The following is a 288,358-nucleotide window of genomic DNA, read 5'->3' as shown; positions in this document are numbered from 1 at the left end:
CTTTACTGTGTTTCCATGACGCTGTTTTTTAAAAAAAAAGAAAAATAACCTCCCTGCTTGATTTACATTTTTATCTTCTTTTGCTTATAAACTGCTGTTGGAGTACATGTGTCCTAGGAGGGGACTTTTACAGATCATCCTCAAACAAATGAAACTTGGGACTGTGCAAGGTACACCTTGCAACAGCAGATATAGCTGCCAGGTCACTCCTCAGTAAAGTCCTCATTTATTTGCTTTTACTCAACTCAAGTAACATTTTTTCACAAGATGTCTCAGTATTTGCTCTATATATTTTGAAAAGCTTTTGCCAAACACATCTGTTCTGTCACACTATCAAGTTGCTCTCCTCTCAGCCAAAAATGATGATATTTCCAACTTAAATATCATATGGCTGAGGGTCTCCTCCTGTGAAGAAGCAGACACTGCAATTTGCAATTAATACTGCTGACATGAAAAAGGCCTTAATTAAGCAACTAAGTTAGAATTCCATTAAAGTTATTACAGAACCTCACTCCTTTTATAGTGGTGTTGTGACAGTTCTGGTATAGGAAATACATCCAGTATAATTTGTGATTTTATTTTGTAAAAACTAATTTCAAGAAAGAATTCCAGAACTCTTCTCCCCAAGTGTTCTCCTAAGCATCATCTTATGATATTTCCTGCAGGGTATTCATGCATGAATTTTATTATTTAGATCCACTTCTTTATTCTTGTTCATGGGTGGCAATGGAAGGCCAAACGGTGAATATTTTGAAATACTCATTTTTCTCATTGTTGACAAGTGGAGTCTTTAGCAGACTGCAGTATGATGTAGATTTAATGAACCAAATTGTCCCATTAGGGACATTTTTGAATCTAGCCTAATCTAAGCTAAAGCATCCCACATAGCTTCATGTGTTCTCTACTGGCAGAAAGGTTTCATGCTTACAAGCAGAGTCAATGTATGACAAGCTGTAAAAACCCATGGTTAGTATAATCATTAATATAATGGTTAGTATAATGTAATCTCTGAGTGCCACACCATTACTAAAGATATTAAAACATTTATGGAGGCCATTGTTCATCTGTCTATAATTTTCTGACCCAAATTGTTCCCAGACACTGGAGTGCTGTAGAGGGAGGGAAAGGAAAGAAAGAAGGAAAATAATGTAATTTTGCTCTATTTATCTTGATCTGCTCTTATTTTTCTTATATACACAGAGTGTATATTTTCCTAGCTGTAGAATATCAACTCCTCTGCAAATTCTGGATGGAAAAATAATTTCCCATTTTTGTTTAGTTCCCGTGTAATGACATTCAATGTAATAGGTCCGGAGATGAGTCCAAAACATTCAGGAACTGTAGAGGGACCAGAAAGGTAGATGGAGAAAATCCTTTCTAGCAACAGCTCCATGGTATGTTTCATCCCCACTATGTAGAGTGTTCACCCTCTGAGAACAGTGAATGGTACATACAGTGCAATGATATCACACTGGATCCTTGCAGAAGAAAAATAAAGAGGAGATTTTCAGCACCGTCATCCTTGTTATGACCCTCTTCCATGAAAAAGGAATCAAGATAAACAAGAAAAAAAGGGAATTAGTAAGTTTCACAGAAAGTCTGTGTATATTTTTAATCTTATTTCTTCAGCTTCAGAAAACCACATAATTGTAGTTCTTTATGTATCTATAAAACTACAACATTGTCTTTAAAAAAATAATTTTGAAATTGAATCTTCCTTTTCATTGGAAATCTCAATTCTGCTGTTCATTATGCAATTGTCATGGTTAAGTGAAAGAAGGAATTACCTGGAAAAATGAAGTGATTATTTGCTTCTGCTGACAGCACACCTTTGCTATAGAAAATCTAGATTTTATCTTTCTGAAAAAAATCACATTTTTCTACCACAGGCAATCTAGAAATGGAGCTTCTGCGTCTACCTAGGCTGAATGCTTCTATTATGCAGTCAATGGGTTAGATCTGATTTGCTAAACTTCTCTGCAGTTATATTTTATTTGCCGTTAAATCCATTCTTTATCCACCTGGTGTTTAAATGATATTAAATTAATATAGAAAATCATGTTGCCATCTGTGGGGGTTTAGCAGGAATGTGAAGGATTTTTTTTAAAGGAAGTTCTAGCATAGATTGTGATTGACAGGTTGGCTGATGAATGGGAGTGTTTCTATGCCTCTGGAAACAGTCTTGAATCACAAGTTCTGGTGACTTTTGCCTTTTCTTTTTCTGGTCGGTGAGAAGGTAACACCATCTCGTCAATTGGGGCTCAGTCTGGGCCCCCCGGGGCCAGGCCTGCCAGGCCTCGGGATGGGCCCTGCCTGTGGGACAGTGGGTGAGGCTGGCCGTGTCCCCTCTGTCCCCTCCCGGCTCTGCCGATGGGGAGAGGAGGAGGACTGCAGACCAGAGTCTGGCCCTGCACCAGGACCACGGTGGCCGTGCTCTGGGCCTTGGTTGCCAGAGCCGCTGGTCCGAAGGAGGAGAGACTTTTAAGAACTTCTCTCCCGAGGTCCAGAGAGCTCAAACTCCAAGTCTGAGTTGCTTTAGATCTGACCAGGGGTGGAGGAGGTTTCATCCATCAGCATTCCTGAGCAGCTCCCTCTCTCCCTTCCTCCCCACTCATCACCTGCAGCCTTGAAGTTCTGAGAGTCAGCTGGAGAGAAAAAAACTCTGGGCAAAGACTTTAACCCTTTTCCCTCCTCCACAGAAGACAGAGTGATTTGAAAATGTAGAGAGACAGCAGTGAGACAAAGTCAGTGAAAGAACTGAGGAAGATTATTGGAAGATGGGATGGAGGAAGTGGACATTTCTGACCGGACTTCTCTAGATGTGAATTATGGGGAAATGGACTGTTTTTGTAATATCCTAATGCTGCTTGGGGGAATGCAAGTTCTACCCAAAGGGTTGTGTGTATTGATATACATGGGTTTTAATTAAGAATTTTGATTAGAATATGTCCCTGGCTCCTGGGAAAGAATAAGAAGGTTTCTATTTCCTTTGAGATAGAAGTGGATTTAGAGATGGAAGAGAATCCCTGTTTTGTACTAGAAAAGCATTCTTAAAATGATACCCCAAACATGCGGAAGCCCATAAACAGCTTGGAAAACTGTTCTATGGGTGGGACTGCACAGAATCTGCAAAAATTCCGTGCGGTTGCGGATCTGTGAAAAGCCACCAGACCTTTTCTTGTGGTGTGTTCTCCATAACCCTAGAGAGACTCTTCTCCCAAGGTGATGTAGGATCGTGTTTAGATGGTGGTGACTGACTGAAAATCATGGTTTTCTCTCTGTGGTGAGTGGGAAAGTGAACAGCTGGGGGGCAGGGGGAGAAGGTGTTTGGATGTCTCAGAATGTCTAATTTTTCTTCTCTCTATTTTTCTTTAATGTATATTAATAAAATCTATCTGCTTTTACTTGTAAGTTGTGCCTGTTTTGCCTTTTTTTCCCAAAGTCCTATCTCCCAGCTGATAAATGAAATTTGGCAAATCTAAACCACAACATAAATGCTGCATTGGCCAGGAAACGAAATTGAAACTTCAACACCATCACTGCTATTTTGTATATCTATGTCCAAAGAAAAGTAATGCATCACAACTGTAACAAAAGACCTGCCCATGAAAAAATGATGTTTCTCCAGAAAAGTTTTCCTGGTGCCTGGCATTTTGTGGGGATGCATTACTCCTTTTAGGTGGTATTGGACAAAGGAATTAAAAACACATGTTATACATTTGTGGGGCAAAAAGATAACTCTTTCCTTCCAAAAATATTAATAATTATTCCAGATTTTGTCTTTTGTAGTTCACTTTATTCTCTGGTCAAAATATTGCTCATGTTGCTGAGGGATATTAAATTTCAGAGATTTGTTTACTTACCTGTGCAGTGATATCACTGCTCCATGAGCTCAATAGGAATGGAAACACTGATTTCTGAAGTCAGAGGAGAGATGTAGATGTGCTGGGGATAGGGACAATATACATTCCTCAGACTTTTGGACTGCATCTGGAGCTAAATGGCCCTCATTGTTTTCTTCAGCGTGGCCAACTGATGTTAACTGTTTCCAGTAACCTTACACTACTGTAAGTGCAGTCATCCCATGGGAGTAGGATTTATCCCCCGGTCTGTACATGGCCAGGGAATGCAAGGTGATCTCTGTGTAGCACTTGATCTGTGATTTAGTTGAAGATTACAATGTGTAATCTATCCTTATTGATCATATTCATATAGATTAGTTTTAACTAGAGTCTAGTTTGTTATTTCTCTGACTCTCATGATTTGGCTTGCTTTGGACAATATTTCAGGCACTACAGAAAGGAGTGCAATTCTGGAAACCAATTATATGAAAATAAGAGCTTTAGAAATTACTAGAAAAGATAACCCTGTTTTTATCTAAAAAATATTGGATTCCTAGTCTTTATATCTGCAGAAAAGCTGGATAATGTGATACAGATACAGTCTAATAACTTGAACTCTAGATAGAAAATAAATTACATTTTAAATTCTAAATTAATCTTTAAAATAAGATCTGATAACAAGGAAGTAAGAGGGAACCAGTTGCTGAATTTCAAACTGCCCACTAGTATTATTGGCATGTTTTCTCCATTCCACAATTTCCCAGAGACTACAAGAAGATTTGAAGAGTTCGCTGTAGATTTTCAATAGAAACTTCTCCAGTCAGTGGTGAAAGATGACCCAGTTTTAAGTGTGTCCTTGCTTTGAAGCATCTCTCACATCCAAGGCACAGCCAAAAATAGGAAAGGCCACATAACAAACAAACAAAAAAAGGCAATGAACAAAAAACTTCTTAATAAACAAAAAAATCCCTAAAGTTATCATTTTGAATGGAGTGGGAAGCGCCAACATTTCAAACTGGGCTTACTTGTTTTAAAGCACTTTTATGCACATATTGCCATGGATGAACCAGCAGAAGACAGAGATAACTTTATATCCTCCAGGGAGACGACGGTACTGACTCTTTAGAATTAAATGTGAAGGACTGGACCTCCTTTGCCTGATGGCTTGGGCTGACCAAGAGAGTTCCAGGAGGCTTGCCAAGGTTGTGCTGTAGGTAAGGAGAACTAGCTAGGACTTAACATGAGCAGTCTTCATGACATAAAATTACATCTAGATTTTTTGATCATTGGGGAAAAGCAGAACTTCATCACCCTGTGACAGCACCAGATCAAGTAAGAGCATGTAGCTATGGCACAGCTCATTAGAGAGCTGAAATTGATCTACAGAGAAGGTAAGGAGGACAATGATTTTTGTCTCCTCAATATCAGTACTGATAGTCCTCAAGGATTATACCCTTCATCACAGAAACAGTGCACATCCTGGCTTTTCAGGACATGGGGATCAAAAGCAAGCAGACGGGGCTGCCATTTGCTGCTCCAGCAGACTCCCACCCCTTTCTCTGTAGTTAGTGTGGGCTGATCACAACCACGTTCTTCTCAGAGATCTTCAAGAGATTTTCAGAAACTTCACAGATACAGACAATCTTGGTTAGCCAACCAGACACTTCTCAGGCTTTCATGTCCAGAAACATTTCAGCCTTCTAGGAAATTAGTATCCCCTGCCCCCAGACGGCATTCTGCCTGGGTATTGCGTAAGGATAAATGCTTTTAGAAATGGTTTTCTCTGCTGATGGTAGATATAAGCTGAAAGTTGAGGTTGACTGTGTAGGTCAAAATAGTCCATTCATTCTGTTGCACAACCTGTGGAGCTCATGCAAACAGAACAGCAAAGACTTAAAAGGAAGGGAAGACAAGAAGGGGAAAAAAAAAGAAAACAAAAAACTTAAACGTGTCGGCTTTGAAAGAAAACATAGTGTTTACGATGCCCTAGACAGGTTTGCTAGAGATCAGACTGGAAACTTGATGAAATTAAGCAAAAATATTTTTGTTGGTTGTAGTGGGAACCAACATTAATTTGATCATTACCAAACAGTTTAAGGCAGCTTGGAGAGAAGACGGATTAATACATATATATTTTATGTGCATAACAAACATAACTGACTAACATAGTTATGGCATTTAAAATACATATAGGATGCATATTTGGAATTTAATCATTACCATGGAGCACAATTATAACAAGCGACCATATTTTGCTTGGAAAAATGTGGAAGAAAAACCATTTGGTTTAACAGTGCTTATGACACTCTCTAACAGAAAGGAATAAAGGCAAAACCACCAACAAAACAACCATTGTATCTTGAGAATGCCATGTAAACACAAGTGTTGCTAAATTGTTATTATTTACCTTCAGATTTTGTCCTACAATACAACAAATAACAACTACTCTAACTCCATCTTGACTAATATAATTCAGATTTAGCGCCATATAGGCGATTTGCACACACAAAAGCATATGTAAACAATGTCTACGTTTTTGTAAAATTCTGCTTTTTGACTACAGCCATACTGTAAAAAGTAATGGAGGGTTAAAGGGATAAACAAGGGGTTAGGACCAAACTGACCAGTTAGTTGTACTGGGTTTGCATGGCCAGGTTTTGGTAGCAGAGAAGGCAATAAACAGGGGTAGTCTCTGTGAGAAGTTGTTGGAAGGTTCACATTTATAATGGAGCCAATGCCAGACAACTCCAGGATAGACCTGCTGCTGGCCGAGGCCAAGCCAATCAGAAATTGTAGTATGTCTCTGTGATAACATATTTTAAGAAGAGATAAAACTTATTATGCAGTAAGTAATATACTCAGATAAGAGCAAAATGAGAATATGTGAGAGGAAGAACTCTGGAGACACCAAAGTCAGTGAAGAAGGAGGGGGAGAAGTGCTCCAGGCACTGGAGCTGGGATTCCTCTGCAGCCCCTGGTGCAGTCCATGGTGAAGCAGCTGTGCCCCTGCAGCTCATGGATGTCCATGGGGATGCAGAGATCCACCTGCAGCCCATGGAGGAGCCCCCACACTGGAGCAGGTGGAGGCTTGAGAGGAGGCTGTGAGCCTCTGGGAGGCCTGTGCTGGAGCAGATTCCTGGCAGGGTCTGCAGACCTGAGGAGAGAGGATCCCACACTGGAGCAGGTTTCCTGGTAGGACTCATGATCACATGGGCAACCCACGCTGGAGCAGGACTGCACACTGTGGAAAGAGACACACACTGGAGCAGTTCATGAAGTACTGCAGCCCATGGGAAAGACTCACACTGGAGAAGTTTGTGGAGATCTCCTGTGGGAAGGACTCCATGCTGGTGCAGGGAAGTGACTTCTCTCCCTGACCAGTGGCAGGAACAATCCATGATGAACTGAAGATAACTCTCATTCCTGTCTCCCTGTGTTGCTGGGGGCAGGGAAGGAGTGAGCTCAGGAAGGAGGAAAGGGTTGGGGGAAGGTGGTTTTTAAAATTTGTTTAACTTCTCATTTCCTGTTCTGATTTTGATTGATAATAAATCCAGTTAATATCCAAGTCGAGTCCATGACAATGACCTGTGTGTGAATCTCTCCCTGTCCTTAGCTCAAGTCATGAACACATCATTGTGTTTCCTCACTCCTGTCCAGCTGCAGAAGGGAGTAATAAAGTGGCTTTGGCGGGTATCTGGCATCCAGCCAGGGTCAGCCTACCACACCAATACAATTACATCCTCATGAAACAAAATCTTTATTTGTGAGTTCCACCTTGCATTGGATTTCAGAAGGTACAACTTATTAAACCTGAAACTACCTCCAGTTTTAGCATAATTCCTCTGTGGGCAGTTAGATATCTCAAAAACATGCACTCAGATTAATTCCTCACTTTATAATTCAAGACCATGCCTTTCCTCTGACTTTGGTTTATCTGTGACTTAAAAAGAGTTTTTCACTGTAACACAGACTGTCAAATATTTTAGTTAAGCATCTGGTTACTTTCTTAACAGTAGTGTATTGTAGCTAGTTCTCAACAGACACGTCCAATCACCTTCCCCTTTTCATTTATAAAAATCTAAAGAGCAGTAAATATTTGGAAAAATAAAGTATTATACACAAACTGAGGAGAAGGAGAGGAAGCAGTAACAAAAAAAGAAAAATGTTTCATGTAATTAACAAAGCTATCCTCCTGAAAAGGCTTTTAAGTAGCTAAAGATAAATCTTTCCTCTTAAACACCACTCTTATTTTTGACAGAAAAATAATTATTTTCTAGTGAAAGAGAAAATTTTACCCAATCTCAATCATCTGAAAATGTTTTCTGACCAAAAGCTTAAGTAAATAAGTTGCTTTTTCATGTGCATGATCATAATACCTCTAAAAGAAATTCATATGAACAATGACAAGAAGAAGAAAATATAAACAATTTATAAGATCCTAAAAATAACAAAGGTTAGCCCATTCAGATGAATTTTAATTAAAATCTGTTTGAATAGAAAGGGAAATTGTGGTTTCTGTATAATTCTCAAAATAGAAAAATTCCATTATATCAAGGAAAAAAGTTGCAGTGGAATAAACACACAGTGGAATAAACAGTTTATTTTTAAAAGTTTAAAGATTCATGAATTACAGGACAACAGTTTGTTTGTTGGATTGTAGTCCTCATCATGGCGTGTAGAAGAATCTCAGCTCTGACGGCCGGAGCACCTCCTGCCCCTCCCTCCTTCCACCGACCTTGGTGCCGCCACGTTGTTCTCCTCATGTGTCTTCACCTTTTCCTTTTCTCTGACTCAGGAGAGAATTGGTGTCCGTAGGTTTCTTTGTTCCCAAGTTCCATCAACTGAGAAGTTCTTGGCAGTGCAGAAAGGCTGATCCTGTCCGGGCTCTGCACTGGGAAATGTCTCACCATGCCCCTCGCTGTTGGCCACATGGTCCCTGCTGGCTGCCGCAGCGCCGGCTCCATTCGGGGCCTCTCTTCACACGGGGCAGCCAAAAGGAGAAGCCGCTGCTGCTGCCGCTGCCCTTCTGCCCTCAGCAGGACGAGTTAAAAGTGGCCAGGCAAGCACAGTTCTCTGCAGACTGTGCTGGGACAGTCCCGGCCGCACAGGCGCTCCCAGTGCCGGCCCCGGGCCCATGGTCGCGGCTGCTCGGCCATCGCGGCGCTGGGACGGTCCCGCTGGCGTGGCCCCGCTGGCTGCCTTGCCACCCTGGGAGGAGAGGAAGAAAGATGATTGCACGTGTCTTTTCCCTCCTTAAATATGTCATCACAGAGGCAATACCAACTACTTTAATTGGCTTGGCAGCATGTTTGCTTTCAGAGTCAGCTCATGACTGACTTTGCCAGGCATGGATGAAGCTTCTAGCAGCTTCCCACAGGAAAAATGGCTTTTGTGGATGGTTTCTTCACTCCACACCAAAAGATCAAGCTATGCAAAACCAATACAGTGTGCTACACCACCATTTACTATTTTTTATTGTAGGAGCAGTTGGTTAGGGAGGAATCATGACCAAAAACGTAAGGAAGGGCAAAATATGTGAGTAGTTCTTTGATCTTTACTTAATGCAGGAGTTCCCATGAAATAGACAGAGGTCACTGAGATCATCTTCAGGCTGATGATTTAAGTCATACCTGAAATAAATAAAATTCAAAAGACTCCCAATCAGGCACGGGGTGTTGAATGGTTTGACATGTTGACAAGAAAGTTATGTTGTATGTTGTATGGTTTAACATGTTGCTAAAAAGGTTATGTTGCCAGCCTCAACTGTTTGTGCCCAATTTGTACCCTCAAGCTTTGTATTTCTATATTCCAAGTTGTGCACTTCCTTCTCCCCAAACCCCAGATTCCCCTTTACCTTCCGTCGGGTTAGGCCTCCGCTGCTCCCCGCCTGCTCATCACACTGCTGACCCCGCCTAATACGAAAATCAGAAAACCCCCATAATGTTCGGCTCCAAACGGAAGTCCAATTACCACCAGGAAGTCCCTAAAACGACGAGCCAACATAAAATCTGGACTTGTGGGGGCGCTGTCGAGTGAGGAAAGTGTCCGGCTGCTTGCAGAAAGCTTCTACTTCCTCGCCATAACCTCACAAGCATAGGACAGAGATGACACCCCTAGACCAAAGGAGCCAAGCGAGTTCCTGGGGACTCCCGTGAGGCAGGAATCCCGACTCTGCGGCGCGGGCAGCAGATTCATCTCGCACCTCCTCCTCAGCGGCGACCCGAGAGAAAGGGAGCAGCAGTGGCGCAGGTGACCCCTCGAGTTCCCCTTTTGAAAAGAGCTGATTTTAATAAAGGCCTTTCAAAAGGAGCAGGTCTCCTGGCCCAATTTTTATCAGTACCAAAACTATTACAGTCCCCAGTTTGTAGCTGAGGCCGTACCAGGCTGCCTTATATTTTATTCTAAATTTGCAATTGCTGCAGTTGTGGATCCCACCCAATTGTTTTGTTTGAAGAAAATCTGAAATAGGAAGTGCCATTCAGAAGTGTGGTTTGGAAAGAATCACTGTGCAGGTGGTAACACAGCACTACTCAATGAATTACAATAAAGGATTGGTGACCTAAAATCTAGTCCAGGACAGGGAGAGACAGACCATTAGCATTTGGCTGTCTTCAATTTTTCTTGAGCAAACAGAGGAGTTCATTCCTGAGAGAATTGAGGGGGTTAGATGTTGAAGTGCTCTGTACAAAGGGAAGAATCCTGGCCTGGAGAGAAGCACAAGAGCATGTTATGAACAGCTGAGACAGTCCTTCAGAAGCTCCATTCATCTTGTCCAGTGACTGCTGCTTAGCCTCTTCTCCACTGAGAGCATATCGTCAGTCTGAAGGTGGCAACAGGATAAGAGCAAAGGTTCTAGTGGAGCAAAGACTTTAGTAAAGAAGACAAGAGCATAGCAACAGGAAATAACGTGACTGGGCATGATGGAAAAAGAGAGGAGAACCCCCAGTGGCAGGGGGTATTATAACTAATTGCTCATTAAGGTCCCTTCCAATTCAAATCCTTCTAGGATTCCATGATTCTAAGAACTTCATAAATCCTCAAGTGGACTAAACAGCAGAAAGACATGAAGGTGCAGAAAAGGCAGAAAAGACTGTAAAATCAGCAGTTGAAAAGGGAACAGAAGCACAGTTATTCTACAAATATAATAAACATTAGATTTGAAAAAAACATGCAGAAAAGAGAAATCACTCAGCCTTCTTAATTCCATGGCAAAAGAAACATGACACTTCAGAGACCAAAGATAGTGTTTGTGATCTCACAGAAGGCAAAAACTAATGATGAAATGATCGGGAGTTTACAGTTTAAAAGACCATATAACTGTAGGCAATAATCCAATTAAACATTGCACTGTTAGAAGTAAACAGCAGATCCACTGCAGAACTGAGAGACACTGTTGAATTGTAAGTCTTGGGTAGGGCACAAATAAGGAGAGGAGATCAACAGAGAAAAAAGATTTGGTGTAGAAGATCACAGAAAAGGATCAGGTCAAAGCAGAGGTGAGGTTAAGAGCACATCACTAGAGTCAAGTGTGAGAACCAATGAACTATTTTAGGACAAATGATAGTATAAGGAGAAGGAAATAAGAGGCAGCAAAATGGAAGTGCTAGCTGACTTGATGACTAAAACTAACAAAGGATGTATTGGAGGACCCAAAATAAAGGATGTGTGAACAGTTAGAATCAAAGGGGAGGCACAATAAAAGATCTGTAGTGACACCAGCCACAATGGACTACAATCAAAATAATTGAAATTCAGTTTTTACAAAATTATATTTTCTGATTGCTTCTGCAATAAACATTTAATCCAAGTCACTCTTTTACATTAACTGAAGATCACAGCATCTTATTCTTGATTGACAGACAAACATCTGGGACAGACAAGTTGTCAGAGCTACTTAGAATGCAGAGAGGTTTGAAATGAGAGTGGAGAATGGCTGGCTGAAAAACTGAGCACATTGGCCTGGAACTCTCAATTTTTTTAAAAACTGCCAAACAGTTTGCCCTTGTTAAAAGGAGATAGTTTAAAAATACATGCTTTGTTTTGGAATGCAAAATGTATGCTAATTTTTAACATAGCCTTTAAAATTAGCCCTTTTCTGTGATTTTTACCCTATGCTAAAATCAGATCTAGTATGAGACACAGAACAATAGAGAAGTCTAGGTTGGAAGAGGCCTGTAGAAATCATCTAATCCAGCCTTTTAGTCTTTAGATTAGGTTATCCAGGGCCTTGTCAAACTAAAACATGAATATTTTCAACGAGGTAGACTCTACCACTTCCCTGAGCAAACCATTCCAATATTTTAGTGATATTTAGTGATGTTTTTCTTCTATTCAGTTTGTACCCTTTCCCTCTTGTCTCATCACCATGCATCACTGTGAAGCAAGAACAGGTTCTACTCTAAAAATAACTTTTAGATACAAGATTCTTTGATTCGCTTAACTTCATTGCCCCCCAGCAGAGCAAACAAAATTCCTTCAAACTTTCACCGTATGCCAAGTTCCCTGGCATCATTTCACTATGATCATCTTGTTCCCCCCAGAATGGATCCACTCCAATTTTCCAGTGCCTCTCAAAACTTCCAGAAATCCTTTTGAATGTGAAAATGTGAGCAGATTGTCTGCTGTGAGTTGATGAAGGAAGGATGCCTTTGTATCCTAATCCTAGTATTTCTTTTTGATATCTCCAGTAGCCTTCTGCTTTATCTTCATTTGTACTGCCAGCTGTGAAACTTCCTAACTTCTCCATGTCCTTTCTGAGTCTTTTCTCCTCTAGCATAGTACACCCAGGTTTCCTGGCACTGAGGTCCCCTCAGTGTTTACTCACATCATCATACACCATTCTTTACTCAGCTTTGTTTTGCATGATGTTCAGCCAAGAGGCAGCATGTGCTGAGTCTAATGAACAACATGTTAGCTTTCTTATTTCCTATGGGGTACAAAGTGCTTCTTCTCTTTGCAGAAAACTGTTTGCTTTAAGAGTTTGGAGGAATAAGTTTTATTACATTTGGGAGATTACTTTCTCAGAAAGTTCTTTATTGGATAAACATACAAAAAATGGTGATCCATGAGAGTAAAAAAGTAAAAGGTTAAAGGTAAAAGTAAGAGAAGACAAGAATAGTGGAATTCTAGGCAGAAAGCACCATCTCCCTTCATAGCAGCTAAGACAAATTATCAGCAAGGATGCAAAAATATAGTTTAAGAAATATATCATGGGACACTTGTGTCTATGATATTAATCATGACCTATTGCTCTTACTGATGACCTACTAAATATGCAGAAACCAAAGCAAAAATAAAAATAGAAAAAATGGAAGGTGGGGTTTTTGTTTTAAGTCAACCTTCAACAAGACTTTTTTAACTTTCATTATTTTCAGACCTAAGATTTAGAAGTAAAAAGCTGTGCACTGGGTACTTGAGTGGACTTTGAATAGAAGTAGGATTTCTTTACAGTTTTTGGACATCTTTGTTTAAGAGAGGCTGTTGTAGATATGTTTAGCTACAAACACAAAATGTAATGCCAATGTATTCACAGAGCTATTTCCCAAGAAAATGGAATACATTTGTTCCCCCTATTTGGTACAATTTAATGAATGTATATGAAATCTAGGTTCAATCAACACAAGGTTGTCAGCCCAGAGAGGAAACAAGAAGTGATCTGGAGCCAGGTACAAAACAGACTAACTTGGAAATGTGGAACTGTGTATACCTGAAATGAGAAAAAAATAATTTAATACAGGAAGAAAAATAGAGAGTTTCTTCTTCCTTATAAATATGTTGGTCTTACAGGGAGAGTTACACCACTTTAGTAGGTACAGCACGTCAGAGATCTTCAATGGACAGAGTTGTTACCTAATACTGTGATCTTGTAAGAAATGACTGAAGGCTGTTGAAAATTGGGAAGCCCATGTGCTGCCACCATACTTAAAGTGAGGGAAGATTGCTGAAGTCTGTGGCTTAGAAGCTCACTGTGCAGTAAAAGACAGGGCATAAGGTACTCTGGATACATAAGCCTGACATTCTAAACCAGACTTCTGCAAGGACTAAGAATATTTGACTGTGCCCTTGGGTCATCTCCATCTAATATTTTAGCAACCTATGTAATTGTCTTGGTTTGAAAGACAAGTGTCAAGGCAGGCAGGAGCATCCCTTGGAATGGAAAATTCCCCGTCTCTCTGAATAGTGAACTTCTCTCTGAATTGCAATAATTTTGAAAACAAGGGGCTTTCAGGCAGAGCTATGGGAACAGGAACACCAGCCCCCTCCCCGGGCGCGGACGAAGGCGAGCAAACCGCGGCGGCGGCCGGGCGACAGCCGGAAGCACAAACCGCGCGCCGCCCCTCGGCCTCAGGCCCCGCCCCGCCGCAGTTCCGTCACCGCCGCCAGGGGGCGCTGCGCGGCGATGGCGGACGGCCCCAGATGGGAAGGGGCGGACGAGAGGCTTCGCTCCACAAACCCCTGGGGCGGCCGAGCCCCGTGCCCCAGCAGGACCCTCGGAAACGGCAAGGTGGGACGGCAGGAATGAGCAGATATCCCGGGGTGGTGGCCGAGACGTAACAGGAATTCTGGAGCTGTGGCAGTGGAGGTGGAGCAGTGGTGGCCCAGCTCCCAGCAGGGCAGGGAAAGGCGGGCTCAGGATCCCGGGGTTTTCCCCTGAGGCGCCCGAGCAGGTGGTGAAAAGCGCCTGTTTTAGTGAGGCAGGGCGTTAATAAGGTGCCGGTACAAAAGCAGAGTTCCACTCGGGGTAGAAAAAGGCAGCAGGAGGTGGAACCCTGCAGTGGTGACACATTCACCCCACAGCGACCGCAGCCTCTCTCCCCTCCGAAAGCTGAGCCCGAGGCAGTGAGGGGCTGCTCCCGACGCCGCTTCCCCTGCCCAAAACTCGCCGAATCTCTGCCCAGAAACTCCAGGGAAAGAAAGGAGCCAGGGGCAGCCCTCCCCTGAGCTGTGACACCTTCTTTTGTCTCTCTTAAGTGTCCAGTCCTTATTGTCTCCTAGCAACGTGTAGGAGGGAAAGATCCTTAAGAGGAAAAACAAAAACGCAACAAAAACAAGCAAGTAAACAAACAAACTCCCAAAAGGACAACTCATAAAACCCAGCAGTAATATAATGTATGACCACAGGTAATTGCTTGAGAAAGGAGTTTTCCCATCTAACGCTGCGGTTACCTAAAGCTTGCTTCTGTGGAACTATATACACAGCACCAAACAGTAGAACAAATGCTGTGAAACCCTAGCTGTGCTGGGATTCTGCTGTCCGCCATAGATTAGAATGCATGGACACGTTGACATGTTTAATGTACTTGTATCACATCCAGAAAAGGATGTGATACCTGTGATTTTAGCCTTCCATACCAGTTATTTGCATACCATTGTCTGAGGCCATCAGGAGTGTGCATGAATTCTGTGTATTTGCCAGAATAAACAACACACAAAGGTTGTCAGATGCACAATGAGGAATTCACTGACTACATAAGATTTTACATTTTTTGTGGCAATTTCAGAGTTTCAAAAAAAGCCTCACTGGATCAAAGGGAACTCTGAATCAATTTGTGAGTACAACTGAGGAACCTGGCATCCATAAACCAGTGAATTGATCTCCCTCGTCCATATGCAAGCTCAGATTTCCACTTTTTCGGGAATATTTCCAATGACAGTCCCTCTTAAATAACAGCAATGCGAGTGTTATTCAATACAGGTCACTAGTAACTACTAGAATTTTATTTTTAACTCTTTCAATTAAATGTTGAGTAATTTTGATTAAAAGTCAAAAGTGCAACTGCTAGGAGAAAACAATACAAGTTTTTCTTTAAAGCAGAAAGATATTTCCGTTAAGGGGAAAGGATGTCACACACTGATAGAGAAGAATCCCAGTAATGCAACCTTTACTTCACTGAGCATTGGTAGTACTGGACAAAAATCCTATGAGTCTGATTCAAGTTTTGGGTCATGTGAATTAAATCATCCATAATTCTGCTAAGTTGCATTAGAGTAAAAACACCTCTTGAAACACACAGAAGGAGCAAAGATGCTTACAAAGGGCAGAAACATAAAGAAGTTGAGTAGAAATCTGATCTCTTGAGAGATTTTGATACGCAATGTTATTTCCTAAGTAATCATAAGAAAATTCTGATGAAAATATGCCATTCCATTAATGTCACTAGAAAACTGCATCCCTGAAACAAACCAAATAACAATTTTCTGTGAATAAAAAAAATTGAATTTGTTCACAGATATTTTGCCTTCTTTAAAAATAATTTATTGTGAGAAGAGTTAAGATTTTAACTTCTTCTGGACTATAAACCCACCAAATTAACACTCAACTTGACCATAGTGTTGTCTTAAAATGTACGTAAAAGAAGATTGGTGGCAAATGTATTCTTCATCTCACATGCTGTAAGAACTAATTTCAGGAAACTACTTATTCCTAGATATTATGTTACTTCCAAAGTCAAATTTCATCTACATTATATCTAGTATGCAAAGGGCAAGGAATATTTTCCTGGACTGGAAAATCGTCAGTTCATGAATAGAACACCAACAATATGCAAAGTCTAACAGTGTATATAGTACATGCATGGAGTTATAGAATTTATAAGTTCCTCCAGAGCATGAGCAAAACTGACATTCCTCATCAATTTCAGGGTTTTTTTGTTTGTTTGTGGGTTCCCCCCCCCCCCACTGGTGCAATTTTTCCTTGCTCTTTAAAAGGGTTTACCTTAATTAAAAACCTAAAATTGTATTCTGCTGCTCTATGCCCTATGCTTAGTCTAAAGTAAATCAAGTGTTAGTTCCTCCAAGTTTGGTTTTACTACAGTGAAAGTGTTAAAAGGAGCACTGAAATTTCCCTAAAAATATTTTTTCTCCATCAGCATGGCAAGGACATTTGTGGAAAAAAGGATAAATTCACATCAGTGAATAAAACATTAATATAAAAAATGTATTTCTATGCACTTCTAAATAAATCTGATAAAATATATCTATTCAAAGTCTTATCTTTGAAAAAATTGTGCAAGTAAAAGTGAATTAATTCCTGTTTCAACTAAAAATTTCTCATGGGAATGGAAATTGATACAATAAATTGAGGAAGCTTATTCTTGTTGCTCTCCAGTCTTTGACTTACACAACTAGAATGGTTTCTCTGAGCTCATCTCTCAGTGTTTGTGCTTAAGAATCTTTTACTGAAGAGAAAGGCTTCCTTTTCAGTTTTGTGTGTCTTTTTAATATGCATTAGCTCAACTAACTGAGGAGAGTCTCAAAATATATTTTAGAGGCTCAAACAAAGCAAAATCAGTTATTACTGAAATTATTTCCTCTCTCCACCCAGTAAAAAGTAGAGTCTCAGACTCAGTGAAAGATGAAAGAAAAATGCACATGAATCAATTATGAAAAAGAGAAAGTTTCTTTGAATGAGGAAAAGCTGATTGGAATTAAGATATGCTTTGTTCATATCTGCAAGTTACATGGAGAGTACTTTTCGGTGGAACAGAAAAGGGGGATTTGGGAGTGTTTGGCTGCTTAATGCTATAGTGCTTCAGAGCCCATGTGAAAATTTGCTGCTAGCTATTAATCATCATTGTGTCTCTGCAAAGAAGCTGTTACAATGATGACTATATATCATTATATTCCCACTGTAAGTAATGAATCAGAGTGCTGGGAAAGTTGGATAAGAGCGGCTGGCAAACTTTTAAGCTGTAGAATCTATTTAAATAAATTTACATCACATTTTCTATTTTCTCTGGTATGGGAATCATACTTTAACATGAAACAATATGCTATGTTCATGGGTCTTGGTCTTTTATTCTCCTGTCTCTGAGCCTACTTTCCAGGTCAGCTTTTGCCAGTGCTGACAGCACGCTTTTCTCATAGCCTCTCCTTCTCATAGCCTTTGGTTGCTTTCAAGTTCAATTTAGCACAATGAAGTTGTTATGCATGACAGTTTGGAGAGCAGAATAGGTGGTGTCTGAGCCTGCTGTGTCGCTACAAAGTGGGCTCATTCTCTGCAAGCCAGCTCCGTTACTGAAGCCTTGCTGGTGGGACACCACAGTGGACTTCCAGATGTTCCCATCCTGACAAAAACAATTAGCTTCAAACTGCAAGAAGCCGCAGGTCATCCTTTCTTTCAGTGAGACTGCACCATCTAATGTGCTGCAGCGGATTTCAAATTCATGATGATTTATCCTGTTGTACTCTTCTTTTATGGTCTTTATTTATAGATGTGTAAAGCAACTGGGAAAGTTTGAGTCTCATATGGTTGAGGAGGTGTATTAGAAATCTAAACCATTGTTTTATGTTTATTTTACCAAGTACTAGAGTGGAAACATGTCAGGCTTAATTCTGTTAAGCTGCACTGCCTAAAACAGAGCCCTGAGGTCCCTCAAACAGAACCTGAAAGTGTCTCTTCTGCTAACCATCAGCAACAAGCCGACAATAAACAACCCCAAAATGTTCAAGATGCCACCACAGATGTCTGTTACAAGAATACTGAAACAAACTGAAAACCATTTACAAATGGAAAATGATGCAACTATTAAAAATAAGTTAATTTTGAGCCTGTTTTGAGGTGCTGCAAGCTGCCTGTTCTTGCCAGGCACAGCTGGTTGTGTTCATTGCTAAGAACATTGTAGGCCGCTGAACTCGATAGTACAAAGCAGCTGCTATTCTTACAGGACAAATATTATTTTATTTTGGCATTAATGTCCCTATTAACACAATGGTAGGTTACTTATTTTTCCTTATCAGGCTCTGCTAGCACTGCTATGGCAAAAGCCAATTGCAGACTAGTTGACTTTACACTGCTAACAGCCAGTACCTGGTTTTAGATTCCCCAGTAAAAAAGATTTTATTGTCTTGATTGTATATTTTGGTGTTTACTGGATAAACCCATCAAATAATTCTCTTTCTAGATTAGAACTTTCAGCAAAGAGTATTTAGAATAATGAGATGCTGCCACCCTCTCTGTGTATTGCCTCCGTCTCCACTCCCCTCCTATTTTCTTTCTTATATTTCTGTTTTTAATGTGCAGGAAAAAATATTATCAGAATTCCTCTCTTGTAAAATCCTTGGTGTGACTTTGTGTTTTTGAAAGGTAAAATTACATTATGCCATCAAGTCTTTTATGTCTTAAAATTATTTCTATTTATCAAAGAACCTGTAGTTTGAGTTTCAGAAGTCTGTTTTTTTTCCTACTCTTTATTAACCTTCCCTCAACAATGCATGAGTACAACTTGGTGCTATTAGCAGGTTACAACAAAAATTAAAATAATCAGTACTACATTTAAGGCCAGACATATATTTCTTGGTTAAAAAATTACAAGGGAATAAGAATATTTGTCTTCTGATATAATTTATTCAAATGTGTCAGACAACCAGAGCTATTCCTAGCTATTGGACAGACCATTTTTTCCATGTCACACATTCACAAAGAGGCCAGGCATTATTTTTGCAATATTGCCACAGCTAAACATTTCCTTTATCCATGAGTGATCTCCTGTGAACAAGTTGTGATATATTACGGTGTTTACTTCTTAGTTAAGTAGAGGAGTGTAATCAGTTGTGTAAATGAGGAGGCTAGTTAGTCTGTTGAAGAAAAGGTTGCATGAATCAGCAAGAAGAACCTTTGCTTGATATATTTTAGAGAAGAAATACAGCTTTTGTTGTACTTCTTCAATAACTGGTTATATAAGTCTCCCCGATTTTATCAGTAGAAGGTCAACAAAATGGAAAACAGCCACTGAAATAAAAGGTTTCTCAGGACAAAATGGAATACAAAAAGAAAAGAAAATAGGAAGAACCAGAAGAGCAACACAGACTTGAAGCCAGTTTAGTCTAAATATATTACCACTATAAATCATGACTGTCCTAAGCAAGAATGTATGTGGTTGTGTTAAAAAAAAAAAAAAAATCCTAATTTTAGGTCTATAAAAATAAAATATTCAAGTTCTTTAAGTCAGTTTTAAAGTAATTTTGTTGTGGTCATCATGGCCTCAGTGCAAGAGGCAAGGTTTGCAGGAAAATTCATATCTCTTATGAGATTGGCATGTTAAGAAATTTTCAGAAATTTGAAAGCTTCCCTTTTCTTTTATTGTTTCAGTTGAGTTAACAAAAGATTTTAACAAAACATCTCCTATTGAAGTCCAGGGCAGAAGAAATCCCCTCAAATTGCCAAAGAAGGTCCAAAACCCTGGCTGGAACCCCAAGAAAGCACTGCTTTTAACCCTAGTCCATGAAAAAAAATTCCAACACTTAAAAATAAATTAAAACCAACAAAAATTTAAAATATGTAGTAGTTTAGTTTGTCACAAAGTAAAAATTTATTGTTTTAAGTTTTTTTTAAAAAAAGTAGATGATAACAAGATAGAGAGTTTTAGGCAGTGCCTTAAGTCCTTCTCCTTCAACTCCATCTTATTCTGTGACAGTAGCACAAAAAACATTAGTAAAATGTATTTGATGTAAAAATTGCATGTCTAAAATCAATAGTATTTATTAGCACAAAACTGTAAACGTGGTATGTTTTAAGATTTAATTATACTAAAAACTTTTAAAGTACCTTGAGCGCTAAGTCTAGTGCTGTCAGCAACAGTATTTTGCAGCATGTTAAACTAATTGTCAGGTGGCATGCAGACTTTGAGATAAATAAATAAATAAACACCTTTAAAAACCAGAACTACAAGTTCCACTCATCTTTTAAACCCTAGTACAAAACTTCATTTAAAAAAACACCCTAATTAAAAAACATCCCAGCCAGCAAATACAAAAATCTCCCATAAACCTGCTTAGGGGTTTCAGAAAAAGTTTTACTCCAGGCTATCATTTTTTTATAAAAATGGACTCTTGCAAAGCCTACTGATGCCAATAGGGGTTGCTGGCTTCACAACACATCCAAACCAGGCAAAATCAGACTCAGAAGTCTTGAGAGTTTTGGTATTTACTAGCATGGCCTTGTAAATCATCCAGAAATATAGACACTGATGTTAGAATGATAATCACACTTTAGCTAAGTAAAGTTGCAATGCTGCAGTATATTTGTATTTGCATGCACATGCATACAAAGTGGCGGAAATTTTTTTTATGCCAAAAACATTACTGTTTTTGGCTGATGCTCTTTGCTGTTGTCCTGTTATTTCATTGTCATTTAGCATTGCTTTCTCTTTTCTTAATTTCCAGAGAAACATAGCACAAAGAATAATGCGGGCAGATTTATCCAGATCCAATACCATTGCTGTCCAAGCATTTCTTGGAGTAGAGTCACGATGTTGTTGAAGTCTTCTCCTGCAGGCAAAGCCAGCTGCAGGACATAGCAACTGTTTCCATCTTCTTGGGACTCAGAAGAGTGTTCCTTGTAATGAAATTGATATTTGAATTTCTAATTTTGAAAGTAAATAGTTTTTCTGTTTGTCTTTTGGAGAGTGAGTTTGGTTGTGATGAAGCATGAAACATCACTTTGGCAAGTGTATGTGTTAATATCCTCACAATATGATTTATACCTGGACCTTTAAGGACCCAGGTTGCATTGAAACCCATGAAACTGGAAGCTACGCAGAAAACACACACCATTCAGATTAACCCCAAATATCTGGTAAGGCTGAGTTGAAGAAGTTGATTAACTCCATCTAGAGTAATGAGAACTCAGTCAGTGCCTAAATTCAGACATTGAGTTTCTTGCAACCTGCAGGATGTCATTGGCTTCATCTATACACGAAAATTCATTGGCTTAAAAAGAACTGGAAGAAGTGGAGGAAAGGTTCATTTAAGCCTTTTTAGCTTAATTGGTGTGGTGTGAAGTCAAGTGCTTATGCACTTGTAAACATGTGGAAACAAACGGGAGCCTTTGCATGCATGACCATAATTGACTACAGTAACTCTTTCACTGCCCTTGATGTACAAGGGAAAGATCACAGAAACTATGATGAATTAAATAACCTCGATTTTATTTGTAAGTATTGCAGAGGAATCATCTACTACTAGATACTGTATCTCTAAGGAATAGGTGATTTATCATTCAGCTGTACATTTTTTGACAAGTTTATGCTGGGTGTCTGTCTCAGCCGTAATATTTATATGATTAAGCCTCTGGTTACCAAGTCTATGATGGCTGTGTCCAGGACAAAAAGCCTGTTAGTCAGAGCCATCTTGGCTTCCTGGATGTCCCTCAGGTGTCTCCTGATCTCCTGCTAGACACTTCACCAGGTGTCTGATCTGGTAATTCTAAAAGCTGCCGACTGATCCAGTGACAGTGGAGAGGCTGGGATTGTATTTTGCACTGCACACTCAGATTAAATGATTGAGACCTGGGTAAGATCTGGTTGATCAAGTGTAAAGCCAACTGGAGGTAGATGAAACTCTCAGCAGAGAGTAAGGCAGTGATGTCTCACCTGGAGACAATCACTGCTCTCCAGGGCTCCTTCACAGCATCATCAGAACATCTGTTGTTACCTACATTACAATATATATGTTTTCATGGTCTGAATACAGTGCTTCATCATTGCCAACAAGGCCTAATGGATCATTTTACCAGTCTGGTTCAGATAGCTGGGATGTAACTAAAGACTGTTGCCTGCTGCTGCCTATTCTTTGGTTTCTGTCAAACTACTTTGGAGGTCTTGGGCTGTTTCCCAATGGACAGGTGTCCATATCAGAGAACAACAGCATCATTTGACACTAATTGGCACCCATGTCAACTGCCCCAGCTGCTTTCAGCCTCTAAATGTGATCCCATGCCATCAGATGAGGCATGCTGGTGGTAAGTTTGCTCTGCTGTAGCCTCTCCTGCAGGACAGACAACTAGGTCAAGCAGACAGGAGAAAAGCCATAAGGAAATAGTTTGTATAGTAAACCCTGTATTTTTGAGCAAAGTATTTACCAACAAATAGCTTTTGATACATAAGTAATGCAATGGCAAAAGTTTACCATGGTCTTGAGACCTGGCTGTACACACTTCAAGCCCTTGATCAAGCACCAAGACAAATATCAAAATAAATATATTCTGAGCAAGTTCAAACAAAACATTCTTCTGACCTCATTGTTAAAAAAGCAATAAAATAAGTTTTAAAGGTTCCTGTAGCACATAACACCAGAAATCGCCCATTTTATACTTTTTCTACTATGCACTCCTTTCCCAAAAACCAAAGTGTTCAATTTATACACTTGTGCTTACAAGCAAAGCATATTTTTTTAATAAGTAATCATCAGCAATTTCTGTAGGGCTAGTGCAGGAAAGCGCTTAATAAAGACACATATTTGCTGTTTTCTTTATAAACGCACTTGAATGCCATGACTAAGATAAGCACCACAACTTCTGTCTTTGAAAGTTTGACAGGCTTCAATAGACTCATTAGTGGATTTTTCTTAAGGATCAATGAAGCTCAAAGAGCCCAAAACAATAAAGCGAATCACATTGTCTTTCCTGGATCCAAGCTCTATTCACTGCAGACTCTATTTCTTAATGACTGTATTTCAAAACAGGTAAATATTTGCTTTTTTTTTCCTTCATACATCTTTTATGTTTGGGTGTTTTGGTTTTTTTTATCTGCAGATGCTTGTATTTAAACTGGCATGGCAAAAGGCAGGGTTCTTCAGGTAATTTTTCATTGGACACAAATGACCTGGCATTAAAACAAAGATAAAATAATGTCAGTTAAAGAATAAAGCTTTAAAAAGACATAGCTAAATGGGTGGACCAAAAAAGCCTGCATTGTTAGGAGCAGAGTTTGGCAAACCACAGTCTCAATTACTCATCTAATCCATAAAACTGAGGCTGTATCATTAGTCCAGAAAAAGCGCTCATGGGAGTGCAATGGTATCAGCTGTTGGCTCTTTGCAGCACCTGTAGAGTACTTTTGGATGTGTCAGTGGAGGGAAGGCATTCAGACAGTGAGGCCATGGCAGCTGAATGTCAGCAACAACCTTGAACATCTGGGTTCCCTGCATTGAAAAAAAAAAAAAATTCATCATGAGGACAGACTCTGCTTATAAGTGATGTGGAATGCTCACTTACTAGGGGTGTTGCTAATGATATGTGCAGCATCCTAATCAGGCCCTTATCAGCATTTTCACAAAATAAAACCAATTGCTGCTAATCAAATGTCAGCATCTATGGATGAAGGAGACACAAGAAGCTGTGCACAAGAAGCAAGGGTTTTTCTTCTTGATTTGTGTTGCAATTTGGAGACCACTCTTTTACGGATGTGAACAGCACATGATTAGTTAAAACACTGCCAGAAAGGAACAATTGGCAGCTGGTGTGCAATATTTTCTAATGGAAAACAACAGAACTTTCCCAAAAATCAGCCTTGTGGATTACATGCTAGCAGCATGCTGTTCTTAAGACACATGCAGGACACAGTAGAGACGTGGAAATCTTTCTGTGGCAAAGCACATCAGTATTGATAAGCAAAGATACCTTCTCTGTGGAGTATATTGATTGGGCCATTCTCACCTTGCCTTCTCTTTCTGGAGGGGTGTCAGAACAAATGTCCGCACTGAGGAAGGCAGAGTCCTCCCATGGCTCCTCATTCCCATCTCATGTTTGTGTTCATGATTGATATGACAAATTTTTTGGGTTTCAATATACAAATTTTAATATACAAACAACAATACTTTTCTGTTTGTGCAATTAGTTTGTTGATAAACTATTATCAGGAATAAATGTTCATGGCATAGAACCTTTGTCAAGCATCTGGCCCATCACACCAAGCCCACCGACCAGTCTCAGAGCATGTTTGTAAGTTGCCCATTTAGGATGCTTTGAAAACCAAGTCTGGTTTTGGCTAACGATGCTGTCCCCTGGATATGCCATGGTTTCATCCTTTACATATGGCTGGCAGGAACAGGGGATTATCTTTGAATATAAATCAACACAATTCAAGAATGAACCACATGTCGTGAACAATTTCTGGCTCAGACCACATCTTCCATAAGGTAGGAACTAATGGGGGAAATTTTTTTGTCTGCTATGGGAAATAATCCTATCTCCTTTTCAGCTCTGGCTGTGGAGGGGAAAGGAAAAAAGGAGAAACCATGCTACCAAAAAAAATTCAGACTTGTTTGAAAAAAAGAGCTCGTCAGCATTGGTACATTTATTCCTTTGTTTTCCATGGAATAATTTATTTTTTGACTGAAGTATCAAAGAAAAAAAAAAAACAAAAACCAAAAAACAAAGAGAAAACCTCTATGGTTAGTTTGTTGGCTTGCCGCCCCCCCCCCCCCCCCCCCGAAACAACTTTTGCATTAAAAATGGAAAAAAACTGACTCAATTGAGAAGCATTGCTGGTCTTCATTCTCACTGATGGACTCCTGAAAAGTGGAATAACACTTTTATTTTAAAAATACTTCTAGAGTTTGAAAAATAATACTTTAACATTACAGTAAATCATAAAGAGAGCCTACAAGAAATCTGAAGAGGAATAGTTTACAAAGCAGGTAGTCACAGCAAGGGGCAATGCCTTATAAAAGCAACAGTAGGTTTAGACTGGATACTAGGAGGAATATTTTTCCTGTGAGGATGGTGAAAGTTGAGGATGCCCCATTTCTGAGTGATGTTTAGAGCCATCTGGTCTAGTTGAGGGTGTCCCCATGTGGAAATGACAGTCTTTCAGGTCTCCTCCCACCCAAGCCATCCTATGATTCTCTGCGCATGCAGTATTTGTGATATGACAGAAAGGTTTCCTTTATGGGGAGATAAATACATTAAAGTCTGATTTTCCTTTCCTGATCATAGGCAACATGAATCGGCTGCTGTTTGACTAAATCTACAAAGGTACTATTGAAAAAGATAATTTATTAAACAAGGATGATTTGAACACCTCAACTGAAGACTAAACTTCGAGGAAAAGAATTCACAGATATTTCAGAATAAGCTGCTTGTGGAAAAATGTCAAGCTGAGATCAGGACAAACATTTAGTCAAGTCATAGTGAAATCAAAATGTAATGAGCCATTGCATTTCTAAGTATGAAGTTAACAGATCAGTCTGTACTTTTCCCTATTACATAAACACCAAAAAAGTATGATGGCAGTGAACAGAATTAAAAGAATTCCCTCACCAAGCATATAAGCAGCCCCTATAACATGGAAACAAGGAAGGTTTGAACTGGAAAATGACACAGCACACTTTCCTAGAGGTTGTCCAATGAACTCTCTGTGGAATTGCCAGTTTATTTGTGTTAGCTGCTTTCCTCAGCTTCTGTGCTGCTTTCCAAAGGATGCTGTGTGCTGCTCACCGTGACAGCAGGGGAGGCATTACCAGTTTCAAAGTAAAAGAGACTTTTAAATCACTTGTGCTGCTGTTCATCCAGAGGGCTCTGGAGCCACAGCACTTTCTAACTGTTGTTGGTTTGAAAGATGTGCTGGATACATAGTCCTGATCACATTCCCTCTATATGTACAAGTTTTCTCCCTTACAGAAGAAAATGGAGAATTCTATGGCATTCTCAAAGTTTTTCTCCCTTTTACATAAGTTTTTTTATGAACACAGTACCCTAGCTTTATACTTTTACTCAGTAATAACTGCAGGTGCAGTTTCAGCACAAAAATATGACCTGCATATTGTTTTATAATCTAGTGAGAAGTAAATGCTTTCACGTGGCCTTAGCTACTAACAGAAAATCTAGAAGATGATAATAGATGTTGGTTGTGCCTCATTGCATTATGGGCAAGAGTAGTTCTCAACTCCCATGTGCACTTTGCACCTTTTTAGCAGGTACAGTCTGAGCCAAACACAGGTATGAACAACATCTCAAAGCTCTCCACCTGGCATAGAGATGCAGGGATTGAAGGGTAATTTGCTACTGGAACAGCTCACCTATGGATTATTAGTATTCTGATGAGTAAGAGGTGAGAAAAAAAAAAAAGAAAGAGATGGCATTATTAAAAAGAGATGGCATTATTATTACCTAAAAATATTTTTGTATTTATATTGACACACTATACAGTTATGGTATGAATTTTATGAATGCTAGAGACTAAAATACCTTTTACAAATATACTGATATTGGTAAGGAATTAATATCCTCCAAACTACTTGTGTTTCTCTCACATTTATATTTTTTGTGTCTGGGCTTAGCCCTGTGGGCAATTATTTACTTCATTAACTTTTACACATAAGGCTTCTTGTGGCGGTCTGAAGGCCTATCCTCACCCAAGGATAGCTGTTTGAGCACTTTCCTAAGCTTTCTAAGTAATAATTTTCACTTGAAGGACTTTCACATGATACTTATAACTAAGAATAAACTTCTTCATTAAAATAGACAGACTACCTAAAGGAAGAGTGTCCTAAGCACTCCTGATAAAGCTTTCTTTGGGTCTTTTTTACCAAAAAGAACAGCCACATACACCTATGATACTTCTCTGGGTAGAAGAGTGCCTCCCAACTAGACTAACAAATCCTAGAGATTTTCACCACTCAACCAAGTGTGTTGTCAACTGTGTCCAGTTGAAGTAAAGCTTGTGTTGGGAGTTAGGTTTTTTTTCCTTTTTACTCTAAAGAATTTTTTTCCCGTAAGTTACCAAGGAGACTAAATGTCGTACTTAAAACTATTTAACAAAACAAAAATATCGTCGAAGCTTGGAGGGGGGTGGGTTTTGGGGCAGAAAAAAGGACAGAGTTTCAGGTAGCCAGTCTGTCTGGTTTTCGGCGTTCGGGGAGAAAGCACGGCTGGGTTGGTGCTCCTGCTGGGGGATTTCACTGCAGTCCAGTCCTGGGAAATCTACCATCATCTGCTCATCCTGGAATTCTGAGCTCCTCTGCCGCCCTGCGGGAGCTGGGCCAGCCCTGCCCCACCGTCGTGGTTTCATCAGCACTGCTTGTCTGCTACAGAGTGACCCTGCACCCCCTGCCCTGCCGAGACACCCTGGCCCTGCCCTGCCGGGACATTTCTGCCACTCTACAGTTACCAGCCCGAGACTTTTTTTCCACTGTTCCCAGCTTGGTGCTCTGAGGATCCTACAAAGGCACCAGGACCAAACTGCCCTGGGTTGGTTTTTTGTTTGTTTGTTTGTTTGTTGTTTTTTGGGGGGGTTGTTTTGTTTTGGTTTTTTTGTGAAGCAAAGTCCTCGAAGTTCTTGGTATTCTTTTTGTTATCAAGGCTGTAGTTGTTTTTGTTTGTTTGTTTGTTTGTTTTGTTGTATATTAGTAAAGAACTGCTATTTCTATTTCCAAAATCTTTTGCCTAAAAGCTTTTAACTGAAAAAGTTATAATTGGGAAAAAGGGTGGTGGTGATCGTAGTTTACATTCTCCATTCCAAGGAAAGCTCCAGCTTTCCCTGGCAGATACCTGTCTGCCCAAACCAAGACAGCCTGGCTGTGAACAAGTGAGCAAGAGGCTACTATGAAGTGAATTCCAGGGACACAGTGAGAGCGATAGTGTTTGCCTACTCATGCAACATAACACAGTTGCATGAGTAGGCAAAACCAGAAGATGACCACACAAAATGAGGGTCAGAATGCTGGAGGGTGGTTGAAAAATAGGGATGTGGGAGAAAACAGGGTGGGAGGAAAAGGAAAGGGGAAAGGAAACAAGAAACAGGAGACAGGGAATGAAGGTAACACCTCTGAATGTAAAGACTAACAAAAAACCTTCAGCAATGGTCAGCTTAGAGTATAAAACAGTCGCAGGAAATAGTAAATTACATCTTGGAAAACTAATAGAAACGTTAAAGGACTTAGGAAAAGCTGAATAATAGACACAAAGCTGTGGGGATTGACAAGTCTGTATCATGGCCCAGTATTTAGCACTAATGTTTTTTGTAAGAAAGTCGAACAAGATAACTTAAGTCTCTGCTGGAAGACAGGTCCAGGGGCAGACCACACAGCTACTTAGATTTCTATACTGGTGCCAAATTTGAAGGGTGATAGGAAGTTACTGTAGCCTACAGTGTTTCATACTCTCCTCTGTAAATTTCCAAACCAACCCTGACAGGGTTGACTTTTATTCTTAGCTCTTAAATAGTAATTGTTTTGCCTGATGAATACACTACAAAGCAGGTATTTCCAAGATATCCCTCACTGCAGAAACACCGAATTTCTATAGGGAACTGAAAATATCTCTACTTTGGACAGCAATAATTACCACCCTTGCTCTGTAAACACATAGATGATGCTTTTTGAATTTGCCATTTCACTGTGCTTGAGCAGTGCTCACTGGATGTGTATAGATACAACTGAACATAGTTTTAGATTGTATATTAGGAAGAAATTCTTTTCTAGGAGGGTGATGAAGCACTAGAACAAGTTGCCAAGAGAAACTGTGGATGTCCTGGGAATGCTGAGGGCCTGATTGGATAGGGCTTGAACCAAGTTGGTCTGGTGGAAGGCTTCCCTGCCTATGGCAGGGGAGTTGAAACAAGATGATCTCTAAGTTCTAAGATGATATTCATACACAAGCCATTCTATGATCCGGTGATCAATTGTTTTCCCTCCTTTATCTAGTGTTTCACTTCCTCTGTGCAGAGAACTGGTGAACTCCTCTGGGTAACATCAGTATTGTTCTGTTCAATGTTGTGAGAGACTGGAATGTTAATGGTTAGTGATGCATAATATTCTGCCATTTGAGGAGACAGCAGGGCGCTTTGCTGAGGCAAGATCTGCACACACTACTTAACTGAGCAGAAGGCAGAGAGTTTTTTGTGTGTTGAGGTTTGAGCCAGGTAAGGGAGAAGGTTGGTAAGAAGCAGACCATGCAGAGAAAGGATAGTCCTTTTTATCATGCCAATGCCCGTACAAAGCTAGTTCAGTTGTAAAACTCTGCCTTCCCTTCCCTTCCCTTCCCTTCCCTTCCCTTCCCTTCCCTTCCCTTCCCTTCCCTTCCCTTCCCTTCCCTTCCCTTCCCTTCCCTTCCCTTCCCTTCCCTTCCCTTCCCTTCCCTTCCCTTCCCTTCCCTTCCCTTCCCTTCCCTTCCCTTCCCTTCCCTTCCCTTCCCTTCCCTTCCCTGATCTTTCCTTCCCTTCCCACCTGAGGTTAATCTATCCCTTCTGATGGGGCATAACTGGCGCAACTATGCTGATGAGAGAGGCAGCTGTCACCTCTTAGAAAGGCTCAGAAATCATCCAAGACCCCCAAAGTGCCCCCCAGACTTCCCTCCTGAGGCCTTCCACCCAAGGACTGCACAAGATTTGCAGTGTTACAGCAGAAATGTGATGCTGAAACAGACAGAGTAATACTCCTTCCTCCCTCCCAGGGAAGGTACATTCCACCTACACCTAAATGTACATTCACCAATTGATCTTTGTGCTTCAAGGGCTTTTTCCAGCCCCTGATGGATCAAGACTGTGACCATCACCTCTACAAATCGACACCGAAATTGCCACAATTAAGACTGCATCCATGGGTGGTGATACCTTTCTGCTCTTACCTTCTCTTTGACTTTTTTCTTTTCCTTATACATCTTCTTAAGTGCTATTTTTATGCTTTTATATTGCTCTATTAATATAGATAATGATAACAGAAATGCCTGCATACCTGCTTTCACTATAACCAATTTGTTCTAAAGTAACTCCTCGCATATATATGTATATATATTTATTTTACACACTAAATCGTGTGTAATGATTTACAGTAAATCATTCAGTGTAATCTCATTTACCCTGCCCCAAGGGAACTTTTAACAAGAACTTTCATGGTCTGGGGCAGGTGAGTCCACCCAGGACATCCTTACAGCCACTGTCTGGTCTCACCTGTTCTATGTTGTTACTTACATGAGGGCCTTTAATCAGAATAAATTTATCCTCATGAGGCAGACTTTGTCACAATGAAGTCTCTGGCAGGGCTGAAAACAAAATGTAAGTCCTATACATTTATTGAATGATTTTCCATGTTCTAAGAAACCATTCTCAACAGAGAAAAATACTGTTCAAAAAGCTACTAAAAATCAGGACAACAAATTCAAGTAATTTTCTCTTTCACTCAGCAAGGCAATTAAACCTGTGTGTATCTTATAACTTTGAGAGCACAGTTTAAATTTATCCTGCTCATGAGCCTGCAGCAGATTAATGTCAAGGTGCTCAGTATCTTGCAGAGTTGCTCTGGTGATTTTGTTAGGATTATTAATATTTCTTTCAAAGTCTAATTATGCAATTTTCATTCACCTTATGTGTCATTGACTAAGTAAGTAGTGCTGGTGAAAACTATTCACAGGACTACTACAGAATTAAGTAAAAAATTACATTCAAAGCTTTATTAAAGGATTCATTGTAAACAACACAGCAATATTTCTTCTTAGTAGTTTTTGCAAACCTTTATTCATTAAATTTCCTAGTAAAGGAGAAATGAAAACACACACTTTATAACTCATTGCTGTGTGTGTTTTTCATTTAGCTATGTAAGAATGACTCTGTTCTATATTATACTTGGTATTTTTACATTATATTTTTTAAAAATAGTAATAGTGCAGTAATACATGAAAAAGTGTGAAAATTTACTCATAGAAATAAAAAATTTGATACATACTACATGTATTTATATGCATATCTATATACAAGTGTGTATATTGAAATAGGCATGTATTTATTTGTGTATATATGTACACATGTCTTTTAGATATTTATATTGAAATTTTAACATAATATAATCACAGTATATAATATAAATTATATATAATATGCCATATGTATTTTATTGTATGTGTATGTATATGTACATGTATATACATTCTACATGTTCTATATGTACATATTGGATACTGCAAGCGTGTGTAAACAGAGGTATGTATATATGTGTTTATATATAAATACTCACTTTCATGAAAAAACCAGACAGCTTTCTGATTTTTTAAACACTTGGCTACATATCTTTTTGCCTTCAAATAAAATAGAGCTAAGAGGAAGGCATTATCGAAATAATTATCAAAATAATAACAACATATTATTAATATTTATTAAAATAATAAGATATTTTATATATTTATTTAAAAACTTTAAATTAAAAGCTTCAATAATTTCCCAAAGGATTATGCTTATTTAGTCTAATTTTTCTCAAAAGCTATTTAAAGCATAGCATACAAAGAAATATCTGCTAATTTTCTCTGGAATTTGAAGGCTGCAGTACTGTTGACTGGACAGCAACAGATTTTTTTAAAAAGTGGTTATCTTAATATTGTCTCTGCAGACCTGGAACCAACAATAATATATTTAAATGAATGAGATAAAAGCCCTGGATGCAGAAACCGCAGAGGATAATATAACTTCTATATGATACTGATGTGTGTGAGGACCTCACAACATAGCTGCAGTAGTTAACATAAGCTAAACAATGCTTGAATGTGCTGGTTTTATTTACATTATAATTGTATATTTAACTAGGAACTCTTCAAAGGACAAATAATCATCCCTGAGACAGTGCAGGTGTACTTTGCATAATTCTCACACATACTTGATTGCAGTAGCTACATGTCTGAGAATATATTTATCTGTTCTGTAATGGATAACAAATTTAGATTCTGTTATTACAAATTTCACTTGTTTGTGTGAAGAAAAATATGATCCTTCAAACTACACTGTTTTTTGCTTCACAGACAGACATCATTTAACTATTTTGTCTTACACAGTTTGTTATGGTAGCAGAGAATGCTTTGAAAGGAACTGAACTTTGCAAAAACATCCTAAATCATCCTTACACAAAATTTGGTAGTATAAAACACAAAATGTAAAGAATTTTTTGCTTTGTAAAATTGCTGTTTAAGAATCAGGTGCTTCTCTATGCAAAAGACTACTTATGGCCTTCTGCATCATTGTTTTATAGTAAGAGTCTGCCTTCATCAAATTTTCACTTAGGGTTTTGGGATAGGGATTTGTGATAGATCTTTCTTGTACAGGCTCCTGTACACACCCTGCAGCTTGGCAAATGGATCATTCAATGAGGAGTCCTTTGTCTTCTTTAAAATATTAAAATTTTAAACAGACTTTACCAGCATCCTGTGGTAGATAGATAGTTGAATGCAACATTTAAAAAGGGAAACTTCACATTGTGTCTGTGAAGATTACGACCTTCTGTAGATGACTGAATACTTACAGGAATTACAATAATTGCACCATCATAACTGTCAAAATTCTTGGCCACTTTCAGGTAAATATTTACACAAACCTATGCAATAAATATTTGAGAACTGTTTCCAGAGTTTCGCCTTCTCTCATAAATGATCAGCCTTGAAAATATGAAATCACTGATACTGAAATAGAAATATTTCTTTGTGCATACATATCTACCTATATCTTTATAACTTAGGATGATAAACATTTAAATAACTTCCATATTCCAAATTTTCTAGTGATACTGATTCAACAAATGGCTGTATGTTTTCTCCTGATTTGTTGTTTTGGTGATTCAAGCACACAAGTTCTCACAGGTTTAGGTGTGTCTTTACATTTTAACATGCCTAATGCAGGGCTAGATCCTGAGTCTTTAATGAGGAGGTTTCTACAAACCGTATTAAATGTATTTCCATTGTTCAATCCCAGCTTTTCTCTGCAGACAGTGTAGTTTACACAGTTGCAGACCATGGCCTTAATTCTTCAAACTGCAAACCAACAACTTCCATTGGCTCCACTACAATAGGATATACAAAAGGTTCTTTTGTTGTGACCATGATTAGGTCACCTTGCTCTGAACACAGGATAGAGTGGAACTGGAGAACTCGAATCATGGAATATCCTAGAAGGGACACACGAGACTAAGTTTAACTCATCAGTACTTTCTGATTCCTACTATCATGGTGAGCAGCATTTGGCCCCAAAAGTGGTAGATCAGAGGAGTGTCTCATGAAGGAGTACATCATTTAGGGCGAAGATCTTGGAACCTGGTTGAGGAGTAACATGTGTTCATAATGATCCTGAAGAACAGACTGAATTTAGAAACACAGAAAGATTCACACACTTGTTCATCTAAAAGCACGCAACTGTATTGGTAGAGTAAGTGAACTTTGGGTGGAAACCGTGCAGTATTGACAGTATCAGTGTTTGGAATGCACAGGTTTGTGCACTGTGGATGTTAACAGCGTCGTTGCAAATGCAGTTGTAGAGAACTGCAATTTTCTGGACTATGTGGTCATGGTATGATTTTTTTAAAAAGCCACATAGAACACCACCTTGCTCATGTTGTGCTCTTGCCTCTAAAAAAACCCAATAAAACCCCGAACAATAACAACCCCATACAAATAAAGCATCATATGCAGTGGTCCCTCTCTGGTGGGATCTCAAGAGGGAAAAACCCACATGTGTTAAAGAGGCCTAATCTTTACATTTGTGTTTGTTTCCTTGTTAGGCTCCAACGGCGCCTCTTCCCCCACACTGAAGCCTTGAAGAGAAGAAAATATGACAAATTTGGCTGCTCCCCATGCAGCTGGCACCACTGATGCCAAAAGCCAGTCTGCTGCAGCAGGATGAGGAGAGGCTCCTCTGGACAGGGATCTGACTGCCAGTTTCCCACCAGCAAAAAACTCCCTCTCCAAAGGCACTCAATGAAATGGAGGACAATGCCAATTGTTGTTCCTATTAAGGAACTAGTGGAAAGAAAATCACTGTTTGCCCAAGCATCTGTGCTGGCCAAATGCTGCCAATAATTACTTCTAGAGCCTCTGGTTAACTCTGCTCTCCATTTTTAGCATAAATTAAGCGAGAAACAGGAAAAGTTTTCTGTTTCTTGTGGACTTTTAGGAATTCTCTTGAATGTTTTCTGGGCCTCATCTTGGGTGCAGAAGTGAGGATGCACTTGAATCTGTGATGGGCTCACCCAGGTCAGGTGAACATTTGCTGGAAATGCAACCCTTCTGCATCTGACAAATAAGGCAATTTTGAAAAAGTACACCTCTGATTTCTCATTCTTGAATTTCTTTATAGCTGTCATTAATAGGAAAAGATGTTTCTAATTAACATGGGTATCCCTCAGAAACTTATCCAAGCTAAATTTTTCTGGCGAAGTATGGAGTACAAAACTGACAGCAAACTGGAAGCATCTTGGGAGTGATGCAAGACAAATTGTTCTGTTTTTTTTTAAAACAAGCACAACAAAACTGTTGCTGAGACTTTTCTAGGATGCTGGTAATAAATTTAGTCCTCTAGACCATTCAGTCTTTACCCATCTGCCTCCCTTCACATCACCTCCATGCAAACTGCTACTAGTGCTATGCAAAATACCATCATAAATATGCATAATTCTGGAGATTTATGGTAATTTTTCAGGATTATCCAATGTGACATTTATGGGACAGGAGCATACATCAATTTAAATGAGAGTGACAAATATCTTATCCTTTTTATTTCTATAGTATTTTTAATATTTCCTAGAACTCCCCTGAGAACAGTGTGAACTGGTGGGAATTTGAACAATATATTTTAAAATTCAAACTCTTTACTAGCATACTACTTTTTAAAGCTTCAGGTTTTTAATGCATATCTGGTAGGTATGTATATATGCATGTAAGAATGCATTATCTTAATGCAGATTATTTATGTGCAATGAGAAAAAGTGTTTCTGTAGATATTTTATACGTTATTCCTCTTTTCCCTACAGATAACAATTGAGAGTAAAATATCTCATGTATTGGGCTGATTTCTGCAGATGAGTTTGTTCTATCTAACTACTTTAATAATTTGATTACCCACCTGGGAGAAGGGGTAATTGAGCAAGATTTTCTTCTTATTTTTATTTTATTTATTTTATTTATTTTATTTTTTTCTTCTTATTTTTATTTTAACCACAGTGACACAGATTTGCTGCTATAGCAAACTGCAATTATGTTCCAGATCTGTTGTAAGTCGTAGAGGTTAACTGAGTAATTAACTGAGACATAGTCTAAAAACTTACTAGTTCTACTGCTTAGTTATAATTATGAGCATTTTTGTTCTTGGTATTTTGAGTGGCCAGCACACCAGCTAGATCCTCTAATTCATGGTTTCAGTTGAGATTAGTAAAGTTACTTGTAAATGAAGGTGCAATACATTCTGGGACCTCAAAATACCAGTGGATATTTACCATAAAATAGCATGCAACAGAAAGCTTAAGAATTCTAGGTTTTTACAAAAAACTATTTAAATTGCCTGTTACACTGCAAATAACAGTGTAATTGGATACTGTTGTAGAATTAATTAATTTGCAAAACAAAATCTTTGTTATTTACACTGTTACATGTCTCAAAATATTCGCTAGTAAAACATGCAGCATCTTTATTCTATTATCCTTCAATCTTAAAAGAAATTATTCTATATTCTACATATTAAAATTCTAATATTAAATATTCTATTCTATAGAATATTTAATTTTTCTATATCTTATATATGTATATATAAGAGTAATCTTCTTTTAATTTTTTTTATTATTATTATTTTTTGAGAAGCTGTCCTAAAAAAAATTTGCTGCAAGTCTGTGGAGAGGTGAATTTCCACTCCGTAATGGGGTCTGTGGTTTCTCCAAGGAGGAGCAATTAAGGGACAAGATAGAGGAGAATCTGCCTGCAGGGACAGCTCTAATCTTGCTTCAAAGAGTTGGCAGCTCAGCAGAGTTATCACCATTCCTGGGTGCTGGATGGGATTTCCTCCATCTTTTGGCAATGGGAAAGAAGATGTATGGGACCCATGTATCTATATCTATCTATATCTATATCTTGATATAGATAGAAATGTAAGATCTATCTATCTATCTATCTATATGTATGTGTATATATATATATATTTATATGTTATGTATCTTTTTGAGATTGTTTTAATTTCTCTCTGAAACCATGATTTATAATTTGACTTATGGCAAGTAAACTTCTGGAGTTAAACACAGAGATTTATTTACTACTGCTGCTAAACCAGCTTTATTTATCTTAGAAGATTTTTCCTATGAACGGAAAACAAACATTCTCTTGAGAGGTCTGTAAACCAAATAACAAATGTCAAGTCTAAAACCCATATGGAAATCAGTTGGGTTTTATCCTGTGTAGTCTTCAAGATGCAAATGAGGTTGGAAAGTTTCCCTAGCTCTGCTGTCACACAGACAGCCAATTTACAGGCATAGGCACACAATGTATGTCCTGTACCTCCCCCTCACCTCAAGACTTGGTCTCTGCTGCCTACCCTTCAGAGAAAACCACAAACCAAGGAAAACGTATCAGTAACAGTGCCCTGTAAATTAACTTGACATTTGATGCAGGGGGAGGGGAAATCAAATGCTAAAAGCTTATAAAAGACATGGAAAACAAAAGCTACTCAGGACAAGCACTACATATAGTATGGATTTAAGGGCTCTAGAAGGTGGTTATTCTCTTGCAAACAACACACTCAGCCCTCCTTCTCTTTGTTAAGCCAACTCAATCACTCTTTTTAAAGCTCTGGTGTCCACCAAATAAAGAAAAAAAAGATATCCTGTACTTTCACAAAACAGTCTCCATGTAGCCAAATAACACCAAGGAACTGCTAGCTCTGGGTTCACCTTCCTCTTGTGCCCCTAAAACTGTATTTTTTTACAATATGCTGTCATTAAAAGGTTAATTGTAATTATTGATATTAATTTACTCCTAATGAGCCATGCTAGGTAACTAAGATGTATGCCAGTGTTTTATGATTGGCAAGCAGCCTGTGAAACATATACAGAGTGTGAGGCACTGCTGTATCTTGAAAATAAGATTAAACTAAGCATTTCATTTTTCCCTGTACTTGAAGTTACCAATATAATTTTTTTTTTGTTTTGTCAAAGAGTACTTAAATTAAGAAGAAGCAATTGATGGACAATCACCTGCTTCTGTGACCCTTCTTGCAGTACTGGTAGCAGCAGGATACAGAGAGACAGAGCTGATGTGCAGGAACGTTATTATGTTTTATTGTGTCTACATGTCCCCACCTCAGCTCCTCTCTCCCATACCTCTCCCTTCTTCCTCCCGTCTTACACACACACACATGCACACACACTCCCCTTTTCAGAGATGGCAGTACTGCATCTCACAACTGCCTACCTTACAGTTTACAAGCAAAGAGGTGTACAGGTAAAATTCCTGATCTTAGCGTCCCTGCTTCTGATTATTCACAGATTTATTTACAAGTCCCTGTGTTCTGCTTTTTCCCTGTTATTACAGCTCATACCACTGGTAGGCCTAGATCCTTGCAGGAATTTTGAATAAAAGTCAATATATTACTGGCGAATATTCTGTATTTCCATAATTTAGCTGGTTGGTGTTTTTTAAAGATGCAATTTTAAAAAGTTTATGGACTTACAGATACATGAAAAATATGTTGATTGGCTTTTTTAGTATCTCAACCACTTAAGGTTCTGTTTGAGTAAAATAGCTTGAATAAAATTAATTTGTATACAAATATGTGTTTATGTAAATGCATCTGAAATGAAAATGTTCATAAATCCTTGTCAATTGTGCTGATATGGGCAGTGATAAGATTTTTTGCAGAAGACTTAAAGGGTTAGAGAAAGACTAATTTTAATTTTTCTTTTGCTAGATAGTAAAGAAAGGATTTAATTAGTTCAAAGGAAGCAATTCCTACTTAGCTTATTTTCACTTCTTTAAGGAAGGCTTTCATTAGTACATTTTACAATTGCCAAATAAATTTTCCTTTTTTTGAAGAGAAGGATTAAATGAATGACTTATTTTCTAAATATTTACAGACTTGGGCTTTATTCTGCAAGTTCTTGCAAGTTGCAGCACTTGCCTGAGTAAACCCCTTAATGCCAATAAATTACAGATCCGAAGAGTTTCTTCTAAGTAAATTTGCTGCATCTGATTCCAAAATTTAAAAATAATTTAATATTAATTTCATATACTAGTTCTGTGTATTTTTCTCCTCACTTTTTTTTTCCTTTGAGATCCACCTGTGAGCAAATAATTGATATTATTTTTCCAGAAGCCGATATAAATTGCTTTTACTGAGCTACAACAATAAAAGAATTTCACAACATGCACATATTTAGCATCTTCTTCCCCCCCTATTTTTATTTGAAGCAAGATTTTCCTCATAAAATCTCCATAAGTAAAATACTATTGCTCTTAATGTGGGCATGCATGCCACAGTATTAGGTGAGAGCAATATCTTTCAAAAAAGATAGCTAATTTGTGGTCAAATGCAGAACAGTTTACATTAGCACTAATCTGTCTGAGGCTTAAAGTTTATTAATTCTGGGACTTGAGGTTTTATTTTCTTCTGTAAATAACCATAATGCTCTTACAAGACATTGTCTCAGCAGTAAAGCAATTTAGAGTGGAGGATATTTTTAGACTACATTCATTGAAGAGGAGGAGGGAACAAGTGAAGTAAGATATACATGTATTTGTAATTCATATTTGTACTCTGTTTCTATTGTACTTGGAGCTTCCATCATGGCTGAAATTGGGAGCTGGCATCTAGGCAGTGCAGTGCAGCTGTAAAAAAACACTCACCAAAACACAGAGAAGGGGTTCTCTCTCCCCTTCATTACTGCTGCTAACTATTACTATGCTGATTCTATTTCAAAAAATAAAAGTAAATAGCCGTGGGCCAGGGGAGCATATCTGATCAGTCTGTTAAATAACACTATCAATCCTTTTGATCCAGAACAGGGATCTTTTCATTCTGTTCTTTCAAGAGCCTCGGTCCACATATTCAAAAATATGACAGAAAAATAAACTGAAATGATCTAGAACTAAACATTGAAATTTTCTACTGCTTGGTCTTTATACTTATGGCCATGTCTTAGATCCTCTCCTCCCCCACCATACTTTTGCTGATTTCACCTCATTTGCATGACCTTATTAGGCATATAATCTTTTTTCTGATATAGAGTGCAGCACAATGACAAAGCAAAACCTATACACAGGGAAAACATTTTCTCTTCTTTAAAGTTGTTCCAGCTATCCAGTATTAACCTTAATTAATATAATTCAATATAATTCAACATTAAATCAGATCTAAGTTCTTGCTGATAAAGTACTTACAGATTTATTATTGCTTGAGAAAATAAGAAGTCAATGTCTAAACTGTTTCCGAAAAACTTTTACTTTTATAATATTCTTTCACTTTTAATATTTCTGCTGATAACAGTTTAGGCAAACACAATAGTGGGAGGTAACAATTAAGAAGTGACTGTTTATTTATGACAAGTGAGATATCTGCTATAGGCCTAACTATATGTAGCTTGATAAAGTAATATTGTAAACTGCTGAATTTGACCGATACAGCTCAACATGGGCAGCCAGGTTTCAATTCCGAAGATTTCTGGTTGCCTTGCAACTGAAAATAAAAGAGACTGGATTCCCTTATTATATTATTACTCTCTGGTTGTTCTTATACTGTAGCAAGTGTATTTTTTATCGAATTTAAGTCTGACTCATCCAGATTTCCACTGATTTCACAGATCTGTCAATGAGAGGGAAGGTTTCAGAATACAGTTTCTTGGTTTCTGTCTAGAAACAGGTAATGGAGACCTTAAAGTTATCTCCTTGAAAGGGAAAAAATTTCTCGCTGGCTGCTACCAGAACACAGCTGGGCCCACCTTGAGGGAAGCAGGAATCAATTTTTGAAAGTCTTTTCCTTCAGTAGAGTTCTAGGGTGTAAAAAAGAAGGAGTAATCTAGATGAAGCTTGAACTTCATCTTGGATTCTGTAATATTAAGTACATTTCCTACCGAAAGATTCAGTACATGGAGATTATTTCTAAAATCCCAGGGAAATAGTGGATTTATTAAACCACCATCCCCACCTTCCCATAGAAACCAGAAGGCAGAAAGGTATTCTTTTTCTCAAAGGAGGGTGTTCTCACACCATTCTTAAAGAACATGATGCTGTCCTCATTATCTTGTTTAAGAGCATTTCCAGAAGAAAACTTGGTTATACCTCATCAACATGACAGCGCATAAATAAAATAGCTCCATAATAAAAGAGAGGAAATATTACCTGTAAGAATTTGTCCATGCCTTTCTGGTAGTTACCAAAATTACTCAATTCAGGCAGCTTTGTTTCATACTTATTTTTAAGCAAAATAGTGAGATATGTAGTACTTTTAATTGTAACAATTATTTTGTTCCAATTGTTTCTTGTGCTGGGTTAGGCCATCTTTCATACATGGAAAAATCAGTTGTTTATGGTTTTTATGGCACTTTTTTTGTGGGGGGCTTTCTATAAAAACTGACAGATATGGCCTGGGAGTATGCATGTGGGGGCTCAGAGTTGTCAAAGCATCACTCAAACTAGGAAAACCTCAGTGAGTTCTGCACACACATCCATACCTACGCTCTGTGTGCTGTCTTTCCCAAACCAAATCTTGTTCATCATCCAATACTTTCACAATAATTAAAAATTATATTAAAAAAAAATCTAAAAGGCTTTGTTGTGTCATGCATACTATTATGCTAGCTTCTGTCTTGCTGTCTGTGTGGTTGACACAGAAACCACCACACTGAGCAGGCAGCCTATGCAACATCCTCATCTGCAGAAGACAGGAGTTCCTTCCTGTTGGCTGTCCACCATGAGCCCTCACCAAGAGGTGACCATCAACATGACCTGCATCAGTGACCCTGGTGTCTCCTTGAGGAGACATAGAATGAAAGTTATCCTGTAAACCACTGGTTTTACAGAGCCTTAATGGGACATAGCTAAGAATCTCTTCAAGATCTCACTCTAGGCACTTTTCCTGGGTAGAGGAAATAATATCAAAGTCAAGTGTTATGGACAGACCTTGCAGGAATGGGTTTCACTGAAAGAGCTTCAAAGGGCCAACTCACAATCCGTAGTGAAATACTTAACTTATAGTCTTTTGCAAGGGTGCTGTTTCACACAAATACACTGTCCAGGATGGCAAATCAGCAAGTATAGGAAGCCTAAACTCCTGGGGGGAATGTCAACAGGGTGCTTTTCCTCCTTTACATACTATGAAGCCGACAGAAATCAGCTGTGGAAGATTTCTGAAGAAAACATGCTTATGAGTCATCACATCCCAGCTGACAATTTTGAAGATAAATGAGAGATGAGGAAAACAAACCTAAAAGTAACCTATTCATACCTTTCCTTTCCATATCCATCTCCGGGACAAACCCGTAAGACAAGGAAAACAACTGCATTAATGGGAATGAAGTTCTGAAGAGTTTACTTGAATATATGAGAATATATGGGCTTTCCGTTGTAGCAAGAGGGGAAGGTTGGAGGGAAGGTTTTTTAAAATTTGTTTGGTTTCTTTTTCTCATTATTGTACTCTGACTAGATTGGTAATAAATTAAACTAATTTTCCCAAGTTTAGTCTGTTTTGCTATGGTGACCAAATATCTCTGCAAATTATCTTACATCATCTTTTATATACTTACATTAAAGACATATTTGATATATTTTGTTATTTAATAAATACCTAATACTTTTTATCTAAAAAAATATTTCTAAATCAATATCTCTATTTGTATGTAAGTCACATAAGATTTTCTCTTGCTGGGCTAATAATATTTTGGAATGAGACTTTTTACACTCATGATTGTGAATGATAATTTCCATATTACTGTGTTTAGTAAAGGTTTAAAATTTTCTCTTGGTGATTGTTTTCCCCAGTAAACTACTTTCTAAGACTATTCATACACAGAAGAGCAGAGATAACTACAGTGAATCACTCAAAGATGTGAACATACATTTATTGACATTGATGCAAGGTATTCACCAGTCCCAAATGCAAAAAGGAGGCAACAGCTGTAGGCATTCAGAGTCATCTCTGAAGCTTTCAACAGGTTTAAAATAGAAAAATAAATCTGTTTAGGGTTGGTTTTGGCTTGTTCATCAGGTAGATACTCTACTTGGACTGACTGACCTGCTCTAAGGTAGCAGCTGTTAGTTTTGCCTGGCTCATCATTGCAGTTGCTTTCATTCCATCTTACATTGCTGGAGGTGGTGAGTGGAAGCCTTGTTTCAGTTTCAGCTGTTAAAATCTGATTTTTCCTTATATATGTAAAAACATTGATCCATATCCACACATTTCCTTATGTTGATGTAATCAAATACATGCATTTTCTCTCTTATGGAAATTCAAAAAACCCCCTCCTATTCTACTTTTTACAAAAAACCAAAAGCAAACAAACCCAAAACTACCAAAAAAAAAATCTATTCCAAAATAAACAGAAAAGCCCAACTGCAAAAGTAGCTGCTAAGAATTTCCTCAAAGTCAGGCTAGATATTTTAAGTCACAAAATGTCTGTTTCCCTGCTCTTCCCCATAGTTGATACATAAACTGCAGCCTAATATTGGCCTGGATTCAAGCTAGACCTTTAACATTTTTATGCTGATTTTTCAGTCCACATTGATGGTGGCTGAGCTGTAAAGAAAAAACAGTGGTGCTATAATACCCAGTGATTTGGAATTCATCCAAATTAAACATCCATCAATGATTTTCTCATAACTTTGGCTTTGCACCATACCTTGAACAGAATGTATAAGTAATGAAAAAAATTTAACTATTTAATAGAAAGGTTTTGCTCCAGAGAATGAGCAAAAACTGAAGAGCATCATTGAAAATAAGAACCAACTTCGCAATCTTCAGCTAGAGTTCTCCAAGGGTATTCTTGTTGCCCTATGCCTTTAAAAAGCAGAATGTTCTGTCTCCTACTTTCATTTACATACATGCATATTTATACACTTATAGCACTCCTACTGTTGCAAAGGGTTTTATATATACTATCTAAGAGGAAAAAAATCAAAACACAACAAGCTTTAAAAAGTCGATTTATGGATGGAAAATACACTCAGATGTGATTTGAGAAACAAAAGGACTGTTCTACTTTCTTTCTGTCTTGGAGTGATTTTATGATGGTACTCTAGTCCCTAATCCTCTGCTTTGTGGCCAAAAAAGGTTGCTGTACCTCTAAGGTGAATCTGAGGGAGTGGGAAGCCTTGGGCTTTTTGGCAGCTTGTTGTTTGTTTTCTTTTTGAAGCCTCATTCCCAAAGTGTCCAGGCTGCCATGCAATCTGGGTTTTTTTTCTAGGCTAGCTTGGCTTTTTTGTTAGCCCAAAAGCTTCTTTATCCTTGCAGAGGCTGCAGCAGCAATCTTTTGGAGTCTTTTCCAAAGTGAACTGGACTTTGCTTTTGGTCTAAGATTAGGGAGGATTACTGGTGGGAGAGGGGTCAGTCGGGACTGCCAGGAAAGGCGAGGGGCCACTCTGTTTTGGCTCCATACCTCAGGAGAAGCCCAGCTGCTGAGAGAAAACACACCAAGCCCACCTGCTTCATCTGCTGTGAGCAAGGACCAACACCAGAGCCAACAGGTTCACATCTCTTTGCCTGAACTGCTGCTTGAATATCATATTTATTTTGTGTTTGTCTTTTTCCCTGAATGCCCATGCTGTTTACTACCCACCATGTGGCAAGCCACTATTGTTTTCTTTCCCTGGCATTTTTGGGTTTGGGGTCATGTTATACAACGCAAGTATTGGATTTGTTGGGAAGCGGGGGACAACAGGGTTAAGGTCTGACATTTCAATATCTAGCATTTATTTACCTTTTTCCTGTGCCGTATGGGTACTCTGTTTGTCAATAAACAGTTGTTTATTTGGGTTTTTTTCACTTTCATTCACTAGTATTAATTTCCTATTAGGAAAAAAGATTGGGATTGTTGGAATCCTTTTAGAGGAAACACTCGTTCCAGGATGTTTTCTTCCAAACTTGTCTCTAAGCTGAGACACCCATTGTGCCCAGAAGAATTCTGCTCGGTTTATAGCCTTATTTCTCCGTATTATTTTCACTTCATAGGTAGCCAACAAATGCCCACTTTGCAAATAAAATTCCCATAGGATTGCTATTCTTGTTGAACTGGGGGAGGGGGAGGGCTACCAAACCCAGCTCCAGATGAAGAGCCCAGAAATCCAGCTACCCTAAATTCCACTGATGCATAGCTTGGAGGCAAAATATATGTGAAGTCTCCAAGCACTGCCCACATACAGGGCAGTGTCTGACCTGGTTATTGGTTACTCTGCTGGCTTGAACAAAGCTGCAGCCTGTGCTATAGCTTTGAAGGTCCTACCATCAAACTCTGCTGAATAACTGAGAAAACCATTATGTGACAGTCAGTATCGTAATGGCATCAAAGGAAGCTTTAATTCTCACACTGCTAAACTTTCAAAAGCTCAACTGCACAATTCTTCTCTAGTGAAATTTAAGACAGAACTCCCAAACTGACAGTTTTCCAAGATTCTAATGCAAAAAGGGCCTGGCTTTTATTTTTTTTGCCATATATGCTCCATTCTTTTCCTGTAAAATGGTGGCAAAACAACAAATGTGTAGAGTGTGGAAGAACAGTAAGACTATCACTTTTGGTGCTGATCAGTTAATTAAAACTGAACAGCATGAATAATATAGAACAGTAGGTAAAGAGGTGTTTGGATTTGCTGCTGATGAGTATTTTGCTGTTAGCTTTCATCCTGGTTGCTGAAATCTTGGCCTTTCTGAGCAGAAGAGTTCATTTTATCACACAGTTTAATAAAACAAACAAAAAGCCCCTTCACGTCCTGCCCCCCGCCAAAAAAAAAAAAAAAAATCCCCAAAAGCACAACAGAAAAATCAACCCCAAAAACTTCAAACATAAAATCAAGTGATGGGTCATAATGGTGGTTGTGGCAGGAGAGTGGAAAATCCTGTTCACAGAGCTTTGCTCAGGACCCTTACATCCCAGAAAAAAAAAAAAAATATCCTGACTGGGGACATGTTCAACTCTCCAAACATGTCAAATTCACCACCAGACTCTGGCGTATCCAGCAGAGCTAGAGGAGATGCCAAAATGAAGGAGTTACACAGATTAAGCTGGCCTGGATCCAGCCAGCCTAAATTCTACCTAAATCTTTCTGCCTGTCCTTGTTATTGGCTGCCTCTAGTTCTTTTATCTACAGCAAAAGTCAGAACTATCCCACTTCACCAGGAATGGGCAGTTTCTAGATGAGGACACTCAGTGTGGCTCAACTTGCAAAGAAATATTCAAGGTTAATCAGGCCATAGAGGCAAAAAAGTAGGGCAGCTAATGCTGCTGCTGTATAAGTGTTATGAGTTCGAAAAATTATAAAAAACACCATTTCTACTATATAAGAAAATCTCTAATTTTTTCAGAATATGAAATATGAAATATGAACAGACACCACATCAACTACATCCACCTTACTGATCCAAATCACCTGAGCTGAACATAAAATTTGTCATACCCAAACCCTTTTCCAGGAGGAGTGCACCTTGATACTATTGCCTAGCTTGGTGAGTCTTGCTATATCCTTAACAACTGGGATGAAACTACACTGGAATTTAGATGTAATCTCATCAAAACTTTCCTGAAGAAATGGTTCCATAGAATTGTAAGGTAATTTGATTTCCTGTGCTCACCTTAAAACAGCTTCTTAAAATAATTAATTAAGAATACCCTGAATTAAGGTATTTATTGCTTTCCAAGAGGCTTAATTTTTATTGAATACTGTTTTCCACCTTTTTCTATATAAGCAACCTTTTCCATTGTCTTAACTTGTACTAGGAAACCACCTGAGTTACATATACTAAAAAAAGACCAGGATGAACAACAACAGTAAAATCAGTCTGAGATCTTATTAGTAGTTTCACAAATTGGTGATAGCACTAAAAATTCTAAAGATATTAATCATTCTGTTGAACTTCAAATTAATAAAATATTTTTAAGATTAGGTGGTACTTGTATTATAGAATAATGTATATTTTAATAAAGACCTTCAACAGCATAAGCATTTAATTTGCTTCTAGAATTAGATACCACTAGGACTTAGAGGGGCATATGCATGGATATGAACACATACACAATTTTGTGCATATTCTTGAAGAGAGCTCTCTATATATTTATTGTAACATTTTAATTTGGCAACAGGTGTGTAATTGAGACAGTTAATAGGAATTGCAGCAACTTTTGCCTTTAAGAGATGTTTAGATAGCTATAAACCTTCCTAGTACAGGAGACCTTTATTATCTATGAATTAATTTCTGTAAACATGAGTTTTGACAACTGAAAGAAATTACTGACATTGACAAACTTGTGAAAAACATTTTTGCTCATACTTTTTTTTAATACAAATCTGGTCCTTTGTATTCTTGAAATGAAGATTTTGCTATTAAGAACATAGATTTTCAACCCTGTGTTTACAGACTTCCCACTGAAATCAGGTCACACCTTTGGAGCAAATGGAATTTCTAAACATGAAGCATGTAGTTTGCACTGGGTTTAGTATTTTAATTTGCTTTCTAATGGTAATTTGAGTACCTTGATTTTTTGGGGGGTGCAGGCTTTTCAGATTGCATAAACAACAGTAATGTTGGGAATTTATTCCTCCTCCCAGCAAACATGGCAGAAGCAAAATGTACCTATAACATTAAAATGGTACCAATTTTGTCTTGCTGAAATTTATAGAAGAAGCAGTATTTTACTTTGGACTACAGGCATCTTAACAAACAGAGGTTATCATTTGCTCTTTTCAACACAAACCATTTTTAAAGTACTCTCAAGGGAGAAACAATTAGTGAAAGATATTTCATAGTAATTAATATCTTTCTATGGGCAGACTACTATCCATGATGAAGAGGCCATACATAATTTATGTAACCTTGATGAAACACAATGAGACAGACATACCACAGGCTGGGGCATATTTTCTGCTGCTTTTTAGCTAATACCTTTTAAAGAAAACATTTCAAAACATCATTCCATAGCAAGGAAATTAGTTCTCACGCATATCACTTGGCAAATTGTACTTGTCTCATTTATGTGTGTACATCCTAGTGTGGCTGACTTTGACCTCATTTCATGCCAGGTCCACCCCAATAGAAAAGAATTGTAAGCAAAATGTGTTCTGGTGAGGAGTTAAAGAAAGAAGAATTTGTGTTTTTTCTAGCTGAAGCCTTAGAAAATATGCTACATAATTTTACTGCCCACACTATAATTTCAAATTGTCTGATTTTCTCATAGTGGAATCTCTGAGGTTTTAAAAGCCCTATAAATTAAACAAAAGTACTGTATTTGCCATGATGCTGAGTATTGTTAGGTAAATAACTAGTCGGTTAATCTTCAAGGAGGTGCTTCATTATGGCAGAAGTCTGGGCATCATTGCTAATAAAATGTGCTCCTAGAAATTACCTAGGAAAGCTTTTGGCTTCACCAACTAAATATCCCTCAGAAGAGACTGATGTCCTCAGGTTTACCCAGTCTGACTCTTTCCTTTGGCCCCAGCCATGTGGAATCTTTTCCACAGTTGACATTGTCAATGCACAGACAGCTGGACACACGTCACTTCAGATTTCTTGCCTTTCAACAGTATTACCTCAGTTTGGTAGAGGAGATCTCATGCTGGTCTAATTCCAGGAATAATTTCAAAGACATCTCTGCCATTCTCCTCAGGAAGATAGGTCACTAGCCATGCTCTGAAACACAGAATTATTAAGAACTTTAGAAAAATGCTTGCTATGAAACTTACTCATTTTTTAAAATTAAAATCTAACTATATTTGATTCTATCTACAGTACACTGATGCAGATGTGTCCTCCATCACCAAGAGATGAATCACTAATTTTACAGGTAGCATGACGCGCAAATACTTACACAAAAATGTTTCCGATATTTTACTCTTTGAGATGCTTGTCTTAAGGAATTCATTTGTATTAGAGTAAAAGGGCAAATGAAATAGAAATATGCAGTCCCTAATAAAATGAAAAGCAATTTTAACCACCTAATTTAAACCCTAGTTCTGATACTATCTTGTATTTGACCTGTGAATAAACTCTACCTCTCTGTATACCTCTATTGATGTGAAAAGGGAATAAAAACATAATTTACTGTTTGCCAAGGGGACTGTGAGGATTTTTACAGGTATACTGTTTCAAGGCATTTCAAAATAGGTATTACTACTAGTGGAGGTCCATGCAATAAATCTTTTAGAAAAATATTTGCTAGACAAAAATATCAGCTTAGAGCATGAGCAATAGATAAGAAAATTTTGCAGGAGTGAAAAACATCTAAAAACAGTGGGAGTTTTTTTGTACTTAGCTTGCTACCATTTTGCCAACTGAAGTTTCAAACTTTGAATCTGACCAAAAATACCAGACTAAACTGTTTTTCAAATGCAGAAATACAAGCAACTTGGACTCCACTGAAGCTGTCCCACTTTGTCTGAAATCCAACTTGAGCTTGGCTTTTTTTTTTTTTTTTTTTTTTTTTTTTTTTTTTTTTTTTTTTTTTTTTTTTTTTTCATTTCTATGGCCCAGGAATAGGTGATAGGTTGCAGAGTGTTTCAGACCAATATCTGTCTTACTGCTTCCTCACCAGAAAGCATCACACATAGGTTGATGGCTGGCTCTCACTTTCTGGCAGCCAGGAGAGAGCAGGTCATGCAATATTTAGATATTTAGTGAGAGCAGAGCTAAAGGTCTACACAAGGCTTATCCGTCTTTAGTGCCAGGCAAAATATATCAGCAATCTTGCAAGAACCCCTGTGGAACTGGGAAAAAGAGAGGGAGACTTTGGTCACGAGCTGTGGGAACACAACTTCCAGCAGCAAGTCCATCTGATGGCACCAGAAGTCCTTTCCAAATTCAGCTGTGTGCATCCCACACACATAAAGCAGAATTGCATCAAGACATACTCCAAAGCACATCAGATAAATAAAAGAAGAAAGCAGACTACTGAAATGCTAGCTGCATGCTGTCTCCAATTGTTGAGCATTGAAAATCATACCACAGAGATGTAAACATACAAGGAAATTTAGGGTTAAGAAATACTATTTTTAGAGTGTGCATGTGATATGAGAGAGCACAGATTTCCCAGCATTCATTAGGTAATTACCAGAATTTTAATAATTACCAGAAAATTAATAATGCATGTGACTATGGCCTTAATACAATAATAACTGTGTGCTTTGTGTGTCTGGGTAAAAATACACTTCTGATAGAAGGACTGCTAAATTATTTTTATACAATATTTTTATTTTATTCTGTAACTTATTTTTATATTTATAATTAATAATTAATATAATTATGATTTAAATTTTATTATTTTTAATAAACAATAAATCACCTGTGGTTAGCACAAGTTCTCATTCTGAAGCTGTAACAAAGCTCAGACAGTGTAAAGAAAAGAGGTGGAAAGACATAATTTATAACTTCAAGGCAGTGCCATTCATAGCCTGAAGATATTCAGTGGAGTCATGTAAAATATCTGTTTTCAAATTTCAAAGCTAGGTAAACATAATATAGGCAAGGACTGTATATATCTATATATTCACTGTATACATCTTCCAAATACTGTCACTCTCTGAAGTGAATTCATTTTGCATTTTAAAAGTAATAGCATGAAATACAATAGCATATGTTTTGTAGAAAACATTTCTCAGAAGTGCTTTGCTTGTCATGTTAGAAACATACTAGTTTCTGGCTTTTCTTTCTTTTCATTAAAAAGTGAATCACATCCAAAGGCTGCATTATGTAGTTAGGAGCATCTAATCCTTCACCCTATTAATTCGACGTTACATTCAATGAAAGGTTCTTACCATTTAACTGCCTTTCAGGTTGTGTCAGGCTGCAATGCAAGATGTGTTTGCAGAACAGCCTTAGTAATAGTGTATTGTACATCCCTGATGTAGCTGTTTAATAGTCACCTCCCCCATTTGAGCTCATTGGTATGACTAATGCATGCAGGGTTTAGCATGTGCATTTGGCCCTGAGCCAGTAAACATTAGCACAGTGGCAAAGAAGTGAATCTGTGCAGAAGGCCCCTGGATTCAGTATGGGAACACAGAAATCTGCCTCTGTTGGAAACAAGATGTTTACAGGACAGGGACTTTTGGAAGAAATTAAAACACAAGGCAGTTCAACTCTGCTTTTATGGCAAGCCATTAAACAACCACAAGAAAAACCTGTTTACTGCATTTTACTTCATTTCCTAGTAATGCAATTTCAAATAGTAGTAGAAGACTTTATGTTGGGAAGAAGAAGGACCATTCAACAGAATTACCTCTGAATTAACTCAGTTTTGAAAAAAGAAATACAGGATAAATCACTAATGTAATGTTCTCTTACTTGGTGTGTTTATCCTCAGATAATTTCTGCCAGTGTGTCATTCTACAAAGAGCATTTTCTGGCCATAGTCCTCACATACTCCAGTATCCTACTCTTGCAAATAAGTTGCTATCGCATTGGAGTAATTGCTTCTTCAGCCTGAGTTGCTGTAGGGTTACACTTAAGTAAGGGCTGTCTGTAGTGAAGCTATTTTCTGTGTGAATGAACGACCTTCCAAGAGGATTTTAACAAACAATACTGCAATATCTGCATTTAATAGTACGCATGTGAGCTATCTAAATACCCTATAGTGGATTCTTGAATGCATAAACGTTTGCAAAATGGAAAGTGACATGTTTTTGATGCACAAGAAGGAACAGAAATTAATTTTGTTTCAACGTTATTGCTGCTGTTTCTTCCTTTTTGTTTTTTTTTCACTAATTCACATGATCCTACTCCTAGGCTTTTGCTCAATTAGTTAGGCCATACTACCAAGAAAACAGGTGGTTTGGGTTCATCCTCACTGCCAAAAATAAAAATGTAGGGTGGAGAAAGTGATGGGGCAGAGGGAGAAAAAGAGAAAGAAGAAAATTTGGTCCATTCAGTACATCAACAGATACATATGGTGAAGTGTCAAATCTACCTTTTTATATGTTTATACATGTAAGTGTAATGTTAATATGTACACATGTTCATATGTATATATGCACACACTAATTTGGTATATGCTAGGTTCCAAAACATTACAATTTCTCTCATGAAGGAGACACGCAAAAAGGTTCATTTCACTTACTGACAGCATTTAAGGGATTACTAACTTTTTATACCATGCATATGTGATGCTCCTGCTATGAACCGAAGAAGGTTAAATTTGTAGTGATCTTTCCATTGAGTATGTGAATCAACTTCTTGAAAAATGAAACTCCAGCTACAACTTCAAACTTCTGAAAACACAGTTTGGTCAAGTCAGTATTTTCCCATAGATTGCCAGACTTTATAAACTAAGTGTTTATAAAACTCCCTGACTAAATATGAGAATATTTTAAAGAACTTGATTAAGGTCACACAAAAAAGCTTTCTTTCATTAAAAATTTTAGCTGCAAATGCCATGTTACAGATCCTGGAGAGACAGAAATTATAAATAAGCTAGAGATGCAGCTGTTGGAAATGCTAGCTTGTAATTTTTAAGACCGATTAAAAAAAATAAATGAATGTCATATTTTCCAGTCCAAAGGAAACAACTTCCCCATTTCAGTGGAAGCATTAAATGCGCCCCCTCCAGGCTTCTTAAAAATGGTCATTCTATCACCATCAGGTTCAGGAGAGAGTTACATGACTCATATCTCCATCCCCTGAGCAAAGGCTCCTTAAGCATCCTGCTGCTGCTGACTCTGAGTCTTCTTCAGAGCTTGTTCTTGCTCTGACAGCAGCTTCAGGCTCTTGCTGAGCACCCTTCTCCTGCTCTCGTCTCTGCTGCCTTGCAGCAGCCCAGGCTCCCGGTGAGCCCTGTTATCCAGGAGGTCTGACTATCACTCACCACACATCTTCTATCTCTACTGCTCAGAACAATCACCTCTGCTCTCTATGACTTCGTGCATCCTAAATTTGTCCTCCTTTTGTGCAGAAGCACCACCCACGCCCCCTTCACCAGCTTATTAATGATACCCACCCACACCCCTCCATCTCCCCAGGTGCGATTTCAGGCACCTGAGCTCACCATTCCCAGGGGATGCTGACAGGTGTTAGTGATGCAGCAATTAATCCACTAACACTATTATAGTGTGCTCTGGGCAGTGCCTGTGTGAGGAAATGGTTTCCTGTCCTAAAAGCACTAGACTTTTACTAGCAAAACAATGCCTTCCAGAAATTTCATGGAGTTATTGATGCTGACTTACATTTCAAATATTTTTTGTTTTCCTCCCAGATTCAGTGTCAAAACATCCCTTTTTCATCCTGACTTTCCAAATGTGTTTTCAAGATGACAGTACAAACACTCTTCCAAGCAATCCCCTCAAGCAGCTGTGCCATTTGCCTACTTACTCTGAAAACATAAGAAGAAAAACACCTGAAAATAAACTCCCAGTAAGATGACTGATCTTGCTTTTTTTTGCTATAATCTCTACTGTGATATAAACAGCAAAATGACACTAAGCATATATAATTGCTGTAAGGAAAAAACCTCCAAGCATTAATACATTAATACTTGAAAATCTGGTTTCTATGAGTGTTTTCCCATTTATTTCGGCAGCAAGAATAAGTGTTTACATTTCTGGAAAAATGGATGACATCAGACAACAAAGCTGAAGCAAGATATTCCGTGAAATTTGGCAGGGTGAAAAAAACCCAACCCCAAACCCAAACTCTGCTATCTTTGGTTTTCCACAGAACATCATTAAAGCCCAGGCTTCAGAAGTACTCTATCTCTTCTGTGTAGGATGAAAGATACCAAAATTCTCATCAACTGTGTGTGTGCTACTGCATGTCATCAGTAACAAAATATTGCAAAGTTCCAAAAGACAGTAAAATAAAAGACTCTTTGGGAAAAGTTTATAATATTCTTTACAGAAGAGCCTGTAAAACCACAGATTGTACCAAGGAAATTGGAATAAAAAAGTTATAAGTACTAGGCTGGGAAAAGTGGTGTTTAGTGATACAAGGATGTGTATTTATCTGCAGTCAAGCAGAGTGCTCGTATTTTACAAAGTAAGTAAAGCTGAGCCATGTCAGTGGCTAAGATAAGAGATAGGTGATACCAGCAGTAGTTTTCAGGCATCAGCAGCTGGCATACTTCTGCATAAGTGGGCATTAAATTAAACGTTTAGGTGAGAAGTCAGTTGCACAGCCTTGCCAGAAACTGTTCAGAGCAAATGTCTTTGTTCAGAACAAAATCCAGGTCCTAGCACTCAGCTGGTTAAAAAACTCCAAACATAATAATGAATGGTATGAAAGTCACCGTCATGTAAGAATATCAATAGTTTTTCCTATTTGCCTGGTACTTCATGAATTCTAAGCTTAAAATTCAAATTTTCATTTCATGAGAATACATTCTAAGTCAAATTTTCCCAGGACAGTCAAATTTTCCCAGGTCCACTGCAAATGTAGGCATGGATTTTGCAATTGTTCACAGGATCCCTCAGGTGACAAATCAGGCCCTCAAACAAAAAAATCAATCAATGTTTAATTAGGTAAAGTGAAAGACTGGCTCTTTCTGAGGTGTGATGCAACAGCCTGGAGCAGAGCAAATTTTGAGTGTTGAACAATGAAATCCCGTGTGGAGGGCCTGAATTCTGGATTTCCACAAGAAATACCATTTCCACAGGAAAGAAGTGATTGGATGTAGCCAAGTAGCAGGATCAGTAGAAGAAACACAATCAAGAATGTATGTGAATCAGAATATATGAACATTATCTGGCAATTGGTAGATGTGTGAGAGCAAGGGTATACACAGGGTGCTCTCTCCTTGTAGTTATGATTCTCACTTTTCAGATAAATAGTATTAATAAACGAAGGTATAAAACTTCACCTTCTCCATCAAGAGTCTGCAGAATTTCAGTAAGGTAGGTAAGAACGACAGTAAGAAAGTATCTCTGTTGCCTACACAAGGATATCATTGCACCTAAAAATAAGTTCATAGAGGAAAGATTTGGTACAAATTTTCTGTAAGCCCAAGAAAAGAGAAAGATAAGTAATAAAGGCATTAAGTTGCATGATTTTACCAAGGTCACTTTCAAGAAGTCATGATTTTGTTGAAGACTGATTTATGAGTAGTAAGATCTGCCAAAAATTGCAAATCACAAGATTTTTAAACAATTAAATATTTTAAAGAATATTTTGATTTAATTTCAAATAAATTACAGAGTAGTTTTTTTTTTTCACATTTATTTCATAGGCTAAGGACACAGGAGAATTCTGTTGTACAAATAACAACTGTAGAAGAAAAAGAAACAGAGGACTCCTCCTAATTTTTTTAATTATTTCCTAATTTACATGAAGCCCAAGCTATATTTGATTTGGAGTGTGAAGCCTATTGAAAATTGTGGACTTTTTTCTCCATTGGAATTTCAGGGTCCAACTACTACTATTACTACTCTTGTTTTATTATTAAAAGTGCAAAATTTTTCTTTTACTTTTTATCCTTGTTAGGCATTAAAATTAGGCATTAAAATTTCTTGAAACGTTTAAAATTTTAGGTATTAAATTTATACATTAAAAAATTTAACTTTTAAACCACTTTTAACCTTCTTAAACTCTTTTTAAAGCTTTCTTAGGCATTGTACTTCCAAAGGAAACATCTTTTTCTTTCCGCAAAGAAGTTTACTTTTACTACAATCTCATTACAAGTTTGACAACAGAATCAAATTAGGGCAGTGATGGCAAACCTCATGGCAAAATTTAAATAACCTCAGTTATTTACCAAAAGCAACCTTGCCTTACACTTGATTATTTCAATATTTACAACTTGCAAAATAAATATACTAACAAATGTTTAATAATATCACACACACCTTGCTTTAATTTCGATGTCAAAGCCTGAAATTCCACTGGAGTCCTAAGAAAAACGTGGTGTTTCTTAATTCAGTTTGCTGAGGATGTGAATGGAGAGGAGGAGACAAAACAACACAGACAAGGAAGGTGGCCAGGGCACCACGGGTAACATCATTAGTAAAAAAGAGAGGGCAGAAGAAAGCCAAATGTCTAGGTCAAATAAGGTAGGAAAAAATTGTCGGGAAGCCTTAATGCATAGGTAAAAAAGCCCTGAATTCAACCACAAGGTGAGGAATTTGAGACATGCAAAACTTCACAGGGTGTGCCCAGCATCTTGCAAAATTGTGTTTGGAGACTAACTTTTCATCATTGTGCAGTAGTAGTGACTGCAGAATTAGGTCCCAAGTGTTTGGGAATGTGTTGGAAAATTATATGATGTGTTCATCAGATTATTTTCATTAAATAGAAGTGTCTGAATGAAATGAAGAAAAATCAAATGTAAGATGAACAAAGTGAATTCTATACTGTTGAAAAGTTTCCCAGGGCCAGTAGTGGGCTCCTGTTCTTTTCAAGACAAAACACTATAAGGAACAATCCCTCAGTGGCCTGAAAAAACATTAGGTAACATATTAGGTCTCTTCACCATGCTTTATTTCTGCAGAACCGAACAGAGCAAAAGCAATAGAGCAGCATTAAGGAATCACAAGAACTATTTTAGGAAAAAAAAACCTTATTCCATCAATGTTTGTGTGACTTGTGAAAATGCAGGTAGATAAGTCTTTGCTACCTTGACAGAAACAGAATTACCAAAAATGCTAGTGTTGGTGCTCTTGCAAATATGCGTTAATGCAGATGTCCTCCTAGTCCAGAACAAACAATACATCTGTATTGAAAACTCCTACTTTCATGAAATAAGAAGCATGAAATTTCATTAAATAATATAGGTAACATAATAAGCAAGGCAATACTGCATGTTATACAACACAGGTATTGAATTAGAATATAAAGTATTCACATGAAAATACAGTCAAATACTGGAGAATCATCCACTGTACCAACTTTATCTGAGCATAGTACTGTTTTACAGAAAATTACTGCAAAGAAGAAGCTCTAATAAAACCTTATATATCCATTATTGAAATTTTTTTTTTTTTCATTTTGGGTACTTTCCATATAATTCTGACAATTCGTTTCTCACAGACTACTACGAAAAATATCTTTTAAAATATTACTGTGCTAAAATACTCCAATTAAAATAGTCAGTCCTGTGATACAAAATGAAGCAACAAAGAAGTCTTGGTATGAAGTCCAGCAACTAAGTTAATGTCATCCCTGGATCTGTAGGTTTGAAACCAGAATCCTCAAACAGAAAAGTAAAAAGTGCAAAAAGCAACACTGGTGTGCTGCATTTCGTAACTGTCACTGTTCTGATCTATGAAAAGAAGGTTACGCTCTTCCTTCCGCCTTCCAAAAGTAAAACCCTACAGTATTGTAGGAGCAAAGAAGTGGTTACACATAACTATTACCACCCTGTTCTTCAGTGTTAGGTTTTTATTATGATAACACTCAACCTGAGAATATTGTAAGAAAAGTCAGGTAAAACTCATCTGGCCCCATGCTTGCTCTTAAGGTGACAAGGGCACAAGTAGGGAAGGGTTATGAACAATACTGAGGGCTAAAATTTGAGAACTGTGCAAGAGCCTGATTGCAGTTATGGCCAGAAACCCTCACAATGACACACCATATGTGCTATTCATGCTGCTCTGCCCCTTTGTAATAGGCTTTGCTTACACATGTGCTTAGAAAAATACCACAAAGAAATTTTCAGGGGTGTTCCTTGAAAGTGGGTGCCAGCTGCATTCCCAGAGTAACACTGCTCTTTGTACGTACCTGAAAACGGTATCTGAAAATTTGTATTTAATAAGACAAGTTTAGGTCTTTTCCACAGCCACTGTGTCCCATCTTCAACTCCTTCCCTTAATTAGAAGTTTGCAGATAACATTTCAACACCTGATTTGTTGTATTTGATTTCGTATGCATTATTTTTTCCCCCTCATTGAGCATATGCTTATATATTATGTAGTGCTTGCTGTAGGAGTTGAAGATACAGTCACTTAAAACAGAGGTCCAGACTACACATTTGTTTCTAACATAGTGATTTTCTTATTGCTGTTATCTTCATTGAAGATATTATTCATGATCCCAGTACAGCTCTGTAAGTCCCTGTACTGCAAAACTGTATTGCAAAACTGCAAAATAGTCCCTGTATTACAGAAACATGCTGTCAGGCTAGTTCTGCATTCCTTTATTGTTGGAATCTTATGATTTTATTTCAAAATATATAACTAAGTGTCTAAAATGCATTTTATTAAAGAAGAAATGCCTAATCCCTATGTATATAGTGAAATCAAAGGCCAGAATCTGAGCCAGAGCAGGTAAAAGATGGTAAATTATATATTCTAGTGCAACGTTTTTTGTCTCTTACCATGTGAGTAATGCTGCAGAGGAACATCTTGCCTTAGAGAAAAAATATATAGCAACCTAAAAGGTCTTTGGCTGATACTGAGACTGACTTGGCCTTTGTGGATAAACACATTTCAGAAACTCTTCCTGAACCTTTTAACCCTGACCCAACACTGTTTCTCTAAACAAAAATCGAATGAGATATTTTGGTCAAGAAAGGGTAGTATGAATGTAGGTAATACAAGGTTAACAGGTTTCCTTTTAAATTTTAGGGATTTTTCTTTTCACTTTTTCTCTATTCTGTGAAAAGGGAAAAAAAAAGTAGAAAATAAAATATTTTAGCATCTCAACAAACTGTTGGTGTGACACTAAGTCTGAGCAGTACCTTAGGACTGCTAGAAAAGGATTTAGTTCATCTAATCACTGTGATTTCTGGTTATGGACACTTTGCATCTGACTGTGTGTTTTGTCAGAGGTCTGAGATCCTCAACAGACACTTTCATTAATTTTAATTTTATTTTTATTTAGTATATAATGCAGATGACCCAAATTTTAAAAAAACCTTCTTAATAAATGGGAAACATACAGTAACAAGAATAATGCTTCTTGGGTTTCAAAATGAGACCAGTTTATTCTGAGAAATTACTTTATAATTTAAGTCTAATTAAGAAAGAGCAATAAATGACATCCTAAAACCAGTGCTGAGATGCTAATAATGTATTATTATTGTGTATATTTGTACATAAGCAGATTTGATTATGAAAACTTAAGTGTATGTATCTTTTTACTGGAACTGGACTGAATAGAGCTGAAATTATTTAGTCTGTCTTTAAAAATCTCCATATTCTGTAGTTTCATTATGCATATGCACACATTAAGGTGATCTTGAGATCAGGCTTGTAAACTCACCTTGCCTTTTACTGCTTCTGTGATGGTTAAGGCTACATAAAATACACTCTAATTTTGGTCCTGTGATCCTCGTCACAGTGGGTAAAAGTCTTTAAGTAATGATTCCCACCATATACAGGTTTTCGCATTCACACACACACACACAAAAAAAAAACCCCAAACTAAACAAAAAAAAAAAAAAAGATTTTCTCTTATTTATACAAATTTATTTTTTAAGGTACGAAACCAATTAGGAATAGTTGGCTGCTGTGAAAGATAACCATACAACCTCACAGCATAAGCAATCTAGACACAGAGTTACTTCACTGACTTGAGAGAAAGATCATCCACCATACTTGAATGATAAAGGTAGGAAACTCAAAGGGTGTATGGAAGAAAGAGGCAGAAGACCTCCAAGACTTGGCAAGAGGAAGAAAATACATATTGGAAGACATAAAGAAAAAAGCTGTATGAAAATTAGACAGAAAATAAACCAGAATAGTAAAAGAAAATATGTGCAAAAGACTTGCAGGATTCTTCCTCTGTCTCAAAAGAGAGTGGATAAAATTTTGCAGAAAAGCACCACAAATGCAGAGCTTACATTGGATTTTACAGAGGAAGGTGCTTTATAATCTTAATAGCATTATTGATATCCTATAAAATTACCAAATTCAAGATATCTTCAATTTCTAGATCTGAAGGACTACCTTGGTTTATGTTCGATATAAGAATACAATTTCTCTAAGAATTCGGGTTTTAGTTGGACTTTTTTTCATACAAAACTTTCGATCACAATCCTAATGAATTTGTAATCACTTTTGTGCCACATACAATTTCAATTAATTCTGTGGGAATTAGGTATCCAGTAGAAAAAAGAATTAGAATTGATAGCCTGGATCAGATTGACCAGACTCTCCTGCTGGCCAGCATTATCTAAATTGAATAAAAATAATTTACAACTAGAAATGGTCCATGATGAAGTTACCAGTCCAGAGGAAACGTTTTGCTGTTTGATATGTTGACTGCAGTTGACTTCTCATGTGACATAACTGTGGCTTCTTGACTTGTCATAAAATATGTAATACTCTGCTGGAGTGTCATCCTTGCTTTTGGCAGTGACTTCTAGACATCAATCATATATTTTAACTTAAGAAACACCACTTTGTCTCATTTGGTTTAAAATATTCCTTTCAGGTTTTGATAATTATTCCATTTATTAAATACAGTCTGCCTTGCTTTCTATGGCAGGAGTTATATAACACCTATGACTATTTTACTTTTGCAACTATACGCAGGTATTTGAACAAGGTTACTTAAAGCAGGAGTAAAACCCGAAAAGTGAAGAAGTTAATATAACACTGCTTTAGAGTTTGTGTGCTAGCAGGTTACTTTGAGACATAAATGGATAGGCAGAATTGACAGATTTTACATGTAAAGGAATATAAAAATGAAATGAGAAATACTATGCTGAAATACGGAATTGTAAAGAATATGAGTTGCAGTTTGTTCCAAAACAATTAGTATCTATGTGTAAAATTTTAATATCAGAAAAAACAGAAAAGTATTTCAAACTTTAACTGAGAGTGATTATAGGATAAAATTGCTGATTTTTTATAAGTAAATAGTAGGAAATCAATGCAAAATATATTTTCATAGCTGACAATACTTAGCTTAGTTATAGTTTAAGAAACTTCTTAAGGTAGCCATATGCATGGTAGCAAACACCAGTAATTTTAATCCCTAGTGTATTCAACACATATACTATGTTTACTTCAACTTCTTTTGTTAAAGATCGTTTATTCCAAAACCTGAAATCCTAATAACTGTGCTTGAAAGACAGCTCTAAATCTCAGGTGCATTTACATTGCCATTATGTAACCCTGGTTCGTTGCTAATTGAGTTAGTTTACACTTTTACCTACCAGAGCATTTTCTGGGCACTTCCCTTATGTTTGCAATGTAAACTCACTGAAAGCCTCATGACATGCCAGTGACACTCTCCTCTGTACAAGATTTTTGGTTATCTCAAAATTTATAGTAGAGTTATATTTGGGGATTTTAAATGTCCTTCTCATTTTATTCTGTATTTCTTTATCTATCAAAATATTTCCTCTCCTGCTTTCAAAGTGGTCACTTCTATACTTTCCAGGAGTGATGGTGGGCTTTTTTGTTTAGTCTTTTTTTTTTTTTTCCTGTAAAACATTGTGCTCAGTTAAAAAATTTGTCTTCTTTTAGCACAGCAACAAAAAGATTTCCAGTCAACCTAACCAAAACAAATTAGGCCTAGGAGGAAATAGAATACCCCTAAGATACTGTGTCCCTCCTTATCTTGCCTTCTATACTACACTGTATTTTTTTTGTCATGGAAACACTCATAGCTGTGTTTTGTTCTCTGACCCAATTTTGTTCAATGGCATATACTGTATATATACTTTTTTCTTTTTTTTTTTTTTTTTTACCTAAAGACATAACTAAACTAAGTGGAAAAACATCGTGTCAAATCACTGATCTTATTGATGCATCAGTTAAAATTTGTTCAATATTGTGAATAGATCATGTTGTAAATGTGCCAAGGTTTTTTTTTGGTGTTTTGTTTTGGTTTGTTTTGTTTTGGTGGTTTTTTTTTTTCTTTTTTTTTTTTTTTTTTTTTTTTTTTTTTTGTCATTACTATAACTCAAAAAAAAAAAAAAAAAAAAAAAAAAAAAAAAAAAAAGGCAGTATATACCCTTACAAAGTCAGTATGATTCCCTTACTTTATATTGAGGGAATCGAAAAGATACATCCTCTGCTTTTTAGACTTTCATTCATTGTGCCATGAATGTCAGAGCCTCTGCACGCCTAGGGCATATCTGTCAAAGGCAGAACCATTTTTAGCAAAGGATGCTAGCAAATTCTCACAGTAGTGGGTCTGTATAAGACTTCCATGGGAGGAAATGAGCTGCCATTCCTAACCTGGAGAAAGAAGCTAATAGTTTTATTTTAGCTCCGTATAATATCTCCTCAGATTCAAAGACAGATTATTTTAAAGTGTTTACATTTACATATGAGTTATTCCTATACACTAACTTATAGGAATATGTAAATTATAGGCATATAATATGAGACATTAAAGCCAAAATCTTTAAGAGAAAACTTAGGTGCCCAAGCATGTAACCTTTACAAGTGTAAAAAAATTTTACGTGAATATATCTTAAATGCTTTTACTTACAGAGCTGTAAATCTAAAGTAACTCCTCTGACCTTAATAGCTTTGCTCAAGATATACCCCTTGTACAGATAAGATTAAAATTTGGCCTTCTAACCTCAATTAAACTCCATGCACACATAGTATCATATCATGAAAGTCAGGATGGCTGAAACAGGGCCTCTGCAAGAGACACTATCACTAGGGAATTGCTTAGACAATGACTTTTAGAGGAATGTTTAGGCCTGTAATTTGGCATAGTAAAGTCAGTAGCAGTCTTAATTATTCACCAGCAGTGTCCATGGGCAAAATACCGAATCTAGAGCAACTCTGGGTAATTCTCAGAGTCAGTTTACTTAAGAAAAAGTACTTTTTAAAGCATATGCTAAAGTACAGGATGAGATTAAGTGCAATGCTCTGTCTTTGAGGCTTTTCTCCATCTGAAGAAGTAGAAAAATATTAGTTTTTCATTTATGGCCAAAAGAAGACCCAAAAGCCAAAATATCACCCTTAATTTCTGTTTCTGCCTATCATTTGGTATCAATTCTTTCGTTTTCCAACTTTCATATGGCTACCACTCTATCAGTATACTACTTTTATGAGAGAACAGATTCTTTCTTCTGTAGGGATCTCACAGTGATCCCCCACCAGGCACCTGATTTTTTAGCAGAAACTCCTGTTAGAGTCAGTGGAAAGTTCTAATTAAAAATCCATGTCACAATCTAACCCAAACTGAGTGAAAAAGTCTTTGAGAAAGTCAGGAAATAAATGATATCTTAATTCAAAATTGGAGGCTTTGCATGAAGTCCTAAGAGTGAACACTGAACCATATGTATTGTCTTCGGCTTTAGACTATTTTGCAGGTACATAGAAAGAAAAAAATCAGATTATAAATGGATGGAGAAACAGACAGGAAAAAAACAAACTCATATCAATTATCTGTGTGGAGATTTTTGCCACATTATATACCACACATTTCATGCTTAGTGAAAAAAAGAGAAATTCAATCACCAAGTATTCCTTTTTGATTGTTATTACTTTAAAGGTATAATTTATATTCTTACAATGTTTCTATATGATTTTAGTTTCAAACAACTGCTACACAACTAATGCATGGACAAGATTATATTCATTGGAATTTATTTTCATATGGTATGCTGCAGTATTGCTCTGTTAACTTTCAAAAATACCTACCTTCTTTAAAATACTATTTTGATTTTCATTTAAAATTAGTTATTTTCTCTTCTGACCTCATTCAACCAAAACACAGTGCTTGTCCCCAGTGAAAGGAAGAATCCTTCTGTAAAATGCAGGATAGGACCACACAGAGCAAATATCCAGGGTATCTGTTCTGATATCCTGCAGATCAGCATTTAGGTTCTGTGCTTGACTGTTTTATCATCAATATCGCAAGAGTTTAGATATTCACACAGCACATTTTACAGTTAGGAGAAAAGAAGCCACTTCATTTCTCACTGGTAAACTACAACAATATTTGCAAAGAGCAAGTTGAATACAAATCTTGACATTTATTATATGCCCAGGGTAATTATTTTTACATACTGAATTTGTGTATAATAGTAATCTTAAATGCAAAATAGAATTCTTTGGTTGTTTTTATTTTGCATCTAGTAAACTAAAACTTTAGAGTATGTCCTTCTTACTAGGGCAAGGGTGTAGTCTAATACATAAAAATAGTTTTTATCACTGTGCAGTGCTTAGGATAATGTGCTTATAACTTGACTCCATTAAACCAACCCCCATTTTCTGTCTACATGAGAAATGCACCATCTAAGCTCTCCCACACTGATGGGAGATTTGACCATCCAGTCAAATCACAGAGCTGACTGATTGCCCACTGTGTAGTATTTGCTTATACTCATATGAATTTCTTCTAGGTGCCCCATCAGAAGACTGAGATTCCTGGACGGAAAGCGGAAGTGTACCCCAGCTCCACTGAGGGCAACTAAAAAGCTCCCACCTATTTTCCCAATCTACTCTGGTTTTGTGGAGATTGGTATTAAAGCTCAGAAAGGAACAGCCAAATATTATCTGCAAGTTGTCCTGTCAAGAATTCTTGATGTCCTACATCACATTGCACTTATTGCTAGGTTTGGGTCAGAAAGGAAATTTCCTTGAGGGCACATCTACTCTGTCTTGAGATTTGACTTTATTGTTCTTTCCCCTGCATTTCAGGAAGGAAATTATGGTCTTTCAGCTGCTGAGTGTCTACTACAAGATGCTGAACTGCCTCAGCTTCTCTTAAAATTAAAATCAGGGTGTCACAGAAGGCACTTAGCTTTTTGCAAGTTTGTATCTTTGCTTGGTCTTGAGGGGAGAAGGGCGGGGCAGGAATTAATCCGGCCAAAGCATTGAAGTTTGGAGAACTTCGGTTGCTCTGTCTGAGCTATGCACACTACATTTGGCTGAGTTCTTTTTCCTTCATTACAGAGCTTTAGTTAAAGTTTAGACAGACAGAAAACGCAAGAAAGAGAGGGAAGGAGAGAGAAACAGAGAGAAAAAGAGAACTCAATTTAAAAAGTATAAACCGTTGCATTTTACTTAGTTTCAGAATTTGCTTACAACGATGTAAAATTCTCAGTTGAGTTAATCAAAATTTAACTAAGACTCATCAAAATAGGACTGGTATTAAATGGTCAAACTTAGGAGAAAGGTAGTCTGATGCACCCTGGACTGATTCTTTCCTTATGAAAATTTCCTTCTGATTCTTGTTTGTGAAGCTGAATTATCTGGATAAACTCGTCATAAGGATTATACTGACACAGGCTTTTTATGAAGGTCTCCTGAACTCAGTGCTTGACCCCAGTGCCAGGGAGACTCAGCACTTACTTTTTTTGTTATATAAATTACTGGTCCAGTTGTCACTCTCATCCTGAAATTCAGTTTCAGTTGTGATTCTTACTGAAAATATGATCACAAAAGTTTATAGTTCTGGAGACCACTGGAAAAAAAAAACAACACATTTTTCCAGTTGCTTGGAGGTCAGCTACGTTTTAGACTAAAACTTCAGATTTTTTCCTTTTCTTCTTCAATAAATCTGCTGAAATTCTCTGGAAAATAATTATTCTGTGTAGATTTTTTCCATTCATTTATTATAGTTTTCTAAAATAAGCGATATCTAGGCTTTTCAAAAGCAGATGGCCTTTCCAGTAGTTATTGCAGATAAACATTTGAATTTAATTTTGTCTTCAACTAAACTAATCTGTGCAGGAGAACCCTTTGCTTTTTAAATGGACATTTATCTCATACTTCTTGGTTTTATTCAGAAGGTCTCCAAACTTCTCTGGAATGAATTTCAGGACAAGAATATTTGACAAATTACAATAAAATTTTCGATTGGGTGAGACGCTGACATGCAATTTAGGCTTCCACAAGCTTTTGCGTGTTTGAAATTTACTGAAGATCGTCTATATAATTAGCAGTTAACTGCCAAAGCAGATCTAGAGTTCTGCTTTCTGGGAATACTTGAACTGAAGAACACCTACCCTAAGGCTTCCTAATTTTACATTAAGTTGGACAACTGTTTCTCCTATACCAAAATATCAGGAGTATAAGTATGAATACTTAGATTTCCATAGATATCTTAAATACTGTATTGAAACTTTGCATCTAGAAGCTCTTAATCCAAAAGTCAGACACTTTAAAATGTCCATTAGGTATTGAAATCAGCTGTCTTCTCAAAATAAGTTTTAAAGTTTTTATGTAATTGATTCAAATTTATTATGTTTTCTAAGTTGCCCTGCTTTCAACTTCTTTACTTGTCTGATATCATTATACTGCTTGCTGTCAAATTGCTCTAGAACTCTTTCTTCACTAAGGAGAAAGTTGTCACCTAAATGTGTAGCTAACATGGGGAAAAAAAAAAAAAAAAAAAAAAAAAAAAGTAGTTGCCAGTACTCAGAAGGATAAAACATAAAAGCAGACCAAGATCCAAGCTGGTTTCTAAGCAGTGCTCTTGAGCATATCTGTGCTTTGAGGCCATGTCTAAACAGAAAACTTATTTTGGCAAAAATAGTATAACAGATGTTCACTAGTTAAAGCACACTACACACCTTAGTAGTAAACGGTGCTGAATATTCCTTAATTGCATGTATAAGTAAACTCCAAGATAGATACCTGCAGTAGCAACTCAGCTGTGCCCATTATTGATTCAAGCTTATGGCAAACGATGAATTTCCAGTGAAAATATCAACATTTAGGTCTTTCATGGAGAATTTCAAATTAAAACAAAAAATACTATGGAAGAACAATAATTCCCTTAAGTTTTATTAATATATAAAAAAATACTTTTAAAAATACATATCATTTTGGAGAAGGAAGGTAATCTCTCAAGGTCTTCTGAAAGACAGAGTTGAGAGATTACCCTGCTTAGAAAATAATAAAAGCTTCCAAGTAGTGAGCTTCACAATCAAGTGTACCTTATTTTATTATTATTAAACAGTTATGAAGGTTTTGATATATGAAGAGCCTTCTCTCCACCTATGTATACCTATACGTGTTATACATCAATGTAAACATATGAAACTTCACAAATAATTCCTCACATACACATATATACATGATAAGCATTTTGTAAGGATGCTGTATTACTCCAAATATCTTTGCAAATAAAGATAGGAAAAGGGTTTCTTTTTATTCGTGATTTATAAGTTAAGATCAACAGATCACAGTTTGATATTTTAGAATACTCCATAATTTTCTATTTTATTTTATTACTATTTCATTACTTAAAATTTACATTTTATGGAATATTTTAAATGGCAATTAGCATACAAAGACAAGTTTAAAAATATTTTAGAATTCTCTCAATATTCTTAACTGATGAAGAGAAATTTGGTGTTATTTTCTTCAATAAGTTTTTTGCCTTTGTGAGAAAGACTAAATTGTTTGTTTTGTAAAGTATTGATTAAAGCATAGTTTATCCGTCTATAATCTGCCCCAACTTACTGTACAGAAAGTTTTATTACGAATTTATACGCACATTTTATACCTATCATGAAGAGAAATCATGTAGCAAAACCACAAATCATGTCATCTTGTTAAATTTACTCAGAGAAAAAAACCTTTTTCTTTTCTTACTAAGTTTCAGACCTTAGCATTTTGGAAAAGCAGTTCCAAAACTGTACAGACTTTGTTGTAATAATCCATTTCTAGCCAAATCCATGATGTTAAATACAAATTTATCTGGAGCTTTAACCTAAAGTATGAAAAATAAATTTCACAAATGTGTTGTAGAATGAGTTTTTAAAGCAAAATTATAATTAAACTTCTTATTGTAAATTACTATGTGGATACACTCAATTGCTGTGTAAAGTCTATCCTTAGCTTTGCAATGCTTTACATTCTGACTGGCTGAAGAGCCCTAATTCTATTCATCACTGCACATTTTTTCCTCTATAAGTACATACCCTATATATCCTTTCCTGTTGTTTGGTAGAGTGAACTAACAAGAGGAACTGGGTGTACATAATATATATGGGGCTATTTTTTTACCATCTTACTTCCATAATCCCCTACTGTATTTGTTAGGCTGGCCCTAGAAAACAAACTTTACAATCTTAATCTTCATTTAAATACTGCAAAAATTTAGGATGGATTATTGTTATTGTTTGTATTATTGTTATTTTTATTAACAAAACAGGGCTGGTAAACCTGACGGGAGAAAAAAAAATCGTTTGATTCTCTTCTCATTTTTAATAATGGCAAATACAAATTAATTCTATTAACCATTACTGGGAACAACTAAAGTCAATAGGTCAGACAATGGTTTGCAAAGGCTGATTTCTGACACTAATGCCTCCACAGCAGAAAAATATTCTCAGTTACCCTAATGGACAGCAAACTTCTCACCCCAAGAGCAGCAGCTGTGTGTTTGCTTTCTGTGTTTACTTCTGGCATCCTCTGCACTGGATGGAGGAAAAGACAGCAAGCAAAGAGTATCTGAGGGAGAAAACAATAAAGGCAATATGGAGAAACTACAAGAGAGGAATCCTGTGAAGGCTATACCCATGCTTGCACCTTTGTGACATCTAATACGCACCAAGATATAGCTGGCATCATGAAACGGCATGGCAGTATTTGAACAAGAAAGGCTGTATGAGAAAATATATAACCCATTGATTTTGTCATGCCTAGTTACTATTGAAATTATAAGGAAAAAAATGTTAAATTAAGATCTACTTCCAATTCAATTCCTTCCAGTGTGGATTTCCTTCTGATATTGTGATTACTTTCAAAGGTCTTTTTTTTTTTTTTTCTCAAATTAAGCATATTATGATACAAAGGAATTCTACACTAGAGTAAACTCTCTCTAGGTAGTTCAATCTATATTGTACATAAAATATCCTATGTATTGCATATAGTATATATATTTTACATATATATATATACACACACTATGATTTATATTTTACGTATATATATGTAAAATATGTATTTGTGTATAAATATAGACAGATACAGATATAGGTAGAGTTATATATATATATGACTATAAATGGTACACAGCAGTGATGGTGCCAGTAAGATGTAGACAACAGCTCAGAGACACCAAATCAGCTCTCATATCATGCTGTCAAAGTGCTTGAATTTGGTGGCCCGGACTATATGCTTCTTGTTGAACAAGGTGGCTGAACATCCATGCCATGTTCAATATGAAAGTTAAGGATCAAACCAGGACAGGACCTCCTGAAAGTAACCTGGCCTAGTATTCTGTCAGTGTCTACTCAAAGACAGTAATTTATAAATTATTTAATACTCAGTAATTTTAACCTTCTACATCCCTTCATAAAGAGGTCTTGATTTTGCAATAGTACCAACATGATTAATTGACTTCAGTAGAAAGATGAAGACAGTAGAAAGATAAAAAGCAGTGTAAAATGTCTAAGACCCAAAAAGTGAAAGATACCGTTTTTGACCATTCTCAATATGTAGCTATAGACCATAATATAGTGATATACAATCTGCTATATTTGTACTCACTGAAAGGAATAATTCATACACTGTGTTACCAGAAATTGTGAAAAAAGGCAAAGGCAGTAGATATCTATCCATGTTAAATAAATAGGAGGAATGTGCCAATATTTAATATAATTAGACCTTTGGGGTCTTTAGCACTCTTTAATTTCTGATTATTTAAATTTATATTTCAGAATATTTGTAGTCCTATTACTCCAGTGATGGTATCTGAGCAGCAAATGCTATCAGGATAAGTCTCTATTATATGTGCTTCTCAAAATGAACATGCAGATGAACTAGCGCATTTATCTTTAGAAAGCTTTGTATTTGAAGATTTAGCCTTAGGCAAGAACATCACCTGGAATCAACTAACCATCTAATGATAAAAATTAGAGATGAAAAAAGATCTAAGAGCTGATCTAATCAATCCTCTCAAGAATGCAGGATTGTAACCTGCAATAAGTTTTCTGGAGTATTCTCCTCTCTGAGTTTAAATGGATCAGGCTATGGAGTCAACATTATTTCCTTTCAATCTAATGCAACATCCACCTCCTCACTAGGAGTTTTTTCAGATGCTCGGACAACGATCCCCTACGCTCACATTCTTAATTACCTTTCTTAGGTACCTAGTTGGTCACATCAGCAAGGCCCTAATGTTACATTGTGTTTTGTGTTTTATTGGCCAGGTTTTGGTTAGTGTCAAGAAAACTCTGGATGCATACAAAAAATTATCAACACAATGCAAGCCTTTGTTTGCTGGAATTATTCCCTATCTGAGCTCAGCTTAGTCACTTCTTGTAAGCTTTTCTTCTGATTCTTTACTTTAATAGTTTTTCCTTCTTTGTTTTACATCTTCTCAGTTTGAGTTTTTATACCTTTTTTTTTAATGTCAAGTTGTACTCTAGGTAGTCTAATATTCCTATGTCAAAAATATGGGTTCCCAACAGGATGCTTTAAAATATCCTGCATATGAGGCGTTGCTGCTATTTCTTCTTTGTGTTTGTCTTTTTTTTTTTTTTTAATCACATTTTGTCCTTATAAGTTGTCCTCTTGACCCTTTAGTCTCTTTCTATTAACAGTATCTGTATCTATTTATTTGTGTTTCAGATACATTTTTCCTCTCACATATTCATTGCGTTTTTTTTTTTCAGATGTTAAATCTCACATCGAGTTTTCCAGGAAAAATTGCTAGCCTGTCTTGATTATGCCTATTCTTTTACTTTCCCCACAAGTTTTTATGGCATCTCCAAGTATAGAATGTGAGTTGTTTCTTTTGCACTCTCCAAATGATTAATAAGTAAATATGTTCAGATTTAAATTCAGTATTCATAGACAGACAGTAAACTTTCTTAAAATTCCTGGAATATCTGCAATTAAATAAACTTTCTTTTGGGGGAGGGGGAACATCATTAATTTTCTTTTCATTATTAAAGCATTAAAATTGCATGTCCTTTAGCTTATTTTTGAACTCATCATTTTGCATTTGAGAATTCAAATATCCTGTGATCTTTAACACTATGTAACTGGTGGCAAGTTAGACACTGAATTGGACTTCACCTGAGGGAGCTAAACTGCACGGATGATTGCATATTAAAAACAGATTAAAATCCAGTTTAAAACTGAAAATACAGAAGATTGTATCCATTCATAAGAAATACCAGTTTTACGCATGATAGTGTGAACCTAAGACTCTGTTTTAGCAGCTCCTAATTATAGGAGATGCTGGATTCAAAAGGCACCACAAGACAATTAAGACTGTCTGATAAGCAGGGACCTTATAGGATTGAGCTCAATGACTGGGAGTTAGTACAGCATTATTTTATTTGATAGGCCTTTGTTTGATAGCCTACATTTATACAGATACTTGAATATACACTGCTCTTGAAACACTCATAAAAATATACACAAGCTTGCTTTGTCATAGATGAAAGTGAATTAACGTTTCAAATTTCACTGAGAAATTAAACCTTTACATTATATAGAGTATCTTAGGTTTATTGTGTGTACAGCTAGGACATGTTTCTGTATACTGCATGTTGTTAGCAAAATGTGATCAAATGGCTGACTTTCATTTCTATGAACTGGCACATCACTTCAATGATACTCTGTTCCTTTTGCAGATGTTGAGAGACGTAAGCAAAATCAGTGAATATTTCTAAGCAAAATCCTTCAAAATTGTATACTTTCGAAGAGGAATAAATATTTCAAACATGTACCTCATTTATGCTCAAAATGAAGACTTTCACTGGGAGAATTTGCATGGTTCAGCACTGTCTATCAGCAGCGTTTAGAACAGAAGTGGAACCTTTCACATGCAGCATTAACAAGTCACCACTTGTCATTAAATGTACCTGTATGTTCAAGAGGTTTGTAATAATAGCCTTTAATTAAACCACAGACTGTTAGACGGTTTCTGCTATCCTTTCTTAGTTCTTAATTATTGTTGTATCCAGCCTTTTATGCCACACTTAAGGTTTAATTAATTAATTGAAATATACCTACAAGGGAAAGAAAGACTTTACATGTTTTAATTCTATTTCTGAATTTCAAGGTTTTAAAAACAGTAACAGATATTTTGATTTTCTTTTCTTGGAATGCCAGAATGCAACACACACTTTAAAAACCAGTAGGTTTTTATGGGAATAATCAGTAAGCATGATGCATGTAAATGAGCTGTTTTCTATTCATGGCTGGCAAAAGTGCTAATTAAATAGTTGGTATTCAAGGCTATGCTTGTTCATTGTTCAGTGACATAGAAATCCAGTGATGTGTGCCAGCAGACATTTTAAGTTGAATGCTTTCTCCCCTATATTCTTTGCCATGAAATGGTGGCACTATGATGAGAACACTAGTGTAAGCAAAACACTGAAATATGCTTTAACAATGTTTTAACCATGTAGTGTCACAAGTCTAGTTTTCTAATGAATTTTTAATTTCTTTCTTCGTATGAGGACATTGTGAGTTATCATTGATGCATATTAAATCATATACAGGAGTCATTTTCTCACTGTGTTTACATAAAATGGCTAAATGCTAATGCACCAAATGCGGCTTACTATATTTGGTACAGTAAATATGCCTTTGCAGGTTTTCTGCAATCAATCTCCTGTAGTTCCTTATAAGCCAGATAAAGGTCTTTCTGAACAAGTCTTTCTATCTTGTGTACACTGAGATCTGATGATACCTATGATGATTTCTACAGGGTGATTACAACTCAGTATAGAATTAAGATTTGCACAAGACTGAAAATAAAGTTCTTTTGAAAGTATAGTTAAATGGACAGCCTAGTGCTTCTAATAACCACCAGGCTCCTTATTGGGGGTTTTCACATTCAGTGCTGAAAACTGACTTGAAAACACCCATAACCCCTTGTTTTAATTTTGCAATTACTGATGTACCTCTAACACTCCCTGTTAAATCTACAGCCATCTCCTCACTCTTCCTCAGTGTAAGTTAAAACTACTGTTCTTCTCTTACTGTTACATACACTCACCTTTCACCCATATTAACTCTTCCCTTCTTGTCTTCCTACTAATAGAAATTCTATATATTAGCTAAAATATATTATAATGGATAGCAAGTTCACAGTAAGAATGGCACCATTGTTGCATTATTAACCCAAAACAAACTCTTTACATTTAATGAAGGAAACTTAGTTCTCTCTCTCTCTTTTTTATTTTTGCTATCTGGAGCATTTTTTGACCCGGTGCAAAAAGGTTGCTATTTAAAAATAAATGTATGATTTTCCCTACACTTCATTTGAATTAAATAATTAATGAATTCATAATATATTATTCAGATATTTCAACTACAATTATAGTAATTTATTTATCGGTAAAAAATTTACATAATAACACTTCAAAATCCAGTGGACTGGAGAGATATCAGAAGGATATCCAGGAATGTGCATAATGACTCTGGGCATTAGATTAACTTAATAATATAGTGCTGTGCAAGACATTATGATATATTATATAGGTGTATATGATGAATAATTTTTAAAAGATTATTTAATATATATAAAATTATCACTTTCTCTTCTCAGTTTTTTTTTTTAAGCAAAAGACAATATTTTAACACAGGCTAGGAATTAAATTATTCTATAGAAAATAAAGTATTATGTCTACAAAACTGGAAGAATATTTAAATTTAAATATTATTTACAATATCATCCCAGAGTCTCTCTCTCCTTCGACTGCTGTGGGAAATGTAAATTTAATTACAGTATTGTTAAATGGTTACTTGATTTTGTGTAGTTTAGTCCATCCCTTTAATCATCAGTGGTAAAGGACAATGCAGGGAAGAAATGGAAGTTTTTGTTACTGTCAAAACTCACAGACTGTGGACAGAGGAGACTTACTTCTGGTGACTGTGTTATGGATCTGTATTATGGAATTGTTTTAACTACAGATATTCCCTCAGCATCAGGAGTCACAGAATCAGAGAAGCACAAAACTAACTAAGATGGAAAGGACATTTTGGAAACATAAGAGTTGGAGCATATGGATATGATGGAACATAGTAAACTCACTTCGTGGTGGTGCAAATGCTGACACAGATTGTGGGTTTCCAGACTCAGAGTTATGGCCTTGCATATGCCAACTGTGTCCGTTCTGTAAAGAGGCTCTACACAGCTATTGTATGAGCCCAGCCATATATGCAGAATTATGGGAATTTAGAGGAAGACATAAAATTAATATTTCTAAATCTCCCAATAATGTATTTATGTCCACTTGTAAAATATTGGTAATTCTTAAAATCCCAGATACTCAGCTGAAGAGGAATCTCTGCAATGTATGCTTACACCAACTACAGCCAAAGAGAAGTGGTCAATTTTGAAACAATTTTCTAATGTGGAAAAATAAGTGAAGAATTATGTCTGAGTCTGTTTCAGCCTGTATCACCACCAGCCTGTACCTACCAACACACTTACAGTGAATTCTGTGATGCTACAGCAACAATTGCTTTCTGTGACAGAGAATAACTAATTTATGTATATATATGTATATACAAAAGAAAGCTAATTTTACCTATTGTGATCTACCACAACTGCTGCTGAATTAGATGAGAGGAAACTGCATATGTGTGGTACCACCCTTGCTGTGCAGATTTTCTGTTACTGACTCCAGCTTTCTCATACAAGGTTATTGTAAGTTAGATGCCAATTACATTAAACTAGTACTAGTTATTCTGATGATAATTGTATTATTTTGTTACACCATAAAATCTTGTTTCTTAAAGATAGTATTCTACATGGCAATGATACTGGAGTATCTTTTGCGTTGATGTCCCTTTCAGTCACCTGACATCATTAACAGAGACATATTTTTTAAAATTGTAGGTAAATAACTATTATATGCCCCTTTTCATCGACACAGACTTTATTCTGAAGGAAAAATTATCCTGTTCAGAATATACAAGATCTTTTTCAAAAGATGAAATGCTGCTCCTATTTTAGTCAAAGACAGACCTACGAAGTTTTGATCCAAGGCAGAGAGTACTATTTTTTCCCAACAAATTCTTCTAAGACTCTAAAGAAGACAAACTGCTGACTATGTCACATATTCATTTATTTACAAAGGTCATTTTGACCTGGCTTCTGCTTTCCCCATGCTGAGGCACAAACTGGAGGTCAAAAGGCTAAGCAGTTTCCTGTGGACTGGCAGTTTCCTTACTTTCTTTATTACCTTGATATGCTGATCTTGCTCCCTTCTGCAGCCTTGCTCATCCACCTCGCAGTACCATCAAAACCGTAACAGTCATTAAGCAAAGGAGATCTGGGTTCTTATCACACACTACACTTCAGCACAGATGTTTAGATCATCAGTGTTTAGTAGGAGTGAATACCCATTCACTGTTACTGGTGGTGTGAACCTTGGGCCTGTCCTGGGCAGTTCCAGGAACTGGGCTTCAATGACCCCTGTGGGTCACTTCCAACTTAGGACATTCTGTGATTCTGTGCTTCAGATTTCAGTAGGAGCTGAACAAACTGAGAAATATGGCAACAAAGCGTCTACATCCAGAGGAGAAAGATCAGTTTTGCCCTGAACTCCATGGATCCCATTATGTTTTTCCTACATTAAATAGTAATGTTTATCATTCTAGCACGAATCACTTTTAAAATGTGATTTTATGGTGTAGGCCAGGCACAGAAATTTCAGAAGCAGGTGGTTACAGATTTTTAAATGAACAGCAAAGCACCCTGGGTATGAGGCTACAGCAGGGCCCTCCAAAGAGTTTTAGTGATGCATGCAGAGTGGTTCCTGCGACGACACCATGCCGTGAGGGGCGCAGGACAGTCCCCAGAGCTGCACCTGACAGTGCGTGGAGCCGAGATGGTATCACTAGCCTCACGAGGCATGATTTCTCCTTAATCCTTCCTGCGACTGACAACAAGTTTAAATATCTATGCATGATGTCGTTAACTGGCTTTAGTAACTGCTTAAGACCTGGATCTTTTGTTTGTTTGTTTGTTGGTTGGTTTTGGTTTTTGTGGGGTTTTTTTGGAATCTCCCTCTTCGGAGCGCAGCGACTGGGCGGATCAGTCGCGATAATAACTCAGTTACCCGGCAACGGGGGGGGAGAAGGCGCTGGCTGCAGTCAGGGGCGGCTCCTCGCCGGCAGCGCTAATTAGAGGCTACCGCTTACCCCAATTAACAGCGGCACTGCAGCCCCGCGGCCGCAGAGAGGGCACGGGCGACGGGGATGGGCGGGTGCCAGCGGGAAGAGGAGAGGCACGGAGCCGCCACACGGCCGCGCATCCCGCCGCATCCCTCCCTGTCCCGTGCGCCCCGCCGCCGGTCTCCTGGGAAACTCCAATCAGGGCGGCCGCCGCGCAGAGCGACATTCCCCCCGGCTGGGCTGCGGGCCTTGCGGATGCGCTTCGGCGGCGGTGCTGGGGGTCTGGGTCGGTGGCCTGCGCTTCGAACCGGCAGGATCGGCCTGGGAAGCAGCGGAGGGACGTGCGGCCTTGCAGGGAACCCGCGGGCGGAGCCCAACCTCCTCATTTGCCAGGGGAACTTCCGTCCCCTCTCCTCTCCCTTCCCCACCTCTGCAAGCATGGATTAGCATTAGTTGTACGGAATTAGGGGGGGGGGGGGGGGGGGGGATAGCTTTTTGAGCATTAGATTTAAAGACACAGGCTGAACACCACATTCCCTTTCTGCTGCATTACGGCATACATCCCTAAAATCAGGCTGCATAGCTTGGTGTCAGACTCAGTGATGACCTGATTTGTGGACGGCAAAAAAGTGGATGGCACAAGTTCATCCGTGCCAGACTCTGACCCGGACAGGGTCACGCCAGCTTTACACATAAACTATGGATGTACATATATGCATATAGAAATGTATGTCTACAATTATATGTTTATACACAGGTGAGAGCTTCAGGAGGAACAAACCAGGTTACTATTGAGAAGCAACAGCACAGCCAAAGGGGTCCTTTCTCACTCCCAGAAATGGCGATAAGAAATATCCTAACATATTCACCTCATTCTCTTGCCATTTGAATAGGAAATCTAATCGTCCAAGTCTGACATTTTCTTGCTTCTAAATTAAAATAATGGAAGATATAAGGGGTAATAAATGTGCTCACTGCAGGATGAGCAATCTCCAGAAGTGCTGTGTGCTTTAAAAATTAAAATAGCCTTTTAAAATCGCATCTCTGTGGGACAGCTATGCACATATACCCCTCCTTCTAGCCAAAAGAAATCAGAAAACAACTTTTAATCCACATGGGAATGGAGGGATCTGGCCTAACAGGGAGTGTGCCCTTGGCTTCTCTACAAAATGAAATATTTTACAACGCTAATTTTAATTGAAACCAAAATAATGAATCTACCCTATGCTATTGCATATTAATGGCAACTTCAGAGAAGGGGAGGTGTGTATGTGAATATGTCCATTCATACAAACAACTCTTCTTTGGCAGGTGAAAGGAGCTTCCTCCTCCAACAGCTGCCAGGTTTTGTACAGCAGGCAGGGGACTGGTGAAGGACTGGCTTCTCTTTAAACCTCCCCATCACCTGCCTGTGTTGCCCTGCTTCTGTTCCAGATCCAGATGGCCCCAGCTGCCCCTCATTCAAGAGTTGTTGCATTAGAAAGTCAGAAAATAATTTATCTAGCACCAACGCCTTCCCAGTTACCCCACCAGTCCTCTGCCTGGCACGTGCACCAGCATTCCCCGTGTCCAGGGCTGCAGCGATGGAACTGCTGAGAAATGCTAGTGGAGCTGCTGAAGGGATGTGTTACTCAGCACAAGGGTAGTTGCTCATCATTTCAAGTTTTTATTCCAGGAACTGTACCCTGCTTTGTGAAGTGCAGACAGAAAATGCACTTAGGTTTAAAACACAGACATTCTAACAAAGCACACACAACTAACTCTCCACCATGACTTGGGACTGTTTCATAGTCTGCACTGTCCATGAAGCCTAAGCAGAGGACTGAGGTGAACAGCGCTCATAACAGATACCATTATAAAAGGAGAGTAAAAAAAGCAGTAGTTAGAAACAGAGAACTGAAAACTCTCCTTCTGGTACCTGTGTCAACACTGAGATGAATTTCATCCAACACCTGAAGAAATACATTTCCCATTGCTTTGATTGTTTCATTTCTGTTAATTATTAAAGAAGAAATAATCTGCTAGGTTCAGAAAAAGTGATCTGTGTACTGTAAAGTACATCTACTAATATTTTATCAGTCCCAAGCTGGAGGGTTTAAGTAGTTGCTGAATCCAAGTCATTTTGCAGAATGTATTTTTTAAATTTCATAAGAAGTTTGGTTGCTTCAAATTTTCAGGAAATTCTTATCCAATTCAATATGTTGAAATAATTTTAAGAAAATTAAATTGTGTGTCTGGCTGAAATAACTTGTAAATGAACTCATTTTTTCCCTCTGGCTTTTTTGTTGTTGTTGTTGCTGTATTTCATGCATTGTAGGCACTAGCAATGATATTAGTTCTAGTGTGGGAAAATATTATAATTGAGATCTGGTACGTTATTTGCAGACTTCAAGTTTTTCTTTACACTATGCTGACATTTTGTACAGCCCCGTTGAGGAAAACAATACTGCCATTCATAGCTCTAGACGTAGATTTCAATCGACTTAAGCGGGCATAATGAAACTTGGTCATTCACCAGTTACCCATATTGTGTTCTCAAATTTTCTCTCAGCAAAAGTATAATGACTCAGTATTGTATGGTTGCGTAGACAAGGGCTCAGAACAAGAGACACTAGTTTTGTCTGACGGTGTGAGAAAGTCGTGAAGGGATCTTTTCTTCCAGATGGTGTTAAATTCAGCTGCCTTTTTAACATTGGCCTTGCACAGCAATCTGCTGTTCTCTTTTCACAAAGAATAAGCCCCAGTCCCTGCTAGTTAACATGCATACTCACACAACCTCCAACTACCTTCCAACTGTTTTACAATGCGCTGGTATGCTAAATAAACTTGATCCGGTCTCCTCCGGTGCTAAAACGGGCTTGGAGAGAAATGCCCACTGATAGTTCAACTTTTTGGGTTTGGTTTCCCTTCCCGTTACATAAAGTTTTTTCTTTGTCTGATAAGTGACTTTATTTTCCACACAAGCTTTGAGGGAACAACACCGATCAGGTAGATAATCCTAGGGAAGGATAACCTTTCCTAGTTATTTGCTGCATGAGCCTGTTAAAGGATAATTGAGTGCCTGCTACCACATGCTCTCTTTCTCCAAGTCAGAAGTTTACTGTATAAGAGAAAAGGTGCAGAGAAATGGGTCTCTGCTCCTAAATAAGTGAAGGAGTAGTAATAATAGCAACGAGAGCCAATAATATTTTATTGATTGAAAATCACGTGACATTATTAAGGTACAAAGCAATTTAATATGGCAATGGCAAACACGCGATTATAATGCTGCTTTTTTTAACTCTGCTCTTTTCCTTCTCAAATTTACACAGACGACGAAGACACAAACAACCGGCTTCAGTAAATTGACCCCATTCATGCCTAAGTAAACAAGGGGTTTCCCCAGAAAACAGCTTATCGCCTTAATTGAAGCTCGTTGAGAAAGAAGACGGCGCACTTTGTCATGTAAATGTTAATTGTGGTAGACAATGGCTTAGGTAAACAGTATCCCCAGACAAGCAGTTAAATGAGAGGCGGGCACTCCGCGGTGAAAGCCTGGTGGCTCAAACACGGCTCCGATGTAAATAAACACAGCTCCTCTCGCCGGTCGCTGCAACCGTAAAACTTTGAGCTTATTTAGAGAGACCAAAACGCAGGTTTGACCTCTAAAGAGCCTGGCCGAGTACCGAGCGGGACCCTCCGCCCGAAACTAAGGCTACTTTAACAGCTACAGTGAGGATGCGGTAACTTCTGAGGCAAAATTCTTTGGTTTAGCTACATAGTACGCCTGCTGCTTCCAGAACACACCGGCTAGCTCCTTGTTCCATCCTTCTCACAGTGCAGTGTGTGGCGTGAAGGTGAATATTCCCGCTATAAGCCCCAAAATAATGGGTTTTTTTATAGGTAGCGACGTGAAAATACAGAACAAAATAAATAAGTATAAAAAGCGGCGCGCAAAGGTTTTGCCCCAGACGGATGGAGACCCCTGAGCCCCATTCCCTTATCGCTGATCTTATTTTAATCTGCCGTGGAGAACGTTCGGTTACTAACTCAGTATCACATTCCAGCTTGATTCTGGACGTTTAGGTCAAGACCAGAAGGAAATATGTTACCTTTGAACAATGAGCCCCCCTCTGTTTCCCAGCGAGAGGCACCCAAGCCGCCGTAATCATAAAGATAATATTTGTTAAAAACACGGGACTGTTCGCAGCCCGACACGCCTGCCCTGACCTTCCCTTCCTCCACCGGGACCAAAACCCACGTCCCCCCGCCCAGGCGCAAGTTCCACCCTTCTCCCGCGGAGGGCTCGGGGGAAGCGGGCGCGTTCCGCAGCTCCGTCCCTCCGTCCGGCTTTTCTGGGATGGCAGCGGGTGGGAAACGCTCTCGTGGGTGCCGGCGGCGGGGCACAAGCTCCCCCGGCCCCGGCCCGGGCCCCGGCCCCCGCCGGGCTCTCTGTCACCGGCCGCCGGGGCACGGCGCTGCCACTTGCCCCGAGCGTGGGAATGGGAGCGCCCGGCCGTTCACATCTCCGGCACGGCGTTTAGCGGAATCAATTAGGCAAGACAGACACTCCGCTCCTCCACCTCCTCCCCTCCCCCCGCCCCCCTTCCTCCCCGTGTTTTTGTCAGGTCTATATACGTCCTAATTATTTTGGTATGGGATGCCAGAGCTGTTTCCAGGATAGACCTGATCATCCTTAAACAAAAAAGAGAGGAGGCGCACACGTGGGTTTTGGAGTAAATGTCACTTTCATTTCCAATGCTAGGTGCAGAGCAAGGCATAGAACATTTTTTCACTCTTTGATGGGGGGAGGCGATCTCGTCTCCATCATGTCTTTCTGCTTCAGTAGCTTCCTCAAGGAAACCTTCTCGAAACAGAGAAGCATCTATGCTCGCGTTTTGAATAGAGGAATAAAAATCGGCCATTACTTTTTTTTCTCCATCTTTGTGCAGCTCCTCCGAGTTCTAAGTAGATAGAAATGATTAAGCTTGTCTGCACTTCGCTATAAACTTTTCCTGAAAGCCTGCTTTCATATTATTTGAAATTAACCTCGATGTTTTGTCTCAGATGCACACAGACAGGTTTGAGTTGGTTTGCTGCTTTCTTTTTGTTGTATTTGGTATTTTTTTTCTCAGTTTAATAGTCAGCTCTGTATCATCATCACCACCATCTTCATCATAACCAGCTACCACCTTTATTTTTAAGGCCATTTCATTGCAATGAATCACCTTGCAAAATGAAATTCAGCATTAGGTTTCTAATAGAAAAAAAAAGTACATATATATCCTCTTAGTCAGGTTTAGCGTTGGCTGTTCTGGGTTTCTCTTTATTTATTTATTCAACAGCTGCACATGCGTTGTTTACCGTCAGTACCATGTTCTCTCTACAGTCTGTGCCATGCGACAGCTTCATGTTTTGGAATAAGTATGCCATTTAATTTCCTCCAGTCTCACCTTCAGGTGTAAAAATATTAGATTCAATAAACATTCCTGGCCCTTCTCGATTTTTGCTGTCTCTTGCAGCAGTCTTTCATTTTCACACGCTGTACGATGATCTTGAAGGAGTTTTTACTTTCGGTTATCTAGCTTTATGAAGACCAAAACACTCATACAGCTAGATAACCAAAGATAACAACTCGCTTCCCTCAACGCTTTTTTTTTTTTTTTTTTAAATTTTTAATTTTTTAAAAAAAAAAAATTTACTGCCCCCGCCCCCCGTCCTTGCTACAGTCAAGATCCTTTCTGGCAAACAGGCTGTTTCCTCCAAGAGCACTAGTGCTGCTTTAAAATGTCATCCTTTTATGCAAGTATGTCTGTATGTATGTGCAGCTAATAACTTCCAAAAGCGATCCCTTGCCTTCAAAGTTTATTCCGAACTTCTTGTTTCAGCCAGTAATTTCCGGCAAGGATAGCCAACGATTCATCTGCTAATACCAGAAAATAAAACCAGCTGTTAAGTTGCGTCAAGCTGCGTTAAGAGAGAGGAGCATCCATCCTTTTACAGGCCCCCATTTGCATTGTAAATCGCTTCGTTTTCACGAAAGACTCCTCAGCCTCTATAAAGACGAAAAGCCTTCGGCAATTTCCAGCTTAGCGTAAAGAGGAAGAAGAAGGTTGGGAAAATCCATTCCAGTGGGAAGTAACAAGATGATTCCAGGATGAGGCTCCTGATCCCCTTAGATTATGCACGGCATGGAGCTCTTTGCCAAATGGTGGCAGCTTGACTGCAAATATCTTGCCTGAGTGTATATTTTAGAGGGGGGAGATTCTCTTTCTCGGAGCTCCTAGAGCTGGGGAGAAGACGGCTGTCCTGCCGGCTGCTGCTGCCCCCCGGACTGAAAGAGGGAGAAAAGGGCCATCATTGCAGGGCTTTCAGTGCCAAAATGCGGGCCAGCCCGGCAAGGTCAGAGGCCCTGGACCGCGGGAGACCAAGGTAATGATGATGTCATGAGAAACCTCGAGTACACACGGCTATTGATATGCATGAGCCACCAGCGGACGGCGCCGGGACCGAGTCTGGTCTCGCCTCCAAGCATCGCCGCCTCCGCCGCCCTGGTGCGGGGGATCCGCCCGCCGCCGGTCCCTTCCTCCTCCTCCTCCTCTTCCTCTGCAGCGCAGATCGCTCTCACATCCAGATGCCGGGAGGGAGGACGCCCTCCCCGGGGCCGGGAAGCAGCCTGTCCGACCCCAGGGAGCGCTGCTGCGGCTTCTCTCCGGGCAGCGCCCGCCGGTGAGCGAGGACGCCGCGGCGGCAGCCGGGCCTTGCGCCGGGGAGCCGGGAGGGGGGCCGTGCTACGCCATGAGTCAGTGTGTAATTACATTGACAATTTGCCCTGTCGTCGTATGTCTATGAGGGGGTTTTTGCTTTGGTTTTTTGTTGTTGGTTAGCTGCTTTGGGGGGAGAGGGGGGGTGGATTTTTATTTATTTTTACTCCGCACCTCTGTCGCGCTTCGCGCCTATAGTGATTCGCAGGTATTTACAGCGGGACGGTCATACGAGGCGTTTTCCTCTGCCTGTCTGTGCGGGAAGCTGCGAGCGGCAGGCTCAGCGTATTCTGCAAGCTCTAAAACCTCTCTCCGCCCTTCTTCCCACCCCCACTCCCTCCCAGCCTGTGTGTGTCTCTGTGTCTGTGTTAGAATGCAGCACAGGTGAACATTGCAGCAGTATTTACTAAGACCATGCACCATCTGACGAAACGCCTTAATTCGAACGCTGATTGATCGTTTATTTTTATTAACCTCGTACGAAGAGAGAAGAGCTACATGCTGGTGCTACTCATGGAACCTGCGGAGGAAAGTCTTGATGTGTTACGTTGAGTTTTAGGATTTAAGTCTCTCAGCTCCTCCTCCGCCCTGCCCCCGGCTAAAAGAACATTATACTTCGAATTGTTTAACAATATTATTTGTATAGGATTTTCTTAAGTGCAAACATCTAGGATCTCTCTAGTACGTATGATAAAACGAACCTTCTCAATGTGATGTACCATATTTACTGTTGAAATTAATAAATGCTCTTCAACAGCTGTTGTGTGCTGTGTTCCATATAAGATACATGCCAAAAATTCATCACAGACAGACTATGGACTGCTCAGAACTCCTAAAGGAATACCAGATTAAAATTCATGCTGCTGCTCTTCTAAGCTGCAAAATAAAACGTGTGCCAAGTACAATCATAGTCCATAGGCCACACTGCGTTTAAGTATATTTGTTTATAAATAAACCTGCACTTACATATATTGTTATTATTTAGGTGGATTTTTTTTTTTTAAATTCAAGGGATTAAACTGAAGTTGTTGACTCTCTGTGTCAGCTACAGAACTTGTATGATAAAACTTATGTCCCCTTGTGTGTACACAGGGAAGTCAAATGTACATGTGTCAGTCTAGGTGCATGTGTTTATGTGTTTGGGCAAAAAAAATGTTTGTGGTTTTACTGTAAAACAACAACTTCATCAACAAGCCCATTTTTATTGCAATTACAGAAGCACGAAAGTGGGGAAACAAACCCATTTGTCAGACATGGCCCGAAATTAATACTGCCACCAAGAAGCAGCACACAGCCATTGCTAATTTGCTAACTGATAAATCTGAATCCAGCAGGGATATTATTAATTTACTTGTGTTTTCAGATTCTAAGACTTTGAAGCTAAGCATTTCTGTTTTAAACAGGCATTATGTATCCTGGTATGGACTGCTTTTTTGCCACCAGTCCTTTTTACCTGACCTAATCATGTCAGTGTTCTTTGTGGAAAGTTTAGAACCTGGCACAAAATGGTTAGAATTTTTGTAATGCTGCATTATGACTTACTGAACTTACTCATTACCTCTCAGACTGTTCAGGCACAACAGGAACAACTGAGTCAGATATCTGATGCAACCAGAGGCACATGATCACTGTGATTATTGTATAAAATTCTAAGAAGTTCATATGAGTTTTTCTGAGTTGTCAGATAAGCCAAAGATTTTTTTTTAATGGCAATACCTAGGAGCAGTGTTGCTGGTGATCAAGCATGTGTTGCACAGGACAGGCTTGTGAGATTATCCATTAATTTCTTTCAGTCAGTGGCATGAAATTACAAGTGGTCCTCGTGTATGTGTGTGTGTGTGCTCTATGCTTATATACAAGTGCATATGTACATATGTGTACATATAATACATACTAGCACAGATGCCTATGTCCATGTTAAATGCATGCATGTCACCAGCTGTCACACCACCGGAGTCAAATGCAAGGTACATTATTGCAAACTGGCATTTTTTCCAAGACACAAAGCATATTTTTAAAATATCAAGCTCTCTTCTCACAGCCACCTCACTTAGGCACTAAGATGGGAAGTAACTGCAATACACCTGACACATTTTGTTGATTAATCATTGGAGCCTAAACAGATCAAAAGAGACAACGTGATGGTTATGACCTAGCTATTCGTTAGCCTTATTAACAATTACATCTTCTATTTCTCAGATATCAAGGGCCTCAACGTCATCATGAGTTGTTTAAGTATTTGCTTATTGTGACTACAAAAATATATGCAGCCGTTGTAAATAACTTTTCTAAAACTGCAGTGTTGCCTAGCATGTCGAAAGTTTAAGCAACGCACAGTTGTGAAAATTCTGCCCAAAACATCACCTGAATTGTCAAAAGCAGCTGTTAACACTGCCCACTCTCCTTCGGTTTACGTAATTGCGTAAGACTTACTTATTCCAAAGTCACTGTAGAAATACCTGCCTATTGGAAGTTATGGAATACAAACACTTTTTCCTCCTAGCTCCCTGGTAAATTCCTGTTAATGGCCTGTAGATTGCCATGCTTGTTTTCCAATCTTTTAATAGGTCTCTAGGTGGCTGTGAAGTAAAGAAGAAAATCCTGTATTGATTTCTTAAGCGCAAAGCGTCTCTATTCACTTTAAAGAGGAATGCGTATGATTCTTTATTGCAATCAGACCCCCATCCTATCTCCAGCAACTCCACCTTCTTCTGACAACACACAGGAACCCCACTAAAGCTGCCGTGATGAACATAAGAAGGGTGTAGTACTGCATAAATTCTCTTTTTGCACTAAATTATGACAAAATTCACGTAGAGGTAAACATTACAGCATGCCAGTACAGTCCAAGCCATTTTTCCCTGCAGAGCAGCATCCCTTTTCTCCCATCCACATAAGTCACTTGTCTGTCTCACCTTCCAATGAAGGTGCCCCATCATTGCTTTTGTGACCACAATTTCATTTTTACAGGCAACTGAAGGTTATACTTCTTTTACATCAAATACAGAGTATGCAAAGAGATTTTTACTACAAATAGAAATTCAGAAACAAAAGAAGACACAGTATCAAGAATTTGAAGGCACGCCAAAAAAATCAAACCTGCAAACAGTCAGTGATTACACGTGGAAACCATATGCCATTAAGGGACATGTATTCTGTCAGTAATGTATGCAATATCATCTGACTTTTATTAAACAAACAAAAATTACTGTTTCTTGTTGCAATTGTCACTACCTGTGGTTTGTCCGCATTGTTTAAATCTGAAAAACAGCCCCCCCAAAAGCAAAGGATCATAATTTAAACTTCTAGTTCTAGAAATATATGTGAACGGATAAGTCTATGTGATTAGAAGGCTCTGAGTATATTAACTTTTGGTATTATTAGATAAATCACTAAAAGGCTTTAGTTACATTAAGGGTGGAAAAAACTAGCCACATTTCCAGTAGATTATGTAGGATGACATAAAACAACTATGAGTGATATACTCCTTTATCTGAAGTGTTTAGGATGATAATCAATATTTACAGGAAATAGTATGAATAACAGAATATATATAATTTTAACTGCATCATTATTTCTGGAGAATTACACTGAAAAATAAAAGGCTAAAAATATTATTTGGGGCTGCTGAAGAGAAGGGACAAAAATTGTGGAGGCAGATCTGGGATTTCTATACTATAAGCTGCCAGTTACTTAATAAAGGTTGGAGGCTCCACCTAGCCTTCGGTTCAAAACATGCAAAATATGTTACACCAGCCTTTCCCCGCCAGATTTCCCACATGCTCCTGACTGATGCTGTCCTGAAACCGGAGTTACCAGGAAGGCATAGTCTCTATTTACAGCTCTGCGAGCTTATCAAGGGCCGCGGGGGTAAATAAATACAACGCAAGTCGCTGATTTTCGTTGCATTATATCGATCACAACAGCCTCAGCTAAAATTATTATTATTATTAATATTAATAATAACACCCAGGCAGCAATAGTGTTCTTAGATGTTGCGATGAGGCCGTTTCCCCCGTTCAGTGGACACGAATGGACCGCGGTTGTTGAAGGATACCACTGTTTTTGTGGAAAGGATAGAGGGATGGCAGAGGGGCAACCCCCGGGCCAGGGTGAGCGGCCGGGCAGCGCTTCACTGGCCCTCCCCCAACTCCATTGGAACTCTCCTGTTTCCGACACTCCTTTTCCAGGTGAGCTCCTGTGCTGAGCAGAGCCTTTTTGGCAGGGATGCATTTTGGAGAACCCGAGAAGTGATAGTTGCTTCCTTCGAGTGGCTCATTACGTGGGAGGCAGCGGGTGGACTGAGTGCAGCGAGCAGTCCTTTGCACCCTGACCAGCCGCAAGACATGCCTCCGTCTTATCTTCTTTCCTCTCCCCCTTTTTATTTATTTTTTTCTCTCTCCCCTGTTTCCCCCCCCCCCCCCCCCCCCTTGTGAGTTTTTTGTTTGTTTGTGTGGTTTGTTAACTGCTGGTCTTCAACGCTGTGAGTGTTTGTTCTTGTGCCTGCACACCTTCCGAGGGCAACCAGGCATTGCAAAGAAACTCCCTGAGAAGCCACAGCTCAGCATGCATTGGCAGTCTGCTAGATAATTAACATTTCCCGCGACTAAATACGGCCCCACGACCAACAGGTTTAGCCTCAGATAGACAAAATCGTCTCATCGGCGTAAGCCGCTGTGTCCAGTCGTAAACCCTGCCTTGTTAATCAAATATGCCTGGCCGGGAGCGAGAGAAAGCAGACAGATCTATGCCGAGCGACCCGCCCCGGCTGCCCGGGGACAGCCGACCTCATCGCGGGCTCACAGGGACCCGCAAACCTCCATCTTTCCGGAGTTCAGCATCCCAAATTTTGCAGGGAATTCAGGACACACACACACACATACACAAACACTGCAGTACTTACATATCTTCGCCTTTATCAGAGGAAGATTTTACCCCAAATGTAGGGGTGATTTAAGCCTCCGGTGGTAAACAAGGATTCCCACGGCCAAGCCCCCTCGGAGCAGAAACAGCTCTTTCAGGTCTTGAGAAACACACGTGTTTCCCCTCGCCATCCCTATTTAAAAGTGCCCCTTAGCTCCGCGGTGTTGTTCCTGCTCCAACGACTCTAAAATAGACTAAAGTCTTCCATCCATGAAAACAGGACAGAAATGGAGAAAGCTGGCTTGGGGTGTTTTTTTTTTGTTTTTTTTTTTTTTTTTTTTTTTTTTTTTTTTTTTTTTTTTTTTTTTTGTTCCAGACTGTTTCCTACTCCCCAGGGTAGAAAGTGAACTGTTGTATGTGAGGTTGTCCAAGTTTTTTTGGGGATTGGCCAAGGTCTTGTCCAGCCCTCTCTGCTGAGGAGGACGTGCTCTGAAATTCAACCAATTTCCCCAGCGCTTTTGTTGCTGATGAACTGAAGCCCTATTGTTCATCCATTGCCACGGTCTTTTTCAGTCCCTACTATGCGGTATGCTTTGCCAGAGATAATGAATTTGCACCAAAACCTCTCATAGTCCCGTTCTGACAGACAGAACAAATTAGAAATGTCTGGTGTGGAGAAGAGCAATAGCTATTTTTTCCTGGAGAAGGGAAGCTCCCATTTCTTTGGAAACAGAAAGCAAGCAAGCAAGCAAGCAAACAAACAAACAAACAAACAAAACCCAAAACAGAAAAAAAAAGTTAACTTTCTTCCAGTTAACTTCTGAAGAACAGTTTCATCTGAGTCTTGTTTCTGAGAAGCACTGATGTTTTGTGCAACTTTTTTCCGAACCAAGCAGCCGGTCAACAGCAGGTAAAAGAAAAAAAAAAAAAAAATCTGGAAAAATCATGGTGTTAACAGAAACACTCTTTCTATTCCTGCCATCAGGCGAACTTGTAGCGTGACCTCTCGTTACTGTGAGGAGAATGTCCTGAAGAGCTGCCCGTTCCTTCTGACCCCTCTCATCCATGTCTCCGAGTTTGAAAACAGCATAAAAACACCAGTGAAAACTCCGGCCAAGTTTTTAGGGCGCGGGAGCCGGCGCGGAGAAGTCTCGGTTGGCGCCGGGGGGGAGGTGTGCGGGGTGGGAGGCGTGGTGGGAGAGGTGGAGGCTGAATAGAGGGAGGTGTGCCGGGAGAGGGAGAGGCAGCCCGGCTCGTCCCTGCCCTGGCCCCTGTCTGGGGGGCGTGTGGGGTGCGACTGGGGGGCTGATGTGGCGCTGGCCCCTCGCTCGGGAGCGGCTGCACACGGCGCCCAGTGGGCGATTGTCAAGGAGTGGAGGGGGCTGCGAGGGGTGGGGGCGGGCGGAGGGAGGGGCGACGCTCAAAAATTACTAGATATATACATACATATATATACACCTTAGAGATGCCCCTACACACGAATGGTATGCATACGTGTGCGCCCATCTATAGATATATTTACAGGTGTGGTAACAGGAGTGTGTTCCTCCGGACCTTGGCTCCAGGGAGAGGGAAGGCGCTCTGCCGTTCCCAGCCGCAGACTTCCCGGAATGTTTCCGCCGGGAGAGCCCCGCAGCAGCCCCGCGTAGGCGTGCATTCCCTGCCGGCGCAGCCCTCGGAGACCCGGCGGACAAAGAGGGCTCTGTGAGGATCCAAACGCCAGCCCCGAGCGAACCGAGGGAATTCAGCACGGCGCCCGGCTGCACGAAAAAGAAATTTCAAAGAGTCGACACTGCTGCCCCGGTCAGAGACACACTCACGTTTCCGCCTCCTGGATCGGGCATTTAGATTTAGTCAAGATGCTTGAAAGGAGAAGCAATGCGTGAGTATGCGGTGCGCAGCCCTACGAACAGCTGTGCCAAAGTCCACAGAGATGCTTGGAACAGCTCATAGAAGGGTGACAAGAGCGTTAACAGAGCCAGCAGAAAAGGAGAGAAATTCTGGTCCTAACAGAGAACACCTCTCATTCCTTCAGCCACCGGCTGCATCTCACCCTGCCGCCTCGCCGCTTGAAGTTCCCCGGGAAGTGAAAACTCTCTTAAACATCACAACACACCGCAGTCTCTGAAAAGAGTGGGGGAAGGGAAAGAGGAGGACTTAACGCCCTAACCTACTCCCCGCCAGTACGGTATCTGTAGGTCACCGAATCCTCGCTTACAACGCGTCTCCTCCCGGTGGAGGGAAGGGTCATCGCCGGAAAGCCGTGAGAGCGGCTTAGACTTGCAGATCAAACCGGCGGCGGCTGCGACCCGAGATGAGCGCCACCCCACTCCTCCAGCCGCCCGCCTACCTTGCCCTCACTTCCTCTCTCCGAGCCCCGCACCGGCGACGCCCTGCGGAGCAGCGCCCGGATGAACGCTGCGTCCTCACCCCCCAGCGCTCCTCCTCTGTCACGGAACGTTTTGGGCAGAGGGGGGGGGGGGGGGGCATTTTCTTCTTGGTGAAGAAGCCAATTTCCAACCTTAAAATTAGTTGGAAGTTTCTATTTTCCGCTCGTCTCCGAAAGAGAAGAAGCAGCAAATAACGTCCAAATACTACTACTACCACCACCAATATATATATATATATATGTATAAAGAAAAAATTGAAAGCAAAAATATAGAAAAGGCTGGACAGACTCGGCGGTAGTGCGCTGAGGTCGGCTTTCTTTTGAGGCCAAGTGCTGAGCTGGGCAGCGCTGCTCCTGCTGCCAGAGCTGATTTCATGATTTCAGAGCTGCCAGAGCGCGGGCAGGAACCGAGCAGAGCAGCGCGGAGCATCTCGGCGGCTGCACCCTCGGCCCGATCCCCCAACCCCGCTCCACGTTCAAGGCTTAGAGGAGAGGTCGCGTCTATTGACGTCAGCTGAGGGCATTCTGCACGTCCGTCTGCACTTACATACATTAAGGAAAGTAGGTCATAAAAAGAAGAAGAAGAAAAGAATATTAAAATCTCCCTGTTCGGAGAAGAGACCGCGGATTCTGGGAGCGGTCGTCCCTATTTGTGGAAGATCCTAATTAGCGGGAATTAGTGGAGCCTACCCTTTTCTTACAAATATCATCATCATCATCAACAAAACAAACATCCCCGAAATGCGCGATCGGGGCAGGGCGGCGGCGTGTGGAAGAACCAGCCTTGGCGCTGGCGGTCGCGGTGTATGAGCCGAGATTCACCGCTGCGCCATTCTCTTCTCCCCCTCCTCCTGCTGGCTCCAGCGTGTTATTTTTAATACTGATGCATATGTAAGGTATATTTGCATTGTTTTTAATTTCCTGAAAATTGCAGCCTACCACTTTTCCTTTGCTCCCTCCTTTCTGTTTCTTTAAATACACTTGCCCCCCCCCTCCATTCCCCCGTGTTTTGGCGAGACTCTGTCGTGTATGTATCTTTATATCCGGTTTCCCCCATGCCTGCAGTAAGATTACAGAGTATGTACAGTGCTAGTCCTACAAATTAAGGTGCACAGGATGTTTATTGGGCATTAAATAGATAGGAGGGTCTTTTTATCCTGCTCAGTTATCACACCGCTAGCTGGAGACTGGAAGTTTGACTATCTAATTAACTTCATATTAAGAAAAGCAAATTTTAGAAACCATAAACACACCCCTTCCCTTCCGTCCAATTTTAAGGTGTAAGGCAAGGTAGATAAGGGGTGTAATGGGGAGTGTTTATATGGATTTAAAATATTAAATGACCTCTAATTGTACTTGTATCTTCTTTTATGTCAGGAAACGTTTATTTAAAAACCTTTTCTTAAAATGTGCAGAGCCAGGTACAGAGAGCTTTCTCTGAGGAAGACATTTTGTAATTTCTGTCTTAGGTGCTGCATTATTAAATGTGTGACAAACGGTTTTTAGCATGTGCATATTTGAATCCAGTACCTAATCCTTCACAGAAAAAGCGTTAAGGTTTTTAGACGCTTGTAGCGTTACCCCTGCTTTATCCGAAAATCCATAGGCCTTGAATTATATGACAGATTGACAGATACTGTTTACCTTAACGGGTAATGATAAGAAATAAGAGTAGTTTAAATAGTAAACCAGAAGATTGCTCTGTTTTTGTCGTTCAGGAATATCGTTTTTAAACGAACAACATTATTTAAAAAAAAAAAAAAAGGCCCGTGCATATTAATTTTTGGTCTTTCGAAACTCAAGTGAATGCGTAGATAATTACACTATGAATGGCTTACCTGAATGGACGTATCGGGCAAAAGTTTGCCCTCCCCAAAGACTGTTCTGCATGCATTTTTTTAAATAAAGAGTGGAGTTTCTCTTACTCTCTGCCCGTTCCACCACAAGTATGTTTTAATTCCTTGTGGTTCCTTCCCTTTTTTCCAGTGCCACTTCTCGCTCCAGTTTCAGAAGCCCTATGCTGATATGTCACCCAGTAAAAAATAGTCATGTGCCTAAAAGTAAAACCTCTAAAAAATAATACTCTCCCAGAACGGAAAACGACACGGTCATCCATCAGATTAGCTCTTACCTTATGACACATAGCAACAGTCCATTTAGAAAGCACCATTTCTGCACTTTTTTACCAATAGCGGCTGCCGGGGACTCCCGGCCCGCGGACGCAGTCCGCCCCCCGCCCACCTCCGCCTTTTAACGAGCGCACGTGCAGCCGTCGCTCCCTCATTAGCGTCTGCGGGACTGCAGCCAAAACCGAGCCCGAGTCTGTCCGTCCTTCCGTCCCCTCAGCGCACCCCGCACCGCCCCCCGCACTCTGCAGCGGCTTACCCCGCGCCTCGCTGGAGTCCCGACGGGACGGGGAGCTGCCGCCTCCGGCCCGGGAGCACACCCGGCGGGATGTCGGGGCTCTCCTCTCAGCATCCCTCCGTTCCCCTCCTCTCCCCTCCCCTCCTCGCCCCGCGTTTCTGCACGGCGGCCCCGCGAATCGCAGTGGTCTCTTTTGTACAAGCCCTGGGGCTGGAGGGGCGGCAGCTGCCCGCGCCTCTGCCGGGGCCATAGGCGGCGTGGGCAGAGCTACGTGTCCCCTGGATCCCAGACACTTGACACTTGAACGTGACGGGTGGGGTAGGAACAATGAATATAGCCCCCGCCCCTCCTCAGCAGCGCCGCACACTCATTGCCTGATATCGGCCTGATATCGGATTTACCGCGAAAAACAGGGGCGCCTACGCTCCGCACGGATCATCCAAGGTGATCAAAATGCCACCGAAGTTGGCGATTTCTTGGATTCTCGTCCAAGGATAGGTAAACAAATGAATACATAACGGCGCTAATGTTGAGATTAATGCTAAATGCTCAGATTTGGGGTGGCCGCTGTGGCTAAGGAGATGAGACAGCATGTTGGGTTGTAAATAATAAATACCTGAAACAAATGCATTTCTTCATATTCTCATTCATTTTCATCCATCACCCCCTTTTTTTTTTTTTTTTTTTTTTTTTTTTTTTTTTTTTTTTTTTTTTTTTTTTTTTTCCTCCCCACCAATGCTTTTAATACTTATCCTCTAAACTCAGTATTCGGCATTTTACACTTAATTTTTCTCCCACTTCTCTTCATCCCTGTCTTCTTGTGCTACGTGTAAATAATCCGAACGGCATATTGTTCTACACGTAAGCATTATTTTTTAGAAAAGTGGAGTTGAATGTACTGTGGATATAGTAGGTCTTTTTTCTCCGTTTTCTTTTTTCTTTTCCTTTTCTTTCCTTTTCATTTTGTTCTTACTTTTTTTGTTTCCCCCCTGTGCGACCGAAATATTGAAATGAAAAAAAAGTAGAATGTCAAACAGATAACATTTGGTATTTGGGGAAATAATTGAAGTTTGGCCTGACTATCTTTTTTTTTATTATTATTTTTTTTAAGAGAAAAAGCAGAATTTAGAATTTAATCCCTACATACACACGCACGCACGCACACACACAAATCTAATCTTTTACACACGAGCTTTCAGTGCGTGTACACTCTCACTGTGTACCTCCTCTGGAAATAATAATAATAATAATAATAATAATAATAATAATAATAATAATAATGCAGGGCTCATGTTTTGTGGTTAGAAACATCTCTCCTTATTAGAGGTACAAAGGCAGAAATCAAGCTGAGAAGCAGAAGAGAGGGTGGAAGTTAGATTTCTTTCATTTAGTATTCATATGATCGCTAAATGTTGAGATTTACAGAGGCTGAAGTACAGCAAACTCTAGTTAGGTGTGTTTTGGCGAGCACGGAGATTGCCAATTTCTGCTTCAGCCCAGGATGGCCGGCCAAATTTTCTCGGTGTCGTTTCTGCTCTTTTATTTTAGTATCCAGTTTATACCTAGGTGTAAAATAACTCACCGGAAAGACAAGGTTTGAAATACAAGGTTATCTGTTTCCCATGAACACGATCCCTAGCAGCGGAGTGATTTTGATTAAAAAAACCCCAACAAAACAAAACAAAACAACCCCCCCCCAAACAAAACCCAAACAACAACAACAACAACAACAAAAACCCAAAACAAACAAACAAAAAACCCCAAACAAACAAAACAAAAAAACCCACAAAAAACCAACCAAACAAAAACAACCAAAAAACAAGCAAACAAACAAATAAACAAAAAACCCCAAACCACTTTTTAAAAATTATTTTAATTTTTTGCCTGTTTCATGGTCTTGTTACGTTTCGATTTGATTCAAAATTCAGTCTGCAGGTGCGAAGTCCTTGCTTACCTCCTCGCCCCGCTGGCAATGGCTGGGCAGGCCGGACTCCACTTCTGAGACCGAGAAAAGACGGGAAGGAGGCGGGAGGACATCCAGTCCCTCGATGGGGTCGGTCCCGCCCAGTGCCTGGCCCGGGTGCCCCCCACCCCGAGCCCCGCACCCCGGCGGCGGGGGAGCAGCGCCACCTCCCGGTGCCCGCCCGGCGCCCAGTGCGGATCCTGCCGCCGTCTCACGTCCCGTCCCGGCGCCGTCCTGCCCGCCGCCTATGGGCTCTGCTTCCACAAAATAATAATGAAAAAAAAAGTGATAGTTTAAAAAAAAAAAAAAAAAAAAAAAAAAAAAAGGGAAGTGGAGAGAGCTGCCTAGCGGGAAGAAGGATGCTCTGCAGGTAGAGCACCCTTCGGGTGACGTGCAGCAATCTCGGCACTCCGCCCCGTCTCTACTCCTCGACCATGGTCCCCACAGGGGGTGGGGTGTGTTAATTGTCTCCTCCTTCCCCTCCCCATACCGTGCTTCCTAGTGTTGTTTGTCCGGATCAAGATACAGTGTCGGTCTGTGAGTGCCTGCTTGAAGAGAAGTCTGGCTTACGAAATGCAGAGAGCGGGGAGAGGGAGCTGCTGCAATATCTCAGGGAACGACAATATTTTAATATTCCTCCCTGCAGAATGGCCCTCCGTTCTTTACTGAATTTTTACTGGTGTTGCCTGTAAAGACCCTTTTCTCAGAAGCTCTCGTTAGCTGATGGTAGGAGGCTTTTATCTTCGCTCGATTCTCCCACCCTCTTTTTAATAAAAGTGATGAAAACAAAAGATTTGATGTTACAGAAATGTAAGTTTTACACGCGGGAATGGCAGTGAAGAGCTCTAAACGCAGTAGGCTGTCAGGAAGAAGATGAGCTCCTGAGAATTAGAGGTTGTGTTTTGATTGAATTAACCGCCTCTTGGTGTTTTTTTTTTTTTTTTTTTTTTTTTTTTTTTTTTTTTTTTTTTTTTTTTTTTTTTTTTTTTTTTTTTTTTCCCCCGCGGGGAGGTTGTTTGGTTGGTTGATTTGGTTTGGTTTGGGGTTTTTGGTGGGATTTTTGTTTCTTTTCTATTTTGGTAGTTAATTAGCCGAACTTTCTCCAAGACGGTGTGTTCCCACAATTAAGTTCCTACAACTCCTCTTAGGAATTTGTGGTTTTCTCATATCTTAATAGGCTGTGGAGAGACAGAAAAGTAACGCATCTGTCTCTTGTAGGACGTTTCTTCTGCACCTCCAGGAAATTATTTCAGGAAAAATATAAGAACATTATGTGGTGTGTATGCGTTGGGGTTTTGTTGTTATTTGCGGGATGCTTGCCTTTTTTTTTTTTTTTTTTTTTTTTTTTTTTTTTCCCCAGTGGGGCTCATGTACATAAAATATTTAAATTTAAAAGCAGCTTCGCTCAATGCAGTTGCAAAATCATGCGCAACATTCCTTCCCCTCTCGTGTTTTAGCTGCCATGCTGCCGACGGGTGCCAGCGATGCGCACGGAAGGAAGTACACAAAACTCAGTTACATCTCCCAGGTAGTAAAACCCGAGTGTAAATTTTTCCTCCCGTCAATAGGATGACAATTTCGAGTTGTTTTTCTTAGCGTAGGTACTTCAGCCAGAGAGAGGACCAAGCAGATTATCTGAGGGCCGCTTTCACTCGGGACGGCAGAAAAATAAGAATTGAAAGCAACGACATAACCGACGGGCGGCAGAGGTTCTAGGGAAGAAGACGTGGTGGCGGCCTTTGTCCGTTTGTCCTCCTGCGAAGGGTGTTGTCCTTCTGTTCTGGTACGACCCGAAACTGCGATGACTATTCCGACACCAAAACGACAGTTCTCACTCATTTTTGCCCCGTATCCCGTCCCGCTCCCCCACTGGCGGCATCGCGTCTCCCCACTCTGCCGCGCCGTGCAGACGGATGGGCGGACAGACGGACAGTGCTGCTGCCGCCTGTTCCAACGCTGCCGGAGCACAACCCCGCCCCCCCCGCCAGCCGAGACACTAGCATCCTCATTAAACCCTCGCAGTTTGGATGCTTATACGCCTGTTGCAAAGCGTTTCAGAGCTCTCCCAGCACATCCCTCCGAGAATCGAGAAGAGGGCTCTTCGGGCAGCCCGTCCCACGCCTGGGACATCGACCAGGGCAGGCACACAGAGCGCTTTGCCCTGACAGCCCACTTCATCTCCCGGTTCTTTCTATATCTTTTCGGTAGTAACAAGGGAATCTAGAAACAGAGCGAGGGTGATGCCAGAGCGCTGTTCGGTTGTCACGCTGTGGGGCTTGGGGAGCTGTGACGGGGGAACACAGTTTTAAAGCGGGATGGAGGGCTGTCACCACACCTCCCTCGACCCTTACAGGACATCAGATCCCCTTTTTCACACCCTTAAGAGGCCCCTGAGGGAGGGAAGACAGACCTGTACACAGACCTGTACCGGGTCCCCTGGCGCAGGCTGTGCCCCATCATTTTCCAGTACAGCCTGTCACACTCCGAACAATCACTGCAATGCTCCCACCACTTCGTTCCAGCACCATCGATTTTGATTTGATTCTGGGGGGCACTCGACAGCCTGTCCCCGCACCCTGACACCCCTGTCTGTGCGGAGCGATGCCCAGAGCACGGACAGCGGGGGTGGGTACGCCACGGGCCCCCGCGCGTGTTTAACGAGACCCAAGGGTGAACCCACATCAGCTGATCAGGTTTGCAATCCAACAGCTTCCCTTCACGTGAATAAGATTTGCCACCGACGGCAAGAAGTTGGGGGGCAGGAGGATGTTAAGGAGAAAAGGCCTGCAGCGGAGGGAATCCCTTTGCCCGGAAGGGATGCCTTCCTGGGTCGCCCCTTTCTTTCCGTTCAACCCGGACCCCAACTTTTTTCTTGGCGCGTTATTTCGGAAGGCAAGGACATAAAGATCTGAGCGTCGACGGGGAACGGGAGGGATTCCCCTCCTCGCCCTCAACCGCGAGCACACTTTCCCCGTCCCATGGTGACACGGCACGAACTGGTTCCAGCTCCCCCTACAACCCTCGCCGGGAACTCCCCATTCCGGTACTCACCGCTCCGTTCCGCAGCCGCCCGCCGGGCACCGTCATTTGCGGGGGCGTCAGGAGAGGCTTCTCCAGCTCAGTCCCGCTCGGACGGGCGGGAATAAAGGAAGAGGCGACGAGGGGAAGGAGGGGCAGGTTGCTGTCGGAGAGAGGAGGGCGGCCACGGACGCTGCCCCACACTAGACTGCAGCGTGGCTCACTCCTCCTCGTTGCCCCGGTATTTCCCACTCACTTACCTCTCCCGCTTCCCCCCACAGCCATCGGGAACGGGGATGCGCCCTTCGAGGGGGCTTTCCTTCAGAACCTCCGCCAGGCAGGGTGTCGGGGCTTACTTAGCCCGTGGGCCCCAGGGTGCCAGAGATTGGGGCAAAGAGAGGGCGAGGGCTGCTGAGGGCTGCTCTCGTCCCACGCCGACAGCGAGGCTGCCGGGGCTGGGTGCTAGGGTGGGCATGGCCCCCCGCGCCCCCCCAGTTGTCGCAATTAACAGTATTCGCGCTACTATTCCTGCCGATGCTGACGGTAAATTTAAGAGGCCTCTCTTGAATTAAGCGGAGGCCGGCGGCGGGGCTGGAGGGGACACAGGACATGGGGAAGAGTCTTCTCGGGGAAGGTGGGCTCTGCTGGCGGCCAGCCCCCCAGGAGGGCAGTGGGCCCGGGGAGAAGAATGCTGCGCGTCGCCGTCCGACGCTCTCGAGCACGGGGGCAGTGTGCGGCAGCTGCCCCTCTCCGCCACCTCGCTGCCGAGGGGCCGGGGTCGGGTATCTCCACCCGCGCCCCCTCGGAACTTTCACTGCTGCAGATATACCGATGGTCCTTGTAATTCCTTGGCTGGACCTTTATTTGGCCATATTCTCTCAAAGCTTTACCGAAAATTTTTGTCGTGGGTACCGGGTGGGTACGTCCCCACGGTGGTGACTGCGACATCCATCACGACTTGCGCGCAAATTGCATGCCAGGACGGCATCACTCTAAGCTTTATTCCCTCAGTAGAGCAAATGACGATACAATATGATTTGCCATACAGGTATTCGGAGCAGAGTGCATCAACCAGGCTATGGTTTCTGTGGGGTTGTGCAAGTTTTGTTAAACAGAGTGAAAATAAGCCTACAGTGATATTTGTTAACACATTTCTGGGTGTTTATAGCTTATATATACTATACCACCAAGTCCAAATAAAGTAATGAGAGGTTGTGTTAATGATACCGAATTAAACTAATAAGAATTGCAACATATTTAAAACCAGATTCTACTAATATGAAAATAAATATAGCATAAACATGAAAAAATGTATTTCAAATAAGTTAACAATTTTCCTTTAATTTCTAGCGATTATGGTTTTATAAAAAGTCAGTAATACAACAGAAACAGCTAAGCCGACCACGCTGGAATTCCTATTATTTCAATGACTAAAATAATTTTATTTTGAAAAATACTATTCATTCCAATGAATGCAGAAACATTTCCCTTTTATTCACTTATTTTCAAAACAAAATCTATAATGTATTAGAGCTGACTTCATTTCACAATGAAAAGAGATGGCATTATCCTTGCTTTAATGTGCTACTACCTGAAGCAGATAAAAATGAAGAAAGAAGCTCCCAAATTTGTGTAATTTTTTTTTCTTTCTTTTTCCCCCCTTGCCCAATTTATAGTTACTGCTGTTGACTACAGGTAGTCACTTTCTCATAAGGATAATCAATTTTCGTCTGAATGTTTAATGTTTCCAGACACATTCATGTCAAGGTTTTCTTCTTCAGTAGGGGTTTTTTTTTTTGGTTTTTTTTTTTTTTTTTTGTTTTTTTTTTTTTGGGATGGGGGTGGGGGTGGTTGTTGTTGTTGTTGTGGTAGTGATTAATGAAAATTGTTTTCGATTTCAGAAATCAAGCTTTTTACGGGCAGGTCAGCTCAAGGCATCAGCTGCTATTGAACTCCAAGAAGTCAGGAGGGATAAAAAGTGGATTGTTAGACAGGAAATCATCAAATTGGATTTAAAGCCATTGAAATCTGTGCACCGGATTTTTAAAGAGTGAGAACTCGGTCCAGTTGCTTAAGTCACAAGGGCGCTTCACTGCTTGTTTTAAAAAGTAGCTCTCGAATTTATCTCTTGTTAACTTACGTATAAGTATATGGCAGTTAAAGGCAAGCTATTCAGCTTTTTCAAAGAAATTTAAAGGGGTAGGAAATCTACTGAAGTTGAACTAGTTTATTTCCAAATTTATTAGCGTTCCAGCTGTACGGAACATAATTATCAGATAAAAAAGTCTTGCTAAGAACCCGAAGACACACAATAGAAGACGAAGCACTTAAAACCCTTCTTAATTATTCTGGTGAACGGAAATCCTTAGTTCTATTTCCGTCTTTCCTTTAATGGTTTTCTCTCCTCAAAATTCTCACTGCGAATAGCACAGCTGCATTTCTAACCAAAAGAGCAGGACATTCTGAAAACTGCCCAGGCAACGAGAGTCGGAATCGGGATGCTCGGTCTGTGGCACTTCCTGAAGAGAGTTCGGCTTTAAACAGGACACACTCGTACTCCTCTGCCTCAGAAAAAATCTCTTCAAATGCATCGTAAGTATTAAATGTAATATTTTTGCTTCGGTTATTTGTAGACCTCAAAGCCGACTCCAGTCTTGCAGCTGCTACTCAGCCAAAACTTCCGTTAAGGGGAGGGGACACTTTTTCTGGTGGAGAACTGAGTATATCTCAAAACTGAGGATGGAAAGTTTCCTGTGTTCTTTGAAAACGGCGTGTCCCCCCCCCCCCCCCCCCTTTTTTTTTTTTTCAAACTCTGAGCAAAATGTGATTATAAAAATGTGCCTAAGTAATAAAACAGAGAAGGTCTGAACATGCTTTGGCTTGGCACGTTTCACTTGAAGTGTTTAAAATAGGACAAGATCCCACTCCCACTGCAGTCCAACCCAAACCATCCTAGGACGCTGTTGTGATTTCCTGATTCCAAGATGGTTCTAGGATCGGGGAGTCCGAGGGGGACACAGTGGGACACACCAGGGACACAAACTTCCTGGTTTCTGTGAAAAGTTTGTTAAAAAGTGGGTGGGAAAGGAGAAGCGAGCCTGCCCGACCTCAAAAACGAAGAGGGAGTTGATTCTCTGCTGGGAAGGAACAAGTAGGCTCATCCCCAATCGGCTACGTGAGGAACATAAGGCAGTTTTCCCCTGAGATCCATTGACTCATTTCATCTGAGGTCATTATTCCGATTAGAGGAAAAAAAATAATATGAATTATCTCAGTTACCTTTTTTTTTTCTTTTGTGTGTGTGTGTGTGTATGTGTGTTTTCCAGACATGATTAAAGGGGATAATTTCCCCAAAGAACTGTAGAAACAACAGGATGAGTTTTCTTCCGCGCGCCCCCCCCACCCCCCCACCCCCCATTTTTTATCCCCTATAGAAACAGCTACAGTCGCTAATGACCAAGGGGTTGGAAATCATCTTAAGGAGTAGTTCAACCCACAGTGATCGTGAACCTGTGACCCGGGATCCACTGGGAGGCGGGAATCAGCTGTGTGTGGGAGCAAACTTGAAAGTGTGACTTGCAGGTGTCACACCGCCCTGCACGGATCAGGGTCCCTATGCGCCTGCAGCCTGCGGCACACAAACCTCCGCGTCTGTGTTTTGAGGGGGATGCTAGCGAAAATGGAGGACTTTGGTCGCCAGACACAAAGTGACCTTGCGGAAAAGTTTCTCGGCACAGTCACCCTTGTCCTGCGAGGACAGCTTCCCCCCAGGCACAAGCTGCACGTTGCCCCTTTTCTCCTACTTCCAGAAAAAAACCTCATGGGCAGGTCGTCCAAAGCTGGGACGGGAAGGAGAGCAGAATGCAGGGACAGACCTCCCGGAGCAAGGAAAACTCTCTTTGCTGTTTGCCAGGATGCAGCGCCGTTCAGAGCAGACTTTCGTGCAGGATAATGGAGATCCCACCTGCTTCCTAGCTGTCACCGGGACCCCATGTCCGCTCCGCCACAGTCAGCGAACTTCACCAAGTGGAAACTCCAGCGTTTTTACTCCACATTTCTCCGCCCCCGTCGCCTCCGGCTGGGTTAAGAACACCGCGTTTTCATCACGACCTAATTGCTTCTCCCCGGTATTCAAGCTGTCCTGAGCAGATCGATGCCTGCACCTTGCCCGTCTGGTGCCGAGATACAACAACCGCCCCTCAAACAGCCAACCTCCAAAGGGTATATCACCTTATACCCGCTGTTATTACTTTTATCAGTATAATTATTAACAATCATCATTAGCACTGTCACTAAATGAAAGGTCGAAGAAACCAACCTGCGGAGGTAGAGTGGCGCCCTGTCCCCGGGACGGAAGGACAGGCGGTGAGACGGACAGAGAGGGAGCGGCAGACCCTTCCCCAGTGGGCGGGAGTCCTCCGGTGTGTGCCGGGGCGGTTCCGGGCCGGAGGCGAACCCTCGGGAGCGGCGCGCGGCGCGGAGGGATCGGGCGGCACGCGGAGGCGGCGCTGACGCCCCCTGGCGGCGCCTCGCGGGAGCGCCGCACCCGGCAGGCGCGCGTCCCGCATCCCGCCGCATCCTCGGGGATCCCACAGCCCCGCCACGGCCCCGCTGCCTCGGGGCGGCCAATGAACGCCGCAGCATCGGAACGGGCAGGAGCAACAGTGATAGGAACGGCAGGGCACGAGGCAGCGACTCGAAACAGAGAGCTAGTTCAGCCTCGCCACAGTCCGTGTCCGTGCTATGCAAGGGAAAACTAAAATAAAAATAGGAGTAAGTCTGAAAACAAAGGAGACTTTCTTCTTCTTAAGACATACTCGAAACTTCGGGAAATCGCCGGGAAATGCGGCTGTGTGTCTGTGGAGGGTTCCTCTGGATCAGCCAGGGCTCAAGCAAAAAGTATAGCAAAAAGATGAAAATATGGAAAGGGTAAGGGAAGAACACATGGGAAGGGGCAGAAAATTTGAAGAAAACACAGTGGAATGAGACCAAGGAGGGGGATCGTACTGAGAATATGTGTGGAGACAGGAGGCTGCTGAAATTGACATGACACAAAAAGATAAGGCCTGAAAACACTTGCAGCATGAAAAAGAGGATTTTTAAAGTGTGTTTTTTAGTTTGTTTATTTGTTTTCCTTTTTATTTTTTTTGTAATATCTATGTTTAGTGGGGTTTTCATTGTGTTTGGGTGTTTTTGGTTTGGTTTTTGTTGTTGTTGTTGTTTTATCTATTTACTGAAATTTTATTTCAAAAATTTTGTTTTGTCCTCTGTTAGGTGCATGCAGTGGTTCTGTCAGCCAGGGTAGATGCCTTCTGGTCCTCCCTACGCCAGCCTGCACATCCCCATGGAGGTTCAGCTGCTGTCCAGAGAAAGAGGTGTGGCTTATAGGTTTAAATATCTGTATAAGGGAAAGCTTCCTTTGGGAAGCACAACTTGAGGGGAAAGTTCCCAGCAGCCATCCCTTTGGTCACTGGTCACCAGCCGTCATTTGCATCGGAAAGTGCGAGGAGAATTAATCCTTGAAGGAAAATGTGTATTTCTTAATGAACATCAACTTTCTTGTGCCTAACAGACTCCTCCCAGTCACCGAGTTTTGATGCTACTGAGAGTAAACAAAAACTTTGGGAGACTGGTAGAAAACTTCAATTTAAGGTATCAGCTGACCCATTTAACAGCTGTTTTCTTGGGGCTGTGATGAAGAACCAGGGTCTTATTTTTGCTGGCAGATCCTGCTTCTCACACTGCCCTTTTGCTTTGTTTGTGATTACTCATCCCAAATACGAGAAATAAATAGGTTTTCTTCCTTAAATATTATGAGGCTTTGTTTTCTTTTGAATGAACTTTCAGGTGAACCTATAAACATTAAAAAACATTTTATCTGGTGTTCAGCAACCAACATTCAAATGGAAGTGCCAATGACAATAAAGCTCTAATTACTTGCAAATAAAATAATATTTCACTTGCCTAAAGGTTTGTTGTAATCAAGATTATCTTCTGGACTAAGCTTTTATGCATTCACAGAGATGCATACAACAGTCCTCTGTGACTTTATGTTTGACAGTTGTAAAAAAAAAAAAAAAAAAAAAGAGAGACAAGTAAGGAAATGGAATTTAAAATCTATTCTCTACTGGACAGTTTTGAAAGAACAAGATCAAAATGGATAGAAGAAATATGCATTTTTTTCCTTGTTGTGTCCAGAGCAATAGATGTAAATGTTAGGTGTTAGATATTAAAAGGCATTATTAAGACTGGAGCTGCCTTCTCCTCCCTCCATTCTTAGATCTAGTTTTAGGATCCCCAGGCTTTCCATATATTTGTAAATTTCTTATTAAACAAACTCTAGACTCTGATATAGGCATTTGCTTTCTCAGCCAAAAATCACTAGAGCACATAACCACACCACTGTTGTTTTGTAACCCATTAGTCACTTATCAAATAAATTGATATATTACATGGGTACAAATATGAAATATCAAAGTTAAATTTATACGTTATTTTCTTTCCAGTAATTTCATTACACATGCTTCAGAATACATATCTTTTGAAATGTTGAGCAATACTGACATTATGTACTTAAAAAAATGTAGAACCCAAATATGTTTGTGTTTGCTGTCCTGTACCAATGCTACAACACCAATGGCATATTGTCACCCTGAGAGCTTTACTTTCTGACTTAGAGGTGATCTTGTAAGATCACTTCTCTTAATGTAGTTAAGGCTCTTGACTTGGGGCATAGTCCATTACAGGATTTCCACTAAATTTCCTAAAAGAAAAAGAGGACAATCATTCCTAGTAATACAATCCACAGTACTGGACTGGAATTGAGAAGCATGGACGGACCACAACTGTAATGATTTCAAAGTTAATACATGCATTTTACAAAAGCTTACGAGATTTTAAAAAATATTGAGCACACACACAAAAATTCAGGTAATGTATTTTGTGATTTTGTGAAGTGGATGAAAGCAGCAGTTTATCTCTGTGTTGATCTCATTGTGAGAGGGAGAATCTGTCAGACAGACTTATAACACCTTATTCCAGAAGTGAAGAGATGAATATTTTTGTTGATGGAATTATGTGGAAGAAAGAACTATTTTAAACACAAGTAAAATTATGTTATTTTTTCTACTTTTTCTGATCCATGATACAGTTTATATTGACAAATATTTGGTAGGCCAGAAAGAAGCAAGTATTCACTTTTTGTAGTATAATTGAGTATTTTAAAAAATACTTCCTTTTTTGGCTGCATTGGATAAAACAATATCTATCAATTTCAAGAAGAAGTTAACAAAGACAAGCACCTGCCTTTTAGAAAATGTAAGTTTTTTTCTTTTAGAACCCATTTTTGACAACAAAAAATCCTTAGCATTTCCAAAAAGTGGCTACTTGTCTGTCTCCCTTACTTGCTCCTAAAAATAAATCACCTTTTAAAACTGGAAGAAAAGAATGTGATTAAGAAAGCAACAGAGAGAAAAAATAAGTATACTTGCATTCTGTGCTCTCAAATGGGAAAGAGTAGATGGTCAAACAGTTATGATATTATTATTAGCAATTTCTGCTGAAGAAGTAATTAAAGCATTGCAGTATGGACAGCTCAAGTGGAAGACAGTGCTGAGTTAAACAAGTCGTTTTGTTTCCTATTCAGTAAAAGGAAAAATGAAGAAAACTTACAGATAGGCATCTTTTCACAATCATACACATTTCCTGCTGCATATATCTGTCCTTCTGACTGTTTTAAAATGGGACTAGTGTGAAGGACTGGACTGTTCAGGCATTCTTGAAGAGTCTTTAATTTCTATGTTGAATAGTTTCATTCTTGGCCACAGGAGTTTTTCATTCATTCATGAAATTTAGCCATGTTACATGACATCCCTGTGTGTGTGATTTGTAGGGACAGAATGGCAGGGCCTGATTTCTCCCAGACATCTTTGGGGATTATGGCAATGATGGTAATTACAAGGTGGGGGTGGTTCAGATGCTCCACAAACTGAGCTGTGGACACTGATTCCCCCCAGCAACAGAAATAAATGATTCAGCCAAATATGTATCACACATCTTCCCTAATACCTCACCATTACTGCTCTGTTTGTGATAAGCATCCTCATGTGAGATCTTGCTTTGTTTGCAAACCTCCTCCACTATGCTGCCAAAACAGGGATGCAGTGTACAAAAACTCTTGTTTCCCTCAAGTATGTGTTCGCATTTTCCATCCTTTTCAGATGGTACTACTGGTTGGGGTTTTGGATCAAGACTAACTGTTGAAATCTCCTTATAAACTTTTCTTCCCTCAGTTTATTGTGCTGGAGACAAAAGTAGCTTCTCAATACTTTCCACCATATTGTAGCTGTGCAATAGCAACAGCAGAAACCCTCCCTGCTGAATTGACCAAACACTGATTCCCACATTTTCTACTAATAGATAAATATATCATGTGTTTAGCATTCAGCATGGGATTTCTTTCCTGTTGCCCACAGCTGGTCTGGAAGGCAGTGGTTATGCAGCTTTTGTGTCTCAAACAGATGACAAGCATCTGTCCTTTGATGATCCTCCTGTCCTCTTACATGAAGTACTGGGTTTTGTTGGTGAACTGCTCACTGTCTCCCTCCTCACTTTCACCCATCCCAACTAATTAAGTCTACATTCATCTTGTCTGCTCTGCTTTTGGGATCTTATTTTTTGTCTATTGTGTCAACAAAGACAAACCAGAAAATCTCACTCATGATACATTTTGAAATGAGTAATTTTCTAGCACAGTGTCATATTCTATGTGACCAAATATTGATGCTTTTTTTGAAAAACTATCTGAATTTACACATAAACTTCTGGATCTTTTCAGTCTCAGAACAAAGATGACACTGGCTGCAAATAGGAGAGTCAGTATTACAAAACTAAATGTTTTTTTTCTATGATAACTTTTAAAATTATGTTATGTGCATGATTGATGCTAATCAGGACCATTTGTCAGCAAAGTCTTGAGTGCTTGTGCATGACAATTAATTTACCTTCCTTAAAAGGTGTATATTACTGCCAATAACAACACTTCTTATACTCAACAAAACTACCAAGAACAGTCCTGAGTCACTCATGATAAAGTTTCTGTCTCTGTGTACAGTCCTAATTTTTTTTAAACACATCAATTTACACAGGAAAAAAAATGAATGATTAATCTGACACAGTATAGTGAAGAACTGGTGTATGATTAATTAAGAATAAACTTCAGGATTGGCAGCAAAAGGAGTACCAAGTAACAGTTTTATGGAAAATTAGTTTTATATTAAAAAAAAAGGATTTTTATAAGATATCTGGGCTGACTGATAAGCGTAACTGTTCAGTTCTGCACAGGGCAGTTTGATTAAGCAATGCTGATAGCCTGACTGCAGGCTATCAGATTATCAATACAACACATGTCGTAACGACTTAGGAATTGGTCAACCAGTAGACCTCAAAAGTTGAGCCAGTGGAAAAACTTTCACATGAAATGTTTTCCTGACAGAAGTCTTACTGCTCAGTCAATGGGTCTGCTCTTTCCAATATTTTATTAGCTATCTGAAACTAAACAAAACAACCTACAATGGCAACTTCAGATTATTTGGGAGAAGAGAGAAATAACGTTAGTTATGTGGAAATCCCAGAGTGTCTATCTCTAGCTTGTGTCACTCAAAGCATTTTCTAGCACATGCAAGCCAAATGCAAAGTCAGGCATCATGGGTCAATGATGGCAGCCACCAGCAGAGTGGAGCTTCTTTTGAAATGCAATAACCTTGTTCAGCATCTACAATAATTCCCATCCTGAGGCTACCAGAAAAAAACCCAACCCATAACCTCTTTTTTCAAAAAGTGATGTGCAGAAAGATTATTTTATAGTTGTCCTGGGTTGTAGTTTAGGATGTATTCTATCACCATCTTCAGTTAATGGCCCATCAATGCCTTTTGCATGACTCAGAGATAACTCCCTCAGGGAGTTATCTCTCTCTTTAATGGGCCATTAAGGCTCTCTTCCATGACTCATCATCCCATTGTGAGATGCTCCGCCCATGGGGAAGAGCCAAGCATTCTCACCTGGATATAAGCTGGGATTTGGGACAGTAGAAGCAGCCCTCTCCCACTGGATTCCCAGAGGACTGGAGCTACCAGACCTTCCTACAAGATTTCTGTTTCAGGAAGACCACCTCGTCTGGACTGTTTCCATCACCCTGATCAGGTTGTATTCTGACTCTGTCACTGGTTTTTCTTTTTGTATTTATTTTATTTTATTCTATTTTATTTTCCTTTTCTTCTCATTAAATTTTATTTCTGACTTAGAGCCTCTTACTTGGTTTGTTTTTAAGCCACAACATATTTTTGGCGCCCAACGTGGGGCAGAGGCAATAAGAAAAGTCAGAAATTACAATTTTTTTTGAAGAAGACACCTGTCTGTTATGATGCCCAACATGCTTACATGTGTCTTATACCTATCTCTCTATATTTTTCCGAACGTGGGGCACTATCTGCCGGCCTTAATACTCCTGCGTAGACCAGGATATGGTACTAAAATTGCTTTACTGGTCTATTATGTCCATTGCTTGATAAAATCTGAGGCAATGAACATTATTCAGAATATATACCCAGTTTTGTATTCTTGTTCTAGTCTAGGATGCTACGTCTGGAGCCTCAACAATCTCACCCAGCCCCTGTGGGGAGGAGTAAAGAATGATTTTTTCCAGCTTTTCAGGAAGGACACAGCAGTTTTTGAAAATATTGAGTACCCTCTGGATGCCAAGGACAGCATAATGTTCTTGTTAGTCCTGCTTTGTTTTCTCTGCACCATGCTTAGAATCAAAACACTACATGGTGTGTTGGAGCATGTTCTTAAAGAAGTAGAAGAGGTAAAAAGAAGCAAAGCAATAGCATCGACAACTACACAGACTGTCACAGAGGAGAAAGGAACCAAAAGTGCTGTCAGCATCTCCACACAAACCGTCACTGAATCGGAACAGCCTAAACCAATAGCAGTTGCCACCACTCAGAAGAAGAAGTCAAGGAGCAAATCAGTCCACATAGCGACTGACGAGGATGGAGCAGGACCTTCGCATTCAGCTGAAGAGACAGAAACAGAGATCATCACCCGCTCTCTATCTCTGGGTGAGCTGCGTGACCTGCGAAGGGAATTCACCCGTCAGACCAACGAGTCCATCCTCACCTGGCTACTCCGCATCTGGGATGCTGCAGCCAATGACACCATTCTGGATGGAACTGAGGCCAGGCAACTGGGATCACTGTCCCGGGATGTGGTCATTGACCAGGGAATTGGAAAAACCCAAGAAACTCTCAGCCTCTGGCAGCGACTGCTAACAAGTGTGAAAGACAGATACCTTTGTAAAGAAGACCTCCTAGTGCACCAAGGAAAATGGAACACAATAGAACAAGGTATCCGATGCCTAAGGGAATTGGCTGTGCTGGAGATCATTTTTGCAGAAGATGAGAGATTTCCTAAAAGCCCAGATGATGTCCAGTGCACATCACGGATGTGGTTGAGATTTGCACGGCTTGGACCAGAGATGTACTCACGTTACCTGGCAACACTGCAATGGAGAGAAGGTGAGGACAAGGTGGGTGTCCTGGCTAACAAACTAAGGATTTACGAGGACACTGTCACCGCCCCAGTTCGTGCCCATGTCTCATCTGTGGAAACAAGACTGGCTGAGCAAGTCAGGAACTTAATTGAAGAAGGCCATCAGAAACTGAAAAAAGAACTTAAGGAAGAAATTTATGATATCTCACCAGAGCCGACGAGAGTCTCTGCGATTAGGAGCAGGCGTCCCCCAGCCAGGGAGAGAGGATACACACCCCGAGGTAACCTTTGGTCTTTTATCGGGAGCATGGAGAAGATATGAAGAAGTGGGATGGAAAACCCACCTCCTCCTTAGCAGCCCGGGTACGTGAACTGAAAAGAGAAATGCCTACCACAAAAAGCTCTAGAATCAGTGTTGCTCCGGTCTCTCATGCACAGAACTCCAGACATTACAGGAATGATGATATGACTGATCCTCTTGAAGGAACCTCAGCAGCTCATTTACAGGAAGAGAACAACGTATGCGATGACCAGGAATAGGGGGGCCCTGCCTCTAGCCAGGAAGAGGAAAGGGACAATCGGATCTACTGAACTGTGTGGATCCGATGGCCTGGCACATCTGACCCACAAAAATATACGGCATTGGTTGACACTGGGGCCCAATGTACCATGTTGCCATCAAGGTATGTAGGAACAGAATCCATTTCTATTACAGGAGTAACAGGAGGGTCCCAGGAACTGACTGTATTAGAGGCCGAAGTGAGTTTAACTGGGAACGAGTGGCAGAAACACCCTATCGCAACTGGCCCAGAGGCCCCATGCATCCTCGGCATAGACTATCTCAGGAATGGATATTTCAAAGATCCAAAAGGATATCGTTGGGCTTTTGGGATAGCCGCAGTGATGAAAGAAGACATCAGACAATTGAATACCTTGCCTGGTCTCTCAGATGACCCCTCTGCTGTGGGACTGCTGAAAGTAGAAGAACAACAAGTACCAATTGCCACAGCAACAGTACACCGTCGGCAATACCACACAGACAGAGACTCTGTGATCCCCATACATGAGATGATCCGTAAACTGGAAAGCCAAGGGGTGGTCAGTAAGGCCCGTTCACCTTTCAACAGCCCGATTTGGCCGGTGCGTAAGTCCAGTGGAGAATGGAGACTGACGGTGGATTACCGTGGTCTGAATGAAGTCACGCCACCACTGAGCGCTGCTGTGCCAGACATGTTAGAGCTTCAGTACGAGCTGGAGTCCAAAGCAGCAAAGTGGTATGCAACCATTGATATCGCCAACGCCTTCTTCTCCATTCCTTTGGCAGCGGAGTGCAGACCTCAGTTTGCCTTCACCTGGAGGGGCGTGCAGTACACCTGGAACCGACTGCCCCAGGGGTGGAAACACAGCCCCACCATCTGCCATGGACTGATCCAGGCTGCACTGGAAAAGGGTGAGGCTCCAGAGCATCTGCAGTACATTGACGACATCATCATATGGGGGAATACACCAGAGGAGGTCTTCAAGAAAGGAGAAGAAATTATCCAAATTCTGCTGAAAGCTGGTTTTGCCATTAAAAGAAGCAAGGTTAAGGGACCAGCTCAAGAAATCCAGTTCTTGGGGGTCAAATGGCAAGATGGTCGTCGCCAAATCCCCACAGAGATAATCAACAAGATCACAGCCATGTCCGCACCTATCAACAAAAAGGAAACACAAGCTTTCCTAAGTGCCATAGGCTTTTGGAGGATGCACATTCCTGAGTACAGTCAGATCGTGAGCCCTCTCTACTTGGTGACCCGCAAGAAGAATGATTTCCACTGGGGGCCTGAACAGCAACAAGCTTTTGTTCAGATCAAGCAAGAGATTGCTCATGCAGTAGCCCTGGGCCCAGTCAGGACGGGACCAGATGTGAGGAATGTGCTTTACTCCGCAGCTGGAAACAATGGTTTGTCTTTGAGCCTTTGGCAGAAGGTGCCTGGGGAGACTCGAGGCCGACCATTGGGATTCTGGAGCAGAAGTTACAGAGGCTCCGAGGCCAACTACACTCCCACAGAAAAGGAAATCTTGGCTGCCTATGAAGGAGTTCAAGCCGCCTCAGAAGTGATTGGCACTGAAACACAGCTGCTTTTGGCACCCCGACTGCCAGTGCTGGGGTGGATGTTTAAGGGAAAGGTTCCTTCCACACATCATGCCACCGATACCACATGGAGCAAATGGATTGCCCTCATTACACAGCGCGCCCGCATTGGAAACCCAAATCGCCCTGGGATTCTGGAAGTTATAACGAACTGGCCAGAAGGTGAAACTTTTGGATTATCGTCTGAAGAAGAAGAAGAAGAAAAGCAAGTAACACGCGCTGAGGAAGCCCCACCATATAATGAGCTACCGGAGACTGAAAGACGATATGCTCTGTTCACTGATGGCTCCTGCCGAATTGTAGGAGCTAACCGGAAATGGAAAGCTGCAGCATGGAGCCCCACACGACAAGTTGCACAAGCTACCGAGGGACAAGGTGGATCGAGTCAAGTTGCAGAGCTTAAAGCTGTCCAGCTGGCTTTGGAAATTGCTGAACGAGAAAAGTGGCCGAGGCTTTATCTCTACACTGACTCATGGATGGTAGCTAATGCTCTGTGGGGATGGCTGAATCGCTGGAAAAAGGCCAATTGGCAGCGCAGAGGAAAACCCATCTGGGCCGCTGACATTTGGCAAGACATTGCCGCCCGAGTAGAGAGGCTGACCGTGAAGGTTCGACATGTGGATGCGCATATACCCAAAAGCCGGGCTAATGAGGAGCATCACAACAACGAGCAGGTAGACAAAGCTGCCAAGGTGAAAGTATCACAAGTGGATCTAGATTGGCAGCACAAGGGAGAATTATTCCTAGCTCGTTGGGCCCATGATGCCTCTGGTCATCAGGGAAGAGATGCAACATATCGATGGGCCCGTGACCGAGGGGTGGACCTTACTATGGACAGCATCTCACAGGTCATCCACAGCTCTGAAACCTGCGCTGCAATCAAACAGGCCAAGCGAATGAAGCCTCTGTGGTATGGTGGACGATGGCTGAAGTACAGGTACGGGGAAGCCTGGCAAATTGACTATATCACCCTTCCCCAAACACGCCAAGGAAAGCGGTATGTGCTGACCATGGTGGAAGTCACCACTGGATGGCTGGAAACCCACCCTGTGCCTCATGCCACTGCCCGGAACACCATCCTGGGCCTTGAAAAACAAATCCTCTGGAGACACAGCACCCCTGAGAGAATTGAGTCGGACAATGGGACCCATTTCAAGAACAACCTTATAAACACCTGGGCTAGAGAACATGGTATTGAATGGATATACCACATTCCTTATCATGCACCAGCTGCCGGGAAAGTTGAACGGTGCAACGGACTATTAAAGACTGCCCTGAAGGCACTTGGTGGGGGAACCTTCAAGAATTGGGAACTAAACTTAGGCAAAGCCACATGGATAGTTAACACCCGAGGGTCTATCAATCGAGGTGGTCCTGCCCAGTCTGAACCCTTACACACAGTGGATGGAGACAAAGTACCTGTGGTACACATGAAGGGCATTTTAGGAAAGAGTGTTTGGATTAATCCCACTTCAGGCAAAGGCAGACCCGTCCATGGGATTGTCTTTGCTCAAGGACCTGGCTACACTTGGTGGGTAATGCAGAAAGATGGAGAAACCCATTGTGTACCACAGGGAGACTTAATTTTAAGTGAGAGCAGTGTGTAAGGTTTCATTCTGTATGTATATATGCATTCATCTGTAAGAATGTATTGATTTAGGCATGTTGTAGATGGTAATAGAATAAGGGGTGGATTGTCCTGGGTTGTAGTTTAGGATGTATTCTATCACCATCTTCAGTTAATGGCCCATCAATGCCTTTTGCATGACTCAGAGATATCTCCCTCAGGGAGTTATCTCTCTCTTTAATGGGCCATTAAGGCTCTCTTCCATGACTCATCATCCCATTGTGAGATGCTCCGCCCATGGGGAAGAGCCAAGCATTCTCACCTGGATATAAGCTGGGATTTGGGACAGTAGAAGCAGCCCTCTCCCACTGGATTCCCAGAGGACTGGAGCTACCAGACCTTCCTACAAGATTTCTGTTTCAGGAAGACCACCTCGTCTGGACTGTTTCCATCACCCTGATCAGGTTGTATTCTGACTCTGTCACTGGTTTTTCTTTTTGTATTTATTTTATTTTATTCTATTTTATTTTCCTTTTCTTCTCATTAAATTTTATTTCTGACTTAGAGCCTCTTACTTGGTTTGTTTTTAAGCCACAACAATAGTTTTGTACAACTCAGCAATAGTATGTCACATGAGGACTTTCCCTCATGAAGATGTTCTCTCATGTTCACACATTCTTGAATCCATTTTTAAAAACAGAAGCTGAAAAATTGGAGACCACATCTAAAACTATTAGAATGCTGGGGAAAACAAAAACATAAGAGAAGTACTTAAATGTACATTGAAGAAGAGGAAGATAAAGAAGTCATGCCTGCGTAACAAATGTAGCTTTACCAGCTGTAGAGCACTGCAAGGGTCTTCCTTCAGGAAATATTTGTATTTGTCAAGAATAGGCACAAATTTTTAATCAACAGAGGATGTCATAAGTACAAGGGAAGTGAAGTACTTAAACTTTGTTATCCTGCCTCAAAGGTGTATTTTGGCACATGAGTGAGGTCAGTGCAGGGTGATGTGAAAAAGGAGGAGTTGTGGGGGTGGGCGGAGCCCCAACTGCTTTGCCCTGGAGGGAGCCAAGCTGAGGAGTTAAGAAAGAATTTTGCAACTTCACCCAGAGCCCCTAAGACAAAAGACAAACTTTCTAGTCATGGCGACCTGTCCGAAGACCCACAAGCCCCCTCGGGATCTTATGTAGATCTGTTACAATTGATTGATTTTGTATTCTTTTCCTCCCACCCTGGTGTCCCATAAAAACCCCTGGGTTTCCTCTGGTTGGCAGAGGTACCTCGTCCCTGGACCCCTTTTGCTGGTACCTTTGCAATAAAGTTACTACCTGTGGAAATTCCACAGGAGACCTCTCTCTCTCTCTCATCACGGCCGGCTAAAAGAGGGGCAACTCACAAGAGCAGGAGCTGAGAGCACTGAGGTGAAATCACTGAGCTGAAATCACTGCTCTGCCCTCCTGCTGAGAAGCCCCTCTGCCCGCTGAGGAGCGCCCTGACCCCCCAAAAAGCTGTTTTTAGCGAGACATCTTTTGGGGGGGGGTTGTGGCTCTCTGGGTCCCAAGTGGCAGACCCCTCGACCAGCTGGAATAAAAATCTACTTCCCACAAGACACAAAAAGTTGGATGAGATGATCTCAGATTCAGCATGTTTTTCTAATCTGAAGAGAATCACTTAAACCATCTTACTTTAAAAAAATTAGGAGGCTATTCTCTGTAGGTACTCAATAATCACTGCAGGGAGACAAAGTCCTCTCAGAGCATACAAGGAGCTCTCAGAACCATCATTTTCTATTACAGCAGTACAGCAGGTCCAGAAAAAGAACTACTTCCTAATACTGATAGTAAGGAAGGGGTGACACAATGCTGATGTGTGTACATTGCTGCTGAGCAGTTGAAGGCACACAAGAAGGGCTTAGGCAGGCAGGCAGTGGGACAGAATATCCCAAGAGTACTGTCCCAAGTGTCCCAGGAAGCAGGGTCCAGGAAGAGGATGGAGGTGGTATTTCAGGGGTGTGTGATTTGGAGGGAATCATCACGTTGTGATGTCTGCACAGAGACAAAGCAAGACAGTGTAATTGAAAAATTAAACTTTGCTCTGGAACAGGTATCATTAGGAATGGCAGGCCTGGTGTTTGTTGCCAGCTCCACAACATCAATTTCTGAGACAGAGGTGTCCAATAGCTGAAGTGTAGAGGTTCAGTTTCATGTCTATCTGTTGTTTGGGAGAAATGGTTTTCTGCTGCAGGCAATGGGAGACAAAGGAAGACAAAAGCTGGTACCACAGTAAGAGTCCAACTTCTCTTCATGAAAAACCAAGAAATAAAACTGTTCCTGAAGAAGCAAAAAACTTCCAGCTGCCAAACCACGTACACATCTATATGGCAAAGAAAATCAACATATGGATACATTCAGTGACAAAAATTCATGTGTTTCCATGTTACAGGCAGTCCACAGTTTGGGACTGAATCTCACAGTACCTTGGGTAGCCTGATGATCCCTCCAATGCCATCAACAGGACCTGGTGGAAGTACTGTCCATGGCTACACTTGATAAACCACAAGGTAAGTAGGTAAGCTGCCAACATGAGCTTCCATCCTACTCCACCTGAAGATGCTAAAAAATGGTGGTAGTAGAAAGGAGTCACCTCTTTGGATTTGGATATTTACAAGATCTCTTGTAAATATATGCTACCACTTTCTGAAATTGAACATATTTGAAAAGGAGAGCCTTATCTTCTTCTTTTAGACCTTCTTCACTCTCTTTTCTTCATCTTTATTGACATCCCTCTGGTGACATGGCCTTCCCAACTTGGACTTACTTTTTAGTGTCACCTCTGTCTACATATTGTTTTGTAAAGAAACTTGTCGGATCATGTCACCTCTCACTGCATATCAGAGGACAGAGGAAAAAAGCCACTGTGCCTGTAATTCAGAACAGTTCTGTGCTGTGTCCTAGTTTTGCCCTGAGGAAATACAGGTAGCAATATGCTCTCAGCTTTGGCTTACAGAGATGGTAATTCAGGTTGTTAGCTGATGGTTCTATTTCATGACCCAAAGTGATGTAATCAGGAGAAGGTCCTGAACATCCCTGAACATCTCTGAACAAGCTTCTTGTAGTCAGATTTTTTTGGTGTGGATTGTCTGATCACTTATCTTAAAAACATGCCTTCACAAACATTAAAAAAGAAGTATGGATAACGATGACAAACTTTCACCTGCTTCTGACTTTGCTCAAAAGATGGGCTTTATATTATGCTCATGAAGTCTTTTAAATGTTTATATTTAAGTTCCATTGTTGTGTATCATAAATGATACACACATACATAAACAGATATACACAGATATAACACAATTATGTACTTAAGCAAAACTACACACCTAATTTGTCTTAATTAATTTTAGTAAATTAGGGAAAATATTGACCATGTAGTGTGAAACTGCAAACCCACATATAATTATGAGTGATCAACTGAGTTTCTTCAAATACAACATAGGCTTCTTTAAAGAGAGAAGATGATGTCAACTTACAAAAAATATCTAACAAAACAGCATTCCACCCCTGCATTCAGAGATTTGACATCAGAAAGAACAATTTGTATGACACAGTCAGATGTTTTTGTTTCTAAGATGTAGAAGGAAAATAATGTGAGGTACATTTTTACCAAAACCTGTGAGCTGAGACCAGCAAAGCAACACTCACAGTACTTGTAATTACTCTATCTGATGGGAGCTGCTGCCACATGTCTATCAAAACACACTTATTAACACAATCTCACACAGAGAGAAGAGTGCTTGATCGATCACACAAACAATGGGTTTGTGTCATAAGACCTGTCTTTGTATTCCCAGCTTTGATGTGCACCTGCTCCTGTAAAAGAAAATGAACTCCTGCTGCTCACCCAGGAGCTGGGAATGGGAACTCTAAGGAGGGATGCAAGTATAAGTTCCCACCACGAGTAGAAGGAGGACTGGAAAACTACTTTTAACTGCTTTGCCATTTTTACTATGTGAAACCCATGCACCAGGAGCAGGGATAATCAGACAAAAGGGCAGATCCTGCGTTCAGGGCACAGCTTGGACTAACGGGGTCTGTGCAGCAAAACTGGCAGATGCATAGGGGAGATGCCTGGGTGCTGCTAGGAAAGGCACATTTTGTCTGCCCATAGCAGTGGTCAGGCAGCTCCTGATGTCACTGATAAATCTTAGGGAAGTGCCTTTGAACATAAAGGTCCTATTCCAAAGCCCATTGAAGCCAACTGGGGCCCTTAAAACTCTTCCCATGAGCTTTATCTTGAAGCATGCACTGCAGATCTGCCCTTTCAGTTCAATCAAACTGGTTATAAAGCTATGCAGGGGTGTCTTGTTGAAAGACTTTATTAGACCTGAATTTCAACTTTCTTTGTCTGCACAGCTGGATTGTTAGTCACACAAGTTGTGCCAGGTCTCTGTACTCTTTCACAGAGGTGCCATGAATACCATAATTCCACCAACAGACAGGTTTTTCTACTTCAGCATGGAAGCCATGGAAAGCCTTTCATCTTCCCTCACCAAGATTGTGATCTGTGTGTCCCCATTTGTCTTTTGTTTACTTAGAGATTTGCAATTGAAAAGGCCTTGAATTGATCAGGAGTATCTTTGAGGAGATATGCAGAAAAAACAGCATGCCTGACAAGATTTTCAGAATTTGTATTCCCTTAAATTTAAATGATAATTAAGGTGGAAAAGTTGCCTAGAAAAGTTTCTAGGTATCTAACATATAGTTAATAATAATTTCAAGTCTTCTGATCTAAAAAAAATCTTACTCTCAGTTACAAAATATTGGTTGCAGTCCTATATCACTTCAGGAAGAATTTTTTCATTGTTCTCCAAAGAAACATTAATGAATAGCTATGTATTGCATGCCCAGAAGAGGGACAGGCCCAAATCAGACATGTTACATAACAGAGAAGAGATTAGGCATATCAGTGCAACCTTAACTTCAGTGTGACACCTGTGGGCTGTGGTCTGGCATGACTTTGAAGACTCACAGTCTTTTATTTAAGACTTTAAAAACTATTTCTGTCTTGTTGATTGTTTATTCACTAACTCTGTAATTAAAAGTATAATTTTAGTCTCCTAGTATTCCTAAAGAGTTACTTTGGAATTATCAGAGTGCTACCTGTGCCTCTATCACCTGAGTAACCATCAGAGGAAAGCAAGTTTCTTTTTCTCCTTTGTGCAATGTGAGGACAAAATGAGATTTTTCCACATATTGTAGCCACAGAAAAGAGTTTCATACCGTAAATTAAACTCAGTCCTGCTTAAACTGTACTCTGGTACAAAACAGCATTAACCTCAGTGAAATTAAGTCTCCCAGGAGTGAGGCTGAGCCAAAGTGCTGCTGTGCAAGGGCTGTGTGTCCATCTCTGTCTGACTATTTGCATTTATCGACTAAACCCAGTACAGTGAGCAAAGGAGTGAGATCACTTACTGATGGAGAGCATGGTTGGACCCAGGTGGCCAAGAAAGCCAACGGCATCCAGGCTTCTGACAGCAATGGAGTGGCCTTCAAAACAAGGACAGAGATTTTCCCTCTGTACTGGGCAATGGTGAGAGCACTCCTAGGAAGCTGCTTTCACTTTTGGGCATCTCACCACCCAAAAGGCATTGAGCTGCTGCAGCAAGTCCAGAGAAGGTCCATGGAATTGGGGAAGGGTCTGCAGCACAAGTCTGAGAGGAGCAGCTGAGGAAGCTGCAGAGGGCTCAGCCTGGAGAAAAAGAGGCTCAGATGGAACCTTGCCACTGTCTACAGGTGCCTTAAAGGAGGTTGTAGCCAGGTGGTTTTGGTCTCTTCTCTCAGAAAACCAGTGACAGAACAAGAGGAAATGGCCCCAAGTTGTGCCAGAGGAGATTTTGACTGGATATTAGGAAACTTTTTCTCACCAAAAGAGTTGTCAAGCCCTGGAAGAGGCTGCTGTCAAGATCCGGGTACTAAGGTTCTTAGAAATACCTCTGCTCATATTATGGTGCAAATGAGACCATATGCCAGTGACAATAATACAAGTTTTATTTGGCAATAAATATGGGGGGGAGGGGGGGGGGGGGGGGGGGGGGGAGGGGGAGGGAGAGAGAGAGAGAGAGAGAGAGAGAAATAGAAAATAGGTGGAGAGAACAGAAATAAGAAAATATCACCACTCTGTGGATCCCAAGGATGTTCTGTTGATCCTCCCCAATTGATCTCCTTGGTGGTGAAGGTCCCCCCAAAAAGCACAGACTCTGATGGGTTGATATCTGCTCAGGCCAGGCAGGAAAATCCAGGCACCTCTGTGGGGTCGGGGGGAGTTTGGCATTGTCTCTTACAACAGACTCCACATTTGGTGCACCACACGCAGTCCTGTGGTGCCAGCTTTCAGGAATGGCTCTGGGGAGCACTTTGGGGGTCTCTGATAGATTAAGACATCTCCTCAGCTGCCCCTCACAGGAATGTCCTGTGGATGTGGCATTCCCAGGGCTGGGGGTTCCATAGCCAGTTTGTGTAAGGAAGGATGGGTTCACTGTCCCTGAGCAGAGGTTACAACACACCCAAACTTCCTCCTCCACCTCGGCTGGGGGGAAAATCTGTGCAAACCTGCTCCGAGCAAAAGGGTCTGTGGGCCATAGCCTCCTCCACTCTGAAGGAAGCCAGAGAAGATTCTTAGCAGGGCTGCCGGGTTTGGCTCACATTCTTTTCCTTGTTTACTTGTTTGTTTCAGGTGATTGAAAAATGGGTTTTCCCTTTATCTAATCTCAGAAGTTTGACTTTCAGTCCAAAGTCCCAGAAAGTATCTTCAGTGAGGCTTCTTTGGTTTGAGCTTCTTTATACAGATTTAGTTATAATGAGCAAAACTTTATATCAGTGTTTGAGGCATGAACTAATTCAGTCTCTAACTGCTGCCCAGGGCAGTGGTGGAGTCACCAGCCCTGGAGGGATTTACAATATGTATGGATGTGGCACCTAGGGAGATGGACTTGGCAATACTGGGGTAAAGGTTGGACTTTATGACCTTAAAGGGCTTTTCCAGCCTAAGTGATTTTATGATTCTCACCAGGGTGTATCTAGAGTACAGCAGAAGGGGGCTAGGAGAAGGAAGGTATTTTTCTGCTTTTCTTCCATCAGGAAAGCAGAGAGAGGGACAGCTGAAAAGTTTTTTATGGCATTGCCTTCACTGACCATACCACTTACTGGAGCACCTATTTTTCTGTGGCTTTCCTGTGACTACTGCTCCCTAAAACAACAGCTCTTTTGTTTCAAAACCTATTGTTGGTCTCATTGTTTTCTGAAGCAGAAAGAATTTTGTTTTCTCTGAGCCATACTGACATAAGATGGGTTTTGTCTGTACTTTTCAGTGTCCTGAAAAATTCTTAAAAAAAGAATTAAAGGGAGGAAATGAGACATTTAATACATCGACTTAGGAATTCAATTGCAATATGCATCTGGTATTTAATAGATGTGAGGCTCAGACAGGCCAGCAGTAGAAAGATATTTCTTTGAAAATATCAGGAGGTGATTTCTAGGTATCTGTTGCCTGTTGCAAGAAAAGACCTGCAAATTGTTCCAAACCATATTACACTTGAAGTATATCCACATTTCTTCCTGAAGATATAAAGGCAATCAGTGCCAAACATTTGATTGGAGAAATTACCTGTGTTTTCAGAAGGTAGGTTGCATAATTCCTGTGCTACATTCAGAAGTTTGCTGATTAGTCATTTTTGTTCTGAAAACCTGAAAATCTTAAGCTACTGTTCTTCCCCTGTTCAAGGTCCTTTAACCTTTTAAAAGGGGTTAGAAGTCAATGCTCTGCTAACTTCCACTGCTTTATCTGCAGGTTGATCTACAGTTCTGCAAAATCCCAACCAAATGCTATTTGCGCTTATGAGGGACACCCACAAAGATGTGAAAAATTCAGTTGGGGTTATTTTTACCACTATTTGAATGTAGCTTCTCTTTTTGACTATTCAAATTTAGGACAGCTGAAATTTCAAACAGAATTCAGAAAGAGGGCACTGCAATGATGTTTGCAAGATATTTGCTTTCCTTGTATGCTTTTCATTTGTAGAGTTGTCTCCTATCTGTCTTCTACCTTGGGACAAAGTCTGTTTTTCTGCAAGAACTGAACAATTTGATAGACTGAATTGTTCAATTAATATTCAAGGGCTATAAATAGCAAAGAGGTCATTGCAGGAGGCTTTGTTTGGCTCAGCCTTTGCCTCTGCATGCTAAGGTAATAAAGGTGAGATTTTAAAAAATAATTGTTATATTTATGCTGCATCTGTCATGATCATTTCTCATGAGTAGCTATACTGTCCTCACTAAATGATTTCATAGTTAGACTATTACTAAGCTTGACTAGTTCACTGTCTCAGAGATACAAAAAACATTTTAGGAAACTCTGAAAATATTCCAGTCTACATGAATACATATTAGAGGCAGGAGAAAACATCATCCCAGTCTTTGATTTTGATCCATGTAATATATTTGTGGAATTTTGCTTAGTGCTCTAATTCTGATAAAACTACAGCGTATCTTTATTAAGATGGTCTGTCTAGATACTATGAAGTCTGCACAGAACAGCTAATCCAGAATATTCATTTGCAGGCTGGTCTCATAGGCTACTTTAAAAAGAAATCTTAATCTTTGACATGAGCACACGGAGTATATTTCCTGATAATGTCATTTTGTGGAATTTGCTGTGTAACTGGGTACTCTGACAGTGAACAAAGATTCCATTATTTATTGACTGTGTATATGTGTTTTCTTAATTAAAGTTTGCTGACTAATATTGGCATATTTACACATGCAAGCAGTTTTTGTCATGGTGGGAGAAGTCTTGTTGCATTACCTGGCACTTTGCAGGCAATTACAAATCCATCTTTCGAGCAAAGTTCTGGTATGTGGTTGAACAGTAGGTATGTGAAGTTACAGACCAATGTTTGCATGTCATAACTTTGTTTTCACTTTCCATCTCTATATTTACACACAGATACTTTCTCATTCTTTCATGTGCATGTTAGTTCTATCAATCGTGCATCCTTAAGTGTGTCTTTGTGTCTATAATGTATGCAGTTATTTACTTTTCCCTGGCTGTTGTGGAATAAATAAACAGTTGGATCTTCACACTTAAGTCAGCTGGGTACACGAACAATATTGCAAAAGCACAGAATCACAGGTTCATTCAGGTTTAAAAAGACCTCCAAGACCAGTGAATCCAACCTTTGATCACCACCTTGTCAACTAAACAATAGCAGTAAGTCCAGTCATTTCTTAAACACCTTTAGGGATTGTGACTCCACCACCTTCCTGGGCAGCCTGTTCCAATGTTTAATAACTCTTTTCTTGAAAAAATTCTTTCTGATGTCCAACCCAAATCTCCCCTGACACAGCACGAGGCTATTTCCTCTTGCCCTGTTGCTGGTTGTCTGGGAGAAGAGATCAAACCCCAAGTAGCTACTTTCAGAAAGTTGTAGAATGATAAGTCAGTCTTGAGTCTCTTTTTCTCCAGGCTGAACAACCTCAGCTCCCTCAGCTACTCCACATATGACTTACACTTTAGATCTTCTCCAGCTTCATTACCCTTCTCTGGATTCCACCACCTCATGACTTTACTGAAGTGAAGGGTCCAGAACTGGACACGGCACTCAAGGTGTGGCCTCACCAGTGCTGATAGTGGGATAGTCACTGTCTTGTTAGACACACTGTTGCTGACACAAGCCAGGATGCTTTGACCTTCTTGGCCTCCTGGATACAACACATTCTGTCTTGCTAACTGTTGGCCAGCACCGCCAGGTCCTTTTCCACCAGGCAGCTTTCCAGTCACTCTTTCCCCAGCATATAGCACTGCATGGGGTTATTGTAACCAAAGTGCAGGGCTTGTCCATTGGCCTTGTTGAACTGGCCATTGGCCTCAGTCCATCAGTCCAGCCTGTCCATATCTATCTGCAGAGCTTTCCTACCCTGCAGCAGATCAACACTCCCACTCAACTTAGCGTCGTATTTTCTGAGGGTGGACTCAGACCCTTTGTCCTGATAATATTGAGCAGGACTGGCCCCAATGCTGAGACTTGGGGAACACCACTGGTGACTGGTTGCAGACTGTTCACCACCACTTTCTGGGCCTGGCCATCCAGCCAGTCCTTAACCCAGCAAATAGTGCTCCTGCCCAAGCCATGGGCTGCCACCTTTTCCAAGAGAATGCAATCACAGACAGTTCAAAGGCTTTGCTTTGTACGTAGACAATATCCATAGCTTTCCATTTGTCCCCCAGGTAATTGACCTGGCAATAAAAGGCGTTCAGGTTGGTCAGGCAGGACCTGCCTTTCCTAAACCCATGCTGCTGATCTCCTGGTTGTCCTGTAGGTGCTGAGTGATCACACTCAGGTGGTCAGCTCCATAACCCTGCTGGACAGAGGTCAGGGTGACAGGCTGGTGATAGTTCCTCAGATCTTTCCAGCCCCTCTTGGAGATGTATATCACACTGGCCAACCTGCAGTCACCTGGGACGTCGCCAGTTAACCAGGACAGATGATAAATGACAGAGAGTGGCAAGACTTTCCTACCTGCTCCCTCTGTACCCTTGGATGAATCCTTTTCAGTAACACAGACTTATTCCACTGTCTAAATTGCTCAGCAAGTCATTAACTACTTTCTCTTGGACTACAGGGGGACTGTTCAGCTCCCATCTATTCTCCTCCTGTCAGGAGCTTGGTTTCTCTAAGAATAACTGGTTTCTCTAAGAATATGTTAAAGTTGGAGGCAAAGAAGGCACTGAGCACCTCAGCCTTTGCCTTGTCCTTGCTGACATGTCCTCTGTGTTCAGTAAAGCATGGAGAATGTTTTGTCTCTCATTTTGTTGCTGATGTATTATAAAAACATTTTTTCAACATCTTTAACACCAATGATTGACCAGATTGAATTCTAATTGAACTTTTCCTTTCTAATTTTTTTTCTACATGACCTAACATCTTGTATTCTTCTTGGGTTGCCTGCCCCTTCTTCCAAGGGTCAAAAATTCTCTTTTTTCCCCAGAGTTCCTCCAAAAGCAAGACCATGCTAAGCGACAGATTTAGCTCTTGGCTGATTATGTATACTGAATACTACTTTTGTACTGTCTTAATTTCCAGCACTGTAAAATCAATATGTATAATCTGAAAAAAAGGGTTTGCAGGGAAAATTAGGATGGTTATATTATGTGATGTCTAGACACAAGAACTGCCATGTGGGATCAGAACAAAAGTCCACTTAGCTCATTATCTTTTCCCTGACAGTAGTCTGTAGCGGATTTTCAGGGGGAAGAGCATACCAAAGCAAAAAGCGTACATGAATTGTTCCCTAGAATGCTTCTGATTTTCTCAAAATAAGCCATGGAAACATCCTCCTTTACTCTAGCTGGATACTGTATCATCATGCTTAACAAGACAAATGCAACTATACCCTTTTAACTTATCCAAACTATTATGGAGTTACCTAGGTTGTTTGCTTTCACAGTACTTTATGGCCAAAAATCCTACTACTTAATTACACATAACATGCTCATCATATGCATTTGTGAACATGCTGTCTGATTCTTTGTATATATCCTGTGCTTCCAATGTTTTTGAAACAGAGCATTTTCCTGCAGATCTGCTACCTCCATATTATTCACACAAGGATATACTCTCTGTCATTCATATTTTTTCCAAGTTCAAACCCCATACTTTACGTAGTTTCTTTTTTCAAGCAAATTTGTCTCCTGCCCATCTTGTTCCTTACTCAGAACAGGCAGAGTAGTATGTATTAGATAAAGCAGTATGCATTAGATAAAGGTTTCCCACTGTAAAAATGCAATTCTAGAGGATGTCATAATGATATTTTCTAGCTCTCACTTCTCTAAAAAAAATTCTACCATACTGTAAAGGGTTGCAAAAAAAGGGACTCACAGGAAGCTGGTTTCACAGTGAGACTGAAAACTTGATCCTGAGCAACTTTACAGAAAATAATTAGCTATGCAATACGCTGTAAAAACAAAATCATGATTTACACCAATTATGTTTATCATGCAAACACACTGCCTTTAAGTTTTATAATTTCTAAGTTTTTCTGCACAGTTAAGTATTTTATTATATTGTTTTATGTCTTTGGTCAGAGAAGTAAAACTTGCACAGCTAATGGTGATCAACACCTGCTCCCAGAAGGAGGCAACACTTTTGTAACCTAAAAAAGCTTATGGATCATTATCCAGATAAACACAGACAGATACTTGAAGCTGAAAGCTTTGGGCAGACTATGAAAGAACCACAAACAGAAGCACAAAGAAGAGGATAGAAAGCATAATTAGAACAGCACACTTTGCACCTTTCAGAAGCAATGAACTCAGTTCAAATTCAGCATTCACACAAGTATTCTCATTTTAGCCTTCAAGTGTGTTTAGCAATCAGGGAATGCAGAATGGAACTGAAGCATTCTACAATATATCCAGGAAGAGAAGGAAGAACACCAGCAGTAGAAAGACTACTGTTAACCAAAATATCTGATCACAACAGAGTTATCTTGGATGTATCTACATAGACTGCAGAGGGCACAGTATAGATCTACCTATAGATGCAGGTGCTCTGAACATTCAGTGTGAAACAAGTACATACAATACACCAACACAAAAAATGTAGCTCTATGACTAAGCAGTCTGAATGTCCCAAAATCAGGGACCCCAGAAAACTGGAATTCCATGTATCAGTTTAGATGGATAATTAATAATCTTGCTGCATTGGTAAATTTCCACTGAATTAAGGAGGAATAGGCTACGTCTGTCAACAAAGATGAACAATATCTTTTTACTGCTTATAGACTTAATGATCTGATTGTTTCAAAATAATTTCCCCATGCTGTTCTTTGGATTCTCTCACTCCCAGCATTTTGCCTCTGGATATATAGGCATTGTGTTTGAGAAAGGGTAAGGTATGAATGAGCCTCATTGCTGGCTTCCTCTCCTTAATGTGACAAATGCATCCACTGTTTCAGCATAGTTTCCCAGTTCTGTAAAGAGGTTATGTTGATTTTTGCTAAAGAAAAGAAGAAAACAATTTTCAGGGTAAGCAAACACTCTGGATGGAATAGGTATGTGACTTAGTTATTATCTCAGACTGTACACTTCATAATTGCTCTTCAGGATGACATATGTGAACCTAAAGTGAAAAAGCTTTTTTAAAGAACTGTTAACCCCCCAACTCCCATTGCAACATGATTTTTATAATTGTTTATAAATATAGTTCACAGAATTTAAAGCAAAGTAATCAGTGTGTGCTTATTTTTTTCCAGAGAAACAAATAACAGAACAAAGTATAAAACAGACTCTATTTTCTAAGTAGTTTCTTTTCCAATGTAGGTATAGCATTATCGGTATTTACCACATAGATGAGTGCAAGATGGAGGACTTCCAGATAAATCTTCTAAGACAACTGCATTTTCAGAAATATTTTGTTCATCCTGGCTAATAATGACAAAAAAGCTATTTACCTGTACAAAATATATTCTGTAGTGAAACCAATGACATTTAATCTTAGTTTTAGCATCTCATTGCTAGGCTGTGTCCAACACTGCAATACTAGCAGTATTTCTCTTAAAAGAAATTGCTGTGAAAAGGAACAGCACAGCATAGGTCTTTCCTTTCACAAACCTATTTTGAAACCAGCGTTTGAAAAGTTATTTTCGAAATTGTCACATTCACCAAGCACCTTCACTTCTTCATAGCTTGTCTGCTTCTGATGTAGAAACACATCTTTTTGAAATAAAATTACTCTTTCATTCTCAAACTCTGAAACTATAAATATTAGTTGAAAAACCCTCTGTAACTCCCAATAAACCAACCAACCAAACATCCTGAGTAAAAAAAGCATAGAAAGGTAAATAGATTCCTTCTGACACAGTCCTTATGCAGCTTTGTTAGAGAATATAGACAGAGCACAGATCCAATGATATATGACTATGACAGAAAACATTGATTTTTGTAGAGTTTTTGCATGGTTGTCCCCATGGGTAGAATTCACAGGACATGTACATATGGGAGTTTAGATTCCCTGTTAGTAACTAAGCACCTGAAAGCCAGGTATTATTTCACATAGTTCCTCTGCTAGGAACAGATTCAGATGGCCTCATTCCAAATGACACTGACTCCAGAGCAGTGATGAAGTTTCCCTGACTTGGTGGGGTGATGTGTGCTTAGCTTTCAAAGCAAGCACAAAACAAATACTTGGTAAGGGACCTTGAGGCAGCTGTTGGTAGTTAAAGCACTGATTCTTTCACGTGTTACAGTGAAAATCGAAAACTATTTAAATTAATAAAAAAATGCACAACAGACACCATATCACTAAGAAAGCCAGTAACTTTACTGATTTGTCTGCAAAATACAAATTATACCTTATTTCCAGCAGGAGAATCTTTTGAAATTTTCCCATTTTTGTTCACTACAGACAGCTGAATTAAGTCCCTTGAGATACACAGATGTGGTTTAACTTAGTTATAACATCTTGTCATCTAGTGGCGACAAAGTCCAGCTTATGCCGCTGTGAGCCTCTACTTTAATATTTGTTGCAAATGCTTGTACGCTCCCATTTACAAGCTATTTTGTTATCACCATTGTTTTATGGAAGCAAATCCCCATGAAAGAGAAGAAAAAAAGAAAAAAAGGATACAACAAACCATCTGAAGCAATCCAAGTGTAATGCCTGCAGTAACCCAGGTCTGATATTAAATACACATAAGACTTTAATACTGCATTTTAATTTTTTTTTTAAATGACTTTCTTAACTGACCTTTTTTTTGAATCAAACTGAGGTATGGATCAGTCTGAGGTATGAGAAGGGAAGGTAGAAATGCAACACATGATTATGAAAATAATCAAATGGGTACTTTTGATGCAGAAAGTCTGTGGCTCAAAGCTTGGATTGCTCCACATCTTTGGTTAAAATATATTAACAAAAGCCTTTTATTACATCTACAGTCTGAAGCATTCTAATAGACACCAATGTTCCATCAGTCCTTCAAGAGACCTGTAGTGGCAGGAAATTAATGCCGTATAACTGACGACATCACAGCAGATGGCACAAACAGGAACAGATGAAGTATGCCATGTTTAGGCAACAGCCTTTATTGAGGTTTCAAGTGGCTTTTAAAAAATTACAAAGCATTTACCTTCAAGGTGAAGGAAGAAGGAAAACAAAACAGCTGTTAGACTACAGATAAAAGTGGGTATATAGGATTGCAGATACAATACAAAAGGGTTGACATCCTTGAAAACAGCCTATGAGTTCTATTCTTATGCTAGCTTTACCTGAAAAAGATCTGAGGACAACAGCTAATTTTTACATTAGTCATTAAAAATTGCTAAATTCCTCTTCTGGGAAAAATATAAGCCATTTTGTTATAAAACACAATTTTTAGAGACACTGTAATGACAAAAGCTTTACTGTGAATGGCTCAATGCATACAATATATATGTTGTGCAGATAGGGTATATCATATAATTGTCACCAGCAATTAAACACTAACTGACAACACCTTTTAATAGAGATTAGCTCAGCTATAGCAATACTTGCAGGTGTCCAGAATGCCACTTCAGGTGTTTGAACTTACAATTAAGAATGTTGCCTAAAACATCATATAGCATGAGTTAAAGTAAAGTAAATGTTAATACTCTTTCAGGGCTCTGCCCCAAACTCCTTAAATACAAAGGAATCACACAATAAACCCAAATTAGCTTTTGCAAATACAATAAATGGTAAGATACAGATAAAGGAACAAGAAAGGTAGACAGTTATAGTTTACAGAAAGTGACTTCACAATCAAAGTTGTGCTTCTTATCATTAGATCAGTTTGCAAATATGCATTATCCCCCACAAATTTGCCAGTATAAGTTAGTTGCCCTCTGCGGCAGGAACAAGAGGGCTGACCGGCATTTATATTCGTGTGATTTTGTTCTACTTGTGTTTATACAAAAAAATCACTGTCAGAGTTAATATAAATTGCCCAGGCAATACTTTTCATGCTACTTTCTGCTTAGTTACTTGCAGTAATATATTACACTGTATCTTCATTAAATGATATCTTTCATTCTTTTTCATGTGTTGCTGAGGCAAATCGCAAGGTAAACTATTAATATGGCTATTCTTAATATATTAGTAGACCAAATCCCCTTCCCCACTGAGAAGTTTCTACTATGATACCAATAAAATTGTATTTTTTCTTGAAATGACAAGGTATATTTGTGATACATTTGCATATTTTTGATACATTAAGTTCAAAATTCTCAGATGAGAATATGAGTACAGGTTAATCTGAGGGTGAAGAAAGTGGTTTAATACACAAGGTTTTTTGTGTTTAAAAATTAATTATGGGCTCCATTTTACCTTTTGTTTTGTTTTGAGGTTTTAAATTTATTTTCATTTTTTTTTTTAAAAACATGCGTATCTTTGTTTACCCTGCAGTTTGCTACACGAGACGAGATGGATGCATTAGTAGCACAGTATTCTGCTTGAAGAGTTCCCAGATTATGTACTAGCCCCTGCACGGCTGAAAGTGCCTGTAAGGCAGGCTTCTGTAAAGTCATGGTAAGTGAAGAGCCTGTGTCCTAATGCACACTGTAGTCTGATCATCATTCTCTACTACAGAGAGGTACACTCCATCACTGAGCAGTGCACAGCAACTGCATGTACAGGTGGAAAAAAAGTGTGTGGATTTCCCTTCAAAGTAGTTTGTGTTGATGTTTTGCTGTTGCAGCTATATTCTTCACCATAATGTCAATGAAAGTAGTTGAGACCTAGAAGGACTCTTGAAAAAAGGAGAAATATTACACTTTTACTATGGCACTAACATTTTGCTTAAACACTTTTCCCCTCCAACAGAAAGATTAAACTGAAACACTTGAATATACCATTTTTTTTTTTAACATACAAGTGGGACAAAGAGGGACTTGAAGAAAATGACACGTGCCCTCTGGTCAAGCTATCTTAGTCAAAGGAACAATATGAGGCTGGAGAAAGTGTGGATGCCGTGTGCTGAAGCAAGTCCCGCTCTGGTGCAAACACACAGGGAGCGTTGCTCAACAACGTGCCCACTGTGAGATGATGTGACTGCAGAGGTCCATGAGAACCAAGGACCAGATGGCCAATATTGGCTGTTAAAATCAACTGATTTTGAACCACTCTTTAACTGATGATCTCTTTAAGAGTTTTATGCCTGTGAGAGAGGGGGAGGAATCTATACAACAGGCACTTTAGTGCTGATCCCTCCCTTTGCCTCCCCCTTCTGCTTCGGCATGTGTTTACCTGCACTCACGTAGCTTACAGCCATTAGAGCTGCACATTAAATTCTGACGGGCAGAATACCAGCTTCATTAATGAGAAAGGGCCAATTTACGCCACCTTGTTATTTAACCCATGGAAAACTACAAGATACGCAGGACATTAAGTAATAGAAGGGCCCTTAACTTGTTACAATGCACAAAACAGCATGAAAGAACTAATCAGTATATACAATGGATGGCAGTTCACCCAACTGATTGTAAAATGCTGTATTAAAATTATTTAAGTTGTTACACCATGGGTAAAGTCTAATTGTTTACAGATCAGTCTTTCAACAGCTGACTTTGATCTGTAAAATGTATACCCAGTAAAAGAAAAACCGAAAGAAAATAGTTAAATGTGCAACTGCACAAATATAATTCCCCACTATCAAGAGAACAAAAACTTCTGCTATTACCATAATTATTATATATATTAGAAAGCTATACACAAGCATGTTAATTTCACAGATTTTTTTTAAAAGATTCTTAATATTTTATATAATTAGAAATACACATTTCAAAAACAAAACTTCTGCAAAGAGAAAACAGTTATCTTGGTTAGCAAAGCATGGAGTTCCTCAAGGCTTAGGGTAGTGCTTTCTATACAAAAAGTCCTTTTTGTTTGTTTCTTCAGGACTGATTAAAAGATTAGCAAAGCTATCAAGGAGAAAAGAACAGATTTTGGCTTAAGGAAACTAAAAAAGCCACAAATGCTTTGCAAACTCTGTCTTACTTTTTAATACGAAAATAAGCAAAATGTAATGTACATATTTTTATACTTTTTTATTTAATAAGTGATGCAGACCCAGAATTTTTAAAATTAAATGTGTCAGCCCTCGAACTCAACATTTCTCTAAGTATGGTCCTCTTGAAATGTTTTGATCCTTTTTAACTGAGTGCCATACTCTAACAAAATGCCTGCATGTTTGTGAGCATTTTCAGTATATTAGGTGACCCAGTCTCTTTCTAGCATCAATTCATGGCCACCCAACTGCTGGGTCTGTCAAAACATCTGTACAGTTTCTATATGTTGCATAACAGCTGCTTTCTCTCTCAGTAAAGATCTGCCATTTCTGGCAAATGTTTTCATTTTTTCTATTTACATGTAAATAACGTTGAACCTGCAACATGACACTATCTATTGTAACATACATTTTGCAAGGGAGCACAACAGTGAAAAGAAGTTAGCCTTAAAATCTATTTTGTACAAGTGTTCTGTTGTACAACTCAAATGCTAAGCTCATCTTAGCATTTCTGTTTATCCTTATACTGCATCACTGAGGCAAGTTAAAAGTACTTTTACAAAACAGAGTACCTGACTTTTTTTTCACACACGGCACATATAATGCATATCGACCCTTCCCCCCTCCCCCTCCCATTAAGGTATAGCACACACACACTGCAAGAAAAAAAAATCCCAACTAATAGGTAATAATGCTATCATGTTGCCCATCCTTCAGAGAGCCGCATGCGCTTGACAGAGGGGCTTTCCCTTTCGTCCGGCGAAGGTCTGGTGAGTCCAATGGGGGAGTGGAATTCGTTCCGGTGATCTTCCCGGTCACTTCCATCGTAGGAACTGCTACAGCTGCTCAAACTGTCAACTGGAGATCTCCCCGCCTCATGGCGTGTGTGCTGTTGGTATCTCGATGGTGTGGTGGTACGGTCTCTAGGAGGAGAAACAGGTTCTGACTTGATGTTGAGGCTTTGAGTAGAAGGCAGGGAGAGATTTGTACTCTGAGATAAATGAGTGCTAGTGCAAGCTCTGTAGGAGGAAAGGAAACCCAGTTACAGACGGAGGAGGCATGGAGCCCCCAGATATGCACAAACACTCACACAAAACACAAGTGTAAAGGCTCGCACAGGACCAGGTCACGCTGAGATCGTGGGGACTGTTGCCTGACCAGAATTCATGGATTCCAGGAGATCACAACATCACAACAGCATCACAACAGATGTGGTCAGCTTTAGGGGGACAAGCCCTTAGTTCAGAGAGAGGTTTTGCTTTCAGTCTCTCTCTCTCCTTTTTTTTTAAAATCAAGCGTCATCACAAATTTGGGAAGGTGAGCCTTTGCATTGTTGGAACCATTTGCAGGTTTCCACATAACTAATGCTTGTGTATGTGTATGCATTGTCAGAGACAGGGGAAGCATGGAGTTTCTGTTGGGTTGAATCCAATTAATTTGGATGCACCCAACTACTTTTATTGTGGTTTGTTTTGACATATGACTTTAGATGCAAAACAGAAACAAAAAAAATTTGGCCTGGTAATTTTTATACTTTTCAGAATGGAGTTGAAATTACTGGTTGTGACATTGCCATCAACAAAATAGTACAGGCAGGAAAAGACTTAGATGTGATTTTAAGGGTTTAAATCTGTGAATCCATAATTCAATCCAGAATGCATTTGGATAAAGTACAAAAGACAACCTGAGGAATAGTAGGAGATTAGAGAGGACTACAATGTTTGTCCATAGGAAAGCCAAGCCCAAGGGATGCTACCAGCAGACAGACTGCTGTGCTGAAATATATTCAAAGGTAAGCTATATAAGTATTCTAAGCTTTTTTATTTCTTTTTTTTTTTTCTTCTCCTTTTTTTCTGTGCATTTTCGGGCAGGTAGTGGCAGAGGAAAAATGGAACAGGCAGAGAGGAGAGTGAATACTGAGCACACATTTTGTGTCCATGGGAGAAATGGAATCACTTTCATCTGCACAACATTTTGTACAAAAGCACCACCTCCTGGCAAAATCTGACTTTTCATTATTAAAATAGAATTCTCAACATGCAGTTCCCATTATGTTGCATTTCAGGGACTATTTGCTAAACTGAAGTTAATGTCTTACCCTAGAGACAGAATTTCAAGGTTTCTATTAATGAGTATTTATACGGTGGTAGGAAGGCAGTAGGGGCAACAGACCACTTGACTTTTTAAGATTTTAAACATAGAGGAATACGCAGGCATTTTTAATGCAAGAAGATGTAATATTGGGATTTGGAATGAATTTCTAAGAATGTAAAAGACACAGCTAAGTTTGGGTGTAGACTTTTCATTTACTGAAATATCCTACCTCCTCTAGTGTCTCATCAACTGAGAGCTAAGTATCACTTAAGTAACATTTACTACTACTTTGATGAATTGTTTTCTCCTCTGACAGATTTAAAAGAAAACCATATGGCTTCAATATTGAATGACATCATCTGCTTTTATCAGGAATTGCTGCAGTGTTTAATAATGAATGGATCTTGTTGGAAAACAAAGAACGAAGGATGTTCTACCTCCAATTTTTTCATTAACCCTTCATTTCTATACAGACAAATCTGTCAAATCCGCATTGACCCCTTTTCTAAGTTACAGAGCTCATTAGTAATAGCCTTCACAGTAAAAAAGTAAACTTTTTCTTTTTTCAAAAAGGATATTTTCTTTGTATTGCTTCTGTAAATATTAAACTAACTCATATAAGAAACTGTAAGTATAAGACCTTGTCATTCCAACTTAGTGAAACATTCCACTCTTCCTGAAAACTTGTTAAAAACAGTCCAAAGAGAATCAAATATACATTTCTGTGGGTTGTGGTGTGTTAATTTTCTTTCCTTTTTCCCTTTTTTTTTTTTTTGTTTTTTTTTTTTTTTTTTTCTCCCAGTGACTTTGTTTTTGTGTTGCTTTGGAGATCCTAAGACTTCACCTGAGTAAACAGTTTGTCAGTATGATTAGATTACACATGATTTTATATGCCAAGCGTATAGCTACACCTGAAGGTTTTATAATAAAGGTTAGTGGAACCTGGGGATTTGATTTTGAGGTGTTTGATTTGAGCAAATGACATCCTACTTCGGAAAGCTGAGCATAATTAAAAGGGACGAAAATCAGCAAAAAATAAACATATTCAGTCAAATTTGTTCACATGGAACATACTGGCATTCTACTGTGTGACAGCACCCAAAGGAACAAATCTAGAAGGATAAACTGAGTTTCAACTAAGTTTCAACTGAGCTGGTGTTGCTGTACTGGAATATTGCCTTTTTAATAGTGCCACAGAAGCGAGTATGAGAATGCATCTCTGTAGTCTTTTCTACACATTCCTTGTGAATCAGCATCAGTATTATATAATTATCTGGATTAGTGGGAGTTTTATAAATGCTTCAGGTTGATTTGAATTTTGAAGCCCTTTGGTTTTTTTTTTTTTTTTTTTTTTTTTTTGTACATTTAAAAAAAGAATAAGAAATTGTTTTGGCAGGTCAAGACTGAATTTTTGAGGTTTGAAACAATATTAAAACAACATAAATAAATAGTAGCAACTATTTTGACTCACTTTTTTCTTTCTAAAAAAAGGAAAAAAGCAGCTCTAAAAAGCAGTCTTTTGCAGCTAAAAATATTCTGAAATTTATTATTTTTTATTTGATTATAATTTGCAATATTTCATGAACATTTTCTGAAAAATATTTATGAGAAGCTCATCTAAGATAAAATGGTCATCTACATGGGAAACAGACTGCTACACATACAGGTGAATGGTGAGATAATAGGTACTTAGGTGCATTCTTTAAATCTATATTCTAAACAGAGGATTGACCTCTATTTAGAATGGAAGGTGCACCATAATAAATGAGAATTCTGTCTGCTGCAAAATGATTTAATTTCCTGTATAGGTATGTGTGAGTGTAGAAACGGCTGTTTGCACTTAAATGTATCAATGCATATTTTACATTGTTGCTTCACATAATTAGCTGAATTTGGCCCAAGCACGCCCTATTGTAATCATGTGAAACCTTCACTAAATTCTCTGGTAAACAAACAGGTTTTGGATATGGAAAAACTATAGAGAAACTCAAGAAAATGATTCAAAGGTTTTGTGCAGTTTTTATGGGCAGCAAACAGGTCCTGGGCAGTCCACTTACGCAGATATCATCACCTTTTTCACATATTGTATGAAAATATTTTATTTTATGGGGACAATTAAGAAAATTGATGTTTCAACCTGGCACACTTGTCCCTAGTTGTGCCCAGTGTGGTTAAAATTTGATGCTTATTATGGTCACACAGAGAAATGATGTTTCCTGTGTGGTTTCCACACAGAACATCTACACAGCTCTGCTGTATGAGAAGTGGCGAGCAAGACAGGATGCCACGAGCCTGGGAAGATGACAGCTCTGTGTGCATCTCCTTCTATCCGAATCTCCAAATGGTATTGCACAGGTAGAAGTGCAAGTCTGAGTAAGTGATGAGTGAGGACATGAACATGGACCATGTAGGTTTATCTAGAGTGAGAAAGTGGTCTACTGAAGGAATGGAACCTCATGCACATTATACCCATTCTTGCACCTCTAAATCAGTTTACTTCCTAACTTTAATTTTCCTCCATAAACACATACAAAGGACAATTGAAAATTCATGGCTAAATTTAGTTGTGTAACTTTAGTTACATGCTAATTTGTATCTTGGAGAAGACATTTTTCACTTATTAGCAATTTAACTTCTTCCCTCCTCGCTTTTTGTTGTTGTTGTTGTTTTTAGGCAAAAGCTAAGTGGTTTTTAGTTGGTTTTGTTTATTTTTCAATACTTTTCTCATCAATGTAGATGCAGAATAAGGATTTCTCTGTCAAGGCTTTTTTTAGCTCTTACTTTTTTTTATTTTTAACTCTTACATATTAAGGTTTACACTTTTTAAATAGGAGTTTCAAAAATAGCATGAAAATTAGTTACTACAACATCTTATTTATAATAGTGGTAAGAAAAAAAAAAAGCTCAGTCTGAAATACATAAGGTTTTTATTCAAAACAAGGAAATTGGCAGAACTGATGCAAATTCATTAAACGTGATGTAACTGTTCCCAAATTTTTCAGTAAAAATAGTTTAATGGGGAATATTTTCTATGTCTAACTATAGTTATTATCTAATCAAAAATAATTGTAGCTAAGTAATAATCTTGCTATATAAGGGTCACAGAACAAGTCAACATTATGCATGAATTTGGACAACTTTTCATTCACATGAGTAGAAGTTTTGAGAAATAACTTCAGGCTTGGCAAAAGGCCAAAATCTGCACGGACAGGGAAGGTGGACTGCTCCCATGTCTTCATGTATTTGCCCTCTAGCCCATCAGCACCAGTGTGGCTCCTAATTGCACTGTCAGCTCCAAGAACTAATATCTAGGTTGAAGAGATCTCCAATTTACCTCCAAGATGGTTCTGACAGTGCTACTGAAATTGCTGAGGACTTATCTGGAGCAAGATTATGCATCTAACCCTATCTTATTTTACTACTAATCACATTCTTGTCATGCTTTGGGAAAGCAGAGCTGATTTTCACCTTTAGACTCTGGTGAAAAACAGAACCTGAAGAAGAGCTGGAATGCCTCTTCTATTAACTGTTTTCTCACAGGTTTTTATACCCTACTGTTAACAACAAGCATCTCACAGCTGCCAAATCTTTTCAGTATATGACCTCACTAAGCACAGAGATTTATGTTGTCAAAACCTTTCTGGATGTGTTTTCTCCAGTATGTGAAGACGCCTGCAATTTTGTTACATTTTTATAATATTTTTGCAAATTCTAAATAAGATTGACATGGACTGAATATGTTCTACAGAATTTCAAGCAATACTAAAGTTAAAACTCACTGAGTAAAATAAAGGGTTAAGATTTTCTGCAGTGATAGATGACTTCTCCAGATTTGTCTGGGAAGCAGCTTTCAGAGCTGAATTCACTTACAAATCACTGAAAGAATAATAGTACAAGAGTAGCAACTCAGAATGTATTCCACATCTGCAGCCATTACACTTGACATTCTGTGATACGAATCAGAAACACGAATAGAACACATGAGTATGATACAAATGCGATACGAATCAGATCACGATGTATGACATATCTGAAAAGGCATGTAGTTAGTTTAGAAGTTAATTTATACTTTTTTTTAGGCCAACCAAATAGCCTTATTGCATTCCTTCACATGGTACTGATTGTGTAATACAGTGATATCTAATGTGAGCTTTCCATTTATTTGAGAATTTATGACTTTAGTTGTACAGTAAGTCTGAGTGCTGCCCCAGAAATTCAGAAATTGTGCAAATGCAAAAAAGAAAAGTGTAAGAGAAAGACATTGACTATTTTTTTCTAGCACAAGTGTTTCAGTAGTATGTTTTTATGACATTTTTACCTATATATATATTTTATACAGAAATGAGGTTTAAAAAAATTGCTTCCTTTAAAACATTTGTATAGCTTTCCTTAAAAACACAAATTATCAACATGCTAAAGACATTAAAATAAGTTACAAAAAATGGCCAGATAAAGTAGAAGGAGAAATTTGAAGTTTAAGCCACATTTAGAGTATGAAATCATTCCACGCTATGGCAACAATCTCAAAAGAGAAAAGCATATGTGGAAGACCTCTTTCTGAAATAAAGGTTTTCCTTCCAAATGTATATTAATTAAATTTTTACCTCATAAATAGAATCCTGCTGTTTTCAACTTCTATTTTTATAACTAAACTTTTTAAAATTCCAACATGTCTAACTGTACATTAGTGGCTACAGTGCCACGGTCTTACTCAATAGAAATTGAAGATATCAGAATGTTTGAAAATCATACACCTGTTCACTTACATGAGCCAAGAGGTTGCTTGTTCAGGTGATTTCCCTGTGTGAATTTTGACACTTCTAAAAATCCTGAGATGATTGAGCACTACGTTTCTCCAAAAGTTAAATAAATATTGTAAAATTTGCCACTAGAGGGCAGGAACACCTGTACTCCTCAGCACAAGCACATCACAATGAATTTTGTGAGCTCACAGTTCTTCAGCTAATCCTGCTATTTTCTCACAGAAGTCATCTCCAAATAAATGAAACTTAAATTTCAGAGTTGAGCAGAAGGATTACATGATTATTATACAAAGTTAAGGCTTACTCTCAGGTCGATTAGTTATGCAAGTCTTACTTTATTAAAATATCTAAAAAAAATTTCTAGCTTGCTGTAAATGCTTGTGCAACACTAAATTTGTATAAAATTAAAAGCATAAATAGTAAGTATGGTATCAGCACAATATAGGTGTTTGGTTTCAGTAGTGAAATAAAATGCTATTTAAAGAAATAACAACTTAAACATTAAACAATACACAACTGAGAAAATGTCATTAATAGAGAGTATTTCATTCTAGCTCTCTAGCAAACTTTCCATGAATTGCATTATTGCTGTTTTGCAAAATCTAGTTTTTACACAGTAAATAAATTCTGGTGTGCTATTTTCGCATATTTCACATTTGGAATTACTTGGGAGACTGAAGTCACTGTAGGACAGTAAAATAAAGAAAACACTGCTTACCCCAATTGACTGAGGGCAGACGGTGGCATGTTATGTAGGTGTTGCTGTTGCCAGCCAGTCACAGAACCAAGATGAAGAGCACTGGCTGTATTAAAACCAGAGAGAGATGATATATCTGCACTACTCAGAGAATACTCTAGATTTGAAAACAGAAAGACAATAATTAAGAGAGAATTAAAGAGGAAGCAATTAAACAACAACCAGCATAGTAATTTTCTTGTCACTTTGTAAGCCTTTTAATTTTAATTACACCAATCACATTAAGTTGCAGCAGAAAAAGTAAATCTTCCACTTCCCTCACCTCATTAACTTGGGAGCAAATAATGCACTAATAATTATTCTGGAATCTAGCAGGGCTTTACTGGGTCTGACAGATCTAAAGCATTCTTAGCCTGTAAATTCACCATAACTACAAATGGACTGTCAGAAAGACTTGAAAACTATAACACTTTGGTTACAGTCTTCCTCACAGAACCCAGCAGGCAGCCTGCTTCTTAACAATATACGCATTCTCTAAATATGCTGGATTTGTGTGTCAATTTGTGCACTCTGTACAGCAGCAATACACAACAGGAACTGTAAAGATACCTTGAGGCTTCAATTCTGCACTCTGCCAGGTAGGGAGGTGTGATAGCCAACAGAGTTACTGAAATCTGGTGTGAAGACAGTGAAGCTGCTTATTCCCACTACCCTCATGGTTTTAGCATGGTGCACTCAACTACGTGAAATTATATCAAAGGAAGGCTAAGAATTGTTAACTGTTTTAAATCTCCCTTTCTATTAAAAAAAAATAAAGCAAATGAAATAAAGCTACAGAATCAGATTTCTTCAAGCAAATCAGATTTAAACTTTAAATCAGCTTTAAACTAACTTTAAAATAGATATGTCTGAAGTTAGTGACAGGTACAGAATAAGCAAATGTAGTGCAAAGGCATAACAGCTATGAATTTTTCAGTTTCTCCCAAAGAACATTAGCTAATTCATTAATACTGAAATAAATGTCTGCTTGTCAGCACCTTGCTCCCTTCCCCATCCTTTGCATCCTGCACCCATACTTACCAGTACCATATGTTGTTGAGATGGCTGATGGGTATCCTCCCATCCCTTGCCCTGGTAGAGTAGGAGTTGCTACGGAAACCACTGGAGTAGCCAATGACTGAGCAGACTGGGAGTTATTTATCCTTTGATTCTTTTAAAGTAAGTAAAATAAGCATATTATTGACCAGTTTTAAGTCAGTTGAGTGTATTTGCTTTCTGGGAATGTTTTGCACATGAGAAATACAGGCTGTTACAAATTTCTAGAAATTAATCATTTAACATGTGGCTTTGATGAACTCTGCCAACCCTATCATTTACAAGCTTTCAAGAGACGAGTTGTCACCATAGTAACCCATTACATCAGTATCTCCTAGGTAACTGAACTAGTAAGACTGCTTTTATTGTGGGTAGAAGAACAGATCATGTGAAAAACTAAAGAAATATATAAGCTCTATTCCCATTGTTTTCCTTTTCACTCATATAGAAAAAAACACAAAACAAACTACCACAAAAAACAGTAAAACCCACAAAGCAAAACAAAAAGGCAGAAGTAAAACCCCCAAAACCAGCTCTGCTGGATTTTGAAAGAGTGCTTCCCCAGACTACTGAATACTGAACTCTTACCAGGAGACGGAGCTCTGACTACTTCATTTTTGTGCAATAAAAAAACCCCTTCAAGGCTGTTAGATTGCACAGCAGTTATACACTTATCTTTAACTCCAGGGTACTACTAGGTGTTGCGCTCCAAAGATTACACTAGAGAACTCTAATTATGTGAGTGGCAGGAAAAAATGGCTAGAGAGCCACCAAAAGAGATGTCATAAAGCTATACCATGTTCAACAACATAAGTTTACATGCTCTCCATGGACCACCAAAAAGAAAGCTTAATTCTAGCATGCAGAATTTGAATATGTGCAACAACTGCATCTGCTCCTCTATTGTTATATTTAAAAAATTGCAATGACCTTATTGTTCACAATATGGTTATTATTTTATATAGTATTTTCCATTTTACTTCAACTAATATTTTACCTACATCATAAAAAAAAAAGGGTTTTCTTTTCTTTGTTACCAAGATGAGCATTATTACCACTTACCAGAAGCAGATCAACATCCTCAGACTGATTGCATAGGAAAGGAGTATTAAAAATTAGTGAATATGAATATTTACCAGGATGCAGGCTTTAGCTTAGGGAATATTCGTATATTATATGAATATTCGTATCATAGGGGCAGCAAATTAAAAGCCTTCTGAACATATCTTGGAAAAAATACATCTCATAGATCTCTTATTTGTCATCCTTCTAATAGAATGCTTGACTAAATTGTAGGAACAACCTATCCAGTTTTCAGCACAAGGCTTTCTCCAAGAATTAGTTTTTTCTTCCATAGTCCCATAGTTTGCAGACTGTCTTGCCATACCCGACCACTCAGAGTCTCTTGGAAAATGTAATTTTTAAGAGGCTTGGAACAAATCATTTGATGCAGACAGATTGTCACTGCCTTGATGCCTGTAGCACTATTTGTCACTTTTTGACTTAGGAGGTAGCATTGCATTTAGTGTCAGTTTTAGTTTGCTGATTAAATTATTCTGCATCCAGCTGAAGAAGCCAACCTGGAAGTTGTTTTAATAATGTTTGTTACAAAATGGAAAACTGCATCACTTAAATTACAATCTTTTAAAATGAAATTAACTTTTAATGTTAAATCACTCAAAACAGCTTTACTTGGAAACACTAATGAACTTTTGAAAAGAAACTACAAGGCTTGGACATGATACCTTCCCAATTCAGCCTTCTAGCCTAATATATTGCCTAAATTTCATTAGTCCTGGCAGAAGATACACAAATTTCACACTCCTTTTTCTCTTGCACTGTCTCTTTACTACCTCTTATCATTAGAAAATTTGGAGCTCACAGTGATAGGGCTCAAATTAATTTATTACTGTTAATATGCCATCTGCTGAGAGTCTGTGTGGCTAAATATTTAAGAAAAACATAATAGGTTAGAAATACTTGGGGTTAAATTCAGCCTTTATAACAACCTCAGGAAAGGCTCTTTCAGCTGCTGAGAAGGAGACTGCAGAAGGTTAGACTGCACAGTTAGGACATAGTTCCTATTTTGCAACTCAACAGATAAAAAGTAGGAAGTAAATAAGACTTCAAAAAATCTTATTTTTTTGAATCAGAGACTCAGCCTACATCCTCAGCTTAATATCAAGCCCTAGTCAGAACAACCAAACAATCAAGAATTTAGTTTCCTGAGGCAGTCTTGAAGTTCCTAAATAACTCTTATCTGAAAGAGATAAAAAGTAGAGCTGTGAAAATGCATTACCACTGATGGCATGGTGCTCTTGCTGCCTGGTGGAATAAGCACACGGAGGTCTGGTTTACGGTTGTTCATTCCCAAATTCATTGGAGGTGGAGATTTTGCTTGCATATTTTTGTTCAAGTTGCCAGGTGAGACCAGCAGACCTGGTGAGTTGCGGGGGTTGCCATATCCATTTCCTGTTAATGTAAAAAAAGAGGCAAAAAAAAAAAAAAAAGAGAGAGAAGTTTGATGAAGTCCACCGTATCTTTTAAGCCCTTCTAAAATTTTGAAATCAAAAACTGATGGTGGATATCTATGTCATGTATCTTCATAGGAAAATACAACATGTGCCATGTTTGGAACAACTGGTCTTCAAATGCTTTCTCTCATGGCTGATGACATCTCACTGATGTGCCAAAATTAACTCAATTTTGTTTACAGCACTTTGGTATACAGCACAATATACTGTGCCCTTGTAGCAGCCAACATCTGACATTGGCTTACAAGAATCAGGAAAGTCAGATAATTTAAGGGCACAAAAACTGTCAAAGCCATTTCATATTTTCTTGACAACTATAGAAGTTTTTGCCTTTCCTGACTCAGCCCTTTGTAGCTCATGATTTTGTTTTGCTTTTAAACAAAGGATGAGTATGGCAAGACTGTAATTTCCATGAAAGGCGGGGGGAGGACCAGAAGGATTCATGAATTCTTTTGGCTCTTTTTTGCTACACTGCTTGGACCTGGTTCTGTAAAGTTATTGGGAGCAAGATCATAACCTTATTTGGAAAACACAACTATATCTTTCATCTTCATCTCTCTTCTGCAGGCCACAGGAACAATTCTGACAAGCAAACGCTTCCTTTATCTTTTTCAGAAAGCATGTTCTTCTCACACCACATTGCATTGACAATTATGTGTCCATAAGGTTACTGACCTACCATTCCACTATTTCTTTCACCTGATTTCACCTCTTACCCATATAAAATATAGCGAAAAAAATGACTTTTTAGCATAATCTTGAAATTCTGTTAACAAAATCTCAAGAGAGGTACAGAAACTGCCCAGTCATAGAGAGGGAATAGCATGAAAATTAGAAGGGAAAGAGAAAACTGTCATGGGTAAATACCAAGAAACAAATGCTAGGGAAGACTCTTCTTCTGGGCTGAGTTTTGTTCACGAGCTGCAACACACAGCCTAGAATTTGTATGAGAAGATAAGCTAATCATTGTGGCAGAGCTGTCTGGGTCAGAAACCCTGGACCTCCAAATTTCCTTTGTAGTCCCAAAGCAAGTGAAGGCCACGGTATCTTACATACCACCCCCTCCTCCACAAAGTCAAATGGGGTTTATAGCCCTAAAGAACATAAATGGATTATGAAACTAAATTTGATAATGTCTATGAGGTAGGCATAAAAATGACAATACGTGACAGTGATTTGCTCCTCTGGTTAGGATAATGAAGTGTGTGAAGCATGACTAAGATTTTCAAGATTTTAATCCTCAAATGCACCAGCTACTTGTATTTATCAAATCAGCAAATCCATGGAAATAAAATCTGTCAAAGGTCATTAAATATAAAAACAACACTTCAGGCTTTGGAAGACCCTTAACTGTAAACACTAGGATTATGGCATATGAAAATTATAAAAACTACTTGAATTTTGTATTTGGCAGGTACCTTTAGTAGCTGATCTTGTCTGGCTTGTTTTTTCTCATGATTTTTATTATCATGATCTCCAAGCCTTTGCAATATGATGAAAATTTAAGAACACCGAGATCACTTCTAATATTCTGTATTAAAATGACTTTCAAGATTTTGCACTAAAATATTTTTCATAGTTAGTCTTGTTGTTTATTTCCGTAATAACATCATACAATTAGGAAAACAAAATCAGCTACTGAAATGTATTTTAGACTTATCAAGCAAACTCAGCAGAGTACCATCAAAAGTTTTCCATTTTTTACCATTAGGTTTTTTTTCTCAGAATGAACAATTGTTCTCAACATAGATGAGTTTCTTATTATGCTCAAATGAATGCTATGTGTTACTACAGGCGGTGAAATTAGAAGTGACATTTTGAATATACAGCAGTATTTTCTACCAGAAACCACACTGCATTTTAAAGAAGCTCATCTTTTACAAACTGAACACTGAAAAACAGTGCATGAAATGATAAACAGAAACTGAAGCAAAAGTAAGGTTTCTCTGGTGTCAGTTTCATGCAGGAGGTATTCTACCAGCAGGATGTAAAACTGCCTGTGACATTTGTCATATGACAAGGATTTGCTCAGAGAGTGGCAATAGAACAGTTTGAATCAGTTTTTTTCAGTTCTACAGTACAGGACCTAAGATACATAGCAAAACAGAATGCACTGTACTCTGTATGTTTGTTTCTAGTTGTGATATTTGCAGAATAAATCACCTTACAAGAAAGAATTCCCATTTCCTAAGTAAGATTTGCTTAATATTATATAGTATTAAACATTAGGAGAAAGAGTGCTTCTGTATAAAGCTTTATTTTTCAGAAACATTCACCTGAAATTTACTGATGTAAAACAGTTTGAACAGTGATTACACTTATATTTTAAAAACATCAAATTCTTTTTAAGAACTATTGCAATCTTTTCTTTGCCAGCAGATTTCTGCTGTTCATGGCATATTATGCCTGCTAGCATTTTGGAGCCATGTAATAACAGTTCCTCTCTCCAGTACCAAACTGTTATTCTTTTGGTATAATGAGGGTTCAGGAATGTAAGATTGTGGACCTTAAACCAATAATACAGAAACCCATCATTTGGAAATCAGTGATGAATGCATGCATGTGGTTTAAAGTCAAGAAAAGTCTGCATGTAAACCAGCTCTTTAAACTGTATCCTTTTAACTCAAGAGGCTGCGGCCTGCTCTGAGGCAGCTGTCCCACCTTCAGATAAATTCACTAAAGAGAATGGCCTCATTTACATTCAGAGGCAAAACCAATATATAAGACTTCTAATGTACAAATTAAATCTTCCTTCACGCTCTACTTTAAAATTACACTTTGTCTGGACAATTATCAATTTAGATGTGACCGTATGCAGAACATCTCATTCAGCTATCCACCTGAAAGCACAAAAATTACATGTTTTATATGAACAGATTTCCTGATTATAGATCATAAGAAAATGAAAACCAGATGGATTTTAGAGCAAGTTGGCTTTACATTTTTATTTGGTAAAAGCCATGTTTTTTATGGAATAGAACATTTTTAAACATTACAAATGTATTCTGTGAGGCATAATGAAAATAGAGAAAATAAAAACAGTGGATGCACAAATTTTAAAGGGCATATGTCAACATTTGTAAATTTACAGCATTTTTAATTCAACAAGTTTTCAGAAAAAATATTTTTGCTTGTATTGTTTGCTGTTCTGACTTATGAGAGTAAAAATATTTTATGCAGAAGAGAGCTTGTTCCTAGATGGAGCTAGTGGAGCAGCACGTGCCATGAAATGCAGTGCCAGACTTTGTATTTAAACTAATGGCAGAATGTAAAGACAAATGCTTTTTGGGCACAGAACACTCCTCTTGGGCTTGCTCTCACATTTTGCATTTAGGCACATGTGCCACTGACTGTAGAACAAATTCCGTCCAAATACAAGCTCCATTATTAATCTCTGTAATATCACTTTTCAAAAAACTTAGAAAAGTTATTTTTGTGCACTGATAGATATTCAGTCAAGAATAATTATTTTTAAAAAATAATTTAACAATTAAGAACTACAATTTTAACTGTGTTACAAGTTCATGTAATACCATCTTTAACATCTTAGTCTTAAATTTTAAGATTTTAAGGCACAAGCTTTATCAGGACAGAGTAGAGAGCAAAGTTTACTTCTCTCCTTTCATCCCCTCTTAATAACTCCTGTAAAGGAGTTTTGGTCATTGATATTACAGAAGCTGCAATTCTTACTATTCTCAGAATTAGGACAATAAATCTATACCAAGAATTTAAACCAGGAAACTTTCTACATGTTAAGGTAACACAAATGAGAAAATAATATCTTTTTTCTTTATCTCTCAACATTCTTGAACATCATTTTAATAATTCAAAGTTTTCAAGTCTTGAACAACTGGAAAATTTTAGGATTTCTTGAACATTTTAAACTATGTTCCTTTTTTTTTCCCCTCTTTTGTGATTTCAAATATATATACTGAATGAAAAATCTTCTATGGTAGTCTAACCAACTAAAGCAGAAGAACTAAAAAAAAGATACCAAATTTTTATGTTCTTTATTTGATCTCTCATTTGCTTAATGTAATGCTTTTCACTGACCATATAGGTTGAGAATTTACAAGATCTTTGGGAACCTGGCATTAATTTTAGTAGAAAATTAACTTTCATATTCTTGAAGGAGTCTTAATAAATACTAATGCTCATTTCAAGTTTCCAGTAAGTTCATGCTTTTACTTGTGAAAACTTTCATATATCTTCCAAAATGCATGCGTACTTTGGATTTCATGAAGGATTTCTGCTTCTTATTTGGTTATATTAAATGCGTATCTCATATATATGACATTTTGACTGATCACCAAGCCTCTCAAAAAGAATTTAAAATACAGAACTGATATATATTTAAACATGACAGTAAACTATTCCACAAATTATCTCCACTTCAAAATATATGCATATGTATGAAAGAATCAATAGAAATTTTGTTAAATTTGTACCCAGTTTTTTACTGTTCACTCAGGGTTTTTTTCTCCTATTTTCTGGAGGAATGGTAAGTGTTCTTAATAGTAATTAAAAAGTTATGAGAAGTTTTCTTTCCTCTCTTACATCTTATTTTTTGGTGGGTGTCTTTTTTTGGTGTTGGTTTTGGTGGGTTTGGTGTGGTTTTTTTTTTTTTTTTTTATTCACGTTGAAACAGGCTATGGTTTATTACTCAAATTTAAAAGATACCAACAACAAAGAACTAATTCTAAAGAAGCTGTACTGTTGTTCATCTAAAAATAATTTTAAAAAGAGGTAACTGAAAGTTCTTACTCATAGGTCACATTTCACAGCACACAGCTGTTGCTAACTACAAATGGGAGAAGAAAACCAATCTGCTGCTACCCCCATCCAGAAAAAAGGAACTCTTTGCTCAAAAATAACTGCTCATTCCCACTAGACTCAAGTAATGGAGCTTCTTTACTGAATTACATGGAGCCAACTCATACGGATATGGTATAAAAAACCTAATGACTTTGTGTGGAAGAGTTCTCAAACATCCTGTGAAAATATTAGCTACCTTTTTGTGGGGGCTGAAACAGGATGGCAGCTCAGAAAACACACAGACTTTTGGAAAAATGGGAGGACATTTAGAAGAAAACTATCTCAACAACTCTTTTTTAGTTTTAAAACTAAACACTTAGAAATATATGGTAGAGATTTCTACGTAAACAGAAGTCTAAGTCATTTCTCTCTATCTCACCCATTCTTGCCATGTAGGTTCTATAACTGTCAATGGGAACTTGCTCTTTAAGTCTAAAAGGATGAAAAGGGCTCTGATGGCACTACAGTTGTCCTGTGTGTAGGATGAAAGACCATGAGGACAGAAAACTGACCTGCGCATCACACCTCATGCAGACACTTCACTGCTGAGTCAAGTGCATGGCAAGCTAACCTCATCACCAGCACTGCGGTTTTGTTTTATTGCTATAATAAGACCGGTATTTAAATGTTTCTAAATTAGTACTTCCCATAAGTATTCTCCCACTTCAGGAGTTCACATCTTAACAAAATAAATGTAAGGGTGGCATCTGACTGTTTGAATTAGCCTGTGGCTACCCACACAAGCAACTGTGTGAAACCTTTCAAAACAATTCCCATTGCAATTAGTCTTCCCAAGTGGCAGGTAGATATTTCAGCACATGAACTCCCTCCCTGCAACCCTTGGAAATAGGTGTGTATATCATAGACAAAGAAGATCCGTGGTATGTTAAATTACAACAGTTATGCACTGAGAGAAAGGGGAATGTGCTTTCTTCTTCCTCCTCTTTTATTTCTTTTAACCTTCTTTTTTTTAACTCAGGAAAGAAACAGAGCAATAGATAATCCAAATCAAGGTCCTGTTCATGTTTTTTAGTCTTGCACTACAATTACTATTGCTAGCATGCTTACAATATAATGTCCAATCACATGATCTGCTTTCATAACTATTTAATGGCATCTCATTTCAGAAAGATCACACAGCTCTCATGCAGAAACTACTTTTCCGATATCTTTATTTCTGATTGTATTGATTAATTTATTTCAATTTTCACTATTTGGTTTCAACACTTTTATCAGTAGTTATGCTCTTTTCAGAACCCATATATTTCACATTTTCTTGTTTTGATTGAAGATTCAGTGAGTCAAAACAGTGACTAAGTTGAAACTATTGAGAAAAATCACTTAATTATACTGTGGTCTTCAGTTTTGTGTTTTATAAATATTACATGTCTGTAGTTTAATAAGTGGGCACTGCACTATGAGCAACAGGAATATATTCCTGTTTCACAGTTTTGTAAGGTCCAAACAAAATATTAGGGATCAGAGAGTCATCATCCTTACTATGGTAAAAAAAGGTGTCTTACCATGGTAAAAACAGGTCTCCTGCCCCTACCACTGCTGTTGTACCTACTACCATGAGGACCTGGCATAGTGCAATGTCCCTAACCTTCCATAGTGCTCCCTCGTCCTTCTTGCTTGACATTTGCAAATGTTAAGTCCATGTTCTGCGCTAAGAATGCACTGGTCTTCCACAGTAAGGTGTAGTCTAATAGGAGAGGTCAGTGTCAAGTGACGAGGTGGTTGTCTGAAATTCACCTTGCACCACAGCTTTTCCAAAAAATCTTGCAGTTACTGGCACAGCCCTGATCTCTTAGCATATGAACAATCCATATGTGGCCTTCCCGTGAGATCTGAGATAACCACCTACCTTAAACATGTTTTCAGGATGTAACTGTGCTCTTATAATTATGCTAGTTGAAAAGATGCTCCATTCTAGTCCTGGTTATGAAAAATTTTGTTGTTGTTGTTGTTTTTGTTTGGTTTTTTTGGCGTTTTTTTGGTTTTTGTTTCTGGGATTTTTTTTTTGTTTTAACATTGTAATGATTGAGGGGAAAAAAAAGCAACACCAGAATATGACTTACATCAAAGAGAAAACTATATTGCTGAAAAATCCACTACTTTCTGAAGATATATAGGACAAAATTACACGCCTGGGAAGATGAGAGAACTTATCTATTTTGACTGCCAGAAAGAGACTTTTGACAGATCATGGCACAGAATCACAGAATGGTTTGCATTGGAAAAACTTTAGGATGCCCAGATCTAAACCCCCTTCTAAGGGCAGGGACATCTTCTGCTAGAGGTTACTCAAAACTCCATCCAAGGTGGAATTGAGCACATCCAGGGATAGGGCACCCACAGATTCTCTGGGCAGCCTGTGCCAGAACCTTACAATCCCTAGTCAATAATTCTGTCTGAATACCTAATCTAAATCTGCCCTGTTTCAGTTTGAAGCCATGACCACTTTGTCAATCATCTGCTTTCAACAAGTTACTTGCAGATGACAAATGCTTTTCTTTCTGAGCAGTTTGAAATCAGATTTTTTGAGGAAACTTCTTTTCAGTGAAAAATATTTCAAGACAAGTACAATTTCAATTATAAATGGGATGCCTTATTTGAAAAGATAACTAACCCATCCCTGTTTCCTTTGACTTCTATTACTGAGATACTGCTCCAGCTGTTAGGAAAGGAAAAATCACCTTGTAAGAGATTTGGAAAACAAATGGAACTGTTGGATTCAATATCTTGATTGGTGAATCACGTTAAAAGTTAAAGGGTAGGGATCATGTTAAGTTAATAATGTCAGGAACATCCATGTGGGGATGCAGTCACAGCTTCAGGAGGTTAAAAGCATTTCTTGTTTTCTTTCTCACAGCAAAGTCATTGCTGCAGTCCAGACCCGAGAGGCATCAGCTGTCCCTTTCAGGACTCAGGACAGGCAAGAAATTCAGGTATTTTCTACTTTGCAATGCCTTTTTCTATTTTTTGAATTTGAACAAGAATATATAATGCAGTGTGCAACAGAAGACTGTGTTGTGTCTTAGTGAGCAAGAATGCAGACAGAAAAAACACTGAAATCCCTGCATCATTTAAAGAAAGTATAAAATTCCCCCAGACTTCACTACAAAAGGGATTTTATCTAAATAACTCAAATTAGTCTTGAGGAACATTTGAAACTTCTTGTAACAGAGGAAGTCAATCATGCCTGTCTTTACGATCTCATTTACAAAGAACCAGTTTGTATGAATCACTTAATTGTTCATTACATGTGAACTTTCCTTTTCAAACCTTTCAAGCTGTCTTTTTATAAATACAAATATTGAGACATTGTTATTAAAGAGATGAAGAGAGAGAGAATAACTAAATAAATTATTAAGTCAACACTTACAAAACTGGTGGAAACCTGATAAAGACCAAATTTTTACAGATTTTCATTGATCTCTACTGAGAATGGGCTTGAATGGATCTCTTCTTTTGTAAGAGGTCACATGAGTTAGCTGAAGACAGACACATCCAATATTTGAATATGACACCCATTGCAAGATTTAAAAAAAAAATTATATGAACAGCAGCATCCAGCCTTTAAGACTTAATCTCAATGTTTCACTGATGTGACTTCCACGTGTTATTTGTTACATGGAATTAGAGTTGGAGAGGCCTGTGTTGACTGCCAACATAGATATGAAATTCAGTAGATAGACTATTTCCTCCAGACTGTGTATTAGACCTATCAAACAAGTTCTAGTGTTCTGCCTGCTTTGACAAAACCTCCTACCTTTAGCTACTTCCCTTAAAACAATGAAGATAAAAAGTGTGTATCTATCTTTTTAATCTATCTATTTATCTATCCATCCATCCAACCAACCAACCATCTATTTATCTACATATGTATATAGATATATATTCCTCTTATATGGAGAAAACCTTGGAAGAGGAACTTAAAGGCATACTACAAGTGGAAAAGGAAAACCAGAGCAGTCACATTTTTCATTTCTTATCCCTTTCCACGGTTTTAAGTCAATATGCCAATTTATGAATTCTTATTGTTTGTATTTGGCACTATTGCATCACAAACTCTTTTATGAATGACTGTGTGTCCTTTCTTTTGTACTGTGAGATTCCTTGGACAGGAACTATTTTTTACTTCTGTACCACATTTTGCCCAGCCTTTGGATCAGAAGTCTGTTGGTTATTGTACTCATTAAATTAATAAGGGACAGACAAAAACTGATCATGTTCTCCCTGCTAAACCTAGTTACTGCCTTACTAACAGGTTGCCCATAAACTGTGGTTTGAGAAATATTTCTCCAAGCTCATTTGTTTATTTAAAATGTTACACACTGGTAGTCCAAGAATTACCTTCTCTTGACTATACCAAGCATGATTTCAGGGTCGAGTGAAGAATATTTATGCAACATTTAAATATCTTTTTAAAAAAATAAAACTAATTTGTTTATTTATATTTGTAAATATAGTCTTTAATGCAGCTAGATATCTTTGAAATCCTTGCTTATTTTTGGTACTGCTGGTCAGCTTAATTGGGCAGATTGGGCATCTTTTTACTAAACCATTCTTTGAGGATATACCATCCAGATTGCCTCTACCCTGAGGGAATATAAATTAAAAATTGCTACTATCGCACATATTCCCATGTGGCTTGAAATACTAGTAGAATATATAATACATTCACCCACAGTCAGCACACCACCCAGAAAAGGAAAAAGAGAAAGCACTAGAAAATTATGATACTGGATGGCACTTCAGGACCTCAGCCTTCAAAAGATGAGAAGGGAATTGTTGGCCTGGGGCTAATTTCCAGAAGGAAAAGACTTGCTGCTGATTTATAGGTAAACACAGGGTTCAGTCATTAAAAAACATGGGATAAATTTTTCAAAATAAAATGCTGATATATTCAGTTTCTAGTGCTTTATAGTGATAGGTTTGAGGGTAGTTTGAAGATGTTAGGTTGAAAGACAGCAAGTTCCTCTGACAGCATTTGTAGAGCCCCAAGAACTTTTGAATAACTTTCTCCTTTAGTTTAATATTAATGTCAAGATGGGACAGTGCAGAAATCAAATAGAGAAACAAATTACAGAAATAAACAGTTGAAGTAAGTATATATTTTATTGTACCCATCATGGATATAAAACTTGATATGGAAATTTTTTTTTTGGTTTCATTATTTATAGTTGTTTTAAATCTATAGAAATGCTGTTGGTTTAAATGGGCTCATTCCATTCAAAGGAAAACTATTATAAAATACAAAATGTCTTTCACTGAAAACCATACAATAGGAAAAATAGAATTCAGTCTTAAAGTAAAACTCACTCTCAAAATCAAAAGTTCAAAGTACAGATGCAAAGAAAGACATCCCCCAATAGTGTTCTATTTTAAAACTTAAAAAATACTTTATAAACTTCAGTTTTGTATTAAACTTTTAACATAAACAATAAGCCACTGAATAAAATTGAGTTCAGATAATTGATAGTACTAAAATTTCACAGACATTATTTATTTCTATTGAAATTACCTTTAGGTGGTTTTGTTAAAGACTACAGTTTCTTGAAGTTAAAAGAACTTCACCTAGTGGGTTATGTAAACAGGTAAATATATCACTTAGCCTTCATATTAGTTATGGAGTAAACTAAAATGGGTTTAGAGCATGCCTATAAGGGTCCAAAAAGTTCTTGTTCTGTCTTTTAATCAAAATCCTCTATTTTGAGAAAATAGTGCCAAAGACATTGCTGTATTTATAATTTAGCAATAATACTAAATGTGAAGTTCACTCCAATTTTGTTGGCAGTTGCTACTACTACGTTATAGATACTACTCAATATATGTTTGGCTGAGAACAGATTTACTCTTAAAAATCTGAAACAATCTTTGTTTACTTTAAAAATACCATACATAGTAATTAGTTGTGTAATATAATAAAGAAGTCATCAGCTTTCTGAGTTCTATTTATGTTTTGAATTGACTCCCATGGTAAATTGTGAATGATTCCAGGGTTATTACTTGAAATAATCCAAATCAATGAAATATCACGCTTCTTAAAACACAATCTTAAATAATTAATTTCCATTTCTGATATTGCAGTAATAATGTAATTTATTTTGATGTAATATATTGAAGTAGTGCAGAAACTGAGGTCTGGTGTTATTAAAAAAAAAGTAGTTTCATTTTATAATGTCAGAAATGAAACTGTTCAGACTATTCTTCTTGGAGCATATTATTTTGAATATATGCTATTTTTTGACATTGTGGAAAAATGCAAATTCAGAAGGTTCTAATTTGGCCAGAAATATGAACCCAAACATGATCATGCTACCAGCTTCTCAGATGCCAAATAGAAGAAAACACAGAGGTTTTTGTTTCTTGTGAAAAATTATGAACAAAGAGAACTTTTGATGTTTATTCTTCTGCACCCTAAAGAAAGATGCCTGTCCAAAATAGCGCCATTGTAGAATGATGCAACTAAGACAGAGGATTCAACCCTATAGTGACCTTTCCATCTTCCTTCAGCCCTTTATCTAACTCTTCCTACTGTTCTGCTTTGAAGAGATTTAGAAAACACTTATTTAATGATGTTTAAAGATTTTATTGTCCAATAAAGAACAAAGACTATTCCTGTAATTAAATATTTATGATGCGTTCTTAGTAATGTCCCTCATGTATATGCCTCTCAAATCAATTGCTTACTCCAAAGTTACACTGCTTGAGAGCTTAATGCAAATCCTTAATTTTTGATTAAGGATAATCAAACCATTGTCTTCCTATGCTTATGTATGTTTTTAATATATTTCCAACTCCCCCCTTCCCCATATTTAGAAAGAATATAAATTTTCAGCTGGTGTAGTGATATACAGATTTTATTAAGTACAAGGATTGTTATGAGAAATGCACATGCAGATGAATTTTAATTTTAGTATGCCCCTGTTTTAAAAGAAAACACTGCCTTCTTTACTAATTGCTTTTCAGCGTCTATTTAAAGGAACGGGAGGCCAGTAACGAGGTGATGATATTTTTAAATGAGCCAGGAGAGGGAGCCCCTTAATAGGGAGATCGATTCCTATGGCAGTCCCTCTGCCGCTGTTCCTGAAGTTCTGCTCAAGCTTAAAAGTAAGATGAAGTGCGAACACTACCTAATGAATCTTTCTTTAGCTCTGTTTCACAGGATAACAGGAGACTATGAACAAAAATATAATTTTCTGTCACATTTTCTTTTTTTTCCCCGAAAACAAAGGAGACTGATAGTGAAGTTTCCATGGTCTGCCTTCCCTACTCCAAAATTAATACAAAGCCACTCCTCAAAGCTTTATCATGTCTTTAAAGTGCCTTTCTGGTACAGTGCTGTGCAGCTCTAATTGTACTATGCATGCATCAAACAAACATCTGTGACTCATCTATGTGTGAAAATAAAAGGGGAGTGGAGGTCCCTAATGCAGGCTGAGAATAGACAGGGGAGAAAAAAATCCAAACCACTATATCCAAAATTTCTTTACAAGTAATTTTAACAGACAATATTGTAATTACCATTTATATCAGCCTTGATTCATAGTGCACAAAATGGATCTTCCAACTATTTTTTCCATACAATTCTTTCTGAGAGCAGTTACCCCAGCAAAATACCATGCTTTACCACTCAGTTGTTTTCTGTGAACATACGTTCTCAAACTGCAGAAGCAATTTTGACATTGTCTTTTGTAATCTGTATTTTTCATAATGCAGAATTGCTGATATTGCTAACAAATCACTGAGGTTACTGAGCAAAGGGAACTACTTTGACAACATTGCTTTGATAACACAGACCTCAGCAAGTAGAGCTCTCATTAGTTCTAAGGGAGCAGGACCAAAGGGCTTATCTTTTTATCTGCCTGGGTATTTTGAAAATCCTTCACCTGTTGTGTATTAAAGCAGTTAAGCAAATACATATAACAGAACTTAATTGTTATTTAAGTAAATGCTAACAGATTTTGCTAACTAGCAATGATCTTAGAGCAGGGGTTTGAAATACAATTTACACACAGTACATTGAAATATAACAAGCAACTCACTATTGAAATGATTATTCAAGCTTAAATTCAAAAAATGAAACCCCAATTCCGATCAAGTCAATGTAAACCTTCCAAGAACGCAAAAAGGGTCAGCGCTTCTGACACTGACTCCACTAGGAGTTTTTCTTGAACAAGGCAAAGCAATGTTCCCAAAAGTTTTTATGAAAAGGCTTTAATGTGAAGGAAACCAGACATTTGTTACTGTGGAATTTGTTGAGGTGCAAGATTTTTGATGCTGCTGGAAAACAAGCCTCTTTCTGCTAATAAGAGAAGCACAAATATCAGTGAACTCTCCACAACCCAGCTGAGGGAATTAAAAAAAATACTAACCAGTTTTTACTATCCCCCCTCTAAAAGGGAGCTATTTTAAAAATCAGCTTTTGAAGTAAGTCCTTTATTCACTTGGAAAAATAAATATAAATTCTCTTCTCTTTACCTGCACTGGTGCCTGCACCGGTTGTGAGGTCCCCACCCATCAGGCCACCTAAGGGGTTGAAATGAAATGCTGTAAATGAGCACAATAAATTACAACATTCAAAAATCCAAAATATTTTCTCTACCTTCAATCAGCCTGCTGTAGTATGCACCATTTCTTTCTTCTGACTTCAACAGGCAGTTGAATCTGACCCATAATTACAAAATCATGATGTTTAGTGTTACCTGTATGAGACACTTGCCTTCCAATGACAAACAAAATACGGAGTACCCATAATTTCCTTTTTTTAGTTTCATACTTCCACAGCATATGAAAAATTATGTTTGAAAGTTATGTATAGTAGTCCTTCATTTGAAAACTATCTTTAGTTGAAGGCTAGTCAGAAAAGCAAAGGATTGGGAGGAGGAGGCCAAAGATTCCTGGAGAAGAATGTAACTCATTATATATATATATATATATGTATATTTGTATATATATACATTTTATTTTCCTTTGCCTTTCACAGACATTCACAGTAAGGATTTTTAAAACATCTCTTTGCACTTGGAGATCTCAAATGATTCTTTGAACCTGGTGTACTTAAGGATCTTGATGGTGCTGGAGCCAGACAGATTGAAACAACCTAATCCCTATTTATCCTATTCAGAGAGGAGCTCTAATCATCACCAGAACAAAGCACAACTCCTTGCTATGTAAAGTACTGAAGTACAGAGCTCAACTAACATTAACTCATCAAGGAACTTGTCAATGAATCAATAAAAATAAATTCTGCCTTTACCCCTTAGACTGATTATTTCAGTAATGAGTGTTCTAATTTGCTTGCTTCAAATTGTTTGCTTTGGCTACATTTTCTCCTCTGCTTTATGGCATAGTGAGTACTTGCATGGATTAAGCAGATAAGCTGCCTTTTTATGAAAGAGCACATTGTCTGCCCCTCTGTCTTCTATGACTTCACTGATTTCCTTCAATCTTGGTCAATAATCAGCTAGTGGGGTTTTTTGTGTGTATTTTTTTTCCTCTTTTGATTTTTCAGTGGAGCAATTTTGGACAAACTCTAATTACTATAAAAAATAGAGTTCTTTTTTCTTGGAGTACAGTTTAAAGTGACCCCAGGCATGCAAGAAGCAGACCGTAGTGCATTTGAAGGGATGGAATTGAGCAGAACCTACCTGTGTTACCTGCACTTGGAGGCCGATGTGTCACACCAGGAGACATGCTATTCCTTTGCAAAGAAGGATGAGCCAGTGGTAAAAGATTGGGGTTTCCCAGTGAGCTGACTGGGTTGCTGTATACCAAACTGTTGTGGTTGGACACTGGGATGGAAACTGGCATCTCAAAGTTTGGTGGTGGAACAGCCTGTACAAGCAAAAAAGGAAAACAAATATGAGAATAGCACAAAAGTGAAACAGCCTCCAAGTACAGTTACTCTATATTTAGTTCAAATATTTTGTACTTGGTGGTTAAAATATTTGTGCTTGTCCCTTTCCCCTAACACTCAAGGGAAGAGTTTCAAAAGAACTACCAAGGCTTTAAAACATGATTTTTCAAAACTAATTCTATCTTCCTTTAATGCAGCTTGCACATTTGTTTTGTAAGAATTGGAAAGATTTTTTTTCCATTTTTTCTTGTTTGAAACAAACCTGTGCCTAATGCAGCATAATTTTCTATTTCTTTTATTCTATGAAGTCATAATTGTTCACTTGTCATATGTTAATCTAGTGTCATAGATTACTGCAAGATCAAGGTTGCATGACAATGGTGACTTCATTTCATGGAAAAAAATTGGAAGGGACAGTATAGAAAAGGTAAGGCTTTAATTTCAGCTTTTGTTGCTTTAGCAGCCAAAATTACCCCAAGTCACATAAAAGACATCAACACAGTAAATCACTTTTTTTCTGAGTTTCTATCTCAGCTTGGAAGGGCTTAAAAAAAGTAAAGTTCTCCTCAGGGACAGCTAAAAACTCCAAGAAATTTAAATACACACTAGCCTGTGTGGGATTTTTTGTGGGGGGCTGGAGGTGGTGTTTAGTGATGCCTTTTCAATATCCTGTTTTCATACCTAAAGGCAAGATTTTCTCCTGAGTCACTTCCTTTGGCAGAAATGCTTTTCAAAAAAAAACCCCAAAAACCCCTAAGTAGTGCACCAATAGAGGTTGTGAGGAGATGCCTTTTGGTCTTAGAAAGAAGCTCAGTTCAGGTTTTTTGGTTGGTTGTGTGTTTGTTCATTGGGTTTCTCAGGTAGCAATCACTTCAATTTCTGTAAAAGTTATGACTACATTAGAAATCCATAATTAATTTATTTGTTTTTAAAACATTAATTTCTTGTCTTTTTGATCAGAAAAACCTTTTCAGAATTACCTGACAGCATTTTAAGTATTCAATATGTGAATACAGACCAAGTATACCTCAATTTCCAAATTAGAAATCTTATAAGCTTCAAGAGTTTAAACACATCAAAAAATTTCTTTAAAGTAGCTTGGTAACATATTCTAAGGGAGGAAATCAAAAGCTTTCATTTTATTGTTGGCAGCTGATAGTACTGGTATATTTTCAAGGACCTAGGATGAATACACAGAGAGCTGGACCTATCAACTCCTTGTCAGGCAACCGAGGCAGCCTGATCTTGTGCTACCCATGTTTCTTCTCTGGCTGGAGCTGTTGGTCATGCCCTGTGTATTACAGCACTATCCATCAAATTACAGTTATCTCTTTAGGCTCATTTTTTTCTTTCCTTTCTTGGTCCTCCTAGGGACAGAGAAAATTTTACTCTAAATATAGAGGAATAATTTTGTCTAACCACTGAAACACAGAGCAGGATTTTCAGGGTACGATGATAAGGATACTTTACACAAATGCTTTTGAATTATTTTGAGGTGTTAATCTGGCTCTGATAGCCTCTCTGTAGCCTGTGCCCTCCTTTTTGTGAGAGATGGCCATACCAACAGTAGCTGGGTAGCACTCCTCAGCCTGGGGCACACTTGGGAATTTGCTTCCTTTTGCTGAGAAGCTGAAGCACACTCCAAGAGCTGTATTTTTCATAGAGCTGGTTGATTTAAGTAGAGTAGGAAAGGAAGGTGAGGTGTTTTGGGAATCCAGATGTTCTACATCTAATCTACAGATATTAGAATCTACATATATTTTGCACCCTTATGACTCAGGTCTGGGCTCCTTGGAAATCGGGTCACACAGCATAATCTGTAAAATTTTATCAGATTGAAGGTATATTTTGAAGCAAGTCATTATTTTTACTGGCCACAGAAGGACCCAAAATGTTCCTAAATCCCACGTTAATCAGAAGTGCATGACTATTCATGGAGCTTGAAGTTGGCTGCTGCTGCTAATTCATACCTTTTCAAAAGGTTTTAGCCAGTGAATTTACTGTGGATAGTGGATGTGATCAGCTCTCCATGTTTCTATCCCAATTACAGCCTGATGTGAGACATGAATAAATTAGCATGGAGTTTCTGGTTATTGCAACAACCAGGGCTGTGATGGAGTTCTCTCCACCACGTGGCGGCTTTGAGCCCATGGTCCTACCTAATTGAGTGCCAGTCCATGTTGCATTGACTGTCATCCACAGGAGAGCACTTTGCATAAGGTTTACTTTACCCTGTGTCACAAGAGGTATGAAACCAACCCTCCGAGTCTGGGTGGAGACTATTATTGCCTCTATTTTCTTAATATCTTTTCCTAACCTAAATTTCTATTATCTTTACTAAAACACCAGTACAAATGCAAAACTGAAGGTCTTGCCACAATTCTAAAAGTTTGTTTGCTTTAGCCACTATGGTCTTCCTGCTGTATTCAAACCAAACTGTTCAAGATTCTTCTTTTTCTACATTTGTACAGCATGTAAGAGCTCCAATCTTGGTTGCTCTTTGGGTTGCCAGTCTAACTAGTGATGTGAAACTGTTACTTGGCTTTAATTTTGTAATTTAAAAATAAAAATTTTTAAAGTAGTTGAATTACTTGTTTAATTTCTGTACTAAGAGTTTAGTTTTCATCGCTTTGCCTGCTATCTGGATTTACTTCTCTGTTAACAGACCACTTCCTAAGATATTTTATCAGGGAAAGTCAGTTAAAACTGACTAAAAGTCCGCTTTTCAGCACAATATGCTATATCTGAAATACAGTAGTTTTTCTTTCTTCTTTTCCACAGTTAGAAGTTAGAGAGAAAAGTTTGACTGGATAAACATCAGTATTAAACACTACATCTCTAGCTACAGTTTTCTTTGTTTGTCTAACTTTAATAAAGTATTACATGTTCCTCACCAAGAACTGCAATGTCCTGCAGATTCTCTAGTTGTTCCTGGTGGTAAGCCATGGTTCATATTGACTCCATTTCAGCCTGATGGATATTAAAGTTCTGATGCACTCATGTAATATCTCTGTTAGTAAGAACTAGGGAGAAACTGGAGCCATCTGGGGCCACAGGATAGTTCATGTCCATAGCATTAAGCTTTCTCAACCTCAAAAAAATCATGACTACATATAGACTGATAATTGGGAATTGTTTCTGGCCTGGACTAACAACCATATAAAACTAGGAAATTGTCTGGGAGAATGTTATTTTGCATCAAAAGGTGTCAAAAGCCTGCTGGGGACTGTTCAAAGAATTCACCTCAGAGATAGGCACACTTAACACTGCTTCAATTTGTTTTTTTCTTTTTTGCTAATTCTAATATAGACAAAGCCTGCCATGTGTATAAAGTTTGCCACATTTTGACTTTTCCCCCCCTCCCTTTGTTTTTTCTCCTTTGGACACTGCTGCCAAGGAGGGCAGATGGCTCACCAGAGATGGTACTGCCAGTGTACAGCACACAGTGTTAGATCCTCACTCAACAAGCTGTGGTATATGATGCCAAACAAAGTGTTGGACACTCAACCCCCTTGGAACTTAATGGATCAAATATTCTGTGTTAAATATTGGTTTTATCCCTCCCATGTTCAACCAGGCCTTCATTTATTTAGAGACAGAGATACTTATAGCTTCCTTCTAGTGGATTATTTCTGTCTCCTCTGCTTTCATCACTCTTATGAAATTTGCAAATAAATGTCTAATTATTATCAGATGGTTTAGAACAATATGAATAGTCATCCCCAGAAAATTATCTGAGGAAAGATTATTTGGCTCTAGCTGTTAGGAGCAAAAACCAATGTTGTTTTCATTTGGCAGCAACTTTTTTATGTTACAAGACCAGGCAGAGGCAATGCATTGTTTTATATATTCTATAAGTAGTGATTTAGAGACTTGACTTCATGATTAATTTTTTTTTTCCTTCTCCCCAGTTTTCTTGGCTACCTTTGATGATCACAAGTAAATGAATATATCTTCCTTGACTTAACTATTCTGTTCTGTGCCATTAGGAATACTACTGTATAAAATATATAATATTTACATATAAAACCAGATAGTTACAAATTTCCATTATGTACTAGTTGTGATCTCTATCTTGCCCATTACATCTTGGCTTACACCAAGAGAAGGAGTTTTTGTTGCATTAGCAGAGAATGTCTACTGTTTCTTCCTATTGTGGTAAGCAGCTTGATGGAAGACACAGATCCTGAGCTCTGCACGTGATGTATTCAGAGAATGACTATTCTGTCTTACATGAGCAAATGTTAACATTTTGCTGTTCTGTGTCTCTGTAGCATCTCTGAAGTAATCGCACAAAAAATAATACACTGCACCTCATAACATCCCGAAAGGTAGGAAGTTATATCCCAAATCACCAATTATTTGCTGATGTAGGACTATATTTGACATCAAAAAATTATATTTAATGAAAGCAACCAGAGGGAAATTCCATTAATTTTGGGAAAACAAAGCTCCTATACCATGCTCAGATTACCTGGTTTCCAAATCTTATACATTTCCTGAGTTTACAGAAAAGAAAAATTCCGCAAATGTTTATGGAGATAAAGAAAGAGATAGAACTCACTACTACAAGAACAAAGTTTTTTTCCAAGGGATATTTTTTTTATGTCTTAAGATTTCAGATGATTTTAACATGACCTGTTTTGTTAGGAAATAAAAGAAACAGGTAGCATGATATAAACAGAGTTTCTGAAGGATCATGCCAAATTAATTTTTAAGGCAGAAAAGTAGATGGGTGAAATTCTGTCAGTTTGATTTGAAAAAGCCAAAAGTCATCCTTGAAAAAGAAACAGCATGAAAAAAAGACAATTGGTGAGATTTTAATGTGAAAAAGGGTTAAGCATTCTGGCTTATAATAGTCTTCCTAAATGCTGCAGTCATCATTTGTCAAACTGAGTTGCATCCTGAGAAACCAAATTCACAGTGACAGCTTTAGAGCTTTTCTGTTCTGAGAAAAATAGCTTTCCAAAAGAAGCAAATAAAAAGAGAGCTAAAAAAATTTGAATACATCTGTATTCCTCCCTGATATTCTACATGCTTGTTGGGCACCCTTAGCCAGTAATTTTAAATATGATTTTACAAATTCAGTGCCTTTCTGGTGTCTGGGAAAGTATTATTTAGTCTCCTTATGCTTTTCCAAGATATTTTTGGCTTGATGTAGGAACTCCTTCAAATTTTAATTACCTAAAGTGAAAAATGAGATTTAATGGAAAGAACACTTAGAGGGCTTAAGACAGAATCTGATCCTCCTTAAGAGGCCTCCTCCACCATCCTCATCTTAGGCGTCTGATTTTGTATGTGCAGTTGACTAACAATTCAGAAGACACTACACATTCTGGGTATCCAGACAAGGTTTTTGGTAGATAACCTTTGGTAGATACAACTTTGTACGGAAATGACAAATGAACACATACAAACCACCTCCTGTCTTTTAGAAATAAGCAGTTACCTATGCAAATTCAAACACTTCTTTAGATCTGAGCAAATACTGGGTTTCCTACTTTGTTTTTCCATAGACACTTGAAAACCAACCAAATATAACCTCCAAACCTCCATATTGTTTTTGTTGTCTTTATAAATGTAATATCAAACATAATGACCAAGTATTCATCCTTTGTATGTCTTGTGCAAACAAAACAGCACATGCGGAGTTATTTCTCTTAGATATCTGGCAAGGCATATGACTGTTAGAAATTTTGACTTGGTTAAAACAAAATTTAGCTCGTGTTAAAGCATTAAAGTAATGCTGATGAGGTCAAAGCAAATTCTCTGATAAAGCTGTAAAATCACCCCAACACACAAACATGTTTGAGTCCTGCCATTAAGCTCTCATGCAGTCTGTTTCTCTGCAGGGAGCAAGTAGCTGTAACCCTTCAGTGCTGCAACTGAGTTTAGCAGAGACAATGGAGAATTGAAGTTAATCACACTAAACGTGCTAATTACTATGTATAAAGGAATTTCAGTCCTACATCACTTTTCTCTATCACCACAGAAAGTATTCTGTGGATTTGTTAGCCTGCCCACAAGGAAAGATTTCCACTATTATTTCTTAAGTATAATTTGGGCAAGCAGTGTGGTAAAACACTTCTGTAAATCAAGTGAATATAGTTCATATATGTATATTTCACTTCCTTCTGTAGGTTTCACCCATAATGGGCTTTGTCTGTGTGTCAGAGTTAGAGACTTGAATGAAAAATATGCTGTGTGAAATTTTCTGACCACAGTGTTTAGTTATAAATTTGGCTATTAAATTCTCTTTCTAGCTGAATTTGTTTCCTTAAGAAGCCAGAACTGAAAGGGTTATGGTTTGTTACTGCAGCAGTTATCAGAAGACAGCCATCTAACCTTTGGTACTTACAGGTATTTTATGGCTCTTGATCATATTATCAAATTCTTCATTAATTTTTTTGTATTTTTCTTCAGTGCGTGGGGTGAGAGCATAAGAGGAGTCAGGATCAGGGCTTTCACAACCTTTGTTTTCTTTCTTGTGCAATGCCTGCCAGGTTCAGAGAAATATCAGAAAGTAAAAAAAAAAATGAAAAGGAGCTCAGAGTACTTACACATAATCTTTGCCTGCTGATCATTAGATCAATATCTTCATTAAGTTTTCTGTACTTGTCCTCAGACTCAGGGCTGTGACCTACTGAATCGTCTGCATCAGGGTCTGGACTGTCACAGCCATTAAGTCCTTTCTTTCTCAATGTCTGAAATACACAATTTGTAAAGTTCAATCCTTGACACGGGCTGCAAGAAAGACTCAGCAGTGTTAAAGAAACACAAACTGCTCATCATAGAAAAGTTTTACATTATGCTTTAAGGAAAGAAAGTGACTAATGATCCACCACACTGATGCTGCAGGTTTTCAATTATGAGTGCCAATGAGGACCATACAAGACCTCTTTCTTCTGAAGCTGGAACCAATCAATAAAGAATGAATCTGGAAACCAACGAAGTGGCTATGCTAGTATCTCCCGTGCCTTATGATCCCCATATCCCACGTCATTAGGGGCTTAAGCTAAACGCAGAATGCAATTTATTTTAACATAAAGCAAACTTAACATATTTACCTATACTGTTTACAGTGGAATACATTGATGTTGGTCTTTTAAGGTGAGGAAGATGCAGGAGGAGCAAATGGAAAAAGAATTGAACCTGCAACAAATTTAGGAGTCCATTTCTTCAAGAGGAAGAATAATTACCCAAATTGAATTCAAGGAATTACTTTAGCAATGTTGTTCCTAAGCCTATGCTTTTGATAGGACAGGAGGGAGGACTGAGTTGATAATATGGCTATGAAATAACAATGAAGAGCTTCTAGACAGTGTTTACATTTTATTGACTACACTTATAGTGCCATAAATGCACAGGGCTGAAGCTCAATGCACAGGAAAAGCACTGCTAAACCAGATGCTTAGTAAAAAGTCAAAATTGAAACCTGAAAGAATTTCAGGTTCAGCTACTGAAATACTCACAACCATGATTATCATCACTAAGATAGAAGATTTGCAAAATCTTCAAACAAGAATGAAATCAATAGCTCGCAATTCAGAACAGTTGTTTGGCATCAAAAAGGTTTTAACTGATCAACTGTTACAGAACACCAAAGAACAGCCATAGGCTATATTAAGGTAAAAGAATATGGGAAGAAAGTGTGGACTCCTGAAGTACAAGCAGTAGTACATAAAGCAAATATATTCACAATTTGTCATATTTAGCTTTAAGGATCTCTCACTCAAAAACTCTTCGAAGTCCACTTGGCTGTCTACAAAATTTTTAAGTCAGTTTCCAGTCCATTCTGTGTTGAAACCTGGCTAAGCAATCTCAATTACAATGAAAATATCACATATTTTGTGTGTTAATAAGTGGCCAATTCATGCTGTTTATCAGTGTGGGATACTCTGGTCTCTTTTTGCCGTCTCAGAATGGTTGTGTATCCACTTTTATTCCACTTCAGGAATAGTAAATTTCATAATTATTTTCTTTATGAGGATGTTCAGCTTACTGCTGTTACTACCCTTAAGTATTATAATGTTTCGTGTTGTCATACTGTTGAAAACCCCCTGAACCTTCTATTTTCATCAACTAAGCAAAGTGATGGTGATCAGCTCTATGAGATCTGAGCCTTCCAATCTCACATTGTAGAGCTCTGAAAGAGATGTAGGCAACTGTGAAAGACCGGCTCAATGTAGATCTTTCTTTTCAAACTTCATAACTATAGAGACTTCAACTCAATTCCATGAGCTACTTCTGAAAAACCAACAAAATTATAATCCATTAGAATAAAAACTTGAGATGATAAAACAACCTGAATAATTCCCTACACCTTTTCCACTCCTACTTCTTGCTCTTTTATCTTTCAAATGTAAAATGTTCAGTTAGCAGAACAGGCATAATTGTACCTGATATCTACTGCTAGTAGCTTGAAACAAGCCAGTTAGAAAGAGGGTTTTGCAATCAGCTGCTGTCCAATAAACTTAGTAGACACAACAAGATATACTAAAAACAAAATGTCTCATTGCAATCTCAACTAACATTCTTCTCTTCATATAAGGACAAAACAGTTGTCCTCTGAATATATAAAAGTTCTGTTTCAAGACTAGATCAGGCTGTCCAGCCATGAAACCAAGATCAGCACACTTGGTACCATTTCCTGAGCTCATATGATTCACTGATGGAGTCGTGCTGATTCCTACGGAGTCCTATGAGGACTGATGTGGATGTGAGCTGGACAAAATGGCTTCTTCAACTTCAGGCTCTGAGATGACAGACAAAAAGAAATACGAAAAGAGAACAGGAGAAAGGCTTTGTAGCCTCTTTGAATCTTTTATCCTCGCATCATTCACAAATCCCACAAATGTCCTAAAGTTCTGCAAATATTATTTAGCACTCAGATAAAACAGTCACTACTGTTTGTATAGGTTTGTAGCTGTGGTTTGTATAGGTTCAGGGATGCACTGCACCTTTCAAATGGTCAAAAGAGGAAAGGCAATGTGAGTCAACATACGTCTTGCAGCAGCCTCCAAACAGACTGGATTCCCTCTCATCATAGCAGTATTTTTATTAGATATTTATTTTTACATTATTATCATACCTTTAGAATACAGGTTGTTTGCCACACCAGGCAGAGAAAGAGCAGTCTCTATTTCCACCAGAAAAGCCAAGGACCAAATGTAATAAATTGTGTCAATATTCTACCCAAAATTAATTTTAGACCTAAAGAAAGGAAGCAAACCTTTCCCTTGCAAAAAATCAGTCTAGTGTTTTTGGCTGGTACCTTGGCTGATGGTGCAAATCAAGCTCAGTAACACAGACCACTTGCTCTCTGCCCACCACACCTCAAAAAAATCAATCAATCAAACAAACAAAGGCAGACACCAACTCCCAACCCCCACCCACAAAACACCACATAAATCTCAAACAGAAACAAGCATGTATTTCAATGAGATGGGTTAAGGATAGGTAACAGGAATTTCCACATATAAGCTGGACTCAGACACACAGCTCTTAGCTTTGCGACTGATAGGACTAATGCCTCATTCCCTGTGAACTGCATTTTGAGGTAAAGTGCAATCTGCAGAGATCTCCTGTGGCAGGGTCTCTGGGGGTTTCTCTTCTCAGTACTCATCCTTATGCTGATCCTTTGCTGCTTCTGTCTGTCATGACTCAGGCTGCAATGCTGCCTTCAGCTGGGAGTCTTTCTGGGAGTAATTTCTGGTTCTCTTTTATTCCACAAGAACATATAATTGTCATGAAACTTGTTGGAATTTCACTGTCTTTGAGACCCCTCCCTTTCTACTAGATTTACTTGACATTGAATAAAAAATGAAGCTGTAAGGGAAAAGACAGAAGAAGAGATTGATATATTACACTAGGACAGGAACACACATGCTCACATCACAGTCCTCTGGAGAGGAGAGCAGGTTGGAAGTGACATACTTATATGCTGCACTAAGGTAATGAGTTGTATCAAGGACAGAAATAATGACCCTGAACACCTTAGTATTATCTCTGGCTCCTCAACATGCAGGCTACAGTTTTCCCTATCTTATTACCTTGTTTGTTATTTCACTCTCCTTCAAGTCTGCCACATTAACTGCCACATTAAACCTCTCATTTTTTAATTCACTTTTTTCCATTGTTGGTGTGTGTCAACACAAGTTTGTACAAGTTTGTACAGCACAAGTAAAAGTGGCACTGGCCAATTTCAAACTAGCCAGTATCAAACTGATTAACCCTTTTGCACTAGCTCTCTCGACTTTGTGTCAAGTCTTCCTCTTCTCCTCTATTTTGTGTCACTTCTTGAAAGCAGAGGCTGGTTCTGGAATCTTTGTAGTGATTTAGAAACAATTTTTCTTATGATGTTGAGTTGTCATAGACCCTTGCAAACCCTGGAAAATAGCCAGACATATCACATCCTCCTAGAGATTAGCTAGTTTCGAAAGATTTAATGACTATTCAGGGAATTTTTAAAAGGATAAAATAACACAATTGTATAGTGCATTGCATTCTAGAGAACCCTAAACCAGATTTCAGTTATTTTGAAAGAAAATAAGCCATTTTTCAACTACGGAAGTTCCACTTCTTCCAAGCAATTAAACAAGTAATTATATTGGACTCAAATAACCTAAAATCAGCCAAGGCATATGAAAAACAAAATGGTTAAAGGAAAACAACCTTTGGCTGAAATCTGCTGTGCCAGCAATTAGTCTAAATCCTACTCTATAAATCTCAGAGGAGAAGTGCTAGCTTAGTGACATGATGACTGCTGTAAAATGAAGTATAAAGAAGAACTACATGCTTTCATTTAATCCAAAACTTGTCATCATTATGGAAGCTCAAAAGAAAATACCGCAGTAACACCCAGGTCTGATTTTATCAAGGCAATTAAAGTCATTGTAATTTTGAGGACTTTTGAGGAGGAAAACTCTTTAATTTTCTTAATCTAGCCCCTGTTTCTGCAGTTCTATCTTCCAGTTTTTTGGGGTTTTTTTTATGTTTTTAGCATTTCTTTAACAGAATGAGTGGAGAAGGTTAGAAATTATCTTTTAATCTTATAATTTCGTTTGTTCATCTTTCTTTTTAATAGATTTGTCTGCTGTGGAACAGCTTCTCATAGCACTCCAGGGCTTGGAAATGCTCACAGTATAGATGCCAAATTAAAAAGATTAGGTCAGTTGATAAGGTTCCCAAAAGATTCAGACCAGGCCAATATGTTCCTTTTTGACATCCTCTGCAACAAAGACCTAACAAGGTTAGGTTAATCACTATCTTCATTTGTGTAATGAAAAGTGTGATCTCACCGGGTCTTCATCTGTAATCAAATTTTATGGAAAAAATCAGAATTAAATGCCTACTTCTAAAAATTCTCATATCTTTTATGTTGTCTAGAAGCCATCACAATGATCTTTAATTGACAGACCCGCTAGTAACAATCAATGGAGTTGCAATTTAATAAATTGTATTTTTTGTCAGAAAAAAAATTCAAGTGCCTTCCATTTTCATTAGCACTTTCTTTCCTGTATCTGGATGGAATAAATCTTTTAGCCACAAATTAAAAATGTTTTGGTCTTTTGTTTTCACTGGAGCTACATATCAATGTGATAAGGCAGACAATAGCCAATTTCAAAGGAATTATATGCTAATATTTAAACTGCTTTATCATATATAGTTGTTCTTGATTCCAAAGAACCAGGCCAAGTTTATGGAGGTCTCCCAAAAGAGCAGAAAATATTTAGACATGGGCCGGATTATTTTGAGCATCAGTTTGCTCTCTGTGCAACAGAAAAATTAAAGTTAGAAAGTGTTGAATGAAAAAAACCTCTACTCTCTTCTCTTTTCTTCTCAGTTATTTAATGATGAAATTTTATGAAATTTCATGATAAAATGTACGGTGCGATCGAGTAATGAAAGGTTCTACTGAAATGAAAAACACAGAAGAGATAGGTTGCTATGGGAACCACCCATCTGAATCTCCTATCTTATATGTAACTAAAGTCTCAAATTTTATGTTTTCATTAACATAAAATTCTTAAAATTTTACATTTAATAATGGACATACACTAGTATCCTAGTACTAATGTACTTCAATTGTATATTTAGGAGAATCATATAAAACATTATTACTTTTACATTATGTTACAAATTCCATACACACAAAAATGTACATAAGTAACAAAGGAAAAAAGAGACATTTCTTAACTGTTTTTCCGAAATAAAAAATGCTTTTGTGGTTTGGACTCCTTTTGAAACAAGCTACAGAGCTTATATAAGTCTGAACTTTTATAACCCAATGCTAATCTTTTCGATACTACTTTATCTTTACTGAAGTTTCAAAGAAAAAAAAGTCCATTGTCGGGTACTATACACCTATCTTCTTCAAATGAGTACACACAAATGTGCTTTTCACAACATTACACCAAACCCTCTGCTTGGATTTGCCTTTCACTTTCACATGCCAAGTGATTATTTTCACCACCTTCATGTACCTTCTCTAATCGCAGTTGTTATGAAACCAAACAGCACCGACACCCTTTGCCAGTCACACCTGCTCCTCTCTGCTTACAAATGACCATACAGTGGATCTGACAGCACACAGGACACATGCACTCCAGGCTCATCAGGGCATGAGATCTCTACCTGATTACAGAGTTCAGTCTAGCCTCTTCCACTCACCCTCTTGTTGTGTGCCAAGACATCTCTACAATATTTTGTGTCAGTACAAACAAAATCTGGGTTTTTTTTTCCAAAAAGGGCACTGGGACAGTTAGATTTTTGATTCTTTATTAGCTATAGCCCTGATACCTGTCTTGGGTATGGGGGAGCTTTAGAAGGCAGTGCACCTGGTGCAGCCCCAGAGCCCTCAGGACTTGTCTGTTTGTGCTGACCTTGCAGCCTGCTCAGCAAGCAGTAGACCAGCACTACCACATCTCCTGCTCCCTCTCTGCAGTGCCTCTCCTGCATCTGCATGAGAGAACACACCTTGCTGTCCTGCTGTACCTACATCTCCCCTCTGGAGAGATGATGAGGCTGGAGATGGGAAGATTCCAGAGGATTGTGTGTTCTCTAAAAGAGAGAATGCAAGATCTTTTTTTAATGCTCAGTCATGCCAATTTGCCAGTGTTTTTCTGTTTAATATTGACTGAAATTACACTGGACAACTTTGTCTTTTTAAGTGTAAGAAGCATACATCAGATTCAGAGTTCTCACAGCAATGAAACTAAACCATACACCTTTTGTGATTTTCTCTGAAAGAAACAAAAACAAATAACATGAGGACTTCAGCATTATAACTATTAATAAATTATTATTTAAAAAATTAAAATTTCTGCAAATGCATGGTCACTTGGTCTGTTCAGCTGGTGAAAAGGAGACTGAAGGGAGACATCATTGCAGTCTGCAAATTCCTCATGAGGGAATGAATGAGGGGCAGACACTGACCTCTTCTATGTGGTGGCCAGTCTGAGGCAAGGACTGAAGCAACTAGCCTGAAGTTGTGTCATAGGAGGCTTAGTTTGGATATTAGAAAAAGGTTCTCCACCCAGAGGGTGGTTGGGCACTGGAACAAACTCCTCAGTAGTCACAGCACCAAGCCTGACAGAGTTCAAGAAGTGTTTGAACACATGGTGTGACTCCTGGGTCTGTGATGTGCAGAGCAAGCAGCTGGACTTGATGACCCTTGTGGATCTTCTACAATGCAGCTTATTCTGCGATTCTGTTTAAACTTGCACCCCCCCATATTCACAATTATTTCATGGGACATGCAAAACACTTCTGCCCGTCACTTGTAAACTGCTTTTAAAAGAAGAATTTAGATCTGGATAGTTCCTGAGGTTCTAATTCAGGATATTTTCTCATCCTTTGGACTTATTCCCATCCATCATCATGGTGCAAAAGGTCTGAAGACCCACAAATCCCCTCGGGCAGCTGACGTAAGATTCCTACACCAGCCCTCAAAGCAGGGTATTGCATTTCCCAGGCTCTGAAAGAGGAGATGGCAGGAGCTGATCCCAGCCACCCAGGAATCCATGGGGGGAGAGTAGCATCAAGTGACCGATGGTGCTGGGTGGCATGAAGTGGCTGCAGCCAGTGGGGAGCAGATCCCCAGAAATGTCATGCATCCCTGCCATCTGCACCTGTCAGTGCCAGCACCTGCTGCCCCCTGGCCATAGATGGCTGTTCGCAGGGCCATGGTGCTGATTGGGGACACTCTACTCTAGGCTGCTTGGCTTTTTTTGTCTTTTCTCCACTCATGCTACTGTTGCAATTCTCAGTTCTCATGTGGTCACAGTCACAGGAGTGCAGTGTTTGTGCCTTGCAGATATACACACATAAATGTGTATGTATGTATCTATCTATATATCTATACCTATATCTAATCTATATCTACATCATCTATATCTATATATATACATTTATATATATAAATACATATATGCATACATACCTACTACTAAATCACATCTCATCACCTTTTTATTTAAATCTAGGTGGATTTTTTATAAGTGTTCACACTTGCATGACCAGCTCTTCCATTTGCAATGATGCCACATAATACCACCTTAATATTGTTGGTATGCTGCATTAGTGGAGTTAAAAAAGGGGATATGTTTCTTATGTTTCTTCAGACAAGACTGGCATTTTCTAAATAATGAATTCACGTGTGAGATTAATTGGAGGTGTTAAGATTAGTGGCATAAATATAATGCTGACCTAGTTGTGATTACAGCTTCTGATGAAATCCTCTGTAAAAGTATCTGAGGTTTAAAAAGAAAAAAACTCCAGCTTTGAATGAACAGAATTCCTCATAAATGTTAGTAAAAATTTACTGCAAAATGCACTATTTACATGGAAAGACTGTATTCAAATGCAACTTCTGTGTAGATATTTTTTCAACCTGTATTTGAAAAGAAACTCAAATTGTGCTTTGTTTATTTAAAACACCCGACAACAGTCCAGAGACTGGCTGTCAGTGTGTAATGCATAAACTTAGCAGATTATCTACCTTAGATCAGAGATATTCTCAGGATATTTTTGTTTTAGTGATGGAATACTGACCAGTCCCTTTTGAGTACCCCATTGATTCTAACTCCTTTCTGAGGGCTCAAAGACCCAGGCACTAGTTTTGAGTCATGGAAACATGGATGATGTAGAGGTAAAAAATCATGAGGTTACTCTCCTGTATTTTCCACCCTTCTTTCTGCTTTCTGTCCTCCTATGAATGTGTGCTTTCTGCAGAATGAAGGCTAGCACCACAGCCTGGTAGCAAATATCACTTTTTGCATCCCCTATCTTTTTACAGAAATTAGACTCCGACTATTTTTTGAGACAGACTTTCTGCAGAACAACTAACTCCATGAAGACTAAGTTTCTTTATTTTGCTGTTTCCATTAGTTCACTGGCAGGAGCATCACCATTCCATAGCCAGACCTGGAAGCTGAGGGGAGCAAAGACAACCTAAAGCCAGAACAGTTGCATCCCTGACTCACCTTTTCCCCTTGAACACAGCAGAATATCAGTACACTATATGTCTTCCTGATTTTCCAAACCCATTGAAATGCATTAAGTTTTTAAATGGCCAGGTTTTCTCTAAGCTTTACTGGGCATCTTTGAAAGAGATCAAGATATTGGTGAGACATCATACATTTGATTTGTATGAGGTTTTGCTGTTAGATGCAGAAAGTATATGATTGGAAAAATAAACTTTACAATAATGCAGAAGAATAGTTTTGGTTTCTTTAGGGAATATGAGCCCCCTTAAAATAATCCGTAATCATCAACAGGTTGTTATTTCACTCTTTCTTTTTATGTTCAACTGTCTATAATCCTCCTCTGGCTCCAGCCCTTCCAGATGGTGCATCATCCTTGACACTTTCATTTGTGTCTAATTTAGTCAGACATATACACAAATACAAAGCTGAAGCTAGATCTCACTTACACAAGTGTAAATTTGTGGGCAGATTTGGAACAGCTGTAAACATACCAGTCAAGATATTCTAGATGTACAGTGGTGTTACTAAGTCTGTTACATCGTTGTTGCTAGCTCTTGAAACATAGAATATTTGAAATATGCAAGGCTTAATATAAACAACTAGAGGAAAAAAATAACTATTTCAAATGTAGCTGGTGTTTTTCAGTGATATAAATGGGAACCTTTAATACTAAATGCTATATTCAAAATACTTTAAAAGTGAAATATAGAACTTGAGAAATGTGAAATACGGAAGGACACATATACTTTCCGGAATTTTTTGTCACAAAAAATCTATTATGAGAAAGAATGACAGCTGATAGGAATTCTTCTTTGCATATACTTGGAGCATTATTTATGCTTTAAAAGATCTATTAGAGATTCTGAAATTACATCTTTAGGGACTGCTTCATACATAATTAAAATGCAACCTAGGAAGAATATATCGCCAACCTATGTAGCTTTGCTAGTCGCTGAAGTTTTCAGGTGTAGAAATAATGGGTTCCTCAGACAAATAAAAAGTGTAGCCTCTGATATATGTTACTTTGGATGCAATTTTTCCTAGACTATGAGGCAAACACCTTCACCCTCAGCCATGGGGCCAGGGAACCTCTGATGCCCACAACATTTTGCTTTTCTATTTCATCTGAAACAGAACACTTCCAGCAGCATTGAACTCTGCAGTACTGACTCAGCAGTGAAAATGCCACCCAGTGAGTAAAGAACACCACTTCCTTCAGCACCTGGGTTTTCTTTGGAGGTCTCCCATAAAAATCTTGAATGAATCAATGTTCTGAACAGGTTTGTTTTTCCTCCCAGAAACTGAACATTTATTTTATAACAGATCAAATGACAGAGTATTACAAATGAAAAAAATTACCAGTATGACAATAAGCAAATGTTGCTGAATAGCAGTTCCTTCTATAGGAAACAGAACATTTCCTTTTATTTTCATAGTACTATAATTGCTTATCCATTGGTTAAAATGCCCAAAGCAATATATTTTTTCAAAATGGTGAATTACAATGGAAGCTAGATCCCTGAAACTCTAGCCTCCTATTTCTTTGCTGCATGGAGGCCTGAAATACCACAAAGCAACAACCATCAACTAAGTGTTCTGCCGAGAGAGCTGTCACCAAGGAGAAAGAGAAAGAAGGCTCTTCCCTAAGTTTAGAGAAAGCAAATTACAGTATTTGACAATCCAAATTGGCCCATGATTTAAACTATGGAAACAGATAACTCAAATGATTCAGAATTTCATACTTAAGATGACTTCTTTCCTGTATATAAGTTCTGTTATTTACCAGAAACATTTGTGCAAATTGTATCTATCTTTAAACAGTTGCTAAAATCTCTAGACTATGATACGCATTTGTCAGCTTACCAAAGTGTCATCTGCTAGAAACAAAGAACTGGATTTTGTCCACCCAAGCAAGTGATATGCTCAGTTAGAAGTATAAACTTGGTATAGAGGAACAGACAGACCCTCACACACATCTGCAAAACCTGGCTTTACATGCTGCCAGCTCTGAAGCTATTAACAACATAATGGTCAGTTTCAGTGCTCTGCTTGGGAAAGAAGAACACATTAGAAACAGAGCAGCTTCTAGATCTCATCATTGCTTGAGAAAACAGGAATATCAGAGGCAGACTCAAAATTTAGTTAGAATTTTTTGCCAGGACACATTATATATGGATACTAGAAAAATCATGCCTGAGAAGATAGAAAGAGAGAGGGCAAGGGCGAGGAGAGGAGAGGAGAGGAGAGGAGAGGAGAGGAGAGGAGAGGAGAGGAGAGGAGAGGAGAGGAGAGGAGAGGAGAGGAGAGGAGAGGAGAGGAGAGGAGAGGAGAGGAGAGGAGAGGAGAGGAGAGGAGAGGAGAGGAGAGGAGAGGAGAGGAGAGGAGAGGAGAGGAGAGATTTCTTAATTCAGAATCTAAATGTTTTGTTTGAAAAATTTGGCTTCTTCTGGAAGCAGATAAAACATTTTAAATGTTAGGGTTTTTTTGCTTTAAAACTGGATTTCTTTTTTGGGACAAAATTATAAGTTTGTAAGATATATTGGTACATTGGCCTGGCAAAGTCTTGCTCTCTGAGACTTTAAAATCTTTAATCATATGGTATTTACCGAGGGAGATCCATGAGCTACAAAAGAGGTCTCTGCTTGGATCCCATAATTCCACAGGAGAGATGAATGAATGCAGTAAGATTTCAGTCTGCTTAATTTTTCTAAGACTTGTTAGAAATAGGCATGAAGGACACTGTGAATATACTGTAAAACAGATACTGTTTTACTTGGTGAAGACTTAGGTGTGGGCCTGAGTCTGGTCAAAACTCTTGACCAGTTTTGATCTCTTGCAACTGCAGCATAAATCACTGTACAGGGCTGCCTGCTCTGCCCTGCCATCAGAAGCTTCTCATTCTATGCCAGAGCCATGGAGCTGGAGCAGTCAAGTGGTGGGCATGCATCCCCTTCCTCTGACTCTGCTGTGAAGGTTGCAACTTCCAACACAGGAAAAGTAATAAATAGCTTGGGGGTACTCACATCCCTAGATAAAGTATGTGTTTTCTCTGGCCCTCACAGAGTCATGCCACAGAAAACAAGGGGAGCTTTTCTAATTAAAAAACCCAAATCCAGAGCTGCCTGGTGGACTGCACCTGTTTTAATGAACTATGTGAAAAGTTTTGAACCACAGATATGGATAATATTTTGGAGATTGTTTTCCTGAGAAAAAGGTAAATAGTGATTTCTGGCTATCTGAGAAAAATATTCAGAAGCCACTAGCATTCCAATTTTTTCCTAACATGCTCAGCCTGTGAATGAGGAAGAATCATACAGGGTCCTTACCCAACAACATTGAAATGCACAGGTGCAAAAGCACTATTCCTAGTCTTGTTGTGCTGATGGCTTGGACCAACTACAGACCAAATTTGAAAGCATTTTGATGTGAGATGGAAAAATAGCATTGCCTAGTGATATTTCTGTGGCAAGAAAACTGAGTTCATTTACTTCTTCCATTATCTTGGCTATCTCCTAAGCTGTATGCAGCAATCTGCCTACTGCCACAGAAGCCAGAGCTCTTTCCTAAGCTCTGGAGAGCATTTAGAGTGCAATAAAGCAGCCTAGAGTAAAGGTAAAGAGTATTGCATAGAATGATACAGGAATACTTCAGATTCTCTAACATTTATTCTCTAACACTGGTACTGAATACAGAAAATTTAATCAGAAGCAAACTGTGCCAATGACCAGCAATCTTCTAAATAATTAAAATTTCAATTCAATAATGCTCAAAAATCCTTCCATGAAGGGGCCAAGGGGCATATAAGCCATCAGAATACAAGAATTTCTCCAGTTCAGAAGTGCAAATTTTGAATCTAGAATCTATAGAGAGGTTCACAGTCCTGAGGTTTGTCTAGTTTCTCAACATTGTGAAACTTTGAAATAAACTGCTGAAAATCTTACATTGATTGAAAAGTTGGCAAGACTCCTATTTCTCTCTGGGTATGGAAGATCACAAGACCCCAAATAAAACAGCAATAGCAGGAATCAACAACTATTTCTTTTATTCCTGCTACTGATTTGGTCATGGAGGTCAGTAGAAAGTAGACTTCAGAACATTTATGTTTAGTCCACTTTTTTATGCCATTACCCTTCATGAAGAAGGAGGTGGAATAAAAAACATTTCTTCCATGAAATAGACTGTCCAGGAGTAGGTGGATTTGTCAGACTCATTAATGGGAAAGGAATGAAAAAGTTGATCTGTGGAATAGCCCTTGGGATCCAGTGTCTCAACCTCAAGTCCAAGCCCAGAAAAATCTCCCTCATTCAGGATACAGTTGTGAATGTCTTATGGGTATTACTATGAGGTGGGTTTACTCCTATTAGATAAAATGCATATTATTGATCAAGGTCATTTCACAATTGTCATATAATTTTTACATATATGTGGTTATCTAAAGGGGTCCTAACTGTTCAAGGGTTCTTCTAATGTAGCCAGTCAGGAAGAACTGCCACCTCTTCCTGCCCCAAACTTGAAAGCTATAAATTAAGATGTCTCCAGGACAGTGAAATGACAGCACTTCTTTCTAAGGACTCTTTGGAACAGAAACAGTTTTTAAAGTTTTATGGTAGGAAAATGGTCAGTGATAAATGCTCCTTCTTGCTTCAAGCTTATACTGAAATCATACAGAGAAGTCCACACACACCCTGCTGCAATTGCCTTGTTGCAAAGAAGGGCCTTGTGACAGGAATAGATCCAGTAAATGGTTTAGGGACATAGAAAGTTCAATTTGGCAATACCTACTATTTAGGCACCTGATCTTTATGGTGGAATTTACAGTGTGTTAGGATCTGAGGCACTGGAAGAGTCTGGTGCTACAGAACTGGATCCAAACCTAGTAGTATGCAATGAAATTGTGAGTGACCCAGACCAAGCAAACGGGTTTTCAGAAATCCTATATCCCTCATCAGAAGCATCAAATGCTTGCCCAGGGCTACAGAGATGCTTTCATCCACATTCCTACTGGGTATGACTGAACGGTACTTTCCTCTCCTATGGGCAACTTTTCAAAGACTTGAGGAAGGCTCACTCTTCTCTTTTAAGAAAATTTTCTGTCCCTGATTTTTTCTATATGACAGCTAGTGGTTAGAAACATACTATCTGGAACGCAGGTTCTGTTTCTTTTTGATCTGAATAGGCTCAAACTTATTGCTCCCCATATTCCTAGAAGGGATAGGATTTACTCAGGTTCCTATGCTCTAGACAGTTCTAGATAATTAAACATATATATAATTCACTGTAATATTTTGCCTTTGAGCATTAACCACTGCACAATTTGTTCAGTGAGAGAAATAGAACTTGACAGGAGACAGAGTTCTTTGACTTGTAACAGCATTTTTGTTTGAGGAAAACCTGTTGAAATTCTTTGGGTCTTAAACTGGGACTGGGAAAGACTGTCAACTTTGACTTACATTGGGTCAATACTTATTAAGGACAATACAGGCCCCTAGTAGTCTTCAAGGTCAAATAACAGATACTTCACAATGTTTATGTGCCTCCAGACAACGGTTTTGGAAAAATGACTGTTGCCATATTTTAAGGCAAGTTTAGACACTTCCGTCAAACATTTTCAGATATAGGGTGGAAAGTAATGAGCACAATGAGTTAAACAATATACGTGGGTCATTAAAATTTACATCTAGAGTGGCAAGCTTCTTTTCAGATGGGTTACAGAAATGTAGCTCTGATGCTAAGGCACATATTGGTACCTGCTGGAAGGAATTAATAAAGCTTCCATTTTACTGATATGTGTTTAAACATGTTAGAAGCATGTAATAACCAATACTTGGATTACAAAAATTAAAAGAAAATTCTTATGTTGTTTTTGTTTTCCATGTAACAGTCTATATTGTAGGAAGCTTTAAACAAGGCACTCCATTAGGTACTGTTTTTGTCAAGATTTTGATGTCTTTTGAACCAATCTCTAGCAACTGTGTGTTGTTTAAAGTATTTTCAGTGACTCTTCTAAAATTTGTTTTCTTTGAACAGCCTGTGTGCTATAACACTTGATAAAAGAAATAAACATTTACTTGAACAACCCAAAGTAAAGTGCATGATAATTTATATATATGATAATCATATTATATAAATGTTTATATAATTAATATATAATTTATATATATTTATTTATATTATATTTATATAGTTGTCTATAGATCACACAGGATGATAAAATAAATAAGTTTGAGATTTTTTTTCATGCAAGCATATCCAATGTATCACAGATTTTTACTTTTTACATCCCCGTCTATCACACAAATAATTAACTAATTGTTTAGAATATACATGATGCAACTTCTTTTAATAGTTTTTACTTCTCCATTAATGGTAAAAAATACATAGAAATATCCATGCCAAAACACAGTAAGGAAAACACAACTATCTAAAGTTTTGAATTTAGAGGTTGCTGAATAAAGAAAATGTTGATTGAAGCTGTTTTAATGGCACTTTTCTAATGCCATGAAAAATGGTTATTTAAGATTTAACAACATTTAACAGCTCTGGATTATGGAAATTGTTTCAGAGCTGACTGTAGTCTCCTGATTACTAAAAATGTAGAGCAAGAAAGCATATGTATTTGAGGTTTTATTGCCCTTCAAATTTGGTAACTTACATTAATTTCAATTGTCTTATATAAAAAGACACCTAGAAGGCTCTTTGAATTCAGGGCAAACAGCATCTAATCAATATGAAGTACATAATACACAGAGGATGGATACAAATTTTATAGTACACAAATAATTAATATATACCTTTTTACTATAACAAGGAAGAAAAGTCAGCATACTTTGAAGTTCCACTGAACTTTTGTCAGAGCTATGAAAACTGGGGAAAGGCATCTCACAGAAATAGTGATTATCTGCGTGCAGTCTCGAGAAGGAGAGGTAAGCAGATATTTTGCTTCATGCAAATCACATGGGTAAAGTTTTCCAGCCTGAGCAGAAGATTTAAGATGCTGGCTCCCTAGCAGGAGAGTAAGGTAGGCAAAAAGCCAGGATTAGACTGACTTTTCATTCCTATCCTCTTTAGTGATTAAGTTCCTCTCGCAGAGTGTCTTTTTTTCTCAGGAAATTCACAACCCTGTGTCAGGGAGGTTTATTTCTGAGTATAGATAGACAAATACATGCATACATACATGGTATGAACTATTGAGGTCCCAGCTCTGTCACCCTTACTGACATGACACTGCTTCAGAAAAACAGCCATGATTCTCCAGAGATTTGCAGGAGCATTCAATTTTCTTCTTGTGAGAAGTTGCAGTGTCTGGAAAGTGACTTCCATAAATCTTCCATATATAGGTCTTAATTTCAGAAAGAAGACCTATTCTAGTATTGCTTACGACAAAAGGAGGCAGAATCCATAGAAAGCTTTGTCTATGTCAGAAACTGTAACAAGGCAGATGTGAATTTAGTCAGGACCCTCCCATTGACATCTCTAGGCTTTAAACAGAGACCTAATAAAACCTGAATAGTGGGCTTTGCATAACATAGTTTTTTGGCTTTTGATACCCTAATGCCCTTTTAACCTGATGAGTGGTAGCTTAGGGCCCACATCTGGAAACATTTGTATATCAAAAAAAACCCTTGCTCATGTGTAAGCATATGAAGAACTGTGCACCACATAACTGATTTTGCTAGAAACTCAGTGTTGTATAATCTTTAACAAAAAATTAACAAAGAACAGTCAAGAGCTTATGGAAACCAAATGAAACAAGGGCAAGGTCAGTAATTTACATTAAAGATAGTTGTGAGGTAAGAGAATATGTAGTAATTTTACACTTCTCATCATCACTACTGTGTACGAATCTGGGTAAATAACCACATTTTGAATTTGCCTTACAAAGCAGGGATATTTTAATGAAGAAAATTAAAAATGGGCTTGCTCACAAAAGGCTTTGTGTCTGGAACACAGCTATAAGTAGCTCACTATCTAGGTTGAAAATGGTAATGCAGGGTAGTGTGTCCTATTTTTCTGTGCTTGAAGTGAAGATACAATAGTAGAATTCAGCCTTGGTAGTTACTAATACACCACACAGACACAATAACTCCCTGTGTTCTGCATAAAGGAATCACTTGTGGCCTGCCTCCATTACAAAGAGTAGAGGGGGCCAACATGCAAGAAGACAAAATAGTTTCCAAGGGGGAAGGAGACCAGAAGAGTTGATGTACCCAAGTACAAGGACCTTGTTTCTTTTTGGGGTGATTTAACTCCCTTTCCATCAATTATCGTCCTTTGTCTCCAGAACCTTATCACAAGCAGCACTACAGGAACTGAACAAAACAATACTAAGGCTCAAATAACCCCATGAACTGTGCTGACTTTTCTACACCCTATTGCTGTGTTTCACCAGGTTACTCAGGTTAAAAAAAACCCAAAAACCAAAATGCAAAACACTGTACAGAACAACAACACACATTCTTGTGTTAAATAACATGCTTATTCCTTCCTGGTGTTTCTTCTCTGTAGCATTGCTGATATCTCACACTTTAATATTATAATAGGTATGAAAAACTGCAGTACAGAAGAAGATTGACTTTCCCTAATTTGACAGCTATTCAAATGAAAAGTTCCTGCTTTGCAGGGTTCTCAACATGTTTATTTCTGAGTAAATTAGATCCTGCCTTTTTCATCTTCCACAGCCTCTTGGTGAAATTTGAGTTTCAGAACAATTACAAATTAAAAAATGTATATATCTGCAGAAATGCTAGGCAGCTAAGATTTGATTTTTCAGTGAAATAATGTCTGCCAAGTAATTTTTACTGCTCTGAATCAGAGTAATAAATTTTTCTTTCTTACTGATACATGAAGTTTTGAGGGCACATGAAATCATTGAAAAGCATCTATTTTTTTCATTCATTCATGCTAGATATGTGACATTTCATGGTAATTCTTGACAGAACACTGCAGTCATTGCTTATCTTAAAATAAATTTAAAAACATGTGGAAAGTAAAGAAAAAAAATGGACCTTAGGAAAGTCAGCTATTTTTGACAGTAAGTTCGTTTCTGTGAAACAAAGCCTTGTCTTTCAGAAAGTGTTTACGATCCACAAGGAAAAAAAAAGTATATCCTTGGGCTAAAATGTTTATTGGCACCTAGGAGTCTGAAGAGAGCAAGTCAGGCCTGTGGTTTTTTGAGGGCACTTTATCATTGCCTGCATTCTCAAAGGGATCGGTGAATGAATAGAGCTGGATTACTCAGCCTTCTATTCCACGCCTATTCCTCTCCATTTTCCTTGGCAAGACTGAGCGCCAAGCTATTTTTAGTGAAACGCTGTTCTATTTTAAGACAAATATCAGTTAAGAGACATTGTTAGGAAAAAATTTTAAAAAAGAAAAACACATGGAGGAGGGAACGAGGTTTCCCATCTCATATTGTGAAGCAAACCCTTCAACCTGTAACTCCAGGCATTTCAGCTGCTTCCAATCTTGGAAAAATAAAGAAAATTCAGAGTTCAGGGATTTAAAAATAAACCTACCCTCAGGCAAACAGACCAAAATACAACAAGCTGTTACTATGTGAAACAGTGATTACAAAAGCAAAGAGCATTCCCCAATGACTAGATTGGGATAAAACTTCGGAGCTATTAAGGTCTGAGAATGTTACACAGACATGTAAGATATTTCCAGGTCCTTAGCCAGATATATCATATTTTGGAGAAAGAAAGAGTAGTCTGTGAAATAAGACCTTGCTCTAAGAAATACAGCTTTCAGATTCCAGTCTGACAAAAAAAAGGAAAAACAAAAAATTTGAAACATGTTTATATTCTGCAGATATTTTTCACTTTCATAATTTCAACATTTTTGCAACAATCCATCAAAAATTTTACTAAGTTATTAAAATATTTTAAAAACTATTACAAAACAAACAAACAAAAAGAATAAATGAGAAATAAAATTACATGATCCTCAGAAAGGTTAACACAGGAGGTCCGGATCACCTCCTAAATACACTCAAAAGAAGCTTCTGATGTACCATGTGCTTCAAAATAATTAACTCTGGATGAATTTTATTTTTTTATGTCTTTTTCCACATGTATAGAAGTAGCTTTTAGGTGAGTGGCTTTACTTTGATTTGAGTTACATTGGGATTAACCTATGTTTCATGTTAACCAAATCCTTGCTGAAATAAATCATAATGGAAAACATTTTCTTTTTGAGATAAAGCAAAATGGAAAAAATCTCATCATGCAACTTTGCCTTAGCTGCATTTTTTTCACATACTGAATTAATTTGAACTTTAAGAAACCCTCTACTTTTCGTTTTCTAGATTGCATAGCAACTAAAGTGTCTGACTTATTAAATGCAGAGTAACAAGGAGATGCAGAATTATCAAGCAGAGCTTGAAAATAGCCTGGGAAGATAAAGAGTCAAAAATCTCATGAGGATAAGTGGGAGGAAGGGAATAAATTGCTACCTAATGAGTGCAGTAGAAGAACTACTTTGGACACTCTCACTGACTAGAACAGCAGTTCAGCTGAGGGACTACTTTGGATAGAATAGAATTGCCATACACAGTTTTCCAGCTTTTAAGTTTTTCTTGTGGTCTTGTAATAGCTACTATTTATGCGAATCTCAAATTGATGGAATAATAAGATTAAGTAAGAATGTCAGCTTTTGTTTAGAAAAGTCGTATTTCTAAAGCAATTACTTTAAAAAGTGAAATCAACATTGATAAAATGGACAGAATTGTAGTACTTTTGAAACCAGGATATTTTTCCCTCAGATTCTTTTTAACCAGTTATGATTAGAAAAAACACAGGAAAAACTCATTAATTTACAAGCACATTTTTCAAAGGTTCAGTATTCAGTTGGCAAACAAAGAAAAATGCTGAAGATCTTGAATTCAGTCCTATGGTTTTGTCAAACATTATGTTGGCAATAATGGTTTGGCTTGTATTTCCTAAAAATGAAAAAAGACAAAGGCATTTAAAAAGCCTAAATAGACATCCAAAGGACTTTTTTTGGCCAGTTGACTCTTTCCAAATATCTGTCCTGTGAAACTGGTGAAGCTGTTTTTTGAGCAACTGGTCTTCAACCAATTTACAAAGGAAATCAATAATGCTATCCCTATTTCACAGACAGTGAAACTGAGGCATTGAGAGGAAATGTGACTTATCCAAGGTTACAAAACAGTATTTGGGAAAGCTATTAATAAAGCCCAAGTCTCATGAGTCCTAGTCCAGGGCAGTATCCAATACACTGTACTGTCTTTAGATCACCCTGAATAACCTTTCTTACATACAGGCTTACTTTCCATAATGTCCCAGATCTTCACTCCATGGTAGCTGGAAGAAATCCCCTGATTTCAGCAGCTCAAGAGCTGACTTGGTGTATATGTCACAGCTTCTTTTTATGCAATAGTATGTTATGATGAAAAGAGAAGAAAATACATTTATTGCATTAAACAAGCTACAACAGTTGCCTTACTTTTCCTTAAAAGAGAACATTTAGAGAGTTGTATGGGCTTATTTACTACAAATATACAGATAAGAATCTTAATTGATATGAAGAGACTTTCAGAATCTAATTAACCTCCTAGCTAGTCATTAGCTCTCTGACCTTTAGAAATAATTGACAGAAGAAATTTTTTTTCTTTTTATCTCATTCAGAACTTCCTCATCAAGTGACTAATCCTAATGTGCTATAGGACCCACAGCACATCTCTAAGGATTTATGGGATAATACACAGTAAGTCCATGAGCAAAACAGGAACATGGCATTCCTCTCTGGCACAAATACTACCCATGGCCATTTGAGTGCCATTCTCATAAACTCACCTTCTATTATGCTAAAACTGTACTAAGTTTTAACTCTCATGTCCCCCAAGGAGATGTAAAAGTATGTCAATTAACACGTTGTGGCTGGCCATACTGAAAACAACTGGATTTTCAGTTCAAACTAGCTTTTCTACAAATCTGTGGAAGACTGAATTGCTATCACTAATTGTGTATCTTCATTAGATACATTTTTTTCAGAGTAACAATTTTTTTAACCAGAAAAAAATGCACAATAAAAAATTTCTGAATTCCACCACCCTTTAGGGCTTGGTATTAATTTGTTCCTTGCTATCTCAATGTCAAGGTCTGTGAAGATTTCTCTGTGTGATGCAAAACACAAAGGACAATCAATCTGCAGGGAGAATTTCATATGTTCAGAACATTAATTCTTCCTCTTAGGAGAAAATGCAACTGGAAATGGCACACATTTCCTTTGCTATTTCCTATGCTCAGATTACAGAAGTCCACCGAAAAAGAGAAAATACTCTGCAAATGCTCAATTCACCAGCAGTTGCTAGAGAATTAACATGTATGACCCCATACAAAACAAGTTAAAAGGACAATGCTAGATGCTCGTTATCAATGAAAATTATCTATAATGTATAAATTATTTAAAAATGTGACATATTATTGCAAATTAGAACTACTTTTTTTGTTTGTTTTGTTTTTCCCTGGGAAACTTGCAACCCCATCACTAAAATTTATCCCCTGGAATACTTCAGATTAATTCTCGATGAAGTCTTCTCTATTTCTAAAAGCAAGAGTTCACCCAATTCAAATTTTCCAAACTTCCCTAAATTGCATGAGAAAGAGGAGGCAAAACAGGGTGGAGTACCACAAAATGAAATGGAAAATCAATCCCTAACAGAGTAAGACAATGTATAGATGAGAAGCCAGAGAGAGTGAAGGTTTTACTGAAGCAGAAAGATATGACAGTATATTGCAGCAGCTGATATCTTCCTATATGTAAAAATCCATGTTGAAGGACATGAAATTCTTTAGATACTTAATTAAAAAAAAATAGAGAGAGAAAGAGAGAGAGAGAGAGATAGAGAGAGAGAGAGAGAGAGAGAGAGAGAGAGAGAGAGAGAGAGAGAGAGAAATAAAGGAGAAATTGAAGACAGGTACCAGAAAAAAGGTGATCAAAAAAGAGGTAATAAGAGAGAAATTTCAGAAAAGACATGGAGCTTGTGGGAGAATTTTTTGAAAGGTAGTGGAGACCTGCAAAGATCAGAAAGATGTGTGTTAATGCATACAAATTAGTGGTTTTATGCAGTGAACATGGCAAAATTAAGATATTTGGTGGGTTAGCATTCATGACATAGAACCTCAGTTAGCAAAGAGAAAGATAAATTAAGTCTGTGTTTTGCTTTTTTCTCTACTAGTGATTAGTAGTATGGTAAAGGAGAACTGAAGAGATGGATGAGTGTTTGCCTGAAAATGGAAGATATGTTTAATGGGATGAATTTGTAATAGCCGACCTAGTATGAAAACTTGAACTAAAGGTAGTGACCACTGAATCAGCAGATGAAGAGAAGTCAGCTGGAGAAAGAGGGACAATAATAGCAGCAGGATCAAAGAAATTGATGGATTGGGGATTTAAAAAGAGCTGAAAGACAAAGTAGAGAGTGATTTGTGGAGGAATAACTTATGTGCACACAGAGCAAGGCTCAGCATAATAAACTCAGTATACCAGAAACTGAAACAAAACCAGGAGTGAGTGAAAACTCACTAGAGGTCTTCTAAAGCTAAGACAGTAGCTGATGCTTTGACATAAAATAAATGAGAAGGAAAAAGGGACAGTGAGAGAGAAATTAGGCAGGAAGTTTCACCTTAAATCAGCAAAGGTTTGATGGCTTGGCTGAAGAATCACAACAGATTTCTGTAGAATGGTTAGACTTTTAATTATATTTGCAGCCAAACATTTCCCCATATTCCTGCTCTGAAATCTGTCCCCTTCAATCTAAGGCCGAAGTCCTTCTTCAGGTCCTAAGTAGTGGGCTTACAGTTTTTCAAAACTGGATTCTTGTTAATCACAAGATTAACAGTGAGATATCACTAAAATAAGTTTTGTTGCATCCACTTCTCTTTTATAGAGACAAGGAAAGGATCTGGCCTCATTTCTAATAAATTCAAAGAATGCATAATCAATGTACTTGACTGCTGCAAAATGCTGACATTTTTCTTCCCCATTTCCTTATTGCCAAAACAAGATATTGCCTAGTCTTATAAAATTATGCTAAATATATTATTGTTGGAATTTACATACACACTTGGAGGTTAGCATAAAGATGAAATGTTATATTTCTCCTCTGTGTTGAATGAACTCACCAGATTTTCTGCTGTTCCTTAAAAGAAATTACTAACTCCAGCAACTAATGCTCACTTTTTAACTGAAGGAAAATTGAATGAAAAACTGTGGTATGAGTAGTTTGGTTGGTGAGGACATAATGGGTTTAAATTCAAGAATCCAGTTAATGCTAAAGAGAAGTTTCAGAATGTACCATTATTGTTTGGTTGATTTTGCTTTGTTGGCTTTTTTTGTTTGGTGTGTTTGTTCCCAGAATTAATGCATATCTCCAAGCAGATTTTGGTAAGACTCAAAATAATTGTCACTTTTGCTTGAAATGGATATAGTGAGAGTAGAAGGCATATATTTTCTCCTTCATGAGTACATACCGACTTTTATTCAACCCTGTACATTGTAAGTATATTTACAGGGTCTTAACTGAAACACATTCACCTGGTAGACAATTTTCTGACCTGAAAAACTCAGATATATCAAATGGCATGTTAATCAACTCTGTTTTTATGAAGCAACTGGAAACATCATCTCAATTATTTTTATTACATGTATATAAAATTCCTATATATTTAAAGAAAGTAAGAGCTATTTGTTTAAATTTCTGACCAGAAAAGGTGAAAGAAGAGCAGTAACTACAATTATCTACAATTCTTTATTAGCGTTCCATTTTTTATGACAATAGATTTACTGATATCGTATACCTCTAAGTTGGGTGGAACCAATTTTCCATTAAAAAACAGTGTGAAATTTGTTAGATTTATGGTCTTGTTTTCTTCTAATTCTGTAAGTAACAAGTTATGGCCTGAAGACTCACTTTTTCAGAAATGCTAAATATAATTAATCCCAATAATTACATTGGAAACATTTGCTTAATAAAATTAACAGCTTTAGCCAGATCTACATGATAAGTTATGTAATTTTTCTATTTGAATAGCAGTGGTTTAAATTAAAAGTAATTAACTACATATTAAAGAGTTGCTATTTTAATTTTCTTTGAATATAGATAGTTCAAAGAAGTTGAACTATGCTAATGACTGATAACACAGTTCTACCACAAGTAAAAAAAACAACTAAATAGTTAATATTATGCTGAATGTGAACAGAAATTTGATTCTAAATTAAAGCTCTTTGTACAGTTGACAGTTATATTTCAAATTTTCATAGGTCTGCCTAAAAAGTTTTCTTTTTCATACTGTGCAGAAATCTATGAGCACAGCTATGCCCTTTTCTTATGCTGAAATATAGTTATTGAATAAACATTTAGCTGAAAATGCTCAGATTTAATAATACTGTCTTATTCTCAGCTGTTGTTGATTGCTCTGGAAAAACAAGATTAAAAAATTTTAAGTGCAAAATCCAGCTATCTGAAAGGAAAAAAAAGATGGAAAGGAAGGAAAGTATGGAAAGTATGAAGGGAAATATGCATAATACAATCAGTTTAACCTATCAATTAAAATATTTAAATGTGTGGCAGTTTTATACCCTGTACCAAAAAATATACCAAATGACACAGAGTCGAGCCATTTATGAGATTGTGTATTTTCATTGGCCCTGCTCTCTACTGTACTTATAACTGTGATGTTCATCATCAATTAAAAGCATGATAATACGGAATTCTTGTTCAAAACCTACATGCTGGAGAAGATCCTTGGATTCTGAAACTGTACCAGTACTGATATAGTTTAAGCATTTTTTGTTACAGGCAGAACATAGACAGAAAATGTAACAGAAAATCAAACTCAGAGCTGATAGAACATTCACTTCATTATTTAATCTCTTTAAAAAACATTTCTTCCAATTACCTGCTTTATTTTGTTAATTTTAGAAAAGTGGAAAGTGTTGCCCACCAAACTTTGGGTATAGCCAGAAAATTACACATATGTATGCAAAACTGCTGATCAGCCTACCAAAACTGGCTTATTGTTTATGTAGGAAGGGATTTTGCTGATACAGCGAGTCCTCTTTCTGAAAATTTTAACATTATTTGAAATTTTAAGTTTTCATTTAAGTTCCTTGGAAAACCAGAGTCCTCATCATAAAAAGCATTCATTCATGGTAAAGCAAGTAATAATTCTCTAACTGGATTTCCACCTATTTCCACACAAAAACCTGCAGGAAGAAGTAAAGATATCACAGGAAACTCTTCTGCTAAGAATATTCTGGCTTTTTGCCACTAAAAGGGAATGGGACTTTATTTTGGGCATAGAATTTGAATCCTTTTGGACAGGACATGTCTTCCCAGATCTAGGTGGCAGGAAAGGCTTCATGTCTATACAAAAGATTTGAAGTAAAGAGGAAAAGAGATGATGGAGAGGAGGAAGAAATTATGCACTTTTCTACTCTTAACTCATTTAATTTTTTTTTCAGCTGTCAGAACCTCAACCTCTTCTAATGAGGGAGAGAATCTGGGGGAAATAAGGAGGGAAGCAAAACGGTAACTTCCTAGATACTGACAGAAGGATAGGCAGAAAAGTGATATATATTCCTGTGTGCAGTCTTTGCCCATTTAAGGGGGTGTGACTGTGACTATTTGTAAAAAATGTAAAAACAATCTTAATTATTCATAAGTTTTTGTCCTTTTCAATATTTTATATATAAATAACTCACTATCTTATCTTGCTAGTCTCAAAAACATGACTAACCCTGGTGAAGATTCCAAAAGTATCAGAGTCTCATTTCAGACAACATCCAGATCATCAAAAAATCTGAAACTAACTTTCAGATAAAGATCCGGAGTGTATAAACTAAGCATATTAGTTAGGAACGTATAAGAACATATTCAGCAGTAAAATTTCACTGACCCTTAAAATATGTCATAATCCTTCTGTTATGCTTTTAATTGATACCATTAGATCAGTCATGGGCTTTAGAAACAGAAGTTGTATAGGTCACATAACCAATTTTTTAGGTATCTGTCTAAGTGCCTTGTTAACAACAATAAAATCATTAATCCCTTATGTATTCTGCATAGTTTGAATCCAAATGTGAGTGCAAAGTAAATTGACTTTTCTGCAAACATTAGAAGCTTAAAATTTAAAATCTCAAATTTAAATCAATAATTTCCAGTAATTGTAAATAAAAATTGCTCCTTATTATAAAAAAAGTTAAACAGCATTTCTAGCATTCTGACACTATTGTTTTCATACTGTCACTATTATATGATGATAACAACATCCTGTGTGAGGAGCTGATATATTTTTACTGTGGAGATTTAAATGAACTTTTCTTGTATTTTATTAGACACCCTCTGTAAGCAATCAAAAAGCTTAAAAAAATCAGTCTAACTCCACCAACAAATGGTTCTAAATCTTCTTCCACATATTTTACAATGTATTCTTAATTCCTCCTGGACAGACAATATTATAACTTTCGGATTGTGGAGGCAAAGTGTGCAACATTTTCCTGGAGAGCCTATCCCTGGAAGAGACTAGGAGGCAAGAAGGAGATTCAGCTGGTAGGCAGTGGTCAAGGCATGGAGAGGATTAATGGGTCAAAGTGACAAAGCAGCACAGAAACCTGGACAACAGGGAGCCAGAAATCCATTTGCAGAAGTTTCTGCAAGACTCAGAAGGGTAAAACTGCTCACGAAAGACAAGGGTTTCCTGCCTCTTGGGCTTTATCACCTCCAATACTCAAGCCAATACACCGTTACCCTGTTCAGCTCTCCTGCTGCTATCCTGCATAGATCCCCAAGGTATAATCTACTTGGAGCACCTTCATCTCAGAGCAAAACATGAAGTCTTACCTCAACAATATCTGAATTTGTTCGGCTCTCGTGTGGCTCATTATACTCGGTATATTTCAGCAACACTTTGTCCATATCAGTGCTGGCATATTGGAACAGTTTGTTGGTGCTGTTGAAGATGATTAGAGCAATCTCACAGTCACACAGAACACTAAGCTCATAAGCCTTCTTCATTAACCCAAATTTCCTCTTTGTAAAAGTCACCTGTAAAAAAAAAAAAAAAAGAAAAATAGATCCATCAAAAATAACAAGTTGCTCTCTGTAGTTTTTCTCCTTTTTTTCTGAACTATAATGTACAACTGCTTTGTCTTTGAGTTGAATATGCTCAGAAAACAATTGAATAAATAGAATTCCAATATAGAATATATATATGTGTGTGTGTGTGTTGTATGTATTACATAAGGAAGAAATACCTAATTATCAGTGCCTGAAACTTGAGATACAGGTAAGGACTATGGGGTGTTTCTATTTAGTGATGCTATGAAGTGTTGATACTGAAACTTTAATTTAAAAACTCAGATATACTTTAGATGGCATACATTTTTCCTGTTAACATTTACAAAATGCACCTCAGATTAGCAGCTGCAAATACTTTGAGCAAGTGCAGTCAATTCCGATTTTTTTTATTATGATAGCAATTGACTTTGATTTCCAGCCACCCCTCCCAACTCCTGCTTGCTTTGAAGCAAAGATATTATCTCATAAGCATTTAAGTAGTGCAAAAGAGATACCTTGCTCACATAAACACATGATATTTTGAAGAAGTATCTAGTGTTAAAAATCACACTTGTGAAAAGTGAGAATTATAAAACATGAAAGAAGAAAATAGCTGATCAGCAACCTTTGAAACAAAGTCTTTCATGAACACACATATATCATATTTTATTTAATTCCAAGCAATATGCTTAGAAGTATGAACTGGCATTTTTAGTACAAAGGGCTTTAGGTCATTTTATACAGGAAGGAATAGGGATGTGCTTGCAAGTTCTCAGTAGGCCAGCTAATGCAGCTCCATAATGCAAAATTCAGGCAGTATAAAAACTATGATTATTCTCTACAAAACCATATTTTTCCACAGGGACTGTTTTTACAATGAAAGACCTGCACATCAAACAATATTTTGTCTGCTTCTCTGTGCTAGCTTACAAGTTCCAGTAAGACACATGACTTGAAAAAAGAAACTACTAAGAGCTGTCTAAGCTAATTTTATGGTTGAATTTTTATCCTCTGTTTCTTCATATGTGCTATTTCTGTTAAATAATTTTCACTGACGGGAAATTTTAAGACAAAAATGGTTTTGCTAAGCTTATAGTTTATCAAACTTAACACATAGTCAAGGTACTTGGTATGTCAAGGACAGGCACACAACCAAGTTTACTGGGCTGCCTGATTCTACATTTGTTGTTACCATTCCTCATACACCCATCAACAGTGGCACCTCTGCACAGTAATGCTGAGGCAAGATTTGTCTGTCTGTGATTCATACAACTGCTGTTTTAACTGGTCACACTTCTAATGCAAGTTAATGCTTAGCACAGCCCGAGACTACCTTAAAATCCCAACATGTCAGGCCAAGGAAAACGTGACTTTTTAAGTATTGCTAATCCTTGTTAGACTCAGAAAAATGAGGCTTTGGGTATGGCCAAATACACATGTATTGCCCATGCTGTGAACATTTATTCTCCCAAATGAATACTGAATGTTCTTCCTTTTATTTTAATAATTTTAGCTTCTGTCAACATACTGTTAAGAAAAGATGGATTGCCATTAAATACAATTATTCAAGCATTTTAATAAAAACACTCCCTTCTTTTTACACTACTGGTCTCAAGCATGCATAATTGACAGTTCTTTCTAAATTTGTTTATCATGGGTTTTGATGCTTGGAACAAATAATGAGATAGGCAACAAAACTTCACTCAAATTCTAAATAATAATAATAATAATAATAATAATAATAATAAATCATTGTCTTCAAAATACTCCTCTAATGATTTCTCTGGTTGCAGAAAAATGCAATTAAATGTTTGAAAGATACAAATATAAATATTTATGTGTATATATATATAAAATCTTATTTTAGAAATAATTAATGATGCAAAAAATAAAATGTACTGATTCAACATATTTTTCTACATCTAATGCCCTTCAATCAACTTTTGACCACACTGGTGTAGGTGGAGTATGTTTGCATTTAGCATACTTTTCACCATTAAAATCCATCTCAGTACAAAAATATCCTTAAAGCCACTGTTTGTGTTTACTGTTAGGTAAAACTCTAATATTTTGAAAAACCACCCCACTGTGCTGCACAGCAGATAATTAACTCATAATACTTATCATCAGATTGATACTTGCTAGAGTTACTTTTTATGGATAGTGAAAAAAACCCACAAACCAGAACAATAAATAATCTTGGTCTTCATTTTCTCTTTCTTTAATGTACAATATTATTGCTCTAAATTTGATTTGGTTTTAATTTCTTGATCTTTCTAATATTTTCAAAATTGACCAGATAATGCTTTCTGTAACTGATAATAAATGAATTAAATGCAATTTTATCGACTATTGTTTCACTATTTGTGATTTTGAATTTTAATTTTGGATATGTCATTCATAGTGGTTTATCTTTGCACATACATAATCCATATACATAGATGTAAATTTATTATGGTTTTATAAGAGTCTGTAATAGCAAGCTTTTCAAATGTATAGAGAAATATCATATCAGTAACTTCAGAAAAAACTATGAATACTCTTTAAGCCATTTAAAAAACAGAATTATCTTTTTGCATACCTTCTTCCATGTGGCTACATAAGGAAGATGAATATGCCTCATGTTAAAATATTTTTGTGAGCAATATAAGTAAACAGAATGTTTATTATTTAACTTTATTTGTTCAATTTATTCGCCATTTGCTTGTTAACCATTCTCATCCACATTAAAAATATTAAAATTAAAACCCATGTAATAAATATTCTCTAAGGTAGCAGTAAATATTCTAGTATTGAACAAGTTTTGTTGAGTGGCAAAAATTACATAAATTATTTAAAATTTCTGTTCTTTTGTCTAGTTGGAAGGCAGTGTGAAACCTACACTCAAAAAGCTCTGATTACACTTGAACTGACTTAGTGCTGAGAATGAACAAGACAGTCACATTGTCATGAACACAAACTGTAGCTGCATTACCAAAAAATTAATGTGTTCACACAGTCTTATAATTTGTGTTCAAAGTACTCAGTCTCGGTAGTGTCATATAACAACTGACAATATCACTTTGTCATTTGAAGGCAACAAACACTAGTTGAAGGCAAACACACATACAGTGAGAAAATTCATCAACATATTTAAAATAATACACCCCAAAACAATTTATACACTTCGATATCTCTGTAACATTTAATTTTTTTCAGCAGCAAGGATTGAATCACTACATATTATTTCCTGACAATATTAGTCAATATATGCTTAATTATCCCTGCTATCTAAATCACTGCTAATTTTCAGGTTTTTCAGTTAACAAATCTACTTATCTTTAGTAGAAGGATAAGAAATTTAGGAAGTCCTTTTGAGATAGAATATTTTACAATGAGAGGATGAAAATTATGAAAAACTAAAGTGGAATGGAAAGTGGAACAGATAGGTGGCAAATATTCAATGGTCTTTGAAACCTTTTTAAGCATGTGTATATAAACCACAAGGTTTTACATAATGATACAATTACTAAATACTTATATGACATTCTTGAATTCATTGTTTCATATATATTGCAAAAAGAACACAGTGTGGATATCACCAAAATGATTTCTGAATTCTATAAAAAATAACCTAATTCTATCCCTTTTTGTTAACTCAATACTCTTTTATAGTCTTTTATATTTGTCTTAGAACTACAGTTATTCTATTTATTTAATATTTATTTATTTATAATATAATTGTCCTCCTAATAAGAATGGTGGTATGAAGAAGGTAAGTTACTAAAGTCTGAAACATTTTCATATAAGAATAAGCATTAATGCTGATGACTTTGCATGATGTGAGCTAATCAAGACATTACTTGATTATAAAATACTTACAGTGAAGTAGTCAACTTTCAATTTCCTTGATATAAATCAAGGCAAGCTTTTTATGTATTTTGGATGAAGTTCTAACTAAAGGAGAAATGTGCTAAATGAAAGGCATTGAAAAAAGAGAATTGTTAAAAGGGTGATTTTCACCTTCACCTCTGGGTCTTCTTCGGTTCCATGGAAACATCTTTCAAATGGCCTAGTCTATATCTGCAAGTGAAGTTGTAAACACTGAATTCAAGTGTGCATGTCGCACAATGATGTGCTCAATTTAGAGGGCAATGTGGTGCAGAGAAGGCTTTCTTGTTTAATCACTATTAAGTCAAACTTAAGCTAGACAAATTAGAAGGTACTGTCACTTGTTTGCAATTACCAATGCTCTCACCTGCTGAAATTTTAATTTAGCTGTGTGGGTTTGTAAATAGGGATGCTAGCCACTGGAAATAGTCTTTCTTTCAGTAAATTTGTAACAAAAAATTTATACTTTTTGTAGGTTTAAATTTATCAATGAAGAAACACAAGCATCCATAAATATAGTAATTTAATGAATACAGCCTTCAGGATACATTATCTATCCTGTTTGCCATGTGATCATTATGTCTTTTGGTGGAGTTGGTTTGGGATTAGCTTAGTTCAGTTTAGTTTAGTTTTAGTTTTAATTCAGGCTCTTCTAGTATTTTTTTCTGAAATCTCACTAACTATGAGAGGCTGAACCATGACATCACTCCCATATTCACCACTAACAGTCACAGCATATGTGTTAACACTGGGTTTCCAAAGTAGCAGTCCTATGATGTTTCAAGTGATTCATTCCAGCCAGTGTCAGAATATCAGTGATCTTCTTGCTTCCTTCTATCCTGACTATATAGATACACAGTTGCTGACATAAGAAAATGAGAGAAACAGAATTGTCACAAAATGCTTCCCTAATATATTTCCTGCCATTAAACAGGTGAAGAAGAGGGATCACTGATGCACAGAAGTGTCTCATAATGGCACCATATTGTCAAAAAGAGATGTCTGAATTGCCCTTATTTCATCTGGAATGTCTAAATTTCTGACACAGGGACTAGAGCAAGCACAGTAGATACGATGTATGGGATAAATAGGAGGTACTATGTGAGCAGTCTACCCAGCTCCAAACGTAAGTCCAAGTTGCAGAGGGGCTTTCCACTAAAATGTCGCTCTCAGGCACCTAAGCCTATCCTGTTGAAACATCAAATAACTACTGGAGAGGCAAAAACTGTTGTCATATTCTCTCTTCCATTTTCCCTCTTATTTTCCTCTTATTTTTGTTTAGAACTGTTTGTCATATAGGGTCTGTCATAAGGGGTCTGGCTGAAACAATCTTTACAATAACTCTCAAATGGGACTGGCAAACAGCATCAGTGCAGAATTTGATCTAGACAGACCTCCTTTATGCAACAGTTGGGCACACAACATTAAATGAAAGACTTTCAGCAGACTCCTTCCATGTTCTTACAACCCTCCAGCATAATTCACAGTGATGAGACAGCACTGATTTACAGCATTTATGCTGGTAAATGAACTATTGTCCCAGAAAGCCTGAAGCATATTGAGCTGTGACTTGCTGAATAGTGCAGATAAAGAGGAGTTCTAAGAAGATGCTCTAAAATTACAGCCATAATAAATAAAATGTTCATTATTAAACCATATAAAAAAGGAAGTTTTGTATGTTGCACCACATTTTTAGAATCTTTGTGCGTAAATAACAGATCAAATACTTAAAGCAGTGATATTATTTAATCTGACCAAAGCCAAGTCATAAGGGTCAACCTTGTAAGCTTTTCCTGTGTAAAAAAATGAAGGAGGGATAAAATTGAAAGATATATAATTAAAGATGATACAGCAATCTCAGAAATTAGGAAGTCAGCCAGTATCAGTATGCTTCCCATTTTAACTTATAGATTAAGATCCAAGACCAAACAGGAATGAAAGAATAATAAAGACTAATCTCGGATGCTTCACTTCCTTTTGTTGAATCAGAGAGATATAATTAAGTCCTTTATAGACAGATCTACAGATATGTACAGATTTTAGGGAAAAAAAGATAATCTCAAAAACACAGTAACTAATACCATACACACAAAAGCTGACTTTTTTTTTTTTTTTTGGCATGCTATCACCATTTCTGGCAGGTACAAACATATGTTTATAGTAAAAACCATGTTTATAAGTTCTGTACTGCTAAAATGTTCATAAGGTAAAGGTCAAAGAATATTTCATTCCCTGCTGAGCAAATGGTCAGGAAGCACATTTGTCTGCATTTCCTGTCATAACAGGAAGAGTGTAACTTCTTCCTCTCCACAATGGGTTCAGTTCTGCTTCCCACCTCCAGCTCTCTCTCCCCCAGGGCTTTCTAAACCATTCCTTGCAAGACAGCAAGACTGTGCCTATGTCTGCACTATTTTTCAGCTCTGCTGTGTTGGCAGATGCCTTATTCACTACTGCACTCTCTTTACTTAGGCTTCTTGCGCACACTTCAAATTAAAAGCAATTTGACCTAAATATTTACCTTATGATAATCCACTCTAAATTATGCTCAGAACATCAATTTGTAATACAAGCACATTTAACTTTAAAATATTGCATTCTAGAAATTCATGTTTCATTTCAGTTGCTCTGTTAAAGTTTTACTTCTCAGGTAGTCTGGAACAAAATGAAAAGTATAACCAGAGTTGTATAGATCACCATAAATTACGAGTCTTGAAAACCTGGGGTACAACCCTTTTCTTGCAGAAACCTAACTTTTTACCTCTGAGAAACCAAGGCCAATGTCTAATTTTAATGCTGTATTTCAAGTATATATCTGTATACAGTGTAATGTAAGCAATTAAAAATATGTAAAAGATAAAAAGTGTGATGTTTAAGACAATAGTTAATTGAACAAAAATTTTTACTTAGTTTCATAGTCTAGCAGTTGCGTTTTCATGTGAAACCATTTCCCTGGGGACAGGTAGGGAAACTTCATGTCTTGGATAAAATGAAGATGCTCCATGAAGGAACAATGAAAGTATAAGTAAATAGGTGGAAAAAAAGTTTTTTATCTATCTTGTGCTCATGTTAGCATTACTATTCAAGATTCTTCACTGTTTCTACAAGGAAGCTTCTGATTCAGATGATAGTCTCTTACCCTTTCGTTTTAAACAGAGCTGCAACACAGACAAAAATAGATACATGAGGCTGAAATTAATTTTGAAACTAGCAGCATTAGATATCAAAGTCAGTAGAACAAATCTAAGTCTTCCTGCAAATGGTCATTTCCTTCCAGGATATTTTTCCCCTGCCCCATAACTTCACTTTAATATCTGCTTTGATTTGTTCTCTATTGAGCTGATAACTCAGTAATTCTCATCTTACAGCTTTAGAGATTTTCTGAAATTAGAGAATGGTAAAGAGCCTGGGCATGAAAAAGCTAAACAGGGTTTGTTGCTGTTACACTTCACAGATTTACACAGAAGTGATGCTTTAAAAAGGGTATCTCAATGTTAAGCACCTTAATTTTGAAGTGTACACTTACTATGATATTTAATAATAGTTAAGACCCCAGATTGTGCAGAATCTTTAAATATGATAAACTCAGTTGTAATTTTGACTCTTCAGAAGCAGGAAAAAATGCAAAACAAATAAGCAAGAAAATCATACGGACAAAAAAATGGTGCATCACTCTGTAAGGCTTTATATTTCCTAAGACAATTTAGAAAAAAAAAAAAAAGATTACATGAAAGAGAGTGTTCCAGATCTAACACCAGAAAATCATTGGGTCAATACACCCTCATTCCTTGGTCAACGCACCTCTGGATTTGGCTCACAGACCATAGATTTAATGAGATATTTTGTGAGACACCTTGTAAAACAGTAAGACAACATAATTTATGCCATTACAACTATTTATTTTAGGTCTGGACAGCCCTGTCTGGATGGGCGCAAAAAGTTTAAGATGGTCCCCAGTATGGTCACTAAAGTACACAAATCCAACCAACTAGACTTGCTCAGTAGAAATTCTCTTAAAGGGAGATAAAGACTATTTTTGTCCTTCCCAATCCACTCATACAAGCACTTTGAAAAGTAGAGGAGTCTCCTACTACAGCAGATCGTACTGTGGAAGAAAACAGAGAGAACAAGTTCACCATTCAATGGCTGACATAGAGGAGGATAAGAAAGTGAGTGGAAAAGCAAAGACAAGAATTTTTCTCCCCAGGCCTTGCATCAACTTGAACCCCTTTGCAACTATTCTGCTTTCCAAATAGATTCATCTTTGCACTGGGAAAGGAGACAGAATAATAAAACTGCTGCTGCAGCTCCTCATTTGATATGTGCTCCATATATTTTTACTAGCATGTGCTGTACAGAAGAGGATTTATTTGCTTGAGAACAGCTGAGGATGTATCATGCAGGTATATCATATCTAACATGCCTTGTATTGTGAAACCTTCCTGTGTTTGAATGTAAGCAACAATAAAGTTCCTAGCCAAATGACTGGCTGCTGTTCTTGCAAATGTTTTTTGGTGAGATAGAAAGAATATATCTCCACCTGTAAATGGAGCTACAAATAGGCTTTCTGGAACTGCTTGAGCTGGTATCTTAGCTTTACTAATCAAAAACTTTTAACCATTTTTTCTGGTGCAACCTTTTAATATGTTTTTGTATATATTTATGCAATCAAATAAGAAAACAATATAGGAATATATAAAAGGTAATGCTTTAAGATTACTGGAAATGCGCAACAAATAAACTGATTCTGCTATGCTAAAGCTGCAATACCTCATGATATTTTAAGAACTGGTGAGGTTTGTGAAAGGTTTATATTTCACGTAAATTGTTAAAACAATAATCAACTATTACTTAAAATCCAGTTGTATTTAATCATATGCTTATTTCATTTGCTTCATTGAGCTTTAAATCATGGCACTAATTGTGAGATAAAGTCAGTAGAAATACTTTAAACATTTTCATCAATATTTTAGTAGAAGTAAGAAGCAGAATCAAGCCAGTTTTACAATATGGAAAGTAAAATAATGTAAATCTCTACCTCCAGTGTCACAGTGGCAAAGCTACATTAGCAAATATTGAATTGGGATTGTTCAGGCTGGAAAAGAGAAGGCTGGAACTTAACTACAGCCTTCCAATACCTGGAAGGGAGTCTACAAGAAAGATGGAGAGGGACTATCTACAAGGGCATGGAGTGACAGGACAGGGGAGAATGTATTTAAGCTGTCAGAAAGTAGATTTAGATCAGACATTAGGAAAAATTCTTTACTGTGGGGGTGGTGAAGCACAGGTACAAGCTGACCAGAGAAGCTGTGGCTGCCTCATTCCTTAGAGGTGTTTGAGCTCAGGCTTTGAGCAACCTAGTCTTTTGGAAGGAGTCTCTGCTCATGGCAGTGGAGGTGGAACTAGGTTTCTTCTGACCCAAACCATTCTGTGATTCTGTGTGTCTAAGAAACGCTAGAGACACAAACTCTTCCTTCACTAACACTACAGTTGTTAGTATTCTAGGGTTACAGTTTTATTCATAATTATTAGTTCTGGAAGCTGGTTCTGGAATTCTTGAAACTCTACTGAATGATTTGAGGACTAGCTGTCTTCTTTTTTTAAAAGTACATTTAACCACTTTAAAGATTTTGTTTTGGACAAAAGTTGGGCTAAAATATCTGTAAATAATATAATTGAGCAAGCAAGTTGAGATTGAAGCTGTTGAATGAGCTACTGTTATAAATGGCAAATCTTTGTGGTATCATTTACATAATAATTCAGGTTCCCTTCAAAAAGAAACCATTGTAGCATGGACAAGTTTCAAACCACTACTGATTATTTAATAATCAATTCAATATTTCAAATTAGATTTCAACTCCAAGCTATAAGAATACTAAAATAAATATGATGATATTTCTATATTGTTAGAATTATTACTTTTTAGCTTGTCTCACAAGAATAGGCATTTCTTAGGGAAAACACAACTAACTACTAGTAAAACTACTAACACTACAAAATTTAAAATTTCTTGGAAAGCATATTTGAGGACTATAATTTGTTTTTTATATTTTGGCTGAGGTTTTTATGGCTTTATAAAATCCTCCATGACTAACAGCTTCTTAAAATTTCTGAATATATGAAAAAATTTATAGATCAAATTAATAGTATTACTATATTAATAGTATCTCAGTATCAAGTTCTTAAAAATCACTGAACTGAAGATTATTCCTAAATTGCAGCCAGGTGTATGAAGAACATTAATCAGAGTATTAAATAATTATATGAAGAGATTCTCTCAATTGTAGATCTTCAGTTTCAACAAAACAATCCGCATCCTTTCAGTTACATCAAATGTAAACAGCAGCAATTTTCATCAATATTATTTGAAGATATCAGTTATTGAATTGCATTTTTGTGAAAGAGTGAAGTAAATTCTATAATTTATGATCATATTTTAACTGGCAGAGATAGTGTTGATAATCTGTGGCAGCTCCCTCGCCATTTTATTTAAAGCAGAGTTAAAAGTTAGTAATCTGTCCTGTTGGACCTATTTAACCTCAGCTGAATATTGATGGTTACTTGTTTTTATAACTACAGCATGCTACTAGTATTGTATGTGGGTTTTAGAATGTGTTAGGCTACTCAAATTCTTCTTAAAATTTAGACAAGAAAAGAGGAAACTTTTATATGAAGCAGTGTCTTTTTTACATGAAAGAGATAAAAATAAAGACTCTGCAAAGGTGAAGGAGCACAAATAATTGGGATGTCTGAATTTAAATGAAAGTGTTCATATTATAATATAACTCATAACAGTTCACAAAATATAATACTAAAAGCCTGTGTCCTGTAGCAACTCACAGGTGTGCTTAATCATGTATATTTCAGACTGAAGTTTACAAATATTTTGGTATATGCATAGGCACAGAAATTTATCAACTTTTAAATCATTTTTAATAGTAAGTCACCTTTTAAATACAATCTGATGCTCAAATCAGTTATTTTTGCAACTCACCTGTCTGTTACGTTCATCCATAATCCTTGTAATCTGAATCTTTTTTCTCCCCATAGTCCCCGTTTTTTTTCCTCTCCTTCTTCCTTAAAATTACGTATTTTTCCCTTCTCTTTTATTCCTCTTCCCTGTTTCCTCAAAACAAACCTCCTTCTTCAGCACTTCCACTACTCAGTTCACAGTCCCCTGCATCCGTTCCTGCTGAACACAGAAAGGAAATCAAATGTTATTATGAAGTTGATAACCAGATGGAAGTAATTACATGGAGCTGGCCAACCATCATTATAATTTAGTGTACAAGTAAATTTTAATGAAAATTTACTACACCTATAAAATAAATAATGCATGGAGAAAAAAAAATATTAAAAGGCTTATTTTTATGAAAGAAAACACCAAACAAAAATATATGAAGAAATAAAGAAAAAGACTGAAGTACACATTGTGAAAATTGTAATGGAATTAATTGTCTCTAATTTTAAATATCACTCAGAGCTCTAATATGAAAAATTATCTAAATCAGAGAGTTAATGAACTGTCTGTATTTATGTATGCTAAGCAGGCTAGCTAATTTATTTCTGAAGGAAAAAGAATTTTGTGTTTTGACAGCAGAGATGACAATTTCCCTCATTGTGCAAATAAGATGGACATTTATTAAAGTGTTACTTGTTATATAAGAGTTGTCAGCTACTTTAAACCCAAAATTCTAAACCTTATCCTCCAAGAACATAAGTTAGTGAAAATATTACTGAAGATACTTGAAGAAAACAAGACCTTATGAGAGATATGTACAGTACATAAAAATACACAACGCAGGAAACATATTTCACAAAATGCTGTGACACATATAATTAATTTCTATCATATACAAAGTATTTCAACAGTAAAAGAGTCAATGGAAATAGAAAAAAAAATACCAAAAATTATTTAATCTGCCATAAGTTAAAAGCACAAGTTCTTTGCCTTTATCTTTAATTTCCCATATTTGTATATTTATATATATTTTAATAGAACAGCAGAAAGATTTTTGAAACAGAGACTAGAAAAAAGAAACCTGAACAATATGAATTTATACGTTCTCTCAAAGTTTTTATGTTAGCTCCATAGTGTAGTAAAAATATTGCCTTGGAAGTAAAAAATTTGTAATTTTCAAACAGAGGCTAGTATTTCCTCATTTATTCTAAACTTATAGTATTTCAGCCAACTTGATAAATTCTGACAATATATCTTATTACATAATACTAAGCTGATATCTTGGTCATTTAATCCATTATTTGGCTCTGATTCAAAGCTACTGAGGTGGAAAAGCTAGATCGCACTCCTTATGACTTCTGATCTTAAATTCTCTTGTGATTTTCTTAGCATACATTAAACTTTAAGCTGCTCAAGTGTTTTATCACTGAAAAAAAAAACAAAACAAAACCTGAAAAAACATAAGCAGCCAGTCTGAGTTTTCTAGCTAGCCACTATGATGGCTAGCCACAATCTGTTGAGCAAAACAAATATCCAAGTATAGTATTTATTATATTTTTGTATATGAATTCTTTTGATATTATTTTCTGGACATATTTGTATATCATTACCATAATGAAGAACACAGAACATGGAACAATTCATATTGTAAATATAACAAAGTATGTACTGCAAAATTTCTTTGGTGCTTTTTTGTATTTGAAAACAATAGCTTCTCACTGTTTAAAGAGATACCAAGGTTGTTGATCATATTTGCGATGCAACAACAACAAAAAAAGTTAAAAGAACAACAAAAAAAGTTAAATGAACAACAAAACTTTGAAATAAATTTATTTTGTAAGTGTAATGTTAAAAGCTTTTTTCCAAACTAAGTTAGGAGACAGTCTTATCTGATTTTCAGTGTTGACAAACAAACCCAGTCTATTTTTAGGAACAGTTTTACATTTCCTTGGATTGGGTTTGTTTCCTGTTTTTCCTAGTCTTACCTCCAACACAAAGCAGAAATTAGAATAGTGTTTCCCGTGCACATGCAGTACTCAAAAGAGTCTAACAGGCTTTCTCTGTAGAAGCAAACCCATGCTCTAATCCACAGCAAATGCGCATGGAACAACTTCCTTTCATTCAGCTGAAGCTAGTGGTGCTATTGGTTTACAGCACTCTGCCTGTCTAAGCTTCTATTCAGTGCAGGGTGGAAGGTCAGCGTGGGCAGATTAGAGCAGTTGTGGCTGGTTAGTGAAGATGAGCTGCTCTGCAGATCAAGATGCTGATGCTGAGTGAGTTCAGAAAAAAAATCACTAAATACTGAGAAAACTCTGTTAGGAAGGATAAAAATCACAGTGGAGGAGCAGTATGTTGAGTCCCTCCCACACACTTATCAGTTCAACATTTAAGACCAATCTTCGAACAACAGCTTTTACAGACACTTTAAAGTCAGCACCTCAAAATTCCTGTGATCTACACAAAATTGTCTTAAAGTAATTCATGCAAGACTTGATAAGCAGATTTTTGTATAAAACATATAATTAGGTCATCTGTATGAAAGATATAATTTGCAAAGAAACATAAATTTGCTTCAATAGGCAGTGAGTTTTCTCACATGGATTAAAAAAAAAAAAAATCTTTCTTCCTATACGTCCTAGTTTGCATTTTGCTTACCAGTCCAACTTGAAATAAAAGTTTTTCAATTTTTGTAATGAACTCATATCCTTTAAAAAAATCCCAAATTTCTGCTATTTTTACTATTACTTAAATTGGGAAGCCTGTTATATTCCCCTATATGTCTCTTACTCTTTTACACAGACACACAGAGATATATTTATATATATATACACATACACACCCCTATCAACACACAGACCTTCAAATACTATTCTTACTATGTGTTAGCTCATAGTTCTATATATTTCATTAGTACATACATAAAAAAAGATAGCTGGTCTGATTCCCAATCATGAAATTCAGATAAGTAAATCAAGTCATCTCATGCAATGGCTATAACCTTCAACTCCTGGTAATATCCAAGTCAAACACAATTTGAAGAGCACTGGAGAACAACAATTCCCTGTAGCTGCTCAGGACTTCACCAGTGCTCTCAATACCTTTTGAAAGTTCTTGCAGAACCAAGGATTGCAGTATTAAGTATTTAAAGTTCCTGTTAACCGGTAAATCTTTATTTTGAATGTACTACAAAAGTCAATTAGTACTTCAGGCTTCAATTATCCAAGAGAATCTAAAAAAGAGCTTTGTTGAAGTAGCTCCACATAAAAGAAAGCTTCTGACTTAATAATATAGTCATGTGGAAACAAATTGCATTTAGAGAAACACAGAGCTAAATGCTATTTTCTTATAGTTTTCTGCATTTATTTGCAAAGCCAAGTAGTAAAAAAACCCCAAACAACCAAAACCAAAACAAACCAGACCGCTAAAAAAAAAAGAGGAACTTAATTTTTGCCAGTCTTCTGTTCATTATATGATTTGGCAGAGGCAGTGTTAGCTGTCAGAAGATTGATCTGAGCCTCGAGAAGAGCTAAAGGAAAAAATGCAGCAAATCACTTGACCGCTCCTGTCTCTTTTGAACACTGACACACAGACATGCACACACACACACACACATGCACACCCGCTATCCTCGCTCTGCAACACAGAAGAATCTTGACAGAATGGCAGGAAGCACGCACAGAGTAGCCAGGGAAGGATATTATGTCAGCAACCACGAACAATAAAAGGTGTAAAGGTGCTTCCTTCCCTAAACTGTTCCAGAAGTGCAAAATGGGAACCAAAACTGTCCACTTCCTTCTATGAGCAGAACTGTCTGAATCTGCTCTGCTGTAACACCCCAGACAGAGACTCCTTTGAGCAGTTACAGCAGGAGAAATAAGAAGTAACAAAACAAGAGAGTAAAAATATTTAATTTATAAACAAGAATGTAGCCAGAGAAAAATCAAATTAGAAAGTGCTAGAGTTCATGGTATTTTCATGGTTGCTTTACAGAAGTAACAAACTTGTCATAAAGATGTCCTTATTCCATTAAGCAGTTTACATTCTGAGTGAATTAATTGGGTTAAAACTGAAGAATAAAACAATTTTTTTTTTATTATGCTGTTGTAAGGAAGTAAAGAAAAAAGTGCTATTCACTTTCTCCTACCATTCTTATCTTGATATATAAATGTAACTTTAAAGGTCTGTGAAATTTTTTTAGGCAAGCCTGTTTTCTCAAACAAGTTTTGAATCTGCGTCTAAAAACATGAATATACACATAATCGACTTTTCTGATGAAAAATCAGCTGCAAAAACATAATCGTGAACGCTGACAGTGAGAGACGCATATTAAGATAAAATGGGCACTAGATTTCTGTAAAATCCTGTCTGACTATGTTCCACCCATAGACAAAGACAGCTACACAGCGAAGAAACAGTTGGGCATACTGCATCAGTTGAAGAAATCACTCATTTTGGGTCTGTCACCTTGTGCTGGATATAATTTAAAGAAATGCAGAGAAGGGTGAAAATAAATATCTATCATGTTATGTGACTGAGATCAGCTGACAAAGATAGAAGAGGTTCTTTTACATGGTGGTTTGATTGCATGGTCATAACAAAAGATACAGTTTGGGCCATTAACTTATGATAAAATTATATATGTCATCACCATGGCAATATACAAGTAAAGCAGCAATGGTAAGATCTATAGTATGTTTCTCCAGGCAGAAAGCCATACAAAAATGAATCTGAGTCATCTTAAGCTTTCAAACATCTGTCCACAACACTCTGATTTAGAAATTAAACATAACCTACTCCTATGTGTTTTGATCTTATGGGCAGGCTGCCATATGAAAAGGTTGGAAGAGAGTTAATTTTAATCTACTAAATTTAACTGTCAAGAGATCATGCATTTGGCTACAGGAAATACAAAACAAGCATTTAAGCCAAAATGGATAAATTATAATAGATGAAGTACTACAGACTACTAAAGGGACAATACATCAAAACAAAAAATCTGCATATAAAGAAAATATGTATAATATGTAAATTTGCAAACTGTAACTACCAAGGCTTATTATATTTTCAGTTATCTAACCTGACTTCTGATTTATGGCATGAGCTTAATTTATAATGAAGAATAATTACAGGACAATAAAGTTCTGAACCAAGACAGGAGTAAAATATTTATAAAGTTGCAAACTAAAAAATCCTTCCAAATATGTAAATTTTTACTTAGAATTTTAGGAGAAAATTAAATTATTTGATTTGAGTTCATATTTTATTAATTTTTCTAATGATTTTGAAAGCATCTGCTGGACTTGTAAGATCCACTTGTATTTCAACTGATAGTCTAACTAAATAACTAAATTTATTAGTTTATTTGTTTATGTATAAAGAATAGTAGAATGTTTATTTTAAATCTGAACTTCTGGAGCTGTACCTTATTTGCTTGTTTACATTTCAACAGATTCCTAGTATAATGACAATGTAGCAACAAATTGCAGAAAACTCCTCTCTTGAAGCTAAGTTACTAGCTTACTCAATACTGATATTTTCTATGCCTTGGAACAGCCATGATAATCTTTTGCAATGTGGCTTATTTTTTTTTTTTATTTGGAATTAAATACTTCTGAAAACTCATTGTGAGAATGCTTCAGACAAACGTGGTCTATGTAGTTTATAACTCAAATACAGTACAAAATTATCTCACAGAGAAAGACCTTGTGCATCATGGGTGGCAGAGTTTCTTGTTTTGCAAAGTTCCTCTGAAAAGTCTTTTGAGGAAAACTAAATCATTGCCAAAATATGAAAAACTAAATCACTGCCAAAATAGCAGAGAAGATGATACTTCCTAACAGTTGCCCTATTTCACTGTGCCACAGACCCTGCTTTTCAAGAGATTGAGGTATGCAGACACAAAATATCTTGTCTGCAGCCACCTCTCTATTTAAGCCAATCCATGCCTGTATGAAAGGGAAAGAGTAACTTTGGCTTATCTTTCACAATGTGCTGACAAACATCCACCAGCACAACGGTTGAAGATTTTATGAATATACTGCATACATGCTACACCAAACCTGGTCACCGTGGTAAAAAGCATGACAGGAGATCAAAATACTTCCATGTGGTTGTGGAATTTGCCTCAGATGATGAGTCATTCCCTGCAGTACACCACAAGAAGCAACCACCAGATGAAAACCGATTGCCCTGGACTCTAGTAAGATATGTGCCTGCTATGCTTGAGGAAGAAAGGAAGACCTGCCTAATTTACAACATTTCTGAAGATTGCTAAAATGAAGGAGAGTATTTAATTTGTAAAGTAAATAATGTGGACACTAATGCAGGTTTAAGGAAAACAATTAAGTGAAATGTTAATATAAAATATATACCCATGAAGAGACAATTTTAAAACTACAATAATTTTTGGGTGGTATTTCATGTGTACCCATCACTCAAAAGAAAAAAAAATAAAGTAAATAGTTTGAGGAAAAGGTTTATATGTTTATGATTAGGTTCACGATGTCTCCCTAGCATCTAGAAGGACATAATGGGAGTCTGACCAATGTATGTGTAATAAGATCCATAAGGTACTTCAGACTGTCTCAAGAATAACAGTTCATTCAATTGGACACACTAATAATAAAAGGGAAAAAAAAAAAAAAAAGGGGGGGGACTGAAAACTGAATCACCTAATTGGTCTGAAATTGAGACAGTGACTAGGAATGAGAACCTGACTAAAAATGGAGTAGGGAAATTGGACCACTGCAAATTCACCTAGGAGTCTTGACAGTTTTGAGTTAATAGGTTGAGTGGATTGAATTATAGTTACTAGATCCATCAGAATATCATGAAAGGTGTTTTAGAAATTCAGTCTGTCATTTACTGAGCTAAAGAAGAGGAAGCACTTCAGTCATCAACAGGGTAAGAATTAGCGCCTTGAAAGTGGAAAAGGTCTTGGAGCTACTCTGATTTTGGCCTGTTTGTATTGAAAGACATGTTACACACCAGGTAAAATACTAGTGCTACAGTTTGGGAGCAGTCTTAAACTCAAAGGACTTTGGAGAGTATTGGTTTATTACAGGAAAATGTAAGATCTCTAGCCTTAAGTTATTGCATCACCTGAAAGCAATCTCTCTCTGACTGTGGTTAGATCTAGATGTGCAGATTTGTTACTTACCTGCATGTGAGGAAGTCTGTGGAACTTAAATAACCCAAATATCTTTTAAGAATCAGGGGATTATTCTAGGTATTATTGGAAAAATTATATAATACAATATCAAATCATAGTCTGAACTTGGGTACAAGTGCTTAGTAATGCCAATATCAGTGACAGGCAATTTTAGATTTACCCTACTGAAGAAAACATGGATTGATTCTAAAAAGGATTATTTCCTAATGGAATTTTGATTACTTTCTGCTTATAATTTGCTGAATCTCAGAAGCTTAGTACATGCACTTAAGACAGTCTAAACTATGTCTAAACTATGATCAATGATGACTCTAGAAGAAATAGGTGGAATGGATGGAGAAGAAAATTAAATTTTGAATAAAATGAATGGAGTCGTCTAAAACATCTACACAGTTCTCATCTCCTTTGTTTTCATCCAAGAAGCTCCCGAGAAACTTTATACATCCTGACCCAGGATCCTCTTCTTGCTCAAAGAATCCTCTGGAATCCTCCAAAGGAATCCTCCTTTTTCCTCACTGTAATCATGTTTATAGTTTAACAACATCACAGAGTTCTGTTATTCCATGTTTGTGTTGCACTGCCACTTCATCTTTGTGAGGAGGAGCAAAGACTTGGATTGCAGAAACCTCATAATCATATTTTGAATAGGAACATCTTACACATTTGTGAATAAATAATTTCAGGAAGTTTTTAGAGAAAAGAGAAAGCTTTTAGAAACAGTATTTTTGTAGAATAAATAAATGAAACAAACCAGAATAAGAACCCAAAATGTCTTAAAATTTCCAAGCAAATAAATGACTGAGCACTGTATTTAGTTCAAAGACTAAGATGAAAATTAGGAAGGATCGTCTAAAGAGGTAGAATAGGGGAAAAAACCTATGGATGAAAATACCCTAAAACTGGGAACATGAATGTATAAAAGAGAAAAAACCCTGAGAAAAAACCCTGAGATGCAAATAAGTTCCTCATTATAAGAAAAACCTCTACCAGAGAACAGACTCTGCAGAAACATTGTCAAGGGATTAATGAAAGGAATCCTTTCCAACATAATAAATTAAACTACAAAAGTTGCTGAGGTAAAGCCTGAAAGAAAGTAAAACTGTTTCAGGTTTGTAATAGGAATTATATTGATGGGAAAACTGTATAAACATGTTGGAGTGGCAAAACATATTTTTATGAAATGAAAATGTGGCTAATAAGGTTGACATTTTAAGAGTAATTTGAGTAATGTTCAGATGATGAAAGAGATAGAAGTTATAGGACAATGCTGGTGAGCATAACTTCTGTGATCTTATGGTCCAGAAAATTTTTTGAAAAAAAAAAAAAGGCATAGCAAAGACCTCTATTAGGCCTTATTTTGCAGAGGTTTGTAATTTGTGATGAGAAGAAGAAGAAGCTGAATATATAGAGACACTGGTGAGGAGCTCAGCTGACTAGATAGGGAACTCAAACATTAATACCTGATAATAGACATCAATTCTCAAGGCTTGCTGCATTTAGAGATACAACAAATCTTTGTAAACAAACAGTATTACGGAAATATTTGAGTCACTTATCAGTTTCCCTGCCCTAATGGCAATGACCTATGTAATACCTTGAATTCAGCCAGCTACTCAAGCCAAAAATGGACAATGACCCTTAAGCACAGCTCTTAACATGGTTCACCTTCCTAACAGAGAAAAGAAGTAATTAAACATGAAACATTTGCACAGATGTCCTGAGCCTCTGAAATTCCACAAAATCTGTACAAACCTTTGGAGTCCCATGGAATCTCTGTATACCAGATTCTCAAGCTATTTGATAGCATTTTGCTGTATGATAATACCTATTCAGGCCTGAAGATTTTGATTGTAATACCTTGGATATTTTTAAATTTATTTTTCACTATTAGATCTTGTATAATACAACCAGCCACCCAGGTCCATCACTCTCCAAAGATGGAAGAAGTCTCAGAGAGACACGACTTTAAATTTAGAGAATATTATTAATTTTTATATTATTGGTTTCTATTTCTACTCCTTTTAGCTCATACCAACATGATAACAGATCCACCACTAGTACTGAAAAAAGAAGTCAGATAAATGTAAGCAGAGTTAGTAACTAGTGTAGACTAATAATTTTGGAATAAATCAATTACCTTTATGTTGTTTAATCCTTTTGCTCCTCAGTGTACCCCAAATTGACCCTTTATTTTCAGCTATAGAAGCTGGAAAATGAGATATATTATCTCTGTCCAGAAATAATTTGTCTGTGGTAGACCATTTCAACTATACTACCACAGAAACAAAAAGTTGGTTTTCTTGCAGCATAAACCTAAACACATAAGTCATGTTTAAATACCTTTTACAGTTTTTTAATGCAACTTCAGACCAGTATATCCTTTATTTGAATAATTAGACACAGAGATGCTTTGCTTTTCTTTTTTGTATACTGAGTTCTAGAAACACCTTCTGTTTTTGCTTTAATTTCTGTCCTTTCCAGAAATGTCAAGAATTAAATATAGTTCTTCTAAAATGCAAACTGCACAACATTGTGGAGAGCAGCTAATCTGATAACACTTCATTCTTTCTGTATGAATAGCAATATGACAAATATTAATATTAAATATATGACACTCCCTGAGCACAACTTGCCCAGAGAGAGCTGCAGGCTTAAAATAAGGAAAAGGAAGAAGAAGGGGGGATAAAAAAGGCAAGGGAAATATATCAATCTTCCCAATGACCATGACAATTCAAAAGTCTTCCAATCCCACTCAGATAATTTTTTTTTTCCCAAGGACAAAAGGAGATGAAATGTATGTCAGGTACATAATAAGGCTAATAATAAAAAGAAACCCCACACCTACATTTCACTGCAGAGAAGTGAGGAACTACGTCTGTGAAATATGTGTCATTTCTAATGGCAAAGCTCATAAATTAGGACAGATTGCTTCTGTTAAACATACAAAATATAGGCAATTTACTTAGAAACACAGGAATTCATGTAGATGTGGATTTGCTCTGAAAAAAGGGAAGAAAAGTACAACGGCAGTATAGCAATGAGGCACTTTCAATTACATAGGATTTACAAGCAACTTGATAGGAAATAAAACTTGCACATATATTACCTTGTGTCTCATGCCTGCAATTCTGCATGTCTAGGATGAAGCATGTGTTGGAGAAACAGCAGGTTCTGACCACTGAGAAATAAAATATGTGGCCATATCTGTTAGCATCAGCCCACCATAAATCATTGGCTGAAAATATTTGCTTTCTGCCTCCTGGCTGCATCCTGACAAGAAGGATCTCTCTATGTTAGAAGATACAAACTGGATTCCCACTGGTTTGGAACTAGGAAAATGCATAAACAGGTGAAGCTGCTTGTAGGAAAGGAAAGATAACATGGAATTTGCTGTGTCACAAAGGTAAAATATGCCTCATGGGAGAAAAAAAAAACTGGCTTAAAGTGTCTATTGAGGAAGAAATTTTCCATTTTTCTAGCTTAGTGGATATTCTACAAATTTTATTTTTGTCCTTAGTGGTTAAAAACCAGACAAACAATAGATATATTTCTGTTAAAACAGTCATGTGGAAATAGAGAAAGAGAAAAACCTAAGATATACAACACACTGAAGAGTTATGCTGTGATATGATAAAGAGCCAAAAGAGCTGCAGCTTTGCATCTACATTACTTGCAAAGACATAAATAGCCTCATCTAATATAGTGTGCTGCTCAATCACATCATATTTCATATTTAGTTTTTGAAAACTGCGCTAGGTAACTAATCCATACTTTCCACATGTAGATTTGGTCTTCTAATTTTTCATAGAATTGGAGTCTAACAGCTCTCACCTCAAGACTTGTAAAAGCAACATTTCTACTGAAAGGGATGGTGTTTACCAAAAAGGTACACCTGCTACTTTCTGTAACTACAAAAGCCACAAGTGAGCATCACACCCTGCTTACAGAACCTCAGCAATAACCACTCCATTAGCACCATGCAGCTGGATTTATTTATCTCTTGCTCATATACAATGCACTGCATTTGGCAATAGCCAATGCAAAAAGTCAACATCTTTGACATACTAGAAAACAGACATAAAGTATTCTTAATTTGCAGAAGGAAAATACAGTGGAATTTGCTTGATAGTCTCCATTCAACCTTCAATGAGCACTTTGTTTTTCTAATAGGATCACTGCCAGCATTGCTCATCTTACAATTATCCTAAAAGCATGGTGAAAAAGCAAAAACCTAATCAATACAAAGATACATTAGCTAAATCTTTTTGTGGGTGTGAATGTACATTACATTTTCTCAGAAATGGCACTTTTTGAGCTCTATTCATATGTAAGATGATTTCTGATAAAATCTATCCTCAGAAACAGGCAGCTGTGGCAAAAGTAGCAGGCAGCATAATTAAAAGAATCAGATTCAAGGCTGAGATACAAACATGTCTGAGATCTGCTCCCTTTTCTGTCAAGTATATTTCATGTCACTTTCATTTTTTACTCATTTTCTCTGTTGGAAATCTGGGAAAAGGCACTGGTGGATTTGCTCATGCAAATGTTCTGAGAACTAAGTACAGTAAATATTTATTATGCAATAGAGAAATTCTGAGGGCTATACTGCTTATCTGGCATAATCAATGAGTATATAAACAAATAAATAAGACAATATAGAATATTTTAAGATGTACAAAAGCAATGTTAAGGGCCAAGATTATGATAATAAAAATATTATTATCTATATTTAAACCCACTCATTTCAGAAAGTTATAGTTACCTTGTATACCTAACACATTTATATATGCATGTTATTGTAGGTCTGTCATCCTTTATGCTAATGTATATCTTCTTGAAATAAAGAGATTTGATGGTAGTGTCATACAAGGTCCATCATGGTATTCAACAGATACATCAATTTCCTGTTTCCTTCTCTCTCTTACAGCATCCTAATCAACCTAATTAAAGCTTAGTTCATTTGAAATCTCAGATGACAATTTGTTTAGCTCTATCCCACTGTGGTCTTTTTATAAAGAGAATTAAATTTGATCTTCTGACAGCAATTATTAAATGATCCCAACTGGCCCCAATTAAGACACATGGCTCACAGGCCTCAAAATCCAATAAAGTGCCAAACCCTGTCTTTCACACATATATCTCCTTTTATCTTGCTTTATTTTCTTAAAGCCAACTAAGCTCATGTTAGCAAGAAGAACTGAACTACAATAATTTGTAGATTATTTCATGATACAATGCATCACTTTACATTCACCGACATTCTATAGTAGGGACAACACATTCAAAATCATAAATTTGAAACCTCTCTCTAATTCAATTCACTTATCTTTAATGATCTTCACTGTGCTGCATATGACCTACATATGCTCACTTGTAAAATACTACTGACAACAAGCAGTGACTAGAGGAACATATTAAATATCCATGGCCTGAGTTATGCACTGTTTACAATTCTTCTTATAGATCTCTTCTGTAAGCATTTCCACTTAGTTGTCACCTCTCCACTGCAGAAATTCAAAGAAATATGATGCTTTTAAATTCTGAGATTAACCTTTTTTGCCTTTAATTTCTGATCTAATTTTTCCACACATGTTCAGTGATAATCTGTGAAGAAATATTCCCACGATTTCACATAAAGGCAGGTAGCCTCAGGATTTGGAACTCATTGATTGTGTTGTACTCCAGGGAAATAGCGGAATTAAAACCACCCTCATGAGACTGAAGTAGCTTTCATACACATCTGGCTCTTCTTCTAAACTTTAACACCTGCTTGGAAATTTAACCCCCATCTTTTCTCTGAAGACCATATGGGATAGATTTATCTAATGCCATTTAGTTTAGGTCAAAGCTGAGCTGTATAGTGTTCCGTTAAATTAATTGCAATGTAATTGATACTGTTTGACACAGTTTTATGACCAGGGTGCTCTCTTGCTTTTAAAATGTATAAGATTTCATATTTCTGCACATTCACCCAAAGTATAGCTTTGAGTAAAATCATTAAACAAGAGTACACTTTTTTTGTCTCAGTATTTCCAAAGAATCATTGTATAAAATACGATAAGGTGTCCAAGTATCGTCAAAAGATTAAGTTCCAAATAAAAAATGCAGCAACTTCCATTGTGGTTATGTTTTTCAGAAATTCCTTAATTTATCTTCTGAACATACGTAAACATGATTCTCCTTAATATAAAAAAGATAGACACTAATTTTCAGTGCAAAATTTTCTTTACTAACAAGAAGATATGCAAGTTAATGTAAAACAATTAGACACATCTCCTGTTGAGCTTGGAAATACATGTGGGGTTTTTTGGGGTAAAAATTTAATAAATTAAAGTGAAGCCAACCACTTCTCAAGTAAAATACTTTCGTTTTTTTTTTAACTTGCAAATATTACATTTCAGAATTCCTAATTCTCTGGCTTCAAAAAGAAGGCAGCATTTTTGCTTCTGGAAATGCTATATGACACCAGTAAACTTGAATGCAATAAAGCTGAGACAGAATTTGTAAAAAGGCATTAAGAATTCTGAATATTAAAAAATATTTCAGTATAATGTTAACTATTTCTCATTATATTCCAATAGTCCCATACAAGACATTAATTTTATCTCTTTTGCTAAAACAGCAAACCCTGTAACAAATTTAGTGCGAAGAGCTGAAAATATCCTGTGGAAAAAACTCAGTACAGAGATCAGATCAACCCCAATCTGATGCTGGCATTACTCAGCACTGCAGTGACGTGCCGATGTTTGTAGTGGTTTAAGGAGCCAGTGGGGGCTGGAAACTCTACATACTCAACTCCAACATGATTGCAATTGAACCTCATCAAAGTAAGAGCTCATAATTTGTCACAGAAAACAGCCAATTAACATATGTTAGAAAAAAGCTCCCATAAAGATAATATATGATTAACGATCCAATGCAGCTGTCATAAATCAAGTCTGCATTTTAAAAAGAAGTATAAGCCTGGGTTTCTGAATGTTTACATCGACAATGGAGACTGTATTTTAAAAAAGCTATAAAGACGCAGCCCCTAGTAATAGTGTGTCCTCCAGGTTTGGAGTTAGAGTTCTGAGACATCCAGTGCTGGTTGCAGTTCTGGCGGTTCTGCTATAAATAGTCATGACCCTTGTCAAAATACAATGACTAGTTTGTTTTAGTGCTGTTTTAAAATGCAGACTTTCGCTGTGAAAGGTGAGGTGGCCTTGATTGATTGAGGTGGCCTTTGCTGTCAATACAGTCCTCTGAAAACACAGCATCTCCTTATTGCTACCAAAAATGCTTTGTAAAGATGTGCATTGTAGCCCAAGTGCCAGCACTGTAATCCTGGATATCCAAATACATGGCCCTGAGTGAAATCAGCCAATTCTGTTATTTCATGTTTACGCTGCTGAAAATGAAATCTGAATGCTGCCAGCAACCATAATTTTTATGAGAAGAGAAGGATTTAAAATAGTTCACCCATATATATGTATGGAAAGTAAAACTTGTTGCTTTATTAAGACAGAACAGTGACTGTGATGCCTAATCTGAACAACTGTCTTTACTCCTTGTATGTTGCACAGCAATATTTTAATTCTTGAAACACTGCATAATAAGCTGCTGGCTTTTTACAAAGCATTTTTCTTCCTGCAATTATTTAGGATCCCATATGGCTACAAGTAAGCTCTGAAGTTACTTGAATAATACCTTTTTTGTATGTGTGAGAATATATAAGAGTGTCTGTGTCTTGACATGGTGTTGTAAAAGGAAGTACTTCTTCTTTTCTGTTTGAAAGAGATCCAAAAACCCCAAGGTTTTGAAACTCAGTAGTCTGACTGGACATCAGTCAATGTATTTTTAAAAATGCTTAACTCCTATTCAGTCATACATGGTTAAAAATGAACAAATTTTAGTTGGTGCTAACAAAAAATAATGTAATGGTAATAGCAGAATTAAAGTGAAATGCAAGGGTTTTTGAGGCCCCTTTCTCACCTTTAAAATCCCTCAAAGATTCAGGAATGTTGTTTCCATTTATCTTACAGGCTGGAGTTTCTGTCAGCAGCACAAAGTTAATTCTCTTAAACCAGAATTTATTCTATTGTTACTGAAATGTCTGGCCACTACAAAGCCAAGGATTCACAATCCCTGAGTTGGCAAAGATTTTGAATGCGTTAAAACTTAGCTTGCTGAGAAGTCAAAAGGAAAATCTAAGTAGGAAAAGCTACTCATGTGAGCAAAACTGTTTAAAAATATCAAAAGCACTGATATTTCTGAGCCATTTACATAGAGCAAAAATTGATAATATTGACATTCCTCACTATGTTAAATTATGACAAAAAATAATCATTATGAATTACTGGCCCTTTTAAAAAAACATCGTGAATAATATTACAGTTATACTGCTATTTTTTTTTCCTCAGGAGCGTGTTCATTGATTCCCAAGCAATCAGTAACATTTTTGATTAAGATCTCAGAAACAGCTGAAAATCCCAAGGCTTCTCTACTACTGAAAATTCATGACTTTTACTGTCCCCAACTAATGACAGTAAACTATGCAGCCTCAAGCAAAAGAGATTAATTTCAATTTCGCAATGAACAGAAAAATAGACTGGACAAAATACATTCCGTATCTAGTAAATTGTTATGTCTGTAACAGAAAATTCACTTTTGGCCCCAGAGAGAGTTCAAGGTGAATAATAATATTTCAAGTGCAAAACAGGCAGTACTTTACAAATGATAAAATAAACAAGAGTCAGATGAGAACTGTATATTTTTTCTTATACTTTTTTACAGTAAAACCAAATTACGGATAAGACAGATTCAAGGTTAGTATGTCTTCTGTATAATAAATCTGCTTTAAAATATTCTGCTAACAGTAAGAGCAGACAAGTACTTAATTGTGTCAGAGGGACTTCCTAGGTTGTAAACTTAATTTTTCTCTCTTTGTAGGTAATAGGAAGATAATTTTACAACTAGATCATACATAAATGACCAGTAAGTATCAGTGCACTGCTATTAAACAGCATATTTTCAAGAAAATGTATTAAATTGTGGTTTATTTATATCCAGATAAGAAATCTCCAATATTTTCTTTTTTACATTAGATTTAACAAATTATGCATGATGAAATACTATAAGTACATTCTTACTGTTATCTACCCATGTTGTGTCACAAAAGTGGACACTACCTGAGTCAGAAATGGCTTCTACTAAATGGAAATATCAAAAACATGCCATAAACTAATTCAAGATGTTTTCACAATTATTTAAAAAATTCAGAATGGTTGCAAACAGAGTTAATGAAAATAATATCTCACTTCGTGATTGTTTCTGTGCATATGAAATTCTATCAGAATCTTTCTATTGATTTTTACAAGCTGAGACTCGGAAAAAAAGTTGAGAAATACTGTATTGAATGTACAAGACCACTTTAATATCAAAGCTGCAGACTCTAAATGGCCTTAACCCACCAATCTCTATGCCATTATCCCATTTAAATAAATAATAAAAAAAAAAGCTGCTGCTTTCCAATATCTCCAATAAGTCCACTGGTTGGCTCTGGAGAGGAGAGATGAGTTGCCATGATGTAGAAGGCTCTAAATCCTCACAGATTACAGGAGTTTTACACAGTAACAAAGCATCACAAAAGTTAAACACAAAACCTTCAAATAGAAATATTCTTCTTCTTCATCATCATCATCATCCTCTTACTCTCCACATGCCATATTAATACAAAGGTTCTACTTCTGCTACTTAGAGATGAATACTGAAGAGGCCAAGGCTCCATTCTGCAATATTGCATGAAACAACTATAAAATACTTTGAATGTGTTCAAGAACAAGTTAGGACTTTTAACAATTACAGCTTTTGCTGCTAAAATTCCTAAATTACTGAGAATTTGGAGATAAAATTACTGGGATACTTTGGATACTGTCATGTAATTTTAATCATTTAACATTTTCCCAGACCACCTCATGGATTTACTGTTCAACATTAGCACCCTGGGGCAAGAACTAGGTGATTTATTTCCCATGGTAGAAGATCTCGTTTCTCAGTTGCCATTTTTTTTCTTGGCTCTAATAGGTGGCAGCAAATCTCTTGCTGGTTATAACTTTAGTGTGGATTTGGGGCTGTTTTTTCAGGTTGAAGTCTTTAGTTTTGTAATTTTTTTTTGTTTGCTGTCTGTTATCCTTTGATGCCAGGATCCCAGATAATTTGTTCCAGTTCACAAAGAAGTTTCTTCAGATGAGAATCATGCATTAGTAAGTCTGTAGCTCCTGCTGAAACCTCTTGCAGGGATAAATAGAGTTGGTAGCAAATCTATATGAGGTTGTTTCTGGAAACCCTACTGCTGCATGACTCTGTAGAAATAACCACTGACAAGACATATGCAAGAATTTATGGTATGAACTCAGGTGTGTACAGACCGGTAGTTGTCATTACTGTATAATATCTTGTCTGCTGAAAAAGCACGGAAACATGACAATGTGCATTCTTTTGCAAATTTGGTTAAGCCACTGCATCAACCATTTCCCTTCATCAGTCAAAAATACACTGGTCATGAAGTACAGTGTAATGTCCGTGGTGGGCTGGTTTTAGAGGGATATAAACGACAAAGTTTTAAAAGCACAACTCACTCTGCTCAGCCTGGCTTATCTGATAAAAAAGCAGAAGACCAGCAAGAACAGGGAGTCTGACTCTACCTGGAACAGACTGTAAGGGTACTTTCAAAATTAAACAGGCGTTGCAACTTCCACAGACAAAGCACATTCTGCATCGAGACAGATATGCACACAGGAGAGGAGCAATTGCTTGTGTCCTAAACCCTAAGTCACAGCCATGCTCTGCTGCCATGTAAGAGGGTGAGATTAGATGTTCATCTTTTTAAGACTTGTCAACCTGAATCAAAGAGGTGTGAAATACTCTTAAACTGTGTATGGTCACCCCGATTAATGGAAAAGACACTTCTTCAAGTTGCTACAGTCATGCCAGCATGTGCTGTGATCCTGTTGACTCTCACAAACTAATCAGGGTCAATCAGGGTCAGATTTATGTATTGCGCATTCTTTAGGACAAGGACAGTATCTTCGTAAAAACTCCAATAGTACAAAGAATAACAGGTTAAATAATGGGACTAAAGACTCCAAACCTGTACAAGCAATAAAGACATTTCAACCAGTGATGTTTTGAAGGCACTGTGCTAACAGAAAAGAATGTGTTACTAATGAATTACAACCAAGATCCTGGTCATTGGGAATGCTAAAGATACCATATTAATTCTATACCGATTTTCATATGCCTAACACCCTGGCCAAATTCCACCCTGAATAATTGTTCTGTCATACCAATTGTAATGCAGCTGAAGAATGCACTCTTTGCCTTTTGGTGTAGATAGATTTCATAATATTTTGTCCTGTTTGAAGTGTTAACACTTCTCTACAGCTCTCCTGTCAGAGTCAGGCGAACTAACGGTGTTCCTTTCTCATAACTTGCTTTCAGTACGTTGTAGAGGCCTATTTCATATGCAATTAGAGGCCTCTTATATTAATAGCAATTTCAACTTATCTGATGTGAGCAAAGCCTTTCTCTTTTATTTTTCTAGAAAAGTAACACAGAAAAAAAGATGCTTTAAGAACTTACTTTCACATTAATGAAGATTAATGAAGATGTGAACTTTTTGCATTCACCTCCTCCTGAAAATGAAACATTCTGATAAAACTGATTACAGCATGGGGTTTTTGGAAATACCAACTTATGGATGACTATAACAATGCCATGAAAGAAAACAGTGGATTAAACCAAAAGGAATGACAACACCTCATTCTTGTGCACTGTCTGAATAAACCTAGAATTGTCTTTCCAAGGCTGAACTCTGTTCAATTTTGTCAAATACCAACACTGAATTTGAGTAGATTGTTTAGATTGTTTGATGCTTGATACTGGCCGTACTTCCTATGCCTGAAATTTATAGCCTGTAATTAATCAAAGTAGTCTTCCATTTTCCAAGGTACAGGTGGCAGAATTCACTCATACAGAATAATTCATCATTACATTTTGGATTCTGGTTTGCTGTCTAATCTGTATGAGAATGTAGTGATACATTTGCTTATATTTTTATGTTAGTTTTCTTCTCAAATTTTGGCCATCTTTCAAATCCAATGTGTGAAACTTTCTACTTGACAGGGTAAAAATCATTTTGGAATACAGTAAGACCTAAAATTACATGGAACAGGGCTTATTTTGAGTCCGGTCTCACTGAAAGAAAAGTAAGTTGTGAAAAATATGGTACAACATACTCAGTACATTAAGATTGTTAGTAAGAAATCACATGTACTTTGGCCAATATCTGTTGTGAGACTGATTTTTTATAAGTATTATAGACTTGAACCCTTTTTTAAATTCATGATCGATATTAACATAAAATGTCACATTGGTTTTGACTACTGTTGGGCTTCTTACATTTTACTGCAGAAAGCAGGTCCAGCGTCATGGCTGTGGGGTTTGTAGCTTATCTAGGATTACATATCACGCACATTATGAAAGCAAGACGTGTGAAGTGTAAATATGTCTACTGCACAGAAATAGTGGCTCATCTCAGCTGCGCTGTGCACCTGTTGGAGTGTGCAGTGACTTCATTTTTCTTTGTTCATGGAATAATGATTGGTAATAAGTGATTTAGTTCTACATCATTTTTCTCTTCTGTCAGCTATAAAATAATGAAAAAATTCTTAGTTTGCATTTTAGGAGTGAACTGTGTAGTCTCTGTATCTGAAAATCAGATAATACTGTAGCATAACATTTTGCTTGTGCTGTCTTCAGTATGTCTAAGATTTTTAAAGATTAGCACAGCCCTTCAGAAAATACGTTCTACAACTGGAGTGCATTTTTAATCTCTTGCTGCTTTATCTGAGATTATGAAGCAGGTTGATACCTTGATAGTATTACAGCTTTAAGTCTCTGTTCTGACTTTTTGCCTCCACGCACATGTATCTTATTTCCCTTTTGCGGTCCTTAAAAGATAAATTCATTATATAAAATGAAAAGGAAAGGGAAAACGCTTTGAAAATGTGTAATAATGTTCCAACTTTTGCATATATTTTAAGTAAACCTGGAGTTTAAACAAACACTATATGCAATGTCCTGAAGACATGACACTTCCATTAGAATCTAACATACAGAACTTTAAGAAATCAAACAGTTCGGATTTATTCAATCATCTGATTTTCTGGTGTCTTCTATATTAGCATCTGAACTCATGACAGTGCTTATGGCATCCCTTCTTTTATCCTACCTTCTCTGTTTGTATTAGTGCATTTCCTTTGATAAGAGGAAAAGTTCATCATTTTAGTTCATCATAAATAGACTAAAAATATGTCCCTGATGAGATGTTGTTAATTCTAATGCAACATTCCAGCTTTAGATCACTAAGCAACACAATCTGAGCACGTCAAAATTAATGACAGAAAAAGACTTCAGAAGTAACCTTCAGTTATGCACTTCATCAAGTTGCAGTGTACTACAATGAGGACTGAGATTGAATGAGAAATTGAGAATTTAAAGTCCCGGGCAGATGCTAGTTTAAATACATTTGTTCAAGATATGAAGAAATTTTTTTATTTTTTTTGTTAAAGGAATGGATTTTTTTGTGTCTAATATGTTAGAGAAATTCTTAAAATTCATCCTCCCATAAAAATTATTTGTACAATGCTGCCAAGGTCAGGATCTGCCTGGTTTATCAACCACAGACCAGTAAATGCCAGAGAAGCAAGATAAGCTGTCTTTTTCTCCTTTCTGTATGACCTAACAGCCAGTTTCTAACTGCATGCTGAAAAACAGGTAACAGTTTCCCTCAAGTTTGAAATATATTTTGCATCTGACACACTTCTTTCTTAGTTGTATAAATCCATACATATGTAGGGCAGAAATCCCAGAAAAGTGACCAAAGTATCCAAACAAGAGGGAAAAATAATATAAAATATTGTCATTCTTAAAGGATAATTTAAGAATTATCCTCAAATTATAATTTGAGCCATATCAAAGTATCCTTTTTTGAGTGTGAGTGTGAGTGTGAGTTTTCTTCTAGAACAAGGTTGCAACCAGCATTGAAACACATTTTCTATTATTGAATTTAGTAGTTTTACACTTTTGATTTCCAGCAGTGTTCTGGGAAACACTGAAACAGAAGAATGTAATATTTAGCAATGGTCTGTAAAATGTGCTCTGTATCTTTCCCAGTAATTGATCAACATTCTCACTGTGAGCATCAGGTATAGCATGACTAACTAATATGTTAATACTGGTTATTCAAACCCTGAACTGTAACAAAGCTATTTCTGTACTTTGAGTAAAAATAGATTAACACATCTCTTTTACCATTTTTTATTTAGGGAGAACAAATCCCAAGCAAAAGAATGCATGGTATTCCACGCTGCCACAATCAAATTTGCTCATAGGAACCAGTGCTATTAAAAACACTACTTTCTGCTGAGATTGTGGTTCAAGGCCTAATGATTAAGAGTAAGTTACCCTGAAGACTATCCAGTAATAAGGATTTTTAATTTCCCAGATTAATAATACTGCGAATAATACTGTAATTCTTTTAGATTGTTTCAAGAATTATTTGGACTAAAAGGTTCTTTGGCATTGACATCGACCATAATCCATTGGAAGACTACTAAAAATAACAAGCCAAAAAATTTAAAGAAGTCATGAATTTGCTAATCTTACAGAGAAAGGAGTTTGCACTGAATTAAAATTTAGGAAGATGTAAATGTAATGAAGTTAAGGTATGCCTGTCAACTTCTTCCACTTCCTTTTTTTTTCTGAAAATAACTAATTTGTAAAATTTGATGTAAGAAGAAGAAACCACCCACCAACTATTTTTTCCCACTTCAGACTAGCTTTCATTTTGTAGTAATACAGTCTAGAAAACATTCTGAATTGTGATCATTTAAATAGGATTATTTAAGTAACTTGCACCCATGAGATAGTGTAAAATTCAAGGGATTTAAAATCATTTAAGAAGACACTATCACAACAGATAGGTGAAGTCTTAGTGGGCCAGCATTTGATATGATGAAAATTATTGTGAAATTGGTACAACATCCAAAAATAGTAAACTTGAACAAATGCTTAAGTCTTTGTAATACTTTGGCTTGTAGCCCCAAACCTAGCATGAATTTATATGCCTAATTTGAAACACTTCAATCGTTTGTTGAGGGCTGCCGAACTCTCCTTGTAACTAAGATTAATTACATATTTAATGGTTAATATGAATAAAATCACAGATGTTGCTGTATCCTGATGAGTCAAGCAAGCCAATGAGAATCTGAAATCAATGAGTATGTGAGAGATGAAAAACCAAATTCTTCATGCAGTTAATAAACTTTTGATGGATTCATTTTAATATGGTACTGTATTCAGGTGAAAGGGGGCACTATCAGTGCATGGAACAGTATTTAGAGCAACTTGGTAAAAAGTGTCCCAACAAATTCCGCAACTCAATTCAGTTATAGATTATTATTAATTATAAATTATTAGACTGAAATTTCAGACATGGAATAGAAGAAAATAGATTGTCTTGTACAAAGTACTTCATGAATGCCCATGAGCACAGAATCCATTTGACCTCACTTGAAACCATTACCTTTGGCATCTTGCTTCTTCAAGCATAGCCTTTTTACTTTATCATCAATGAGGGTAATTAAGCACCATACTAACATGGCTGTAAACATCTCACCATGATTACACGAACAACAAACAGAAGTAACAAGATAGACAGCAAGACAAGCACACAAGAGGATTCCCTTCCATCTACAGCTTTGTACAGCTGAAGCCTAGTGACTTACAATGCATAATTGGAAGATGAAAGAGACAATTCCTTCAAAAGAAGAGGAATAAAGATTCAATACAAGGTTTAGAAATACATTAAATGTAAAAACAACTTGTGTATTATTTAGTAAGCAATTATGTTGACATACTGATTAAGTTAACACAAAAAAGTTCATGATCCTGACATGAAATGTGAAATGCCCTTAAGAAGTCACTATCCATAACTAAAGCAGTAGTATGCTTACGGAGAAATAAAATTTGAAGGGAAAAAAAGGAAAAAGAAAATCTGACAAAATAACTCCAAGAATTACTGAGACAAACTGGAATACAGTCCTAATAGAAATTACATTGAACAATAAGAAACAGATTAAAAAAATGGCCAAGAATGTATATTTAATTTTAATGTTTTCTGATAAGGATATATGGTTTGAGACAGGTTTCCTGGAGGAGTTCCTTACCTGAAGGCCTATCACAGCAAAGGACATAATTTGCCAACCTAAGATGTGATGCTGAGATTCCTAAAATGTGCTGTGGGGGTGGTGATATCTGTCAAGATGATATTTGTGGAGGAGTTTTTGAAAATAGCCATTTTCTGAACCATTATGGATTTCAAAACCAAGACAGCAAACTTTAAAATCAAACAGCTATTTCATAGCAGATAAAGTAAATGAGTGAAGGTACAAGGCAGAGGATTGTACTTGCTCAAGACAGGATGGGAGTGTGTCATGTCATTCTGAACAGGCTGCAAGTGACAGAGCTGAGCTGCTGGAAGCCTTTCTAGGAGGAAATTACAATAATCCTCTCTATCAAAAGGGCATGTGCTGCTGCTGCTATTAGGTCATCACAGGATAAATAAGGGCACTGTCTGCATCAAGCACACCACTTAACAGACATTTTTCAATCTCATTCACTGTGGAAATCTCCACAGAGAAGAGGAGGATGAACTGGATAAGAAATTTTTACTACAATTTCTTACTGCTCTCAAATCCCCAAATCAGACTGTAGTGATGTGTAAAAAGAGAGAGAAATCACCTAAAGAAATCAAATACATGTTGGCAAGATTTGTGGTTTTGCTGTGGCCAAAGCGGAGATAGCTGACAACACTGCCTATGTGAAAAGAAGAGCTTTATTTGTGGAATCACTTGTGCAAGAGACACCCAGCTCCTTATCGCTCATACTGGGACAAAGTCTTTGATATTTAACATTCCTGCAATAACCACCATGAGCACTCACTTCATGACATGATTTTGTTGTCTGCAAAACTAACCTTGAATGTCAGCATTTTATCATTACTCTGACAGCCTGCACCACAAAATTGTTGGCTTCGTCCAGAATCCCAGAATACTTAATACTTGGAAAGGGCCTCTGGAGATCACCTACTTCAACTCCTTCATGTAAGCAAAAGAATTAGCATTTGGAATATAAAGTAATTGATTTTCTCATGCTTGGGCAAACTAAGATTTTCTTGCATTTACATATGTTGAATTGGTCTACAAACTGAAAAATATGTTGTAAGTAACAGCACACAAACCCCCTTGTGTTGCAAATCACAAAAAACTTATATATAAATAAATATATAAAACTAAAATAATATAAAATAAAATGCCAGGAACTTTGGTATATCAGAATGAATTAAGGTAAAAAATTATTACGTACATTTTAAAAACATTTTTGTAAAAGTGGCATTTTGAAAGCATAACAGATTACTCACATTTTCTGTGAATTATTAGCATTAAAAGTATTAAAATTAGTATTAAATGTATTAAAAATTAAGCACTTACCAGCCCCAAATGAACAGTAATTAACTTTCTTAAAAGAGAAAGCTTATGTGATATATAGTTTATAAAACTTCTGGTAGCATGATTATTAAAAGTAACAGCTTGTACTCCTGTAGCCTGACTGAATTTGAAAGAAAGTTCAAATAATGGAGTGGGAGAATTAGCTGATGAACTTCTGTCAACTATAGCAATAGCCTTCATGAATAATTCAATATCTGCCCCATCCCCTCTATGTCTCAACAGACTAACAGCTGCAGCTCTCAAATGACAAGTGTTATTTTTTTGGAAGCTTCTGAAAATAGTACACTGATTATAAAATAATATATAAAATAAAATTTTCTTCCCCTCCTTTTCACTTAAGACCTATGGACACTGGTGAAGTCTTACAGCAAAAGTAGAAATTTTCAAATGAAATTTTTGGAGTTAGGAATCAGATCCACAGAAACAGATGGGAAAAGAATTCAGATCTTCTACTGAAAATTTGGCCCTTTATCTTAACACAGCCACACAATATACTCAGATTTCTGTATCCCTGAAACCTCATTTAGATCAGCTTTGTGCATGTCCAAGCTACTACAAAATCACATTTTCATAACAGGTACTTTTGTCATGGCTTCATGCAGATGGGAAAAGACCTTCTGGTCTGAGGTATTAGAATCTGAAGTTTTCTGAAATGTGCAGTGTGAAAATTTCACACTTAAAGATGCCAGAAAATAGAAGATGTTTGATGAACATTCTGATATGGAAAAGAGTTTCTCTTGGGCTAGCAAGACAATGGAAGAAGCTTAAGGAGATAGCAACACAAGTTTCCTTGTAAAACTAAGCCTGTACCACTCGTCCAGTTTTAGAAAGAGAAATGGCTTTCATTGAATGTCTTTGCACACTTCAATTCAGAATAGAAACTGTACAAGTCTGCTTATATTTTTTTTTTTTTTATTAAGCAAGATAGGCAATGAAACCAAAACCAAACTGTACTCACTCAGAAAAATACCTTCCACCGTTACCTGGCCTTACTGCTTCAAGGAAGAGATTTCTCAGATAAGTTTGTATAAACAAGTTGACTATGTTTCAGTGTTATTATGTAACAGTGGGTATTTAGGGAAGGAAAATATTAGCTTAATATAATGCTAAAATAGCTACAGTTTCTTGGTTTTCTGAGAAGCTGCTGTGTGCAGGAGGTCTGACTGAAAGCTGTAGGGGATTAAATCTTTTTGATGGTACAAACTTGCTGCTTAGCCTTCTTTTTTTTTTTTTTCCCCCAAATATTTAAATTATATATTGTTGTAAAATAATATCTATTATATATTATTTTCAGATACAGAATATTTCTGTCCATATCTCAGCTTCTGATTATAGTAAGAGAAGAAAAACTCTCTGCCTTGAATGCCATATACAGATCAACATGATAAAAATAAAGGAAATATTGAAGATTTGAAAGTGATCCTATTGACAAGAGATTACATGTTCCTTAAACATCTGCTTTACCTTCCTGCAATGAACTGTTTCTCTTCTTAGCTTCAGAAATTCCCTGGCTTTTCTCATTCAACAAAGTCTTTAAGTGCTGGAATTGCCCAGTGGGTCTCGTATAGGCCTGACTCTAACTGAGATGCAAATTATTTAACTGAGAATTTGAATAAGAGCTTTCTTGGCTTGAATTTGTTTCAGAATCAGACTTCTTTGTCTTACTGCTGACTTGTCATAGAAACATAAAGAAAGTAGAATTATAAAATGGATTGCAATTTAAATTGATATTTCTAACAACGTACTGAAGAGAGACGTTTCTTTCCATCACATAAAATGTATGCTTTCTGCACAATCAGAAAGATATAATATACATTACATTTTCACCTACTTACGTTTCATATTTTCACACAGGTTTTCAAACAAACCTAAGTGGAACTATAAGACCTTCAAAACAATAAAGCTATCTGTCCGTTCTTATTTTTACACTTTTTAGATAAAAGAAATAAAAAAATGGAAGAGGTATGTAGACAGTATATTTGAAAGTTTAATGACACAGCCAATTAAAAAAAGATGCTATTAATAGCTTTGTCAATTAAGCTCAATATAAGATAATTTAGAAGGGTTACAACCAAAGAACTTCTTTGTCCTCAGTCAAATTAACACTGTCAACATGCTTAAATTTTCTGAATAACACAAAAAAGTACATTCAAAATTACAGTATTTTTCTTCAAAATAATACATTTATAGTAAAAGCACTGTCAGTATTTTTGCCAAGGACAAATTGTAACAGGAACAGAGGCCATAATAGAATTGACCAAATAACTGATTTTTGTACATATTTTTTTATGTTGAATATTGTGATGGGATTCAAAATTAATAATTTGTAAGTTATCTCTTGCACTGCATAGATGCATGCAACTTCTGAGGTTTAGGCAGGTGTAGCATGACTGCACATCACAGCAATTCTGTGCACTGTGTAAGAGTCAGTAGTCAGTTCTGTCTCCATCCAGACAGTCCCCTTCTCTCTTAGATTAGTATAATTTTTAATATGTTTGTCCTGCTTCTGGAGGCAAACAGATTTAAAAAAGGATATGTGTATTTTTATAAAGAAAAAAATTCCCCATACAAACAGTGCTTTCACCAGGGGCAGTACAAGCTCAAGCTATCATTTCTGGTGAAGAACCATGCTCTATGAATAATACATTTTTGAGGCCAGCTCACATCACAAAAATAGGTTGTTTCTGCTCATGAAAAGTCCACATCTAGCCTGATACCGGGAAAAAAATCTGCTTCAGCCAACCAGAATGGGTGATTCTCCCATTGGAAACATGCTACTGGCAAGGCACTGGAAAGTATTTTCATGGGAAAAAGCCCCAACATTTCTGCTTCCTTAAGAGCAAGAAAATGTAACCTTATAATATTAATTATACATTAATTTTGCAGCATATATTCATACATACAACTGATACTTTTAAAGGTATCTTCAAGTTTTTTATGTTACTATTGAAGTCTAAGATGAAAATGTATACAAGATTTGCTGACCTATTCTAGATCAGTAAATGGCTTATCTGAAGGAAGATACACAGATATCTACACACTGTCACTGAAGCATCAATGTTAATTCTTGAAATATTACTGGGAGATTGAAAATACTAGTCCCTATTCAGTAATGATGAAAATAAATGGAATACAAACCTAAGAATTCTATTTCATATAAATTGAAATCTACAGCAGCACCTGTGAAAAAACAGTTCAGCCTACTGCTTTTCTGATATCATTTGACCAGTTCTCTTACGATATTTTGTTTGTTTCTTTGTTTTTTCATGGAAAGTTATCAGCTATGTAAAATGAAAAGAACCCTGAAACACTGTCTTTACTTCATATCTTCTTCCTTGTTAAGTTTCTACAGCTGAGATCAGTACTGATGTCTGAAACCGAATCTGAAACTGCTTAAGGTTAATACAGTTGTATATAGAAAGTGTTCAGCTTTCAAATTTATCACCCATTTTGTCCAGTCTGTATGTGTACGAATTTAATCTTTTTTACCGTATCAGATTCCGAATAGGCTCATGAAATACCAGGCAAATGGTTTTGAGATTCTGATGTTTAGCATTTAGATCTAAAAGAAATATATTGCTACACTAAGCTGCAGCTCATTATATAGGTTTGTTTTTGTTTTCATTATTATTATTATTATTACTACTATTATTATTATGGCACTTTGGTTTTTTTTTTGTTTTTGTTTCTAACAAAAGAAGAATAATCAATATGCTTAAATTTAAAACATAGTGCTTTAAAAAAAATCGAGGTAGACAGGTGGCATAATGAGAAACTGTTACATTCTGTAGTCTTTTATTTGGTCTATGCCATCTTTCCTGACACTTTGGAGAAGTGTCAATTCTCAGTATACGGATATAATTTCTAGTCTTTTAGAAATGTATTAAATTATCCCTTTCACTTCTTGCTGCCCAAACAACTAATAGGTGTGTTGCAATCTTGGTCTTAAAAAGGGTAATAGCTAAGCTGTAACAATACTTTTGGAGTTAAACTAAGCCTAGCAATCAAGACATAGAGGTAGTAAAAGAAATCACCTGAGGGCTCTATTTTCTCTGTCTGCTTTTTATATTGTATGTAATAACTGACACACTGATGGTATTTGTCTCCTAGAAATGCCTACATTAACAAATCCCATCCAAAAGTAATGTTAGAACTAATTAAAAAGTTGATATTCAGAAATCTTGAAGGTCTAGCCTGTAATAGATAGACCTCTCCAAAATACAAAAATACTCTCCTCAAAAAACATACAAACAAATTAGAAATATTATAATGGAAAACAGGCGTTACAGTCATCTTTTAATTCAATCTGTCTATAAAATCAAGAGAAATTATGTTTGGTATTCTTACATTTATTTTGTTTGTTACTGGAATAAGCCAACATATATAAAAGCACATACAAAGAATGCACTAAAAATACTATATTTCTAACCCATAATACAGTTACATAATAAGTTCAGAACAATGGAAGAAAGATTTAAATTTTACAGAGTAACTGTATATACATGGAGAAAAAACACCACATGTTTATGGACTGATTATTTTTATGAGGTCTGACTGTGAAGAGACATTTTGATAGTGTTATTAACAATTCAGATGCATACCCAGCAGCATGTAACCTAGTTCGAAAACCATATATATTTGTATAAAACACACACATATATATACATACATATGTATAAATATATGCACATGATCATAAGAAACAATTATACAGGAAAGTCACAAGCCTAGTTAACATGTCAGTCTACCACTGTTGCATATTTCCAGATAGCCTTTTTAACATAATAATCAATGATGCAAAATTGTCAACTATGTGAGGGACAACAATGTGAATTCAGAGTTGTAAGTATATAAAGGCATTTCCCAAAATGAAATAGTGTTTAAAAATACATCCTAAAAATAGAGATCAAAGTTGTTTAAATATATTTAATTTATGTTAATGTATATATGCAGATATTTCAAAGCCAGAACAAGACACAAGGCTCACTAAACCAGTTTTCACTTTGGGAAATTAATTTTAGCTGTTGAAGATTTTTTTCTTTTCACTGTAGGATAAAAAAAAAAAAAGAAGCCAGAACTGTCAACCTGACTGAATAAAGTACAATTCAAAGAGAAAATTTAGATCAAAATAAAAGGATTACAGGCAATATCACCTTGTAAAACAAATTCTGTTTTTTAATAAACATGTAGTGTACCCATATATATTTAATATTACCAGGTTTTTAATGGCCTAGGCTGCAACCTTAGTAGCCCAGTGTGGAAATCATCATTGTCATCCCTGCCTTCACTGGGCTAGAGGTAGAAAGCAGCAAAGAAGAAACACAAAATTTGAGCTGTTGATTAACTTTTTCTTTGGAGAAGTCAATGAGAACACCTTATCACCTAATAAACAGTATTTATCTGGCTAGATACCTTCCATAAAATGTAATTACTTACACTAAGTCTTCCTATTGAACACTAAGAAGAAGGGCAAGACATTCACAATAGTAAAAAATCTTAATTTCTTTCCATCTACCTTCTTTTTTATTACCCTGTTTGTTCATGCTGTTAAGGCCAAAGATAGAGCTGTTCATTAATGCCTGTTTGCACAGCATCATGCACAATAGGCCCTAATCTGTGTTACCACAATATCACATTAAGTGATAACATTAAGGTTTACAGTTTTATTCTGTAGGCAATGAAGTCAAAAATTTCATTTTTTGATTTGTTTCTACTCAGCCTCTTACAGACTAGAACTTTGCATGAGAAGGAACTCATTATTCACTTACACAAAATCCTTTTGTATAATCCATATATATTCAGGGTACTTAAGAGTGCACATCTTTGGATGATCAGGATTATTTATCAATTGGAAAATTTGTATTTATATTATAAAACCTAATATAAAAGAAATATTATAGTATTTGTTGAAATAGTTGGGAATGCTACACATACTCCAGAATGGCCAGAATTACTGCCGTTGCTTGAAACTGAGATCTGCTAACATTCTGTGGTGATTTCTATACCCATATTGCTGGAAAATTTTAATTTTACGAAGTAAGAATTAAAAAACAAAACTAAAATCTTAAACACCCTGTTTAATGCAATGCAAAGAAGCCTGGATAAAATCCTATGATTGAACAATATGTAAAGAAAATAAAAAGAATGAATTTCTTCTCAGTTTCTTAGAAAAGAGAATCCTGTATAAGAGACTACAGCAGCATGTTCTGCCACATTTTTTTCATAAACTGAGCCCTGTCAGTGACAGCAAAACAGATTGTGTGCATCTGCTGGGAATGAGCCAGATGACAGTGGAAGAAACACACATGGATACCTTGGCACAACTACTAAAGAAGTAGAAGAAAAATGGACAGAAAGAAGTAGAAAGTTCTAAAGTTTAATTAAAATGGATTTCTAGCAAAAGTGAAGTTATCTAAGATTCTGTTGCTTTGCTTTAGACTGTAACTCTCTAAAAGCCACTACATAATCATAGTCTCCATTGCCTTGTTTACTCCTTATGGTACTCATAATGGGCACCATTACCACAGTGCCTAGGTCACACAAAATCAGTCTCAGAGAAATACCATCCCATTCTACAGATAGGGAATTGATGCATGAGTAAAGAGAAATTTTCACAGTCGTCTAAAAGAGGTTCTGGAAGAGTCAAGTCCAAATCCAAGCTCCCATCACAGATTCTAAAATATCCTTCCTCTGCTTAACCATGCTCTCAGACAAAAGTAGCATTATACCTAAAATCAATACTAAACAAATAACCTGCTAGTACTCCAGCATTACAGGACTAGGGCATCTAACAACTTGAATTAGCATAAATAGTGATTGAGTCAGCTTTGCTATTGCTGCTTGCATCTTCTCAAGTTTCACTTGAATGTACGGATTGAGAACCCAAGATGACTCTAAAAAGAATAAATGAGTTACAGTTGTCAGTACAGAACTGACATCACAAATAGTGGCAAATATGTATTCTCATATAAAAGGAGAACCTGATCTTCAGTAATAGTAAAAAGCACTTTTCAGCTATTGACTCATCATGGCACCAGAACTACATGCCTATTTTCAGGAAAGAATTCAGAAGTTCTGATGGACCTGTAAAATCTTTTATTTCAGCTGTAAAGTAATTCACATTGTTTCCCTTTTGGGTAATTGAAGACAGACCAAATACTTGAGGGTAAGGCCAAATAAGATCGCTCCTTCCTTCCTTCCCTCCTTCCCTCCTTCCCTCCTTCCTTCCCTCCTTCCTTCCTTCCTTCCTTCCTTCCTTCCTTCCTTCTACCCTCTCTGCCTATTATTTTGCCTTTTATAAGAAAATAGTGTTCCAGTAACAAGGACATAAAAACACTTCTGAATTTTGCTCTGATGTTTTACACACTGTTCTGTCTTATATATCAGGAATAAAATTGGAGTACCAGCTGAATAAAGATTCATACAACACCTAATGTCTGAGTACCCCAATTAATCTGGAGCACCTGGAAGTCTCAAGAGGCCAGCAGTTTCAGCCTGTATATATTCCATCTACAGTGATTATTTGGTGCTCTGAAAATACTTCAGAGTCATGTTAGAAAAATGGAATTATTTGGACTTTATAAAACCCATACGAATTGTTTTAACAACTGAACATAACACAATTAACATCTAGCAGACAGAAGATGATATATACTCTCCTAATCTGAGAACGGCTCTAGAAAAATAAAAAATGTACCTTCACATTCCATCTCATTTCAGGATGTGTGAATGGCAAGCACACATTTACACGCCCTTTAAACCTCAAGAGAGACTTTAAAAACTGCTTAAGTCTGCTTATAACATTCTCAATCAAAGAGGAGGTAGATTTTTATACATTCATCCCAGGGTGGTCCAGAAGAGAATATAAGAAGATCTTCTTTTGAAATGTTCTATTCAAATGGTACCTTTGTTTCTAATGAAGCTGAAAAAGAGTCAGAATGGAACTGAGAAAAAGAGGTGGATGTTAATTAACAGCATGAATTCTGTATATAAAGCAGTTTTTAGTAGGTCATCAAGTCAGTGAAGATATGCTAGAATACATGAGCAAAGAACATAGTGTCACATATTTACTTACATCTTAAATACTCTTAAATAAATATATTATTATATTCGGATGTAAGTGTTCTCCATATTTCTGAGATGAGAACTTCCAAATGTTAGCAAAAGAAAATGAAAAAGCAGAACATTTTTATAACTTGTGAGCAGCTTCAAGTTCTTGGATAAATACTAGTCAAGTCAGAAGATCTGTACAACTTTTTAACCAGAGTTCTTACTCTTCTTCATTAATTCGAGCATAATAATGTGGTCAGGAAATCAGCTTTCAACTCACTCCCACACATTCAACAGGCACATTAACTACACAAGAAACTGGCTGAAGAATCATGGATGCTAGGTCCTTTCCTAAAGGACCACCCAAACTCTGTGTATGAAGATGAGAGAGAACATGCAAAAAAATAGTTATTTTTGAACTACTTTTTCTCATAAAGATTTATTAAACACTCTAAGGTAGACTGAGAGATTTATTGAATCCTGGAGCTGTACTTCCTGTCTCAGCCAACCCGTAATCAATTCATTAGTCACTTACAGCATGCTCATTGTCATCGTATTTAAACACCTCTTTATGTTTCTAACTCCTATCCTAGATTTCAGAGCTTCATTAGGCATGGTATGTATCTGTTCAAAAGTAAACTCAAATGAAAGAATGAGGTCACTAAAAATTATGAAAGATTGTCACAGAGGTATTTATAATCTAGTTTTATGCATTTAGATGAATGCACTTGCATAAAGGTAAAATCAAAAGAACTTTTTTCTTATACATTGGATTTTATAAAGTAAAACCAGATTTTTCAGACAATTCAATAGCAAAGATGGCACGGAACAGGTTGTTTAAACTAGTTTAAAGATATATTACAGACTAGAAACATAGAAATGCTTGCATTTTTTAGTAAGACAGATAAAAGAGAATAAGAGACTACCTCAATAGGTAAGGAACTGTGGCATTCCAGCAAAATATGACTAAATTACAGTCTGTCATTCGATGACTATTTCATTACCTATACAAAAATGTAATTGCCTCACACTTGGAAACTGAGAGTACCTTTCTCCTAGAACATTCTATAACCAACAGAAGACAGATTTTACCATTAACTGCTCTATGTTAAGAGTAGGAAGTCTTTCCAATGAGGTTTCACAATTCTTGAATTTGTGCTATAGAAATTAAAAAAGTGTTCATAAAAAATTTCTAGATTTAATCTGTGGATTCTGGTAGACACAGCAAAATAAACCCTAAATTCTCCTTTTAGGTGCTTCCCGAAGTATTTTCTAGTTTTTTATTACATCCCAGCACAGTTTTTTTAGTAAAGTTGATAATTTCATTCCATTCAGGCATTCATAACAGACTTGCACCAAAAAAAAGAGAAGTTTACAGCTCCACTTAGAATTTACATTTGGGGGTTCTGAGCCCCTTTTCTTATACTGTACGCATTAGACTGTTTTTCTGCTTCTGCCCTTCACTTATAATTTTTTTATTTTGTATCCATTGTCTCAAATAAAGTTCATGAGTCTCTTGGGAGATACATGATTACTGAATTGTACATTAAGGATAAACATAAATTTTTAAAATCCTCCCAATATTTTTAGGTTTTGGAATTCATATTGAAGGATTCTCCTCTCTGTTCTCCTTGGAAATTGAAACCCATGGGTTGCATTTAGTGCTGGCAATTATTACTTTCAAGAAACTTGTCCGAAATTTGGAGTACATTTTGAAACTGAATGTGTCGTATGTTCACTTTTTCAGTAGAAAGCCTGTATTTTAGTTTTAGACATCTAGTTTAGGTCATGATATATTCAAAATGGTGTTTGTGCACAGATGGGTATTTAACTATTCTGCATGTAAGAATAGGATGTAGATCAACACATGAAAATAGAATACAGATGATTCTTCTGATCACAAATTATCATCATCAGAATATCAAAAAACTATGCATCTTTAGGTTCCTCGTGATTTTAAAGAGGCCTTTTTGATATATCCATATAGTATTTTGAATTTGTACCTATCAAACATGGGAGTTGTATTTTTAGAATGGTATTTAATTTATAGAGCATTCTTCTGATCTGTTAATGGAATAAATTCCTCTTTCTGATCACATTTTGAAAACAGTAAAGCAAAAGGAGTGAACAAATACTTTCTTCCTGACTATTCTCAAAATTACTTTTTATCAGGCATCTGTAAAGTGTTACTCAGTGTCCTGTTGGAGTAGTGAAAGAAGTGATGGTCGCATGACACCTTTGCTTGTAACAATATAAATAAAAACGTGGTAGAACAGAGTGGTACTGTAACAATATAAATAAAAACGTGGTAGAACAGAGTGGTACTGTTTTACAGTGGTGACTTTTAGAGACTTATAATGAAAAGCAGCTCAAGAAAATCACCATTTGTCCAAATGGTGGACAATGGTAATACACGACAAGTACTTTCCCTAAAACCAGAGCAGGATGTCTTTCTTTTTTGTCATGCCTCTTTGTTGCATGGTATATTGCTTCTTAGTGTTATTTATTGACAAGAAAAAATGTTAAATAAAAAACACACCCTGCCTCCATTGAAAAAAATCCCTGCATTCTCAGCTATGTGTATTACTACATGATTAGAAACATGAGGAAATAATCCTAATAGCATTAAGAATGTTATGCAAAAATAGTAATATTTCTATTGCTTGCTTCTCATCTGTCATAATGATTGGCATTATGCCTATCGCCACTGTATCACCCCTTATGCAATTTTTAAAAACATGAAATTCCAGAAAAGAGAGCACCCAGTAAGGATGCTTTCTAGATTTTTCAGGTCATCATTGAGTGTAATACTAAGCCTGTGACACTATCTACTGGAAGCATAATTGAACTAAATGCAAGGTTCTCAATGATTTAAGTACTGGAACATGCATTGAAAATAGATTCTCATTTTGCTTTGTCAATAACAACTTTTGGAAAACACACAAAATATGAGTCCAACTTGTATGCCAGTATTACAGGAAATGTAGAAGAACATTGTTCTCTTTCTATCCTATACATATTCTCTTTTACGGCATCATCAACAATAAAATAGAAACACCAGATCCTACTGTTTTCCCTGTGAAGATATGCACATTTCAACCTACCAAAGATATAGCTATAATTATGGGAAGTTTGCTTTATTTAGCTTGGCAATTGTTTAATCATATTTTAAGAGTAAAATGGAAAACTATTTTCCACTTGATACACATTTTGAATATAAATTTATATTATTTCCAATTGTTAACTATACATTATTCAACTAATAGTACTAGCCTAGGCTATAGTTTTGCAAATGTGTATATTCAACGGCATGAACGAAATTTGTCTTAGTTTTAAATGACAATACCAGTTCATAGGTTCTAACCAACATTTCTGGTCATATTTATAATTTCTAAAATTTGATTATGTGTGTTTTGGATAATGTTATAAATTTTGTATGCACTGCATGGGTGTATTATCTGGTTCAGCGCTCTGAAATAAAAACTGTGTCATGAAGAAGTTTAGTAAGTATGCAAGTTCACACATTTCATAGATTGCACTACGGTCGTAACATGGGGTTTTTTCTCATTCTTCTGCCATATCAATTCTTTGTCTCCATCTTATACACATAAACAAGTTGAAGGGAAAACTGATGATTTCTCCAAGATTCTGGTGGCAAAATAGGTTCTTATCAAATTTTGTTCCAAATATCATTCCTTACAGGTATACAACATATTTAAACGAACAATCATTAAGACCAATCATGTTGCACTCTGCAACAATTAAAGATTATTCACAGCAAGATTAATTATATATACTTCAACAGGATTTTTAATGAAAAAAATCTGCAAGTATAAGATTTTATGTTTGACTAACATGTATTGCCCCCTCTCCTCCATTGTATCCCATCTTACCAAATAGACCATATCCACACTCTTCTTAATGCCCCTAAAAACCTTCCTCCTCTATGGCTGTTCTCCCACTTATCATACTCAGTATAAGCAGGAATGTATTCAGGACAGATGGACAGACATAAAACAGCCCTGAGGCTAAGTCTAGAGAACATACTGTCTCCTGCTGGTTTCACAGAATATTCCCAAACTACTAACATTTTTAATAGTAGTTACCTAGGCATTCCCATGAGATATTGCCATCAAAAGGGAGTTCTTGGCAGTAAAATTCTGAGGCTAAAATGCAAGGCTGAAGGGGACACATAGGTCAGCATTATAGGATGGTCACAGAACCTCAGTGTCCTGTTGTTTGTCTACAATGCCCTCTCCTAGCTACCATCTTTAGGGACAGCTTTTCCACCCAACTCCAATGAAATTATTCAAAACAGTATTCATTGAGAAGTCAATATTGATTTTTTTTTAAATGAAAAGTGCTGCAGTCAAGCTTCTTAGAGGGTGAATATGTTCTGAAACATTATAATTTCTCTGATTATCCAACAATATCTAAACTATCTGGTTAAAAAAATGCACTATTATCTCATATATAATGTCATAGAAAAATCTTTTTTCACTGGGGGAAGAATTTTATTCAAAATCACATAAATAGCACACGCTACTGCACTACTTGGTTTTTTATGTTACTAAAATTAATGTTCCACGTGGATAGCGTTCTGCACTTTGTGGACTTGTGCTGATGTGTTTTATAAACAATTTCACAAGCCTCCCTCCTTGCCCTTTGTACATACTTTGCTAACAGCTATTGATTGACAACTTAAAAGTAAATAGTGAAATTTAACTGAGCATAGTTTCCACAAGTGGCACACATCCTATATCTATAAAAGCAACCATAAATAATGTTGTTTCTAATTCTGTTCACTTACACCTTCTAAATCAGTTACACTTATGCCATTTACAGCATGAGAAATAGGAGATTGTAATATTTAAGGTGAATTCTTGCACTGGTATTTGGTTAATAATTTTTACGATAAACTTCATTTAATCAATTATACAGTTGAAGAAACAAGAGTAAGATAAGACTTGTTAGATTTGAATCTAAGTTTCATATCAGCCTTATAACCTGGGAAAAGGAGGCAGAGGAGCTTTATGCCATCTGTTCAATTCTGTCCTTAATCTGTGGGCTGCCTTATGGTTAGCTTAAATGAAGGAAGCAGATACTGACTGACTTCCAGGACCAGCTGTACTGGCCAAGATCTCAGGAGCTCTCTTCACTCGAAATCTTGCAGGCTTCCAATATCAGGGAAGGTGCCAGAAGGCAGAAATAAGTACATCTACCCTGCTGGAGCAGGTAACTGCTAAAACACCTGTTCAGGGGATTACAAATGGGGCACAGTCTATCAGACCTCACTGGTGTGATTACTGAAATCCATATTGTGCCAGTATATTCCATACAGTACTAAAATAATTCTCAGACAATTTGTCCAGATCTTGTTCTAAGTCAGATAACATAAGTGTAGGCTATCCTAGGACATATCTCTGCAATCTAAATGTATTTAGTTGTTAAAAAAAAAAAAAAAAAAAAAAAAAAAAAAAAAAAAAAAAAGGAAAGAAGAAATAAAGAAATACTGGGTGGGGTTCTGTTTGACAGCATTTCAGAGTACCAGTCCCACACTTGAAATGACACAAAGATCCTTTTTGAATGCTTCCCTCTATTTTTCTTCCACATTTGCTTTCTCTTCACAATGCAAGTTGCAATGTAACTATAACAGAAAATTCTATCAATAGCATGTTAGCATTCCTGGCAGAATAACAGGTGTCATTTGCATACTTTGAAACACTTTGAAGATGTAAGGAGTTGAAAGGATTGGCTTCTAAATTATTTTTCTTGGGTTAAATAAATGACTGATCTTGAAAAGATCTCTTTGCTCTTTAAAACTACTGGAAGAAAAACGTTACATTAACAGGGCTGATGGCAAAACATAATCCTAAAATATGCATTTTTAGATGTTCTAAAATCAAATACTATTTCCCATTATTGAGATTTGCATATATTGATTTAACTCTCTGAATTCAGTCAGAATTTTTCCGTGAGTAGGCCCCTTAATTTATCATGTGTGCATTGAGAAGAAGACATAAATTTTTGTTACTCATATTAACTGTTAAACTTTGATTTTTAATCGCAAACTGACTTTATTTCTCCTTAAAACTTCTTGAACAGAATAAGTGCCACAGAATTTCACTGTTTTTCTTAAAAGTCTTAGAAGAACAGGCTTTATTTCCATTTCAATTTTCACTTAATTGATCTTATATTGTACATAAAACTGTGACATTAATTGTGTAAGAGTATTCTCAGTCTTAGCTGCTTCTTTTATCATTGTAAGAGCATACCTGACAGATCCAATATACAGCTGAGGCCCGCAGGCTTTGTTTTGTCACATTGATGCTAGATAACTTTTGGAAAATTAAACTCTTCCATAAAATAAAAGGTAAAAAATTCTACTGTTGTATGATAGAGATGAATGTGATTTTTTTGGGGGCATTCAGGACTTACTTGACCAGACTGCACTTTTAAGAAAAGGACACTGTCTTTACCACTTCAGCACTTTATGAACTCACACACGAACTCTATTTCAGAAGTACTGATCATCCATATACAACTAAAAAGTAAGGTGCACATCCTGTGAATTTGAAAACTGTTTTAATAGAGTTTTCTTGTTCATACAACAGTAAAATAATCAGGAACAGATACAAAATATGGTCACTATTCTTTGAGGACTGTTGTGAGCAAGCATGTTGCAAACCAGTGTTTTTCGTCTTATTTGGCTGTCCCTAAGGATATTTCAAATAACTGCATTTATTGCCTATTTTGAGGGCTTACTTTTCAAAGCATCATGCTAGCAAATTTTTTTTTAAATTCCCATTCAAACCTCATAATATGTTGTTGAGAATTTTTTTAGTGCACATAGGAAACAAAAGAAGAAAAAGATAATGTACTCTATATAACTAAAACTTTTCAAAACACAGCTAGGCAAAGCTGTAGTGAAAGAAAATAGAAATGCACCTTCAGTATCCATTAAAATGAGATATCTGAATTTATGTGAGTTTCCTGTCTGATTAAAATAACACATACAAAATTAAATACATAAATATTAATTTTATGCACCACATAGGATGAAGAAAATGAAAGAACAATGTTTACATTTATGGTTGACTCATTAGTGTTTTATTATGTGAAACACTAGGAGGCATCAGTTGGGTAAAAAAGGAGTTCTTTTGAAATATTGCATGAAATTATCATAGAAGTTACTGGCTTTCTACTTTCATACTTCTAAGAGATAAAAGCTGTACCTTATAACTAAATTATGCAAATAGGAAAAACTTTATTCTCACTGATAAACGACATACTTATCAGTGAGATACATTAATAATATAGGGACAGCACTTAATTTCTTGGCTGTTTTCAAATCAGATTACACACATGCAACACAAATAATAGTTTTACAACATATTACATTTTGAAAAATAACAGAAGACAGTAAGATTGCTTAGTTGTTGTTCAATATTATGATTTCTGATAAACCTGCAAAGCCCTGATACATTTTAGACACCCTCCTCTGCTTGTAAGCTTCTAATATGGTTAAGTACAGTGAATTCAGTATAGTCCTAGACACTTGTCTGAGAACAATAATCTACCACATTTTAATTGTATTTCCCCGAAGTAGTGCAGTAAAAACTTTTTATAGAATTTGCGTAACAATGCTACAAGTGGCTGTACTTTCACTATAAAGTCAAACAAATTCCAGTAATGTCAAAATAGAGTTTTCCTTGCTTCAAATTGCATTTAACAATGACCAAGCAACACAGTTACAGTTGTCTCATACAATAATCGTTTAAAATTGAAGTGTGTCTTGCTATGCTGCAGCAACCAGCTTTTATCGCTGCCCAATCAAAATGACACGTGAACTGCCTAATCCTTCTTTTGTAAGGCACATAGGGCTTTGTTGTCACTGTTGGTTTTGTGAATCGCCCCTATAAGCTGGTCTGATTTCCTAAAGATGACAGATCTCAGTGAATAGATAACCTCTACTGCACTGCAGTAAATGAGACAGCAACATTAAAGTGGAAGGCTGAAGACACTGGCTTTTAATCACCTGTCCACATGTATCATTGATCACCAGTTCTAAGAAAATGACCTTAAAGCTGGTCAGAGGACTCATGTAATTACTTCTAAAAATAGTTTAAAAATTCAATTTTTCAATTTTTCACTTGTACCATCAGAGTTTGCTGACCGAAGTTCTTCTGAATTAATTGTGCTTCTGAACCAGGATCTAAAATTTTCTTTTTGTCCTTTTCAAATATCAGAATTCTAACTCTGCTGTTAAGCCTGAAGTTTTCTGGCTTTCGGGATTAAATATATAATTTTAAAATATTTTGTACCTAAGTCATTACAGAGCCTAAAGGAGGATATGGCAACACCTGTCTGCTGATATCAAAAAAGCAAAATTAAAAAACTTAAAATGTGTAACAAAGTGTTTTGGTTATTACTCAGGATGCTGAAGCAAGGACTATAAACTTGAAATTACATAACAGCTTATGGAGATTCATCTCCATCATCAGTGTTCAAAAAAATACCAATACACCTTATTTGATTTTTTTAAAAATTATTATGCACATGTGAGTAATTATATCAAACAGGTAAAAGTGTACCCTAATGTATCAAACACCAAACTTTTTTTCTTTCAAGAACCTAGTAAAAATTAATGACTTCTTCCTTAATCAAATGTAGAAATAACTTTAGCTGTCTCTGAAGATGAAATTAATTATCTTGGTCAACAATAAAGTAACTTATTATAGAGAAAAGTAAAATTAAAAGAAATTAAGTTGGCAAAAGTATTCTAATCACAACTCCTGCTCAGTTCTTAAGTTTCTATATAATTACTTTAATCTACTGAATAATGAGTTACCAAAATATTTTCTAAGTAAACTTTTTTGGAAAGCCTCAGGAAGCTTCATTTCTGTTTGTCTGTAACATTATAGGCTTTTTTTAAAAAAAAATAACCATTTAAGATAGGTATCTCTGGTTTTGAATATACATGCAGTATATAGTTGCAGGTAGATGAAATGTTTAACAAAAGGAAAAAAATCTGATCCAATATTGGAATAAAATTCACAGTAAGAATGTACTTGAATGAATTTTCTTATTATGGTCCAAAACTAGAAGCTTGAGAACATGACTGTAAAAAACTTATTTAATCTCCCTATTATTCTCCCTAACTATTCATCATTTAGTACCAATTTTAATAAGGCTCTTAAACTTAAATTTCTTTTTTTTTTCTTATCAAATAATCTTAAGAGGATGCAGACAGTATCTTATCCATGCATTCTTTTATAGGACATTGAAAATAACATTCTTTATAACTCTGTCCTATGAAAGCCTTGGGACAGGCAAGAGATTTAGTCTCTTTGAGTCCTGATCTTGTAAATTGTTTTCCCTGTGATTTGCTCATTTTCTCAGCAAGAAGTAGTCTCAGCACTGCCAGCGGGACTAGTGTAAAAACTCCTTGCATGAAAGAACCTTTCTGTGTTCAGGTCCCAGAACCATCTTCTCATACTGTGTAGAGCATATTAGTACAAATATTTATGAACAACAAGTTTTTCAGATAAAGTATACGTATAACCAGGAACACAGGCACCTGGAATTAAGGGCTATTGTCTTAAGTTGTTCTTCAAGAAATCTTTCTATTACTTCCAAAAGAACAGAAGTGTGGGCAGGTATTTCACTGTAGACTCATTATGACTTATGTACTCATTAATTCAGAAAGAAGAATATAATGGATATTTTAAGAAAACTAATAAAGTAAGAAAGCTTTGCAAGTTTTGGACTTAAAGTAAGGCACTTTAAATCCTGTAATATTTACAGGATTTAAATATTAAAGTTTAATATTTTACAAAAGTTTGCAAAATAACAAATCCCCAGAGAAACCATATAACTTATCATTTGAACTGAAAATTAGTATGTATGCAATACAGAGGTGCTGGAGTAGTGGTTCACAGGTGGTAATATTTCCATGCCCTGCCAGGTCTCTAGGGATTAGTTATTATACTCCTTATAAACAGCTTTACTCTTCAAACACAATAGCCAGGAAAGTGCCAATGAAAGAAATCTAGTCTTCTAAATAAAAAGCTCCTTCTAAAATAATTTTTTACCATTCATTTTATAGTTATTTTAAAGTAAAGATATGAAACTAGGACATTTGCCATTAAGGTGATTGTCAGATATGTGCAAAGAAAATTTTCTGTCAAAGCTATTCTTTTCTGATCACCAGCAAAGTACTAGTAAAGTGCCTTTCTCTGTTTAATTCTCTTAGACCTTTAGTCTTAAATTGTATATTACAGTATTTATCTAAGTATGTAGTTATTTGATAATCATCATTACAAACAATAAAGAAACTAGAACTTCTCTATAAAAATGCTTATATACCCACAGTGATTAAATGTTTTTGTACCATGCTGCATATTATTATTGTTGTTGTTATGATGATGATGATGATGGAAAGGGGATTATTAGCTTGTTTTTATACTTGTTTTGTTTTTCAGGCTGACAGAAGGTCACACTAAGTTTTATGGGAAATAATAAGCTTTATAATTACATAATGTAACAATAATCTTTTAAGTCTGTCATTTACATTAAACTTTATTTTAGCCTGTAAGTGATCATACTGCAATTATGCTAGCTAGTTCTGTTATTCTGATTACCTCTACTCCTTTGTGCTAAAAATTTTAAAGATTACTCAAAGTACTGTGCAAAGACCAAAGCATACTGTTCCAAAAGTGGTTTGCAGACCATTACTTTAGTTCCCACAAAAATGCAAGGGGCTTTTCCATGTCAAATATAAGTAATTCAGATGAAAGATGTACAAAGTTGAACCCTTGCAAGCATGCACTATCTAAACTCTAGACTGAAGAGCCTGTGATACAACGAAGTTTAAAAGCATTTCACTGAAACTGGATTGTTTCCTTAGTTTGATAAATCAGAGTGCAAGCACTACAAGGTCATAGCTTTTAAATCAACTAAGAACCATCTAAATCAAATAAGCTTCCAATACTTCATAACATCAAGCATATAAATTATGTAAACTTCATCAAAGTTTAAACACTTATGACACTGATAGAGACAAGTCTGCAATAATTTACTAGACAGATATTTAACTGTTACTTTTTTTACAAGTTACTTTTAAGCAACTGCACAATCACACACTAAAAGTCTGCAAGCAACCTCAATCCCCGTTCACATAAAATGACATACATTATTCAAACGCAATAGGAAATTCACCTAGGGCTTTTGTACCATACCTAGGGCTTTTGTATTTTATTCCGACGCTGAATTTCACATGTACTTACATTGTAAACAGTAAGCAGTTAGGCTGATCAGACTAGTCCTTCAGATATTTTCCTTTCATAGGAAAAAGAAAAAATCCCTTTACTTCTTCCAGTCTTAAATATTCACCACCTGGTTCAACATGCAGCCGCCTTGAATCACACACACAGCCTTCAAAGTCAATCCAATAAGCAGCCAGAAGATGCCTGGGGTGTGTGTGTGTGTGTGGTGCGCGTGTGTGCAGCGTGGAGGAGGAGAAAGTGGCTGAGCTGCTGGTCGGATTAAAAGTAGCCGGACTCGTCCTGAGATCGTCCAGGAAGGAAGTGACAGCAGGCGAATGGGAAAAGGCGAATAGCTCACAGCCTTTGTAACATCGCGAAGGGGAAGGGGGAGGCGAGAAAGGGATTCAAACTACACGCCTGATGAGGTGTCTTTTTCTGCTTCTCTCTCTTCCTCCCTTTTCTTCTCTTTCTCTGTGTCTCTATTTCTCTACCTCTCCCACAATCCCAAACGAATGACTCTCTCCTCCCGAGCTGGAGAAATAATCAATTTCATTCTTGCAAAAAAGGGGCGGGATCAGATCCCGAAAGCGTTTTAATAAAACAAACATAGAGCAGCAGCAGCAGCGGCAGCAGCTTCTTGCCCCTCTAGTCTAAACTAGATTGATAAATTGCTCCACTACACTACTTTAATTATGTATATGGTATGCAGAATAAATCACCGAACATCAGCACCTCAATCAAGCACTTTTTAAATGATAATTGCATCTTGGGTGAATCAATCTTTCCATTCCTGACATTTTGCTAATTTTAGTTTTACGGTGGGGGTAATGGCATATGCCACACGCAAACCTAATGACATCCTTTATTATACAAAGCGAAGACAAGGCGGCGAGCGGGTGCGTGTTTTTCCCCCTCCTGGCAAGGTACCACGGCGTGCGGAGGGAAGGCAGGAGGGCTGCGGACCTGGGAGGCGCGCACCGCCCGCGGCAGCGCATCTGCGGCCGGTCACGGCCCGGCTGCGGGGCAGTGACCCAGCCCGCCCGCACCTGAGGCCCCCGCGGAGCCCAGGGTTCGGAACGCCCCTGCGTGTTGCATCCCCGGCAGCCCCGAGGCGGCACCGCGGGAGCGGCTTCGCCTCCGGCGGGGAGGGGCGGACGCCGAGAGGGGGCAGCCGGCCCACGGCCGCCGGCGCAGCCCCGGGGACGCCGACCCCCGCGCGGCCTCCGGAGCGCAGCAGGGCTGCGGCCCTCCGGCACTTGCCCCCGCCCCCCGAGACCTCCTGCCCAGCCCCTCGCACCTTGGTTGGGCTCCCCGCCCGAGCCCTGAGCCTGCTGAGCGGCCCAACTTTCCCAACTCATTCGGCCCCGCGATCCGGGGAGCGGCCCCGGCGCGGCGCCGCTGGATCCGGGCTCGCTCGCCTTCTCGGGCACGTCCCGGCCACGGGCGGCTGCCGGAGACGGTCTCATGTCAGACTTACCCGCAGAAATGCAGCACTGGGGGCACGCTCTCTGTGGACAGGGCCTTATTTATTTATTTATTTATTTAATAGGTTCAGTTGCTTCTAAAACTGGACTGAAAAGACTGCACTGTGAGTTTGAATCCAGATTAAGCACATGCAGTGATTTGTGAGTAAAACTGGATCATATTTCTTAAATTTGTATTCAGATAGCCAACTTTTATGATCCTTTGGGAGGAGCAGGGGGTTTGTAAAGGCAGAGTATTATTTTTATGACAGATTAAGGTACTGGAAATAGGAACAGCGCACGTGATAAAACCAAACAACTGAATTCAAACACAGTGATAGATATATATTTGGGTTATTTCAATACAAGTCCTTGGTCTCACAGTCTTTTCCCCTAGAAACATCTCATTGGGCCACTGACCTACTTCCAAAGCATTTGACAGTGAATAAATACCTTTTCAGTTCAACTGCACTCTTTAAAAGGTGAATGCTCAAAGCACAGTCAGAGAAAAACAAAGCTCAGGTAGTTATAACAAGTACCCTGCAACTGGTCACAATGCAAATCCCTAGAGGATTCTGCGGGTCTCATCCACGTCATGGTCTGTCTGGATGAGAGTGCACGACTCTCCATGCAGCGACACGCTACAAATGTACCCACACCAATACTGATGTGCCCGGAGCCACCAGGCAATCAGATACAAGCCAAAGCACATTGTACACGATGGGGAGAGGCACACACGCACGGCACTGGCAGCAGAGCCTGAAAAACATTGGGAAAGAAATACTTTCTCAGCCTCAGGTCTGCCGTGAAGCGCAGCAGGAAAGAAATACAGATCAGTTACACTGGTTGTACCTTTGCTATGCCTCTTCTGCAGACAATTTTAGTCTCCCAGCGTGGCACTCAACTATCCAGTAATATTTGTATATTCTTAGTGGCAAAAATAGAAAATTATGTTAACACTTGGCACTTTTGTGCTCTAATTGAAAATGACTGGCATCTGCTTTACTTTATGCCGGATCTGTAAGTTTCCTGGTATCTGGTTAGTTGGTAACACAGCCCTTCAACTAGCAAGACAGAAAAAGTGAGCACTGTAAGCAAATATTTTAGAAAATAAAATTATATAGCAGTTTAGAACTTCAACTACACCTCCATGTGGGCACTTGTGGTCTAATCTTTTTATAGTTGTGACCTTCACATACCGGAGCAACTTAAAACCATGCCAAGTTTTTGTCATGAGCACAATTCATCAAATCCATGTAAAGGACATCTTGATTTTTGAAACAGGATTCAGATGCTAGATGGACAAACAGATATAAGGGGAAGGATCAGGATTTGTCACTCCTTTCAGGGTTAGACAAGGCACAAATTTATGCAGCATAATTTAAGTGTTTAGGTGGGGTTTTTTCCCTCTCTTTAAATTTCATTTAAAAATCTGAAGTAATTTCAAACAGTAAAAAGCCTTTGTTCTGATGTCTGTACGTGTACTGACTTTCCACAAATGCACCTTTTTCAAATTTCTGGCACAAGACTCAAATCTACGCTTTTCAGCAGTCCACAGTCCATGTGTAGGTCTGCTGACAATTTTTTCCCCCCAATCCACCACCTGAGGCATGCAGTGTCTTAAACTATGAGAAATCAGTCAAAATGTAATTAATTATAAAATCGGATCTCCAAAGGTTTATTAAAGAGTGTATCCAAGTATCTCTTTCCATTACAAGTGTGATTACCTCAAGGTAACATTTCCTTTGAAGATGACTATTAAAGTCCATTTTTGTACTTTTGTGGATGCAGAATGTATTTTTCCCTTAGGAGAAATGAGATTGCCAGCTTACATCCTTTAATAGTGTTTAAACTGAAAAGCAGTGAGGTTACTATGAAATTATCTACCTCCTTTGCATCTTAACCCTGGGCTAGCTTCGTTTCTATTTTCTGTTTAAAGTTCTGCTCAAACCCATTCCACTCTACACCTCGCTTTCTTCCGCCACCTCCCTATTTGTAAGAGCAACACAGTATAACTCTTCTTCCCATGTCTGGCTGCTTTTAAACTTGGCCCACGCTGGGTGCAGCTCTTGAAGAGAGCTTTATGAAATTATTTTAAAGTGAGCTGGGGCGGTTGCCACAGCAACCCACCCTGAGAGAAATCGAGGCTATAGATTAATCTACCCCACAAGATTATTCAACAGTACTGTATTTGTTCTTCATTCATTCAGGATGTTCCCTCAAACCATATGCTTTCATAATGAACAAAAAGATATAAACTCAGATAATTTCAAAGATAACAGAGTATGAATTCCAGGAGCACAAATTAATTGCTTTGTAAATGAGATGACATGTACATGATTCTTTGCAAAATTGTTTAATTGCAAAAATATATATCTGCAAGGTACGCACAGCTGACATATTAACTTTAAATAAAATGGCATACCATTACTAAAATGGTCTTATCACACACACATCATGCAATGATTACAGAAAGCCTTTGTCACAGGTGTAAGTATATAACACAGTAGAGTTTTGCTCTCCAGGTTTTTGCTTTGAACACAGATCTAAAAATAATAAATAGTACTTGGTGATATTAAAAGTAAAAAATATTAAATACTCACCACATACACCCTCTTTATTGTCAAAATCATCCACCTCCAATGCTTTACTTAATCTTTCCCATGGTAGTTACTTCACAGTTTACAATTCTTGTTCGGCACCTTGGATGTTTAAAAGCACAAAAGTAGCATATTATTAAAATGCAAACTTTCAATATATTTTAGGAGATTAATGAAGCAATTTCTATAAAAAAAGAATATGAATTTTTACTGATGTGCACTTAGGCCTATCTTACTTGTAAATAGTTTGATGTTTTCAGGAGCTGCTACAAACTCCATCTAAATCCTACCTTAGGGATGCTACACTATCAGTAAAATTACAACACTATTGATCGCAGGCTGTACTTATCCTTCAGTCGGTATTTATGCTTTGACATGCATTTTGGAACACACAGCCATCTCGTTGTTTAATAAATGCCTTTTTAAAATGCCAGAGTGAATTGTAAAGTGGTAAAGCTTGGCATATTAATTTTTTTTTTCCCCTCTGTCAAGGGCAGGTGTGTGTGGTGCCAACACCAAACATGGATCTCCTTGGGTCTGCCTTGAGGAAGGCAACACCAGGAAGCACCAGCGGAACTTTTTTTAAAACAAGTATTCGTTTTTCTCTGCACCTGTACTTGTGGAGAGGAGCTCCCAACTAGAACGACTTTTTCTTGAGGGGCGACCTTTCTGGCCTCTGCCCCAGCCCCTCGCACCTGCACACATCATTACCCCGGTCTTCTCCTAATTTGTTTATTGACTCATTATTATTTCCACGTGCCGGGGTGTCGCTCAGGGTGCGGCGGCCGGGAGTCACGGCAGGAGGAGAAGGTACGACACCGGTGCCCGGCCCCGGCTCTTTCGGCCGCGGGCTCTGGCGGCGCCGGGCGGGGCGGCGGGGCCCGGGGGGTGCCGTGCCGCGGCCGCCGCCCTTTCCTCGTCCCCGATCCGACGGGAAGAGGCCGGGGCGGTGCGGGGGCGGTGGAGGGCCGGCCGGGCGCCGACTGACGCCAGAGCGGGTGGTCCCGGGGAGGGCGGGCGGCGGGAGCGGTGGATGTTCTGCTGCGGCCATGGCTGCGTGGGACCGGCCTGCAATAGCGAAGGGTTGGGAAGTCCAGACCAAAGGCCGACTCTGGGGAGGCTGGAAGCAGAGGAGGCCCCGCGTCCCCCAGCAGAACTGCCCTCATCCGGCCCCTCCGGAGGCTGTTCTGAGTCTTTGCCCACGGCTCCGAGCTTTGGAATAAGTGGGTGTCGCCACTCTGGGAGGCCGACGCGCAGCTCTGCAGTGCCCGCGGATCCCGGGTTGCCGGTCCTGCGGGCTCAGCGCCGGGCCGGAGCCGCGGGAGGGTGGCTGTGGGTGGTCGGAGCCGGGGTCCCGGGGCCTGAGAGAGGGCTGGGGGGCCGCAGCACGTAGGGCCGGGCCCGGGAAGCTCCAGCAGCACATGGCAGCTCTGGGAAGGGACACATTGGTGTCCACGGGCTGGTGTTGAAGCCGTGGAGTGAGTGAGGTTAGATGGAGGGCTTGAAGTTCGACTAATACTGGACATTATCTTTTAGTTTCCAGCCTTCTGGAAAGATGTTTTTCCAAATTCCCCACTCACTACCCCTCTCCGCCTCTACCTCCTTTTTTTTTTTTTTTTTTTAATAGATTCTTTTTTATGCTCCACTGCTGATATTTTCAAGGGCCTTTACAGGGAAGAGACTGATTTTAGAGGGGAAAAAGGCTGCCAAATGCATTAAGTCAACGATGGAAAGGGGTTGGTTTGTTTTGCTAAATTGATCCTGTTCTAGTAATCTGAAATATTTCATTGTTACTAAAGGCAGTTTCTGAAACTGGAGTTTGCAAGTTGCTATTGTCCTTTAAATGTCTTATAAACAGCTGCCCAAAGATTTTTTCCAAGTCTTTTTTAATTGTATTTTTAAAAATAATGTTTTCAGACTACAGATAGGAAATAACTTTTTCATAGATAAATAAATTTTCTTTCAAATGCTGAACATTACTGAATTGTCCTAAAGAGTGTAAGAAATGGTATTTATCACTTTGTGAATGAAACACAGACTGATGTTAGAATCAAATCTGTGTCTGGTGACTCTTGCCACACATGCATTCTAGAACTAAGTAATTCTTAAGGTAAGTATATTTTTTTTATTTGTTTTTTCAAAATGAGAGTGACATGCCATCTGAAGGAAGTTGATAGCTATAGAAATCCCAATTCTCCTGCTTGGAGTGCAGCATGGATGCTGTGGAGCTTAAATGATGTGTTCAAAGTCGAGTGTACTCTGACAGGCTGAGATGAGATACTAAAATGGAAGCTCAGCCCTGTCATTGGCCACCCAGATCCAACTTCTGCCTCAAAATTAATCTTTGGGTATGCTCTAACTTCAGTTCCTGTACCAGACATTATCTCTCTGTAAGTCATTCACATGTATTTATCATGGTATGACAATGTTCCAGCAAACGTAAAAGTTTATATATACACATACACATTTTAGGGGCATAACTCTTGTAGGCCGTGATCTTACTTCGGGGTAATAGAGGAAGAATTTAACCTATTAACCTCTCCCTTGCTGAGGCTTAAGGACTCCAAAAATGTGAGTCTAGACTTGCCTGAAAGAAATGGCATCAAGGGTGTTAAAGCTTTTCTGTGCTAGTAAGAAATTGGCAAGCAAAACTTTAGTCTCAGGCAAACTTGAATCTCAGTAACTAGTTTCAGTTCTATGTCCCTTCCTCAGTCTCTTCTGACATAAAGTTAGTTAGGTAAAATTTCAAGCTAAATGGGCTTTTTTTTTTTTTTTTCCTATGCAAAAAATACAAAAATAGATCAAATATGAGTATAGAGTGGAAATTTGGAATCAGTTCCCTGTCTTAATAGGGTTTAAGTACAGGCATGTAGTTGAAGAATAATTTTGGAAATGCTGTCATTTTCATGAACTGATGTTCATTAGTCTGATAATTTTGCATCTTCATATGCAGAAGCATCAGAATTTTTTTCGAAAGCTAAGCATTTAGTGGAAGTGTAATTTATTGTATAGATTAATACATCTGTGATTAAAGTCTATCTAGATTATTAAAGAGCCTTCACCCAAGAAATACAGTATCTTTACTATTCAACTCGCTAATATAGAAGAGCTAACTCTTACAGCTTCTAGAATTGATGCAGAGGAAGATAACTTTGTATTTCATTGTTAATTTATTCAGCTTTAGAAGTCTTAAACCTCTGTACCACTTGCTAGGTATTTCTAAAGAAGTTTCTGCTAGGGCTGTTCCTTCTACTTATCTCTAAAAGGAAAGGCTTCCATAAATTGTTTCCGAATTAACATTTAAGTATGGAGCACCTTTGTTTTTCTTTCTACCACATTTATTTGTCCACGTGATTGCTTGCCATTGAATGAGGAGAATCTCTCCATGATTCACTTTTATTTTGGGAAAGCTGGGAGGGAGATAGAAAAAGACTTTTTTAGACCGTGCGTTCCTTGTCTTTTCCAGAAATGGAATCGCCTGACTAAGGTATTGTGATATTTTCAGATATTTTGACAAAAAATGTACAACCCAAAACAAAAAATATGATTGCACCCCCTTCCTAATTGTGTGACACTCAATTGTGTCTTGCACTGAGTGATGATGTGATACAGAAGCAGACAGCCATAAATGGCCAGAAAAGGCTTAATTAAGTATTCTGCAGCTGTTACAAATTAGATCAACATCTGCATCTGTGTAGACAATGAAATTCATTATAATTTTGAGGGCCAAGTAAAGTGTTTTGTTTCAGATGGACCCTTAGCCACAATTCATACAAAATTCAGAATCAAATGTTCTAAGAGGGGAAGAAAGATTGGTCAACTTCATCTTCTGTTGAAAGTCACTATGGTTTCCCATTCTGGCTTTAGATGTGTATTCCAGTGTCACACTGGAATGAAGGCATCTCTTAGAGTATTGAAAATTTTGGGGTTTTTCCCTAAAAAACAATTTTCAGGAGTTTTCTAGATCAAACTTTGAGATATATTTTAGATAAGGACCAGATTTTTGTTATTTCTCTGACAATTTGCCTCTATTTCAGATTTCATACCACTTTCTGAAACCAAAATTGGAGTAAATGATGCACAAATTTTAATGGTCAATGATCTGACCTGTTCTAACATAGATATTTACACCGTAAGTTGAATATAGAGTGCAGTAGTGATAGCTTAGTATATGGAATGAGGGTATGAAGGTATTACTCTCAAATTTTTCTATACAGAGATACTTGCATGCAGATACCAAGAACTGTGTATGTAAAATGCAGTGGTGTTAGGTATTTTCAAACTCTTCAGTACTAAATTAATGTTTTTGTTTTGTGTTTGAGCAGCTTCAAACACAAGTGTTGATCTATAAATGTGACTTCTACGTGCTGCTGTAATACTAATATTTCTGTTGTAAAAAACAAGTGAACTAACAAAAAGTAATTTATTAGATTATTTAGAGAGGTCTTTTGAAAGTTGACAGCTTTTCTTGATAAGTGAAGAACTCATAATTTCTGTGACATAAATGAAATTGCACAATAGTTGGATCAGCTTTTAGTTATGATTGTGCCACTTATGTTAATCTGTTTAAAACTTCCATGGACTTCCTTCTGTGAGGTTTTAATTTTTCCCATGAAAGTACTTTTAAAAAGTTGATATTATTGATGTTGAAAGGAAACTAAGATTCAGGTCATGTTTGGATATGTACTTTAGTTTGGATGTATTTAATCTAAAGTTACTGTTACTGCCGTATGATCTAGTTTGAATACGTATGATGCACAGATATAAGTTCCCATTTCTGGTCTGTTAAGTTCTTGGCAAGTTTGCACCAATCAGGCCAGCAAGATCTGATTTCAACAATGACATTACAAATAGCTACCCTAACAGGGCTAAAGGAAAAGAAATCCGATTATTAAACTGAAGTTCCTTCCATTGGAAATTATTATTCTTTTCAGGCAACAAAAACCATACAGAGATAACTTCGGGGTTTTGTTTTTTTTGTTGTTAAAAAATTCAATTAACTTAATTCAAATATGTATTGAAAATTCTTGAACTGACCAAATATATTGTCAGCCTTTTTAGTTTTAGTCTCTTAGTAGCAAATAAATATGCTATGATGACTCTTATATTTGTCTTTACATTTTAAATCTACAGCAGTTGGAAGTTATGTACTGTAAAACCTCTTTATGTGTGGATGTGACTGAATTGTTTTCTTAGCTGTTGCTCAGCTAAAGGGGCAAGAGCTGAGGAATAGGTACATGTTTGGAAGGGGATTAGAAAATTTTCTAGCTCCTAAGTGAGACTGAAGGGTCTTTTTGTAGTCTAAATATTCATGTAGGGGAAGATAAGACAATAGGAATTTTGTCAGAAATATGGGCAGAAACAACTCAAGAGGACTGTTGCTAGTGGGGATAGTGTTAAGTTTTGGATCAAATCAAGATTCAGTGAAGAGTTCCCACATCATTTTTGCAGATTAAACGTAGCAGCTTGGGAGATATTTAGAGAGTGGTTTCTCTCAGGAACAAAGGAACCAAGTGCTTCTTTACCCTAAGTAGAAGTGAGTTCCCATGTATTTCTGTGGAATCTCATTTCAATGAGACTGAGGTGGAGTATTAAATGCCTAATGAATTGATTTAGTGCAAGAACATATAATTAAATGGACAGGTGTATTTTTCAAGGGTAGGAACGATCTCCTGATATACAACTAGATTGTTTCACTATCTCTTCTATTTGTCTTAGTGTTAATTTACTCTTTTATAATTATTGCACATACTAATAATTTGTTATTCCCAAGCATTCATTCTACAATAATTTTAAATTCAGGAGATGATTTGATACTAGGGAAAGGGCTATTTTCATGTAGTCATATAGGACTTTAAAGGAAAAGAATAAATGCTATCTATAGCAAAAACTATAGGAAGCACCCATTTCTTATACTTCTGTATGGTTATAATAATAAAAGAAAGTAGAGAGAAATAAAAATTATTGGGGGAGAGCTTTTTTGTTAAAAAAGAGCCAAAACAAAAGATAAAATATAGTGACTCATAAACAGAAAGGTTTATTTTGTAGAACTAGTCCTTAGCACATTGGTATGATACTATTCAGCTCTTAATTTTTTTTGCCTTATGTTTCAGGATACAGTGCATCAGCTGTATTAATACTAGATTGCACTTCATGTGCTATGAATACAACTTTTAAGTACGTATGAAGAACTCATAATTCTACATAACTATATTTATGGACAAAGCTGTAACTGCTGTTTCATCCATTCTATTATTTTTATTTTAATTATTTTTTCCCGTGCAGTTGTTTTACATGCTTCCAGTAAACTTGTGTATGTTAGCTTAAATCTAGGTGTTAATTCTTTGTAAGCTGTATTTATTGAATTTGATTTAGAGTCCAGTGCCTTTAGAATTATGCATAGAGAGCACTGTGCTTTTGTCTTTATTGAAGATTTCTTAAGTGATGCTTTCAGAACTTGTATCATAATGTTTAGTTGCTTTCAAAGGAACAAACCCATATCTGACTATGCAATAAACTGTCAATACTTTAATTGGAGAAGACAACTCCCGTTAACAAACAGTTCATGTGCCTGTACACTGTGACAAAGGGTATACTTTGCGATCTGTCTTGTTACCTAGTTTATGGTAAACTAGGTTTACCCCATAGCATTTTTGAAATGGGATAGGATGGTGGAGCTCCAAGCAGTCATCGAGAGTGGTGTGTGAGTACGTCTTCATCTGGGAAAGAGCCACAGTGGGGTGCAGGGGTGGGGAGCAACTGCAAAGCCATCCATCTGCAGCCACCAGGAGAGCTCAGGGGCACGGAGCCCTCAGGCAAAGCTCCAAGTGGCTCCCTGCATTGCCAGCAGATTGGCAAAGAGGAGAGCTCTCCACTACTCCTAATGGTAGTTTGGCCATTTGATTTCCATGGTGACAGTCTCAGACCAATAACAAATTAATTTTTGAACAAAAACATTAATTAATGAAAGTCCAAGAAGAAAGTTACATGCCTTTTTTAGGATAAGATTTTGCCTACTGTACCAATGGGAAAATAATTATAAATTTAATGTATATATATATATATATTTGTGCATGCACACAATTTATATGCACAGGTATTTGTATATATATGTGTCTGTGTATATATATATGCACATACACTTTGTAATAGAAACATAAAATGGAAATTTTTCATGTTTAAAGTACTCTTGTATGAAGCTGTAATTACAGCTATTCTTTCTATTTCCCCACTGATCTTTTAGCATCAGTTAGATCTTTTAGCATTAGTTAGATCTTCTCTTCTAACTTTTATATGCAACTTTATTGCCTTCAGTGGAAAATGTCCAGTTTTTACCAGTTCAAGTGAGAGTAGAAAGTTATGAGATGCTTTTAAAATACCGTGTAACAGTATATGAAAAAATTTGAATTAACTTTTGAAGAACACAGTCCTGGTTGTGAATCTCTTGAATTGATATTTTTGTCAAAGCTTTGTCGTTAAATCCCATTTTTTAATTTACATACACTATGGAAAACTTATATAGATATCCTTCTCTCAGTAAAACTTGTATTTACTGGAAAAGACAAGCATGTGATTGAAAACTGAGTTACACTGTAGCTTTAAAACAATTATATATATATATATATATATATATATAGCTGTAGAATAAATTGCCATAGTTTTAAAACTGACCACAGAGCTTAAAAAAATAAAAGAATGTGCTAGGCATTTCAGGTGTTATTCTGTTTCTAAGCAAAATAGTTATGAAGTTTCAGTGCACTAAACTAGGTTTTCCTTTTTCTTAATCTCTCAGTATTTCATTAATAGCAGAAATATTTCTGAATTTCACTTAATGTGCTGAAATCTGTTGAAGCCAAAAAACAACAACAACAGCAACAAAAACAAAAACACACCAAAAAAACCCCAAAACAAAACAACAACAACAAAAAAACCCCACCAACAGAAAGACCAACTAAGGGCACTCATAAAAATTTAACTGTCTAAATTATCTAGTGAGTAATCTCCACCTTTTGAAACATTAAACAGTCCTTCTCTAGAAAAGGCAAGCATCTTAACTTTCAGTTCACAAAATTCTTTTTCCCTCAGTGCAGTGCAATACAGACTAACTTACCTGGGACTTCATTAAATTATCCAGGAGTTTGTCACATTGATTACTGTTTCTAAGTCTTTAAAATCAATACAGTAAAATGGTGATAAACTTCGAGTGTACAGAACTAAAGTCTCTGAACTACAGGCTGTGTTTTTTTTTGTTTGGTGTGGCATGTACAACGTCTAGCTAGCTCCAGAAATTGCCATTTCTATTTAATGACTTAGTATGTAACAGTGCTTGGTTTTAATAACTGTTTGGGGGATTTGGTTTCCATACATTACATGTTATCTATGAAACAGCAGAGTTGAACTCATTTTGAAGGCAGTTCTAGTTTTGGGGTTTTTGTTTGTTCTGCATTCCATATTGATCAGAAAATGTATCTCTCATATTTAGAAGTTTACTTTGTGCTTTGACTAGTAATGTTTTAACCTATTGCCCCTTTAGTCTCACATATAGTAGGATATCTTTGCAGCAAAAAAAAAAAAAAATTGTGATAATTTTAATATAGCATATTCCAGAAACAGAAAGTCTTCTCCATTTTCCTGTCTCCAAAAATGAAGAAAATGGATGACAACTATGCCTGATGTACCTCTGCTGAGGCAGAACTTCCCTGTCAGCAGTATGGGTCCCACACCAGGCAGCTTAGCAGAAACAAAATCAAAGATCAGGGATGTTTTGAAGGGCATTATTATTCGGCCTAATATTAGACTACTCATTGCTGATATATAATTTATTTTGATATGGGGGGAAGACCTACTATAGAAGTAGTCTAACAGTATATTGTCATATGATTCCTTTTTCTCCCCCATTAGTGTCTTCTATGCTGTGCAGTGACTTGTGACTATGGAATCTGTTTACTGAAAAGATTCATATGGTTAAGTTTTCTGTCTGTTTACTCACTTAAATAAATGTTTTCAATTTAACACAGCAATTTGTAATGAATACTGTGAAACACAGTTAAAAGAATGAGTTCTTGAAATAGAAATAATAATAAAAATGCTTTTCTTCTCTCAAAAATATTTGTTTTAACATGTGGTCACATTTTCCTGCATTTTCACATTAATTGAAATCTTATTGTTCTAGAAAAAAAGTCATTTTCCCCCCATCATCTAGTCGCCCAGTTCTTATGCAAATTAAGAATACATGCAGAGGCATAATTTGTGGTTTTAAAACAAGAGAATGTGTAAATTCATGGTATCTTTAAAAAGCATCATGTCAAGCAGTGCTCTCATGAAGCTTGTAGTTTGCAATTTACATTTCACTTTAGTTTATCACTTTCATGTGACAAACCTTTGATTGTCTTGTAAAATGCCCTAAACAGTGTTAATTTCACTCATTTATTACAAAGGAAACTTAGTTGATGTTCAGAAGGAATTTCTAAGCCTCAGAATGACTGCTGAAGCTCCAAATACTGGGCAGTCTACAGACAACAAATTCTTTTGATTTATTTGGAAATTACCAGGATAACTCATTTCTTTTAAAGGAGGCAGATGGAGAGCACACCCTCAGCCACCACTGTATAGGTTCTGCTCTTCTGCATGTAATCCTCTATGTTCTTTCCATTCAGAGTCATAGAAACAGTTTGAAAGAGAGTGAGTGTAAGTATCCAGTCAGTTTAAAGAAACTTCGCAACAGAAGCTAAAATCAAGCACTGTATCAAGTTAAAGGTAAAGCACTCTACAAAGCTTATCTGCTTTCTCTTGAAGAAAGCTTTGTGAGAGTAACCATGAGCATGGAGCTGAATCACCCAGTGCTGTGGTTAAGGAGAACATTCCAAAGACACAGGAATAATTATTTAATACTTTTTTTCTATTAAAACTCACCAGTGCCCTTCTTCTGCTTCTCCAGGAAGTTGTACCCGTCAGCACCTGCTGAGGGCTTCGTTGATCAAAAAAATCAGGTAAAAAAATTCCTGCAGAATAAAGCCAGACCAGCTGGCTTTGAAGAGAAGCCCCCCAGTTTGGGTTGTGTTTGCCTCGCTCACCCTCTACTCTGCAGACCCGAGCTTTTTCTGCTTTGGATGTTGACCTGTAGGCTGCATGATGTGCGTGCACAAGTGTCTGGCAGGCCAAGGTGCACCTGCTTCTGTCACTCCCGAGTAAATTTAGCTGTAAAAGGTATCACTGACAAGCAGACCTTTGTCAGTGCTGGCAAACGAACAGAGCGTTGCCATCCCCCTTCAAAAGTACTCTGCAAGTTCAAATTGAAAACATCTACTTGGTTGTCTTATCCAGTATCCAGGATTTGTTTCTTCAAGAGGAAGGCAGGCCAAGAGGCTCGTGTATGGCAAAAAAGTTTCCTCCTTTAAATAGATGTTAAAATTACATTATTCTAAGAAGAATCTATGAACAAGATGAGTCTCTGTTCTCTTAATTGAGGGTGGAAGAAGACTTTTTAAAAACAGGAACACAGCACACAGAAATTTCAGTTCAGATTATTAAATTGTGAAAACTGTTAAGGTTGGTTGTTTGATAACTCGTGTTTTTTTCTCCAAATAAGTATTAGAAAACTCAGACATATCACCTAGACGGTATTAATCTGACTACCAAAATTAAAAGTCATGCAGAATTGCGAGTCTGATTTTCAAAATCATGTTTGTAGCACTTATGCTGTAGTCTAGGAACGAGACTTTTCTAAAATAGAACCTAAAGCAAATGGAAGCTCTTTTGAGGGAAGTGATCAAAACTTGCTATGCTTGTCCTTATTGGATATTTATAATTTATTTATAATTGGGGTATTTATACCTGCCCCTTGCTTTTCTTTTTCTCTTTTTTTCTTCCTGGAGATGACTTCTGGTGATTGAAATAGAAAAGTGTAATTTGCTGGTGTGTCCAGTGTGTCTTCTCACAGAGTTAAAAAAAGAGTCACCAACATAGGTGCCAGGATTGGTAGCAGCCTACCTAGATACTCCATTTTCCACTTGAAAACTGGGCCATAAACTCAAGTGGCTTTAAAGAAAAAAATTCAATAGTGCCTATTTTGCTCTAATATGCTATTTAGAAGGAGCAAAATGTTCCTTTCTAACAAATGAGACAAAAATTGTGGATCAGGAGCTCTTTATAAGACAAACAAGGTTCCTATTTATTTACTTGTATAAACAACCACTCACCAAGCTGTATGTCTCTGCAGGGGCACCCTTTCAGATAGGAACATGGACCTTATTGGCATCATCTTGTATCCATGGAAACATTTTAAGTACCTCTCTCTCAATATGTACTTCGCTTATTCAGGGTTCAAGAGCTGAGTACCAAATAAGTAAGTGTTTTTATTATTTTCCGCGTGGAAGCTTGGTTCTTGGGGTTTATATCTGTCATAATAAAGATCTCGTACTTTCATCATGTTTGATATAATCAACTGTTTCATTTCAAGCTTCCTATCTGCTCTATTCTTAGATTAAAATTAATGTTTTAAAAGTTTTAATGAATGGAAATTCTGAAACCTCTCGTTGTCCTTTACTGTTTGAAAAACAATTATTGTAGTTCACATCATCAGACTTAATCACTATTCTCATTGCATTAAAGTAGTCTGGTTTTCTGTATTTCTGAAAACAGAATAGGAAAAATTAATAAGAAATCAGACTGTTTTCTGTTGGTAACAGCCATACCCACTCATGTCACTGTGTAGTAGGTCACAGAAATAGAGAGCTTAACAACTGTCTTGAAACTGAACCAAAAGAATGAAAATAAAGGAGCTTATTCTGGGTTTTTACACAGAAATTACTGGAAAGCAAAATAATAATTTTTCTTTTAAGATGTGTCTGCCACCCTACTTAGTTAAAGTATCAAAGCATAGAGCTAAGAGAAATAAGGGGGTTTATGTCTCTATATTTCCATGCAGAAAAAGAAACATTGGCATAAAGTACATTTATTTTCAAAACAGTCATTCTGAAGAAGACCCTTTGCAGATCAAATGTAGTTATTTCAATATTACTTTGGCTCAAATGCAAAACTCTCTTGTAATTCCACCTATTAATTGGTACAATTAGTGCACATTTTCAATGTATTTTGATTTAAAATATATGAAAAGGAGTTATTACTATCCATTAGTTAATATCCTCTATGTATTTTTAAAAAAACCCTTCCTTAGTTTTGTTTATAAAAGGCATTTTCTTCAGCTGAGCCAGGCTGAAACAATAAAATACCTTGTTAATTACAACTGCTATCAGAAAAACACACTTCTCTCTATGAAGATCCACTGTAAAGATCCACTTCTCACTGAAATCCTACTGGTTTAGAGCCTTGTTTTAGTAAGTATATATGCTCACATATTGTATTCATTTACCACTCTTGCTGTTTTTATTTGCCACATTTTGTCCACAGCACATTTTGTCCACAGTGCAGTCCCTGATGAGTGCAGATAATAAGGCTGGAACATCCTATTTGTGTAGAAATTCTGTAAAACTTTGCTGTGTGATAAAAATTGTTACCTTTTTACATGCCAGATTCTCCATATGAGGTTTATACTTTTATTTATGGATATCTGTTTACAAATTTGCAATCATTTTATTTAAGAAGTATGATCACAGTGTAAGCAAGTTGAAGCTGCCTGTCCCCCTGTGAAAGCCTCAGTGAGTAATCTGCCTGTGGCTGGCCTATTTGCTTTGCAGATTGCCACATGAGACCCAGGATTGTGATTGCTCTCAGGAACTTTTACTCTGAGCCAACTAAGCATATCAGAGAGGTGAAGCTTTCAGCCTCCAGAGAAGGAAGCAGCACACATGACAATTTTTTCATTTCCCTTTCATCGTGTCCCTGACCTTGTTACAAGGTCAAGGTTGCTGGGGTACTAAATGGAGGAGTAGAAAGAGAACCTAATCTCAATTTACCTATCTGTGTGTTCAGCCTCAGGTTGATGAGGAAGCTCTGACCTTGCTCATCCTCCTGAAAAATAAAATTTGGCTTCATACTTGAAGAATTGGTTGGGTGTGTTGCAAAATACAATGAAAGCTGGGCTTGACTCTGCTGTTTTGAAGTGATGGAACCAAGATTTACCCTGTTGACTCTATGTAACTGGCAAAAGTCCAATTCTTTCTAGCTACAGACCTTGGGGAGAGAAAGGAATGAGGAAAATTGGTAGTGGTATCTCTTGGGCACATAAATCTTCATCTAAGTAATATGTTCTCAGCTTTATGATTTTTTGCTTTTTAATCCAAGATGTTTTTTTTCTTTTTTCCCCTCTAGCATTTGTTAAAGAATCACTTCCAAAATGCTAGAAAGTCAGCCTGAGCATATTGCAGATAAAATCTGTCTCCTTCTCCATCACACAAAATAGAGATTCAACATTTGGCCTATATTCAGTTTTTCAGGTGCTAAAAAGCTATGACAAAACTGCACAGATCGTATGATAATGGGCATAATTATACAACTCTAGATCATCATATGCCTAACTTATTATTACTATTTTAGTTTTCTACAGATCACTTTTCTAGCACCATCAGCTTAGACATACTTCAGAAAAATAAAGGCTCATTGAATGTTTTTTTATTTACAGATAAAATACAAACCAGTAAGAAAAAAATCTTAGGAAAAATTTTAAGAATATGGCAGAGGAGTAGGTAGTATTGCTGTGAAAAGAAGAGTGAGCTATGTGGAGGCTCTTATGGACTATCAGCAGAATAAAAGGAATAAAATAACCTCCTCTTATTTTTTAGCTATCAGAGAAAAAAAAAAAGGCCTTAAATTCTGACCATTCCATGCCTGAAGCCTAACCAAATGAAAAGGGCTGAGAAAGAAACCTGACTGACTGAAAAGCAGCCATGTTTGAGGAACTTGTACCCAACAAAATTGGTTCAAATTTGGGCTGGAAAAGGGATGGGAGTTTGCTTCCACTGGTAGGAGCAGAGATTTTTCCAGGACGGAATGACACAGTTACAAAGAGTGTGAAATTCCCGGTTCACAAATTTACTCAAAGAGATGCAGTATAGCAGTAAATACACATGGGCACATTTGCATGTGGCCTCCCTTCTATCACTGTGCAAAGGACATCATTCTGAAATGACAAAAGATGTAAGAACACATTTGGCAAGTGAGAGAGAGAGCAATATTACATAGATTTTCCTGATACAGAGTCGGAGCTGAGATTTTTCTCTAATGAAAATGTAAATTGAAGGTGTATAGAAAGTAGAGGTTATGGTAGAAAAAGAGTGAGTTTAGCTGCAGCATTCTGAACAATTTTGAGAAAAAGGATTTAGGGCAGAATTAAGATAGATAAGGTGAGGTATTTAAGTGGTTGTTAGCAATGGTGGTGGGCCACAGTTCACAGAAATGAAGAACTTTATTTAGGAATGTTGTACAGTAAAATATTGGAAATAGGTCCATGAATTATGAAAAAGAATGGAGTAAATGCAGAAAGGTAGAGAAGGAGACAGAGGGAAGAGACAGTGTTTAAATAGGAATAATTCTGTTTGTGGCTGTTTGTAGGCAGAGGCAGATGCATGCTGTGCAGCAGAAGAAGTCAGATTTGGCATAAATGTAGCTGAAGGCAGAAAAAAAGACAATCTTGAATCACAGAATACCAAATTGGAAGGGACCTCCAGGATCATTTAGCCTAACCTTTCTTGGAAAAAGCATGTCTATGAGGGTGGGAGAAAAAGAAAATTTTGGAATATGCTTTTCTACTTTTCCAGTTTTGTGCCCTAAAGTGAAAACAACTTCTAAAACAAGAAAATTAAAAACACTGTAGAGGAATGACAGGTGAGTGAATGCAAGGAGAATCTGAACTTGCAATGAGTTACTGGTTCTCCTGAAATGCTGAGACAACTATACACACCTATACAAGCACCTCCAATGCCCCTATTTGTAGATTTTGTTTAAAAAATGTTGAAAAAAAATCTATGGGGAGAAGTTATTCATAGAGTCAGAAGTACTTTCTGACACATGCAGGAATACTGGGTAGCCAGTGTGTTTGTGTAATTCAATATGCAGAGCAAAGAGGCAGTAAGGGAGGAGATGACCCTGCAGGGCCCAAGTTTGGTATCTCATGCAGGACAGCCTTTGTGCAGCTCTGTGAAGGCTGTAGCACTGCCTCAGCCACAGGAGGTTCACACAGAAGATACCCACTAGGTGCACATCTATTAGGTGACAGCCTAATGCCATAAGAAGGCTCATTCCGGAACTACAGATGTGTCTTACTATGTCAAAACAAACCTGTCTTATAGATTCTTTCACAGTTAAAATAATAAAAATGAGAAACAATTTTGAGATAAATGGGACTGCATCTATACCAATGGAGTGAAAGCAGTGTGAGCAGCTGCAGTCTGGAGGAACTCAGTTATGTATATGCCATTAATTTAAATGTGCTCCACAATTCTGTCAACAGAGAAAAGATATGAGAACTTCCTCAGGAAAGTTTACTGCAGAACAGTTAACACTGATTATAAGTTACTTTAAAGAAATAAATTAATAGTGACTTTTTCTGCCAAAGCCTGGTTTGTTACAGACTGATCTGCTATTTTGTATAACTCTTTAACATAGTAATTGCCCAAGAATTGAAATGTAAATATGATAGGGAGTGATTCACAGTATCTAAAAGCAAACTGAAGCCCTCAAAATGTAAAAAGCTTTTAGAATGAAAACATTTTAGTGCAAATCAGCAATATGGTGTATTGTCAAATTAATTTTTTGAAAAGGAATATTTATAATAAACATTGGAAAGGATCAGTAAAATAAGGGGTTTCACTAAACATTCCCAGTTTCATGTAAAAATGATTGAACTCCTCTTCCCACAAGTAATTTTTCATATTTTGCTGTTGTCTCCCAAGCTCATAAAAGCTCCAGTTTTATAAATACATTCTGTTCTATAGATAAGCGATTAATTTTGCATTTGGCCTGGTGAGTACAAAAAGGCTTACTAATAAATGAGTATGTGGGCCTCCTTCTTTTTTAGTGTTTTCATTCTATATGAACAGTTGATTTGAAAGCTACCATTTGAGGTGGTTCTGGTACCACAGACACACACAAGTTGCATTGAGATTTTCATTGTTTGGGAATTGTCAAATTTCAACCATTCAAGTTTAAATTTGCCATTTTTGGGTATGTACCTTCTGCTGGATTTTCTGCGTTGATTTACCAGTAACTTGAAACTAACAGAAGGAGTTGTATTCTAGCTAGGTTATGTCTGTTAAGGGAACATGTAAAATTGTTTCACTGGGGATTGCTAACACCTTCAGATTTTTGGAATAATGGAAGAAGTTCAGGGATAGTCCTGGTAATGTACCTGCTACTTCCTCAAATAACGTGTCTGCCGAGAAGAAATTTGTCAGGAGAATACCAGGTTGTATATGCATGTCTGAGACTTCAGTCAGAACACTGGCACAAAGAGGGGAAGTGATTAAAAGCTGTTGTCATGTCTATATGCATAGACCCAACTTGCTTAGAGCTGCACAGCAGCTAATTCTGATTTCTGTGACATTTTAAGAACTCAACATTATCACAGAATCTGAGCATTACTAAGGCATGTATGTTTTGCCTTGTGTGTGGATTGATAGGTTGATGTGCTGGCTGCTGGGTGCCCCATACCTGTTTGGTCACATTTTGTAGTAAGAAAGGAGGAAGATACAGGTTATTCTTTCTCTCTTTGCACCTTTTTTCTGCTCCTTGGAATGATTACAAAGTGATAATCAAACCTTGATTTTCTCTCTTTGTCTCACATTCTCAGTTCTTAGTATGATAGCAAGCATCGTTCAGTGCTGCATAGTGGTAGGCAGGAAAATGTCTAGTAGAATTCAGAGATTCTGAAGGATTGAGTTTTACAAGAGCCACTTCTATGTACAAAAATATAATTCTAATCCTCTGTTCTTTCTTAGCCTTAATGTACCATACTCATTGAGACTGATGTCTCTTAGAACTGATGTCTCTTAGAACACCGTTTTGAACAATTATCCAAAACCAGATTATTATAAATTACAGTCCTAGGAATTTTGATTAACCTCTAAATAAGTGTTAAATAAATGTTACTTTGGAAAAAATCTGATCAAATCCATTAATGATAAGTTGTGAAGTAGTAGTAATTGCTGATATGACATTAGATAACATAAATAATGTAAGTAATTGTTATCACTGTCTCAAACATGTATGCTACATCAGCTGCCATAAAGCTAGAGTGGTTATGGTAGTATTAACTGCCATTGAGATACATTAGATAAGATGCATAAAGTGGAAACAGGTGTTTGGTAGCATCATTTTACTTGGTCATTTAATGATTTTATTTTGGGTGAATATTGCTTGGCTATTAATGCTTCCAGCTTTCTGATGAGCTGCTCTGTTTTGATGAACTAGGTTTAAAGGGAATATCATATGATGAAGACTGTAAGTAGTCCAGAGAGCCTGCACAGGCTGAAGTAATCAGTCAGGTCCAAGGATCACCCTGAGGGCACAGTTAGGACCAGGAGGAGGTGGACTAGGGACAGGGCTGAGATGATGGCTCATTAACCTATTCAGGGAACAATGCAAAGATGGCACGGGTAAAAAAAAGCAGGAGTCTGTTTATCCAGGATATAGCTACACAGGGCAAAGCCTAATAGTCCATTCAGAGACTACCACACTTAAAACTTAGCTCAAATTAATTAAGGCCCTGGACTGAACTAAAAGTGAACTTCTGGGTCTGGAAGCATCTGTGGAGAGTATGTTTATCAGGGTAATACAGCCTGTCAAGACAAGTCAGAGCCTTGGCAGCTTCTTCCTTTCTCTTTCCTGTATCAGTGCTTGCAGACACAGAGCTCACCAAATGCATCTGCCTAACTCACCTTCTTCATGATGGTCCTAAGGAGTGATGTGTTTTGGAAGAGTTCAGGTTGAGATTATAAACAGAAGTGTAAAACCTATCCTCATCTTGCAGGTCTGTTCATTGAAGTGCAGTAACGATCACGTGTGTGGACTCCTGGGATTTTTTTTTTTTTTTTTTTTTTTTTTGAGGGAGGAAGGAAGGACATATATTTGATGAGGAGTCATCAGTTCTTATTTCAAGCATGGCTGCAACCCTCAACAACAAATGAGGAGAAAATACAATGTGTGTTCATGATGCAGGTGCTGCACTGTTCCGTTGGACTACGAGGAGTTCTTTTTCAAAATGAAGATGTTAGCTAAATGAACATTTAGGACACACAAAGATGACAGCCTGCATCAACCACTTCACCGTCTCCCAGCACATAAGTCAAAGCTAAAGTATTGATTCTAGGAGAAATTTCTTTTGGTTGTAACTTAAGAGAACCAACAGTTGAAAGATAAAAAGGAGGAAAAACTGTCTGAGTGTGTTTTTAATGTCATCAATGTTGGAAAGAAGGTGCCACATCCCAGGACAGAGCATCAGAGAAGTGTCTCTAAATGGGAAACTTCTATAGCTGCAGGTGATCTTCCCATACATGTTATAATGCTGTTGTCACAGAGATCCAAGTTTTTCATGACGTGGATACAATGCTGCTTGGCTGGCAGCCTTCTCACCGACAAAGATATGAGTAAGCTGTAGACTTTCTTTTTCAGTTAACATCTGTAAGATTTAATCTTCTACCAAGCCCTCTTTTAGTTTTAAAAATTATAATCTGCATCCTGCAGCAGTCTGAAGCAGTGGGTAGATTCTCTGGCAAATTTAATTGCCACAGAATCACACAAGCCCCTTACTATTACAAAATGATTTGTGATAAACAAACACTTATTTCACTGAAGAATTATCTTAATTTAGTACTTAAATGCACTGGGAAGTAGCCTTTTGAGTAGCATAAGTAATGGTACAAAAATTACTATTGGAGTATCTGGATTGCTTCGTTGTATATTTTACTTGATAGCAGACTACCTGCAGTTTCACCAGTTAGATTATTTTTATGGTCAAAATGTTTGTATTGAAATAATTTTTGAAAATCATATCTCTGCAATGGGATAGTGCTTCATTCTGCATTTGCTCTGGCTCTCTGTAGTTGAGGCTAGGTAAAGAAAGGGTGCTTCAGGAAGCCTGGAAACTGTTAACTCAGTAACTTTTTTCATACTAGCAACTGTTGTGCTAGTATGGTGGATCCATAATGAGGGAATCTGGTGCAGCTCATTTTCAGGATGACTTTCTGCTGTTTCAGGTAGACCTGTGATGAGAAAGAGATGTATTCTGTGATTTGTCTTGAACAAAAGAGCATGCAGATATGAAACAGAATTCAAATATCTCCTGAAGAGCAGACAAGCTATTAGTGTGCGAGTGGTATTCTTTGTGTAGCACAAAAGTGCATCAGTGAAGGTAAGAAGCTGGCAAGTAATTTGAACATTTCATATTCATGGAGACACAGGGCAGTCAGTAATAGACGTCATATGAATCTTCGGTAGACTACTTCACCCTAATGTTTCTGAGGGGTGCAGATCACAACATGTCTCACAACATGAGAAGGGTAGTTAATATGTAATAAATCAAAAGGAAAAGCAAAGTCTCTGTTTCCTTTAGAGTCTTTTGCTGATGTTCAGGGATGGTATGGGAAGCAGAAGAGAAAGAAGGATGAAATGATCATTTGTAGATACCTTATGGGAAGGCATTTGACTTTGTCTCTATAGCACGAGATTCCATGCCTGAGGGAGAGATTCAAACTCTTCTTAATCGGGTGCATCAGGCGCAGCACTGCCTGCTGGTCAAAAGGATGTGTTTGTCCTATTTTGTTCTGCATTGGTTTGCCCTCACCTCGAATCCTGTGTGCAGTTTTGGGTGCCTCCATAAAAGAAAGATATAAAGCCATTAGAGAGCATCCAAAGGAGACTTGCAAGGATGATGAAGGCTCTGGAGGAGAAGCCATATAAGGAGTAGCAGAGGTCACTTGGTCTATTCACCCTGGAGGAGACTGAGGGGAGACTTCATTGCAGTTTGCAACTTCCTTGTGGGGGAAAGAAGGGGAGCAGGTACAGATACCTTCACTGTTATGACCAGTGACAGGATTTAGGTAAATGACATGAAGCAGAGGTGGGGGAGGTTTAGGTTGGACATCAGGGACAAGTTTTTCACCCAGAGCTGGGACAGGGTCCCCAGAGAAGCAGGGACAGCACCAACCCTAAGTTCAAGAAGTTCTTAAACAATGCTCTCAGACCCACAATGTGATTCTTGCAGTGTCCCAGAACTTCAACTCCATGATCTTTGCAGGTCCCTTCTCTGATTCTTTGATTTTCTGATTCTCAACAACTTTTGTTAAAGAACCAAGAGTTTGAGTAACAGTGGACCCATTGAGCAGGAAAGGGCACACTTCTTGTGGTCCTTGTCTGGCTTCTCTGGAGCGCTGAAATAACTGGGTATAATTTCTCCCTTCAGAAACAAGTGAACAAACCACCTGAAGGATCTGCAAATACTCACATTGCTATGACTGTCTGCAGACACAAATCGAGTGGTGCAGGATGAATCCTTGTACAGATCATGAGAAGAAAGGGAAGTCTTGGTTCCATAGGTCAGGATGACAGCTTCCAGCTTGACCATAGGGAATTTTTTCCTTCTTGTATGTTTGCTATTTTTTTCAAGCTGTGCATGCAAATGCAAATCAAGGATTTAATTCATTTAATCTAACAACTTTTTTTAACCTTATAAGAGTTCCATAAGATTGATGTTATCCTGCAGTAGTGTCACAGTCTGCAGTCATTTAATGCCTCTTCTTGTGAGGCCAGGATTCCACGCCCAACTGCATTTAGTAGGTCAGTACAGTAATTTTCAACGTCTTTCTTTCAGATTTTTGCCATCTTCAATTATACCTTTCCACCCTACTATTTGTGTAATTTTCTTCTGTCTGAAGACTCTTTAGTGTTGTTCTCTATTGCACAGCATGACAAATTACCCATCAAGCCATATTTTTTCAGCCCAGAAATGCACAGTAACAGAGAGTCAAGACATTATCACATGTTGTGTATTTTATTTCCTCACAGTTCATTCAAGGGTGTCACTTTATTTTTCTGATTCCTTTGTCATCATGAAGATTAACTATTTTAGTGTTCTTAAACTTTAGGAACAGTTAGAAACATATCCTAAGCTCAGAGCAGCACATACACAATTCTGTATCGCTTAATGCTTCCCTGGCATGACAAAACCATATCAAGGATTTTGAGTCCTTGCAGAAGCCAAAATAATGTCTATTTAATAACTTTTCCTTTATTATTTATTTAATGTTTGCTCCTAGAAAAGCATGAAAGCAGAATATAATAAGCTGAAAATGTCACAGTGCCAAGAATCCCAAGACCCATTGCAGACTTCTGTTAATGGTCCAGTAACTTAAAGAGTGGCAGATACTGAGATACTGGTCTTGAGAGATGGTGGAAGAGCAGATTTCCCAATAGTTGATATAGGCACAGATATAGGCACCACTCCCAAGCCTAAATTAATCTAATCCTAAATTATATTTGTTCCCCACTCTCTGCAGCATTTTACTAGCACTCTGCAGTGTTTACCTATTCTGTGCCTATTCTGAGACTTAAATGTTGGGATTTTAAAAATTGCAGGTACCAGTTAGCACCACAAATAATGTAATTATGTTTATTTTTTCAAGGATACCTTTACAAGTTCAATGGCAAGATTGGTATAAATAAATAATTAAAAAATGAAATAAAATTAAATAAAAATATATGAAGAATTGACTTATGAACCACAGACAAAAATCTTTTACTTTGTTTTTGCAACTTTTTGTGAAAAATCTTGAAATTTGTTTAAATGGGACTGGAATCTCTGGATGTTGCTATCTTCTAATGTCTTCTAATCCATTTGCTTTAGAATGTCGGGTGGAAGCTAGTAATAGAAAATCCAGCTCCAGTATGTTTCTCCATGTATCTCTTTTATAGAAATTTGTTGCTGCAGCTGATAAACAGAATTATACAAGCTTTGTCACAGAAATCACATTGTAAAAGGTTCCAAAAAATTTGACAATGTTGACAGTTGTTTTCAGCAAATGGCTGCTTTACTGTAGCACTGTCAGTGTTGATGTCCTTGTGTACATGTAAAAGAGCAATATGATTAAGGCAAGCTTGTCCATGCTAGATATGAGCCAAGTTTTCAATCTCCTCATGGCACTGAAAGATTGCTCAGCTGTTGCAGACAAGGCAAGAATAGCTGGCAGATTTCTGCCATTAAAATAAAAAAAAAAAAAAATCCTTGTCTTTGGGCATGCATCTGTAGGAATGTGTAACATCTGCTACTGACCTTAAGTTCTAGATAAGAACAGCTCATATTTGTAACTCAAGTATTCCTTGGTTTAGATTATGCACTTCCAAGGATATTACTAAAGTATTTTATAAGAAGATATTTGTCTAGACAGCAGTCTAAAGCATGATATACTTCTGTTAACTGTTACAATAACGAAATAGTGAAGTTTATTTCTCTAGTGTCACTTGCACTGCAACTTATGTTTATTTACATTGAATTTAAATAATCTATATTGTATTGTATTCTAGAGAATACTTCATATTTATACATGACAATCAGTGCTTGTACTCTATCTGGAACATCTGTTATCTTTTCCTCAATTTCTTTCACTATCAACTGGATCAACAGAATGAAAAACTCAGTTCTTTAGCCTTTGTCAAGAGAAATGGGCCTGATTTAATACAGTCATATATTCCATCCTACTGACCCTGAATTCCTTATGTAAGATGTCAAAGCCATGGGACTCAGATTTTTTGCAATGCCTGGGTGTGGAAACAGTGGGAAGAAGTCAATTTCAACAACATAATCTCATAACAAACCCAGGGGAATTTTCTCATATAAATTAATGTAGACTTTCTTAGTCTAAACATACTCAGATTTCCACTTTGCATTTTTTAAAAAATCTGGATTTCTGGCAATACCCTGAAGGAGAGAAAGGCATAGATTGCAGGTTGACTCAGGGCGACCAGTTCAGGTTTTCCCAGACACTCATCATGATACTCTGCACTTCATGGACTATATAGATAAGTCTATGGCTCAGGGCGGTAATATGGAAAAAAGCTGTGAACTAAAGCTATCTGTAAATATTTTCTTTTCCTGACAGGTTTGTACAGTGAAAGAGTGAGGTACTGCAGGACAGCATTGGATAATGTAGCATTTGATAGTGTCTAATTACAAAACCATTTTTCCTCTTCTTGCAACCCAGTGACACTGTTCTCCAACCAAACTCTGAAAAAAAATGGCTTGGACAAAAGGCTTCTTTAATAAATAAGGCCAACTCAAGCCCAGAACGTGGTCTACTCTCTATACAGAATGAGGCTGAACTCTGATAGAAACAAAAGTTTATGACAAGGTATTTGAAGTGTGACATAACACATGCAACAAAGAGAGGAAGGAGATAATTTAAAGATGTACTCTTCATCTTAATTCTAATATTTCCCTGTATTTTAAGACTTGATGCTACAATGTAAACATCCTTATAAAAAAATCTTGTTATAGTAAAACATGGGCAGCATCACCTGTGCCTCCTATAATTACCATGTTTCAAATAAAAGTAGCAGCAAAGTAACAAGAGGAGCTTTGCTCTTAACAGAAACCAATATTAGTTTAGCATTTTGCATTGTTAGGCTAAAAGAATGTGGTGTAGTAAAAGATGCGTTGCAGGAAGACGTATTAATTTTTTCACGCAGTGTGTGAAATTCAGGGTGACAGGTTTTGGATAAATATTTGTACCCCAATACTCTGAGCTCAGAGAACAGAAGTTTAACTCATATTTCATTCTCAGGCTCTGTGGTTGAAAACCTAAATCTCATAAATGAAGGGCTGTAATTATCAGCTAGTAAATCTCTCTCTCAGCAGTTATTATTTAAGGTCAATTACAGTGAAGAACTTTTCAATCTGGACTTATTATTAAAGGAAATCTTTCATGCAGAATTGATGAAATGGGAGAGCTTCTCCCTGTACCCCATCTGCTCTCTGCTTTTTGTGTCCCTTCACTACAGCTGCAATCATTACCAGGCTGACTCCACTTTGAAAAACTAAAGCCACATTCTTCAGAACAGTTGCTTGGTGTTGGTCAGATTTCTCTGCAGACTTTTTTTTTTTTCCATTTGGAGACATGGAGGCTGACACATAGTTTCCAAGGACTTTGCATGTCTTCTGTCTCCAGAATCGTCTTCTGAATCCCAAATATTTCTCAAGTGGCTAGCAAAAGAATATCCAGATAATTTTCGGCCTGGTGGGACAAGCTTTGAGTAGAAAGCCAGATGGCTGTGAAAAAGGATTGTAAAGTAATTATTTCATTTCAAGTTAACTTTTTGTCTTTAATATGTGTATGCTTTCATTGTAACAGTTTGAGAATTTACAAGATCTGAAGAGACTATGAAATCCCACTAACCCTAGCAGCAACTGCTGCCTTTGTTACTCAAACTGTAAATGATATCACACAGTGATTCATGTAAAAAAGCAATAATGCAGCTTGAAAAAGGTAAAAGATGAGCAATAAACTAAAAAGAGCTTGTTGCCTTTCCCAAAACAACACTTTTTCATTCCTGACCTAGGTTTACTTTTTTCCCCTCCTTCTTTTAGCATCCTTTACATTATATACTAAAAATTAATGCATTCAAGGATCAAACTTTAACTAAAAAATTACTGCCTTTCATATAATTTATTTTCCTTTCAGGCATCTAAGAAAAGTCAAAGTAACACTGAATAATTTGAAAAGCTAACAAAATTTTGTTTATGGAAAGTCTAAGTAAGTGGAATTAAAATAACCTTTAAACATGTTGTTTCCCTTCAATTGTCAACTAAGTATTTTAAAGAACTGAAGTTTGAGACAAATAAAATTTTTTTGCTTTATTTTCCTAACAAGACAAAGGGGAAAAAAACCCCAAAACAGCTTCAAGGGACAGAACATGAACCCTTCATGGGTCACTGTCCCCTTTCCAGCAAAATGAATGCGTTTTGGCTCACAACCTTGTTTTGTTCTCCCTCAAAATACCATGCCTAGATACCACCAGGAAGAGGAGGGCTGAAGATTGACACACAGCAACTGTAAATACACACACAAATTGATAAATAAGGCCCTGATTCTGTAAGGAGGCCTGCCCAGATACAGCTCCCCTTCAGACTTCTGCTCAGCCACATTAAGTCTGCATTTTTAGTATTCTCTTCATTTTCAGTATTGTCACGGGCTTTAATTTTCTCAATATTCAAGGCTGACTAGTTAGAAGACATAACATTGATAACACTTGATAATGAAGAAACTGTTCAAAGCAGAAAAGGAAATATTTATTTTCTAGCCATACCTGAAGAGACAGACAAAACCTTCAAGAATTTCTTACCAAAACTGATAAGGGAAATTTGCCTTTGATTTTCTTCTTTCTGTGCATTGGATAAATGATGTTTCCCAAACTTTGGGACAAATATTTCAAAATACTACATATTCCCTGCATTACAGAGCAAGGCACGGAAGTCACTAGAGATCCCTGCACAAGGCTTGCTTAGATGTTCCACCTCTACAGTTCATTTTCTTTGGCTGAGGCCATAGGAATAGTGGCAAACCACTATTTGAGCCCAGTTAATGGGATTCTTCTCACCAGGAAAGTCTGGAATCTAATCTCATTATTTCAGTTCTTTTTCCATCACTGCTGCTCATACTTTAATGCTTAATCATAAATATTGAAAAAGCATTGCATATTTTGAGCTATATTTTAGGGTTTTCTTCACACAGAGTAAATAATTGAACTTAGTCAACTATGTGTCCCTTCTTCCAACTCCACACAAAAACACAGGCACAGCTAATTTAGGGTCAAAAACCTAAATTTCTGCAGCATGAGCATCCTACCAATTACACATACAGATGAACTCCTGAATGTTTATCAGATATATGATTATTTATTGAGTATAAGTTTGTAAACCTATTCCCAGAAAATTTTTTTCCTACTGAGTGGTATTTGCCCAAGAAAAACAAGGCCATAATATGCACCTCCTGTGGACCAGGAGAGACCTCTTTATGTATGTCTCTGAACAATATAGACCTAATAATGAAGACCTAATAATGATTAATTAAAGAATTATTGGGAAAGATGGAGCTTTTCAGACAGCAGATTTTTACTGGATTTGCCAGCATGGAAAAAAGAGAATCTGAGGAATTATTTGCACAATGAAAAAAAGTTTTGCACATATTCAAGGCAGATTGAAGACTCTAATAAAGTAGATTCAGATAAAGAGTGAAAAATAGATGAATTATGTGACCACTAAAATCAAAGCCTTACAGACATGTCAGGTGCTGGTTTACTCTTTTATGGATTTTGAGATCCTTGGACTCCTCACCTTTCCCAAAATGGTCAGGAGATGCAGTAAGTTTTCAGTCTGAAGGGCAGATTCTTTGGTAGCCTACACGAAAATGCTCTTTACAGGACACCTGGAATTTGTGGTTATGTGCTGGTAGTGAAAATAGCAAAGAAACTTCTAAAAGAAATTCCTTTGTGTCTTTAAGAGGAAGATACGTGTACATAAGTTTCATTTTCACAAATTCTTTAGAAGCTTGGAAGTATCTGGTTTTATGCAAAGTTTCAATGTTTTCCTTCTTTTCCGGTTTGCTTGACTCATTTAAATCTTGAAATAACACAGTTGTTATCCATGTTTGAAAAACATGTACTGTGGAAAAAGATGACTCAGTCCTTGTGAAAAAATCTGCCCTCCACCTCAGGAACTGTGGTTGTGACCAAGGAAAAATGTAAGTTCTGCTGAGAAAACATGAGAGGGTTTTTTTTTTTTTTTAATCTGTCTTTGTTTAGATAGTTGCATAATTTATTGAACTTCTGCTGCCTCAGGACTCTAGTCATACTTTAAATAAGAATTATTCACAACAATATCTTTGGAAGATTTATTTCTCAGGTATCTTTATTCCTGTATGCTGATTTACAAAGCCATTCCAGATCTGTTACACAGCCTAATACAGCAAGTAGGCTTTGCTGTTTCCAGGACCTCTAGAAATCTTGATGGTACCCTAAAAAACTGATATCCCTTAGTTGTGGTCAGAGAGAGCACTAGAGCTGAAGCTTTGCTTAAATCTACAACATTTGTCCTAGGAGGTGGTAAAAACATAACTGTGCTATGGACTGTTAGGGACCATATTAATGAGTACATAAGAATTTGGGAAAGAAGTCTGCACATATTCCATTTTTCTGGCTGATGTGAAGGGAGAAGAGAAGGCCACCCTGCTGCTCAGCTGATGCCTCTTTGGTACAGGTGATCCCCAAGCAGTGATGGCACAGGTGCTGCAACTCATCTATGCCTGGGGCCTAGCGTTGGTGAAAGGGTGCTGCATGCCTCAGAATCCCATCCACCACCCCAACACCTTGGCCCGTTTTTCAGACAAGCTATCTATTTACACACTGCTGTATGTTTTTTTTAGAAAAACACTGCTGGCCTAATAATGCTGCTAATTGTGCTAATGATGATGCTGTAGTTTCACTCCAGTGCATGGTTTCAAGGAACTACATGCAAGGCAGAATTCAGACCATTTTAGGACCAGAGGCACAATTTAGCTGACTTCCAGGTGATGGAAGGTTAAGAAAAATGAAGTACTGAATGTCTTGACTTTTGCTGAATGTCTCCTTCCTACATCAGGTACTTGGCCCCCTCTGCAGGCAACAAAACTGACAGGTTCAATAACAAAAAGTGCTTCTTTTGTTTATATATACTTCCTTGGTCTATGTAAGTTGCTCTTTAGCAGCAAAGTGCCTACATACTCCTGTAGTAACAGCAACAACACAGAGTGTTTTATGTATTAGCAGCTGAGTGGGCAATAAGTACCAGAGGGATTTTAGGTGGAAGCGTAAACTTTAATCATCTGCCTCAGGCCTCAGAAATGGGTATTATTAAATATTTTTTACCCTTTTTTTTACCTTTTCCCCCAAGTGTGGCAAGTTGGAACTGAAATTTTCTAAGGCTTCAAGACTTTCTTTGCCTATTTACGCTACTGTATTAATTTTGCACCTGGGCACTAATGATGTGTCTTTTCCTGAATGCTGCTGTTATATTTCATCATTGTTGCCTGTAAACGGAGCTTGACATGGAGAAGTGAGTGCCAGTGTGCCCAGTTTTGGTAGGAAACTTACTATCTGTTATCAAAGGCATGTCTTACAAAGAACAGAAATACTAATTGAAATAGAAATTATCTTTTATTTCAATTGTCTGAGAGGTTTGATAATGACTTTTTTCTTTGTTAAAAATACTACAAATTTGTCTTGGTTGGCAATTCAAGACCTTGTGCCCTCACTTAAGATTTCAAATCTTCAGGCGACTGACAAAACTATGGAGAATCAGGTTAGCAATTGATTAGTGTAAAATAAAGAATTGCACATTATGCTGAGTCTACTTTCTACTCACTAATTTCTAATATAGGTAAAAAAACCCTTTCAGAACATCTTCATTTATAATAAACCTCCTGTTCTTTCCCTGTGATTCTTCATTAGGAGGATGTAATGCTTGCAGTGCCTTAGTTCCTGACGTATAGCCAATGGAAGTATATCCATGCATTTCATCAGGCTGTGGTTTGAAAGAATCCTGTACAAAGTGTGTAATTTATGTCTTTCCAGCACAAATACCCTTTAATTTTAATGGAAGATTTACAGGTCCATAGCAAGGTGCTTTTATTAATGTGTAGCCTAGTGCATTGTTTTAATGAGAACACAGTTTAGCTCTGTTAAATCTAATTAGTCTATCTTGAACTATAGTAGGTAGTGCTCTACAAGAAATGGGATTTGTAGCTATGACAAAACATATTTTTAACATAGCAATGCTATATATATTTATTAAAGAGAATAAATTTTCCTGATAGAAACTAAGGTTGTGTCAATTATTTGAAAGGACTTAGTTACTTAGTTTACTCAGTTACAGACTTTTATTTTTCTCAAAGGAGCAAGCACAATTTGAAAAACCAAGAACTAAAACCTAATGGTCCAGTACTTCAGACACACATCAGCAAAAGTCATTCCAGCACATAAGGAGTACTGCTGTTTACCATTACATTACTGAGGAAAATAAGCACATTCAGGGCTGACCCTTGCCAGTTAGTTTGTTCTTGAAATCTCCAGTATGAAAAGTAATTTAATATGTCTTTTTTGATTTTATTGTACAAATAAGATTGGCACCTGGAAAAAAAGAAAAAAAGTGGCAAGATTCCGTGTTCCGTCTGATATCTACTCATGGAAATATAGAAATTTGAAATCAAGCCATTCATTCCATTGTTGGTTGTTTTAAGGTCAGCACATTTATGCCTTTAAATGAAAACTTAAAAAAGAGTAATATATAATTATGGACAGAAATATTATTTAATTACATGCCACGGTAGCCTTTGCAACTCTAAGAACTGAGAATTTAAATATATTTAAAATGTGTACATTGGGGTGCTTCTGAATAATTCTTTGCTACTAGTTTGAGCCAGCTTGGAATTTCACATCCTTGAACATATTGACTGGTTTGGCTTGTGTAATGGGTACTCTGTATCCTGGACTACTTTGTGAGTGGGTGGAGATGGGCGCCTTTGAAAATGCGCATTAGTTGCTAACCATAACAAGTCAGATTTATGTGTGAGTGGAGAAGGTAGAAGTGTCTATGTAAAGTAAAATCGATCTACTGACATGCGTAGGATAGACCATGGAACTAGAAAGGATGCTTCCCAAATTACCCAAGACTTGGTTTTGAGGCCATTGACAAGGTTTCTGGCAGGGGTTTTGGGGAATTGGCAGGAATGCTTGAGATGGTTGACTGCATCTACAAGTAAACCAGCTCTGCAGGTATGCTGTCTTGGGAGTCCACATATTGCAAGGACATCACTCTTTTTATAGGAGTATTGAATTGCTGTTCATTCTTCTGCTTTCTAAACAGGAAAGAAAGGTCCATGGGAAAATCTAGAAAAGGGGAGTTTTGATTCAAAGTCTCAACATAATATCCTCTTTCTGTGTTATTTCACATACTATATCTCATTAGATAAAATCTGGTGATTTTTTTTGTCTTTCAATTTGGAGAGAAAGCACATACTGGTATCTTGTGTTATTTTAGCACCAACATAGTTGAAGCTTGGGTGAGTTATTTGCTTTCCAAAAAAAGACATCAAACCAAAATGCATTAATTTTTAATTAACTATTACATAGGAAGCAGCATTAATGGAGTTACTGTTGTGAGAAACATCTTTGTCTTGGAGTTACTACGATATTTAGCAGAATAAAAAAGAAAGAATGAAAACAAGCTCCCCTGTTAGCTTAATATGCTGAGTTCTACCAAACCCAGCAGTGAGAAATATCTGCAGTCCTCCTGGGTTGGAACAGGCTGCTTGAGATCCTATAAGGCACTGCTGGCAGCATACAGCACATTCCTGGGTTTACAAGGCCTACATGATATTTCATGCAGCTCTTGTTTCTGTGGCTATGACCTGTTGCTGAGAGTCAAGCCACTATGTAAACATGGAGGACTTCAACCTCATAGTGTGCTGCTTTGCAGAGAAAGTGGTCATTTGTTCCTATTTCCCATGACCACATTAGTGCTTGTGTTTGCTGTTCAGAAAAATGCATCAATTTGCAGCAATAGCGCTAGACAAGGAAGAGGGATTGCATTGGAAATACAGGTTGTATTAATACATATTATTAAATGTGCCAAGAGGATAATATTACATTATCCCCAGTTTCAGCAGTTAAAATGTTCTTATTAAAATAAAAATTGTTCAAATATTCAAAGTTGTGTAGCCAAAATCCAACTTAGGAAATACCTTATTTAGTTATTAACAAGATGATATGACTTTTAAACTCCATCTGTGACACCAATTTCTCCACTGGTGCCATTCAAAATCATATTTTTTTCATTGATCTCTCCAGAAAGATAAGGGAAAAATAGAGTCAGAGAGTGATTTACATTATGCTGGATTTTACTGCATCTTGGCATTGCAAAGGAATCTTTGAAATAGTTGAAAACTACATAAGGAATAAGTCAGTTTCTAATTCACAGAAGAAAATATTCTGAGGCAACTGAGGTAACCAGAACATTGTGGTCTAAAGAGCATTCTAAGCAATTGCTGTTTCAGCTGTATCAATCCACAGGATACTATTAGAACAGACTGGCTGGTAGTAAAGAACACTCACAGCCTTTTTTTTTTTTACCAGAAAATATTAACTCTCACCCAGGTGGCTGATGCACAGAATTAATGAATTAGTCAAAATTTTGTTTTCAGAATAAGAGATTTGAATCTAGTAGTGTGCAGCAATAAAAGAGAAACTGATTTGACATCTGTAATGCAAATGTAAATGCAAGACAGCTAGTCTGAAGTTAGTGAGGTTTCTTTGGCTTTGTATCACTGTTGCTAAAAATAGAAACTGGCAGTCTATTTTTAGGTAATCCAGAGCTATTACAGGTTGGAACCTTGCAACCGTGTTACCTACTGCCTTCATGAAAAACCTCAAGCATATTTGAAAACATAGGATTAATTTTAATACAGTTTGGAATAATCCAGTACATGAAATATGCTATGACTTCAGGAGACTATTTCCTGTGATACTTAATTGCTGATGAATGAAGGACTTTTATCTCTGCAGAACCTTTAAGACAAGCCCTATTTATGCCACAGAAATTATTTTCTTCAGACAACACTTGAAAAGCACCATAATATTTAATAGAGCTAATTTCTAAACTGATGTGAGATGTGTTGGTATTGCTGAATCTTTGTCCTAGCTTCCTCAAAAGACAATGCAAAGAAGTCCAGAAGTGTAAGCAACAAAGCTGATGGAAAATTAATTTTTCCTTTTCAATAGTTGTACAGCAAGAAGAAAGAAACAAGTGATGATATGGGAAGGAAGTGCTCCCATTCATGGGGAATCCCACCTGCACAAATCCATTTCAGTGAACTCAGGCAGAAACAGCGGGCAGGGCAACTAAGCTTCTCAGGCCTGGAAATTTAGTATAAAAAGCCTGTCTTTATCCAAACAGATCATCTATATTCTGGAAATTTCCACCATGCTTCTTTCTGAAGTCCTACATTTCTTAAAGTGCAGAGTGGCAGGATCAGTAATTGTCATGGGATAGCAGTGGCTGTTAAGCCATCCATGCTGAAAAACTAGGGCAATTTATTGAATCAACATGAGTGATCCATGTCACTATCAATTTGTTTGAACTTTAAAACAGTAGATTGAGGTGTTTTAGTTTTTGGGAGGGAGGGTTGTTGGTTTTTTTTTTGAGTTCTTTGAATTTTCCATTGCCTGTAAAAGATCAGCTGTTGTCAGGGAATGTTTGACATGAATTGCAGTGGCTGTGGGTGGCACAGGCAACATTTGGTCTTACCTTGGTGCTACTTGTAATTTGAGGAGACTTGAGCTTTTAGGACATTGGTGCTTTTTGCTAGCAAGCAGATGCAAGCAGATGGGGAGAGAAGGATAAAAGAGGGGAAATTAAAATAAAATAATAAAAGGAGGCTGGAAACCAGTGAAATGTTATTAAATTAGCAGCACTGCAATCCCCAACTTTTCAGAAATAGCAAACAGATCCTCAAACATGAGGTTGGCTTCGGAATAAGAAAAAGGATTTAAAGGAGAGATAGTGAGAGAAAATTTATAATGTGCTAGTCAAAGGCGGAAATGTCAGTGTTTAAATCCATGCATTCATTATTTTTGTAATTTGTCTTCTGTTTTTTTTTCACTTGTTTATACTCATGATTTTTTCAATAGTTATAAGGAGCTGAGTCTTACAGATGCTTTATCTAATTCTCTGAGGTTTGCTTTTATATAATCCTCCTACTATCCAGTGAATGGTCATAAAAATCTAAGTGCTGTCAACACTGTTTGGATTAAACTTAATATATTAACTTAGTTAAAATAATTTGTTACACTGAGTATTTTGTTTTCTTTGATTAGTGTTACATTTAACTGAAAGGAAAAAAATTATTGTCATTGTGATTTTCAATCGAAGTCATAATTATCAACCCTTGTATCATTTGAGCTTTGAAGAAAGAAATTGAATGTGTAAATGAACCTACCTTCTACAGATGAAATGAAGAGTCCAGTAAAAAAGGTGTTCTCCACAGCAGAATAAAATTAAACTGTTCAGCATGTGTAGCAACTCTTTTGTGATATCTATTAAAAAATCAATTTTTGAAATATTTTATGCTAATGCTTGTCTTTATATCTTGAAATAATTTCATTAAAACTACCTAAACTGTCATAGGTTGATGAACATCTTCAAAACCTGAGAAGTTCAAAACTTCAAATCTGGCAATCAAATACATGAGGTAAGGAAGACTTAACAATACACATTCCAAGCCTGGGGTAAAAGGTGTTTTAGAATACATAAGCTTATAATGTGGGCTTGTAAACAGTATTTTCAAACATGATTTTGTACTTCATACATCTTGAAAGAGGAAGTAAATGGGAGAAGAAACAAAGGTAAGTCAATTGTATACTTTTTGGAAATCCATGTAAATAACATGATATCCCAGCTTTACACTCCTCAGGTAGTAGGTTTGCCTGCTGAAGTAGATTTCCCTCCTTATAATGCACATCTGGATAACACACTTCCAGCCAAATATGTCAGTTAAAAATTTGCAATTGTTCTTGTGTTATTAACACGATAATGTTCACTATAAGTGTCCATCATACTTGGGCATCTCAATCAGAGCGAAACTAGTTGATAGGCATGAGAAGAGTTCATCCTCTGTTGCAGCACACAAGAGAAGGTGACAGGGGATCAGAGGGGCTTGGCTCCCCCTTTAGAGATATGGCCACACCAGAAAAAAATGGAAAAAGGCTCTATTCTGATTTTGCCTGCCTGTTTTAGAAAACAAGTCTGCCTGCTGCAATATGTATCCTCTGAGACAGTCCCTGTGTTGCCTATCCAATGATCCCATAAACAGGCCTAGTCATGTACACCCACCTTCTCTATTCCCTTTCTGGTCTGCCAATACATACTGAGAGATACCCATCACCTGAAGATCAAACACTTCTAGTATGGTTATGAAAAAAACAAAGCATGACGCCACGTGAGGTACACTCTGTACCAAATTATAGTAGCAAGTACCAATTTGCATGTTGACTTAATACAGCATCCAAAATGTCTCAGAAGGAGAAAAGTTGGCTACTTTCAGCTAATCTCTTCCTCTATGTGGCAGTCATGATTCTGGCAGTTTAAGGAGGCTAAATTCAGCAGCTGGACTGCAGCATAGTCTTGGTTTTGCCTTTGCGTTTGCACTGTTTTTTTGTGGGGTTGACCCTGAATGTCCCATCTCTGCTTTTTTTTTTTCTGGAGGAAACACTGGCAGAACAAATAGGTACTACAGATGTGAAATAGTGAGTAGAGAAAGTAAATGAAATCATTAACAGAAAAATTGCGTTTTGTTTGTTTGGATAGAAATGTTAGCTAAAAATAGCTAACTTCAGATTTTCTTTTCCTGGGTGATGCTCTCAGCCTGTGAGAGAGATGAAGGAAGAAGTGTGGTACTGCATCTCTTGCAGGTTTGGAGGAGCAAACCTCACAGTGCCAAACACTCCCTTTTGTCTCCTGAAGGCACAAGGGCTGCATCCCTCTATCTTGGTCCTGGCTCTGCTGCTGGGACATTAAGGGGCTGGCCCATTCAGACCATTTGGATCCATATTCCATATTCAGGATCCATATTCAGGATCCAAAAAATCCCATGCTGGCCTGCTGGAATGGCTAAAAGCAATGATTATCAAATATATCCAGGGACTGGAAGACAATTTATACTTCCAGCTGTTGCACTATCCATTTTAATAATTTTCAAGTGTATCATTTAGGCAACATTGCCCTAAACAAATGTAGCTGGTTGAGCTGTTTTAACAGTCAGGTCTCCTAAGATCTTCTAGTTTCCGAGGCCTGTGTCATCACTGCTTTGAGCTACTGTGAAAAACAAACCTTTCCTTTCCTCCTTTACCCTGGCTTGGGATATGACAAAAAAATCTCAAACAACAAAAGACATGCTGCTAGTAATTGTGACCTACAGTTGGAGCTGGTGCCAGGAATTAAAAGCCTTAATTCTTTAAGTTATGAAATGCTTCACATAGCCTAATACCACAGCAGTGACCCAACTGGATCTTTTCTGAAACAGTTTAAAAAAAAAAAAAAAAAAGGGGAGGGGGGAAGAAGGGGAGGAACCCAAAGTTTTAAGCATCAAATTACTAAATAACAGAAATAGTATTTTCTCTCTTAGATGTTTAAGAAAGGTTCATGAAAAAGATGAATATTAAGCCAAACATTTGGTTGACTGGGCTGCAGCAGGCTGCAAGAATATAAACTTTTTTTTCAATGACTTCAGCTCCTAATTTAAATGCTAGGATTTTTAGCAGTGAGCAAGAGACTATATTTGGCAAAAAATTTCTGCTGTCTTTACTTAGTTACCCAGCATATTCAAAACAATACTCCTTTATCAAAAAACAATAGTCTGGTTTATTTGCAGCATGTGTAGAACTTGGACCTTCCACCAAATTCCATTTTCTTCTCTTGCAATATGTCTGTTGCTGTCTAATGTGCTCAACAGTGCACATTACTTCATTTTCAGCAAATTAAATTTATGCCTCACAGGAATTGTGGTTTGGTTGTGGCACTGCTCCTAGGTGTGGGTAGGGTTTGTTTTTTCAACCAGCTCTTGCTTAGCCACATGGGTACGTGCTGTCACACCACACAACAGAATCTTCTCTATAATAACTGGTTAAAGTAGCCATCCACCTCATGAAAGTGAATCCTGTTTAATTTACTTTGTGTTTACCATGCTCTCTTTCAAACAGTATTGTTGGCACAGATGGGTATTTATACAATTTTATTTTAAACTATTTATTTAGAGCTGGGACTTCAGTAACACTTGCTGTCAGATTTATTGCGCATGTTTAAAACCAAAGTTCTAAAAATGTAATATTTCAAAGAGGAGGAAGTAGACAATGAACTTATTTACATGGGAGTCTGTTATCTCCCTGGATGGGATGGGAACTGTGTACATTGCTGATGAAGGAGCTAGGCCTGTGAGGCAGAGTGTATACATCTGTGTTTATGCAATTATGCTTGATCAAAACCCAGTAAGATCATCTGCAGTCTTCCTGCAAAAATCCACGAGGCTGATCAGGGAAGTTAGGCTTGGAATCTTGGATCACTATACTACTGCTGGAGAACAGATCTGATGGGATACTCTGTGGTCCATGGATAAGCTCAGGTTGTGTGTTGAACTCAGGGAAATGAAAAGAAAAAAATGAGATGCACAAAATAAAAGCAAAGAAGATTATTGCTCAGCCACTGAAAATGTGATCCAAAAATGGCTTTCAAAAAAATCTTCAAAACTAGCAGGAGAAAAACATCTTTCACTTTCTAGTAAAAGCTTTCAGGCTTCTTGTAGGGCAGGAGGAAGCATCATTTTGTCAATTAAAAAAAAAATCTTAAAATAAATAAAGATTATGGCTTGAGCACTTGTTCTCAGTGCCCATTTTCCATGGCTAGCAAAGTGAACAGCAACATGTATGGAGTGCACAGGTTTCTTTTTGTCTACAGGAAAAAAGCTAAATTTGATGAAGGGAAAACTTGGCCTAAAAATTTGGTTTGTGTTTTTGTATAAACCTATGTATTTTTTGTTGTCTTTCTCCCCTTTCAAAAGCAATATTTCAAAATTTTGATCTAGACAGCCGCTGGTGTATACATCTCAGCACCCCCTGCAATAATTAAACAATGTGGGAAAATAATGAAGGAAAAGTATTTGTTAAGGATTTGGGTTTTTCAGTCTTCTTGAAAGTTACAAAAACCATAAAATTTCTTGGCAAACTCACAACCCTCTCTTTCTCTTGAGACTACAAAATTCAATTTTTACAACAGACAGAGAAATGGTGAAATGACATAACCAGGTTTTATTCAGAAGTTCAGTTAATCAGAAGTAGATTGATCAAGCACTCTTGATTCTCCATCCTGTGCTGTAGCTTCTAGGATTCTAACCTTTTAAAATCTTATACCCTAAATTATATTTACTACAATCAATACTGCATAAATAGGATTGATTTTAATGCAAGACCAGTTTAAAACTTGACAAAAAGTTCAAAGGAGAAAGCCAACGTCTTTTCTCTCTTTTCTGATACCAAAGAAAAGGTATTTAAAGAAAGAAATAAATTTTAAAATAAGAGAGTAAAAAGTGATAGAATGTATAGTACATGCCACCATACACATATATATACGCACACATATATATATAGACACATATACATATATATACGCATACATACATGTAGATGAATGCTTAAAACCTCACGGTTCACCTCACTATGTTCTCCACATTCAAATAACTGTCCTTTCTTTTCTTTATGCAAAGCACTAGATACTGGACAGAAAACCCCATAGTTTGTTAAAGCTGGCTTTTAAAAAGGTCCAGTATTTTAGGCTAATATGTAGGAACAGAAAGTGAGCTTAGAAAATGCATTATGATCTTTATAGCACAGGCTCTAGGGCAGGGTGACCACACAGACATGTCAGTGCATCTGAATCATGCAAAACATGCTGTAACACAATACAGTTTTATCCAGCCTGGGAGCATGCAGAGGACTGAAGCAGGGCCTCTGTGATCTGTTCTGTGTGTACCCAAAAATTGCATCTCTTTCTAGGTAGGCAGAGGGAGAAATAGGTGAATTTTTTTCCTGAGGAGTATAATTACGTAATTACAAATGGCAGTACAGTTCTCTTACTGAAAAGTTAGTGAAGGGAAAACAACATTAAGTAATTCATAACTCACAACAAGGTTAAAATGCTCATGGTGGTAATATAATCAATTGATAATCTTCTGTATAAGACCTTTTCATTACTTGTTTTCCAGGTCTCTGCAGAGGAGGAAAGTAATATTATCCAAACCACCAATTAGATGCATTTTAGCAGTTTTTTTACAGGACATTCCTGTCTTGCTAGTGCTTGATCCACTTAGATGCTATAAAGCCATGCAGCTGACTTTTGTTTTCAAGTAATTTTTAAAATACAAAGCCTTTGCCGAAGTGCAAAACCTTTATTTATTATGAGATCTCCTCTTTCTGCTGAATCTAAAATGATTGTTGGATATATTGCAAAGATGCAAAGACACAGAGTGTTGTTTGGATGGAAGCTTTTTTTCCTTCAAATTACTTTTCAGTTTAATTATTAAGAGTAGCTACATTATTATCAATTTCCTTGTGCTGCCTGTGAAGCTGTGCATTTATGAAACATCACTAGGGTGAAATCTTGTTGCCAGAGCTGTTAGTAGTGTTTCAAGTGGTTGCAGGCAAGTGCAGGTGATCAGCATTAAAAAAGTGTCATTATCAAGCATTTTACCTCATTTATAAATGGTATGAGAAAGTCATTACAGCAACAAATCACTCAGACCTTGAAGCCATGAAGTGAGGAGGGCACCACCAAACAAGTTTTTGAGAAATTGATTGTGAGCTGGCAGGCAATTAGGTATAAGCAGTGTGGAAAGGGGTGGCTTTTCCCTCCCTTTCTTTTACCTTCATTTGTTGTTGTTATTGTTGTTTTTTGTAGAAACTATCTGAGCAACAATCTTACTACGAACTGCTTCATAACAACAGTACAGAGATTTCTGTGAAGGTATATGTGTTTATTGGTGTTATTTTCAGCTATTTCCCATTCACTCTTCTTCAGGTGGTGTTAAACTGCATATGTGAAATTACACTTGTGCCTGTAACAAGCCCATATTCCTCATAATGTTTTCAGTGGTGACTACAGAGGACTTTTAGCTGGGCTTTCCTGCACAAGTGGGCCAGAGATGGCTTGTGCTCAAAAAAATAATAGGAAGAAAAATTTTTCATGTTTGCTTGCATTGTACTGTGTGATAGAGTACACAATTTAGAATGCTGGTATCTAAAGGGACCTGGGCTTTTTCCAAGAGAGTCAGAAAGTAGTGCATTTAAAAGGTCTTTCTAGAGCATAAAGTAAAGGTACACATTCAAGTAGAGATGTTTACCAAGAAATATTTTATAACAGAGCCTAAATTACTTGGTTCTTAGAATGACAAAAAAAAAAAAAAAAAAAAAAAAAAAAAAAAAAAAAAATCCCAAAACAAAACCCAGAGAAACTAACAATGCAACTCTTACTTTAAATTTTATTTTTTTAGAATATTGTAAGACTTTTTCTCCTAAATTTGGTGTTTATTTAAAAGCTAATAAAGTCAGATAACAGAATTAGAATATACCACAATATAATAAAATAAACAATTTCTATGTAGACTTTCAATTGCTAAATTATGTTATGTCAAAAGATAGAAAAGAAATGCTTCTAAATATAGTGCATTGGAATTTTCTTATCAGTTAATTTTTTAGAAGCTCTACTCTTAAGAGCACCATAGTAACAGCTCTGCAAGCTGATTTTTCATTACACTTAATCCTCTGAGAGCTTCACTGAAAACATTTCCTCTGGGATCAGAGAGACTAGAAATCAATTCTGATAATATTAGAACAAATTTAAAGATCAAAACTCCCTAGAAAGTATGTGATAAATAAATAAAGAGATCTTTATTCCTTGTATAGTCTTTTTCACCTCTTTTCTACATTGTTGTGCTCTAAACAAATATTTTTGTCTTGAAAATGTTAATATCTTGAAAGATTTTGTAAAAATGTGGCTGAAAAAATTCACTGTGAATTATGTGAGTATTTAAGCTGGTACTATTTGGAATGTAGACTGTGAGAAGGTCAAAGTAATTAATGATATTGAGATATTGATGGCATCTTTGCCATCAAACTTGTGGTTTTGAGCATATGTGTGCAGGGTACATCCAGTCTCTGTTGAGGGCTGAATCTGAATATCATTTATTCCTCCCCAAAATAAGTCCAAAGTTTATGATGATTAAAGGAGTACACTAAGCACAAGTCCAGCTATAGTCCCTGTCCTGTGGTTTACTGAGGAAGAGT

General features: G+C 37.5%; 1 protein-coding gene across 12 annotated transcripts; it reads right to left on the bottom strand.

Moving 5' to 3' along the window:
- Positions 1 to 126,358: 126,358 nt before the first annotated feature.
- MEF2C (myocyte enhancer factor 2C) lies at positions 126,359 to 258,578 on the bottom strand. 12 transcript variants are annotated; one of them, XM_066338810.1, is made up of 12 exons: positions 258,413 to 258,578; positions 248,504 to 248,602; positions 200,375 to 200,572; positions 189,298 to 189,501; positions 162,504 to 162,647; positions 162,302 to 162,439; positions 155,735 to 155,921; positions 154,566 to 154,613; positions 141,026 to 141,198; positions 138,712 to 138,841; positions 137,653 to 137,788; positions 126,359 to 131,096 (listed from the first exon to the last, which is right to left on the bottom strand). In XM_066338810.1, exons 3-12 carry the CDS (start codon positions 200,426 to 200,428, stop codon positions 130,775 to 130,777), a joined length of 1,536 nt encoding a protein of 511 aa, XP_066194907.1. In that variant the 5' UTR covers positions 200,429 to 200,572; positions 248,504 to 248,602; positions 258,413 to 258,578; the 3' UTR covers positions 126,359 to 130,774. The 12 variants fall into 12 exon arrangements, with proteins under 12 accessions (XP_066194907.1, XP_066194896.1, XP_066194905.1 ...); XM_066338799.1 differs by lacking the exon at positions 162,302 to 162,439; XM_066338808.1 differs by lacking the exon at positions 162,302 to 162,439 and having other exon boundaries at positions 126,359 to 131,000.
- Between the last annotated feature and the right edge of the window lie 29,780 nt (positions 258,579 to 288,358).

Source organism: Sylvia atricapilla, chromosome Z (genome assembly GCF_009819655.1).
Source record: "Sylvia atricapilla isolate bSylAtr1 chromosome Z, bSylAtr1.pri, whole genome shotgun sequence".
In the NCBI taxonomy this organism is placed as follows: Eukaryota; Metazoa; Chordata; class Aves; order Passeriformes; family Sylviidae; genus Sylvia; species Sylvia atricapilla.
The sequence above is the reverse complement of the archived record's forward strand: the minus strand, read 5'-3'. Positions and strand labels throughout refer to the sequence as shown.

Excerpts from the sequence above, each read along its gene's own strand:
- MEF2C (XM_066338810.1), bottom strand. The coding sequence starts at position 200,428 with ATGGGGAGAAAAAAGATTCAGATTACAAGGATTATGGATGAACGTAAC. Across the intron at positions 162,440-162,503 it reads TCAGCAGGCAAAGATTATGT|GCATTGCACAAGAAAGAAAA; the intron begins GTAAGTACTCTG and ends TGAACCTGGCAG. Across the intron at positions 131,097-137,652 it reads TCTGCCCTCAGTCAATTGGG|AGCTTGCACTAGCACTCATT; the intron begins GTAAGCAGTGTT and ends TTCCTCCTACAG.